This window comes from Zalophus californianus, chromosome 4 (genome assembly GCF_009762305.2).
Source record: "Zalophus californianus isolate mZalCal1 chromosome 4, mZalCal1.pri.v2, whole genome shotgun sequence".
NCBI classification, from domain to species: domain Eukaryota; kingdom Metazoa; phylum Chordata; class Mammalia; order Carnivora; family Otariidae; genus Zalophus; species Zalophus californianus.
Window position 1 is genome coordinate 105,083,291 of NC_045598.1, and position 275,260 is coordinate 105,358,550.

At 46.0% G+C, this 275,260-nt stretch overlaps 18 protein-coding genes, 1 long non-coding RNA gene, 2 other non-coding genes and 1 pseudogene across 56 annotated transcripts in view; 12 read left to right on the forward strand and 10 right to left on the reverse strand.

Annotated features, from left to right (window-relative positions):
- Positions 1–13,931: 13,931 nt before the first annotated feature.
- LOC113917275 lies at positions 13,932–14,035 on the reverse strand. The gene has a single exon (XR_003518186.1). It is a non-coding gene; the product is annotated as a U6 spliceosomal RNA (small nuclear RNA).
- A 6,618-nt stretch (positions 14,036–20,653) lies between these two features.
- Positions 20,654–20,821, forward strand: LOC118356929 (cortexin domain containing 2). Its single transcript, XM_035727363.1, has one exon. It carries the CDS (start codon positions 20,654–20,656, stop codon positions 20,819–20,821), a length of 168 nt encoding a protein of 55 aa, XP_035583256.1.
- A 9,065-nt stretch (positions 20,822–29,886) lies between these two features.
- SETDB1 (SET domain bifurcated histone lysine methyltransferase 1) lies at positions 29,887–62,699 on the forward strand. Of its 4 annotated transcripts, none has more exons than XM_027599872.1 (22): positions 29,887–30,017; positions 31,092–31,362; positions 32,194–32,345; positions 45,031–45,065; positions 45,479–45,578; positions 46,416–46,541; positions 46,709–46,910; positions 47,437–47,510; positions 48,613–48,803; positions 50,200–50,329; positions 50,984–51,158; positions 51,241–51,399; positions 52,267–52,893; positions 53,336–53,452; positions 58,116–58,285; positions 58,822–59,450; positions 60,289–60,317; positions 60,422–60,554; positions 60,790–60,955; positions 61,348–61,559; positions 61,825–61,913; positions 62,059–62,699. In XM_027599872.1, the coding sequence occupies exons 2-22, from the start codon at positions 31,103–31,105 to the stop codon at positions 62,174–62,176; spliced, it is 3,894 nt and encodes a 1,297-aa protein (XP_027455673.1). In that variant the 5' UTR covers positions 29,887–30,017; positions 31,092–31,102; the 3' UTR covers positions 62,177–62,699. The 4 variants fall into 4 exon arrangements, with proteins under 4 accessions (XP_027455673.1, XP_027455661.1, XP_027455687.1 ...); XM_027599860.1 differs by lacking the exon at positions 29,887–30,017 and adding an exon at positions 30,059–30,214; XM_027599886.1 differs by lacking the exon at positions 29,887–30,017 and adding an exon at positions 30,059–30,214 and having other exon boundaries at positions 51,244–51,399.
- A 143-nt stretch (positions 62,700–62,842) lies between these two features.
- CERS2 (ceramide synthase 2) lies at positions 62,843–72,161 on the reverse strand. 2 transcript variants are annotated; one of them, XM_027599893.2, is made up of 11 exons: positions 72,006–72,161; positions 66,966–67,139; positions 66,430–66,547; positions 66,132–66,250; positions 65,421–65,478; positions 65,265–65,315; positions 64,938–65,030; positions 64,619–64,747; positions 64,315–64,421; positions 64,031–64,184; positions 62,843–63,844 (listed from the first exon to the last, which is right to left on the reverse strand). In XM_027599893.2, exons 2-11 carry the CDS (start codon positions 67,136–67,138, stop codon positions 63,704–63,706), a joined length of 1,143 nt encoding a protein of 380 aa, XP_027455694.1. In that variant the 5' UTR covers position 67,139; positions 72,006–72,161; the 3' UTR covers positions 62,843–63,703. The 2 variants fall into 2 exon arrangements, with proteins under 2 accessions (XP_027455694.1, XP_027455700.1); XM_027599899.2 differs by lacking the exon at positions 65,265–65,315.
- Positions 72,162–77,974: 5,813 nt separating this feature from the next.
- On the forward strand, positions 77,975–87,696 carry ANXA9 (annexin A9). 2 transcript variants are annotated; one of them, XM_027605500.1, is made up of 14 exons: positions 77,975–78,081; positions 78,391–78,490; positions 78,999–79,084; positions 79,267–79,363; positions 80,361–80,455; positions 80,659–80,772; positions 80,982–81,072; positions 82,441–82,520; positions 82,672–82,731; positions 83,275–83,359; positions 83,502–83,597; positions 83,682–83,740; positions 86,604–86,729; positions 86,922–87,696. In XM_027605500.1, the coding sequence occupies exons 3-14, from the start codon at positions 79,010–79,012 to the stop codon at positions 86,982–86,984; spliced, it is 1,041 nt and encodes a 346-aa protein (XP_027461301.1). In that variant the 5' UTR covers positions 77,975–78,081; positions 78,391–78,490; positions 78,999–79,009; the 3' UTR covers positions 86,985–87,696. The 2 variants fall into 2 exon arrangements, with proteins under 2 accessions (XP_027461301.1, XP_027461309.1); XM_027605508.1 differs by having other exon boundaries at positions 86,607–86,729.
- Positions 87,697–87,868: 172 nt separating this feature from the next.
- On the reverse strand, positions 87,869–97,005 carry MINDY1 (MINDY lysine 48 deubiquitinase 1). Of its 5 annotated transcripts, none has more exons than XM_027605295.1 (10): positions 96,868–97,005; positions 92,713–93,531; positions 92,252–92,309; positions 91,778–91,842; positions 91,204–91,362; positions 90,773–90,875; positions 90,277–90,419; positions 89,099–89,290; positions 88,642–88,785; positions 87,869–88,426 (listed from the first exon to the last, which is right to left on the reverse strand). In XM_027605295.1, exons 2-10 carry the CDS (start codon positions 93,163–93,165, stop codon positions 88,346–88,348), a joined length of 1,398 nt encoding a protein of 465 aa, XP_027461096.1. In that variant the 5' UTR covers positions 93,166–93,531; positions 96,868–97,005; the 3' UTR covers positions 87,869–88,345. The 5 variants fall into 5 exon arrangements, 4 of the variants coding, with proteins under 4 accessions (XP_027461096.1, XP_027461105.1, XP_027461114.1 ...); XM_027605304.1 differs by having other exon boundaries at positions 92,713–93,280; positions 96,868–96,979; XR_003522038.1 differs by having other exon boundaries at positions 88,287–88,426; positions 89,140–89,290.
- A 356-nt stretch (positions 97,006–97,361) lies between these two features.
- PRUNE1 (prune exopolyphosphatase 1) lies at positions 97,362–117,452 on the forward strand. 6 transcript variants are annotated; one of them, XM_027605370.2, is made up of 9 exons: positions 97,450–97,464; positions 98,063–98,255; positions 105,809–105,901; positions 106,666–106,868; positions 108,239–108,423; positions 109,500–109,658; positions 110,767–110,861; positions 112,983–113,141; positions 115,529–117,452. In XM_027605370.2, the coding sequence occupies exons 3-9, from the start codon at positions 105,863–105,865 to the stop codon at positions 115,955–115,957; spliced, it is 1,269 nt and encodes a 422-aa protein (XP_027461171.1). In that variant the 5' UTR covers positions 97,450–97,464; positions 98,063–98,255; positions 105,809–105,862; the 3' UTR covers positions 115,958–117,452. The 6 variants fall into 6 exon arrangements, with proteins under 6 accessions (XP_027461161.1, XP_027461171.1, XP_027461142.1 ...); XM_027605360.2 differs by lacking the exon at positions 98,063–98,255 and having other exon boundaries at positions 97,362–97,464; XM_027605341.2 differs by lacking the exons at positions 97,450–97,464; positions 98,063–98,255 and adding an exon at positions 98,695–98,889.
- Positions 117,453–117,582: 130 nt separating this feature from the next.
- BNIPL (BCL2 interacting protein like) lies at positions 117,583–125,414 on the forward strand. 3 transcript variants are annotated; one of them, XM_027605462.1, is made up of 10 exons: positions 117,583–118,125; positions 118,894–118,989; positions 119,409–119,473; positions 119,675–119,899; positions 122,148–122,330; positions 122,515–122,617; positions 122,989–123,120; positions 123,936–124,022; positions 124,197–124,295; positions 124,776–125,414. In XM_027605462.1, exons 1-10 carry the CDS (start codon positions 118,082–118,084, stop codon positions 124,810–124,812), a joined length of 1,071 nt encoding a protein of 356 aa, XP_027461263.1. In that variant the 5' UTR covers positions 117,583–118,081; the 3' UTR covers positions 124,813–125,414. The 3 variants fall into 3 exon arrangements, with proteins under 3 accessions (XP_027461263.1, XP_027461273.1, XP_035583017.1); XM_027605472.1 differs by lacking the exon at positions 118,894–118,989; XM_035727124.1 differs by lacking the exon at positions 117,583–118,125 and having other exon boundaries at positions 118,569–118,989.
- Positions 125,415–125,599: 185 nt separating this feature from the next.
- C4H1orf56 (chromosome 4 C1orf56 homolog) lies at positions 125,600–127,728 on the forward strand. Its single transcript, XM_027605488.2, has 2 exons — positions 125,600–126,796; positions 127,596–127,728. The coding sequence occupies exons 1-2, from the start codon at positions 125,750–125,752 to the stop codon at positions 127,614–127,616; spliced, it is 1,068 nt and encodes a 355-aa protein (XP_027461289.2). The 5' UTR covers positions 125,600–125,749; the 3' UTR covers positions 127,617–127,728.
- A 140-nt stretch (positions 127,729–127,868) lies between these two features.
- On the reverse strand, positions 127,869–135,981 carry CDC42SE1 (CDC42 small effector 1). The gene is made up of 5 exons (XM_027605534.1): positions 135,812–135,981; positions 132,410–132,724; positions 131,760–131,870; positions 130,963–131,051; positions 127,869–130,463 (listed from the first exon to the last, which is right to left on the reverse strand). Exons 2-4 carry the CDS (start codon positions 132,461–132,463, stop codon positions 130,977–130,979), a joined length of 240 nt encoding a protein of 79 aa, XP_027461335.1. The 5' UTR covers positions 132,464–132,724; positions 135,812–135,981; the 3' UTR covers positions 127,869–130,463; positions 130,963–130,976.
- A 791-nt stretch (positions 135,982–136,772) lies between these two features.
- MLLT11 (MLLT11 transcription factor 7 cofactor) lies at positions 136,773–142,904 on the forward strand. The gene is made up of 2 exons (XM_027605520.1): positions 136,773–136,910; positions 141,591–142,904. Exon 2 carries the CDS (start codon positions 141,597–141,599, stop codon positions 141,864–141,866), a length of 270 nt encoding a protein of 89 aa, XP_027461321.1. The 5' UTR covers positions 136,773–136,910; positions 141,591–141,596; the 3' UTR covers positions 141,867–142,904.
- Positions 139,350–143,744, reverse strand: LOC113929027. Its single transcript, XR_003522067.1, has 3 exons — positions 143,614–143,744; positions 140,223–140,257; positions 139,350–139,525 (listed from the first exon to the last, which is right to left on the reverse strand). It is a non-coding gene; the product is annotated as an uncharacterized LOC113929027 (long non-coding RNA).
- A 375-nt stretch (positions 143,745–144,119) lies between these two features.
- On the forward strand, positions 144,120–173,299 carry GABPB2 (GA binding protein transcription factor subunit beta 2). 8 transcript variants are annotated; one of them, XR_003522047.1, is made up of 10 exons: positions 144,120–144,258; positions 149,287–149,394; positions 150,398–150,565; positions 151,104–151,298; positions 154,921–155,059; positions 161,282–161,398; positions 163,408–163,593; positions 169,938–170,065; positions 170,214–170,761; positions 173,188–173,299. XR_003522047.1 is itself a non-coding variant. In XM_027605415.1 (10 exons), the coding sequence occupies exons 3-10, from the start codon at positions 149,287–149,289 to the stop codon at positions 170,511–170,513; spliced, it is 1,341 nt and encodes a 446-aa protein (XP_027461216.1). In that variant the 5' UTR covers positions 144,125–144,258; positions 148,201–148,242; the 3' UTR covers positions 170,514–172,952. The 8 variants fall into 8 exon arrangements, 6 of the variants coding, with proteins under 6 accessions (XP_027461199.1, XP_027461224.1, XP_027461232.1 ...); XR_003522048.1 differs by lacking the exon at positions 173,188–173,299 and adding an exon at positions 172,910–172,939; XM_027605415.1 differs by lacking the exon at positions 173,188–173,299 and adding an exon at positions 148,201–148,242 and having other exon boundaries at positions 144,125–144,258; positions 170,214–172,952.
- Positions 173,300–173,959: 660 nt separating this feature from the next.
- On the forward strand, positions 173,960–174,044 carry LOC113917847 (annotated as a pseudogene).
- Positions 174,045–180,658: 6,614 nt separating this feature from the next.
- On the reverse strand, positions 180,659–194,048 carry SEMA6C (semaphorin 6C). 6 transcript variants are annotated; one of them, XM_035727387.1, is made up of 18 exons: positions 193,918–194,048; positions 189,943–190,112; positions 188,553–188,667; positions 188,191–188,254; positions 187,979–188,035; positions 187,556–187,657; positions 187,235–187,325; positions 186,931–187,050; positions 186,673–186,761; positions 186,096–186,313; positions 185,687–185,818; positions 185,256–185,408; positions 184,844–185,017; positions 184,410–184,556; positions 184,015–184,092; positions 183,827–183,882; positions 183,611–183,655; positions 180,661–182,661 (listed from the first exon to the last, which is right to left on the reverse strand). In XM_035727387.1, the coding sequence occupies exons 2-18, from the start codon at positions 190,055–190,057 to the stop codon at positions 181,721–181,723; spliced, it is 2,697 nt and encodes an 898-aa protein (XP_035583280.1). In that variant the 5' UTR covers positions 190,058–190,112; positions 193,918–194,048; the 3' UTR covers positions 180,661–181,720. The 6 variants fall into 6 exon arrangements, with proteins under 6 accessions (XP_035583282.1, XP_027434339.1, XP_035583281.1 ...); XM_027578494.2 differs by having other exon boundaries at positions 180,661–182,742; XM_035727386.1 differs by having other exon boundaries at positions 180,662–182,739.
- A 10,558-nt stretch (positions 194,049–204,606) lies between these two features.
- Positions 204,607–207,103, forward strand: TNFAIP8L2 (TNF alpha induced protein 8 like 2). Its single transcript, XM_027578333.1, has 2 exons — positions 204,607–204,764; positions 206,414–207,103. Exon 2 carries the CDS (start codon positions 206,419–206,421, stop codon positions 206,971–206,973), a length of 555 nt encoding a protein of 184 aa, XP_027434134.1. The 5' UTR covers positions 204,607–204,764; positions 206,414–206,418; the 3' UTR covers positions 206,974–207,103.
- A 1,448-nt stretch (positions 207,104–208,551) lies between these two features.
- Positions 208,552–215,852, reverse strand: LYSMD1 (LysM domain containing 1). The gene is made up of 3 exons (XM_027578320.1): positions 215,005–215,852; positions 209,120–209,484; positions 208,552–208,728 (listed from the first exon to the last, which is right to left on the reverse strand). The coding sequence occupies exons 1-3, from the start codon at positions 215,182–215,184 to the stop codon at positions 208,584–208,586; spliced, it is 690 nt and encodes a 229-aa protein (XP_027434121.1). The 5' UTR covers positions 215,185–215,852; the 3' UTR covers positions 208,552–208,583.
- A 136-nt stretch (positions 215,853–215,988) lies between these two features.
- SCNM1 (sodium channel modifier 1) lies at positions 215,989–218,333 on the forward strand. Of its 2 annotated transcripts, none has more exons than XM_027613399.1 (7): positions 215,989–216,142; positions 216,390–216,460; positions 216,704–216,792; positions 216,893–216,993; positions 217,106–217,194; positions 217,625–217,819; positions 218,168–218,333. In XM_027613399.1, the coding sequence occupies exons 1-7, from the start codon at positions 216,092–216,094 to the stop codon at positions 218,265–218,267; spliced, it is 696 nt and encodes a 231-aa protein (XP_027469200.1). In that variant the 5' UTR covers positions 215,989–216,091; the 3' UTR covers positions 218,268–218,333. The 2 variants fall into 2 exon arrangements, with proteins under 2 accessions (XP_027469200.1, XP_027469208.1); XM_027613407.1 differs by having other exon boundaries at positions 216,893–216,990.
- Positions 218,334–218,424: 91 nt separating this feature from the next.
- Positions 218,425–223,955, reverse strand: TMOD4 (tropomodulin 4). Its single transcript, XM_027613419.1, has 8 exons — positions 222,059–223,955; positions 221,625–221,741; positions 220,985–221,074; positions 220,671–220,801; positions 220,462–220,569; positions 219,923–220,066; positions 219,513–219,657; positions 218,425–219,115 (listed from the first exon to the last, which is right to left on the reverse strand). Exons 1-8 carry the CDS (start codon positions 222,543–222,545, stop codon positions 219,093–219,095), a joined length of 1,245 nt encoding a protein of 414 aa, XP_027469220.1. The 5' UTR covers positions 222,546–223,955; the 3' UTR covers positions 218,425–219,092.
- A 153-nt stretch (positions 223,956–224,108) lies between these two features.
- On the reverse strand, positions 224,109–235,476 carry VPS72 (vacuolar protein sorting 72 homolog). The gene is made up of 6 exons (XM_027613386.2): positions 235,064–235,476; positions 230,990–231,142; positions 230,686–230,800; positions 229,954–230,130; positions 225,013–225,157; positions 224,109–224,703 (listed from the first exon to the last, which is right to left on the reverse strand). Exons 1-6 carry the CDS (start codon positions 235,178–235,180, stop codon positions 224,316–224,318), a joined length of 1,095 nt encoding a protein of 364 aa, XP_027469187.1. The 5' UTR covers positions 235,181–235,476; the 3' UTR covers positions 224,109–224,315.
- Positions 235,477–238,910: 3,434 nt separating this feature from the next.
- PIP5K1A (phosphatidylinositol-4-phosphate 5-kinase type 1 alpha) overlaps positions 238,911–275,260 on the forward strand; it is a 37,824-nt gene continuing 1,474 nt past the window's right edge. The window contains exons 1-17 of one of the 7 annotated variants that reach the window (XM_027581754.1): positions 238,914–239,429; positions 247,336–247,416; positions 248,630–248,668; positions 257,507–257,538; positions 259,228–259,308; positions 260,933–261,063; positions 261,486–261,603; positions 261,771–261,923; positions 263,256–263,555; positions 267,524–267,729; positions 268,516–268,599; positions 269,419–269,467; positions 269,676–269,760; positions 270,837–270,983; positions 271,185–271,314; positions 274,745–274,793; positions 275,079–275,260. The exon at positions 275,079–275,260 is cut by the window's right edge and continues 1,474 nt beyond it. In XM_027581754.1, the coding sequence (XP_027437555.1) occupies positions 247,410–247,416; positions 248,630–248,668; positions 257,507–257,538; positions 259,228–259,308; positions 260,933–261,063; positions 261,486–261,603; positions 261,771–261,923; positions 263,256–263,555; positions 267,524–267,729; positions 268,516–268,599; positions 269,419–269,467; positions 269,676–269,760; positions 270,837–270,983; positions 271,185–271,314; positions 274,745–274,793; positions 275,079–275,081 (1,614 nt within the window). In that variant the 5' untranslated portion in view covers positions 238,914–239,429; positions 247,336–247,409 and the 3' untranslated portion in view covers positions 275,082–275,260. The other 6 variants (XM_027581721.1, XM_027581730.1, XM_027581761.1 and 3 more) reach the window with 6 other exon arrangements.
- Positions 251,977–252,081, reverse strand: LOC113917173. The gene has a single exon (XR_003518151.1). It is a non-coding gene; the product is annotated as a U6 spliceosomal RNA (small nuclear RNA).

Consider the following 275,260-nt stretch of genomic DNA (forward strand, 5'->3'; position numbering starts at 1 on the left):
TGACGTAAGTGAAAAAAATTTTACTGAAAAGCTTGGCTAGGTGGTGGATTCGCCCGGCTGACAACTGTGCAGACGAGTTGTTTAGTAAATCCTCTTTAGGTGCTCTAATGCTTCAACTTTACACAGTGATTTGTAAATCACTTTTTAGAATTTGTTCCTCCTTTCAGGACGTTTGTCCGTGGTGGAAAAAACTCAATTTTTGAGTGCCTGGTATGGAACTGGTTGTGTAAAACCATCTGGGCGCTTAAGGTCTAGTGAGGGAGATGCACACAGCCCAAACAGAAGGCAATGTATGAAGAAGGTTTTTTTTTTTTAGATTTTATTTGTTTATTTGAGAGAATGAGAGAGAGAGAGAGAGAGCACGAGAGGGGGTTGGGTCAGAGGGAGACACAGACTCCCCGCTGAGTGGGGAGCCCGATGCGGGACTCGATCCAGGGACTCCAGGATCATGACTTGAGCCAAAGGCAGTCGCTTAACCAACTGAGCCACCCAGGCCCCCTGAAGAAGGTATTTTGATCAAGAGTGGGATGACTTCCTTTGGTCAATGATAGGGACACAATGATGGGCTTTTAGTAGGGAAGTGATAAGATGAGGACTGAACAGATTTTTTAATAATAGGAAGCACTGAGCATTCGGGCCGGACGCTATCCAAACTGCTTTGTGCGTTTACTCATTTAATCCTCACAACACTGTAATGTAGATTCTACTATTTCCATTTTGCACATAAGGAAACAAGCAAAGAGATTAAGCAAGTGATAACCAACTAGTAAGTAATTGTGTGTGATGCAAACTGAAGAAGTATGACTCTAGGAACATGTTTTAGCACTACAAGATACTACCACCTTACATATATTTCATAAATTGTTTAATATAAATTTAATTCGAATTTTAACAAATTCCATTACGCTACTGAGCATATTCACATTCTTATAGGTTACATATGTACTACAAAGATTACATCCATTTCTCTCATTAGTTAACAGTACATTTTATTGGGGCGCCTTGGTGGCTCAGTTGGTTAAGCAACTGCCTTCGGTTCAGGTCATGATCCCTGGGTCCTGGGATTCAGCCCAAGTTGGGCTCCTTGCTCAGCGGGGAGCCTGCTTCTCCCTCTCCCACTACTTGCTACTCTGCCTGCTTGTGCTCTCTCTCTCTCTCTCTGTCAAATAAATAAGTAAATAATCTTAAAAAATAAAAAAAGCACAGTTTATCTCTGCTGAGGTATTTCAACATAATTTGTATATTATTGTTTACATTGTTAAAATTACTTTTTTCCTTTGTTGCTATTTTGTTGTGTTGTATTTCCAATTCATCAAAAGAGAAAAATCATCCACTCAAAAGAAGTAAGTTGACACATAAGAAGTAGTGATGAAAAAAGTAACAAGTACGGAATTTCAATTCCCAAAATTATGTAGTAAGAGTGCCTGGGTGGCTCAGTGTGGTTCAGGTCATGATCCCAGGGTCCTGGGATCTAGCCCCACATCAGGCTCCCTGCTCTGCGGGAAGCCTGCTTCTCCCTCTCCCACCCGCCCTGCTTGTGTTCCCTCTCTCGCTGTCTCTATCTCTCTGTTAAGTAAATAAATAAAATCTTTAAAAAAATAGAATATCTATTTTTTAAAATTATGTAGTAAAGGTAGCTAGCTATTAAACAAGGCTGCAGTTTAGATATAGACTGCAGGTTTTGTGCCTGTACATGATAAGTTCATCCAAGCAGCGATAAATAAATGAATAAATAAAAATATAAATAGAGGGACGCCTGGGTGGCTCAGTCGTTAAGCATCTGCCTTCGGCTCAGGTCATGATCCCAGGGTCCTGGAATCGAGCCCTGCATCGGGCTCCCTGCTCTGCCAGCAGCCTGCTTCTCCCTCTCCCACTCCCCCGTTTGTGTTCCCTCTCTCGCTGTCTCTCTCTCTGTCAAATAAATAAATAAAATCTTTAAAAAAAATAAATTAAATAAAATGTAAATTGAAAGACAACTATGAATATCTATGGGGCACGGGGGTGGTTCAGTCAGTTAAGAAGTTAAGCGTCTTGCTTTCCCCTCAGGGCATGATCTCAGGGTCCTAGGATCAAGCCCCATGTCAGGCTCCCTGCTCAGTGGAAAGCCTGCTTCTCCTTCTCCCTCTGCCTCTCCCCCTGACTCGGGCTGCTTTCTCTCTCTCTTAAGTAATAAATAAAACCTAAAAAAAGAAAAGAAAAGAAAGTACAACTATGGATATCTAAAAGTTGGATTTTATTGGACCAACAATCTATTTGTCCATTGCCCACTACACTTTGGCTGTTAAGAACTTTTGCCAAACAGTGACTCGAAAAGCCATCAAAGCTTACAAGTCATTTTTGAACCAAATATAATAACCTCATTGACTTGTAAAATGTATTTTTCCAGAATGTATGTAAAATAATGTTTTCCAGTATGAAATGAATGAATTTGTGGATAAAAAAAGGTCAACTTACAACCCTGGTTAAAAAATGGCAGAAGTCATTTTGTTTCGGTGATTAGCTACAAAGTTAATCACAAATGTTTTGCTTGGAGAAAGTATAACAAGCTATTGGCAAAAATCCCTAATCAAATACCACTTAGAATTATGCATGGTATACAACATGAAAAGGCAATATTAGCCCTGTACTTGCTAACAGTGGTTACCACTGATGCAGATAATATGAATCATTTCGCAGCATATATACAGTACGTAAGGAAAAATGCCCAGAAACTTCTTGTCTGGTTTATCATTCAAAACTGAAGTTACACTAATTCTAAAAGATATATGCACCTCTATGTTTACTGCAGCAGTATTTACAATAGCCAAGATATGGAAGCAACTCAAGTGTCCATCAGTAGATGAATGGATAAAGATGTGGTATACAATGGAATATTACTCACCATAAAAAAGAATGAAATCTTGCCATTTGCAACAACATGGGTGGATCTAGGTAAATGAAATGTAGCTAGGATCTAGCTAAATGAAGTAAGTCAGTCAAAGACAAATACCATATGATTTCACTCACGTGTGGAATTTAAGAAACAAAACAAATGAACAAAGGAAAAAAGAGACAAACAAACAAAAAAAAACAGACTCAAAATATACAGAACAAACTGATGGTTGCCAGAAGGGAGGTTGGGGTGGGGGGATGGGGGAATGAGTGAAATAGGTGAAGGGGATGAAGAGTACACTTACTGTGATGATCACTGAGTAATGTATAGAATTGTTGATCATTATATTGTACACCTGAAATAACACTGTATGTTAATTACAATGGAATTTAAAAATAAATAAAAATTTGTTTAAAAATAAAATGCAAATCACATATATATTTTATACATTGCTATAGTATGATATATGTCATAATAAAGATAAGAAAAAAGAAAACTTTTGGACGGATCCACAGAAAGCCATTACCTATACTTAGTTCTGGGGCAACAAATTGGAGTCTAAATGGGACAAACACTCTCCACTAAAATTTTTTGTAATATTCAAAAGGTTAAAAAGCTTATATATAGGTTGGGAGAATGCTAAGAGAAATAAAAATATTGAAACAGTAAAATAAAATTGAAGTTACAGAAGAGGAAATTTTCATTCAGAAAAAAATTTCATTTAAAAAAGAATTATTTGGGGGCACCTGGGTGGCTCAGTCATTAAGTGTCTGCCTTCTGCTCAGGTCATGGTCCCAGGGTCCTGGGATCGAGCCCCGCATTGGGCTCCCTGCTCAGCGGGAAACCTGCTTCTCCCTCTCCCACTCCCCCTGCTTGTGTTCCCTCTCTCGCTGTGTCTCTCTTTGTCAAATAAATAAATAAAATCTTTAAAAAAAAAGAATTATTTTGTGAGTATGAGAAAGTCTGAAAAAGATATCTTGGGATCAGCACTGAAGGAGTAGAAAGGCCATTGTTATAATAAACAAAATGTCAGTCCACTTTCTGTTTTAATTAGAGAACAATTGGTAGCCAAACAGCATTCCTCCTGATTCTGATTAAGCATAGAAGAAATTAGTACAAACTGTAAATATAGTAAAATAGCAGCCAGTAAGCATAATCTTTGAGAAGAAATAGGTAAATATTAGAAGACTGCTTTTTCTGCAGTGAAGTAAGGAGATAAGTAATGAGGAAGATGCTCTCACAAATTTTCTAATAAGGACTGGAGTAAAAGATCCCCTTTGGGGGATGCCTCTGCCTTCTGCTCTGGGTCATGATCCCAGCATCTGGGTCATGATCCCAGCATCCTGCATCTGGGTCATGATCCCAGCAACCCGCATCGGGCTCCTCGCTCAGCGGGGAGGCAGCTTCTCCCTCTGCCTTTGCTTGTGCTCTCTCTCTCTTTCTCTGACAAATAAATAAATAAAATCTTTTTTTAAAAAAAGGTCCCTTTTCTACTATAAGATAATACTAACAAAAACCTTTTTTTCTAAGTAGGTTTATCTGAGCACTGTTTTCATTTATTAACTTGAATTTATTACTTCCAGTTCTAAATGACATGAATTTTTTTTTGTTTCCAAATGGTTATTTTATCAGTTGTTTGAATATTAAATTTATCCTCCTTTGCAATCCAAAATAGTTACCTGAAGTTTGCTCTGTGTGTGTGTTTACTTTTATTGTTTATTTGTTTTCTAAACTCTTTGGCACAATTTTCTGGGGGTGTTCAGACTGTCATGATACAGGTCAGGAGAGAACTTTCCTTTTGTGCTGCCAATTCTGATAAATGCCATGATTTTTAATCTTAAGAACAAAGTATCAGGATTTTGTAAGAAAACCAGACTATTGTGCAAATGGCTTGACTGCCAAGAATTTACTATTTCCCAACCCATGATAATTTTATTTCTTCATCAGAGAAAAAAAATGAATGACACATTATTGAACATATTTTAAACCACATCAAAATGTTACAGTTGAATGGGGGAAAAATGCTTTCAGAGCTGAATGTAATCCGTGCAACTGAATACAATGCCTGCTCCCTCCCACATTGAAACATTCAACTTTTGAGGTTGCTGTATTCCCTTTTACATAAGATCTAACAAACTATTGAAAGCTGCCTTCAATTAAAAACTCTCTATAGAGGCACCTGGGTGGCTCAGTTGGTTGAGCGACTGCCTTCAGCTCAGGTCATGATCCTGGGGTCCCTGGAGTCCCTGGAGTCCCGGAATCAAATCCCACATCGGGCTCCCTGCTCAGCGGGGAGTCTGCTTCTCCCTCTGACCCTCCCCCCCTCATGCTCTCTCTCTCTCTCTCTCATTCTCTCTTTCTCTCTCAAATAAATAAATAAATCTTTTAAAAAAGAACTCTCTATAATACTAGGTCCATGTTAGATCCAACTATTCAGAATGATCTGAATGAGTGGTAGCCGTCACTCATTGCAATATCTGACAAACCCACTGTGAATTCAGATTTTCTAATTTTAGTAGAAATGAAAATTAAGAAGTTGACTAAGAAATGACCTAAAAAAAAAAAAGAAAAAAGAAATGACCTATTGTGAGGGGCTTGGGTGGCTCAGTGGGTTAAGCGTCTGCCTTCAGCTCAGGTCATGATCCCAGGATCCTGGGATTGGGCCAGGGTCACTTTGGGCTCCCTGCTCAGCAGGGAGTCTGCTTCTCCCTCCCCTTTTGCTCCTCCCCCTCCCCCTGCTCATGCTCTCTCTCTCGCTCTCTCACTCTCTCTCTCAAATAAATAAAATCTTAAAAAAAACAGAAGAAATGACCTATTGCACATGTTTTCAGCTTACCAATATTAAAGTTATTATTACTACTATTAATTTTTAAACTATTATAAGTTGTTTCCCTATTGTAATGATGATGGTACGGCAATTTTTTTAATTATTTACAATGGTGGTCTGCAGATGCACCAGTTTTATTGTCTCCAGATAGAGTTGCCAGATTTAACAAATAAAAATACAGGTTGGCAGGAGGCCTAGGTGGCTCAGTCATCAAATAAATAAAATCTTTAAAAATAAAAAAATAAAAAGTCATCTTTTATCTGTAAACCCTATTCCTGGAGGTTAAAATTTTAAGGAACAGTGATCCAGGTTATTTGTGGGGGGGTGGGCGGAGACTAGAAGCAGAAAATCTACTTAGATAAATACCTACTGTAGAGACCCAGGGGAGCAACTACAAGGATCAGACATAGGTCAATGAAACTGAAAAGATAATGATTGCCATAATACTGTTGTGACAAAATAACAGGTTTGCCATGGAATTCTATGCATATGGAGTGAAAAGGAAGTTGTGATGTCAAAGAAGGCTTTTGGATGATATCAATATCAGAGACTGGTGATGTGGGAAACAAAGGCAGAAGAAAAATTTCCTTACTGCCTACAGCCCATTGACAAGTCCTTGAAACAGGTAGAGTGACATATTCCTCTAGGAACTCAGCTGCCTCCATGTTAATGCTTTGCTAAGGGCAGAAGACAATCTTAGCCCAACCTCCAAGACCCTGTAAGTCTACTTTAACATATAAAAATTCCTGTGGAAACTTCCTTTATCTCTATGCCCCAAGACACATGTTGGCAATCATCCCCCAAGTATATGACACATCGATATACATCTGAAGGGTCTCATGACTTGGGTTTTACTAGACAGTAATAAATGACTTTTCCCAACAATAGCTACCCCCCTAAAGGTCCTGGAAACCTTGCTTCCAAAATTCCTTAGAGACTTACGCTATCCCTAACCCCCTTGCAATGTGAAAGATTATAATGTGCCACTCCTCATGACGCTGGTGCAGCTCTTTCTGCCCACAGATCCTGTCCCCTGCTTTAATAAAACCACCTTTTGCACCAAAGATGTCTCAAGAATTCTTTCTTGGCCATTATCTTTGAACCCTAATATCTTGGGCGCCTGGGTGGCTCAGTTGGTTAAGCGACTGCCTTCGGCTCAGGTCATGATCCTGGAGTCCCGGGATCGAGTCCCGCATCGGGCTCCCTGCTCGGCAGGGAGTCTGCTTCTCCCTCTGACCCTCCCCCCTCTCATGCTCTCTCTCTCTCTCATTCTCTCTCTCAAATAAATAAATAAAATCTTTATAAAAAAATGAACCCTAATATTTTTTCCTAACTGGAAGTTCAGGTTTGTTTGGTTGAAATTTGTTTGTTGGATTGGTTGGTGGGACAGCCAGGTAAAAATGCTTACTAAGCAATATGAAATCAGAGGGCATGTGCCCAAAAGAGAGGTTGGGATCTAGACCTAAACTTATGCATCAACCGCAAGAGACTGTGGTTGCAGAAAATGATAGCACCATACTTAAAAGAGATAAGCAAAAGGACACAAAGAATGCTTCATGAAATGCCTGTTTCAGACTTCTGAAGAATGTCAACTATTCAAGATGGAGGCAGAGGTCAATAAGATGGAACTCATGTTCCAGAAAGCTGACTCTGATCCTGATTACATTCAGTACAGACTAGAAAATGAAATCAAGACTAATCATCCTGATTCAGCAGGCAAGAAAAATCTAGTTACACTCTTAAAGGAATTGTTAGCAATAAAGTATCAATATCAAACTTTGCATGCATGCTTTAAACCAATCGCTGTCAAGCAGAAAGAGACTAAGAGCTATGTTTATGCTACTGTTCTTAGTGACCATAATACAAAAACTACAAAAGCAAACAGACCTGGGGCATCATCATGGACTAAAGAAGAGAAAACTGCAGCAGAGCAATTAAAATCTCACATGTCAGACTTATGAAGAAATGGACTTGCAAAAGAGAACTCTCATGGAGAAGAGATCCATTCCAGAAAAATTTAGGAAGGTGTCTTGTTAGCCCTTGGTGACTAGAGGTGGGGGGATGGTGAAGGAGAAAGAGGTTTGGCTGAGTGACTAGATATTTGATGCCTTTCACAAGAGAGGGGAGTACAAGAAGGGCAGATATTAATAAAGTTCAGCCAAAAGGATGGAAAGGGAATAAAGAGATTTTCAAAACATATGCACACATATAGTCTTATAATTTCAGGCAAGGAAGTTTCTTAACACTATTTTGCATCTGTTTTTCTATAATTAAGATAACATAGATGTCCTGGCCTATTGTAAAAGAATATTTATGTACTATCAGTCAGTCAAATGTGAATGGACGTGCTTTGGAAATTAAAGGATAGAAAGAAGAAAAAAAAAGAAAGAGAGAAGTACCTGTTTCAGATGATGGAAGAAGGAAAAGGCAATCTGGAAAGAGCAGGGCAATGGAAGCCAAAGGAGTTTCAAGATAAAAGAGTTTGGGCAGCAGCACTACATCTTCAGAGATGAGGAGAAAATCTAAGGAGAGTAGAGAGTAAGAGAGTAGATGGAGTGGAAACCATGTTCAAGTGAGTGAGAAGTGTATAGAAAGTGAGTAAATATAGACAGATAGTTAGCATACAACCTTTTTTCAAGAAATATGGTATTGAAGAAAAAGTAATCAAATGGTGCCTGGGATGGGGGATAGAATGGGGTGGGAATAGAAAAATATGTCTACAGACTGAACTTGTGAAAAGGGGCAAATTAAAGATGAAGAAAATATATACGCCCAAGAAAACAAGTAAGACTGGTGCTGGGGGAGACAAAGAGACAGGTTAGGGCTGTGTGTGGAAGTATTAGTCTCAGAAAAACCAAGACACCTTTTTACAGAAAATGTGCAGACATTTTGAAGTGGAAGAAAGAAAAATTGAAAACTCATGTGCACTGGCTTTGATTCTCAGAGTAATAATAAGGTCAAACTGCTGAGAACAAGAGGTAGACATGGTGTTGGTTCTAGCTATAGAGCTGTGGGTAACTTGGGAAAGTGTATGACTAAAATTGTATGAATAGACTGTTTAATGCTCTGAGACCCCAAAGTGAAAAGGTATAAATGTTCATGACACTATGGAGCATTGTTATTACTTTCTCTGCCAACACTCAGAAGCTGGAGGAAAGGAAGTAAACAGAGAAATTTATCCAGAATTGGAGTACTGATTGACAAATTAGATCAGTATCTTAGGATGGAAGATTCTAGAGCTGCAAAAAATGAGAGGGAAACAAGAGAAGCTAGAAGGAGGTTATTGGGCTGAGACGAAAGGTTGAATTCTGGAAGCTGTTGTTGACAGAGAGCAGCTTCAAAAGTGAGGGAGCGGGAGTGGTAAAGGGTAGGAAATGATAACATGTATCACAAAAAATTATAAGTAGAAATATATTGTTAGGACGCCTGGGTGGCTCAGTTGGTTAAGTGTCTGCCTTTGGCTCAGGTCACGATCCCAGGGTCCTGGGATTGAGCCCCATATTGGGCTCCCTGCTCAGTGGGGAGTTTGCTTCTCCCTCTATCTCTGTCCCTCCCCTTGCTTGTGCTCTCTCTCTCAAATAAATAAATAAAATCTTTTTAAAAAATAATAAATAAATAAGAGATGAATAGCCCCATGAAAAGAAGGGAAAGGATAGGTATAGGAAATCTGAAAAACATGTACAAATAATAAAAATTCAAATACAATACCATTTAGGAAAATGCAAGTTTTTAAAAACTGAGATGTTATTTTTGCCTATTAGCTGGACAGATATTTCAAAGACTGAAAGTAACCTATATTGGTGGCACTATGAAAAAACAGGCAATTTCATACCTATTTTGCACATGCAATTAACTTTTTAGTGTGTAATTTGGCAGTACCTGTTAAAATTCTAAATGTTTATATCCTACAACTCAGCATTCATATTTTTAATATTTTGAGGAATTTATCTCACAAAAACATTTCCACAGATGCTCAGAGAAATATGTGCAAGGATATCCATTGCGATGTTTGTATACTATTAAGAAATTTGAAACAACCCAAATGCCCACTAATAGTGAAAATAAATCAGGGATATGTATGTAATGGAGTACTTGCATACTCAGCAGCCATTAAAATGAATGAAGTGGATCTAAAGGCAGTTGAATGGGGGGATTGCCTGGGTGGCTCAAGCCGTTAAGCGTCTGCCGCTCAGGTCATGATCCCGGGGTCCTGGGATCGAGCCCCACGTCGGGCTCCCTGCTCAGCGGGAAGCCTGCTTCTCCGTCTCCCACTACCCCTGCCTGTGTTCCCTCCCTTGCTGTGTCCCTCTGTCAAATAAATAAAATCTTTTTAAAAAGTATATTCTGTATATTTATAAAGCACACGCATATGTCCTATAGAATTTTTTTTTTTTTAATCACATAAAACCTTAGAGGAGGGGCACCTGGGTGGCTCAGTAGGTTAAGCGTCTGCCTTCGGCTGGAGTCATGATCTCGGGGTCCTGGGATCGAGCCCTGCTTGGGCTCCCTGCTCAGTGGGGAATCTGCTGCTTCTTCTCACTCTCCCTCTCTGCTCTCCCAATCTCTCTCTCAAATAAATAAATACAATCTTTTAAACAAACAAAAACAAAAAACCTTAGAGGAAATGATAGTAAGTTTTGCATTCAAGGTATATGTGAGCATGTATAATACCTAATACTAAGTGAAATAGTTTTGACTTTTCTGATTCAAATGTTCTAAGTAAATTCTTTTTGAGGAAAAAAGGTTTTAGAGCTTCACTGATCTTGTTGACAAATAGTTCTCAAATTTGAGCATACATCCCAGTCCCCTAGAGGGGCTGGTTAAAGCACAGATGACACCACCAAAGCTTCGGATTCATTAAGGCAGGGATACAGGTCCAAGAATTAGCATTTCTAACAATTTTCCGTATGATGCCCCTAATCCAGAGAACGATTGCATAGACCAAAAAGCTGGCTCCTGACCCATCTTCTACCACTCATGTGATCCACTTACATGGTATTACTTGAGCTATTAACCTTGGCTGCCCCAGCACTGGCAGAGCTGTGGAAATATTCTTCTCCTGACCTGGGCTCCAATTTAATCTAGTAGGATCATTTTCTCACTCACTATGGGAGTGTCTGAAACTTGATCCTGTTTTAGTTGAACTATTCATGAAGCTTCTGAGTTCAGCCTGGGAGTGGGGAAGGAACAGAGCTACCACCACTTTCCTTTTTGTAAGAGTGGGTTGATAAAAAGGGGTGAGGTTGCCAAGAGATGTGCTTGAGCAGGAGGAGACTGCCCTGCCAACAGCCAGCCTTGGGTATCACTCTCTCAAAAGGTAAATAACTGTCCGTATTGTCTTTCTGGTGAAGTTTTTATGGGAATAGTTCCAACAATTCTTCTGAGTTTCATAGCACTTCTCTACAAGCTTGGGAAGTACTTAGGGAAATGACTGAGGGAAGTAAAGAACTTTTTCTTTCCTTAGAGCTTTTCTGGAAAAGTGAAACTTTAAGTAAGAGGCACAGTGTTGTTTTGAGGCAAACCAGGGGAACCTCTGTTGGTCCCATTGCCTAGAGGATGTCTTTGATTTTAGGGATTATAGGAAGAGAGTTTCATTTTTCTATTTCCTCACCATCACCTCTCCCTTTAGAGTAAACTTATGGCCAGGAGAGAAAAGCTGGGTCGTTTTAGGTGGTTTTTGTTGTCCTGTTTTGTTTTTGTTCATTTGTCTTTAAGAAATATAGGGCCACAGATGGGGAAAATGAAGTGATTTGGGAAGGGAACATGGGAAAGGAAGAGGGGATTGATCTTTCTGAGAAGTGTTAAGTGAAAGCGAACTAACTACTGCTGCAGATTTATAAATGCTCTTATTCTGTTTCCTACTTTAGCAGTATCAGATTTTACATAAACCAATAGATTCATGCCCCACCTCCTTTTCCCTATTCTAGTCCTAAGCAGTACTCCTGTTTATCTCAAACAAAACAAGAACCTTTTTTAAAGATTTTATTTATGTATTTGTCAGAAAGAGAGAGAGAGCATAAGCCGGGGGGGGGGGGGGGGGGGGGGCTTGGGGTGGGAGCGCGGCTGGCAGAAGGAGAAGCAAGCTCCCTGCTGAGCAAGGAGCCCAATGCAGGGCTCCATCCCAGAACCCTGGGATCATGACCTGAGCTGAAGGCAGACGCTTAACCAACTGAGCCACCCAGGCATCCCCAAAACAGGAACCTTAAGAATCACTAAAAAAATTACAGGGGAGGTCTTTGCTTTGGAAAACAGATTTTAGAATTACCATGGTATCTGTCACTTCAATCTGTCAAGAAAAGTGATTTTGCCTGAGAGGTCTTAGAAGAAAGGAAACTGAATATCCAAGGCTCCAATAATTTGTGATTTTTTTTCCATTCTAAGAAACTTTTTACGTAATTTTGTATTCAAAATCTTGCATTCTTTTTCTGAAAGAGAGACCTCCAACTTGTATAAACTTTCAGGATCTATAAAACCTAGATCTGATCCCTGCATATGAAAATAAGAGCCAAGAACATAACATGACATACTTGGAACCAAAACATCAGTCTTCTTCTTTTCTTTCCCTTTCTCAGTAAGGATGTATTTTACTTTTTGAGGTGGAGAGAGGAAAGATATCAGCGTAACAGTAGCAAAATTAGCTTTTTGGAATTTGGCAGCTATGAGTGAGAAGTTTAAATAAGTAAACTAGATACCTTTCATTCAAAGTCCAGGAATTCAGATTTAATTAGACAAGGAGAAGGAGAATCACAGATGACTTGTTTTCCAATTTCCAGATACTGAAGGTTTCCATATCTCTGCAGCATTTGAGGCTGTTGGCAATACCCCTCCTTGAAATTCTCTCATCTGTTCAATTTCATGACTCTACGCTCTTCAGGTTTTCCTACTTATAACTATTCCATCTGTGGTTTCTTGAACTCTTTCCTCCGACATAAAAGCAGGCATTCCCTTGTTTCACATTCTCCTTTGGCCATCTCATCTATTTCCATGATTTCAACTACCCTGAACTCAGGTGACTCAGCTCTAAAGATCTTGCTTTTCTTTACCCTAAACTTAAGTCCCACATTTCTGCCTCCTGAGCATATCATACCAGTACCTTCAAATTCAACCTACTCAAACTGGATTCATCATAGTCCCTTAAAGTATCTGCTAATTCCTAAAATAAATAATTCTATGAACGGCAACATTTTTCTTTCAGCCATCCAAAGTCAAACCCCAGGATTTTCTTTATCATTTCCTTCTTCCCCCCACTATATGTCCATTTAATTTATAAATCATGTCAAATCCTCTTTCACATCCATTCCTTCCTTTCTTTCACTATGTCACCCTAGTTTATACTTTTGTTGCCTCTTAGCAAGACTGCTGCAACTCCTTCTAATTGTTTTTCGCCCTGTGGTGTCCAATATCTCTTACATACTGTTGCCAGTTATCTTCCGTAAAGTATGGCTTTGATGACTTACCTTCCTTCAGCAAGCATGAATTGTGTATGCTTAATATGCCGGGCACTGATATAGATATTAATTCATTTATGTAGGCATACTAAACACCTACAATGTGCCAGCCCTGCCTAGGCACTGAAGCTATGCCACTAATGGGACACAGACCTAACGCTTAGAGCTTACATTCCAGTTAGAGTCAGTGGAATGCACAGGAAGATAGGGGCGCTACTCTCATTTATCTGCCCAAAATCCTTCAATGTTCCCCCATTTGAATAAAATTTTTTTTATTAAAAAAAATCTTTTTTTTTAAGATTTTATTTATTTATTTATTTGATAGACAGAGAGCACAAGCAGGGGGGAGTGGCAGGCAAAGGAAGAGGGAGAAGCAGACTCCCCACGGAGCAGGGAGCCCGACATGGGGCTCGATCCCGGGATCTCAGGACCATGACCAGAGCAGAAGGCGGATACCTAACTGACTGAGTCACCCAGGAGCCCCAAATTCTTTTTTTTTAAGATTTTATTTATTTATTTGAGGGAGAGAGAGCGAATGAGAGAGAGAGAGAGAGAGAGCATGAGTGGGGTGAGGGGCAGAGAGAGAAGCAGACTCCCAGCTGAGCAGGGAGCCCAATGCAGGGCTCAATCCTGGGACATGATCCAGAATCATGACCTGAGCTGAAGGCAGACGCTTAACCGACTGAGCCACCCAGATGCCCCTAAAATTCAAATTCTTTATGCTGACTTTCAAAGCTCATTATGATTTTTTTCTTCCAAGTTTTAATTTAAATTCCAGTTAGTTAAAAATATGGAATGATTAATGAATTTGTGTGTCATCTTTGTGCAAGGGCCATGCTAATCTTCTCTGTATCATTCCATTTTTTAGTACAAGGCTCATTATGATCTTATCTCAAACAACAGAAGTATAGTACTAGATGAATAATCTTGGGTTTACGTGGGTCTTCTATTCTATATTTGGCACCACGTTTTAAAGGGGATGTAGACACACTAGATTCTTTTCAGTGGAAAAAGACTAGAGTGATAGAAAGACCATATCCTCTGGGAAATGATTAAATTATTAAATGATTGAAGAAATGAGTCAACAAGTACTTGATAACTATCTTCACATCCTGAAAATCTTGTGTAGGAGAAGATATGTGTTACCCTATATGGTCCTAAGTTAAAAGTGGAGCAGTGAGTGCTAAGGAGACAGATTTGGCTCAATGTGAAGAACTACTTTTATTATTGTGGCATTATTTACAATAGCTGAGAATGGAAGCAACCCAAGCGTTGGATGGATAAAGAAGATGTTGTGTACACACACACACACACACACACACACACACACACACACGTATAATCAAATATTACTCAGCCATGAAGAATAATGAAATCTTGCCATTTGCAACAATATGGATAGACCTAGAGGATATTATGCAGAGTGAATAAGTCAGAGAAAGACAAATACCATATGATTTCACTTATATATGGGATCTAAAAAACAAAACAAACAAAAAGCAGAAACAGACCCATAAATACAAAAATAAACCGGTGGTTGCCAGAAGGAAGGGAGGTGAGGGGATGGGCAAAATGGGTGAAGTGGGGTGGGAGGTCCAGGCTTCCAGTTATGGAATGAATAAGTCATGGGGTTGAAAGGAACAGCACGGGGAATATAGTCAATGATATTAAATTGTGTTGCATGGTGACTACCCTTGTGGTGAGCATAGCATACATATAGAATTGTTGAATCACTACACTGTATACCTAAAACTAATAACATTGTGTGTCAACTATATTTCAATTAAAAAAAAAAGAAAAAATAAGTACTTTTAAAGAATGAGACACCTTGGAAGATAGTCACTTCTGACCCCTGAAGGACCCCGAGGACCTCACCCAAGTAGTTAAAGCAGGGACTTTGCAGGAATGATTAGAAGGCTAATGCCACAACATGACTTTCAAGGGTTCCTTCCAACTATGAGATTCTATGATTTTATACCTTTCACTTTCATGCATTGTGAGCTCTACCATACTGAATTAAGCAGCATTTCCCCAAAAGTTCCATGCTTCTTTGACTCCATCACTCTTCCTTCATTTAAGTGTTCTTTCTTTATTCCAGATTGAGCTCAGCCATCACTTTTAGAAAGATTTCTATGACTAATACTACCCCATCTGAGTTTGTTCATCAGACAAGGGTTATACTGTCCATTCTCTACACCCACGAGAAGCAGAGTGTTCCTTCTGACACTGGTTTCCACATCAACAAACATTTCCTACTGAGTGCAAGCACTATGTTAATCTATGCTGTGAGAAGTTTAAAAAATCAAAACATTTATATTTTTGCCCTCTAGAAGCTGTTGTGGAGCAAGAAATCCTGTCCCCTCGAAGGTCCTTCTAGCTGGATTAAGAATCAAACTGACATGGGACAGATTAACAGGAGAAAATCAAATTTAAATAGGTGTATGTAGGGGACTCCCCATAGACATGGAAATTCCAAAGGCAGGCAAGATGAGATATTTATCTCATTCTGAACTACAGAGAAGGGGGTAGGGGTCTGGGATTTCAGAGGAAAGGAATGCACTTCAGAGGGTAGTAAGAAGAGCAGATGACCCTTATTTGGGGAAAGACCGCCAATTTAGATTTTTCTGTGGGGTTAAGAGAGAGACAAAAGTTTCTCTTGAGCCCACAGGATCTCAAGTGCCTTCAGCTCTGAATGACCCACTTGCCAGAGTGACACGGGGGGGGGGCGCTGTCCTGAATCCCTTCAAACCTCATATTTACAGAAGAATATCAGGTTAGTTGTTGTCTCGTGCATCCTCCACATTCCTGCCAGTCTGATATTTCTAACACAAATATCTAATGGTATAATTTCCATGTTTAAAAGCTTTCCAATGGCTCCCCACTGATTGAAAAGTTGAGTCCAGAGTCTTTAATGTACCATATAAGGACCCTGATGAACTGGCCTAGGCCATGGCTCCTGCCTGTTCTTCAATAGAATACATTCCCAATACTTACTGAGCGCTTACTGTTTCTCAAACATACTATACTGTCCTCCCTTGAAGCCCTTGTGTTTGTACTTGAAATATCTTCTCCAGCTTCTCTTTCTTGCTTTTATCTGCCTGGTAAACTGCACTCATTCTCAGGCCGCAATTCAGTTCATGTATTTGCCCCTTCAGCAAAACCTTCCTTAAAAAAAAACAAACAAAAAACCTTCCTTGAGTCTTCCCTTTGGATTCCTTCCCCACTTTTACCAGCAGATTGTTATGGGATTATTTGTTTTCATTCAGGAAGTACATATTTTTGTTTATTTTTCTCTGCAACTTAATCTAAAATCAAGACAGATTATGTGGTGTAAAATCATACCTAGAAACCTGTAATAAGAGAATAAATGAAAGAAAATTAAATAAAGATGCAAGTCTCTTGAAACGCAATAATTAAAAGAAGTTGAAAAATCAATGAAATATTCCGGCTGTAAGGGGACTAGTGAGATATGTAGATGCCAGGGTAAAATAATATGATCTTTTTGAGAAAGTGTAGTAATGAATAAAGGGAAGATATGTGCTGGCGTATATAATGAGATAGTAAAGAAATATATCCAGGAGCGCCTGGTGGCTCAGTCCTTAAGCGTCTGCCGTCGGCTCAGGTCATGATCCCAGGGTCCTGGGATCAAATCCTGCATTGGGCTCCCTGCTCAGTGGGGAGTCTGCTTCTCCCTCTGCCTGCCGCTCCCCCTGCTTGTGCCCTCTCTCTCTCTAACAAATAAATAAATAAAATCTTTAAAAAAAGAGAAAGAAATATATCCAGAAAGTGGCATCTGAGATGTACACAAATGGATAAAGCCAGAAGTGGGTATTGAAATTGCTTTTCTCATTACAACGCAGTTATCATCAAGTATGTATTAAACACCTAGTATGTCCGATTCCAGTTACAAAAATTCAAGAGAAGAGCTTCAGCCTAACTTCTACCTACCCCAGACCATTGAACTGTGGCAGCCAGCATCGTGGGGCCATGTCAGAATATGGCAGCTTCCACGATAGCCATATGGATGGACAGGAGAGGAAGTGTGGGGCAGATGATTTCAGAGAGATCCACTACTTTCTGTTTTGACATCTAACCACTTTATACCTATGTCATAATTATGTGGCTATGTCTTATCTCCCACATCAGACTATAAGCTTCCTAAAGACAGAAACCAGACCTTATGTATCGTGTTATGCCTATAGGACCTAGTTTTTGTACTGTACTTATTAAATGGTAAATGATGCATCCAAATTAAAGTTGATAGAGTTCAAATAATATTAAAGGAAGAGCTCTTTGTAATCTCCATTTCCCAAATCACACAAGTATGTAGGTAAAATAAAATGACAACAGCAACTATAAAGGAGTATTTATTGTCTCCCTTGGGACTCAGGTTTCAGTGAGCCCCAGGGAGGTGGGTCAAACAACACTGCCTCACAGATACAGTATTAGCAGAATCCTTCCTCAGCTCAGACCCCTGTCAGACCCAGGAACCCAGACTGCCTTTTCACCTAGGGTGAATTTTTCATCAAGAAAAGGGAGATTGTTTCTGTTGCTTGCAAACAAGAATCTTGACGAATAGAAAAGTATTCTTTCTTCCTCTGGAATTGGGGAGGAGAGACTGTGAAGAGGTGATATGAGAGGTCTGGATTTGTTGGAGCCATTCTTGCTACCATAGGGAAGTCAGCCTGTGCAGAAAATCAGCATAGAAGGTGGGACTGCAAAAAGTCATAGACATAGAAAGTCAGAACCCTGATAATACCTTCAATCTCTGGATCCAACGATACCTAAAGTTAGCCTTATTCTGGACTTCAGCCTCCTAAGTTAATAAATTCCACATATTGTTTACTATCACTTAAGTGGACTTTTCTGTTACTTGCAACCAAATGCATCCTACCTGATACCTTTTCATTCTGCCTTTGAGAAGGAATCCTTGGGATGCCTGGGTGGCTCAGTTGGTTAAGCGGCTGCCTTCAGCTCAGGTCAGGATTCCAGGGTCCTGGGACTGAGTCCCACACTGGGCTCCTTGCTCAGTGGGGAGCCTGCTTCTCTGTCTGCCTGCAGCAACCCCTGCTTGTGCTCTCTGTCTCTCTGACAAATAAATAAATAAAATCTTTTTTTAAAAGTTTAAAAAAAAAAGGAATCCTTTGCTAGATTCTGCAGTAGGCTTTTAACTGCTATTCGACTTCTCTTCTTTCTTTCCTACTTGAAGTCCTTATAAATTATTTAAAATCTTAGTGTCTTCATTTCCTTACTGCTCTTTCCTGCTTAATCCACTAAAGTCTGGAGTCCCTCTTTGCCACTTTGCTGACACTATTTTCTTTAGATTGCCAATAGGCTTGTCTTAATTCAAATGCCACATTCTCAAAGTCATTCATTCACTCAGCAAACATTTTTTACATGCCCACTTTAGCAAAGTGTAGTGCTACATCCATTCATTGAACATATATTTATTGAACAGCCAATATATCCCAAACTTTTAGGATAAAAAAACAAACAAATTAGATACGGGCTCTACTCTCATGTCAGATTACTATATTACCAGAGAAGACAGACTGAAGTAATTGTAGTAAAGTATAGTGAATGTTACTGGAATATCTCCCTGGGAAATTAACTTAGTTGAATATAGAAGATGGGAAATAATAAATAAAGGATGTTAATGAAAAGGCTTAGACACAAATGAGGATCATGCAAAACTCATAGAATTGTGAGAAGTCCAGCATTACTGGGTCAAAAAGTACAAGGGAGACAAAGACACAGATGTAGTGAAAAGAAGGGCCATATGCACCCCAATGTTCATAGCAGCAATGTCCGCAATAGCCAAACTGTGGAAAGAGCCGAGATGCCCTTCAACAGATGAATGGATAAAGAAGATGTGGTCCATATATACAATGGAATATTACTCAGCCATCAGAAAGGATGAGTACCCAACTTTTACATCAACATGGATGGGACTGGAGGAGATTATGCTAAGTGAAATAAGTCAAGCAGAGAAAGTCAATTATCATATGGTTTCACTTATTTGTGCAACATAAGGAATAGCATGGAGAACACTAGGAGAAGGAAGGGAAAAATGAAGGGGGGAAATCGGAGGGAGAGATGGACCATGAGAGACTATGGACTCTGAGAAACAAACAGGGTTTTCGAGGGGAGGGGGTGGGGGGATGGGTTATCCTGGTGATGGGTATTAGGGAGGGCACGTATTGCATGGAGCACTGGGTGTTATACGAAAACAATGGGTCGTGGATCAATACATCAAAAACTAATGATGTATTGTATGGTGACTAACATAACATAATAACATTTTAAAAAAAGAAAGTACAAGGGAGAGAGTGAGTGGCAGGCAAAAAACAAGGTTGCCAGGGCATCTGGGTAGCTCAATCCGTTAAGCATCTGCCTTGGGCTCAGGTCATGATCCCAGGGTCCTGGGATTGAGTCCCACATTGGGCTCCTTGCTCAGCAGGGAGCCTGCTTCTCCTCCTGCTTGTACTCTCGCTCTTTCCCCCGCACTCTCTCTCTGGCAAATAAATAAATAAAATCTTTAAAAAAATCAATTGACAATAGGTATATGAGTTTATTTCTAGACTCCTAATTCTATTTCACTGATCTTTATGCCTATCCTTATGCTAGCGCCACACCGTCTTAATAACTGTAAATTTGTAGTGAGTTTTGAAATTGGGAAGTGGGGGTACTCTGATTTTGTTCTTTTCAGTGTTGTTTTGGTGAGCTAAGTTTTAATCAAAATCAATCCTTTCTGAGCTATACCTGATTTTTCTTTTTTTTTAAGATTTTATTTATTTATTTGAGAGAGAGAATGAGAGACAGAGAGCATGAGAGGGAGGAGGGTGAGAAGGAGAATCAGGGAGCCCGAAGTGGGACTCGATCCCAGGACTCCAGGATCATGACCTGAGCCAAAGGCAGTCGCTTAACCAACTGAGCCACCCAGGCGCCCCTACCTGATTTTTCATTAAGAGATGGGAATGATAGCACAGTTAAACGTAGTGATTAGAAAAAATAAAAATAATTTTATGTTTACATAGTCTTTATGTTAAGACTCCAGAACAAATTATTTACAATAAGTACTCAGAATTTAAAAAAATCATAGAGTGGGATTTGGACTTAACACAGAATTGGGATGTTTAAGGCAGTTGTACCTGGATCTTACAGGGCCAGGAAGCCCCAGTTGATTTCTGAGTTAAACATGTTTGCTCATGTTTTGCTTTGGAGCAATTTTCCAGCAATTTTATGCTTTATGTGTGTATATATTTTGAAAGTCACCCATACTAACTTTACCAGTTTCATAAGTGCTTCTTAAATAAATCTTGCTGCTTTATTTTTGTTTTTCTAAACCTTCTTTGGTTTTGACATAATGTTATTAAGAAAACACATACATACACATACAAACCAATAAACTTGCTTTATCCTCTTTTGTCTAGGAATATGACTAACCTGAAGACATACCTGAGGCGGTAGCTATAGCTGAACAAGGGAAAAGAGGCGTGTGTTCCCATGGATGATTCAAGCCTGTCCAGCGGTGTTGACATAGACAAAGGCTTTGCCATTGCCTTTGTTGTTCTTCTGTTTCTGTTCCTAATTGTGATGATTTTTCGGTGTGCCAAGTTGGTGAAGAATCCCTACGAGGCCAGCTCCCCAACCACAGAACCATCTCTGAGCTGAACTATGAGAAAGCCTGATAGACTCCCCCTCAGAGGAGGTTTGAGATCTTCTATACAGATACTTATGACCCACACTTTATATTATTTCACCTCTCTATGTGTCAGCCTTCTCATTCTTGCATTCCACAATAGGCACATGAGGTGAGTTGAGAATAATAAAAAGGATGAAACACGAGCCAGTTTATGTTGTTCCTACTCAGGGAAATGGTTACAAAATGGGACCAAGACAGGTTGAACTCATTGATTAAAATAAGACCATGGGTTTCAATTCTCCAGTATCAAATGTCCTTAAGGTAAGATAGTTGGACATAATTGTATGATGTAACGTAATATAATGATGCTTGGTGAGGCCCACCTAAAGCTAGAACTCTTAGAGGCAATCTTAGGAGATCCCTTTAGTTGTGCAAATATAAGGCCAGCAGGAACAAATTGTCCTATGATGAGAGTCTAAAAGGACTTTAAAAAAATTTTTTTTTAATTTACTCATTTATTTGAGAGAGAGCTGGGTCGGGGGGAGCAGAAGGGGAGAGACAAAGAATCCCAAGCAGACTTCGTGCTGAGTGCAGAGCCCCACTCTGGGCTCAGGCTCCACAAGGGGCTCAACCCCACAACCCTGAGATAATGAACCCAGCCAAAATCAAGAGTCAGAGGCCCAACCGACTGATCCGCCCAGGCACCCCTAGCAGGACCTTTTCAGTGTATGTGGTTTTGTAAAATCTGCTGCCATTCTCAAGTGGGCAGAGCTCTGTGGTAAAGGGGGAGTCATTTGCCTTTAGTGAATCTCTCAATCTTTTTCACTGCACAATTCCTTTATAAAATAACATCTAGTAGATTGAAAAGGGGCCCTCCAAAGGATACATCCACGTCCTCACCCTTGAAATGTATGAATGTGACCTTATTTGGTAAAAGGATCTTTACAGATACAAGAAGAATCTCAAGATAAAGTCATCCTGGATTATCTGGGTGAGCCCTAAGTCCAACGACAAATGTCTTTTATAAAAGACAGTAGAGAAGATAGAGAGACACAGGAAAAGGCCATGTGAAGACAGAGGCAGAGATTGGAGTCATGCAACCACAAACTAAAGGACCCTTGGCTGGAACCACCAGACACTGGAGGAGGCAAGGAAAAATTCCCCTCAGAGCCTTTGGAGGGAGCTCAGCCCTGCCAACACCTTGATTTTAGATTGCTAGCCTCTAGAACTGTAAGAGAATAAATTTCTGTTGTTTTACGCCAAACAGTCTGTAGTAATTCATTACGGCAATCACGGGAAACTCATATATAATACACAGTGATGATGGTAGTGGTTAACATCATCATCCCAGGGATCGTTTAAGAGAAAAGGAAAGGAAATCATAATCTGTTCTCTCCAAAGTCTGAAGTTAGGGAAATTTGGTAGAGCAGACTATAGCCAACTGGCAGGAAAGTCCATAAGAGAATTCACTGGAAGAAAAGAAGGCAGCTAGGCCACTGACCAAGGCCCAACACAGGTTTGGCTGAAGAGGATTGAGTCTGGCACAGTAAGTGATAGGGATAGTGATTGTAAAAGCTCTCAGGCTCAGCCATGCTGGCCAAATGTTCCAGGCAACAGTGACCTAGCATGTGGATGTGAACTGAGAGAGCCATTACCTTGGAATCTAAGTGTGGGGCATCACTTGTGCTTGTGCAGGGACTTGGACCAGCATGCAGTCATATCAGAGGAGACACATTTTCATGGACCATGCTGAACCAGGCTTTAACAGCAATACCAATTGGTATGGAGACACAAACCTATCCATGCATTGTTAGCAGAGACTTGATAATTGTCTCTGTTTCTGACTCCTGGAAACAGGACTGCCCCCTCCTTGGCCTGAGTAAGTCCCCAGGGTTATTTGAAAATGGAGGCAGGGGAACCAAAGCTTTGCAATGGGGTACCAGACTTTGCCTTCACCAGAACCCTGTTCTGGTGCTATATTGGTTAAACTAAGGAAAGAAAGAGAGCAAGAGAGAGGGAGAGAGATGATTTGTACACTGTTGTGATAAAAAGAAATTCAGGACAAGGTGCAGGTCAGGGTCAGAGGAAAGGAGATTAAGATCGATGTCAGTACTGGAAGTCTCCCATGTATTCCCTCCAGGAACTCAGAGAGGGGGAATTCACCTTTCCCCCACCCCCTAAAGTAAAATGCGAGCAAACACGTGATTAATGAGAGCATCAGGATGCAGCCACTAGAGACTCACAGGCTTGACTTTCTACAGTAACCTATCTAAGAAAAAAATGCATCAGTCAGAAGAAGTGGATTATCTGTGGAAAAAAAAAAAGGAGGAGCGACCCAAGGCAAACTCACGCGGCCAATGTGCATGCTATTCAGGGGAGAGGGCAGCTTAGCCATTGGTCGGTAGAGTATTTCCAGTCTCGGTGGTTAGATAGTCCTTGGTGTGTAGATTCAGGGAGTTGTAACCCACATACCTTGGGTCTCTCTATTTTATTTTTTGTTTTTGTTTTTGTTTGGGGGGGGTCCCTCTGGTTTTATTGCTCATATTATCTCTGTTAATCTGATGTCCTTAAACATTCCTTTCACTCACCTTAAACTGACAGCTTACAGATCCAAGCAGTCTGGGAAATTTTATTGGTCAGACACTTTTCCAGTTTTTAAAATCTACGAAGTGTATGTCTGTGTGTGTTGGGATCTGTATGTGTTTCTTGAGTCAGTGTTTTAAAATTATTATTATAAAAATATAAATGCACACAGTAAAAAAATTTCTCAAACATTACTGAAGCGCTGGGGCACCTGGGTGACTCAGTTAGTTAAGCATCTGCCTTAGCTCAGATCATGATCACCAAGTCCCAGCATAGAGCCCCACATCAGCCTCCCTGCTCAGCGGGGAGTCTGCTTCTCCCTCTGACCTTCACCCTGCTCGTGCTCTCTCTCTCTGTCTCAAATGAGTAAATAAAATCTTTAAAAAAAAAACAAAAACAAAAACAAAACAAAAAAACATACTGAAGGGTAAAAATGCAGAAAGTTCCTAGATGCTGTCATGTTTCCCAATCCTTCTATCCAGAGGTAACTGCTATTAAGGTAGCTTGCTTTTACATGTATGAATGTAGAATCTTTCCAGGCATGTTCCTTTTCTTTTAATTTTTAATGTAATAATTTTGAATGAACTATCCATTTTCATGTTTCAAAATTCAAAAGTTATAAAACAGTGTACTGTGAAAACCCTTACTCCTTACAGATTCTTGTCTGCCACCTTCCATTTGCCCTCTTCTCAGACACCCAGTATGAGTCTCTTATGTACCCTTCCAGTGATCTTTTATATATATGTAAGAAAAAAATGTTTTTTTAAAAGATTTTATTTATTTATTTGAGAGAGAGTGAATAAGAGAGAGCACAAGCAAGGGGAAGGGCAGAGAGAGGAAGACAAGCTGACTCCCCGCTGAGCTAGGAGCAGATCCCAGGACCCTGAGATCACAACACTTCACGGACTGAGCCACCCAGGTGCCCCGAGGAAAAAAACGTTTAAAAATGTATTATTTACACAAATAACAGCAGCTATATACCATGTTCTATACCTTTTCTTCTCATTTAATAATGTTTCTTTTTTTTTTTGAGATTTTATTTATTTGAGAGAGAGAGAGCCCAAGTAGGCAGAGCAGAGGCAGAGGGAGAGGGAGAAGCAGGCTCCCCGCTGAGCGGGAAGCCCGACACAGGGCTCCTTGCAGGACTCGTCACAGGGCTCGATCCCAGGACCCTGGGATCATGACCTGAGCTGAAGGCAGACGCTTAATGACAGAGCCACCCAGGCACCCCTTCTCATGGTCAAGTATTAAGTAGCACATGGTTGTGGTTTTTCAATGTATCACAATGGATTACAGGAATGACTGTGCTGAGCACACCAATGTGAGTAGTCCAAGTGGCATATCAGTTATTTATTGCTTTATTCAACTGGCAATAAGCTATCTATCTCAATAATTTGTACATTTTAATAATGTGAGTCATTTATATCAGGGCCTGATCATTTCTTTTTTTTTTAATTTTATTTATTTATTTCAGAGAGAGAGAGAATGAGAAATAGAAAGCACGAGAGGGAAGAGGGTCAGAGGGAGAAGCAGACTCCCCGCCAAGCAGGGAACCCGATGTGGGACTCGATCCCGGGACTCCAGGATCATGACCTGAGCCGAAGGCAGTCACTTAACCAACTGAGCCACCCAGGCGCCCCAGGGCCTGATCATTTCTGATAGTCTTCAGACCTTAATAAAAACAAAGCCAGAGGGGCGCCTGGGTGGTTCAGTCTGTTAAGTGTCTACCTTTGGCTCAGGTCATGATCTCAGGATCCTGGGACGGAGCCTGGCACTGAGCCTGCATTGGGCTTCCTGCTCATTCGGGAGCCGGCTTCTCCCTCTCCCTCTGCCACTCCCCCTGCTTGTGCTCTCTCTCTCTCTCTCTCTCTCTCTCTCAGATAAATAAATAAATAAATAATCTTAAAAAACAAAAACAAAAAAACCCAGAGCTTGTTTCCCTAAATATTGAGGCCCTGCCCTAGAAAGGATTACAGAACTCAAACTTGCCTTTCCTATAGTGCTTCTAAATTTTAGCAAGCAAACACATTACCTGGAAACCTTACTAAGATTCAGATTCTGATTTAGTACATCCCACGTGGGGTCAGAGATTTAGAATCTCTAAGAAGCTCTTTGACTGCATGTTGAGTAGCAAGTGTCTTAGAAGATACTTCCTGAGTCCCAATGCTGATTTCTACCAGACTTCTCAGGACATTGAAGAAATCAGACTGGATATGCTGCCCTAAATAGCTCCTGTTTCTTTTCAACATTGTCCATTGCTCATTTCCATCTCCACTCCCCCCACACATGCACACATACATCAGAAAGCTGAAAGACTCTAACTAACAGAAACATAATCAGGGCAGAACAGATTTCCCTTCATTTATCACACATTACAGAACACCACACATACAGGGCAATATGTCAGGTGCTGGGGGAAACAAAGACGATCTAGACAGGTCCTCAGCTCAAAGCTGATCACAGACCAGCAAAGGAGACAGAGACATACAGAGATAACTCACAAGTGGAAGGAACTAAGATAATGGAAGCACACAGATGGGAGTTAGTTCGGCAGAGTGTGAGTGATAGTCTAAGACAGTCTAGGATAGTCTAGTGAGTGATTTCTTTAATTGATGTATAATTGACATACAATTTTATATTAGTTCCAGACGTACAACATAGTGATTTCACAATTCTATACATTACAAAATGCTCACCATGATGTGTAGTTACCATCTGTCATGATACAAAGTTATTGCAATATTATTAACTATGTTCCCCATACTGTACTTTTCATGCCCACGACTTGTTTATTTTATAATCAGAAGTTCATACCTCTTTTATTTTTTTTAAAGATTTTATTTATTTGAGAGAGAGAGCACATGAGAGGGGGGAGGGTCAGAGGGAGAAGCAGACTCCCCGCCGAGCAAGGAGCCTGATGCGGGACTTGATCCAGGGACTCCAGGATCATGACCTGAGCCGAAGGCAGTCGCTTAACCAACTGAGCCACCCAGGCGCCCCTCTTTTTTTTTTTTTGTTTTTAGTTTACTTATTTAAGTCATCTCTACACCCAATATGGGGGCCCAAACTCACAACCCTGAGATGAAGAGACACGTGCTTGTCCAACTCAGCCAGCCAGGCATGTTGTGAAGATCGTACTTCTAAATCCCCTTCACCTGTTTTGCCCATAGCCCCCCAGTCCCTCCCCACCAGTTTGTTCTCTGTACTTATGAGTCTGATTCTACTCTTCGTTTGATTTTTATATTGCACATAGAAGTGAAATCATATGGTAAGACAGTGTTTCTTAAATTCTGGTCCCCCTACCAGTAGCACAGGCGTTACTGGTAAAATGTTAGACATGCAGATTCTCAGACTCCACCCAAATCTACTCCAATGGTGGGGTGAGGGTGGCAGTCTGTATTTTAACAAGCCCTCCAGCTGATTCTGATACATGATAAAGTTTGACAACCGCTGGTCTATGAAAACTTCACAGAGATATTTGAGTTGGACCTTAGAGAATTCATATTACAGCAGACAGGAAGAGAGGGGGCATTCCAGGAGATAGACCACAATGAACGAAGGTATAAGTGTAAAAGTGAAATGTGTAAACATGTTGGGGAAATAGCACTTAACCAGGGGTGTGAAGGGAAAAATGGGAAACACGGCGAGAGAGCTAAGTCAGGACCAAATTTTGAAGAGCCTCAAATTCTATACTGTGAAGTTTGAACTTTATTTTATAGACATAAAGAAAACATAGTTTTAGGGGCGCCTGGGTAGCTCAGTCATTAAGCGTCTGCCTTCGGCTCAGGTCGTGATCCCAGAGTCCTGGGATCGAGCCCTACATCGGGCTCCCTGCTCCGCGGGAAGCCTGCTTCTCCCTCTCCCACTCCCCCCGCTTGCATCCCCTCTCTCACTGTGTCTGTCAAATAAATCAATAAAATCTTTAAAAAAAAAAAGAAAAGAAAACATAGTTTTAAAGCAGGGGGGTGACATGATCAGAACTGTATTTTAAAGCTCTATATGGGCAGTCCCACAAGGCTACCAATTAAGAGGCAACAGTCCTGGCAAGAAATAAGAGCCAAACAAGAACAGTAAAACTTAAAAAGAAAGGAGGAAAAATATATGATAAACATTTCCAAACTAGGGTAAACAAGCTGTATTGAATAATGGTTTAAGACCACAAGTTCTAGGGCGCCTGGGTGGCTCAGTAGTTAAGCGTCTGCCTTCGGCTCAGGTCATGATCCCAGGGTCCTGGGATTGAGTCCCACATCGGGCTCCCTGCTCGGCAGGAAGCCTGCTTCTCCCTCTCCCACTCCCCCTGCTTGTGTTCCTGCTCTCTCTGTCAAATAAATAAATAAAATCTTAAAAAAAAAAAAGACCACAAGTTCTAGGGCCAAACTGCCTGGCTCTGACACTTAATGTAATTGTGTGTCTCAGTTTTTTCATTCATAAAAAAGAGACAATAACAGTTCCTACCTTATAGGACTATTGTGAAGATTAAATAAATTAACAATTGTAAAGTGCTTAGAACAGTGCCTGATATGAAGTAAACATTCAATAAATATGGTATGTGTGTGCATGTGTGTTTTACAGGGAGGAGTAGTCTAAAATTTCTAGCTCATGTTAGAAAATAATATCATGAGTTAGGAACATGCTGAATTTGAAATATCTAGAGGACACTTTCATTTCTCTGTACCTCAATTCCTAGTGTCTTAACAGTTGGAAATAGGGACTTACAGGACACTGGTGGACAGGTGAAATGAGCAAAGATAAAGTGTGGTCACAAGGAGAGGATTTCAAGGCTGCCTGGACCTGTTTCCAGTCTTACACAGAAGGTTCTGGTTTATACCCTTTTTTTTAAAGATTTTATTTATTTGACAGAGAAAGACATAGCCAGAGAGGGAACACAAGCAGCAGGAGTGGGAGAGGGAGAAGCAGGCTTCCTGCCAAGCAGGGAGCCCAATGTGGGGCTCAATCCCAGGACCCCGGGATCATGACCTGAGCCGAAGGCAGACGCTTAACGACTGAGCCACCCAGGTGCCCCTGGTTTATACCTTTTAAATGAAGTTAGGTGCGGTTAGTGTAAAGATAGCTGAACAAATTAAAGCAATAACAAAATAATGTAGTAGTCAATACTGCCGGTTCATCAAATACAACCGGTTCCCTCCTTCCAGATATGAGACATGATTGTTCTTTTCAGCCCCCTTGTGGTTGGGTAGGTCCTTATGACTCAGTCAGAACAATGAGTTGTTAATGAAAGTGTCCTGAATCACTTTAACTGCCAATATGAGACCGTTAGCGATCTCCTTCTGGCCTGACTTACTCATCAGCCTGGGTTCCTGAGTAGATATCCTAGCAGAGCTCCAATGTCAACTAGAGATGATTATGCAGCATGAGCAAGAAATGCATGGTTTTTGTTTTAAGCTTTTGGAATGTTTTCACAACACAACTTAAGTCTATCCTGATGCAGCTATTACTTTAAGACCTATCAAATGCTTAAAAATTAAATAGTTAACATCCAATCTTAATGAGGGTGTGGGGAAACATACTTTTAGAGACTTGCTAGTGGGAACAAAAATTGTTTCAACCTTTTTGAATAGTAATTTGACAATAGATTCTATCAAAGTGAAAAAAAAGAGTACCTATGTGTATATATACCTTTTACTCAGATTCCATTTTGGGGCATCTCTTCCACAGAAATAAAAGTACTACTTCAAAAGGATGTTAATGTTTATTGTTGTACTATTTGTAGTAGCTAAAAACTGAGAACATCTTTCTAAATATGATTTAGCCACACTCTTAAGTATTATGCAATTGTCAAAAAGACAAATTTTATAGTTTTTATTGTCTTCAAGGGATGTCCACATGTGAAATAAAAGCAAAACAAAACAAAATCCACATTCAGGGCTGCCTGGCTGGCTCAGCTGGCAGGGCACGCAACGCTTGATTTCAGGGTTGAGTTCAAGCCCCACACTGGATATAAAGATTACTTAAAAATAAAATCTTTTAAAAAAATCCACATTCACAGGGCGCCTGCGTGGATCAGTCGGTTAAGCGTCTGCCTTCAGCTCAGGTCATGATCTCGAGGTCCTGGGACCGAGCCCCACATTGGGCTCCCTGCTCAGCGGAGAACCTGCTTCTCTCCCTCCCTCTGCTGCTCCGCCTGCTTGTGCTCTCTCTGTCTCTGATAAATAAATAATGTTTTTTTAAAAAAAATCCACATTCGTGACCTTGTACATACAAACCTAGAAAACTAAGCTATTTTACCTCAAAGGAGCAGGAGTCATACGTGATGCAGGAAGGCGAGGATATCACCACGTTTTTCCTATTACATCTTGATATTCCTCCACTTGTTACAATTTGTACCACTTGTGCAATAAAACCAAAACTGGGTAAGGAAAAAAAATCTAAACCTAAGCGCTTGCCTACGATCAACTTAACATTGCTGCCATTAGTTGGGGTTGGCGGAAAAGGCGGAGCTTCTACAATATACTCCAGGCCACGCCTACTTTACCCGGCCATTTGTCTCCCACGTGTGCCCTGGGCGGCTGTGCTTTGACGCATGCGTACTTGCCAGAGTTTGCCGGGCCTTGGAGGGGCGCTCAGAGGCCTTGGGTTTGACCCCGTCAGGCCACCGTCGTGGCGACCGGAACGGCACCTGAGGTTTGCTTCCGGGCGTCTCTTTCGCTTCCTTTTCCCTCCCTCCCTCACGTTTCTTCCCCTCCCCCTGCTCCCTTTCCCTTACGGTTTCGTTCTCCCCCATCGAGGCCGACCCCTGAGTCTCGAGTCTGGGGTCTGGCTGGTGGAAAAGAACTGTTGTAGCTGGAAGCAGGGAGGTGTGGGAAATACTGTTAATTGAGGTATTTGGAGACCAGGGGCCTGTCTGGAATGTTTTGTTTGTGGGAGGAGGTTGGGCGAGGGTGGGAAGGAAGTCTTCTCCGAGAGGCGAGCGGGGGCGGGGTTGAGCTGGGTTTGCGGGGTGGGTGGGACGCACCCCCAAAAAGGGTAGCGCGGGGGTGGGGCGGTGTGTGGGCAAAGGAGAAATGGAGGCGGTGAGAACTGGCCTTGGGGTCGCACGGCGTTCTGGCATCAGTTTTGCTTTAACCGTTTGATCAGAAAAGTTAACACCAATGTATGGGTTATTTGAATTGTACTTTTTAGGTAGCCACATTTTATTCCCAGATTGCTTTAATTTCTCTTTACTTTTGGGAAATCTCTTTGCTTTTGTATGCTTAAGGGTTAATAGACTTTAAAAAATAAATTTCCACTTGGAAGCAAAGTAATGTAAGGTGAACAAGTAGTTAAAGAGGAAACAACGAGTTAGTGAGTTATAGACCAATCGCTTCCCTCCAGGTGGAGATAAGTGTTCAAACTGGCATAGCATGCAAACAAAGATTTATCTCTTTGGTGAATTAAGGAACTCAGGTCACAGAAATACCTTCCTCAGCAAATTGGTTCTCTTCCATTTCCTAAAACATTATTTTCGGTAGCTCCCTGTTGCATAATATATGTTTTCCATACCCTCAGACTTTTAAATCTTAGGCCCATAGTCTATAGGATAAAATAAGAATGCTACAAAATCTAAACGTCAGATACAGGAAAATGGAGAGAGAGAACATAGAATCAAACTTAACTGTATTTGAATAACAAGTAGTAGTGTAGGAATGAGTTTTATTAGGATACTGAAATTTGGTGGTGATGACTCCAAAGGTAATCTTAGTTTTCTCTTACATGTAGAGGACAACAGCATGTCCTCCCTCCCTGGGTGCATTGGTTTGGATGCAGCAACAGCTGCAGTGGAGTCTGAAGAGATTGCAGAGCTGCAACAAGCAGTGGTTGAGGAGCTGGGGATCTCGATGGAGGAACTTCGGCAGTTCATCGATGAAGAACTAGAAAAGATGGACTGTGTACAGCAGCGTAAGAAGCAACTAGCAGAGTTGGAAACGTGGGTAATACAGAAGGAATCTGAGGTGGCCCATGTTGACCAGCTCTTTGATGATGCATCCAGGTGAGGACTACCTGGAAAATAGGAAATCTCCCCTTTGGCAGACATTTTAGAAGTATAATTGTTCATGACATTGTGCTAAGCACTTTATACTTTACAAGGTACAAATGTATAGAACCTTCCTTAAAAAAAAAAAAAAAAAAAGAACCTTCCTTCATAGGTTAGGATCCAAAATCTGACCTCATAACCACCCATATATAGAATATTCATCTATCAGAAGCTAATGTATGGTCAGCAGTAGGGGAGTTCAGGTCTTGAGTCCCTTCCCCTCCTTTCTTCTCTACTCTCCTTGCAAACAATTGCTTTGTTTTCTTAGTAGGATGATCTAGGGAGTGAGGATTGTAAAGTATTGCTGTCTTATGTAACTGTGGAGCCCTGTATCTACTCCAAAAGCCCCAGAAGATTTGTGTCTGGTACCTTAGTTGTCACTTAGAACACATTTTCAACTAATAAGGTAAATGATGAAATGTGGTTGAGAGGACTGTACTCAGGGCTTATTTTGGATTTTTGAGGCACCGGTCTGGAAACCACTATTTAAACATTTTTCTATGAGAAAAGCATTTTAAATTCTAAATGAACGGTGGGCCTGGGTGTCTCAGTTGGTTAAGTGTCCTACTCTTGACTTCAGCTCAGGTCTTGATCTCAGGTGGTGAGTTCAAGCCCCACATTGGGCATGGAGCCTATTTAAAAAATGAAAATAAAAATGAATTCTAAACGGAGACATTTGGCCTGTTTGAATTGAGATCAGTGTATGCTTAAATATATATAAATTCTGATGGCTTTTACACCTATTTCTGCTGGCTCTGACCTTTTCTACATGTGTTCCAATATTAGGGCAGTGACTAACTGTGAGTCTTTGGTGAAGGACTTTTATTCCAAACTGGGTCTACAATACCGGGACAGTAGCTCTGAGGATGAAGCTTCCCGGCCTACAGAAATAATCGAGATTCCTGATGAAGATGATGATGTCCTCAGTATTGATTCAGGTAAGAGATAAAGGTCCAGGTAGAAAGTCGAGGATTGAAATTGAAAGACAGGAAGTTAAGCAGATAAAAGAAGAAAGGAAAAACCATTGTCACTGACTACATATTCCAAACTGTTGGAATTGTCTGTTACCAAAGAAATAGAACATTATTAGTATCATAGATGTCCCCTATGTACTACTTCCTGATTGAATGACCTTTCTTTCCCCATTCTGTGTAACTTCTATTCTGAACTCCCTTTTCTTAATAGGTGGCATTAGCACCTATGTATATATCTCAAAATGGTAGATTGTTTGATTTTTGTTTATTTTTGAGGGGCTTTTTTTTAGGTATAATTTATATACTATAAAATTCACATACTTTTAAGTGTATAGTTTGACTTTTAGTAAATTTATACAGTAGTGCAGTCTTCACAGTCCAGTTTAAGAATACTTGGCATTACTCCAAAAACATCCCTCATATCTTTTTGCCTACATTCTCCATTTGTTCACCCCCAAGTAAGCACTGATCTGCTGCTTGCTTCCTTTTTGCCTTCTCTATAAATTTTGTGTAAAGACAGCCACAATTTAGGGGCGCCTGGGTGGCTCAGTTGGTTTAGTGACTGCCTTCGGCTCAGGTCATGATCCTGGAGTCCCGGGATCGAGTCCCACATTGGGCTCCCTGCTCAGCAGGGAGTCTGCTTCTCCCTCTGACCCTCTTCCCTCGTGCTCTCTGTCTCTCATTCTCTCTCTCAAATAAATAAATAAAATCTTAAAAAAAAAAGACAATCACAATTTATTGTCTTTTGTATCTGGTTTCTGTCACTTAGCATAATGTTTTTGAGATTTATCTATGTTATTGCATGCATCCATAGTGTGCTCCCCTTTTTTTTGCTGAATAATATTCCATTTTATAGATATACCACAGGTTTTTATCCATTCTTTAATTGATAAATATTTGGGTTGTTTCCAGTTTGGGGGCTATTAGGAATAATGCTGCTATGTACATTTCTGTATAAATCTTTATATGGGCATTATGTTTCATGTCTCTTGGATATTCCACCTAGGAGTAGAATTGCTAGGTCTTAGGGTAGGTGTGTGTTTGAATTTTTAGGAAACTGCCTTACTGTTTTCAAAAGTGGCTATACCATTTTACATTCCCACTAGCAAAGTATGGGGTTCCAGTGTCTTTACATCCTTGTCAGTGCTTGGTATTGTCAGTCTTTTAGCCATTCTAGTGTGTGTGGTATCAAATTGTGATCATAGTTTGCATTTCCCTAAGAAAGTTGAGCATCTTTTCACATACTTACTTGCCACTTATGTATGTTCTTTGGGGAAACATCTATTCAAATCTTTAGTCTTTTTTTTTTTTAATTGGGTTGTCTTTTTATTATTGACTTAGAGAACTTAGGCTTTAGGTACAGTTCATTTATGAGATATATTTTATACTTTCTCTCAGATGTGATCTTTTCATTTTCTTAATGGTGTCTTTTAAGAGAAAACTTCTCAAGGTAAGAGTTGAGGGTGGTTCGGGGCGCCTGGGTGGCTCATTCGTTGGGTGTCTGCTTTCGGCTCAGGTCATGATCTCAGGGTCCTGGGATCGAGCCCCACAACAGGCATCCTGCTCAGCGGGGATCCTGCTTCTCCCTCTCCCACTCCCCCCGCTGGTGTTCCCTCTCTCGCTGTGTCTCTCTCTGTCAAATAAATAAAATCTTTAAAAAAAAAAGAATTGAGGGTGGTTTGCTTATTTTGCTTATGGCTATTCATTTGTTCCACCACCATTTGTCAGACTATCCTTTTGGTACTCCAAAAATCAACTGGCCATGTATATGAGGGTCTATTTCCGGATTCTATTTTGTAACATTGATCTAAATATCTCTCTTTATATCAGCACCATACTATAAACCTGTATTTCATATAACTTCCAAATAAATTTTGGGATCAGCTTGTCAGTTCCTATCAAAAACATTTTTTTAAACCTGTTGGGATTTTTAATAGGAACTATATTGAATCTAAAGCTCAATTTGGGGAATACTACCTTTTAACAAATACTCAGTCTTCTAATGCATTAATATGGTACATCTCTCATAAGTGTTTTATTTTTAATGCTAATGTGAAATTTACTTTATTTGAAGAGTGTTGTTAGGATATGAAAGTTTAGTTGATTTTTATGTATTAATCTTGTAGCCTGTAACCTTATTAAGCTCACTATTCTAGAAGTTTTTTGTGGATCCCTTCGGATTTTCTATATTTTTACCTCATGCTGTCAGCAAATAAAGTCAATTTTACTTTTTCCTTTCTAATCTAGATGTCTTTTATTTCTTTTTCTTGCCTTATTGTACTCTGTAGAGCCTCCAGTACAAAGTTGAATGAACGTTTTGAGAGCAGACATCTTTTCCTTGCTCCTGATCTTAGGGGGAAAGCATTTGGTCTATAGGCATTAATTGTAATGTGAGCTGTAGGGGTTTTGTAGATATCCTTTGTCCGGGTTGAAGGAAATTGCTTCTATTCCTAATTTACTGAGTTTTTATCATGGCTCGATTGGATTTTAGATTTTGTCAGCTACTTTTTCTGTATCATCCTCAGATAATCATACAGGTTTTTTTCCTTTTTCTTACTAATAAGGAGTATTACAATAATGATTTTTTTGGATGTTAAACGAGATTTGTATTCTTGGGATGACCTCCCACCCCACCCCTGCCACTTTGTCTTAGTGTATAATCCTTTTTATATGTTTCTGTATTAGATTTGCTAATATTTTGTTAAGAATTTTTGCACCTATGTTCATGAGAGCTGTTGTAGTTTTATTGTAATGTGTTTTTTTGACTTTGGTATTATGGGCCTTATAAAGTTGAGTTGGTAAATGTTTCCCTCTTCTGAGTTTGTATGAAATAGAATTTCTTCCTTAAATGTTTGATAAATTCAGCAGCGAGGCCATCTTGACCTGGATTTTTCTTTGTGGATAGGTTTTTTTTAAATAAGATTATTAGTTTGGAATAGTTTTATATTTTTGTATAAATTGCAAAGATAATACAGAGAGTTCTTGCATACTTTTCATCAGTTTTTCTAATGTTAGTGTTTTATGTTACCATGGTACACTGGTCAAAACTAAGAAGCAAACCTAGGTGCATTACTTTTACCTAATCTCTAGACTTTTGATATCTGGGCTTTTTCCATTACAGGATACCACATTGAATTTATTGTGAGAAAGTTTTTAATTACTAATTACTTTTCTTTACCTGCTATGCCCATTTGGATTTTCTATTCCTTCTCAAGTCCTTTTTGTTAATTTGTATCTTTCTAAAAATTTTTCCATTTCATCTAAGTTGTCTAAATTATTGCCATAAAGTTCATAGTATTCCCTTATGATTCTTTTGAATTTCTGTATGTTCTGTAGTAATGTCCGTTCTTTCATTCCTGATATTGGCTATATGGATGTCCTTTCTTTTTTTTTTTTTAAGGAACCAGTTTTTGGGTTCATTAATTTATTTTTCTCTAGTGTTTTCCTGTTTTCTATTACACTGATTTCTACTCTGATCTTTATTCCTTCCCTGTACTTGGATTTGATTTGTTCTTCTTTTTCTAGTTTCTTAAAATTAAAACAGATTATTGATTTTATTTTAAGATTTTATTTATTTATTTGATAGAGACACACAGTGAGAGAGGGAACACAAGCAGGGGGAGAAGGGAGAAGGAGCCGATGGTGGGATGATGTGGGGCTCGATCCCAGGACCCCGGGACCATGACCTGAGCCCAAGGCAGACGCTTAACGACTGAGCCACCCGGGCGCCCCTTATTTATTTATTTTCTTAAAGATTTTATTTATTTGACAGAGACACAGCGAGAGAGGGAACACAAGCGGAGGGAGTGGGAGAGGGGGAACCAGGCTTCCCTCTGAGCAGGGAGCCCGATGCAGGGCCAATGTGGGGCTGGATCCCAGGACCCTGTGATCATGACCCGAGCCAAAGGCAGATGCTTACTGACTAAGCCACCCAGGTGCCCCTTGATTTGATCTTTTTTTCTTGCTAATGTAAACATTTAAAGCTGTAAATTTCCGTTTAAGTGTCGCTTTACTGCGTCTCATAAATTTTTGTGTGTTATATTTTCATTTAACTCATAATTTTTAAAATTTCCTTTGTGATTTTTCTTTGACCAGTTGATTATTCCAAATATTTGGGGATTTCCCAGATTTCTTTCTGTTGTGAGTTTTTTATTTTATTTCATTGTGGTCAGAAAATATATATTGTATTACTTTAATCCTTTTAAATTTATTTAAATGTTTTTTTAATGGCCTAGCATATTTTCTGTCCTGGAGAATGATCCATGTGTGCTTGAAAAGAATTTGTATTCTGCTGTTGGATGAAGTATTTTGTAAATGTTGGTTAGGTTAAGTTGGCTGATAGTGCTGTTCAAGTTTGTGTCCTTATTAATTTTCTGTCTAGTTGTTTTAACAATTACTTGGAAAGGAGTTTTGAAATCTTGAACTAAAATTATTGAATTGTTTGTCCTTTCAATTTATTTCAGTTTTCGCTTCTTGTACTCTGAAATCTGTTATGTATACATTTATATTTGATTTTCTATTAAAATATCTCTCTGTGTCTCAAGCAATATCGCTTTTCTTAAAGTCTGTTTTAGCAGATATTAATATAGCATTTCCAGGGGCGCCTGGGTGGCTCAATTGGTTAAGCGACTGCCTTCAGCTCAGGTCATGATCCTGGAGTCCCGGATCGAGTCCCACATCGGGCTTCCTTTTCAGCAGGGAGTCCGCTTCTCCCTCTGACCCTCTTTCCCTCTCGTGCTTTCTCATTCTCTCTCTCTCTCTCAAATAAGTAAATAAAATCCTAAAAAAAAAATACATAGCATTTCCATTTTTATTATGATTACCGTTTGCATGTTGTGTCTTTTTCTGTCCTTTTACTTAAAATCTGTTTCTGTCTTTGAATTTAGTGAATCTTTTACAGACAGTATATAGTTAGATCTTGTGGTTTTTTTAAATCCAGTCTCACAGTTTCTGGCTTTTAATTAGTTTTGAGTCCATTCATGTGAATCCATATGGGTGGATTTACATCAATCATTTTGCTCTTTTCCCCCCATATTTTTTGTATTTATCTGTTTTTTACTGCCTTCTTTGTGTCAAACAAGTATTTCAGTAAATCATTTTAATTCCTCTGATTTTTTTTTTTAGCTTTTTAAAAAGTGCTTGCATATTTATCTGATCATTATCTACTACAAGTTAATACTGACTTAATTCTGGTAAAATAGCAACTTTGCACCAGGATAGCTCCATTTTCACTCTCTTCTTGGGTGATACTGTCGTCAAATATATTGCACCTGCGTATGTTTAAAGCCAACAATTTAGTGTTATTATTGCAAGGACCAATCTTATTTTTAAAGAAGTTATGGGAAGAAAAGAGAAAAATATATATTTACCCAGATGTTTACATTTTCATTGCTCTTCATTCCTTCCTGTGGATCTGAGTTACTAGTGTCATCTTTTTCCAGTCAGAAAGATTTCCTTTAATATTTCTTGTAATTCTGCTAAAAGTGGATTCTCTGCCTTTGTTTACCTGGGATATAGAATTCTTTTTTTTTTTAATTTACTTTTAGAGGGGGAGAGAGAGAGCAAGCGCGAGTGAGTGCACGCACAAGCAGGAGGGGCAGAGGGAGAAGGAGAGAGTATCTCAAGTAGACTCTGTGCTGAGCATGGAGCCTGACACGGGGCTTGATCTCACAACCCTGAGATCATGATCTGAGCCGAAACCAAGAGTCCGACGCTTAACCAACAGTGCCACCCAGGCACCCCTGGGATATAGAATTCTTTTGTTTGTTTTAAGATTTTATTTACTTATTTACCTGACAGAGAACACAAGCAGGGAGAGCGGCAGGCAGAGGGAGAGGGAGAAATAGGCTCCCTACTGAGCAAGGAGCCCAATGTGGGGCTTGATCCCAGGACCCTGGGATTATGACCTGACCTGAAGGCAGACGCCCAACAGACTGAGCCACCCAGGCACCCCATGGGATATAGAATTCTTGATTGGCTGTTTCCTTTTGGCACTTTGAATATGCCATTCCAGTGCCTTCTGGTCTCCATTATTTCTGATTGAAAGTCAGATGAAATTGTTGTTTGTATCCTGGATATGAGTCATTTTTGTCTTACAGCTTTAAAGATTTTCTCTTTTGATTTTAGTAGTTTGACTAGGGTGTGTCTAGGTGTAATTCTGTCTGTTATTTGTCCTACTTGAGATTCATTGAATTTGGACTGTAGATTCAAGTTTTTCATCAAATGTAGAAGTGTTTCAGTAATTTCTTTTTTTAAATACATATTTTTTTCCAGTACATTTTTTTAAGATTTTATTTTTAAGTAATCCCTACACCCATTATGGGGCTCAAACTTGTGACCCCAAGATCAAGTTGCACACTCTACCAACTGAGCCAGCCAGGTGCCCCAGTCATTCTCTATCCCCTTGCCTTCTCAGATCCATGTTACATATGTGGTAGAATGCCTCACATTGTCCCATATGTCTCAGAAGCTGTTCATTTTTCTTCAATCTTCTCTTTGTGCTTTGAATGGGACAATTTTTCTATATAGGAATTTGTATTCTAGTTTACTTATTCTATCATTTTAAATTTGCTTTTTTAGCTTCTCTAGTGAATGTTTCAGTTTTTGTAATTTTAACTCCAGAATTTCCATTTGCTTCCTTTCATAATCAGGTCTTTTGTTTACTAAGTATTAGTATATTTTTCTTTGTTTTAAGTCTTTGAATGTAATTTCTTTTAGCTCTTTGAGCATATTTATAAATCCAGTATCTAGGTCCATGCAGCAAGTCAGTTTGTTCCCTGAGTATAGGTCGCACTTTCCTGTCTCTTTGAACGTCACCATTTTTTGTGTTGGAAGCTGGACATTTTAGATAATGTAGCAACTCTGAATTTTAACTTAAAGCTGCTATTTTCTTTTTCTTTTATTTGGTGGGGGAGGGGCAGAGGGAGAGAGAGAATCTTAAGCAGGCTCCATGCCTAGCACAGAGCCTGATGCGAGGCTCAATTTCATGATCTTGAGATCATGACCTGAGCCAAAATCAAGAGTCAGACGCTTAACCAACTGAGCCACCCAGGCACCCCTCTGGTTTTGGTTTTGGTTTTCGTTTTCGTTTTCGTTTTCATTCTTTTTCTTTTCTTTTCTTTTTTTTAATAATTATACTGCCAACTCTCTCTTCCCTTTATTGTGCAGCTGATGTCTCTGCTTGGTTTTTAAATTTAAACTATATGTTAGATTGGATCCCAACAGTTGCCCCCTTTTTTAAAATAGTTTAGCCGGGGCGCCTGGGTGGCTCAGTTGTTAAGCATCTGCCTTTGGCTCAGGTCATGATCCTGGGGTCCTGGTATTGAGCCCTGCATCTGGCTCCTTGCTCAGCGGGAGGCCTGCTTTTCCCTCTCCCACTCCCCCTGCTTGTGTTCCCTCTCCTGCTGTGTCTCTCCCTGTCAAATAAATAAATAAAATCTTTGAAAAATTAGAACAAAGTAAAATAGTTTAGCCATTCAGTTTTACAGAAGTATAGAGAATACATTCAGAGTTGCATCTAGTTCTCAAGTCTCCATTGGGTTTCTTGGATCTTTCCCGTATGTACATTTTTAGCAGTCACCCACAGAATTCATATTCGCTTTTATATACATTAGCTTGGCTCCTAACAGTTGCCCCCCCTTTTTTGCAGAGTTTGTCCCGTGAGTTGTGGGTTTTTTTTTGTTTTTTGGGGTTTTTGTTTTTGTTTTTCCCTAAGTATTTATTTATTTATTTTAGAGAGAGTGTGGAGGGGAGGGGCAAAGGGAAAGGAGAGAGAGACCTCAGCAGACTCCACAATGAGTGCAGAGCCCAACATGGGGTTCGATCCCATGAACCTGAGATCATGAGCTGAGCCAAAGTCAAGAGTCAGATGCTCAACAGACTGCACCACCCAGGTGCCCCTAGCCAGTGAGTTTTACAGAGGTATAGAGAATGCATTCAGAATTGCTTCTAGTTCTCAATCTCTATTGACTCTCCTGGGTCTTCTCTGCATGTGCATTGTTTAGCAGTCACTCAAGAATGTATAGAGAATTTATTTAAGCCTGTCTGTAGCTGTCTCATTTTCAGGATCTCCTTGTTAAATTTCTGACTGGTTTGCTGCTCACACTAAACAAGAGCTGCAACCTCAGACTAACAGAGCTGTTCCTTGTCATGGCTAGCACCTCAATGGTAAAGCTGTAGTTTCTGCTCATCCAACTAGAGGTGGAGTAGGGATGGGAGCTGCCCCAGGCAAGAGGTCCACAGACTTAACCTTCCTTGCCAGAATTTTAGCAGTTTTTCAAGAACAAATACTTCTCAATTTGTCGTCTTTGGTCACTTTCCAGTGCCCTGAATTGATTTTAACAATTTTTTTCTCGTTTTATACTTGTTTTCTGCATAGGGGAATCATCCTTTTCATATCACTATTATCAGAAGTGCCATAATTTTGCTTATTTTTTTAACTGTATAAATGGAATCTTAGTATATGCATTTTGCAATCATTTCTTTAACATCATGCTGATGTGTGATGCTTAGTTTGGTAACTACTACAGTATACTATTCCATCTTAATGAATAATACTATTCCATTTTCCTGTCAGTTGACATTTCATTTGTTTTCAGTTCAAATAATCTATTTATTTATTTATTTATTTAAAATTTTTAGTTAACAGTGCAATATTTCTGTAAACACTTCATCACAACACCCAGTGCTCATCGCAAGTGCCCTCTTTAATACCCATCACCCGTCTAGCACATCCCTCACCCACTTCCCTCCATCAACCCTCAAATTTGTTCTCTACTGTTGAGTCTCTTGTGTGCAAGAATCTTTCTATTTTGGCAGTCTTAAACTAAATTTTTAGGATATATATACTGTAAGAGGGGAGTTGCTAGTTCTTAGGATATGGAAATTCTAACATTACTGGATAAGTAACAAACAGCTTTCCAAATCAGTTGTACCAATTTATAACCACCAGTGGATGAGTGTGTCCTATGTTCCACATCCTTGACAACACTTGGTATTGTGGTTTTTTAATTTAATTTATTTTTAAAGATTTTATTTGTTTACTAGAGAGAGAGCGTGTGCACAAGCAGGGGGAGCAGCAGGAAGAGGGAGAGGGAGGAGCAGGGTGCCCAACGTTGGGCTCAATCCCAGGACCCCGGGATCACAACCTGAGCTGAAGGCAGGCTATTAACTGACTGAGCCACCCAGGCACCCCTTATAGTTTTTCTTTGATATGTCTGTTCATATCTCTTGCTTGTTTGCTCAATGATCATTTGTCTTTTTCTTGATTCACAGGAAGTCTTTATATGTCACAAATACTAATCCTTTTAGTTATGAGTTGCAAACATCATTCCCAGCTTATGGTTTATCTTTACTTTTTGTTATTCGTTGATAAACAGAAGTTATAATTTTAGCATTTTCTTTTATGGTAATTGGTTTTTATAGCCTTTCTGCCCTGAGGCTTTATTATAAAGATCTCTTATGTTGCCTTTGAAAGTTTCATAGTTTTGCCTTTAATCCAACTGAAGTTTATTTTTTGTGTAGTATTTGAGGTAATATCTGAATTTTTTTTCAATGGTTATTAATGTTCCAGTGCCACTTACTGAAATGAGTCTCTTAATTGATTTACATCGTCTGTTTGTCATAAATTATTTCCATATTTGTGGGTTTATTTCTGGACTTTCTATTCTGTTTCATTTCTCTGTCATTTTTTTCTTACGTCAGTTCTGTATTGTGTATACTGGGCTTTGTATGTTTCTACATCTGTTAACGCCGGGAACCTCACTGTGGTTTTCTTCTTTATGGATGTCTTGGTTTTTTTCACCTGTCGTGCTTTTATATGTATTTGAGAATCAGCTTGTCATGGTCCCCTCTCACCGCCCCAAAAAAACCACTGACAATATTAAAAGATCATTTTAGGGATAGCTAATCATTTCATACTATTTAATTCTTCTATACAAAAACAGTTTATTTAGTCCTTAACATTTTTCAGTAAAGTTGGTGGTTGTACAATGATATCAATGTACTTAATACTACTGAACTGTATGCTTAAAAATGGTAAAGGTGGTATATTTTATGTTACGTGTATTTTACCACAATAAACAAAATTGGGGAAAAACGAATAAGATTTATAGATACTAAGAGGGAATACTTTTCCTGGATATTTGAAGTGTGGGGATAAAAAGCAACATAAAAAGTGCATGTTGAATACGAGTAAAAGATTGGAGAGGGGAAAGAGTACATATGTACATTTACAGAATATCTTTGGCTGCAAAAAAACTGATATTGATTGCTTCTGAGGAGAGTAACTAGAAGCAGGAGTCTGAGGGTGAGCTATGTTTTACTGTGTGTCCTTTTATAATGTTTGAGGTTTTTTTTTTCCACATGAATATTTTTACTTTTAAAATGCACTTTTAGGGCGCCTGGGTGGCCCAGTTGGTTAAGCAACTGCCTTCGGCTCAGGTCATGATCCCAGAGTCCTGGGATCCAGCCCTGCATCGGGCTCCCTGCTCAGCAGGAAGCCGGCTTCTCCCTCTCCCTCTGCCTGCCACTCCCCTTGCTTGTGCTCTCTCTCTCTCTCTGTCAAATAAATAAAACCTTTAAAAACAAATAAATGAATAAATAAATAAAATGCACTTTTATAGTTGTAGAGGTCTAAGTTAACAGGTATTTAGTCGTATACTATATTCACAGCTCTTTGAGGAATGCTTGTGTATGCATAGGGGTGTGTCTGTATTCTCTCCAAGGTTTGGTTCATCTCAAATAAATTACTATGTATCCTAACTTTTGAAACTTAATCTATTGTTAGCAGTCTCATGTTATTAAAGATTCTTTGTGAACCTCCTTTGGAGATGTTACAGTTTGTGTAACCATTTTGTTAAATGGACTTTTTTTTTAGGACATTTGCATTGTTTTCCTTTTTTTTTTTTTTTAAGATTTTATTTATTTAAGAGAGAGCAACAGAGATAGGGAGAGAGAGCATGAGCAGGGAGGAGAGGGAGAAGCAGGCTCCCAGGGAGCCCGACTTGGGGCTCGATCCCAGGACCCTGGGATCATGACCTGAGCCAAAGGCAGACGCTTAATCAACTGAGCCACACAGGTGCCCCCCCATTTTTGTTTTTTATTTTTTTGCTGCCTTTTTCTCCCAGTTTTATTAAGATATAATTGACATATAACATTGTATTAGCTTAAGGTGTGAAAATAGTGATTTGATATATGGATATACTGTTAAGTGATTACCACCATTGCTTTCCATTTTTTTAAAAGATTTATTTATTTGGAGAGGGGAGAGAGAGCGTGAGCAAGAGTGAGGGGAGGGGCAGAAGGAGAGGGAGTAGCAGGGTGCCTGCTGAGCAGTGAGCCGGTTGTGGGGCTTGATCCCAGAGCTCTGGGATCATGACCTGAGCCAAAGGCAGACGCTTAACTGACTGAGCCACCCAGGCGCCCCTCTGTTTTTAAAATAGTTATAAATCACCAAAACTGCATTGTCCAATACAGTAGTAGCCACAATCCAGATGTAGCTATTTAAATTATGCAAAATGTGAAGGGTCTATTTTTTTCCAGAATATATAAAGAACTGTTGCAACTCAAGAATAAAAAGACAACCCAGTTTAAAAATGGGCAACGGGCACCTGGGTGGCTCAGTCGTTGAGCGTCTGCCTCCGGCTCAGGTCGTGATCCCGGGGTCCTGGGATCGAGCCCCACGTCTGGCTCCCTGCTCCGCGGGTAGCCTGCTTCTTCCTCTCCCACTCCCCCTGCTTGTGTTCCCTCTCTCGCTGTGTCTCTCTCTGTGAAGTAAATAAATAAAATCTTTAAAAAAATAAATAAATAAAAATAAAAATGGGCAAGATATTTGAATAGTTATTTTTTCAAATAAGATATGTAAATGACCACTAAGTATATGGAAAGATGCTTGACATCATTAGTCATTAAGGAAATGCAAATCAGAACCACTTTATACTAATTAGGATGGCTGTAATAAAAAAGAGACAGTAACAAGTATTGATGAGCATATCTATCACAGTAGGAAGTTCTGTTGGACGGCACTACTCAAGAATAAACATTTTTACTTCATACATTGACCACTTTTCATTTTTCAAATCATTCAAATAATCCATAAGCAAATTGCTGTTATAAAAACAACAAATTTAAATATACAAGGTGCTTGGGTGGCTCAGTCGGTTAAGTGTCTGCCTTTGGCTCAGGTCATGATCCCAGGGTCCTGGGATCGAGTCCAGTGTTAGGCTTCCTGCTCAGTGGGGAGCCTTATTCTCCCTCTCCTCCTGCCCCTCCCCACAAAACCCTCTGCTCATGCTCTCTTTTTCTCTCTCTGAAATAAATAAAACAATAAAAAAAATTTTTTAATATACAGTGAAAAACCCAAATCCTGTAGACTACCACCTGTCACAGTACTTTATCCTCAGGTAAGCACTGTCACCTATTTGCTGTGTATCTTTCTGGACCATTTACTACTTTTACATATATATTTGTGTATGGTTGTCAGTAGTTATTAGTAATAGTTCCATGATAATGTTTTTAAGTAGTTTAGTTATATATAACACATGCAAATAAAATGGTTCAGTGGAAAAAAAAAAAGTAGCTTAGTTTTTGATTTCTTGGAAACTCTTATGAGTAAATCCCTTACACTCATTAGAGCTTTTCTCATCCATAGGTGATGCTGGGAGCAGAACTCCCAAAGACCAGAAGGTGAGTTGGGACCGGGAAGGTAAAGGTGAGAGTTAAGAATATGAAAATGGGAGAAACTTCTGGCCTGACCACTTCAGCCATCAACATAATTATCCACTCTGTAATCAGCCTTGTGAGTTCCAGTCCTCTAATAGGTGTTCTAAGGATGCAGCAGAGGTTACTTAGAGGTGCATGCACTAAGTGCTACAGCAATGTAGAATTTGGTAGTGATTGGCTAGGTGAGCTTAATAAGGAAAGTTCCCTAAAGCTGATTTCTGAATTAGATTTATAAGAAAGGACCGTTTTGCCTGATAAAGTAACCATACCTTCCCAACCATAATTCATTCTGTTTTGTTTTTTGAAAGACAAGTTCTTATTCTCAAGTCTAACCCATGCTATTTTAAAACTTGTTTCCCTCATCACCTTTCTTACAGCTCCGTGAAGCTATGGCTGCCTTAAGAAAGTCGGCTCAGGATGTCCAGAAGTTCATGGATGCTGTCAACAAGAAGAGCAGCTCCCAGGATCTACATAAAGGTTAGGGTCTGGAGGTGCCTTGGTATAGAGGGTGGGGGCGGGGATGGGAGGTGAATTCCTACAGAGATTTCATGGGTATCTGGCTTTGTTTTAGCTCCTCAGAATCCTCTTCCTCACCTCTGTTGGGTTCTTTAAACACCACAGGTTTTCCTTGTCTGCTTAAGTTTTTTGTCTGCTGATTTTCCAGTGTGTGGTGGCTTTACCCAAATACCTTTTTAGCTCTGTGCTCATGACTACTTCTAGATAGAGTTTAGAAGAGAGCAACTCAGACTTCTTTTTTTAAGATTTATTTATTTGTTTGCCAGAGAGAGAGCATGCACAAGCAGGGGGAGTGGCAGGCAGAGGGAGAAGCAAGTGCCCCTCTGAGCAGGGAGCCCGATGTGGGGCTCAATCCCAGGCCCCCAGGATCATGACCTGAACCAAAGGCAGGCCGCTTAACTGACTGAGCCACCCAGGCATCCTGCAACTCAAACACTTATGAAGAGGTCCAAGGGAAACTGTCCAGTGGAGTTGTTAATAGATCTCCTACAGGAAAATGTTTTATAAATACTACTTAGCACTTAGTGTAATTAATATTGTTAATAAGGAGTTGGAAATACTTGGTTAAAGTGAGATGTTCTTGAATTACATGTGAATTTCAATTATGCAAGTATTTCCTGTTAGCATAAATAGTTGAGTCAGCTATGTTTTTGTCTGCCCAAGAGAGCAGCAAAAGTGACTAAGGATCAATGATTACCCCTTTTCCCCCAGTTACTATATTATACCCTCTTTACTTTCCCATTCACTCCCCCCAATCTATGCCATATCTCTTTACGACAGCTTTGCTTTCTTTTGTAGGAACCTTGAGTCAGATGTCTGGAGAACTGAGCAAAGATGGTGACCTGATAGTCAGCATGCGCATCCTGGGCAAGAAGAGAACTAAGACATGGCACAAAGGCACCCTTATTGCCATCCAGACGGTTGGTATGTTCAAGCTAGAAGAAGAGCTAATGAAAGGCAACCTGCAGGTCTCCGTTGCCGATCATTTCTTTTCTCCACAGCCTTGCCTTTTGTCTCTCATGTAGCAGTCAGGATTTGCACAGAAACTGGTGGTTTTTAAAAATTTTTGTCCATCTTTTCCTTTTACTCAGGACCAGGAAAGAAGTACAAGGTGAAATTCGACAACAAAGGAAAGAGTCTACTGTCGGGGAACCATATTGCCTATGATTATCACCCTCCTGCTGACAAGCTGTTTGTGGGCAGTCGGGTGGTGGCCAAGTACAAGGACGGGAATCAGGTCTGGCTCTATGCTGGCATTGTAGCTGAGACACCGAACGTCAAAAACAAGCTCAGGTACCTGGACAGAGGATTGTAAAGAGAGTGGAGGCCAATAGCAAAGCACCTGCCCTATTCAAACCGTAGTCCAGATCTCATGGTTAGCTTTTGTGTTTAGTCCCCAGTGACCAGAGAAACCCTTGCTCTTTTTTTGTGTGACAGGGATCGTGTGGGTGATTTCTTCCTCTTTTTTTCCTTTTTTTTTTTTTCTCAAAGGGAAAACTTGGAGGAAAACTAGGAGGAAAGTTGTCAAGATTGTTTAATGGTTAGGGGAATAGGAAGGAAGGGGAAACTATGGTTTTAGCAAGATAGGAGTCTGATAGACAAGAATAAATAGCTTTTGGAAAAGTAGAGGTAAGTTCGTTAGATTGAAGGAGAATTCCTAACTCTTAGACGGAAGGATAATAGGAAGGAAGTAGTAGACTGGAACATTTTCCCCGGATTGTGTCCTATTTGTGATCAAGAGTGGAAGCTATGATAATTTCTGTAGGTCATGTTAAATATTGTAACCCCTGATCTTTCTGCCATCACTCTGTCCTTACAGGTTTCTCATTTTCTTTGATGATGGCTATGCTTCCTACGTCACACAGTCTGAACTATATCCCATTTGCCGGCCACGTGAGTGTCCCTTCTTCCTTTCTGAGTTTTATCCCTTCCCTCTTCTACTTTGTATTTCTTCTTAAGATAATCAGTTGAAAAGCCCTGATATTAAAAGAAAAGAAAGGGAGGGAGGGAAGGAGGAAGGAAGGAAGGCCCTGATGTTTGTGGTGCTTCCATCTCGAAGAGCATAAGTTTGAGTAATGTCTTTTGGGAGATCCAGTTCTATTTGCTCATCTCTAGTGCTGGATCTTTGTAGTCAAAGAGTGGGACACTAGGAGATTATGACTGACCTTGGGTGGATTCTCATATTGTTTTGTATTCTCACTGTGTTTTGATTTCATTTCTGAGTGATTTAGGCTTAAGAAGATGTTACTTCTTTCCTAGTCTTATCCTTCATCTAACGTTTATAAAAATCTGTAGTCTGCGTAGTGCTCTCTGCAAAAGCTGAATTAGATGGAGGCTTCAGGGTGTCTTCTATACTTGGGTCTATGGCTTGGGAACAGACTCCTACAAAGCAGTTCTTTTTAATTACAAAAGAGTTAACTAACACTGCTCCTTCTCCACATGACATGGCAGTAAATACATTCAGGGTCCCTTAGAAGTAGCCTGATACAGAATGAGAAGGAAGGACAAAATTTTTTTTTATCAATTTCACGATGCCATCTGATATTTTTTATTTATCTCTAGACTTACATAAAATTAGCAAGAATTTTCACTTGAATTTTCCTAAACAAAACATCTATCTTTATGAAATAAGTGATTCACCTATATTTGCATGTTGCTTAGTTAGTATTTACTTGATCTGTATGTGCATTTACACAATAGGTTCCATATTTTTAGGTAGTCTTGGTTTTGTTTTTGAGGTTATGTTGTCTTCATTTATTTTTTCTCTTCCTCCCAACTTGAAAAATGCCCAACGACTCCTTGCCAACCATTTATTTTTTCCTATCAAGACATGCCCTGGGGCACCTGGCTGGCAAAGTTGGTAGAGCATGCAACTCTTGATCTTGGGGTCATGAGTTCAAGCCCCACGTTGGGCATAGAGATTACTTAAAAAAGAGAGAGAGAAAAAGACCTGCGCCACTTACCCTCTCTCAGCCCTCTTTCTTCCTTGGGACAGTGAAAAAGACTTGGGAGGACATAGAAGACATCTCCTGCCGGGACTTCATAGAAGAGTATATCACGGCTTACCCCAACCGCCCCATGGTGCTGCTCAAGAGTGGCCAGCTTATCAAGACTGAGTGGGAAGGCACGTGGTGGAAGTCCCGGGTCGAGGAGGTGGATGGCAGCCTAGTCAGGATCCTCTTCCTGGTACTGTTCTTCCCCAGAGTTTTGGAGGCAAGGGTCAGGGTGGGATGGGGGAGCGTAAGAGGCAGTAATGAGGATGATTTTGTAGTCCTCCGTAATTTTCCTCTTTCTTATCCTGTCTGTTCTCACTGTTTTGGGTCAAATTTTACTTGGTCTTTTTGTTTCTCTCTGATGGTTATTGAAAATAAGTTGCCTGGGGCACCTGGGTGGCTCAGTTGGTTAAGTGTTTGCGTTCTGCTCAGGTCATGATCTTGGGGTCCTGGGATTGAGGCCCTGCTCAGCAGGGAGTCTACTGCTTCCTCTCCCTCTGCCTCTCCTCCTCCCACCCCCCGCTCGTGCGCATGTATGCTCACTCACTCTCTCAAATCTTTAAAAAAAAAAAAAGGGTAAAAAAATAAATTAAAAAAAATAATAATTTTTAAAAAGTAAAATAAATTCCCTGAATTTAATTATGAGCTAATTGCATGTTGGTTGGTTTTTCTCTCTCTCAGAGTACTTGCATGTAGGCACAGAGAAGGCAGTTCCATTTGTCCAAGGTCAGGGTTTTGGTTAGCATAGTGAGACAAAAAGGAGGCATCAGAGAATTAGAGGTCTTGATGATCTTTTTTTTTTTTTTTAAGATTTTATTTGTTTATTTGAGAGAGTAAGTGAGAGAGAGAGCGAGCAGGAGTGGGAGAGGGGTAGAGGGAGAAGCAGACTCCCCACTGAGCAGAGAGCCCGATGCAGGGCTCGATCCTGGGACTCCAGGATCATGACCTGAGCCAAAAGCAGATGGTTAACCGACAGCCAGCTGGGCACCCCTTGATGACCTTTCAAGGCCCAGTTTAACTCTTGGCTCGTCTGTGCCTGTCCTCTTCTCCCCTCTCCTGCCTTCCTTAGAGTTACAGTCCTTTGAGCTGTCCTCAGCCCTTTGTTCCTAAGGCGTTATGGTCCATGTCACACCACTTATACTAAACATAAACATTTGTCTCTTGGGGTGCCTGCGTGGCTCGGTCGTTAAGCATCTGCCTTCGGCTCAGGTCGTGGTCCCGGGGTCCTGGGATCGAGCCCCGCGTCGGGCTCCCTGCTCGGTGGGAAGCCTGCTTCTCCCTCTCCCACTCCCCCTGCTCGTGTTCCCTCTCTCGCTGTGGCTCTCTCTGTCAGATAAATAAATAAAATCTTAAAAAAAAAAATTGTCCTGTAATTTCTTAAATAAGGAGCATATGGTTTTCTTTTCTCATTTTCCTCATGGCTGTCATGGAGCCTGGAACATAAGTTTATTGAATAGATAGGGAATTTGGGATTCATCAGGGAGACTTCGTTCAAGGAGGCACCTGGAGGCATATTCTCCACAGATGGCAGGATAGATTCTAGCCTTTAATTCATCTCCTTCCAACCTTCCTTCCTCCCAATCCCCTAGGATGACAAAAGATGTGAATGGATCTATCGAGGCTCTACACGGCTAGAGCCCATGTTCAGCATGAAGACATCCTCAGCCTCTGCATTGGAGAAGAAGCAAGGGGGACAGCTGAGGACACGTCCAAATATGGGTATGTCCTGAAGGACACCAAAGGAGAGGAAAGAAATGGACAAAGCAGCAAAGGAGAGTATATACAATAGCTATCCTTTGTTTACCAGATGACACTACTGACTCATTGGAAACAGGATGTGCCCTGAGTTGTTTCCAGTAGTACCGATGGATTTGTGGTGCTGCCTCCACATGCAGTGGCTCTGATTCATTCTAGACGACCCCGTAAAAATCTGAAACAACTGTTAGGGGCCAATGTGGTAGTAGTTACCTCTGTTATCCACATGAGGATTATCTGCTTTGTATGTGATCCATGGTCATTTTTTTAAAGCCCAAACTGCTTTTGTTTTTATATGTTCCTGGCATACTTTTTGGTTGATTTTTTCCTGATAACGTTACTTGATCAAAGAACGTATTAAAATTTTTCACCAAAGAATAACCTAATTACTAACGTAAACTGTGTTTGAGGCAGGAAGATAAAACCTTAACTGAGTCAAAGCCAGCCTGTGCCAGTATTTCACCCGTTGGTGTAAATAATGAGAACCGACAGTCTTAACACTTACTCAAAATGTTTCCATTGCTGCTTGTTTACATTATGTAAATTGAGATCAGATATGGGCATGAATATACTTGACACAGCTGTCATCTTCAGTGGTCAATTTCCTTTTTCCTCTAGGTGCTGTAAGGAGCAAAGGCCCTGTGGTCCAATACACCCAGGATCTGACCAGTACTGGGACCCAGTTCAAGCCAATGGAGCCCCCGCAGCCTACAGCCCCTCCTGTCTCCCCAGCTCCCCCTGCCCCACCTGCCCCCCCTGCTCCCCCTCTGTCCCCACAGGCAGGTGACAATGAGTGAGTGATACTCTTTTTTATTTACTAGTTTCCTTCACATTGCATTTCTGTATTCTTTACTGTATGATGTCTAATCTTTTAGCAGCTTGGAAAGTCAGCTTGCCCAGTCTCGGAAGCAGGTAGCCAAAAAGAGCACATCCTTCCGGCCAGGTTCTGTGGGCTCTGGTCATTCCTCCCCTACATCTCCTGCACTCAGCGAAAATGTCCCTGCTGGGAAACCTGGAAGCAACCAGACATACAGGTGAGAAACTCCCAGGCTCTCTGTGGGGAGGTGGCAGCGTGGACTAAATGGTCACTGTATGGGGGATGTTCCTTGGTTCCAAGGTGCTTAGTTAAGGTTCTGATGGTGAGGGGTTTGGACTTGAAAGCTTTTTGTTTGTTTGTTTGTTTTAAAGATTTGTTTATTTATGGTTTGGACTTGAAAGCTTTCTTTTTTTTAAAGATGTATGTATTTATTTATTTGAGAGAGAGAGAGAGAGAACCCATATAAGTGTGGGGAGGGGCAGAGAGAATCTCAAGCCGACTCCGCACCGAGCGAGGAGCCTGATGCAGGGCTCAACCTCAGGATCCTGAGACATGACCAGAGCTGAAATAGAGTTGGACATTTACCCAACCAAGCCACCCAGGTGCCCCGAAAAGAAAGCTTTAACTTGGCAGGTTTCCAACAAACGGGGTGTAAAAATAATTGAATTAGAAATTAGGTGCCTAGAACTATGGACTCACTAGAAGTTATTTGGTAAAACTTGTCATTGAACACGGTGTCATGATTGGGACAATAGAAAGGGATTACTACTGCTCCTTTCCTTGAATCACAGGAGTGAGTAAAGACGTCTGTAGGACACATAAAAGTAGAAAATTGGACTGTATATAATTCACAGGCAAAAAGTTAGGAAAAGTTATGCTGTTGAGGTAGAGATATTTTCAGTCAGTGAAGAGTGACCAGAGCCTTTCATTGTCCAGGCGAGGGGAAACGTGACTTCTCTGTGTCATCTGTAGCTGCCCGGGCACAGCTGTTAGAAAGATCCATGGGTTAGCCAGCTGCAAGGGTCCTTCTGCAGCAGGGAGGTCCTGTTGTCCTCTTGCCTGATCTTTTGCATGTCTCTTGCAGATCACCTTTAGGCTCCACAGCCTCTGCCCCAGCGGCACCCTCAGCACCTGCAGCGCCCCCCGCCTTCCACGGCATGCTGGAGAGGGCCCCAGCAGAGCCCTCCTACCGCGCCCCCATGGAGAAGCTCTTCTACTTACCTCATGTGTGCAGCTACACCTGTCTGTCCCGAGTCAGACCGATGAGAAGTGCTCAGTACCGGGGCAAGAATCCTCTGCTGGTCCCACTACTCTATGACTTCCGGCGGATGACAGCCCGCCGCCGAGTTAACCGCAAGATGGGCTTTCATGTTATCTATAAGACGCCCTGTGGCCTCTGTCTTCGGACAATGCAGGAGATTGAACGCTATCTTTTTGAGACTGGTTGTGACTTCCTCTTCCTGGAGATGTTCTGTTTGGATCCATATGTTCTTGTGGACCGAAAGTTTCAGCCCTATAAACCTTTTTACTACATTTTGGACATCACTTACGGGAAGGAGGATGTTCCCTTATCCTGTGTCAATGAGATTGACACAACCCCTCCACCCCAGGTGGCCTACAGTAAGGAGCGAATCCCAGGCAAGGGTGTTTTCATTAACACAGGCCCAGAATTTCTGGTCGGTTGTGACTGCAAGGATGGGTGCCGTGACAAGTGAGTTAGTAGGGTAATTGCTGGCCCTGCCTCCAACTTCCTTATCCTTGTCTTGTCTTTGTTTTGCCTCATATCTCCTTTGTTTCCTATTTACGTCCCCCCTCGGCTGGAGTCCCTGCCATACGGCCTCCATGAAAGCTGTGAGAGAGGCTCGGGTCTGACCCAGCCCCCACTGCATGCCCCCGGCTACTCGTGTCCTGGGTTTGTTTCTTTTCTCTGATCCTCCCCCTTTTCCTTCGTGCCCCTCCATCGTGCTTTGGGTTGCCACTCGGTTTCATTCTATCTTACTCCCACTCTGTCATGTTCTTACTGTCTTTTCCCTTCTGATTTACGTGTATGACAGAAAAAAATTTCACTACCTTCTCCCTATCCTTTTGTAGTACTTCCTGCCTCTAAAGAAAGTCTCACAGCTCTAGCCATCATACCCTTCTGTCTTTTTCAGGTCCAAATGTGCCTGTCATCAGCTAACTATCCAGGCCACAGCCTGTACCCCCGGCGGCCAGATCAACCCTAACTCTGGCTACCAGTACAAGAGACTAGAAGAGTGTCTGCCCACAGGGTGAGTAGGGGAAAGCAAAGTACCTCGGAGATGGAGTTCTAAAAATCAGAACCAAAAATAGAGTAACTGAAACCAGGTTTTTTTTATCAATTAAATCTTATTTACTGGGGCGCCTGGGTGGCTCAGTCGGTTAAGCGACTGCCTTCGGCTCAGGTCATAATTCTAGGGTCCTGGGATCGAGCCCCACATTGGGCTCCCTGCTCAGCAGGGAGCCTGCTTCTCCCTCTGACCCTCCCCCATCTCATGCTCTCTCTCTCTCTCTCTCTCTCTCTCTCTCTCAAATAAAATCTTTAAAAAAAAAAATCTTATTTACTCAATTTCCAGCACCTGTTTCTTCCTTGGGCTTTCATTTAAATGAAGACTTCTAATGATTGAATAGGATCTAGCAATTGCAGTTAAAGATGTTCTTAATTTCATAGTTGTATGTATATCCTAACAGACTGCAGTTACGCTAGCAAGGGAGATGTGTTCAGAGAGAAATATGCAGGGACCTGATTATGTAGGACTTTGTAAATGAGAATAAAAATTAGAACTAAATCAGGGTGTGATAGGAAACTGTTAGAAAATTTTAAGCAGGGGTGCCTGGGTGGCTCAGTTGGTTAAGCGACTGCCTTCGGCTCAGGTCGTGATCCCAGAGTCCTGGGATCGAGTCCCGCCTGCATAGGGCTCCCGCTGCTCTGTGGGGAGCCTGTTTCTCCCTCTGCCTACCACTCCCCCTGCTTGTGCTCTCTCTCTTTCTCTGTCAAATAAATAAATAAAATCTTTAAAAAAAAAAAATTTTAAGCAGGCAAATGATGCCATCTGCTTTTTGAAGGTTACCGTGGCTTCTTTGTGGAGACTAGGTCTTAGGGCAACAAAAGTAAAACTGAGAAATCCACTTAGGAGATTAATTACGGGAATATAAGTGAGAGACGGTGGTTGCTGGGGCTTGGACGAGAGTGCACACAGTGAGTAGAGCTGAAAGAGGGTCGAGTTGGGATTCATTTGGAGGTAGAGCTACAGAACTTGATAGATTGACTGGGGTGGGAGGGAAGTGGCAGAATCGAGGACAAGTCCTCCAAACTTTATACTTCAGCAACAAAGTGGGTGTTGGTGCTTTTTACTGAGTTAGAAGAGTAGAGGAGTGGCGGGTCTGGGAGAAATTCAGCTTCTGCTCTGGCCATGTTATGTTTGAGGTGCCTCCTAGGCACTCCAAGGAGAAATATCAAGAAGGCAATAAGATTTCTGGGAGAAGTATAAGGGCTGGACATAAAGAATTAGGAATCCTGAACACAGAGGGGAGAGGTGATAGTTAAAGCCTGGATGAGTTCACCTAGAGAGAATATTGATAAACGATAAGGGGGCCCAGGAGTAAGCCCTGGGCTCTCCAACTAGAGACTGAGCAGAGGAGGTGAAGCCAGCTTATAAGATTGAGAAGGGCAGGGAAAGAGGCAGACAATGAAAGAAGGGGATATAAAACTTGGTAAATGGTTATATATGAACATGGAAACTAACAAACCTGGTGCTCAAGATACATAAGTAGCAGAGAGAACAGAAGAGAGGAGAAAAACATCAGTGAAATAATTCAGAAATTTTCCCGTAATTGAAGGGTCTGTTTCCAAATGGAGAATGCCAGTCATGTCCCAGCATAACAGATGAAAATAGATCCCCACTAAAAAACGTGATAATAAAATGCAATCATTGTGTCCACAGAACACTGAAGACAAAAAAAAAAAAAAAAAAAATCCTAAAAGCTTCTGGAGAAGAGAAATAGACCAAAAAATAGAGTCAGAGTCTATCTTCAGCATTCTCAAAATAACATTGGAAGCTAGATGGAAATTAAGGACTCCATTCAGAATTCTAAGGGGAAATTATTTGTAACCTAGAGTTCTAAGCCCCAGGCTATGAGTTTGTTAAACTAAAGACATTTTTTAGACATGAAATACCTCAAAATTGTCAATTAGTCCTTTTCCCAGAAAGTTAACTGGAGGGGCGCCTGGGTGGCTCGGTCAGTTAAGCATCTGCCTTCGGCTCAGTTCGTGATCCCAGGGTCCTGGGATCAGGCCCCACATCGGGCTCCCTGCTCAGCGGGAGGCCTGCTTCTCCCTCTCCCTGCCGCTCCCCCTGCTTGTGCTTTCTCTCCCTTTAATAAATAAGTAAAATTTTTTTAAAAAAGAGAAGAAAGAAAGAAAGTTAACTGGAATTGTTTGCCAGAATAAGGGGAAAAGTCAAGAGACGGGAAAGCATACTGACCCAGGAAATAGCGGCTCCAACTCAAAAGAGGATTGAGGGGGCACCCACAGATGGTGGGGTGAAGGGGGCTTCCAGGCTGACAGCTGTGCACCGGCCAGGACAGCCAGTGTGAGAGCAGCACGCATCCGGCTGCAAGAGAAGCTCTGGGAGAATGGGCTTGGTAGAAAACCTGGTATGTCTGAGGATCTTCACAAGAAATGGAGGCTACCAGGGAAGTCAGGAGATGAATTTGTGCTGAATGCAAATTGAAAACTAAGCAAAGGAAAAGACAGTTAATAACTTTAGCTGCATCCCTGTATCATTTATGTTTTAATTATAATAAAACTTGAGTCTTGTAACAATGTTTAGATTTGCTAATGCTGGGCAGTAGATGAGTGTTCTTTTTCCGTGTTTGAAATGTTTCATAGAAATATTTTCAAATGACCACAAATACTATGTCACTTCCCTGCCTAAAACTTTAATAGCTTCCCACTGCACTTGGATTTCATTCTAACTCTTAATCTTAGGTCACAAGACACTGTACTATCTGGCCCCTTCCTATCTCTCTCCCTCCAAAACTGTTCTAGGCACATTGATATTCTTCAGTTACTGAATCCAGTTTGCCCAGTATTTGCCAGCCTACCTCAGGGGCCTTTGTACATGCTGTGCCCTCTGCTTGGCATCCGTCCACTGTTCTTTGCATGGTATCTTCTTTAACCTTGAGCTCTCAGCTTTAATCTCACCTCCTCAGAGAGACCTTTCCTGGCCACCCTAAAACTAGGTCATTTTTACTGCCTTCGTGCTCTCATTTAGCACCCTGTTTGTGTTTTTTATAGCATCTGGGGCAACTTTCATTTATGTGTTGACTTGCTTTTGTTCTTTTTCATTAGCATATAAGCTCCATGGGGATGGGAACCTGTCTGTCTTGCTCAGCATGGTGTATCACCGGCAGCTAACTGACCCAGTGCCTGGTACATGTAACCACTCAAACAGATTTTGTTGAATGACTGAATGATACAGTATAGCTTCTCTGGAAGTTTCATAGGGTGGTGAATAGACCTAAGTTCAAATTCTGACTTCATCCATTCTAAGCTGATCTTGTTTTATTAGCTGTAAATGGAAGAATTGAACACAAACACCCCCCATCCCTACTGAGGTTTTAAGGGACCTAATGAAGTTATTTCTTGATATGGTGCTAGTTACATGGTGTGTTCAGTTTGTGAAAATTCATTGAGCCATAGACATGTATGTGTACTTCCCTCTGTGTATGTTATGCTTTCATTATTTTATTTTTGGGTAATCTCTACAGTCAATGCAGGGCTCAAATTCATGACCTCTGCAATTGAGTCACATGCTCTACCCACTGAGCCAGCCGGGCACCCCACTTCCCAAGATTTTAAGGTTAAAAAAACATCCTTATAGGGCTGCTCCGAGGATAGAATAGAGAATGTATATAAAGCCTATTAGCACAATGCCAAACACAAAGTATATGTTTATATGTTCAGTGAATAGAAGCTGCTTTTACCAACTTTGTCTAAAAGGATAGGACTAATGTCATCAACTCTCAAATCGTACTAGTGTCATCTTTCCAATAGTAGATGGAGCAGAAACATTGATGCCTGAAAAGATAACTTTTCTCAGTATAACTATTAGCTAGATCTCTCTAATTTTGATAGTTTTTTAAATAACCTGTGCAGTGCCTTAAACTTGATAGAATATGAGCTCCCTGAGAGGAAAGATTATGACTTTTTCCATTATTGAGTTCCCAGTGTTTTACGTAGAACAGCTTTTGGTAGTTAGTAAATGTTCACAGGATGAAAGTCAGCTATACCCAGACTTTTGTACCAATTCCTCCTCTTTAGTCTCTTTTTTTTTAAGATTTTATTTATTTATTTGACAGAGATACAGTGAGAGAGGGAACCCAAGCAGGGGGAGTGGGAGAGAGAGAAGCAAGCCCCCCACCGAGCAGGGAGCCCGACTCGGGCCTCGATCCAAGACCCTGGGATCATGACCTGAGCCGAAGGCAGGCGCTCAACAACTGAGCCACCCAGGCACCCCTTTAGGCTCTTTCACTATCTATTAAATTGGTTTTTGCTTTTCTCACATACTTTATTTTTACATATCTCTTTCTATAAATTGATGTAGTCTGCTATTTTAACGGCTCTTAATCTGTATTCACATCAGTTTGCTTCCTTTTCTCCAGGTGTTAGGTATTCTGGTATTCATTGTTACTAACTAGTGCTATAAATTACCTGTATAAATCACTTTTCCCTCTTCTGAATTATTTCCTTGGGCTCTATTCCCAAATGAATCAAAGAGCATAGTTCCTAAATTCACTCACTTAGATCACTACCTACTAAATGATGAAACCTTAAGAATTGTAACAGTTCTATGGACTGAACGGATGCTCTGGTGATCATGTTATGATTGAGTTTATTGTCACTCGTCCCAGAGTTTACGAGTGTAACAAGCGCTGCAAGTGTGACCCAAACATGTGCACAAACCGGTTGGTGCAGCATGGACTCCAGGTTCGGCTACAGCTATTCAAGACGCAGAACAAGGGCTGGGGTATCCGCTGCTTGGATGACATTGCCAAAGGCTCCTTTGTCTGTATTTATGCAGGTTGGTGATGAAACAAAAGAGTTGCTGGGGTTAGGACACGGTGGGGAATTGAATCAGAGAGGAGCTGAACAGAAGAATAAAACTTGGGAGTAAGAGGAGGCCAGGATTTTCTTCTGTAAAGAACAGGACAAGTGATGATGTGCCTGTCCGGGTGGACCAGGAAGGGACAAAGAGCTTTATAAGGACAAGAAGGAAAAGGGATGAAAGTGGACGTGAGGATTTTTCAGACAAGGGACATGGGAGCAGAGCCCAGTGTGTTGTTTTCTCCCACGTCTCTCCACCCACAGGCTTTTAGCATAGCTGCGGACACCCTTTTGGTAAACCAAGAGGAAAATGGGATGGCAGAAAGGGCAAGATTTAAAACTAGAGGAAAGCTGCCTGTCTTCTCATAGTTAAGACACTGAGGAGACAAGGGAGAGCCCATAATGGAGGTGTTTTGACTGTGTGCTGGTGGGCTCGGTATTGCTGGAAGGACCCCTATACTTTCTAAAAGATCCTCATAACCACAGAAGGCCTTTAATTCTCTTCACTCCCAGGCAAGATCCTGACAGATGACTTTGCGGACAAGGAGGGCCTGGAGATGGGTGATGAGTACTTTGCCAATCTGGACCATATCGAGAGCGTGGAGAACTTCAAGGAAGGCTATGAGAGTGATGCCCCCTGTTCCTCGGACAGCAGCGGGGTAGACTTGAAAGACCAGGAAGATGGCAACAGCGGTACAGAGGATCCCGAAGAGTCCAATGATGACAGCTCCGATGATAACTTCTGCAAAGATGAGGACTTCAGCACCAGTTCTGTGTGGCGTAGCTATGCTACCCGGCGGCAGACCCGGGGCCAGAAGGAGAACGGACTGTCTGAGACAGCTTCCAAGGACTCCCGCCCCCCAGACCTAGGCCCCCCTCATATTCCTGTCCCTCCAGCGATCCCTGTCGGTGGCTGCAATCCGCCTTCCTCTGAAGAGACACCCAAGAACAAGGTGGCCTCGTGGTTGAGCTACAACAGTGTCAGCGAGGGTGGCTTTGCTGACTCTGACAGCCGGTCCTCCTTCAAGACTAGCGAAGGTGGGGAAGGCCGGCCTGGGGGAGGCAGAGGGGAGGCTGAGAAGGCCTCCACCTCAGGGCTGGGCTTCAAGGATGAGGGAGACATCAAGCAGGCCAAGAAAGAGGTAAGTGGTGGCAGGAAACTCTTGAGAGTGGTAGCTTTTGTGTAACTTTGGTGTAGTGACTTAATGTGACTTACTCTCACTCTTCAACATGTAGATTAGGTACTGGATGGATATTTGTGGCAAACCAGATTAACTCCCCCCTCCACCCAGCACATTTCCGGTGCTTAAAGGACCAAATTATCTTAAAATCAACCTAGGGAAGAACTGTCTGGTTCATCCCAAAGTAAAGGATTTATAAGTAGGTGTTTTTTTTTTTAAGTTAAGTGTTATTTCAAGTTATCTACAGCATTGCTGTCTTTTGTTATACTTAAAAACCAAGAATTGAGGGGCGCCTGGGGTGGCTCAGTCAGTTAGGCATCCAGCTCTTGATTTCGGCTCAGGTCATGATGTCAGGGTCATGAGATGGAGCCCAGCATTGGGCTCAAGTCTACTTGAGATTCTCTCCCTCTGCCCCCTCCCCCTGCTTACACTCTCTCTTTCAGTCTCTCTCTCTCAAATAAATCCTTAAAGAAAAAAACCAATTGATTCTAGATGTATTTTTATTGATGTTGAAACTTAGCACATTATGGGTGGTAAACTGTGTCTCTTGTCCTTGTAAGATTCTGCCCACAGTGTTTGCCTTGAGCATCTTATGCCTGTCATTGGAAAGGCTGGAAACCCCCTCTCAGGTGGTGTCCTCATGAGAACATGAGTGTTCCGTCAAGCTGCAAAGCAGTCTCTAGATAAGCTTCTCACTAGCTGAGGTCTTTGGAGGTCATTTGAGATCAAGTCTAATTGTTGGATTTGTTACTCAGGACCATTGAAAACATTTTAACCTTTCACTTGCTCTCTTTTCCAGGACCCTGATGATCGAAACAAGATGTCAATGTAAGAGCCTCTGTTTCTGACCTGTTTCCAGATTTGCCTTGTTTCAAGCCTGTAAAAGAAACTCATCATCTGACCCCCCTTCTCATTCCTTCCCCTCCCGGTAGAGTTAGTGAAAGCGCTCGAAATTACGGTTACAATCCTTCTCCCATGAAGCTCGAAGGACTTCGCCGCCCACCTAGTAAGACTAGTATGCATCAGAGCCGACGACTCATGGCCTCTGCTCAGTCCAGTGCTGATGTAAGTGACATTCTTCCTCAAGCTGTACCTCACCTCTCATCGGGGCCTTAATGATAATTCCCAGTATATCCCTTGTTGCTTTGGCTGTGGCTTCCTGCCTCCGTTTCCTTCAGCCAGCATCTAATCTTTCTCTTGCTGTAGTCTTAGCTTCTTCCTGCTTAACTGTAGAAAGAGCACGTACTTGAATGGGTCCTCTCCATTTACTCTTCTTTCTTCTCACCCTTCTGTTTCCCAGGACGTCCTAACATTGTCCAGCAGCACAGAAAGCGAGGGGGAAAGTGCGACCAGCCGGAAGCCCACCACTGGTCAGACTTCAGCCACAGCAGTGGATAGCGATGATATCCAGACCATCTCCTCTGGCTCTGAGGCAGATGACTTTGAGGACAAGAAGAACATGTCTGGTAGTCTGGAAGAATGTTGGGGGTAGTAGGCAGGGATGGCAGGAAAGCTGGGATAGGGGCTTTTCTAAGGAAGCTAAAGGAGTGGGAAAACATGCAGATCTTAAGAGTTGACGCATGTCTGGGAGGATTCTCTGATTCCCAGCTCAACTGTTAATGTTGTTTAACACATCCCCTTCCTCTCTCCTTTTCACTTCCCTACTCTCTTCCCTCAGCTCCTTTACCCAGCAGCTCTAATCCTGCTTGAAAAAACTGCCAATTAGGATCTTTGCTTTCAGGGTCACAGCTCATCAGTATTCCTACAGTGCAAGGAGTGGGATGAAAATGGGGGTAGAAGGTCCAGTCGTGAGGTGGGATGGGGCCTAACCCTGTTCTCTGTTCTCCTTCCTGTCCAGGTCCAACAAAACGCCAGGTGGCAGTAAAATCAACCCGAGGCTTTGCTCTTAAATCAACCCATGGGATTGCCATTAAATCAACCAACATGGCATCCGTGGAAAAGGGGGAGAGTGCACCTGTTCGTAAGAACACACGCCAGTTCTATGATGGGGAAGAGTCTTGCTATATCATTGATGCCAAGCTCGAAGGCAACCTGGGCCGCTACCTCAATGTGAGATCCCTCTCCCTTCCCTCTAGATGCTGGATTATCCCACTGTCCTCAAATTTCTAGTTCTTTTTAACACAACTATATAAACCTACCTTTACTTGTTAGAAATTCTTGATCTCTAGGATCTTAAAGAGGTAGCTTTCTTTCAGAACTTCTCTGCTATGATGGGGAGGATCAAATGGCATCATTTTTTTTGTCCAACTCACATTCACCCCACAAAGCTGGGTTGTTTTCTCAGTTCTTATGGGTCCTGTCCTTAAACCCACAGCATAGCTGCAGCCCCAACTTGTTTGTCCAGAATGTCTTCGTGGACACTCACGATCTTCGCTTCCCCTGGGTGGCCTTCTTTGCCAGCAAGTAAGAAGGGGTCAGGGAGGGGGCTGGTTGGGTAAGAGCCGCAGCCCAGCGTTGAGTAGGGGCAGCCCCCCACCTCGTGCTCCAGCTCCGCTCGCACGTGGTGACGTGCTGCCTTCACCGCCCCCTCCCCTGTCTTCCTGCCCAGGAGGATCCGGGCTGGCACAGAGCTCACGTGGGACTACAACTACGAGGTGGGCAGTGTGGAAGGCAAGGAGCTGCTCTGCTGCTGCGGGGCCATCGAATGCAGAGGGCGTCTTCTTTAGTGGACAGCCTTCTTCGGAACTTTCCAAACCCTTCCCGAACCGTCCTTTCCTCAGGAACTGGGTCTTCCTGACTGTTCAACTCTGACCCCCACGTCTCCCGTCTAGCTCTTCCCCCAGCTCCTGGTAGATAGAAGTGGGAGCTCTGGATCAGGAGATCCCTTCCAATGTGGTGCTAGCAGGCAAGGTCCCTCCTCCACCTCCTGAAGCGCCGGGGGTGGGGGGAGGTCGCCACGCCGACCTGGGCCTGATCTCCCTCAGTCCTCCTGTTACTCCTCCCTCCCACCCTCTGTTTGTTCAAGTGTTCATGCTTCTGACAGACTTCATTCCTGGAATGAGGGCTGTGTATTTACTATCCTTGATTTGTATGGTTTCTTGAATGTCTTTTAACAAGATGTTAAAACAAAGATTGTGATTTGATTTATCTTCCTCAGCCCCCATTCTCCCAGTTCTGGGTCTTTTGGTGACAGAGCTATTTCTGCCCCCAGTCCTTCCCAAGGGACAGCTGTCATTAATCTCATACCTTCTCTACCTTTGCTTTTTCTTATTTGCCATGTGAAATTTTAAAAAGGAAACGTTACATAACCATGAGGAAGACTACCTTAGTTTATTTAGTTGATCTCCCTTCTCAGTTCCTACTAGTCTCAGACACTTATTACCATGTTTTACTTAATCTTTAATATATTTTAATTAAAAAAAAAAAAACCATTAACAGTACATTTTGGTCTGAAGTGGTCCCTCTGCTGAAATGCCAGGTGCTAGCTGTAATTCTGGCTTTAAAACCAAAACACCGAATGTTTAATAAATAAAAATAAGAACTAATTGCCATTCTATTCCAAACCAGCTAGCCTAGGGGATGAGGCCAGAGGAAGGAGGCAGTAAGACCTTAGACCTGTGATGACAGAGAGCTGGCAGAGAAATAACACGCAGGCCATCCAAGCAGTCCCAGTATGGGCGCCCAACACACACACTTTTTGGCAGAGGTAGGGTAAGGGTCTTATGTACCCTCCTACACTCAATTCATTTGTGTCTCAGGAGGGAAAAAGTTAAAGCTCAGTTTTGGTTTCTGGCCCAAGTTAGGGAGCCTAGAAAGGTGAGCCTTGGTCCATCTTTGGCAGAATGAGGCCCACAGATGGGACAGTAAGGCACGACCCTGGCTCTGGAGGTCAGGGAGTCTGAGGCAAACAGCTAGGGCCAAATTCTGAAGAATAAGGAATGTGAGTTGTAATTGCCGCCCCCAGAGCTAAGGCAGGGCCTCAAAAGCAATAGAAAGGACAACCTAGAAAACAGAGAGGAAAATAAGTCCATCCCCCCCTCTGACAAAGGATATACCAACCTCCCCGCTACCCGGGGATAGGCTGGTTAGTTTGGTTAAAGGCAACTGGGTGACAAAGAAGCAGGGGGTTGGGACACAGAGGAACTCTCTCCTTGCTTTCTGCTTTCTCCCCAGGGCTTAAAGCGGTCCTCTGGAGAGGACAGCCTAGTTCCTTGGCTTTATGCATTAATCTGAGGGGCAGCAGGGACAACGGTTCAGTCATTCTTACGATGGTTGTTACTGAGGACAGGGTGGCCGTTGGCTAGGGGTCGGCTCTTTGCTCCTCCCCCAGCTACAGCCTCCTCCCCCTCTGAGCTCTCTGTTTCTTCCCGGTCGCTGCGTTCATCTTCTACCAGCTGTGGAAACGGAAAAGAAGGGTTACATGCTGTCCTCAAATGCTTAAGGAATGCCTCTCTCAGCAGGCTTGTCCTGCTGCACCCAGGGCACCACAGTAGTGTCTTAGGACGCTTGCCGACGTGGGGCGGCGGGGGAGTTTGGGCTGTTTCTGGAGTTGAAGGTAGTAGGGCCTACAGATCATTCACCTTTCCAGTTATGAACTTGTGGGCCATGCGCAGAATGAGGTAGGCCCAAAAGATATGCAGCAGCTGTAGCACTCCCATCATGGAATTAAAGAAGTAGTAGCCGAAGAAGGCAGGGTAGAGCTCCAATGGGTAGACCACAGTGCAGTGCAAGATCCTGCAATGGGAAAGGAGAGACGGGATTGTAAACACATGAAGGAGGCAGTCGGGATAAGGACAGATAAATGAGGCGGGGAGGTCAAGACTCCTGCTTACTTGAGGACAGGAGTATAGTCTGGCCTACTCACCAGAAGGGCAGGATGACCAGTCGGGTGATGATGAAGACAATGGCGAAGACGATGAAGATGTTGTTGCAGGTGTTTTTCCATCCCGCATAGTTAAACATCTTGGCTGACTGCACAGATAGCCCCCGTCCATCATCACGGGCTCCTGACTCTCCCATATACATTCATATATACACTGGCTCTGTGCCCCCACCTCCTTGCTCCCAGGAATGTCACCCCCCACCACCACCACCCCCAGAAGAGGGATAGGGACAGAAGAACCTGCACCGGAGTCTCTAGGTTTGAAGAAATGCCCAGGAAGCCTGACCTCTAGCAGGTAGTCGGAAGAGTCATGCAGAGCCATGATCAGCGTCCCTGCTCGGATGTAATTGGCAAACCAGGAGAAGCTGATGAGGATGATGGTAGCCACGTGATGGATGATCTGTTCCTTGAAATCCTGCAGAAAAGATGCAGGCTCCAGGGGACTTCCTGTTCCCCACCCCCACTGTAATCCTACTTCCTCCCCCTTCCACTTAGTTCCCCTTAACCCACAGCTCCATCCAAATACTCAGAAATCAAAGGGGAAGGCTCTCCGTCCGGGGCTTTGTTTTGGCTTCTAGGCTTAATGGCACAGCTCCCTGACCCACCTTTCGCTTGACATCAGAGGCAATGCTGAAGAGCAGGGACCAGTAGAAAGAAAGTTCAATCATGTAGTACCAATACTGGGAAGGGATGGTGCTCTGGGTGCGAGAAAGGAGAGAAAGGGAAAGGTAAGGTACCCCAAACAATAGGACCCAAGGCTCTCACTGTCCAACCCAGCCCTTCTACCCCGGGGTTGTTTAGCACCGTGACTCCAGTGCCTTCTGCCACATGTTCCAGAGACCATCTCTTCATAAGGGTGTACGTGTCCTAGTCCTGCCCTACCTTGAGCCTCTTAATCACCCCAGAGAAGGAGTCAGGACCCCATCTCATACCTGTATGGGATATCCCTCCCAAACCTTCTTCATGTCATAGAACCAGGGTTTCTGCAGAGAGACGGTGAGAGGTTAAGAGAAGAGGGACCCACGTTCTATGGCCTCACACCACCTTGACAGAGAACCTACTCCCACCTCCCAGGAACCCCCGCTCACGTCCACAATGACGGCCATGCCAGCAATGAAAGCGATCAGGTAAAAGGTGAATCTCCAGCTGGAAGAGGAAGCAGAAAGGGTAAGGAGGATGGCTGGGAGAGGGGCACAGCCCTCCAACCACTGCCAAGTGCCCCCAGATATCTTCCCTCTCAAGAATATCATTGATCGATTGGGCGCCTGGGTGGCTCAGTTGGTTAAGCAACTGCCTTCGGCTCAGGTCATGATCCCGGAGTCCTGGGATCGAGTCCCACATCGGGCTCCCTGCTCAGCAGCGAGTCTGCTTCTCCCTCTGACCTTCTCCCCTCTCATGCTGTTTCTCTCTCTCTCTCTCAAATAAATAAATAAAATCTTAAAAAATATATATATATCATTGATTGGCAGGGGCGCCTGGGTGGCTCGGTCATTAAGCGTCTGCCTTCAGCTCAGGTCATGATGCCAGGGTCCTGGGATCGAGCCCCGCATCGGGTTCCCTGCTCAGCGGGAAGCCTGCTTCTCCCTCTCCCACTCCCCCTGCTTGTGTTCCTGCCCTCACTCTCTCTCTCTGTCAAATAAATAAAACCTAAAAAAAAATATATATATATATCATTAATAACCAGTTCACCTCCTCACCTAGGCACAACCTCTCCCTGCATACAGCCATGGCCCACCCCTCCCAGCAAGACATCAGACCTTCCTCTGCCACCCAGCTTCTCTGGCCCCAACCTACCCTACCTGGCTTCTCGGAACTTCTTGAGGAGACTGGGCCGGTCCTGGTTGCGGCGGCGGCGGAACCAGCGCTCCACCTGGCGGCCAGAGAGCCCACTCTGCCGCGACAAGAGCTCTACCTCTGCCTGGGTGTGGTGAAGAAGCCCATTACGTTCAGCGCCCCCGTCCTCCCGCCACCACCTCCCAGCAAGAACCTAGGTCAGCACCACTGCCCTGTCCTCTCCACCCACCAGGGCTGGCCTCACAACCTGCGCCCTCCCCAGGGCGCACTCAGTGATCCCAGAGCAGGGCCTGCAGCACACACCTGTTTGGGCTGCTTGCCACTGGTCAGGTAGAAATGCTCCAAGGTAGGGTTGGGTGGTGCCCGCAGCCGAGTTTTCTCCTTTACATTCAGAAGGGCGGCCAGTGGTGTAGCCACATAACTGAGGAAGGGATAGGAGTGAGAAGGGTCTGTCTCTTTAAAGCACCTGTCTCTTGGTAGCCCCTAGCTGGCTGGGGAAAGGACTGCAAGCTCAGGCAACTTTATCCTGGGCCTCAGTTTCCCGGCAACCCCCTCGGTGGCCTCCTTGGGCTGCCCAAAGCTGACAAAGCTGCCTGTGTTTACTAGTGACCAGGCGGGGTGGAGAGGGAGAACAAATGACCATTGAAGGAAAGGGCCTGGGGGTGCTAAGCCCTCAGGAAGACAATGCTGCGTTCAGTGGGGGCGGCACATAGGAGGCAGGGATCTGGGTGGCCAGAAGAGCAGGGTCCAGGACCAATTAAACAGCAAGAGACAAACTCAAGTGCAAGAAACTGTGGCTGGCAGCCAGGGAAGGCATGGGGGAAGGTTGGTATGCTCACAGCTCAAAGAAGTATCGAACGATGAGGAAGAGCAAGGCCAGGGGTAGTGTGATGTAGAGGTCTGAGGCTTTGGCGTAGACACGTCCATCCCGGTCTTCTAGATCAGCCCAAGTTAAGTTCACAGGCAGCCACAGCCGTTCCCACCAGAAGTAGTCATACAAGGTCTGGAGCATCCTGAGGGGGGGGGGGGGGGAGGCAGAGGGCATCACAGGGGGCAGCCATGGGGGAAGAGAAAGATGAAAGTTTCCATGGTATAACAAAGGAGCAGGGGACAGAGACTCATGCCCTGGAGTCTGGTCCTGGGCACATGGCCTTGGACAAACCAGTTTCCTTGTCTGTAACATGGTGGCTTTCCAGTTCTAACATTCACCATTTACCACAACTGAAGATGATGCTCACGACCCCCAGGAGTCCCAGTTCTCTAGAACTAAGAACCTTGGGGTCTCCCCGTCATTTTGCTTTACCCTGGCATGGAGGACAGGCAGGATCTGGCCCTAGAAGTTATAACCAACAATCTGAGTAAAGTGGGAGGCACCTTCTCCTCCCCCAACCCCCACTCTCCAGCTAGCCCCTCCGTCCCTCAAGCCAACCCACAGCTGGAAGCTTCTGTGCCAAGGCAGCCCAGAAACAGATTGCAGGGCTTAGGCAAACCCTACCTCCTCCTTCCCTACAACCCATCTGCACAGCAGGTCCCTAGGGAAAATTAAGAGGCCAGAGTAAAGCAAAATTATGTCCCTAAAGGATGCTGAGCTCCAGGACAATCAGTAAACATCAAACTATTCCACAGGAGATTAACACCCCATGCCGAGCCATCCAATCCCTGCACATAAGGCAGAAGAACTATCTGAAGCGTCTTTTCAGAAACAAAGTGAAGGCAAGGCTGCAAAGAATTAGGGATTGGGGGCCAGACAATGGAGACAGAAGACCGAGACATCTGGTGGAACTAGGAGCTATTTCTTAAGGCTCATCCACAAAATAGTAACTAGTCTGCAGGGGAACACCCATCACAAAGACTCTCAGCTCAGGGAAAAGCTGTTGCTTCCCCACCCCCCCCACCCCACCTCCCCCTTTCCTTCCACAGAGAGGTAGTGACCAACCACTGGTCACTTGGATACCAGAATGAGGGAGGGTACAGACCTCCTGAGAGGTATCCTCTAGAGCCATTGTCTTTGGCTCCTGAGGGGCGACAGCAGCTGCTGGGAGCTGAGAGTACAGCAGCAAGATGGTCCCACGGAGTCAGTGATGCCAGTACCAACAGAATGCCTGGCAGTCCTGGGACTTGGCAGTGAAGACCAGCGGGACGACAAGGGCAGAAGTTTCTGGGCCCCCAGCCCTCATCCTCTCAGGAGGGCAGGGGCGGGGGGGTGGGGGTGGTGCGGTGCTGGTATTCAGGCTGACTTAGAACTAAAAGCTGACGCAGAAGGAAGGTGGTCTCCTCCCACCCGGCGGGAAGAGAGTGGGGAGACTGTTCTCCACCGTGCACTGCAGACCACGGTGCCCCTGGCTGAAGGCTGATCAGATCTCAGCTGAGCGGGGCTGGCGCTCCGCCTGCTCTTCCCACGGCTCCGCCCACACCCACCACACAAGCACTTGCGAAATCCCTCTCAGAAATCCCTCTCGGCCTGTCACGGGTCAGTATTCCAGCTCGAGGACTTTACCCTCTTGTCCCCACTCCTGGTCACTGCTCACAGATGAAGTCAGAGGTCAGCACCGACAATCAAGGAGCTTCAGCTCCACCTTCGCCCAGGAACACTCATACACACTCATACACACACACACACACTCTCCGGGCCTCAGCTCCCGAGGGCACTGCCCCTTTCCCCTCTACCTTAGCCAGAATAAATATTTAATTAGTTAAAGAGATGGAAGCCTTTGGAACTGAACAAAATTAAACATAATTCTCCACAGTGGAACTTCCCCCACACAACCATGTGCACAACACACTTTTTTCACAGAGAAAATTGAGTAGAGAAGGAAAAGGCAGAAGAGCTAGATGTGCTAACACGCCTCTGGATCCTCCTTCCCACCTTTTTAGCTTAGCTAGACTGGAGGTGGGGGGAAATGACTGACACGTGCCCTGACTTCCATGTCCCTTGGAGCCCACCTTGTCCTCCACTGAGATCTAAAGCCAAAAGTACAGACAGGCCTGGATATCAGGCCCCATCCCCACCCTGGTCAGTGGAAACTGGCAGGAAGTTTCTCTGTCAGGGACATTTTGAGGATTAAAGATTCAGAGGGCTGGCTGGGGTCCCAGAGGGTGTGAGTGGGGCCCCTCTCCCTGACTCCTGGGGCCCAGGATTGTCTTCTGCCAGTCTCTACCTACAAAGGTGAGATGCTGGAGAAGTTAGCAGAACATGGGCCAGAGAGTGGTCAAGGGCAAGCACCAGGATAGTGCAATTATCTCAACCCCAAGACGACACCTATCCGCTTCCCATCCCAAGCAGGGAGAGCCAAAGAACGTGGTGAAATGCAGATTAATGAGGGCTCTCTCACACCTGGGTAGCAGGCTTTCTGTGACCACAGCCCTCCCTTGGTGCCCAGTACTTCCATTAGCAGAGTAAAGCTACCCCATCCCTGCCCCCTCCCTACCCCCAAAGCCTAGCCCAGCAGGGAGAGGCGCCAGATTCAGCAGGGTCAGGGCTTCTGACTCAACATGGGGGGCAGGGTGGGGAGGACAACAGGGGCTCCCAGCAGCCTTGCTTACACATCCGCTCAGAACCAACCGGTCTGCTCCGAGGCAGCCCTGGTGGCTTCTTGGCACCAGCACACCAAGCCAAGCACGGGATCCCATAAACAAAAGACTGGTGCAAGAAGACAGGGATGTGAACTCGGTATAGGGAGAAACCCTGCTTTTCTGGCCAGCTGGCCCTCAGGGTAGATATTTGATTTTCTGATGGGGAAATCACACCTACAGATAGTCTCCCACTCACAGAATTTACTCACTGCACACATGAAGAAACGACAGTGTGTGTGTGCGTGCGTGCGTGCGTGTGTGTGTGTGTGTGTGTGTGTGTGTGTCTGTCTCTCTCACAGAGACACACCTGCCTCAGAGACACAGACGCCACTCTCTGAGGCACAGGCAGGAGAGGGGCCAGCAGAGCAGGGATTTCACGGGCATCGGATTACCAGGAACTTGAAGAGGGCTCTGCCCAGCCCCCAGCCTTTGCCCCATCTCTGAGTGACCCCTCCCAAACCCTCAGAAATGGATGTAAAGGGGGCAGAGGGTCCCCATGGGGGCCTGTAAACCCAGAATGCTAAGAAGGCAGAGGTTTGAGTCCATGAGGCAGGGATCTCACAGACTCAATGTGAAAACAGTCCCGCTGGCTCTCAGAGCTTGAAGAAATAATTGAGCAAAATAGGATCAGCAAATGAGGAGAGACTGACAAACACAGGGTCCCACAGGCTCCCCGCCACCACTGAAGCCTGAGGGACTACAAAAAAAGTGGGAGGATCCGAGTAAGTCTTGTTGAAAACTTTCTTTTAGCAACAGGCATCAGGAACTAGAAGGCTGCAGCGTGGATGAAGCCAACAGGAGGTGTATCATCACTCCAGAAGGCAGGGTAGGTCCCCAAATTTAGCTTGTCTGGGCCACCCCACCAGAGGCCCCAACACACCCAAATGCTGCATGTGACTAGAGCCTCCAGGGGCCGCGGGAGGCCGGCAGGTTAAAGAAGCAGGGGAGGGGGGGCAGCGCTGATGAGCACAGTAAAGGACCCGCAGGGCGCCAGGCTCCTGGCCAGTGACAGGGGAGAGAGGAGGCCGGGCCTCCAGGGGGAAAGCTGGCCAGAGGCCCCAGTGAAGGGACTGGGCTGTGGGGTACCAAGGGAGACAAGGAACTCTCTCTCTTTGGAACAGAGAATCTGTGCAGGTCACTTCATGATTCGGGCCAGGCCCAGAGGGACAAGGCTGCAGACAAGTCCTTATCCCTAGGAGCTCCATCACAAGTGCAGTCAGCCACCCACCTTCAGCCCCGGCCACCTGGACTTTGTTTGGTACGGGACAGCGACCCCCTCCAACACAGATGTGGGAGTGATTGCCTGCTGGAGGCCTTCCCAGATTCGATTCTCTGTGAAGAGGGGCTCACTCCGTTCCTCAGGATCCTCAAAAGCCCCCTGGGTACTGGGTCTAGCAACTCAGGGAATCAAGCCCAGGTTTTGATGCCAGGAGCCTGGCTTGGGGAGAGAGAGAAACCCCCAAGCTGAGGCCAAGTATTAGCGCCACACACCTGCAATTAACCTACTTGCCAGAGAGCCTCCAGGCCGGTAATTAACAAGCCGTGGCCCCGAAAACCAGTTTCACCAGCAGCTTCCCCCTCCCCAGCCCAGCCACACACACCCCATAACGGTATAGGAGCCTTAGCCTTGGGGGGCCTGGTCACACACTCAGAGCCACTCCTTCCTGTTTCCCGTTAAGCACATGGACGCTCTGACCCCGCTCCTGCAACGGGCACTGGGGGCCGGTGCGAAGAAAAAGCAGCAGGACCCTCCCCGCCCTCCCACTCCAGCCACCGGACCGGTGCAGGCCAGGAGCGACGCCGCGGGCCCACTGCCAGGCTGGGGCTCTCGCGCAAATGGTCACCAAGCTCTTCTCCCCAACAAAGGGGGCGCCTGTGGCTCGGGCCCTCCGCGAGCAGCCTCGGGCCCCTCCCTCCCAGCCCCTACCTGTTGCCAGGAGGGCTTGCCTCTCCCGGCTCGGGGCGGCGCGCCCCACCACGCCGAGGCGCCCGGCCAGCCTGCCCTCGGGCGGCGCTGGGGGCCCGGCCGCTCCCGCGAGGCGCTCCGGCCCGCCCTCCCCCAGGCCCGCCGCCATGAGCGCGCCGGGCACAGGCCCCCGAGCCCGCGGCTGCCGTCCCCCGCCCGGCCGCCCAGAGCCCGCGCCCCGGGCCCTCTGTCCTTGTCGCCCCCGCTCCCTCCGCAGCGGGGGCCCTCTCGGCGGAGCCGCGGCGGAGCGGCCCCCACTTCTCCCAACTTTTCCGCGGCCGCTCCCCGCCCCACCCCGGCGCGCAGCGCCTGCGGCTCGCAAGCTGGGGTCCCGACTCACTCGGCGGCAGCGGCGTCGCGGAGCTGGCCCGGCCGGGAGCCGCTGCTCCGTCTCTCCTGGCGTCCGCGCTCCGGCCCCCCCCCCCACACTCCGGACTGGCTCGGCTCGCTCCTCTCCTCCCCCTTCCGCCCGCCCGCTCCCTCCCTCCTTCCTCCTCCGCCAGCCGAGCCCAGCCGAGCCGCGTCCGAGCCCAGCCCGGGAGAGCAAGGCCGCGAGCGGCCCCGGAACCGGGAGACTGGGCGTGGACCTGCGGCCCAGCGACGGCACGGCAGAGGAGGGAGGGCAGCGGGGCCCAGGCCTGTGCGCGCGGCGGCCTCGCCCAGCCCCCGCTCCCTGCCACCGCCCCTTTCCCGGCCCTGGGACCCGCGCCCTCGCGGGCCAGGCCCGCGGCCGCGCCCACTGTAATCTCTGCACGGGGAGAAGCCCCCGAGGAGGGAAGGCTGTGTGCGGGCCCGGCGGGCACTCCGGGCTCTCCGTGGCCCTCGGGGACAGACCCGCGAGATGCCCGGGGATTCCGGGCGAGCAGCGGCCGAGCGCCTGCCCCACCCGCCCGCCCCCAACTGCGGTCGGCGACTTCAGCCCTGCTGCGGCCCTCGGTTCCCCCCGCCCGACCGATTGCCACACTTCCCGGCTCTAGCCCCACTGAGCGGCGGAGGGAGGAGAGCGCCCCGGCTTCGGGCGAGCGAAGCCTGGGGGAGTCCCTTCCGAGTGCGGTGCGCCCAGGCCGAGCGCCTCTCCGGGTCGGCCCAGGCAGCGGACCCTCGTGATTCCGTTGCCTTTCCCTGCGCAGAGCCTGCGGCCCCTGCGAGATCCCCCACTCCATCCTCGCCACAAAACCCGTTTCCACCCGGGTATTGTAAAACCTGTCCACGGTGGCACACATACCCCGCTGTAGTAGATACTCTGAAAGAGCCAACCCCCAACTTTTGTTTTGTAAAATGTATTTGAGTTTGCCATCTACACTGTTTTTCCCTCTTCTAACTCGTATTTCTAAGATGCCTTTCCCTTAGTCTGGTAAAACTGTCGTTTCAGGAACATGCGACATGTTTATCCTAGAAAACCGACCTCGACTCCTAGCATGGACAGAATGTGGCTAGGATGTGTCTGAAGGTTTGTTTAGAAAGAGAGCTAGAGCTTACTCCATGTAGAGGTAACTTCGTTTTTCACCTCGATGAAATGGTGTTTTTGTCCTGTCACGGTTAGAACCTCTGACAGTAGCTTCTTTCATGGTTTATCTAGTCAAGTTCAGGTGTTTTGATAGCTCTCTTAGGAAGGAGAGTGACCTCCCCGCCTATTCCAGTTGAGAGCTTGGCCCTCACCTAAGGCTCTTTCTGGACAGGTAGAGAAGCAGAAGCTGATTTTCAAGTTCTTTGTTCATTTGCTCTCTGCTGCCGGACCCTCAGCCCATTCATTCCTACCAGTGGAGAAATGAGAATTATTGGCCCAATCCCTGGCCCATCTCCCCCCAGACCAGCCCCCAGGGGACTCTTCCACCTCTTTTAGCCTGACCTGCCCGATTTTACAGTTCCCAGCAAGCCCTCCAGCCCTGTTTTACTTTGCCCCAGGCTGAATTCCTCCCTGATTAGCACTGCTTACATCTTTTTACCTCTCTGTAACCCTCTCCCTCTGCCTTCCAATCCAAAGTTCCCTCTACCTTTCTTGAGAATCCTCCCCAGATTCCTCTCTGCTACATACCCACACGCCCTTTTCCAGAAGGGTTCAGTGTCTCTACTTCGGGCTCCAGCTAACCTTTGGGTCCCGCTCTAACTCCTCACGCCTCTGTACTATTTGGTTCCTTTCCTTTGGCTTCTGAGCCCTTTTCTCAAGCAGTTTTCCTAGATGCCAAGTTTCTCCAAGGTCCCTGCAAGACTTTTTAAATGATTCCTTAGAGGACTGAAGACCGTTTAACTTTTTTTAAGATAGCAGTGGGCAGGGGAAGTTTGGGGGCAGAGGTTGTATAGCCAAGGCCTGAGAAATAAAGATAAGAGGGTGTACCCCTCCCCCAAGAGACAAAAGAGAAGGTGGATGGAGAAGGGGAAGTGGCCTCAGGCAGCATTAGAATGATGCTACCAGTTCTGTCAACATACTTAGGACAGAAGCTTGCACCGGCGCCACACACACACTCCCCGCCTCAGCTGGACCAGGAGATTTGGATCACCACCTTTCTGACCCATCCCCCAGTGCCCCGGGCAGACATAGCCACGCCCGCAGTGCCCCAAGCTGCCTGCCTTGCTGTGACTCACTTCCTCTGTATGCGCTGCTGAGGTGGCCTGAGGCAGAGGGCACCACCAGGCCTTCAAGCTGGGATTTAAGTATCTGGGCAGGCTTTGAGGACAGGAAAAGGCATGGACCCCAGCTTAGGAAAGTCAGGCTGGCTCATGCAACACAGAAGCCTATTTGGGTAAAGGAGTAGAGCATGGCTACTATGTGAGCAGAGGGATTCAGGTGCCAGGAGTTCTGGGGAGAAAAAGTTTCATAACAAGAGAAAAATGCCGGGGAGAAATTTCTATGTGTTCCGAAATCATGCAATGCAAGATTTTGCAGAAAAGCAATATGGGGTTGGAGTTGAACCCGAATTCATGAGTCAACAGTTGAGGCTCTATATATTACTGCCTGTCCCCTATATACTCCACTAAGACAGACCCCCAAATCAGCTATGCCCTCATCTAAGTAATGAAGAAAGCACAGGAGAAGTTAGGAGACCTGGATCTGGTTCCAACACCGTGGCCCTTGGGAAGTCACTTTGCCTCCTGAGTCAGTAATAAGAGTAGACCGACTAGTCGGGCACCTGGGTGGCTCAGTCGTTAAGTGTCTGCCTTCCACTCAGGTCATGATCCCGGGGTCTTGGGATCGAGCCCCGCATCGGGCTCCCTGCTCCGTGGGAAGCCTGTTTCTCCCTCTCCCACTCCCCCTGCTTGTGTTCCCTCTCTTGCTGTCTCTCTCTCTGTCAAATAAAGAAATAAAATCTTAAAAAAAAAAAAGAGTAGACCAGTCATCTCCAAGAACCCCACCAACTCTGAAATTCTAAAATTTAGAGCACGGGGGTGAAAGGTGATTAGTAAATTTGAAAACAACCTCAATATGGCCCTGGAGTTGAACAAAACAAAACGCCAGGACAAAAGGAGTGAGTTTCCACCAAGTTTCAGTAGAGCATCTCCCGTACTTCTCCTCACGCTCCTGGACCACAGGACTGCTCTTCTGCTGTGTGGTTGCCCTTCTGCGTACATCCTTCAAACGCAGGATTCAGCCTTGCTGGTCTGCCAGGAATCCCTCGCAGAAGTTCGGACTGGGGAAATAAGAGCCCTCTCCCTCTCCCTTCATTTCCCTCTAAACCTACTTGGAATGTGTGCCCAGAATGGACTCTGAAGGATGCGGAAGGCCAAAGGCATGGGACTTGCGAAGACACTGTATTGGGGTAACCCAGCCTAGGACGTCTCCTGCAAGTGTCTTGAGGTCCCATTGGTGGGGGGAAGTCCCTTGAGTAGGTGTCTCCTTGAGGCTCTTCTGCTGACCATGCCTGCCTGCCAAGTCCACCTAGGAACCTGATGTCCTCCAGAGACTGCACTTCCCAACAAGGGCGCAAAAGGAGCCCCTGGGTTATCTGTGGGTGGAGCCAGCGCTTCGGAGGCCTCAAGTGGCCACTAGGGGGCATTCGGCTCTCGGTGGCTTCTAATGCCCTCCTGTGGCCAGATTGAAGATCGGCAAGATAGAGGTTGCAGAAGAGAGCCAAGACGGGACTCCATAGGGAGACAAGTTAACAATAACAGTTCCTTATAAAATAACATTATATCAATATTTATTGTTACATATTAGTTAACATTTTGACATGTGTACCTACTAGTCTGTGCGAGCACTCTTCTGAAGGGGCGCCTGGGTGGCTCAGTTGGTTAAGCATCTGCTTTTGGCTAGGGTCATGATCTCAGCGTCCTGGACTTGAGCCCCACATCGGGCTCCCTGCTCAGGGGGGAGCCTGCTTCTCCCTCTTCCTCTGCCCGCCGCTCCCCCTGCTTGTGCGCGCTCTCTCTCTGTCAAATAAATAAAATCTTAAAAAAAAATAAGGTGCTCTACATGTATTAATTTATTTCTCACAATAGCTTATCATATAAACACTATTATTATCTCTGTTTCGAAGATGAGGAAACTGAGCACAGAAAGGTTGAGGTAGGGGCGCATGGGCGGCTCAGTTGGTTAAGCATCTGCCTTCGGCTCAGGTCATGATCCCAGGGTCCATGACCTGAGTCCCACATCGGAATCCCTGCTCAGTGGGGAACGTGCTTCTCCCTTTGCCTGCCCCTCCCCCTGCTTGTTCTCTCTCTCTCTGACAAATAAATAAATAAAATCTTAAAAAAAGGAGAAGAAAGAAAGTTTGAGGTAATTGCTAAAGTCACATAAGAGACTGGAATTCTGAGTCCAAGAAGTCTGGCTCCAGAACTTTTGCTTTTAATCACCATGCTGGAACTGAGTCCCATCGTCCCAGTTGCCAGGTAAATTACAGGATGCTCAGTTCAATCACAATTTCAGATAAACAATAAATGATTGTTATCCTAAGTATATCCCATGAAATAGTTGGGTCAGACTTAATACCAACAAATTATTTGTCATTTACCTGAAATTCTAATTTAACTGGGTGTCCTGCATTTTTTTTTATTAAATCTGGCAGCCTTATTTTACAAGGCATTTTTCTCTGCCAAATGCCATCACATATATAACCTAATTCAGTCCTCCCAGGAAGACTACTCTCAGGTGCCCAGGATGCCCCCTCCACACACTTCAGTCCCTCCCAATAGTCCCATTTTTTCTCAGGTAAAGAAACAGACACAGAGACCTGAAATGACTTGCTGAGGTTACAGAACAGAACGAGTGGCAGAGTTGGGGCTTGAACCCATGTTCTCACGGCAAAAATTGGTGGATGTTTCCCAGTTTAACAGGAGACAAAGTGAGAAGCAGTGATCGCCACCAAGGAAATCCCCCTTCGTGCATACTTGGGCCTGGTCTGCTCTGTGGAAGAGGGGCAGGTCCCTCCTCAGGGATGTAAGAGAACCGGCGAGGGCCTTCCTTGGCGGGGAGAGGGGCAGAGGAGTGGAAACAGCTCTCTAGCTTCCGTGTCCAGCCCCCACAGGACCTCTGGAGGGAAGCTGGAAGGACACAGCTCCTAGGTCCCAGGGAGCTGGCTGTGAGGCTCAAGCGGCTACCTGCTCAGGGACCCTGGGCTTCCCAGGGCCGCTCACCTGCTGCTCTGTGCACTGGCAGCCCCAAGCCCAGCTGCAGCGGTTGCATCAGTACCGCTAAAACCGTCCTGGCAGCCAAAAGGCACCAGAAGGAATCTAAGACACAGGAACCCAGGGAGCCTCTCCCATCTCCCTGTTGCCTTTTGGGAGCATCATGCTTCTGTCCACAGGGAACACCCTTTGCATTTTTCTCTCTTGACTCTGCTGATCAGCGCCCACCCTCAAATACCTGCTCTTTCTTGCCCTACCCTTCCCACCCCGGCTGACAGGCTCTGATAAGGTAGTAGTAGTCAGGGAGTTTGGGGGTTAGGACCCCCTCTGGGGCGCGGACTGGGGTGCCCTGCTGGTATGTGCCCCAACAGGTTTTTCTCTATCAGCCTCTAAATCAGCCTGGAGCCTGTCTGACCTGTCCCCCCAGGGAGCTGGGGCCAGAGGCGGAGCCAGGTCAGAAGCTGGACTTAAAGCCTGGGCTTCTGTGGTCGCCCCCCCCCCCCCCCCCCCCCCCGCCAGCCCCACAGGGAAAGCAACACACCGAGCCTCTTGTGTCCAGCTGAGCTGCTGAGAGGCTGAGCAGAATTCTCTCCGCGGGCTGAGGCCCGGCTCCTGGGAGGAAAGATGCTTGCTAGGGAGGGGTTTGCCTGTGGGACCAGGTACTGCTGGGTCCTCTCCCACATTTGGGAGGGGCCGGAGCCCAGGCAACTGCTGGGCTGGGCTGCTAGAGAGGTCATCTGACTGGCTGCCCGGCCTGGGAGGCACACGCCGCCTCTTCTCTGGCCGACCACACAGAAGCTGGTGCCCACACAGGCAGTTGCCAGGCTGTGACTGCCGCTGGCCCCCAGCACCTCTGGGTAAGCACTGGACCTGGGCCCTCAGGGGGGAAGGGAGGAGGGAGAGCTTGTGGATCCCTTGGGAGAGGGAGAAAGGAGTTTTCTTTTTCTTTCTTTTAAGACTTTATTTATTTATTTGACAGAGAGAGACACAGTGAGAGAGGGAACACAAGCCGGGGGAGTGGGAGAGGGAGAAGCAGGCCTCCCGCCGAGCAGGGGCTCGATCCCAGGACCCTGGGACCATAACCTGAGCCGAAGGCAGATGCTCAACGACTGAGGCACCCCTGGAGTTTTCTTTTTCTAATGTGAGTGCTTGCTCCCTTGTCTAAGCACCCATGTACCTGAAGGAACACATACATCAGCCCCGAGGTCACACCTGCTGAGCTGAAGATCACTGCCAGAGACTCCAAGGGGGAAAGGCGGGCAGCAGGTAGGCAGCCTGGTGGGCAGGGGGCAGGGGCTTACTCCTGGGCTGGTGCTGAAGGTGGGGAGGTGTTTTAGAGGTTGTTATCTCCCACCCCACATACTTAATCCTGCCACATCGCCTCACCTCCCCTGCACCGCCCCAGGAACACCTAGCCAGGCCATCAGAAGGAAGGGACTTGGATCTCAGAAGGGGGTCATCCACCTGGGACCAAAGTTTGGGAGCCTTGGGACCCACCCTGGAGTCAGGGAGGGTTTGTCTGGTGCTCATTCTAGCAGCATTCCTGATCAATCCTTGCTTCCTGAAGGAGGGGTGAGAGGTGGGGAAGATGGGGACTTCCCCTTACCCCTCCATTTGGGCTCACAAACCTGACAAGCAGGTTGATGTTCTTTTTTTTCTGCAACATGGGGAAGGAACGGCATGGGAGGTGGGCCTCGGGGTCTAGGAGTCATAAAGAGGCCCAAAGGGCCAGGAAATTCTCCTCAGTTGTCTCCTGTTTCCCTCCCTGGGACAGCCAGTCATACCATGTCTGTGACCAGCTGGAAGACAAGGTCATCCCTGACCCAGGAGATCCTCAGCCACCTGGGCCTTGCCAGCAAGGTAGGGGCTGTGATCGTTGGAATCGTTGTTACTATATCAACTCCAGGGCAGCGAGGGAATGGAGGATGGGAAAAGGGAGAGCAGGCCCTGAGACCATGCCAAGGGCCATGCTGAGGCACTGGGGCAGGCGTGTGTGGACCTGTGATGCTCCCCCCAACCCCCCACCCCTCATGCTCTTACAGACTGCAGCTTGGGGAACCCTGGGCACCCTCAGGACCTTCTTGAGCTTCAGCGTGGACAAGGATGTGCAAAGGCTGCTGAGGGCCATTGCAGGCCAAGGTGAGCCCTTTTCCTTCTGCACCTGGGGAATCCACCTTTTAGAAACCAGTCTGCACGAACCATGAGAGATGATGGACTCTGAAAAAGAAACTGAGGGTTCTAGAGGGGAGGGGGGGAGGGGGATGGGTTAGCCTGGTGATGGGTATTGAGGAGGGCACGTTCTGCATGGAGCACTGGGTGTTATGAACAAACAATGAATCATGGAACACTGCACCAAAAACTAATGATGTAATATATGGTGATTAACATAACAATAAAAATTAAAAAAGAAAAAAAAGAAAAAAAAAAAAAAAGAAACCAGTCTGCAGACCAAGAAGGAGCCAGGAAGGAGGAAGTGACGTTGTTCAATAAATGTTTGTGGAATGCCTTAATTCTTGTATGTCAAGTACCATGGTAGGTATGTCATTCCCATTCTCGGGACACCCTTGTGAGGTAAGTCTTATTTCCATTTTACAGATGGGGAAACAGGCTTGGTGAGACAAAGAGGCTGGCCCAAGGTCACACAGCTCATAATGGCAGGGCTGGAACTCTAATCTAAGTCTACAATCACCAAACCATTTCTCCTCCACCACACCAGGCCACCTTCACCTAATTTTGGGTCAGGTTCACATGCCATTTTGGCATCTTGTTTGCATCTTCTTTTTTTAATTCTTTTTTTTTTTTTTTTTTTGAGAGAGAGAGAAAGTGCTCAGGAGCAGTGGGGGGAGGAGCAGAGAGAGCGGGAGAGACTCTTCAGCAGACCCCTGCTGAGCACAGAACCCACCACCCTGAGATCATGGCCTGAGCTGAAATCAAGAGTTGGATGCTTAACTGACTGAGCCACCCAGGCGGCCCTGCATCTTCTCCTGAGGCCGAATGGAAGTGGGGGTGTTGCAGCCCAAAGGGGGGCTACAACACCCTTTGGAGGCTTCAAGCCCAAGGAAGAAGGGGATCCCCGCCCTGTAAAGATTCTGTTGGGTTCCGCCCAGCTGATGGCCCAGCCCTCATCTTGGTTCAGGTGTGGACCGTGGCTCCATCGTGGACGTACTGACCAACAGGAGCAGAGAGCAAAGGCAGCTCATCTCTCGAGCCTTCCAGGAGCGCACCCAACAGGTGAGGCCACTGACTTCCCAGGAGCAGCGGACTGGGGTGAGCAGCCCCCTGGAAGACTTGGAGTACAACAATAGCAGCTGAGGGGGGATGGCTGGTGCTTCTGGCCTTAGGAAAAAACCAGCCAGTTGTTCCCAAAGCTCCCCACACATCCGGGGCCCTCCCCATGGTGCCCACTCCTCTGCCATGGGGACCGTTTATTGTAGGACCTGCTGAAGTCCCTGCAGGCAGCACTCTCTGGCAACCTCGAGAGGATTGTGATGGCTTTGCTGCAGCCTGCAGCCCAGTTCGATGCCCAGGAATTGAGGACAGCCTTGAAGGTACCAGCAGAGGAGGCTCGCTGGGTGTCTAGGAAGTGAGGGGAGGAGAGGTTTGACTGACTTGCCTTTGCCCACTCCAGAGAAGTCGACTTGGCAGGGGCCCCCTTTAAACAGCCCATATTGACCTTTAAAGGACAATGGTCGGCCTCTGTTCTGTGCCATCCTAATGACAGGGCCCAGTGTCAGAGTGGCCTCCCAATTTCTTGTAGAACTCAGGTTCTGCTGAGGATGTGGCCATGGAAATTCTTGCCACCCGAAGCCCAGCCCAGCTGCAGGAGTGCCTGATGGTCTACAAACATAGTAAGAGCACGTACGGAGGGGGGGAGGTGATGGCAGGACAGCGCCCACTCTCTGGCTCTCCCTACAGGCAAGCCCTTTGGGAACCTGTCTGCCCCAGCTCTGTTCCCTTGGGGTCTCCCCCTCCACCCACCCTTGCCAGTTCTGTCTCCCCCAGGGAGAGAGTCCAATGTGATCATTAAAGAAAGAGAAGCGATGATCTTAGTCTGGGGCTCCAGGGCAGATTCCGAAGTAATGACAACGTCGGGCACCGTGACGATCCCAAGGGTACCCATGTCATCTTCCCAGCCCCTTCCTGATTCTGCCCTCACACCACATCCCAGGCTGAATGGAACCTTGTTGCAGCCGGTGGGGGGGGGAATGGTGGGGGACCTGCTCTCTAAGTCATGGGTACTACCCCTCAGGCCCCTGCTTGACTGCCACATGCCTCACCCACTAATTGCTAACTGGCCTTCTCTCATCCTCATCTGAGCACCTCCCCCCCCTTTTGCTTTCCCTAATTTTCCTTTGATGTCCGTTCTTGGCTTTTCTTAATCCCTCTCCTACCTCTCACTTATTTTTCTTTTTTTTCTTAAGATTTTATTTATTTGAGAGTGAAAGAGCGCAAGCAGGGGGAGAGGGAGATGGAGAAGCAGGCCCCCCACTGAGCAGGGAGCCTGACGCGGGGCTCGATCCCAGGACCCTGGGACCGTGACACGAGCTGAAGGCAGACTGAGCCACCCAGGCGCCCCCTACCTCTCACTTCTTGCTTCTGTTTTACTTTTCTTTCTTTCTTTTTTTTTTTTTTAAGATTTTATTTATTTATTCATGAGAGACAGAGGGAGAGAGAGAGGGAGAGAGAGAGGGAGAAGCAGAGGGAAAAGCAGGCTCCCAAGGAGCAGGGAGCCCGATGCGGGACTTGATCCCAGGACCCTGGGATCATGACCTGAGATGAAGGCAGACGCTTAACCATCTGAGCCACCCAGGCGCCCTTCTTTTCTTTCTTTTTCTCTTACTTCTTCACATCCTTCCACATCACTTCTCCTTGCCTCCAAGGAGGGGGCCAGGCCCTAGCCATCTGGCCTCATGATGTAGGTTTCCCTATCCCCCTTGACTGCCTGGCCAGCGTTCAAATAACAGATGCCTCCTTCCCCTAGCAGGTTGGTTCCCTGTGGTGCATGACCCTACAGTGCAGGTTACACGCAGCTTAGGGATGTTTTCAGGGTGGCCATAATGTTGCTTCTGCTTTACATCCTGGGAACCAGCAGCCATCAGGCTACCCCCAGCAGGAGATGACAGTATAGGCAGGGCACAGTGGGTTGGGCATTTGACAGGGAATATCTACACTGGGAAAAATCAGGAGGCTTCAGAGAGCTCCTGACCCCACCCCAGATTTCCAGGTGGAGGCTGAGGAGGACATCAAATGTGAGACCAGCGGCATCTTGCAGGAACTGCTCCTGGCCCTGGCCATGGTGAGGAGGACTGGCCTGCAGGAGAGGGGGAGCATTGTTTTGGTATAATTAACAAGAGAAGACTTTGGGGAGAGGGGTTTGGTTGGTTTGGGTTGGTTGTCCTGGAGGTAAAAAGCTACCCCTCAAAGAGTCCTGAGAGAGTTTCTTCTAGGGGGCCCGTGAGAGCTACTCTGGAATCATTGACTATAACCTGGTGGAACAGGATGTCCAGGTGAGCAGGGGTGAGGAGCTTGCCCAGCCACGCACGTAAGACACCCTCCTCCACCCACTCCTAGAGCCAATGACAAGTGTCCCCACTTGTCCTGCAAATCTCTCCTTGCCTTGGGGGAGTCCTCAGTGACAGGTGAGGACATGAAGTTTCAGGTAGTGACCATCTGAAGCCTTTTCACTCGTTTAACCTCTGGTTCCTGAACTCACAGGAAGTGAGCTCATCAACCGACACATTCTCCTCTCACGGGCATTTGGGTGGGGTAACCCTCCTCAGACCTTCCCTTGGAGATTAATTCCTTGAGTGCCAGGATTTCCCCAAATTGGGGAATCGAGCTGTGAGGGCAGAGTCCCTCTCTTAGCCCTATTCCCTTTTTGTTTGTTTGTTTTAACCATAAATAAAGGCAACCGCTTCACAGGTTCAATTAAGCTTTTCCACTCCGAATCCCATTTCCATCATCATGATGACAGATTCTGTCTGTCATCACATCACAACCATGGCTCCCCTACCCCGAACCAATCATCCCCGTTTACTCCTCCCTCCCAGGCATTAAAACAAGCTGAAGGGCCCAGCACAGAGGGCACGTGGGTCCTAATCTTCACCCAGCGAAATCCTGAACACCTCGTCCGAGGTACACGCAAGACTTCTTGTCTTCCCCGCTTACTCTAATGATGAGTTTTGGCTGAGGAAGTTGGGGAGGGCTCATCCTTCTCTGTGATAATTAACCCCTGCTCCCATTTATCTTTCTAACTACCTCCCACACACCCCCACAGTGTTCGATCTGTACCAGCGGTATACTGGGCACGAGCTGGAGAAGACTGTCCACCACCTTTTCCACGGAGATGCCCAGGCAGCTCTGCTCAGCCTAGGTAGGGCCTGCTCAGCACATGCGGGGTAGGGCTCTCGCCTAGCGTGGGAGCTGGCTCTCTCCATCTCTCCCTCTCTGCCTGCAGCCTCGGTGATCAGGAGCACACCGCTCTACTTTGCTGATAAACTTCATCAAGCCCTCCAGGTGAGAGGGACGCTTCTTTTCCCTCCCTTTGGAACAAAAACTGGGGGGAGACATCTTCTGGGCAAGAGAGAGGAAGTTTCACACTGTTGCTAATGTAACAACCTCATATTTACTTTATAAACATATAGTAGCTCTCTTTTCCTAGGTTTGCAAACTGTCTTGTGACTAATAGAGGCACTAGCTCCGGTTAAAGCTAAATGAGTTGACTCAAAAGGGCACTGAAGCCAAAATTTTGGCCTAATTGATGTCTAGGTGGCCAAATATAGATATGAATTTGCTCTGTAAGACAGCATCATGTCCAATTTCAGTTGTCACCAGAATAATGATGGTGATGACAAGAACCAACATTTCTTGGGTGCTCTCAATGTGTCCCAGGGCCTATGCTGGGCTTGTTACACACATTTCAGTTAATCTCCATGGCCACCCTCCATCTGCTTTATAGATGAAAAAACTGAGGTACAGAGAGGTTAAGTTCTTTGCCCAAGGTCATATACAGCTAATAAATCATACAGGCTTCCTATAAAACACATAATGGACAATATAACATTGTATGTTATTTATGTTGGAATTTAAAAATAATTAAAAACCACACACACATAGTGGTCTTATAAAACATTTAACTGCCATGCATCAACTCAAATAGGTGTTGGTCTATACTATAAACTACACCATTAGAGTTCTAGCCCCGAGGACCACCTTTCTCCACGCTGATCGGACCTTGTTCCCTATTGTCCACACTTCAATTGGTGATGTTGGTTTGAGTAATTTCATAAACAGAATCCAGTCTACTCATTGAGCTAGGTCTCCTATTAGTGCAAGTGTCCCCCAAAACCTATAAATAAAAAACTCACCCCAATTTTTGAGAAGATGAAAGGAGTTGTCATTTTGGTAGACGGCATAGCTTCTTGTATACTGAATGAGAAATCATCATGCCTTGTTGACAGCTATTCAAAAGACAGCACATATATGCACTTATTTTATCATCAATGGAGATTTCCATTTTGACAGTAGATTAATATTTTACTTACCCAGTAAAAATCTGCACTATTACACTGAGCCAACACTAAGACTGATTCGAAGAGTTCTGGTTATCTGTCTAAATTCCGGTCATAGACAAACTTGTATCCCAGCAGTAAATGATTATAATGTATTTGGATTGTGGGACCCATGCTCTTAGATGTAAATGCCAGGTTTATCCTTAAAAGTAGGAGTCACAAAATAATATAGGCCTATTTTTCTGAGAAGTTTTTTAAAAAAGGAAAAAATCATATGCTTCTTAATTCTCTTATGAGAAATATGTGAAAACATAGATTGTGACAAATATTTATTCAGAAAAATGACCTTCAGTGAAGGCTAATTCAGGAAAATTGGGACCAATCTGAACCACACAATGAATGTTCATTAAAAGGTCCTGGGGAAGTATGAGATGCCAAGTACATTCTCAAGTAACAAGGCAAGAATTATGTTTAATGTAGGTTTGCTAGACAGGGTGCTTGTGCATCAATGTTCCAGAATATTCAATTAATGAGTACCTTGCCCCGATTCTACAACTTTGGAGTAATAAGAGTCGGAAGAAGGGGAAGAATGGATACTGGGGAGCAATCAACAATCTTTATCACAATACAAAATTGATGATACATAAAATTTAAGATAAAGCAGCTATCAGCACTGACCATGAGGTAATGAGTCCAAATGAAATATGGCATCCTGTTGTTAAGTCCTCATTTTCTTTTTTTCTCCCTCACGGGAACTTATGATCTGTGTAGACACCGTTAAGTGTGGGTATCAGGCAGCTCTGGGAAGGGTCTCGTGAGTCAAGTTAATAGGAAACGCCGGGAAAGAAGCTATTAGGAATTTGGGACCACGCCGGTATACAGCCCATGACATAAATAGGATTTTTGCAACCAACATTTTTATTTAGAAATCTCTCGTGATAACTAACACATTTATTATAATCAGTTAAAATTCATGATTTGATATAACCAATTATAATTCACGTATTGTACCTCTATTATTTTTTTCTTTTTTTTTAAAAAGATTTTATTTATTTGAGAGAGAGAGAATGAGAGATAGAGAGCACGAGAGGGAAGAGGGTCAGAGGGAGAAGCAGACTCCCTGCCGAGCAGGGAGCCCGATGCGGGACTCGATCTCGAGACTCCGGGATCATGACCTGAGCCGAAGGCAGTCGCTTAACCAACTGAGCCACCCAGGCGCCCCTGTACCTCTATTATTTCTAAACCAAATCCTCCATTACCCTCCTTAACCAAAAGGCAGGAGGCTTGGTACAGGCTTAGGAGGAAGACAGTGATGCTGGACCCAGGGATCCAACCAGGAGAAACTGATGTATACAGATGGGGATGTGAGGTGGTCCTGGTAGGTCAGGCTCAGAACCAAAAGCCACCTGACCCTGCTCCCTCTCAGAGCCCCATCAACTCAATTTGGGGATAGGCTGGGTACATCTTTCTTGGACATTCACTAACTTGGAAGTTGAGAACTTCTTGGCTTTCATGCTGGAAGTCTTTGTAGGTAGCAAGTCTTTCCTATCCTTTTTGGAGGAACTGCCTTTGGAGCTGCCCACCACTGAGATCTTGAGGAATGAGGCTCTAAGCTAGTGGCATGGCCTAGAAAGACATGTGGCAAGAACAAGAATTATCCAGCTGCTCCCACAAAGACTGATCTTTCCTGCTGTATCACCTTCCATGAGGGTGGACAGGGATACATTTTCCTCTCAGATAACGTACACTTCTCTTTTCCCTGGACTCACACCTCGCTTCCCCTTTCTACAGTAATTTACCATGCTGTCCAGTCTCTACTCTGTGAGAATCTTACTACCACCCTCTCCCCCTTCTGTTTCTCCCTAAAGCAGGACATCAAGCCCAATTACCAAGTCCTGATGCGCATCCTTATCTCTCGAAGTGAGACTGACCTTCTAAGCATCCGAGCTGAGTTCAAAAAGAAATTTGGCAAGTCCCTCTACTCTTCTCTCCAGGTGAGACTTGGCTAGTTTTTAACCTGGAGCCCCAGAGCTTCACCCCTTACCTCCACTCTGCCCTCCCTGGAGAACTCATGAGTCTTTGGTCAATTTTGTACACAACTCTTGACATCAGACAGTTCTGGACCAGCCAGAATGCCTGGGCCATGGTGGTAGTGGGGTCTAACACTTGACTCTCTTTGTCTGCAGGAGGCAGTGAAAGGGGACTGCCGGTCAGCTCTACTAGCCCTGTGCAGGGCCGAAGACATTTGAGGCCTTCCTGCCCTCCTGCCCTCCCTACCACACCATGATATCCAAGGATCTAAGATCCCCATGTTTGGCTGATCCTGCAGGAAATCAGCTGGACCTCCAAATAGGATAACCCCTCACTGAGCACCCATGCTCCAGCTTCTTGTTGAGGCTAGAATTTGAAGTCTCTTTTGAATCCCTTGATTTCCTCACCTCAAAGTGATGCCTCACCTGGGTCCCCCATCTCTGTCTTGGGTATAGACAGCTCTTTGATGGTTTCTGCCCTACTCATCCTTCCCATACCCTGGCCAAAACATCTCACTGATTCTTGAATTCTTTTGGCAAACTTCACTGTTGTTTGTGTTCCCTGATTGAAGTTTGGGTGGAGCAGGACATGGGCTGGAGGAGACCTTGAAGTTGGAGGTGCCTTTGATATGCACTTGGATATTCAACAGGGATCCTGTTTGAGGCTCTAGGGCTGCAACAAACACCCCCCTCGAAGCTCCCCGCCCCCTCCCCTAATTATTCTCTCTTCCCCAGGAAATTTCAGGCAAAGTAACTGAGGAACAGGAGCCGGAATGAGGTCAGAAATAGAGGCAGCAAAGGACCATCTGATCAAGCTGCCCTCCCCTGCCTGGGAAGTCTTAGGTTAGCAGGGAGCAAAACCCCCAAATCACATCTGTCCAAAGCAGGGACTTGAAAACCCACTTCCCAAACTGGATTACCATTCCCATCCAAGACCTATAGAAACTAATAAAGACAGAAAAGAAAATAAGCAGGCTTTGGTCCCCCCTGCTGGCCCTATTAGAAATGACAAGCAAAGCCACCCTCTGGGCCTCTATAACCTCCCCCACCTCTTTGCGTTCCCTAATTGCGGCAAATACTGAACCCCAAGTGCTGCAGAGCAAGGCAAACAACAGATCTCAGGAAAGGAGTTTTATTTCCAAACCCCTAGGAAAGCCATTACAAATAATGGAGATAGAAACCCAAACCAAACCCTGAAACGACTGGAGACAGGTCAGCAGGATGGCCAGGATGGGCCCAGCCAGTTGGGGGTGGAAGTAGGGGAGAGGCATTCTAGACAGGGACCTCACCCTGGAGCTTGAGTCCGTATATGAGTGTGACTGTTCTGAGGCAGGGGCGCTGGGAACCAGAAATCCTCACCCCACCAACCCCAATGTTGCCCTGGACGACTGGGAGGCAGAGAAGGTGGCAGCACACGAGGGCAGGATGTTACCGAATCTGACCTTGGCATTTACTGCCTGCTCTGATCCCCCACGGTCCATAAATAAGTTACCCTGCATATCTCAGGGGTTGAGCTGGGGGAGTAAGCAGAATAGCCATCACCTCCGAAAGAGGGAGCGCAGCCCCAGCACTGGGCAAAGCTACAGGAGGACACAGTCTGACTCTTGTTTCGGCCTCTGCCGACGCTCCCCGACTGGGCGTCCAGACGTAGCTCCTCTCCCCTGTATGGGATTTAACAGTGGGTCACTCGTCAGCCCGGAAGAGCACAAGGACAGAGGTTCTAGAAGGACGTGGGGGCAGGAGCAGGAGGGGCGGCGGGGAGGGGAGAGAAGATGGGACCGAGGGGAAAGGAGCACCTTGAAGAGACGAGGGCAGGAATCACGAGGAGGAGCAGGGCGGAGCTCAGGGCCTGTGGGCAGGGCGGTGAGCTGCTCACCTGGGGCGAGGCCCGCACTAGAGCGGTGGGGGCTGCTTGGTGCTGCCGGTACTCCTCCTGCTGAAGCTGCCGGGCCAGCTCCAAGTCGCTAAGACCCGACGTGTCCTGCGGCTGGTGCTGCAGGGACAAGGCGATCAGGTAGTCCTAGAGAGGGGCCGAGAGATCAGGAGCAGTGAGGTCGCCGGGGCCTGGGGCACATTCAGGCTGCCTCTAGGTTTCCAAACCCGTTTTTTCTTCTCCTTCAAATTCACCAGCTCCTCCTCCAGAGCAAAACACACAGCCAAGTACACTTCGTGGTGACCGAGAACACACTCCAGGCTTGGAGGTGGCCCGGAGGTGGCAGTAAGGGGGCGTCGTGGGTCATGATGTCTACGTGAGGAAATGCATGTCACTCGCCTACGGCCAAGAGCTCGTTAGCACATGGGCTCTCCGCACCCTTCCCAAAGAGCCCACACACCTGGTCTACCTGCCGCCGCTTTTCGGGGGAGCCCCTCGCACCTCCTGCTCCAGGCCCCTTGCCGAGGGAATGACTCAGGTGGAAGTCCGAGTCGCAGAAGCAGCTGTCTCCATCGACGTTGTGCAGGCTCTCCCACACCACCTGCTCCTCCTGCAGAAAGCCCTGGTCGGTGACCAGTAGGTACAAGTGACCCTGCAGAGAAGAGGACGAAGTTCTCGGCGGGATGGCGGACCCAGAGGCGCTTCGGCCGAGATGCAGAGACCGTCTGAACGGCCTGGTGTGCTAGCGAGGGCGAGTCAGCGTGAGCACTCGCAGCCCGCAGATGTGTGGCCATGGGGACAAGGCCGGGCTTCTGCGCTACGGTCGGCTGGGTGTGAGTAGGGCAGTCACTGTGGTCAAGCGTGAGTCCTCGGGGCTGGGGTCCCACACAAGACGCTGTTCCCTACCCTACTTCCCGTGGGCCTCGGGGCTGGCCTGATGGCTCTGAGGATAAATCCTTGGAGAGCCAAAGACCTTTCCTTCTTCCATTTATTTATTTATTTATTTATTTATTTTAAAGATTTTATTTATCCATTTGAGAGAGAGAGAATGAGAGATAGAGAGCACGAGAGGGAAGAGGGTCAGAGGGAGAAGCAGACTCCTTGCCGAGCAGGGAGCCCGATGCGGGACTCGATCCCGGGACTCCAGGATCATGACCTGAGCCGAAGGTCGCCCAACCAACTGAGCCACCCAGGCGCCCATCCTTCTTCCATTTAATTCCATTCCCTTCCTGGGAGAGGACTTTACTCTCCCATCTCACTGAGGGCAGGCTGATTCCGTACGGCTTGCTCTGGCCAGAGAGAAGGTGGCAGAAATGACACGTGTCATCTCTAGGCAGAAGCATTAAAAGTGGGTGCATGGTGTCCCTCTCTTTTCCCTCCCACATTCCAGATGAAGGCCGTGTTGTCAGCCTGGGTCCCAGAGCCAAGACAATGTGCGACAGAATGGCAGCCAATCCACAGTGGCCATCCAGCAGGAGAAATAAACGTTGGCTGTGGTAAAGCACAGGGATTCTCGAAGTCATCTGGTACCTGAACTTAATCTACCCTATCCTGTCGGACACACTGACCCGGAAGAAAAAACCGCGAGGAAGTGACAGCACCCCACCCGCCCCACCCCCATCTCCAAAGCCTCATCACCTTGTGCTTAGTCATGGTGCTAAAGTGGTTGTTTCGGAAAAAGACGCTAAGTTCACCCTCCTTGGCAGCTGCTGTTAGCTCACACAGCCCGTGGTAAGTCAGCTGGGCTGCAGTGCTCTCCAGGAACTGCTCTGCGATCAGGCCTGTCGGAAGGCAGAAAATGGCGCACAAGGGGCTTGGCTTCAATCCAAAGTCCACAGTGGGAAGAAGGATCACCCAGAGAGTCCCTGTCAGAAGCCCTAAGGATGGTCCCACCTTCTGAGATCCCTTGAAGCCTGGCTGTATTCATTCATCCAACAAATAGTTACTGAGTAGCCGCCTTGCGCCAGGCACCGCCCTAGGTCCTGAACGCAACAGCCAATTCCCCCAACTCTCTCTCATGGGGTTTCCATTCTAGGGGGATGTGGTGGGGGGAGACAGACGGTAAACAATACACTGAGGTAGCCATCATTCCCTCCACATAAGACCCCCAGAAGAGAAAGCAGGGCTCTACCACCTTCTGTCACAAGGTTGGTGTCACTAGAGTGCTTGCAGGTGATGATCTTCTCCACCAGCTGGTTGTAACTCAGTTTCCCAACTGCGCTCACGGCCTCGGGACTCTGCATGGGCAGTGGGGTGGGGTGGTGCCAAAACAATGAACAACTTTTTAGGAAGGAAATGAAGCATGCTCACAGGACTGCAACCCTATAACCAAAGGTTCCTGAAACTGCATTTCTGAAGAACTGACCTATTTGCATTTGGTTTTGCCCATATCTGCCCCTCAAAAAGGTTAAAATTCAAGGAATTCTGCACTGGGTCCAGCCTCTAATGCCTAGTCCCTTCCCGGGCCAATCGAATTCCTAAGTCCCTAACACCCACCCCACAACACCTTGCTTGTCTGTCAGTCTGAGCTGGATGAGAGTCTCATTTGGGCCATCCCACCCTCACCTGCGGATCAACCAGCCAGCCATGGTACAGAGGTATGCCTAGGAGGTCAAAGATACTGCACTCAGGAGTATACTCAAAATCAGAGACCCCTGTGAATCGCACGTTGACATCCAGACCCGTGGCCAGTTTAGGCACCACTGTCATTGCATCGTCCACATTCTGGGTTTGGAAGAGAAAATGATGCCTATATCACATCAACGCGTTATACATCTTCAACTTACACAATCTTATATGTCAGCTATATCCCAATAAAGCTGGGGCGGGGAAGAAGAAAACGATGGTTACTCTAGCCTCCCCTCCCCTGACTCCTAGCTCCAGAAATAAAAAAAATTAATCCTGTTGCTTTTCTTCCCTGGTTCTCTTACAGGCCATTCCATTCCTCCCTTGCCCCAACCCTTCTTTATCTTATATAAAAGAACATATTTTCTAGGACAGAGCTATACCCTCCTCCTCCTGCAGAAAGAAATCACAGTTCACGGGGCCTTCCTGAGAAGCAGAAGAAAGGCTTCTCTTCATAGCCTGGGTCTCCCCTTACAAACCTGCCATCTCCCATGCCCCCAGACCTTTGCCTTACCTGCTGAAAATTAAGCTGAAGTCCCTCTGACTTCTCCTGGGGCTTGATGGACAGGAGGCAGTCTCCTGCAAGACAGGATCCCTCATCAGTTTTCCCCAGTTGTCCCAAAAGCTGCTTCCTCTTCTCCTGGAGAATGGTCACAGACCACAGACTTTCAGAGCTGGAAAGAGCCTTAGAATCTAATCCAGACCTTTCACTTCTCAGAGGAAGAAAGAGACCCACAAAGGTGAAGGGCCCACCCAAGGTCACACTGAAAGCTCGGGGCAGAAGTAGGGTTATAATCCTGGACTCCTGATACCTTGATTTTTGCTTTTCATTCCCCAGTCTTGCAGAGAAGCCCTGTAGACCTTCACCCTCCTTGCCACATCAGAGCCCCAAATGGGAAGTCCCGCAATATTCTGGATTTCTGGCTGAGTGGAAAGTGTAAGCTCTTGAACCTTCTGTGTAATTCCTCTCCAAGGCCCAGTCACTCACCAAGGTGGGCCATGAGCTCATCTGATGTGATCACTTCCTTCTGAGGGGGCAGCTGCACCTGGAGGCAGAAGGGGTGACCAAAGGGTTAGGCATGTGTGCGTTTTCCTCCACAGAGCACCGAAGGAGAAATACACAGAAGGACGGGGGCGGGGGGCGCGGCGCAGGGGAGAAGGGGAGAACATGGTGGGAAAGGCTTGCCACCGCAGCGAGGGAAGGAATGTGACGTGTTGCAGGACACTCCCATTTGCTAGACAGTAGAAGATACAAGAGTAGGACAGAGAGTTGTTCTGTTTTGTCTCGTTTTTATGAATATCTTATCTCATTTGTTCAAGCAGGAGACATAGAGACGATAATCTGGGAACTTTTGCCTGGTCCGAGAGCACCAGGATGATCAAGGAGGTGGGTCAGGGAGGAGGACTCTCCCCAGCAATTTCTGAGCCCCCGTTCAAACTCTCTCTTACCTTCCACTGAAGAAAGAGGATGTTCATGATGGCAAGGAGAGGGCAAGGGCCGTTAGAGCTCTGGGTGACGATGGGTGTCCGTTCTCCCTTCCAGGGGATCCACTTTACACAGTAGAAATCTAGCTCAGGCTGTCGGGCCCTGGGGGGCAGGGGGAGATCTTGGGGCCTGGAGCAGGCCCCCACTGTCTCTACCTCGGGCTGTGTCCCGTGGGCTGGCCCCAGTTGGCTGGAACTCGCATCAGGCGGAGGGGACTCAAGGTTATCCTGGCCTTGGGCCAGCCGCGAAGCTTGTTCTACCGGCGTCTGTTCTCCAGCTGTCCCATCAGCATCTCCAGCATCCTTTAACTGGGGGTGCTCCTCCGGTTGTGGCAGGACCTCATGGTTTTCAGGGCTGACTGCTTCTGCAATCCTGGCCTCACCAGAGGCTGGATGCTCAGCTTGATGGTGTTCCATGGTCAGAAGAGGTCAACTGAGGGGCCCCAAAGGACTTTCCTGCCCTCAGGGAGTTGCCTAATCTAGGCTTGGTATGTAAAAAAAAGACCAATCCAATAAGAAGGAAGTCATTGGGCTGGAAAGCAAATGGACCCAGAAAAGTCTTGTTAAAGGACTACAGTATGGAAGGCTAGATAGTGTCTACACAGTCACTGCCGGCTAGAGGGAGTGCATGTCTTTCTCAGCTGGGTAAACAGAAGGGCCCCAGCCTGAGCTCTTTCCACCTCTCACTTGCTGTGACCACATGGGACCAATGAGGGTACAGGGCTTTCAGGCTGGGAGGAAGGATTCTGGTAGGATTGAAGTCAGGGGATGGAGTTAGCGTCCCTAAAACAACAAGGACAAGGAACGGAGAAAAGATGGAGAGAAAGGGAAAGTAAAAGGAGAAAGACAGAAAGGAAAAAGAGAAAGAAGCGTTAAAACCGTACCATGAACCCTTGAACAACAGGGGTTTGAACTGCGCAGGTCCACTATACGCAGATTTTTTTCAGTAAATACATGAACAGTACTGTAAATGTATTTTCCTTGTGATTTTCTTTTTTGTTGTTGTTGAAGTATAGTTGACACACAATTTACATTACTTTTAGGTGTATTCCTTGTGGTTTTCTTAATAACATTTTCTTTTCTCTAGCTTATATACTATAAGAATACAGTATATAATACATATAACATACAAAATATGTGTCAATTGACTGTCTCTGTTTTTGGTAAGGCTCCAGTCAACAGTAGGCGATTAGTTCAGTTTTGGGGGAGTCAAAAGTTATACATGGATTTTCAACTGTATGAATGGTCAGTGTCCTTAATGCCTGTGTTGTTGAAGCGTCTGCTGTGCAAATGGTTATTAATACAGTGATCTTTAGCTCACCCTGTAACAGGCGTCAGGTTGGTAACCCCCACCATAGCCAGGATCGTGGTCATTCCTCTGCCCTACACCAAACCACCCCCCACCCCCGCAAGCTGTTCACGGATCATCCAGAGCACAAACAGGAATCCTTTTAATTTTTTTTTTAAGACTTTATTTATTTGACAAAGAGAGAGAGAGCGAGAGAGGGAACACAAGCAGGGGGAGTGGGAGAGGGAGAAGCAGGCTTCCTGCCGAGCAGGGAGCCCGATGCGGGGCTCCATCCCAGGACCCTGAGATCATGACCTGAGCCGAAGGCAGTCGCTTAACCAACTGAGCCACCCAGGCGCCCCCAAACAGGTATCCTTAGGGTTCCCTTTTCTCTGCTCCACCCCAAGCGTGAAAAGATTAACAGCCACAGAGTGCTTGGGGTGAAGACTGGAGATACAGGTATATCATGCCCCAAAAGACGAAACAGTGGGGAGAAAGAAGTCTTTCTCCTCAAAGGACTCTACTGAACTTTACACGATCCCAAACCACAGCAAAAAGGTTTTGGGAGGGGCTTCCTGTACGCCTGAGAGGGGAAAATGTAGGCCGTGGGGACTTGATCAGAGACTGGTTCTGGTAAGTAACTTCAGCACAAAAACCACTTCCCTGACAAATTCTGTCAGTAAATTCTTGACAGCTGGAGTTGAGGTACCAACTTCTCTTCAGTTCCTCTCTGCTCCCCAAATCACCTAAACCCAGAGATACTCTCTTGCCCACTCTTTATATGGAATGTGACAATGCTGATTATTGATTTACATAAATCCTCGCTCAGGGGGCGTCTGGCTGGCTCAGTTGGTTGGGCCGCCTACTCTTGATGGTGGACTCTTGATGTCGGCTCAGGTCATGACCTCAGGGTTGTGGATCGAGCCCCGTGTGTGTCTATGTCTGTCGGGCTCCATGCTCAGTGGGGAGTCTGCTTGGGGGTTCTCTCTCTCACTCTCCCTCCGCCCCTGCCCTCCACTAGAGTTCTCGCTCTCTCTCTCAAATAAATAAAATCTTGAAAAAGAAAAGAAAAGAAATACTCCCTCGTGATGAGCATCAGATGATGTATGGAAGTGTTGAATCGCTATACTGTACACCCGAAACTAATATAACCCTATATGTTAACTAAGTGGAATTAAAATAAAAACTTAAGAAAAAAGAAAAGGAAATACTCCCTCTGCATTCATCCACCTACCTCTGCATATGTTCTTCTGTCTGTTCCCACCTAGGTCATCTTAGATGTAAACCCTGGACCTGTTTAACCTGCTCTCTCTCTATCGGCACTAAGCATCAAGTCCAGCACAGACATTTCATTAAGGCTGTGGATAGCAAACAATAAAAAGCCATAAACCCTGTCCCCTGGAAAACATCTCCCTTCAACCTCTTAGCTCTCCTCTCCCCCTTACTCAGGGTAAGAAAAGGGAAGAAATGAGACTTGTCAGAAATCTTGTCTTTTCTCCAGCTCCCTCCTAACCTGACACCATGCTTCCTTCTTGTAAAGCGGCAGGAATTCAGGGCTAGGTTAAGGCCTGGGAGATGAAGTTGAAAGACAGAAAAGTTACCAAAAGAAGCCTGGTCACCCCAATTGATCCTCCTTCTGCTTCAAATATAACTTATGCTAGCTGCATCTCATTTACATGTTGTTAATTTAGAATCAGACTAGCAAAAATTGCCTGAGCACCTTACTTTTTTTTTTTTTGGTCTCTCGTCTCCTTTTCCCCTCCCCTCCCAAATGACAGTTAGGCTGAGCCTTGGAAGCAGAAACCAGAGCCTTAGAAAGTTAAAAGAGCCTGGAGAAAAGCATCATTCATTTCTTATCTTTTGTGTCCAATGCTAGAAATGATCAATAATTCAGTGGGGGTTGGGTGGCTAGCTGGCCAGGGGGATGAGCCAAAAGGACCCGGAGGGTTTCTGGAAACCGGAGGGAGCTGGGTCTCGGAGAAACTGGGCTGAGTCTTAAGAGATGGAATGAAGATAGCCACTCTACAAGGTGCACTCCTGGAGGGGTGGGCACCAGCATGTCTGAGCAGGAAAGGATGAGGGGGCAGGCACTCAAACAAATCAGGATTTCATTCTTTTCCTCTTCTTTTCTCAAGTCCCACGCATTCCCTCCTGCTGGAATTATCCTCTGGTGGTGGGTGAGGGAGGTAAAATAGCCCTGGCCCCTCCCTCATGGTGGCAGTAAATAGCCAGAAGTTGGAAGAAGCATATAAAATGGGCGGGAGCTTCAGTAACACACGCACACCCCCAGGAACTTTCCCACTGCCATCTCCTTCTCAGTCTGACCCAAGTCTTCATGCAACTACTGGTTTAAAATTTTGCCCCCAAAGGGGCGCCTGGGTGGCTCAGTCGGTTGAGTGTCTGCCTTCCGCTCAGGTCATGATCCCGGGATCCTGGAATCGAGCCCCGCATCGGGCTCCCTGCTCCTCGGGAAGCCTGCTTCTCCCTCTCCCACTCCCCCTGTTTGTGTTCCCTCTCTCTGTCAAATAAATAAATATAATCTTTAAAAAAAAAAAAAGAAAATTTTGCCCCCAAATAAGTCAACCACCTCTACCATGCCCTATTTGCTTGCAAGTGAAAGGGTGAAGTTTTCCTTACACGAAGGAAATGCAGAGACCAAGCTCATCCCGTTTACATATCCCTCCTGCCTTAGCTCCATTCAAAATCCAGACTTGTAGAGACCAAAAGTGGAGGGACATTTCATGTCACCTCCCCGGAGCTGCAGAGGAAAATGAGAACTGGGCGGGGGGCAGGGGTGGGGGTAAAGGAAACGGTTAAAACAAAGTTTTTACCTTAAAGAAGTGGGTGCTGTTCCAGGATAGAGGAGGAGGGTCCAGCGGTGGCAGTTCGATGAGGAAGGTGGCTATAACGAGGGGCGCTGCCACAGTCCCAGCTGCCTTCCAGCTGTCAAGGCCAGAGCTGATCCAGGTCTACACAGGTTTATGGGCGCCTGTCCCGGCTTGGTGGTGGCCACTTCCGGACTCACGCCCACGACTGGGGTCACCAGAGGAGGGTGGGGGGCATGCAGAAGTGCAGCCCAGGTGCTCCCAGGCCGCTCAGAGCTTCTTCAGGATTCCTGAGTTGCCGAGTCTAGGGCGTGCGCTCCAGGCCCTGACTACAAGCTGGTTTTCAAAGGAAGTTTGTGGTTTCTCTTTTTTCTTTCTCTCTCTTTTTTCCCATCGGGACAAAGAAAAATTAGTCAAGGACAAGCTCCCTGGAGGAGGAGGGGCTTGCCCAGCACTGGAGAATTTCCATCAGGGCTTTCTGACCTGGTCAGCAGCTTGGTGATCAGCAGTGAGAGAGAGAGAGAAACAAGGAGAGAAAAACAACAGACCCTTTCTCTTCCCTCCGCCTGCTGCTGGAAGGGACGGAGCGCTTGTGCCTCTCTGGTGAGAATAGGGAAGAGCAAGTGCCCTTGCTGATCGTGGGGAGGAGCAAGGCTGGACAGCAGCGGCTGGTTGGATTTGGGCTTTCTCAGTGGGTTTGGCAGGCCTTTCCTCTGGATCCACAGAAGCTGGGCCAAAGAGCATGATATTTGCATATTTACTCATTTAAAGTTAAAAAAATCCTGCTACTTTCCAAGCCCTTACTGTATCTTTTTGTGTGTGTGTGTGGGTCTAGAAATGGAACTGGTTGGGCAGAAGGTGTGGAAGATTCCCTAGGCTCTGGGAAGAGAGGCGGCAGGGAGAGAACTAGCTGAGCAAGCAGGAGATCCAATACCCCTGTGCTCCGGTCCTTGTTCCCAGCACAGGCCTCAGCTTCTCATGGGTCACCTCCTTTCATTTCTTGGGGGGGCCAGGAAGGAGGGGGAGCAGGAAAAGCTGGCAGTAAGAAATAAAAGGATGGATCAATAAAGGAGGGGGCGCTTGTTGATGAGAGTACACTTATTTGCAGTACTCTGCATTACCGTGGGGCTGGAAGGTGGCAGTTAAGGGAGGTTGGAACCCAGCTCTACATTCTGAAGGGCCCTCCTAACTTGACTTACAGGGCTGCGGCAGGATGAAACTTCAAGCAATTCTGAAGGCTGAAAGGGCAGTTTGAACAATTAGGGAGGCAGGGAGCAAAACACCCAGGTTACAACAGTCCTGAAAAAGGAAGAGTCATTTGCCGAGGCTGTAGATAAACAGGCTACTACTGAGTTGTAAAGGAAGTAGCAGCAGGAATTGTCAAGAGACCGTAGGTATTAAGGAGTCAAAGATTATTTTAATGTTTTTATAACATGGACAGCAGAAAATTGGCGGCAGGTCCCTTTGGTAAAGGGGAGATTCCGAGAAAGGAAGACTGTTTTTGCTTTTGTAATTTAAGATGTCAATCCCAGATGCTCGGTGTAATATATGGAAAGATGCTATACTTAGCCTGGCTCGAAAGGCAAAGTTTAGATGCCACAAACATAGGTTACTGTGACACATATACATTTCTCTGTTAAATGAGTAATCTCGGAAAATTCTCTTTCCCTCCATTCTTGGGGCCATTTCGGAGCTCCTAGACTACGTTTCCCAGGACGCCCTGCGCCACGCCCCGCTTCGCGCCTCTGGGAAGGGGGTCCCGTGAGTCTCTGGGCGCGGAGCTCCGCCTCCGCCGCTGGGGGCGGGGCGACGGCGGACTCCCGGAGCGCCGGATTACGCACTTCCTCCGGGGGTTGGGGCCGAATCGCTGTGTGGCGGGTTCGAGTCCCGCCTCCTGACTTTCGCCCCTGGCCCCTGAGTCCCGGGCGGGGCGCATTCTCCTGGTACCCTCTCCACGGATAGGAGCGGTGGCACACCTGGGACTTCACCATGGAGGACTACCTGCAGGGTTGTCGAGCCGCTCTGCAGGTAACGAATCCCGGTCTGTGATCGTAAGGAATGAAGCATGAGGTCCAGAAAGAACGAAGATGTGAGATCTGGGGAGCCCCGAAGGTGTGGGGAGGGAACATGGAATTGTGGGGAGGGGGCTTGGGATCAGATCAAGCTTGGGGTCGGGGGGAATGAGGAACGAGAACCTAGCTCTGGGGAATGCTGCTCAGTCTCCCGGGTTTTGGCTTCTGCCTTTGGGGTCTCCCCAAGAGCTGCGAGGAGGAATCGTGGATCTGGGACCTGCATCTGAGCCTCTGCTCGCTGTCTCCTGTGTCAGTTCCGTCAAAAGGTGGAGGGGCTGTGCCGCCGCCTGTGGTGCCGCGCGAGGTGTATTTATCCTTTTCTCCCCGCCCCTGTTTCAGTTCACAGCTCACCCGGCCTCCTTGGCCCATTGGCCTCCAGGTGAGCCCCGGAGGTATGGGAGAACCTGTGCCCACGGCCGTATTGCCTTAGAAGAGCTGTTTCTGTCTGGCGGGTCGAGCTCATTCTAGATTAGAGAATCATGTTTTACTTTAAATCTGTTTTTAAGCTAAACATGCTCAATACTGCAGGCATATGTGTTCTTGACCCAAAACTTGCATTCCTTTGCCTCCAGTTTTCTTCTGTGGCCTTAACGCACATAAATTACGTAAGAATCCCCCGCCTGGAAGGGATAAGCCCAAAGTGTGTTTGGAATCAAAACTATAAGCTTGACTTATTTTTGGTACTTATTGTGGCTTATTTTTGGTACTCTGAGCTAGTTGGAATTTCCCAGCCATGCGGACTGGTCAGGCAGCATTTGGCTGCTATTCCCAGTTAGCAGAGAGGCTCTAGGAGGTCACCAGGCCCCCCCCCCACTTCAAGTTACACTGCCCATGTGGAGACGTAGACAGATGGTTGACTATGCTTCCTTTCTAAGTGTCTTAAACTGTGCAAATTCCCCTGGCGGATAAATTCTGGTCTTTAACAAATCCTAAAAGTCACCTTTTTACTTCTGTGGACTCGGCTGCTGAAGCATAGAGGTGAAGGACAATTTTAATATTAGCAATTGCACCAAATTTTTCCTTCTGAAATACAAATTTGGGGAAAGTTGATTTAATGCATAGGGCAATTTGGAACCATTTCGTTTGGTTACCTCTGATTTCCACCCCTGGGAGCTCAGTGGAGGACCAATGTAGAATCTTCGTGGCACTGTTCTGAGTGCTAAGCAGTGGAATTTTTCCCCCATAATAACCCAAATGACGAGTCTCCTTTCCACCATTTGGTAAAGAGCCCTTGGACCCGAAACCTCACCAAATAGCCTTTCATTGCATGCATCTATCTTTCAGCATCTATGCTTTAGAGTCCCCCCAGGTTAACAGCATATCTCCTACAACAGTATGAAGCTGAAAAATACTGGGTTTTTCCAGTATTGCTGGAATCCTGACCTTTTTTTTTGCCTGCATTCATCTCCTAAGGAGCAAGAAGACCTAGATCTTTCTTTTTCTGAACTTGTGAAGGTGAGGTTGTGTCTTAGAGTTCTTCTTATCACACAGCCTAGCCAGGGCTGGGAGAAATGAGAAACCGGACTCAAGGAATGTTAGTGGAGGAACATTGGTGGCTGGACATACAGGTGGTGGTCAACAACAACTTAGATAGCTTTTAATTATAGAAGTGGTAAATGCACACAGTGAAAAAACCTAAATACAAAGAAGATATGAAACGAAAAAGAACAAGATCTTTTCTTCTTCTCCTCATCCCGTTCCCCAGAGGCCGCACTGTTGTTTCTTGTGCAAAGAAAGACATGATTTAGATAGAGATTCTGTTAAGTTTGAGTGTTTCCGTTAAGCTATGTTAACTTTTCGGGAAATGTGGATGCTTGACTTTTACACAGGATAGAGACAGCTTATAACCAGCCAACTCTCCTGTTGATACCAGATTTTTTTCTCTGGCATCTGATAACAGAGACATTTTCTGCAGCCTCTGCCACAACGATAGTAGGATGTTCCATTTAAAAGAAATCCTGTCTAACTAAATGTCCTATTCATGGTGACTCATCTTTCACTACTAGTGGGGAAGAACCTTTGCTTCAGGGTGGAGCCACATTCAAGTGTAGGTACTCATCCAGCAGCCTTCAGATAATCTGCGTTGTCTGTACTGTACTACTCATTGCGGAAGGCAGGAATCGGGAGTGGCTGACTACACCATAGTCCTTTCGTCAGTATCGTTACCGTTTTCTGTGCTGGGAGGGCTTCTCTATCTCTGGCTCCCTGTCTCCTTTTTTTCCTCCCTCATTAGCTATTTTGTAGAGGAGGCACCAGACCATATTCAGCTTCAGAAGGCTGGTGGTTGCTTTTGCCAGCCCTAGAGCCAATCCTCACTCCCCGCATTGGGGTCACAAAGAGCATCAGGATCTAGTCATTGTGACTAGTGGGTTTGGGTGGTTTTTTTTTTTTTATTGGTTTCTTTGTTAGGAAGAAAAGTTTATATTTACTTGGGGCTCTCAAATTGTATTTCTTCCATTGACGGCTCAGGTTTCCTCATGCTCCAAGTATAGCAGCATCTGCCCTCACCTCTTCCTCTGATGGTCAGAAAAGTGAGATTATTTGGCTTGTGCTCTCGGCTGGTGGAGGATGCGGTGGGGTGGGGGTTAAGAGTTACACGTGTTTTTCCTAAATGAAGAGAAGGGTGCCTTTTAAGTAGGGCAGCCCAGGACAGTTTTAGTTTATTTGCACATAACCATTTATTGCATCCCTTTTCATTCTCAAAGTGTCCCTGTTTGAACAACAGAGTGTTTAGTCGCCAAAGTCATAAACTATGTTCAAGATTAAGATACATGCCCACGAAAAGATAGCGAGTTCCTTAAGGTAGGAGTTCCATATGAGTGCTGGCAGCTGGAGGTCTGGAGGAGGAGGGTTGCTGTGGTCTGGGTGGAAAGGGAAGGCGACACAGAGACAGGGGCTTTAGGTGGCGTGAATGGACCAGGAGGGACGGGTAGAGAAAGAAGATGGAAGGCAGCTCATCTTTCCAACCACAGAGTAGGCACTTACAGGCTATCTCATTTAATCCTAACAACTTCATGAAACTGGTTACAGTATTATCATTTTTAAAACCAAAAATAAAGCTTAGAGAGGCCCAAGTCCCAAAACAAGTAAGAAGCAGAGCCGGGGGTGGGGGGTGCGCCTGGGTGGCTCCGACCGTTGGGCGTCTGCTCAGGTCATGATTCCCGGGGTCCTGGGATCAAGTCCCACATCGGGCTCCCTGCTCAGCGGGGAGCCTGCTTCTCCTTCTACCTGCCGCTCCCCTGCTTGTGTGCGCTCTCTCTCTCTATCAAATAAATAAAATCTTTAAAAAAAGAAAAAAAAGAAGAAGGAAAAGAAGCAGCAACAGAGCAGGGATTTAACGTAGTCTATGGTCTCTTCAAATGGCAGTTCTGCTGCTTTCTGACAAAGAAGAACAGAGTGCGAAGGACAGAGCTGGGAATATGCACAGCACGTTTTGTGGGTGGTGCATAGACTGGACAGGCTGGGGTGGTGGTGGGCCCTGACAGGGAAAGGAAGGCCACCACAGCCCCTGCTCAGTCCTTTCCAAGGTATGGCAAAGGTCCCAGAGGATTGCTTTTGTATTCATTCCTTGTGGCTGCTCTCTTGGCTTGCCTGAGCAAGGGATTAGTTATTCACCTTCCTGTGGATTTCATTTCTCCTCAGAGTCACAGACTTAGTTGTATGTGGTCCCTACTTTCTGCTTTTCTGCTTAGCCTTCTCCGTGCTGGGGATCTGACCGGTCCTGATTCAGCTGAAGCAGAAGCAGCACTAATGTGAGTTTTGGGAAGTTTTCTTCGGGGGCTAGGCACTAGGTCTGTCCTGCCTGCTCTGCCTTTTCTCCGTTCTGCATCCCTTTTTTCTCCAGAGTCAGAACCATATGGCCACGCGTGTTTATGACACAGTTCCCTTTCTAGGGAACATGGTGCCTGCCTTACTGCTTCAGTGAGCTCATTATCTCTGCAGCCACTTATGTCAAGTGCTTTGTTGTCACTTCGGTCCACAGCCATCTGGGCAGTTCTTGGTATCCAGGAAACAGGAGGACTTTCTCTGGTACCCGGAGGAGGAATTGCAAGTTAGAGGAGTTACTGTAGGACTGAATTCTTGTATAATGTAGGAAAAGAGTTTAATATTGGAAAGAATCTCCACTCTCCCCTACTGTTCAGTATGAGCGGGTCTGGGCTGCCACCCTTGTGAGGTAGGCTTAGAGAAACGGTGCAAGGAAGAACCTAAGGGCAAACTTTCCCCAGAAGTCCTCTCTGCAAAACCTCGACAGGTAACTTCTGCCTTTTGTACTTCTCTGGGGGGTTGGGAGTAGGAGATGCGGGAAAAGGTGGTTTAAAAATAGAAACCTGGGGCGCGTGACAGGCTCAGTTGGAAGAGCATCTGACTCTTGATCTCTGGGGTGTGAGTTGGAGCCCCATGTTGGGTGTAGAGATTACTTAAATAAAACTTAAAAAAAATCTATTTAGGGCAATTTATACCACTAGAAGTCTTATAAAATTGTACCTTTCTGGCTGTAGCTTCCTGGGGAAGGGAGGGGAGTGGGTAACAGCCAAAGAGGCAAGATGATTCTAGGTTCACCTAGATTCCCTTTCCTCCTAGAGTTACATTACTTGATAACTGTTGATTGCTGTGTTTTGCTCCCCTGAACCCCTTTCCTACTTTTTGAAACTCTTGCATCTAGCAAATCTTTCCTGATTGAAGATGTCAGATTGTTTGGATTTTCACCTGTCTGTAACCCAGTAGTTCTCAGCTGGTGGTGATTTTTGCCCACCCCCCACCCCCGCCCCAGGAATATTTGGCAAATCTGGAGACATTTTTGATGTCATGCCTGAGGGTGCTACTGGCATCTAGTGGGTAGAATCCGGGGGATGCTGCCAAACATACTCCCTCGCACAGGACAGCCCCCACCCACAACAAAGAATGATCCAGTCCAAAATGCCAATAGCACTGAAATTAGGAAACTGCTATAAGTTATGTCTCATTTTATCTCTTATGCCTTCCTCTGTCAGAAGCAGGCTGAAATAGAAGTTCAAAAATAAACTGGTAAGAGAGAATTCTTGTGCCCTAAGCTGAGCCATGGACTTTATGGGAATGCTCATTCCTGGAATGAAATAATAATTCCTTTTTTTTTTTAAGATTTTTGTTTATTTATTTGTCAGAGAGAGAGAGAGCACGAGCAGGGGGAGCAACAGGCAGAGGGAGAAACAGGTTCCCCGCCGAGCAAGGATCCTGATGCAGGGCTCGATCCCAGGACCCCAGCCAGGATCATGACCTGAGCCGAAGGCAGATATTTAACCAACTGAGCCACCTGGGTGTCCCTACTTCAACCTTTCTGTGCTCAGTTTCCTCATCTTCAAAACAGAGATAACCAACTGAGCCACCTAGCTGTCCCTGAAATAATAATTCTTAAAGTACCCACCTCTTTGGGGTTGTTTTGAAGATTAAATGGTTAGTTCATGCATGTAAAAATATTAGAGCAATGCATGGCACACTCAATAAAATAAATGTTTCCAAACAAAGCAAAACCCTGCTTTGTCTCTGCTATTGCACTGTAGTTTTAATGTATTTTATTTAAGATTCTGATAGCTAGGGAAATGCAAGAGAACAAGGTTAGTAATAGCAGATATTCCTCCCTCCTTGGTTCTTATTAATAGCTGGACTTTTCAAGCTTTAAAAATAAAAGTTCCAGGGCTCCTGGCTGGCTCAGTCGGTGGAGCATGCAATTCATGATCTCAGGCTCATGAGTTCGAGCCCCACATTTGGTGGAAAGATTATTTAAAAATAATAGTAAATAATAAATTATAAAAATAAATTATAAAAATAAAAGTTGCAGCAGCAGCTGTTCTTGTTTTTTTTTTCTTTTTTTTTAAAGATTTTATTTATTTGACAGAGAAAGACACAGTGAGAGAGGGAACACAAGCAGGGGGAGTAGGAGAGGGAGAAGCAGGCTTCCCGCAGAGCCGGGAGCCCGATGCGGGGCTCGATCCAGGACGCTGGGATCATGACCTGAGCCGAAGGCAGACGCTTAATGCCTGAGCCACCCAGGCACCCAACTGTTCTTGTTTTAATCTGAACCTGCTGGGGAAAGTGTCTGTGTCCTGGGTAGTGAGAGTGTTGCTTATATCTGCTTATCATTGAGGTTTCTCAGGGTTGGGGGAGTTTTCATGGGCTGGATAACTCTACTAGATTTTATTTGTACCTTTATTTTCAAGAGCTCTTCACCTCTTATGATTTAGAAGTATAAGGATGCTTTTCCCTATTTTGAAAATGGCAGGGGTCAGAGAACAGAAAAACAAACTGGGGTTGATATGGCTTGAATACATCAGCTACCTCAACTGCTCTACCTTTGATTTCTCAAGTGCCCAAGGAAGCAAAAGAAGTTAGAGATTTATTTACTGCTATTCTTTTTTAAGTTGATAATCAAGGAGATGGTGTAGTAGAAGAAAGGGCACTTTTCTACTTACTGGATATGTGTGGAATGCTTAAATTTAGCTAAACACGGGTGGCCTCTCAGCCATTTCTTCGTCCATGAAATGAGGACCTGTAAGATTATCTGACCTACCAGGGCACCTGGGTGGCTCAGTCGTTCAGCGTCTGCCTTCGGCTCAGGTCATGATCCTAGGGTCCTGGGATCGAGCCCCGCATCGGGCTCCCTGCTCCGCGGGAAGCCTGCTTCTCCCTCTCCCGCTCCCTCTGCTTGTGTTCCCTTTCTCGCTGTCTCTCTCTCTCTCTGTCAAATAAATAAATAAAATCTAAAAAAAAAAAAAAAAAGATTATCTGACCTACCTCCTCTGTGAAGATCAGTGAGAAGAGGTGTGTGAAGCCCTGCTCACATATAAGGTAAATGGAAATAGAGATGCTTCTGCTAGTGTCCCATTCTCCTTCCTCACCAGGAGTCCCGGCCGCTACACATTGTGCTGGGAAATGAAGCCTGTGACTTGGACTCCATGGTGTCAGCTCTTGCCCTGGCTTTTTACCTGGCAAAGGTGAGTACTTAGCAACAGAGTCCCTTAGAATGAAAAGATCTGGATGCAAGTCCCAGCTCTGCTACTTAACACTATTTAGTCTTGGGTCAGTTAAATTCCTTGACTTTGCTGAGTCTCAGGTCACCATCTGTAGAATCTGAAATGATACTATTTTGCAATGTTGCTGGGAGGATCAAATGAGTAGATGTATTTTGAAGAAATTGTAAATCATAAAGCAATATTCGAACGGTTGATTATTGAGTTCTTCTGGGTACCAGTGATCTCATGCCCAGGTCAGTTTTTGAGGACTGATAATCCCTTCTCTGAAGCATCTAGAACTAGGTCTTTTCCATGAGTTATCTTGTTGACCTTCATGTTATGCTAAGAAGGAAAGAGGGCAAGAGTTGTCCTTTTTTTTTTTATTTTATTTTTTTGTTTTTTAAAGATTTTATTTATTTATTTATTTATTTGACAGAGACACAATGAGAGAGGGAACACAAGCAGGGGGAGTGGGAGAGGGAGAAGCAGGCTTCCCACTGAGCAGGGAGCCCAATGCGGGGCTCGATCCCAGGACCTGGGATCATGACCTGAGCCAAAGGCAGACCTTAACGACTGAGCCACCCAGGTGCCCTGGTCCTTCTATTTGTTTATCAACTGGGTAATCGTGGCTTTGAGAAAGTCAGCGACTTACCCAAGATCACATCTCCTTTAGTCCCAATAATTTTGTTATTTTTCCTGTTTATTCCAAAACATTGCCATGTGTTCTTTTCACTTTCCTTATCCAGACGACAGAGGCTGAGGAAGTCTTTGTGCCAGTCTTAAATATAAATCGTTCTGAGCTACCTCTACGAGGTGACAATGTCTTCTTCCTTCAGAAGATTAACATTCCAGAGTCCCTCTTGATTTTCCGGGATGAGATTGACCTCCATGCCTTGCACCAGGCTGGCCAACTCACCCTTATCCTTGTTGACCATCATGTCTTACCCAAGTAAGTAGAAGGAAGTTAAGCCGATATTTATCATGTGCCATGTTGAGTTCTGATGATTAAGAAATAAAGAGAGGAAGAAAGAATTTCTGCTCTTGGGATCTCACAGGCTAATTGTAATTGCTGGCTCAAGTCAGATATAGAAAATCAACAGAAAATATTGTCAGTTCTCCAGTTATGCAAGTAACAAAAAGAAAGGGAAACATGGAGAGGTGAAACTAAAGGAGAACTCAGAAATCATTTAAAGCTGCCTTTGGTATCACTATTTTGTGGCAGATTTGTTGTAATAGAAGTTTTTGAGTAATGGTTACAACTCTATTTTTAATTTTTAAAAAGCAAAATTATTTCCTACATAAGGCAGTATCTCATTAGTTGCATTGTGATGGGCGTTGGAGGTGTGTGATAACCAACACTCTAGAGGTCAAGAGGTGCATGAAGGACGGGGTAGTTAAATATACTCAAGGGGAGTAGAGGGTGTGAGGAAAGGTTTCCTAAGAGAGTTGACCCTTGATCCCACTCTTGAGTGTTTGCTTCTGGAGTGGGGAGGCAAGGTAGTTAGGAAAAGCATCCAGGCAGAGAAAGGAATTAATATAAGCAAAGGCAGACAGGCATGAAGTAGCATGGTAAGTTGGCAGAACTGGAATTTGTTTTGCATGGCTGGAGCATAAAATGAGACAGGGAAGTAGGACAGAGGGAGAGGTGAGACGAGGGAGGTCAGTGGGGGCCAGATCGCAGGCCCTGCCAAGGAGACGAGACTTGGTGTTAGGGTAATGGGGAACTATGGGGAGTTACGTTTATTCCAGATCCTAACAAAATCAAATCTGCATTTTTCAAATGATCATTCAGCAGCTTTGTGGAGGACAGCACCGGGGGCCCAAGATCGGGAGTTGGTCTTTGGTTAGGAGACTGTTGGAATAATCCAGGTGAGGGGTACTGAGGGCCAAGAATAAGGCAGTAGCAGAGCCATGGTGGTGGTGGTTGGGGGGTGGGTAGAAAAGATAGAAGCCATAGAATCTGATGAACTGTGTGGAATTTGGGTATTAAGTGGATTGAGATGACAGGAGAGATTTAGATGTTGGATGCCAAGGGTGTCAATCCAAAAGGCAACTTTGAAGGACATCAAATACTTGTAGATACTTGTAGCTGATACTTCACCAAATTCACTTATACACTATTTAAAGATGACTTCAGTTACAACACGTAAGAAAAGAATTGAGAACAGCGAGGCAGAGGTAGAAGTGACCAAAGTTCTGAATGTTTGCCGAAGATGTGCATTTTCCTTCACGGGTGAGGTGGAGATTTGGTTAGAACCAGCCGGAGTGCCCCTACGCATCTTTCCTTCTCTTCTCCCTGCACCCCGCTTCCCCACACAGAGGTGACGCAGCCCTGGAGGAGGCGGTAGCCGAGGTGCTAGACCATCGGCCCATCGAGCAGAGGCACTGCCCTCCCTGCCACGTGTCGGTGGAGCTGGTGGGGTCCTGCGCTACCCTGGTGACCGAGAGAATCCTGCAGGGGGCACCAGAGATCTTGGACAGGCAAACTGCAGCCCTTCTGCACGGTGAGGGTGGCTTTTGGGTCAGGAGAGGGGAAAAGTCTATTTCTTTTTAAGTCTAGGTCCTCATTCTTTTTTTTTATTTTTTTTTAAGATTTTATTTATTTATTTGTCAGAGAGAGCACAAGCAGGGGGAGTGGGGGAGGGAGAAGCAATGTGGGACTCGATCCCAGGACCCCGGGATCATGACCTGAGCTGAAGGCAGACGCTTAACGACTGAGCCACCCAGTTTTCCCGAGAGTGGAAAAGTCTAGACTTCCAGCTTGATCATCCCCCTCCAAGCGATCCTGTCCATTTCAAAGGCTGAGTCCTTTCAGGGGACAATTAGACATTAAAAGGCTGTGGTTGAGGGGCGCCTGGGTGGCTCAGTCGGTTAAGCGTCTGCCTTCAGCTCGGGTCATGATCCCAGGGTCCTGGGATCAAGTCCCGCATCCCGGGCTCCCTGTGCAGTGAGAGCCTGCTTCTCCCTCTGTCTGCCGCTCTGCCTACTTGTGCTGTCTCTGTCAAATAAATAAATAAAATCTTAAAAAAAAAAAAAAAGGCTGTGGTGAAAGCAGAAAGGAAGCACGGGACAATAGACCTAGAGGCTGCCTACTGCAGCATTGTATGATGGAAAGAGAACCAGCCACAGAAGCAGGGAACGGATTCTAATACCATTCCTGTCCAGGAGGTTGTTATGTGACCTTGAGCAAGTTTCTTAACCTTTCTTGTTCTCATTTTCTCCATTTGTAAAAAAAAAAAAGAGAGAGAGAGAATTGGATTAGACTATCTCTTATGACTTCTAAGTTTCTTTAATGGAATTTGGCCTACAGAAGGGAGGTCATCTCTCTCTGACTTGGTTTCAAGATCTCCGATGATTGGGGTGCTCAGGCACCCTTTCTGCCTTTTCCCCATTTTCCTGCCTACATTTTAATTTGGATTTGGGAAGTCTTACTCAAGACATAGTCCCAGTTTCTTGTTTTGTTTTCAGTGATTGCCACACGGTCTTCTCTGTATTAGGTCCATCTAGTTTGAGGGTTATGTGTGTTCTAGTGGTTGTGAATGGAAGGCCATAGGATTTGAGTTTTGTCTCGTCTCCACAGGAACAATCATCCTGGATTGTGTCAACATGGACCTGAAAGTTGGAAAGGCCACTGCAAAAGACAGCAAATATGTGGAGAAACTGGAGGCCCTCTTTCCTGATCTACCCAGAAGGAATGACATCTTTGACTCTCTACAAAAGGCAAAGTTTGATATATCAGGTATGAAACAGTAAACTGACTTCTCTCCCTTCCATGCGAGAAAGCAGATGGGCGAGACTTGTTCATTGTATTCTTTTTTTTTTTTTTAAGATTTTATTTATTTATTTGACAGAGAGAGACACAGCCAGAGAGGGAACACAAGCAGGGGGAGTGGGGGAGGGAGAAGCAGGCTTCCCGCCGAGCAGGGAGCCGGATGTGGGCCTTAATCCCAGGACCCCGGGATCATGACCTGAGCCGAAGGCAGACACTTGACTGAGCCACCCAGGCACCCCATCTTTTTTTTTTTTTTTTTTTTTTTTTTAGAGAGAGAGAAGAGAGTGCGTGGACTTGGGGGCGGGGGCACAGAGGGAGAGCAAAAAATCCTAAGCAGGCTCCACACTCAGCATGGAGCCCAATGTGGGCTCGATCTCATGACCCTGAGATCAAGACCTAAGCTAGAATCAAGAGTCTGCTGCTTCACCAACTGAGCCACCTGGGTGCCCTGATTGTTCATTGTATTCTTGAACACCACTGAAACAGTTTCAGAGCATGCATGATGATTTAAACTTTATAGCAGAGGGAACCAAGGTAGTATGTGAGTCTGATCGTGAATTTATGAATCATTTACTGGATTGTTCTATCCTGGCTATTGGGTAGGAAGAGGAGGAATATACAAGTGTCAGGTTTCTGGTCTAATCAGAGAATATAGGTATATAAGTAAAGTCTGCTGAAGGAATACTGTTATCTGAGTGAGATCTAGATGATTGTTTAGGGAAGCAGAAGAAACATTGAGGGTGAATATGAGGACAAAGGAGGAGAACAAAAAAAACTTCCATAATTTTTTACCCAGATACCACCTGTTGACATAAAAAAAAGGAAAGAAAAGTACCACATGTACTTGTAGAAAGTTAAAACTATGCAGAAAGGGGAAACAGCAACTATTGGGACTCAGTTATTTAAAATAGTGTTTTCTTATGTAATCACATTCTTGGTTATCTCCCCTGTTCATTGCCCCTCAGAGAGAGGCTGTGTTTTTCGTCATCCTTGACCCGTCCTGGTGTCCTCACCTTCCTGGTCTGGGGACCCTGGGCTCTCCTGTTTGACCCCTGGTCTCAAATCCATTGTCTAGGACTGACCACTGAGCAGATGCTGAGAAAGGACCAGAAGACCATCTCCAGACAAGGCACCAAGGTGGCCATTAGTGCAATATATATGGATTTGGAGGTAAGAGCAAAGTGTAGGTGTGGGTGGGAGAGAAAGCCCTCAGTTATGTGCGTAACCTTGCTCCTCACTCCTGGCTCCCCTCCGTAATATGTCTTGTACCTGGGTACCTTCGGTCATGTCTGCTGGCACTCCCACAGTCCATGACCTCTCACCGCACCACTGTGATAGGCTGCATACTGGTTTCCCTACTTCTGCTTTTGCACCCTACAAAGCACTCTCCCCACAACGGCCAGAGTGATCTGAGATGTAGGTCCGAAAAAAACAAACACAGAACAAAAAAGATGAAGTCAATCACATCAGCCTTCTCCCTCTGCTGCCTTTTCATTGCATTCCTTTTTTTTTTTAAGATTTTTATTTATGTGTTTGTTTGTTTATTTGACAGAGATAGAGCACACAATCAGGGGGAGTGGCAGGCAGAGAGAGAGAGAGAAGCGGGCTCTCCGCTGAGCAGGGAGCCCAACACAGGGCTCCATCCCAGGACCCTGGGATCATGACCTGAGTGAAGGCAGATGCTTAACTGACTGAGCCACCCAGGTGTCCCTCTTTGCATTCCTAATAGAATTTAAAGGCCCTGCTGTGGTTTACAGGGCCCTCCTTGATCTGGCCCTCACCTCTCTCTCTCTGACCTCATCTCCTTCCAAGCCCCACTCCTGCACTCACAGTGCTATAGGCCCACTAATTTTCTTTCTGTTCATTGGAACCATTAAGCTCGTTCACACCTCAGGGCCTTTGCACTGGCTTTTGCCTTTGCAGAGCTGGCTCTTATCACTCAGGTCTTAATTCAGATGTCTCCTCTTTTAAGAGGTTTTTCCTGATCACTGTAACTGACATAATATTCTCTGTGCTCAAAAATCTTAACAATTTTTGAATTTTGTTCATAGCATTTAATGAACTGAAGTAATCAACTTCATGGTTTCCTTGTTTATTGTCTATATTCCTCTGGTACTTTATCAGCTCCACCAGAGGTAGGACCCTGTTTCTTTTGTTTCTGCTTTATCTGTAGCACCTTTGGCAATATCTGGCAATAGTGGGTACTCGGTAAATTTTGTTGACTGGGTGACTGAATAGAAGTTTGATAATGGTATTTTACTACCTGGTTCCATGTCATATTGATTTACATCATTTGACAACCTGCTCTGAACACATTCCCTCATAGTCTGTACAGCTTTCTACTAAATACTAAGTAATTTCAAGAAAACAAAAGAGCCCGGTCTTTCCCCTTGCTGCCTCGTTTGAGAAACAAACATAAGAACAGAGAAGCCTTGCCAAATAGCATACATTGACACAGTACAAATCGACACATTAGAAATGCCAAGGATAGAGCAAAGCCCTGATCTGAAATAGCTGGCGGTATCATCCAGTAGAAAAAATACTACCTGAGACTGTGGAGAAGATTCGAGTTTGGCAAAGAACAAAGAGCCAAGGGTGCAGGCATCCCGTGTCTGTTGTTATTGGTATGCCCCATTGTTCTGTTTTAGAATAAAAATAGCTCCAAGGCAAAGGCCTTGCTTGTTTGATGGCAAGAACAGGAGAGCCTTGTACGTGCCAAGCATGTTCCTTACATGATCATGCTTTAAGTTTTAAAACAATCACTTTTGGGGCACCTGGGTGGCTCAGTCATAGAGCGTCTGCCTTCGGCTCAGGTCATGATCCCAGGGTCCTGGGATGATTGGGCTCCTTGCTCCGCAGGAAGCCTGCTCCTCCCTCTCCTACTCCCCCTGCTTGTGTTCCCTCTCTCACTGCGTGTCTCTGTCTCTCTGTCAAATACATAAATAAAATCTTTAAAAAAAAAATCACTTTTGACAAAGGTTCTAGACTCATTTTACAAATGAAGAAACTCAAGTCCGAGGAGCTTACTATACAACTCCGTGATCATATAGCTAATAGGTCATAGAGCTGATTTTCAAACCAATTCTCTCTGAACCTAAAACCTGTATTCTCCCCGTTCTACCTGCTGCTTCCCAGCACATAGATTACACAGAGTCAATATGAGATACTGTTCTTATGGAGTATAAGCCCCAGGTTAACATGGAAAGAAACCCTTCGTGAGCATGTTTTGTTGCTGGTGACAAAGAGGGTCCGGCTGAAGCCCTTATCACTGCCCTGTTTCTTCTCTTTCAGGCCTTTCTGCAGAGGTCTGGCCTCATTGCAGATCTCCATGCTTTCTGCCAGGCTCACAACTGTGATGTCCTGGTCACCATGACTATCTTTTTCAACACTCACAATGAGCCAGTGCGGCAGCTGGCTATTTTCTGTCCCCATGCAGCACTCCGAATGACGGTGAGTCTGTCCCTTCTGCAGCCTGAAGTCCCTACGGAGCTCTGCTTGTACGCACCACCCTGTGCTGTGCAGACCTGTCCTTGGGGAGCGCCAGGTGGCTCAGTCTCTCGAGTATATTGTCTGACTCTTGATTTCCGCTCAGGTCATGATCTCATGGGTTGTGGGATGGAGCCCCACATCGGGCTCAGCGGAGGGTCTGCTCGAGATTCTCCCCCTCTGCCCAGCCCCTTTTTGTGGGCACACACTTGAGCGCATGTGTGCACGCGCCCTCTCTTTCTCAAATAAATAAATCTTTAAAAAAAAAAAAAAAAAGACCTGTCCTTGGTTCTTGTATTTTTTTTTTTAAGATTTTATTTATTCATTTGAGGGAGAGACAGAGAGACCACAAGCAGAGGGAGAGGCAGAAGAAGAGAGAGAAGCAGACTCCCTGCTGGGACTCAATCCCAGGACCTGGAGATCAGGACCCGAGCCAAAGGCAGACACTCAACCATCTGGGCCACCCAGGCACCCCTTGGTTCTTGTATTTCCCGAATCTTCCCTCCTCGCTTTTCCCCATTCTCCATTTGTGAATATCCTTAATCATACTGTTGAGAAAGAAAGATTCCAAAGACAGTTAGAGACACAGTTCCTGTTTAGAAGGAACTTGAAATCAGATTAAAAAGCAGTGTTATAAATCTGGCGTTAAAACTCGATTCTTGGTCTAATCATTAATTCCTCATCCCCAAAAACCAGTTCCTTCCTTTTTACCCTATTGCCTTGAAAATGGGAAACACCGGAGATGCCTTTTCTACTACTTAACCATGCAGGGATGAATTACTCTATCTACTGCTAACTCTGTAGAGAAGAAATCCAAGAGCAGGTTTGTTTTCTTTCCTGATCTGTTTGGCCACTTTTCCCGCTTTTTCCCCTTTCTTTTCCTCTGTTGGTTACTGATTAGCCCAGGGAAGAATTTAAAAGTGGGCTTAAGACAGTCCAGGAATGTTTGGGATTTCTTAGGCAGTGTGAGGACTACCGAAGACTGTTCTGCATACAGTCAGATAATCTTTTGCTTCCAAAGAAGGTTATGTCACCCTTTCCTTTTCTGGAAGCAAATGTAATTTCATTTAGTGGAAGGTAGTTTGGCACTGTGGAAGGAACTACACTTTTATTTATTTGACACAGAGAGTGCACAACCAGGGGGAGTGGCAGGCAGATGGAGAGGGAGACGCAGACTCCCTGCTGAAAGGGAGCCCAATTCTGGGCTCGATCCCAGGGTCCTGGGATCATGACCTGAGCTGAAGGCAGATGCTTAACCAGCTGAGTCACCCACGTGCCCCAAGAACTACAGTTTTAAAAGGCAGAATGACATGTTTTCTCTCCCAGATTTGCCACTTACTGCTCCTTGAGCTCAGGCAAGTCAATTGACTTCTGAGTCTGTACATGGCATAATATCACTCATTGATTAGTCTGATGTGATCATTAAACACAAGATCGTATGTAAAGCACATTGCTGGGCACAGAGTAAGCAGGCAGCAAACGGTGGCTCTTACTAATCATGTCATGAAGGCAAGGGTGCTTTGGCCAAAGGAAGTGCCTCTCCCACCTTCTGAAATGTCCCTGCCTTCTCCCCACCACACCCCTTCTGTGCTGTCCTCTGAAGCTGTGCAGACACCTGAAGGCTCCCCACTGCACCCCTCTTCTCGCAGTGTGCCCTCCCTTGTCCTCTCCCTCCTATGGTAGAAATTATATAAAAGAGTGATTTAGAACACTGGCTTTGGTGGTGGACCTGGGTTCAAGTATCAGCTTTGCTTCGTTCAAACTGTTACCTCAGGCAATTACTTAATCCGTCTGAGTCTCTGTCTCCCTACCTGTAAATGAGGGTAATACCAGTACCCATCTTATAAGGTAGTGGTGACGATTCAATGAGATGATATTTGTAAATGGTCAGACTCGGCACTGTGCCTGGCACACCTTCCACCCCCACTTTGATCTGCTCATTCTTTATGCCTCTGTCTTGCCCCTGACCTCAATCTAGATGCTTGTCCCATTGTAGCTAAGGATGGAGATCAAGTTTTTAAGCACTTGAAACAGCACTAGGTCAGGAGCTGGGGGTCCTGGGTTGTGGTTCAGCCTCTCCCATCATCTATGGGATTTTGCTCAAGATACTTAAGCTCTTCAGGCTTGGGTTTACTTATCAATAAAACGAAATATATGATCTCAAATGTTTCTTCTGTTTCCAAATACTCTGTGTATTACCTAATGTGCCTTTTTCTGAAGCAATAATATTGAACTCTGGATGATTTAATTTAAAAAAAAAGTTTCTCTGTAAGAGAAGTCTCTATCTTAGAAACCTCAGCTGTTTGCTTCCCCACCTCATGTACCATCTCCCCATCTCGTCTCCTCTTTAGATCTGTGGAGTGCTGGAACACTCCCACTCTCCATCCCTGAAGCTAACCCCTGCCCCAAGCGCCCACCCTCACCTCCAAGCCTATCTTCAGGGCAACACCCAGGTCTCTCGGAAGAAACTTCTGCCTCTGCTCCAGGAGGCCCTGTCAGCGTATTTTGACTCCATCAAGATCCCTTCAGGGCAGCCTGAGACAGAGGGTGTGTGCAGGGAGCTGGCAGACAAGGAATTGGACAGGGCAGGTAACTCCCTGGTTCCTGGACTGAGTCAAGATGAGGAGGAGCCCCCACTGCCCCCCACGCCCATGAACAGCTTGGTGGACGAGTGCCCTCTGGATCAGGGGCTGCCTAAACTCTCAGCCGAGGTCATCTTTGAGAAGTGCAGTCAGATCTCGCAGTCACAGTCGACCGCGGCCTCCCTGTCTAAGAAGTGACTGCTGGGAGAGGACAGGATGGTGAGAGAGGTTGCTTGAACCACTTCAAATGCATGTTTTGCGGTGTGTCGGTGGTTCCGTCTTCATGGCTCCGGGGTCTGGTGTACTGTGTTCATGAACCGGGGAGAAGAAAGAAGTGAAAGAAAAGAGCTGCTCTGGGGTTGGCTTCCTGCCTTTTCCGCAGATCTCTACCCATCAGACAGATCGTATTATCTAATTTAAATCTTCAAATCTGCGCTGACTCTCCTGTATGTCCCTGGCCAGGGGTACAGTGTGATACCTGCACAGTTCCAGCAAAGCTGCACAAGAAGGTATACCCTCAGTAAGGCCCTGTAACAGAACCAGTATCTCTCGTGGAACCAAACAGCCTTGTCTCTGTGTATTCATTTATCCCCTTCTTCATTCAGCTATCTATTGAATACCTACTTCCAGCTTGATAGAAAATAGAGTGTGCTTTGCAAACTCCTCTTCCGTTTTCAGCCTTCAGCAGAATCCAGCTCCACGATTCCTCTTTCTGTCCCCAGTTAGGTGACGGTAGCCGAGGCTGAGGTAGCTACATTTGTATTCTGAGCTCATTATGACTCTTTTAAGATCGGTGGGGAGCAGCTAAGAGACCATTATCTTCCGTCCTGGTCAGCCGGCCTGGCTCTCAGTTTCTTTGGATCCCTCGGTCCCAGAGCCACAGGGACCCCAGAAAGACACAGAAGACCCCTGGTGCTTGAGAGTTTGGGTGATACCCAGGAAAGCCTTAAGACCACATAGGTACTCTTCCCAAAAGACAGAAGAACTGCAGTGAGAGCCCGGCTCTGGACCCTGCCTTAGCGGCCCGGCAATTTCTCTTCCATCCTATTCTCTTCCTGCTCACGTTGAAAGTATGGAATTCTAATACCGTCTGCCGTGAACTGTGGGTCTCTTGGTAAGACACTTCATTTCTCTAGGCCTCATTCGCCCCGTCTGTAAAACTAAGGATCTGGACTGGATGTTCTCTGGTATTGTGATCTGCCTCTTGGTGCCATTGCTTCTCTCCCTGCTTCTCTGTATTGGTTTGTTTGTTTCTCTTCTCCCTGGGAATGCTCAGGGTGGCTGAACTGTCTGTATTTATATGTGATTGTACCAAGGGACTCAGCCTCACGTAGCGTGTACAGTGGTATGATTCATACCATAGTGACCCAGCAGAGAACTCCCCTATCGACTTGTTCTGCATGTGTAGAGTCTCCCTCTTCCCTTCAGACCAACCTGTTCCCCTTTTTCCTGCCCCACAGCCCAGCTTCATGTAAGTTGCCCACGGTTCCACTGAATGGTGGGGTGCGTGAAACAGTTTTGGCATGATGTCTTCAGTATGAGGGGGATGGTATGACTTCACTTTGAGGGGATGATGTCTGTAGCCATTGGAAGGTAAAAATAGTGTGATTATTGAACCAAAGGAATTTATGTTTTGTAACTTGGGTACTTTATTTTGCATTTTGTTAAAGTATTAAATAACTTTTTTTTCCTGTTTGGGGCCTTATTGTCTCTTTTTACCTCTGATAATGGTTTTAGCCTCCTCAAGATTCATCTCCCTTCTTCCTGCTGTATGGAATGTCTCCATTAACTTTTTTTGGGGAATGAAGAGCAACAGTCTTCCATCTCTCCTTATCCTCGGCTGATCATCTGTTTCTTCTTCCAGAACCTCCTAATAACGGCGTTCCCAATCTTGCTTATGCTCAAAAAGCATAGTCTTAAAACCAAAATGTTTTTTACCATTTTTTTTTCCTTTCTTTTTCTTTTTTTTTTTTTAAAGAGCAGCTTCCAGAAGTTATAAGGAGTCTGGAAGGGAAAACAAATTGCCTTCCTCGACTCCCCCAAGACTAGCCACTTTAGAAAATGTCCTCTCGTCCCTAAAACCCGCCCCCACATAGGCAGGGTTTTTCTTTTGGGCAAACCTGCTGCTTGGGAAGGGAAAGGAAGGGAGGTGGCAAAACCTGTTTGAAGGTAAGGTTACCTCCCTTCCACACCTCCCTCCCCTTTGGAGACAAGAGCAACAACAGTGAGACAGAGAAAAAGAACACAGAAGTGCTGGGGAGCTGGGACAGCCAGCTCCCAGACAGCTGCAAGTGTTTAAGGGAGACAGGAAGACCTGTGAAGATGGGAACCACGCAAGAAGTGGGAGAAAAGACGTTAGATCTTGGGTAAGTAAGATCTGGCTCACTTGATTGGAAACAAGCAACGAATAGTCTTGAGGGACTTTCCCACCATTCAGCTCTGACCAGGGCAAATCTTGGCTTCCTGGAAGAGACGTGACTGCAAGAGAATGAATTTGCAGGGAAGGGGTAGGGTGGCTCTAGGTAGGAAATGGGGAACTGGGGGTTTCGGGATAATTCCCTATCATTTTGTTTTTAAAGGAAGCTTCTCTATTTTGTGTCTGATAAAACTGTGCCTGTGGTCTGTTTTCCAACACCCACTCCCCAGAATGGCCCTCTGGAAAGCTGACCTAGAAAGAAATTTAGGTTCAGGTACTCCTTTCCCAGCAGTCTGTCTCCCTCCTTACCTTCTTCCCCCACCCTTCCACCTCTGCCATGGTTTTCCCTGACCGCTCCCCAGTGTGGTGGAGGAAAGGCAGGCCTGACGAGGTGCCATCTTCCCTCCCTAACTGCCTGGTGACAGCTGGGCGGGTCTGTCAGGTTCCAGCCAGGTGTAATGTGGAATATCCCTACCCACTGTGTAGGCGGAGCAACACCACAGAGGTAGGTATGATGAGCTGGACATTCCATCTTCCCTCTGCTCCTAAGCCCCACAGGAGGGTTCATCCGTCTCCAGGAAATGGTGGGTGTGGTAGAAGTATCTGTCCAGGAGACAAGCTCTGACGTCTTTTCCAGTGTCTCCTACATACAGCCCAGTTCCCTTAAGACACTGCCTAGTTGGTCTCATGATCACCCCCTCCCCCCGGGGACTCTTAGGGCCAGGGAGAATGCTGAAGCAGTGGGGCCAGCCTCATCCCTGAGACTTGGGGGACTGGAGCTGAAGGAGGAGTGGCAGGACGAAGAATTCCCCAGGTGAGGACTGTGAGGGATGCTCATGAATGGCGGGCCAGAAGGACGATTTAGGACTTGAAGGAAGGAGGGGTTCAAAGAAGGCAGAGGAGATAAGATAAAATCATGGCGGGGTGGTTGCTGGGTGGCTCAGTCAGTTAAGCGTCTGACTCTGGTTTTAGTTGATTCCACGATCTCAGAGTCATGGAATCAAGCTCTGCCTTGGGCTCCGCACTCAGCAGGGAGTCTGCTTCCCTCTCCCTCTCCCTCTGTGCCCCCTCCCCCCCAAGTCCCTCAGCCCTGGCTCGTGTACACTCTCTCTCTCAAATAAATAAATCTTAAAAAAAAAAGAATCGTGCCTTGGTGAGAGGATTGATAAACTGATACCTGGCTTGATTCGTTTAACCTGCATTTCTGCCCCCCTTGTAATCTTTCCCCTCTAGGTTTCTTCCTGAAGAAGCGGACCCTTCTGAAGATCCTGACGATCCTGAGAGAGACTCACAGACAGGTAGGCCTCAAGTTCTTGATTCTAGGCCAGTTCTTGATGCCGCCCTCATCCGTTTGTGGTTCCCCTGCTCTTTCCTCAAATATCCCCTGTGTAAGTTCTTTAGAATTCACCCCATATATCACTACCATATGCAGGAATTCCAGCCTCCCCTGCCAACACACATATACTTTTCTATTCTTTTCTCCTCTCTCCCGACCCCAGGTACTCCCAGCACTTTAGCCTTGTGTGGCCCTCGTCCCATGCGTAAGCGTCTTTCTGCGCCAGAGCTGCGACTGAATCTGACTAAGGGGACTGGAGGCGACGGAACTTCTCCCACGTGCTCTGAACCTTCCTCTCCTGATGGCAGTTCTGACCTGGACGTAGATGAAGTGGAAACCCCGTCAGACTCGGAGCCCCTGGACAGTGGACATGAATTTGAATGGGAAGGTGGGAAAGAGACCTGAGGCCTGAGCCAGTACAAGTGGAAGCTAGAGTTGAAGCTCAGGGTGGATTTAATGGGACGAAAGTTAGAAACAATAAGGTGGGGACCGAGTGGTAAGGTCAGCAAAATTAATTTCCTCAGAACGGAAAGGTAGAGTCTGTAGATCCAATGTGAGAGCAGTCAGTAGAGAGGTGGGGAGGGTCCTTTGTTTAGGAAGCTTTTATTGAGTGACTGTTACATGCTATTACTGGGCGAGAACCAAGTTCTAAGGGTATGTAAGATCCATCCTACCCTCAGGGAGTTCTCTGTTTAATAAGAAATTAACACATATACAAATAAGTGTAGTTGAAGATTATGGTCTACATATGTATAGGAGACGGTCAGCAGGGATATGGACAAGGTCAGTTCTGCCTGAGAGGCATTAGCAAAGACTTCACAGAAGAGGCGATTCTGAGCTGGTCTTTATCAGGTAGCTGAGGCATTCTAGGTAGAAGAAACAACTTGGTAGGAAGAGGGCATGTCGGGGAATTCAAAGTATTAAGCATGACTATTTTGATACTAAGGAAGACTTTGTTTCTTCTCTACTCATGACACTTCCAACACCAAATGTATGGATTTTACCCACACCAACCACTTCTCCACTTTTCCAGACATCAACAGGGCATCCTAGAGTTCACCTGTGATGCTTGACAGGAGTTAGGACAGACCCCACAGGTTAAGGGCTCACCCACAAGATTGCCCTCGACTTCAGACACCAATCACATGTCCAAGTTGTCACCTAAACTTCTGAATCAGAGTGCTGTGTTAGGTTGGCCGGAGTCAAGTCATGGAGGTCCTTGCTTCCACACTGAGGAGTTTAGATTTTATCCTGTAGGCAATGAGAAATCACTGAATGGTTTTAATCAAGGGAGTAACATGATTAGATTTAATGGATCTAAAGAGGTTGGAAACAACCTAAAGGTCCGTCAGTAGAGTATTGATTCTTTTTTTTTTTTAAAGATTTTATTTATTTATTCATGAGAGACAGAGGGAGAGAGAGAGGGAGAGAGAGAGAGAGAGAGAGAGAGAGAAGCAGAGGGAGAAGCAGGCTCCCAAGGAGCAGGGAGCCCGATGCGGGACTCGATCCCAGGACCCTGGGATCATGACCTGAGCCGAAGGCAGACGCTTAACCATCTGAGCCACCCAGGCGCCCAGTAGAGTATTGATTATAATATGGTGCATCCATGCAATGGAATACTAAATACCAGGCAAGCTTTTTTTTTTTTTTTTTTAAGCTTTTTATTTTTTAAGTAATCTCTACACCCAGCATTGGGCTCAAACTCACAACCCCACTATCAAGGGTCAGTGCCGCACACTCCACCAACAGAGCCAGCCAGGCGCCCCTAGACAACCATTTTTTAAGATGAGGCAGCTGTTTCCATTGCTATGGAAGGATCATGCAGAATTAGTGGGTATAGTATATTGCCATTTGAGTAGGAAAGCTAGGGTAGAAAACAAAGCTTGCTGTAGCTGTGGGGTATAGGGTGGAATGGAGTAAACAGACTAGAGACAGGGAAACCAGTTAGGTGGCTAGCACCAGGTGAGAAATGCTAAGAACCTGAATCAGGACAGTAGTAGTGGAAAGAATGATAAGAGAATATAATGGAGACATATGGAAGAAGATTTGGGGTCCAGTTGGCTTGAGGGCTGACAGAGAAGAAAATCTTTGATACCAGTTTTCTTTCTCAGCCAGCTAGATGGATCGAGTCGTTCATCCAGAAAGGAAATATGGGAGAGAGGAGGAAGAGAATGAGTTCAAATTACACTTGGGTCTGGTGGCTTGGAGATGACAGAAAGACACAAACTAAAGATGTCCACTCTAAGCATTTAGGGACACGGGTTAGAGGGGCAAATTTGGAATCATCACCTTACTGGTGGTTATTGAAGACATGGGAACAGATGAGCTCACCCAGGGAAAGGCGTGGAAAGAAAGAATCTAGGAAAAAAAAAATAATACTGGCAAGAGCCATGGACCTACCATAGTGCAGGGTTACCTCAAGGCCAGGGTCTAGTGAAAAAGTGAGGATCATGAGTCATAGGAAAGAGAAACGAGCAAGGCACTGGATTAATTGGACAAACTAGGGCTAGAGTCCTAGAAAAAAAAAACTGAGGAATGAGCGGTTAGAGCAATCAACTCTAGGAACCTGGGGAAGGTAGAAGATACTGAAGGCGTGTACCGTGCCTTATCAAGCCTTCCCCATCCCTCTCTTTCAGATGACCTGCCCCGGGCAGAGGGTCTGGGGGCCAGTGAGGCGGCAGAAAGGCTGGGCCGGGGTTGTGTGTGGGATGTGGTTGGAGAAGATGGCCGTCACTGGAGGGTGTTCCGGACAGGACAGCAGGAGCAGCGAGTGGACATGACTGTCATTGAGCTCTACAAGAAAGCCCTCTCTCATGGAGGTAATGGCTCGCATACGTGGAGGGGGAAGAACTGTGACTTCTTGAATCAAATGCCGAAGTTGGAACTCAGTTTCTGGCTTCAAAATCCTTTCTGTAACTTCCAGAGACCCTCAGAGTCCCTCAGCCTCAACAGATGTACTGTCATACATAGTTGTTGACTGAATTTTCCCTTTGTCCTCTCCAGGTTACCATGGTGATGGCCTCAATGCTGTTATTGTCTTCGCTTCCTGTTACCTACCCAGCAGCAGCATCCCCAACTATACCTATGTCATGGAGCACTTGTTCAGGTGCGGCGGAAGCCCTGAAGGGCTCCAGGGGGATGTTAGGGAGGGAAAAGTAAAAAAGAACCCCCTGGGGCGCCTGGGTGCCTCCGTTGGTTGAGCGTCTGCCTGTGGCTCAGGTCGTGATCCCGGGGTCCTGGGATCTAGCCCCACGTCGTCAGGCTCCCTGCTCGGTGGAGATCCTCCTTCTCCCTCTCCCTCTGCTGTGCCCCTGCTTGTGCTCCCCCACCCCCGTCAAATAAAATCTTAAAAAAAAGAAAAAAAAAAAAAGAACCCCCTGCACGATCAGCAGCTGACTGCAGAGTCTACAATAATGTCCCTCTCGCTCCCCACAACCCCAAGCATGTACCTCCCTTGACAGTTGTGTCTCCCCCCAGGTATATGGTGGGAACTCTGGAGCTGCTGGTCGCTGAAAATTACCTGCTGGTTCACTTGAGTGGAGGCACGAGTAGGGCCCAGGTCCCACCTCTGGGCTGGATGCGCCAGTGTTACCACACTCTGGACCGGCGGTGAGCCACGAGGACAGCACGGCTGCAACTCCTGCTGCGCTTTCTCTTTCCCTGTTTCCATTCTTTCCTCTTCCATTTTAGTCCCTTCCTCTTTTCCTTGTCCCTCTACCACCCTTACCAGGCCTCTCCTGTCTTCTGAACTCTCAGAGTCAGGGAAATCTGGTTTCAAATCTTGCCTCTGTCATTTGCCTGCTCTATCATTTACCTTGGGCAAGTCACTTAACCTCCCTGGGACTCAGTTTCCTTCTCTGCAAGATGGCAATGATGATACCTTTGCCAGTGGCCATGGTGAAAATCTAGTAAATCGGTGTGGCGTGTTGCCGGGCACACAGAGGTACCCCTTCCTTTTCTCCCCGTCTCGCCATTTAGTTTACTGCCCAGGCCGCCATTGTCTGCTTCTCTCCACCTTCATCCCTGACCCATATGGCTTTGTTCCCCATGATGTTCCTTTTCCCTTTTTCTTTCCCCCGCCTTCCCTTTGCTCACTTTTCTAGCTCATTCTTTTTTGTTTTTGTCCCGATTGTGGGGGGCATGGGAAAAGGGGAGTAGCCAAGATTTATGTGAGGGTAGGGCACAGGAGGGAGATGGAGCAGAGGGATTCTGGCAAGGGAGTTGCCTAAAAATGAGGAGCACGAAGGGCTAAACACGATGGGTGGAGCTCAGATTATAGGCCAAGGAGTGGGAACTAGACCCAACTGCCAGAGAAATCTAGAAACTGCAGATGTGAAGGAAGTTAAAGCACAGAACATAGCTCCACCTGATCGTCTGGCATGAAGGTGGAAGAAGAATAGAATGATCTCCTTCCTATTCTGCAGGCTCCGGAAAAACCTGCGCGCCCTGGTGGTTGTCCACGCCACCTGGTATGTGAAGGCATTCCTGGCACTGCTTCGGCCCTTCATCAGGTACCAGCTCTGAGGACAAGGACCTCCCTTCCCCCATGTTCAAAATAAGATTAAGAAGATTTTGCCCCACCCTGGCTCTTTCTAGCCTTAACCGTGCTCTGCTTGCCACATTTCCCTTTGTAAGGGTCTCCAAGAACCCTCCTCCCAGTAACTTGGTTTATCCTCTCTTTTCAGTTCCAAGTTCACACGAAAGATCCGTTTTCTGAACAGCCTGGGAGAGCTGGCCCAACTCATCTCCTTGGATCAGGTTCACATCCCTGAAGCTGTCAGACAGTGAGTCCCCCGAGCTTAAGGAGAAAAGTTTGGGGTGGGATGTATAAAGCCAGTTCTTGCTTTCTTAATGCCTTGGGGGAGATGCAGAGGAACTAAAAGATAGAGAGAGGCCCTGCTTCCAGATGCTTCGGTATATCTGGGAAAACTGTACCCACCCAGAGAAGAAATTAAGGCCTGCATCCAACAAGAACAAATGAAAAAAAAAAACTATACATGTAAGTGCTGAGGCATCAGAGAATAAAGGAATATTTCACAGCACAGAACTTAGAGGAGATTGAGATCAGCCATAGAAGTTAAGAAGTCAAGAAGGGCAGTGAAGAGAAAATACCCAGTGGGGAGGTACTAGGGAACAAAGGAGCCTGATGACCACCAGCTCAAGCACCCAATCTTCAGACTCTTCCAATTCTTTGGCTTCTCTCCCAGACCAATGAGTAAAACCAAGTCCTGCTCCTGAACCATTTTTTTGTTTTTCTCTCCTAGGCTGGACCGGGATCTCCATGGCTCAGGAGGGACCTAGAGGAAGATGGGAACCAAGGGCCTTAGAACCAAGCAAAGATTAATCTGCCTATGCCCTAACCCTGAAACATCTGGCCTGTTCCCTAAACCATCTCATCCTCAACCCCAGTACCACTGGACCTTCACATTTCACTGGGGTGAAATTCCTCTCATGACCCTGCTTTCAAAGCAGGGCTCCAAGGTCCGGAACCTGATCTGCCTGGTGATCATCATTTCAGCTAGAGGGGTGCATGTAGTGGCATCCTGTACGGGAAAGGGGAAGGCTGTGGGTTTTGGTTCTGCTTCAGCTGCAGAACCTTGGGCAAATAACTGCATCATTCTGAGTGTCCTTTTCCTCCCCTGTAAATGAAGGTGCTAAGACCCTTTCCACCTGGGGCATTCTAGCAGTCTGTGAAGCTCGGTGAGAGGTGGAGGGGAGAGCAGGGCTTAACTGACCACACAGCCTGCTGGGAACCAGGAGTCGGCTCCCTAAATCTTGAAGAACCGCGGTTTCCTTCTTTGTCACAGCTGCTGCCTGGGAGTCTGGGAAGGAGTGCTTTCAAAACTTGTACTTTTGTCCTCTTGAATCAATTCAGATCTGTAGCGGTTAATAAACTGCGATGCGAGATTTAAGCCCTGCTCCGAGGAAGTGCCCTACTTGCCCGGGCCCCTTACATCACAATGCGTCCGTCGGTTATGGTACGGAGTTCTGGCCGCACTGGTTCCTAAGCTAAAATAGCTCAGCACCCCCGCCCCCGCACTCCCCCGCTCCACCCCCCGGCTGCTCTGCAAGGTCCTGGGGGAGGGGCGTGGCGCGCGCGTAGGAGTCCCCCTCCCCCCGCCCTCCGCGGGCCGCGGTTCAAACGACCCGCCGGGTTGAGAGCGGAAGGGAGGGAGAGAAGGTAGGAGTCCCGGCCTCCCTCGCTGGCCTCCCTCTCAGCCGCACATCGGCCGGCCCCATGGTCCCCGCCGCCGGCGCGCTGCTCTGGGCCCTGCTGCTGAGTCTGGGGCCCCGGGCGGCGGGGGCCCAAGGCCTGACTTCCACCGAGACGCAGCGGGCCAGTTTCCGCTTCGGGGTCCCCATGTCCCGCCGGACCACCCTCCGGACCGGTGGTCCCAGGAAGATGAAGGTAACAATGGAGGTTGAGGATGACGTCGGGGCCGGTGCCGACCACCTGGCCGGCCCGGCTGCTGCGGAGCTCTTGGCCTCCACAGTGGCCACAGGCGTCAGGAAGTCGATTGTGTCGTCGCCCGAGGATGATGAGTCTTTGGAAGAGGGGGTTGTGATTAACGCCAGAAAGAATAACATCACTGCAGCGTCTCTCAGCAGGAATTACAATACAGCGGGGGTGCCCAGCTCAAGGTTTAAAGCAAATACCCAGGAGCCTGAGATCAGTATGTCTTCAGACCTGCCGACCAAAATCTGGCAGCCTACTGGGGACATAATGCACCCTGACAATACCTTGAGCCGGTGGTCAACAGCAGGGTCCACCCCAAACCGGGGGGAACAGCCCTCGTACAGGACCCTACCACCTCCGGAGGATCTGCGGCTGGTGCTGATGCCCTGGAGCCCGTGGCACTGCCACTGCAGCTCAGGCACCATGAGTCGGACCCGGGCGGGGAAGCTGCAGGGCCTTTCTGGGCGCCTTCATGTTGGGGCGCTGAACCAGCTCCGCACAGAGCACCGGCCTTGTACCTACAAGAAATGTCCCTGCAACCGGCTTCGGGAGGAGTGCCCTCTCGACTCCAGTCTCTGCTCTGACACCAGCTGTACCACTCAGACCGCCACCACCAGTACCGCCGCCACCACCACCACCACCACCACTACCACCACCACCACCACCACCACTCCCATACCCCCCCTCAGCTCTAGAATCAGACCCACCCCCTTCTTCTTTGGCACCAGCCCCAGCCCCAGTCCAGCCCTTGCTTTTTGGAGACGGGTCAGGATCGGGCTGGAGGATATTTGGAACAGTCTGTCTGCAGTGTTCACAGAGATGCAACCAGTAAGTGTTTGCATGAGGTGTCACTTGCCTCATTTGGTCACTGATGCATAATATACTGGTTACTCACATCTTTAGCCACTGAGTCCACCTATTTCTTGAGCCACTGCTGGTTGGTTAATGGGCAACATGTATCATTGGTCATGGGAGGATTATTGCCCAAATTGTGAAGGTTAGAGATGTATCAATAATGCTTGATGAAGATAATAGATATGGAAGATATTAATAGTTCTCAGTTTATTAATGCAATTTAAGAGTAACAACAGCCAATATTTGAGGTGTGCACTTGACCTGGATCAATCCTCACAACAATGCTGTGAGGTATAATTATCCCCACTTCACAGGTGAAGGAACGGGGGTTTACAAGCTAGTAAATGACAGTCACAACAGGATTGGTTGACCCTAGTGCTGATGCCCCTAACCACCACTATCCCAAAGAACCCCAGGGATTATTTCCAGCAATTTAAGAATTCTTCAGGAAGGATAGTCCTCTGCTTTACCAAATGAACTACCAAAGGCTCTGATTGAGAATAATAAAATATTCTCAATTGACAGGATTTTGGGAACTTTGGGGAGAAGGGAAGGACAATAAAATAGCATATGTGGTCTGTCATTTTGCCAGTTTTTGTCTTTCTCCTTGGGTATCCAATACCGTTAATTCAGTATAAAAAAGCAGCATAAACGGGGCAGTGGTGTTGAGGGAATGAGGGCTTCTGGGGAGGGAGATGAAGCAAGGAAGGGAAAAGAATATAGATGTAGTTATAACATTTCCCCTTTTTCTCTATTTTGTTTCCTTACCCAGATAGAGAGAAACCGCAGGTAATGGCCACTTCATCTGCAACAGAAGGTGTCAGCATCTCAAACTTTCCATCCCTTTCGATCCCAGTACCCACTGGATATTTTTAGTACAGAAAAACAAAACTAGAAGAAAAAAATTGTTTGGTCTTGTGTCTTTTTACACAGGTATCTGAGGGTGGAGGCCAGAAATCTCTCGAACCTTAAAACTGAACTGTGTAACCAGCAGCATCGGGCCTGATCCCTTCCCTTGCCCCCAGCATATTTTATACTCCCCCCCACCCCAGGATAAAATGTTGATGTTGCTCCTCTTCTTCATTTGCAAAATTGTTTTTAAACAAGTGATTTCTTTAAAGATTTGAAAAATCTCAGAAGAATGCCAAGAGGAGGGAACCGGAAGAACAGGGAGTTGAGCCCTTGAAAGATGATGGTGGTCTTCTTGCCTTCACAATACTTGGCCTTCTCTCCTTGCAAAGGGTGATGTTGGCACAAAATCCCATGTCGGCCACTTTTTAGCAGTTACCTTCATCAGCCATATTTATCCTTTGACCCAAAACATGCCTGTAGTGATTACTCTGTGACTATTTTGCTTAAACATTTTTTATTTGAAAAATGTATTTAAAAGTCCAACACATTTTAATATAAATTATGACTCTCAAACCCATTCCCATCACTTTTAAGTATTGTTCAAGTGATGGGAGCATACACGTTAGAAAAGGTGGCTAAAGGCAAGAGAATACCAAAGACGACTGTGTCCAAAAAGAGGCATTAGGACAAGGCGGAAGATAGGGGTGACCAGAGTCCACGCGTCCCCCATCCTGCGAACCCCGCAGATTGACTATAACCCTCAGGCTAGTAAGCTACTTTAGGACAAGATGAGCTACTTTCAGAACAACTAGCTAGACTAGAACAGAGTAAATTGGGAATGTATGACCAATCTTAGACCCTGAAAAGTGGCAGGAAATACACTGAAATTGGAACAAAATTAGAGCCTGTCACTATAGGTGGGCAAACCGGATGGATGGTGGACTCAGCAGAGTGGATCCTAGTTCCCGCCTTCCTGACCCCCTCACCGTCAAACAAGATGCTGCTTGTTGCTGAGCTAATGAGAGACCCCCATCCTGTCTCAGAGCAGGAGGAGCTCACTGGTCATGTTCTGCCTTCCTAACCTCCCTGCAAGGAAGGGGCCAGAAGAAAAAACACCTGAGAAGAAAAACTGCCTAAAGACCCTGCTCCTGCATTATTTTCCCACCTAACGCAGACTCTTCAGCCAGGTGGGGAGTGGGACCTGGTCTTCAGACAAAACTCCCTGAGTCTTATTTGTGTCTGGTTCTAGGACTGGGGCACAGAAGTAGAGCTTAAAGTCTGCAGAGGATAAACCTGGGTGTCTGTGGCCCTACTGCTTTTACTCTCTCCCTTCCCCAATCTCGCCATACTCTGTTCCTGCCTCCACACTGCAGGAACCCCTCCTCCAAACAAGAATGGAGAAGCACAGTATGCATCCATCAGAGACATGAACCCATGCAAGCACAAGCAACACACTGAATAAAGGACTGTTTCAGACATTATGTGCAGCCCTACAGAGCCTACTTTGCAAGAGGGCCTGGTTCATCTATGGCTCAGGCTTAGGATGAATAATGGGAAGGGCGTAGGGTGGGGAAAATACTTTAAAGAAAAATACCTTGAGTCTAGAGCAGTGACTCTCATCTGGGGGTGATTCTGCCTCCTAGGAGACACCTGGCAATATCTGGGGGCATTTCTGGTTGTCCTAACTAGGGTGGGCCAGATACACCACTGAACATCCTAAAATGCACAGAACAGTCCCCTATTACAAAGAATTATCCAACCCAAATGTCAGAAGTGCCTACGTTGAGAATCCTTGCTCTAGAGGTGTCCCTGCTCCCACGCGGTGAGAATCTTAAGATCCCTAAACTCACAGATGATTTTCAACCTACCCTCTCAATCTCAATGGTTAGGAAGTCCACTCTGAGACACACCTCCTAGTTTTGCAGCATTCTGAATTTCTCTCCAGATCCCTCTTCCTCCTCACCTGGGCCAGCAGGCAGATTGGCAGAGGGCAGGCCAGGTCCCCAAGACTTAAATGGGATACCATCAGGTTAAGACCCACTTCTTACCTTAGCTCTCATTCAGTGGGAAACAATAAGGTTCCTACTGGGGATGGGACTAAAGGTAGAGGTAGTAGAAGGAGGGGGGTAATTAAGAGAACTCATCTTAAGTTAAATTTTTAATTAAAAAAGAAAAAGATGTTGGAGAACTCACAGTGCTGCAGAAACAGGGTTAGAGGCCTACTAGACAAAGAGCTGGTAGTGGCAGAGAGATATCGAGGGACCGTGAGCTTAAGGTCTGAGATCTAAAGAGAAAGAGGAGACTAGGCAGTGGTCACCCTCCCACCCCCTGCTTGACCTCTGTTTCAGTTCAATCCAGGAGGAAAAAGGAGAAGGGCAGGGAGGTAAGGAGCTTCTCAGCAAAGCCGGCTTCAGCTTTGGTAATCTCACCCACCTACCCCATTTAAGGAGTTCCAGGTTAAGAATTTAAAAACAGATGGCACCTAGACCGTCATTCAGGAGAAGGGAAGGCCTTCCAGGTTCCCAGAAAACTCCTATCTCAGATCCGAGTGTCCAGGGCTTCAGCTGAGCTCCTCTGGCCAACCAGTAGTCACTTGGTCAGTCCTGCTGCCTTGAGCCCATCTCCAGGAGGGGCTAGAGCCAGAGGAAAGAGAGGGAGTCCAGCCCCCAAGCCTTCTGAGGCACTAATAGGCAGAGAGGGAAAAGAGGGGCCCTGGGGTCACTGGTTCAAGGAGGGGGCAGCATCTCTTCTGGGCTGGACACGGAACAGAGGCTTCAGACAGCAGAACCTGATTAAAAAAGAAATTGAAGAAGGAAGATAAGCCTCAAGGAAGACTGAGGCGTCAGGGAGAAGGCACCACTTAGCGCAGACTCTTAACTGTTTCTAGGGTGCTCTTTTCTTGATTTCTGTCTGCACCTCCCTCTCTCTCTGCCTTTCTGCATCCGAAATTCTTTTTTTTTTTTTTTTTTTTTATTCATTTGAGACAGAGAGATAGAGAGAGAGCAGGAGCAGTGGGGAGAGGCAGAGGGAGAGGGAGAAGCAGACTCCCTGCTGAGCAGGGAGCCTGATGTGGGGCTCGATCCCAGGACCTGAGCCGAAGGCAGAGGCTCAACCATCTGAGCCCCCCAGGTGCCCCTACATCTGAAATTCTTGACTCCTCCAACTCCTCCAATTCCTTCTTCCTCCTCTCACCTCCCATTCTTGCAGAGGATAGGGGTTCTGAGGCAGGGCATCAGGATGTGTTGACGGGGGCTGGAGGTACTGAATGGGTTTCTCTAATCACTCACCATTTCTGTTGGAGCTACAATCCCCTAGAATTGCTCCATGGCCTGTCTCGGTTTCCCTTGGATCTCATCTGCTCCTGAACTGCACCTGTCTGTGAAAAAGCACATGTGAGACCCTCGTCCTAAGTCTGGATATTGCACAGTAAGTGATCGCCCCTGTGCCCTCCATGGAAGAGGCTGACCGCATCTCCCTGGCAATAAAGTCAGTCTGAAAAGGTGAAAACCAAGAGCCATTCTTCCAAGGGAAGTCTCAATGTCTCCCTTCATACTGACTCTCCTGAGGGTGAGATAAAATGGCTCTCTGACTAATAAGACCACTCACAAAGGACTCTCATACTTATCTGAGTTTCACAATTGGTGAAAAGCCTCCTTCACTATCTCCAGGCCCATTTCCCTTATTTTGAGAGCAGAAAAGAGTATTTGACATTATTTAGGACAGGGGTGCTCAGCCTTTTTCCTGCCTCAACACACCCAGCCACGACATGACTTACTATGGCACTGGAATAGCAGTTAATTAACAGGGTTTTGGCTGTTGGAGAAAGCCCTCCAAATAAGTCTTGAGTCATATATATCCCCCATCCTGATGAAGAACAATATGCTAATTGTAAAAATGAGGGAGCCTAGGCCAGAGACCTGAAATGCCAGGTCTCAGGTTTATGCAGCTGGTGACCAGGACTAGGATCTTAGTTCCAGGATTACTTCCCCACCAACTATTTACCATGTCCCCAGCTTACACTTCAAAAAAGAGGAAAGGTTCTAGGCCACAATCCCATATCAATCTCTCCCCATTCTCTTGTTACCATGGCAAGTCCATCTCCGGCCCCCATCTCCCCAGAGCCAATGTGAGTCAGGTGGACAAAATTCATTGGTTCCCCAATCATGGTCCGGTCAATCCGTCTCCTCTTCTTCTTCTGCTTAGAGAAGACAGGGGAGTTAGGTCTGAAAGTGGAAGAAGGGAATAGAGTCTTGAAAACCACTAGGGGAAGAGCTAACGGCCCAATGGGCAAAGGTATGTGGCATTGCAACAGGGAAATCACTAGGGTCTGAAAGGCAAGTCTGGAACAACATAAACACAGAAAGGACACAGGGAGGGTGGTGAGGGCAGGGGCCTGCAGAGTGAATACTAGACAAAGAAAGGACATATCCAAGTCACCTCTGGCTGATGAGGAAACAATGGGGAAAAGTAACAGGCATTAAGCTCCACCTACAACCCCTGCCCAGCTCAGAATGGACAGAAACAGGAAGTGCTAGCTAGGACGATTCACTTCCTCTGTCACCCAGTCCCCCTGGATTCCACGCACACACCTGCGTGGCCAGAGAGACTACCCTGACGGAGAGGGAAGCAAGCCGCTTGCTTTCTAGGCACCAGATCGTGGGTGGTGTGTCTGCCTCACAGGCCCCGGGAACTGATTGTGTGAGTGCCAGGGTGGGGTTGGGGCTGGGGACTCACCGGCTGGGGCTTCTCTACCACGCAGCAACCCAGTTTGTGCCAAAATTCACTCATGTTCCCTGATGGTTCCAGTTTCACTCCTCTGCCTGAGGCCCCAGAGGGCTCTTGCTCTGGTGCCTTGACTGCCCACTCCTCAGTCCCCTCCGGTGTAACAGCCACCTGGGTCTGCTCAGCTGCACGGGTCTGGGGACAGCAGAGTCCAAGGTACCCCTGGCTGGGCAGGGAGGGTCAGCGTCTCGGACCCTGAGGGGCTAGCAGGGCCAGTGCAGGGTGAGCAGGCGGGCACGAGGTTATGTCTTCCTCAGACGCAGAACTCTGGTTGAGCAGAAAGTAAAGAAAGAAGAAAGTTAGTGCGAAATCCCACCTCTACCACCGCCCGCTCCTTGAGAAGCCTCCTGATGAGCCCAGATCTTCTCGTTCCCCTTAAAGTCCCGAATCCTGCACCGAATCCTAACCCCTCCAAACATAAGGACCTCAGTTTGACTCCCAGAGAAGGGAAAAGATCCAGAAGGGCACCAAGGGGTAGAGGAGCAGTAGCTGCTGGAACCAAGGGGACAGAAGCATTTAGGGTGAGGATGGGAGGGGCCGAAGGATGGTGGCAAAAATGAGCACAGTCTGGGGGCGCTACAAGCCCCACCTCCCTTCTCCCTGGGTTTAGGGCAGAAAGGGAGGGGCAGTTAAGTGACTTTGAAGAGGAAATGGTGGTTTTTCTTTCTCACAAACAGGGCCTCCGCCCTTGTGCCTCCCTTTTTCCTTACCTTACCCCGAACATCTAGATTTTCTTTAAGACAGAGACCTTGACTTGCCCAGGTTGCAGGTGACTAACTGCAGCAGGCTGGACTTCAAGTAAGACTTTTCCTACAGTGAGGAATTTCTTCCCTCTCTATTCCCTGCCCTTGCTCCTCCTCATTTCCCTCAGCTGAGATCTAACCTCTCTCAGAAGCCTTGAGATCCTTCCTGAAGGCTGTCTCCAGTCTGTTTATCTGTGTCCCGCGTGTGCACTCCCGTGTGTGCACTCCCATGGCATGGCCGCATCTGTGCGTGCGCATCTGGTACAGATCATCTGCACAGGTTGTACGTACGTGTACCAGGTGCCATCTGTTCCCCGAGGAATCTTTCTCCGGCCTCCCCACCCTCTTCACATGTCCCATCGTGCCACTCTGCTCTGCCTCACACCCCGTAGGGCCCAGGCCTCCCCACCTGCCTCCTCCCATCATGCTGGGACCTGTTCTCTCCTCCCTCCTCACCACTTCCATTCAGCCAACCAGACATGAGGAACTCTGCAACAGCGTTAGTGTCCAAGGAAGAACTTCCTCCCCTTTTCCTCTCTCCCAGCCAGGGTAGGGCCCATCCGGGTTTCCTCTGTGCTCACTGCACGTCCCCAGTCCTATGATACAGGCAACCTCAAAGCCTCCAAACAGGGCCGTTTCATGGATATTACACTCTAGCATGAACTGGAATCTCTCTCCCTTCCAGGCCTGGAGCCCCGATGCTCTGGCACTCTAAACTGATCTAAGAACTGAGCGGATTTTTTTTTTTTTAATAGCTCTGGGATGAGGTCACAGGCACACTGAGATACAGCTTGAAGGGGAGAGAAGGACCCAGGAGCCTGGGCTTTCGCTTGCTTCCCCTCCCACCACCGGAGGGGAGCAGTAATGGGACGGGGCGGAAGTCAGAACACAGCTGTCCAGAGAGGGGAGCTGTGGTCAGTGGGGAAGTCAGTCAGTCACAGGGTTTGTCGCAATGGTGGTGGTGGCGACTGGTAAGGGTTGCAGGCGGGGGAATGAAGAAAACAATGAAGAATCAGAGGAAACCCCCAACACCACCAGACAGACTGTACAGAGCATGGACTCTCCCCCAACACCCCTTCTGAACAAAGCTGAGTGGACAGAAGTGGAGGGTGGGAGGGGAGAGGAGAGAAGAGGGGAGAAGAGAGGGAGGGAAAGGGGCAGTGGAGGGAACAAGGACGTTTCTGTTCCCTTTCCAGGGACCTGGCCAGAGCTGGGTGGAGGGAAAGCGTATGTGGGACTTGGCACGAAAGGGCCAATGATGATAAGTGCCCAGGAAATTCCATTCCCTAGGTCTCTGAAACTTGGCAGTGGGGTCAGAGTGTGGAGAAGACTGGGCAGAGTGAATGTGGCAGTTGGGGTGGGGGCGGGCGGCAGGGCCAGAAAAGGAAGTAAGGGCAACCGGCTGCCACTCTCCTTCTTTAAAATATCTAGAGAAGAGTGGGTTGAGGAAAAATGAAGTCCTGGGCTGCTTAGCCCAGGAGGAAGAGGCACCCAAATTCACTGTCCACTATTTTAGTGTGCCCTGCCCCCACGCCCCCACCCCCCAGCGGAGGGGAAGGGGCTGGGAAAACGGCAGGAGGAATCAGCATTCGACTGCGTAAGGCCATATTCTGACAGACAAGTAGCACCGAGAACTGGGCCAGAGTCCCAAATAGGAAGGGTGAAACGTGGAGCTAGGAGACACCAAGGTCACACTGGGGCTTAGGAGCTTCCAAACTATTGGGGAGTGAGCAGGAGGAGGGATGGCAGAAAGGTTCCAGAGAGGAAGGATGTACAGAGGTAGTTCCCGGGTCCCGTCCTAGCCCGAAACCGGTTTTCCCGGTCCCGCTGCCTTCAGCCCCAAGGCCTCCAACCCGCTGCCCGACAAGCCTTCACAAGCAGCAGCTGGAGAAAGAGAAAGAGAACTGAGAGAATGGAGTGGGCAATTCTGGCTCCAAGCCCGGGGCTGCAGCTGGTTCCTTGTGGAGACCTCCAGACATGGAGGGCTGCTGAGGGGCAGCAGAGAAGTAGGGGAGCACGCACTTTCCAGTCAAGTGACAGGCACCTGACCCAGCACCAACTGTGTCCTTCCCCCAGGAAAGGTCTTGTGGGGGCTTACGAGGAAACACGGCTAGGACCTAAGCTCCCTCCCCAGTAGATTCAGAGTCCCAGAGACTCCATTTCTGCCCGCTCCCCAACTCTACCCAGATATCCTCTAATCCTCCCAACGCCGAAGTAGGACTGGGATCTCGCTGGGAATCTTTCGGATTCACTGTCTTCCGTGGCTGCTTCGGGCTCAGACTTAGCCCTTCCAGGGCCCCGCTGTGCTACACTCAGTCCCGCACACGCCACCACCGCGGTTAGTGAGTCTCCAGGAGAGTTTCTCCCCCTCTCGCCTCCCCCCGCCCCGGCCCCCCAGGCCCTTCCTGCCCTCTACTCTACAGCGGCTTCGGCCTGCGCGCCACACGAGCGGCGGAGTGGATGGAGACATTTACTCAGGGAGCGCACCCGTTCTCCCACCGACCCAGCATCTCGGCAGCCCTGGCCTCCCTCCTCCCCCCAGCATCCGGTGCGTCTCCGCCCGGCAGGGCAGGCGGGGCGCGCGGGCCGGGGACCCACGCGGCGGTCTCACCTGGCGTGCTCCGGCATCGAGGCGTACGGCTGCAGCGGGTGCGGGTGCGGGTGCGGGGGAGGGGGCTCCCGCTCCGGGCCCGCCAGTGTGGGCTTCCCGGGCTGGTTCCGCGGCGCGGCGCGGCGGGGGAGCCGAGGGCTGGCCGGCAGAGGTGGGGCCGGCTCAGGGCGGAAACGGCGGCGACGCGATTACGAAACCCGTCCGGCCCGGAGCTGGGCGCACTGCTCCCCCCTGGACTGATGAGGCACTGCACCACGCGGGGCCGTGGGAGGGGGCCCGGCAGCCCCCGACCGCCGCCGCCCGTGCTGCGCGAGCCGGGATCGTGGAGCCCACGAGGGGCTCTCCTGAGCCGGGCCCCCGAGCTGCGCTGCCCGCAGTCGCACGTCCCCTTTGCGCGCCAGGCATTGCGGGGCAAAACTAAGCGGAGCCCCCAAATCCCCCGGACCCAGCCAAGTTTAGAGATTCTCAGTCACCCACCCCCCCGCCCCATACGCATACACACACCCCCAGTCCTCTTGTGCTCTACCCAAAGTGGAATGGGGCTAGGTGTATTTACTCATTGCGAGGGTGCGGAGGCGAGTCGCAAGAGTAGGGATTGCGGGGAGGGGTGGAGGATTTTTCTGATTCTCAAAAATAAAATACTTCGTGACTTGAAATCCATAAATTGGGGAATAAAGGGACACTCCTCTATTGTTATCTAGAGCTAAGCTTTTTAATCCATAAGCCTAAAATTAGGGGACAATTAACTGCTCATTCATTGCACCCCAGTCAGCATGGGGGTGCTGTAAGAGCTCGGGAATAATTGTGCCGACCAATAAGCCTACGGAGATGCTTTAATCCTGTCTCCCTCCCTAAAGTGTTCTGGAACCTATCATTTGAATTAGCCGAGTCAGGCAAGGAGGGGGCGGGGAGTCCTTCCGCCCTTCTTAGGAGGGGCTGCATTGCAGGGGGAGACTGAGCAGATAGACTCAGCCACAGAGGGAGAGGGAGTGAGAAGACAAAGCCGTCAAAGCCCCAACAGCTTTTTCTCCAGCCCAGAGCAGACGCCGGAGCCCACTCCTTCCATCTTTGGAACACACCAGTAATTCACTAATAACAGGTAAACTGAATTGAGGGAAGGGCGGCAAGGGGCTGCAAAGATAGAAGGGCAGCTGCTTCTGGTTAGGTTGAAGACCCTAAATTAAGGATAAGGTTTGGGGGACGGCTCAAGAGGAGAGAAGGGGGCGCTATGAACAATGAGTAGTTTTTTGGTCCCCTTGTCGTATCTCTTTGCTAAGATCTCCATCCTTGCCTTCTAATCCACAGACATTAATTTCTAACAATTTACATGGAGCTATCATTTCTCAGCATTTATCTCATTTCAAGTATCTCTTTTCCTATAATTTGTGTTATGTATTTTATTATCTTCAGTCATTATCTGTATCTTCTTTTTCAAGCTATAATTTGTTTTACCTGTTTTTTGATGACTCTCTAGTCTTCCTGTATTGCTCCAGCCTGTACTTCCCTATATTTACTTCTTTTTTTCTGTAGTGTTCCACTGATGTGTCTACCTTCGCCCCAAACCGATTTGTCTCCATAGGAGGGAATTTGGGGGAAGGGATGAGATAATATTGAAAGTAATCCTGACCTCTCTTTTTAACAGTCTCCCACTCCCTATCTCCAGCCTTTGCTCCAAAGAAAGAGGCAGCTTGAAGTAGGAAGGTGGGAGGCCTCTATGTTGGAGAATTGCCTGATCCCATATTGAAATCAGTACAGCCCACAAAAGCTACATATGGTGGCAGATTCTGGAAAAGGAACGCTTATTTGCAGCTCAGTGGGAATAGATGGGAGGAAGACATGGCTAACAGGAAAATCCAAGACCAGAATGAGGCAAACATACTGCGATGCCAGAGAGCTTCCATCCCCTCCAACCACCATCCCTTGTCCTCCTCCCCACCCCCACCCCCACCCCCACCCCCACCCCCAAGGCGGCAGCATGACACAGCAAGGCCCTGTTGGGCAGGCCTTGGATTCCCACAGAGGGTCTAGACAAAGGGTATTTGGGTGTGTCTGTGTGGCTCAGAGGGAGTGTGTCCTTTTATACCATGTATTTGCTAATCATGTATCTCTAAGAATAGATGGTGATATTTAGAAATTACCTTTGCCTAAAATATCTGGATAATTTAAAATGAAGGACCGTTAGAAGTATTTATTGAGCACATATTGTGGTCCAAGCCCTTTAAGGAATGTAAAGAAAGATGAGGTTGGGTGGAGAACATTTGGGGAGGGGAAGAGAAAGCTTGCTGGAAAAGGGACCTCTTGGCAAAATTTGGAGATTTGGGAATTAAATCCGTACTATATTAAATACCAAAATTACATTACTAATGAATGTAATGTAATGTAGGTGGTATTTTAGTTTCAATTTTCTGTGTAGTCAGTGTTCTTGACTTGATTTTAAATGCCATACATGCTTGTGTGAGTGTCTTTCTAGAATGCATTTGGTACTTTATGTACATGTCTCTGAGTCAATGGCATAGCCAGAAATTTTAGGCCTTGTGAGTTAATATTTCACAAAATTTCCTTTAGCATTTTTAATTGCAAGACACACTCTGCCAGACACTCAGGGATTGTTGGACAATTTTTATATATACTCTGGTTTTAAGAAAAGGACCCAGTTTGTCAAAGAGCTTTTTCCCTCAGACTCTAGCTTGCTCTCTACTACCTTTTGCATTTTCATCATTCAAATCAGAATCACAGGAACAATCAACCCCTAATCCATCGAATATCTGTTCTTCAGGAGCAAGTTTTGAGAATATTGGTATAGGATTATATAAAACTGTGGACAACTATTTATGTGCAGCACATCAAAAAAGGACCAGATTGAGAATGAGACCTGGATCCAACTGGCTAGAAGGCTTCAGAAGTCACTAGATAATTTCCAACATGTTTTCTTTTTTCTTTCCTTCTTTCTTTCCTTCTTTCTTTCTTTCTTTCTTTCTTTCTTTTTCTTTCTTTCTTTCTTTCTTTCTTTCTTTCTTTCTTTCTTTCTTTCTTTCTTTCTTTCTTTCTTTCTTCTTTCTTTCTTTCTTTTTTTCTTTCTTCCTTCCTTTTTCTTTCTTTCTTTATTCCTTCCTTCCTTCCTTTTTCTTTTCTTTCTTTTTTCTTTTTCTTTCTTTTTCTTCCTTTCTTCCTTCCTTCCTTTCCTTCTTTCTAAATATACACTATGTTATAGCACAGAATATATTTATTCATTTTTAAAGTAATCTCTACATCCAACATGGAGCTCAAACTCACAATCCCAAGATCAAGAGTTGCACAGTTCACCAGCTGAGCCAGCCAGGCGCCCAAACGTGTTTCCTAGTTTTAAAATCCTATGGGTTTTTAACCCCCTATGATTCTGTTTTTTAAAAGTACATATTATGTGCCCAGCATTATACTAAACTTGCTCTGGAGGGGACTGATAAGGGAGGGGATATAAAAGAAGCCAGCAAGGTAGGCAAATAACTGGTAATCTTGGAGGGGAGGGAGGTGTGGGGGGGAGGAAGGAAAGAAACGAAATCAGAAAAAAACAGGACAAAACAATCCCTGTGGTTAGTCAGTAGTCAGTAACACTGATGATTCCTGAGGTTTGCATCTTGGGATCTCTGCAGTCCCGGACTGAAGCCGGAGTTGGTAGGCTGGGAGGTACAACCGTTTTTTTTGTACCCCTCTTTCTGTACACGTCTCTGCAGATTACTGTGGAGATGATCAGAGCTGAATTATCATAGGATGATGACCTCACCTTTCTAACATGCTCCCCCACCCTGTTCCAGTCCCCACATAACCCTCCTCCTAAGCAGCTTCTCTGCTGAGTAATGCTCAGTTCCCAGGGTTTATTTTGGAGTCTGAACCTCAGAAGAGAAAGAGCAACTGACAATTGGCTTTTAACGTTAAAAACATCCTAAGCTGCCCACTTTTTCTAAGCCCCTACACTCACACATAACTGTGCTCTAGATTAAGACTTTGTTTTTTGGCCTTAGTTGAGATGGTTCACATTATCTGGGGTTATAGAATTTCTGTAGTGTAGTGGTTATCATGTTCGCCTAACACATTTTATGGAGGCAGTTAGGAACCTATTTAAGGCCACTATTTAGGAGCCTCAAGGCCTGGTAGGAGCCAATGGAGTGTGCTGGGAGGAAGGCCTTTTAAAATGAGGGTTTTATTTTTGGAGGCAATGGAATGTTCTTTCTCCTTCTTTGGGAACATTTCAACTAATGCTTTTGCCCCTTCCCTTGGCTAGTAACCAGCAGGGTGCAGGAGATATAATACTCATATATCGGGGTGTGGGTGGGATGAGCAGAAAAGGTGATAGGAGCACTCCTTAAAGCATGGAAAAGTATCTAATCCTGACAAGGGACTTTCTCCTTCCAATCTAAGCTCTTACTCTCCTTACCTGGAATTTCCAATCCATTTGCTCTCAGGTATAATCTAGCATTGGGATCAAAGAAAAAAGGTCTTGTTAGAGCACAGGAAAATTCTCTTAGCACCTGGGTTTTGTTTTGAAGGAGAGGTAGGCTAGAGAGAAATACAGGCTGTTAAGGCTTATTTATGGGCAATAGTGAGAGAAAATTAATCAACAGCTTCGAATGTCTTTTGTGTGCAAAACCCAGCACCTATGAAGGTATAAAGTAGACTGGTTTTTACCTTTAGAGAAACTCTGTTTCTTGCAGGAGAGAGACTGTCCCTATACAAGACACATAACTGATCTGTAGCCCCAAACTGATAATAGGTAAAACTCTACAGGGTGTTGGCAGAGATGCTGGAAGATACAGGGTAGAGGGAGCTGAGTAATTTTAAGGAAGTCCTCTTGGAAAGGTGAGTTTATAGTAGGGTTTAGAAGGCAGGGAGGAAAACAGAAAGCAGAAATGTCATGGAAGCCCTTTATAGAGGTACCTATTAAGCCAAAGTCAAGAAGTTGAGGATTTTCTAACATAAGAAGGATTCAGGGGAAAGATTCCTCTAAGGACTTGAATTCTTCTAGGGACTCCTCCAGTAGTCTTGAAACTTAGTTATTTTAAGATGGAGAGTAGAGAGGAGGTCTCAGATTGGTGAAAACACGTGGGATGTGGGGAGAGCAGCATACCTGGAAAGGGCACGGAAGCTCCACACCCTTTCCCTATGCCCCTGGCCTTGTGCATCTCTTCCATCTGCTGTTCCTGAGTTACAGTCTTTTATAATAAACTGGTGATCTAGTAAAAAAAAAAAAAAAAAAAAGATGGAGAGTAGACGAAAAAGCAGAAAGTAGAGAAAGGTAAGCAAGAGAGGAATGAGCATAACTAGCAGAGAATGTGCTACTGCTAGGAAGGTTGGGGCCAAATTCTAGAAAGCCTTGAAAACCAGACCCAAGATTGACGTGAAGGAGTAGGCAGTGAATTAAGTCATTTCAAGATGGGGAGAAGTTAGGAAATAGTAGAAAACCATCATAGAGGCTCCAAAGCTTGTTCTAGGGAACTTGGATCATGTACAGAGGCCAATGGGGATGTAGAGTTTTTTTTTTTTTTTAAAGATTTTATTTATTTATTTGACAGAGAGAGACAGTGAGAGCAGGAACACAAGCAGGGGGAGTGGGAGAGGGAGAAGCAGGCTTCCCACCGAGCAGGGAACCCGATGCGGGACTCGATCCCAGGACTCTGGGATCATGACCTGAGCCGAAGGCAGATGCTTAACGACTGAGCCACCCAGGCGCCCTTTTTTTTTTTTTTTTTTTTTTTTTATGAAGAGGTTGCTGTAGCATGAAGACTGACAAGTGGTTTCTTTCTAGGAAGTTATGAGGGACCCCGTGAGTAGCCAGTACAGCTCCTTTCTTTTCTGGAGGATGCCCATTCCAGAACTGGATCTGTCGGAGCTGGAAGGCCTGGGTCTGTCAGATACATCCATCTACAAGATCAAAGACAGCAGCGCTGGCAAAATGACCGGGCAAGCAACTGGAGAACAGGAGAAAAACTCCGAAGGCGATGCCCTCCTTGAATACAGCACCTTCAACTTCTGGAGAGCTCCCATTGCTAGTATCCACTCCTTTGAATTGGACTTGCTTTAAGCCCAAGACTTCTCTCTCCCACCACCTTGTCCTTACCATCTTCCCTCTCAAGCCCCTTCCTTTCCACCCTTTTCTCCTATTAATCTTGCTCTCTCCCCTCTATTGTGTTGAGGTGGTGCTGATGAATCTGCCAGAGTTGTGTTGTATTTATTTATTTATTTATCTATCTACTTATTTATCTATCTCTCTATCTTATCAGTTTCTCTTAAAAGCCCTTAAGCCTTGAAGAAAAGGGTTCAAGCAGTGGAGTATTGGATCACAGGGATTCCTTCTTTCCCCTCCCCAGATACTAATTCCAGATAACAGGCCTGGTGGGGGCACCAGAGAGTAGTACAGTGGTACAAAATGGAGGACCGATTTTTTACTTCATTTTAATCAGCCTTAGAGATTGATCAAACCTAATTTCCTGCTCTGAATCAGTAAACACAAATCTTCCTTCCAGAGTTGATGAAAACCTTAGAAGTTTTAATTTGAGATTATCTGCTACAAGACAGTAGGATTTCTAAAAGGCTAAGGTGATAAGTCTCTTGCTATTTGATCCTGCTCCTTGTAATACACTTTTTCTCAGAGAAATTGGGGGTAGTTAAAAGTATAAAACAAGAGGAAATAATACATCATGGAAAATTAAAATAAGGGAAAGCATTGAATCATTTCAGAAATAACTACATTCTCAAAAGGGTGTTCCTCCTTCAAGCCTACTCACTTTATAACCCTGCTCCTAACTAAAAACTCTTGAGGAAAATGACTCCAATTTCAATTCTTAAGATGCGATCTTACTGAATACTATGATAATTTGTAAGGTTTTGACTCTGTTTCTAAAAGGCATAGAGTTTGGCCTTTAGTGTTTTAGTCTTGCCCTTCATCTGCAATGTATAATACTCATCAGTGGGCCTCAGGCACAGTTCTTCAGCTACCTTGAGACCATGAAATAATCACATTATAACCCTACACCTTGTCCCCCCATTCCTTCCAAAATTATTGCTGCTGATTTGTGCTGCCACTTACTCATTTCTTTAATAAAGACATTCAATCCCATGACTGGATTCTAGTTTTCTCTCTCTTCTAAGAGAAGTGTATAGATCTCCGAAATTAGCCTTGCTTTCCCCTTACACTAGGAAGAAAGCTGCAACCAACCACTTTTCTACTTGCCCATTGACTACCAACATACCGAGGTAATAATTCTAGATGCCTCAGAAGGCACCTGTGTTACCAAATATGCTCTTCATTATCTTAGTCTAGGTGCCTAAGAAAAGAAACTAATTCACCCAAATATGTTTATCTGCTTATTTACAGCTCGTCTCATTAAAAAACAAAACCCAACTCTTTCAACTTACAAATAGAGGATGTAAACAGGAATGAAACAAGATTTTGAGTCTCAAAAAGGGAAGCCGTAAATATCAAAATGGATCGAACATGGGCAGTATGCCGTAAATACTTTAAAGATGACAATAGCAAGTTCAGAAAAGGTAGACGCGAAAAACTTAGGCTTTGAAAGGCCCACCATAAACGACAAAAGCCAAAATCTTAAGAGTGGAGCCATGACGTGTCCTTTCCAATGTTCACTTATTTTTGAAGGGCTTCTTTCCCGATTTCTCGCTGCCCTTAGTTAGTGGCCATGGGTGAATGAACATGGCAATCAATTGGTATGTAAAATGTGTAAGTGGATTTGCAAACTCAGGCTATATCCCCTTTCAAGCTCTAAAAAGAAATGAATCCATTATCTGGTCCACGGTTCCGGGGTCCTTACATTCATGCTGTAAATTGGAAATAGCACCAGAGTTTAATTCGAGCTCCAAAGCCGGGGACGTCCCAACAGTTTCACCCGAGGTACAGACAGGGAAACAAGGTTTTCCCGTCAACCTTAAAGCCGGCCCCCAGACATGCTATCAAAACGGCGTAAGACCCACGCCGACTCCCAGTTTCTCCTCGACACGTCCCCTAAGCTCTTGGCGCCGAAAGAAAGCATCGGGTCCGTCCCCTACCGGAACTATGCGACACGTAAGACGCGTAATCAACAACCCTCCGCCTCGTAAAATAGTCCCGAATGGTTTATCTCGAATACACACTTTTCCACCACGAAAAGCCTTCGATGGAAAGAAAATGAGCTTCGGAGGTGCATCGCTCTTTGTTTGAATGTAAATGTGGGTTTTCTGATCATTTTCTCCTTATAGATCCCTCCGCCAAAAAGTGTACTAGCTGAGTCTTCACTTCCGGGTCCGCCATTTTGTTGCCTCCATTTCTCCACGAGGGGGGGTTAAAGGCCCCCAAAATATGCATATATGAAAAAGCCAAAAAGTAACCGTCAGTGACAGGGAGTCTTAACTAGAGATAGAAACGGAACCAAACTGGCGGGCTCAGTGAAAGCGCGGCCGGCAGCGTCCCGGACGAGGAGGTGAGGGGGAAGAAGATGTGTGGACTCTGGGGGGCGTCGGGGCTGGAAGGGAGATTGCCGTGAGAAGCTGTACCGCATCCCAGCCCAGCCCCGGACTTCTGGGTGCAGACGGAGCGGCGCCCCTCCACCGGCCGGGGCAGCTCGGGGAGGGGGATGAAGAGGAAGGGGATGCTGCCGGGAGGAAGGGGAGGGGACTGGGAGGTGAAGAAGGGGGTGGGTGTAAGACCTGGGGCTGGGGAGCTGGACCCAGGGAAGCGAGGGCCACGGAGGTGACCGCCAGGGGGCAGCCCGGAGCCCGGCCGGGGGTTGCCCCCCTGGGCTGAGGCTTTGGCGCCTTGTCCCATTGTCCCCATTGACTCTTCTTCCAGAAAGACAACGTTGCTGTGTGGAACTGGAGGATTTGTGATGGAGGAGGAAACGGGGACTCTCAATTCTCTGACCTCAGTAATAGCCTAAAGATTTTGAGTGAGCTCAGTAATCGGAGCAAGAGCAGTAAGGGCTCCGCCCCCAGTTGTTGCACAGTTGTTTGTACAGCTGGCCGCCCGGTGGGGACGTGTGCAATAGAAAAAGAAAAAAAAAAGGTTGTCAGACATGGACTCTTCAATTCCATTTCTCCTTCTCGTTAGCTTTCACCTGTTCTCACAGATTTCCTTGAGCCAGCAGAGATTATCCCGTTCTTCTCTCTCTTCCCGGAAGTACTTCTTTCTCTCTTAAACATCTGTAGAAAAGGACATTCTGTGGTTTACCTCCAACAAGTTAACATTTTTGGCCATCTGGGACCATATTTTCATCTTGCCATTTGACCCAACCAGTCCCATAGAGATGTTCTTTTTTTTTTTATAAGATTTTATTTATTTATTCATGAGAGAGAGAGAGAGAGAGGGGCAGAGGGAGAAGCAGGCTCCCAAGGAGCAGGGAGCCCGATGCGGGACTCGATCCAAGGACCCTGGGATCATGACCTGAGCCGAAGGCAGACACTTAACAATCTGAGCCACCCAGGCGCCTCCATAGAGATGTCCTTAAGCATCTATGATCATACACTCTTTGAAACAGTGAAACAGGGGCGCCTGGGTGGCTCAGTTGGTTGGGCGACTGCCTTCGGCTCAGGTCATGATCCCGGGATCCTGGGATCGAGCCCCACATCAGGCTCCCTGCTCGGCTGGAGGCCTGCTTCTCCCTTTCCCACTCCCCCTGCTTGTGTTCCCTCCCACGCTGTCTCTCTCTCTCTCTCTCTCTCTCTGTTAATTAAATAAAATCTTTAAAAAAGAAAAAAAAAGAAACAGTGAAACAGAACTGCCCCACCCAAATTCTTATATCAACAAATGTAATTACTCTGTGATAATAGAGTACTTTGTTGTCAAGAGCTCAAGCACTTCATCAATTATTAAAACACTTATTCAGAGTTCTTGTATGTTTGTTTGGGGAGTGGGTGCTTTGTTATTTTATCCATCTCCAAAATCCTAAGAGACTAGTTAGATCAGATTTTGTTTTTTCACTTCATATAGAGAGAAAGTAGAGGTACATCCAGTAAGGGAGAATGTTTTCCCCGTGTTTTTAATAATCAGGGAGTTTGAAAGTGCCTAGACTGTCATCTTGACTCTTGGCTACATCTCATCCGGTGGGTATTGTCAGCGTTTAGGTAGGGTATGGGAGAATGGCACATAATCCCCCCAAATGCTGTTATTTTAAAAATACGTTTTACTTCTACTTTGGAGAGATCCTTCGGGTTAACTCAGAAGAGTGGAGGATGGGGAGAAAAGAACCTTGAACACATTTCTAGGAGACCTTTTTATATCAGGTGATAAATATAACACCCTACCTATATTCTAATCCTAAAGTTTAACTGTATCTTTGTATAGTAAGAAATAAGACTTTCCGGGGCGCCTGGGTGGCTCAGTCGTTGGGCGTCTGCCTTCGGCTCAGGTCATGATCCTAGGGTCCTGGAATCGAGCCCCGCATCGGGCTCCCTGCTCCGCGGGAAGCCTGCTTCTCCCTCTCCCACTCCCCCTGCTTGTGTTCTCTCTCTCTCTCTCTCACTGTGTCTCTCTGTCAAATAAATGAATAGGATCTTTAAAAAAAAAAAAAAAGAAATAAGACTTTTCATGGCCTTTTTAAAGAATGGGATGACAAATCTGGGTCAGTTGCCATTTAATGGTACTGATACATGGGCTCACAAATCTGATTAAAGAAAAGTGGGGGCGCCTGGGTGGCTCAGTGGGTTGAGCGTCAGACCCTTGATTTTCGTCTCAGGTCACGATCTTGGGGTCGTGGGATCAAACCCAGTGTCAGGCTCTGCACTCAGCACAGAGTCTACTCATCCCTCTTCCTCTGCCCCACCCCACACTGGCTCTCTCTCTCTCTCTCAAATAAATAAATAAAATCTTTAAAAAAAGAAAAAGAAAAGCAGGGTTCCTGGGTGGCTCAGTTGGTTAAGCATCCAGCTCTTGATTTTGGCTGAAGTCATGATCTCAGGGTTGTGAGATTGAGCCAGCCTCAGTCTCTGCACTGAACACAAAGCCTGATTAAGATTCTCTCCCTCTCTCTCTACCCCGTCCCTCCCCTGCTCATGCACTTGTGCTCTCTCTAAAATAAATAAATTTTTAAAAACAAAAGAAAAGTGATACAATTAATGTATGTTTGAAGGCAAGACTATGGTGAAAAAAATTGACCTCAGAAATACTTGGCAAGAGTTCAGGTGCTGAAGACAACAGTTGCAGTAGGATAAAATTAACTTATTTAAAGGATCTGTTTTCTAGATGTATCAGCTTCCCCAGAATGTGAAGCAAACCAGATTTCTCCTTATGCAGCAGATACCTCAACCTTCAACTGAATGTTTTTTTATGGTAGAGAGTAGCTGAAATTTCACTATTAGGATACTTCTGCTTTTTGCCAGCATTTCTGAACATCCTGTGTAGGGAATTCTTTCCCTTTGTGATCAGTTATTATGTAAGTGTTTAAGACTTGGTGATACACCTTTTATATATAGTGTAATTTGAGAAAATGCGAGGGAGTCATTTATGACTAATGAACCACCTAAAAATTTGCTCTTGTTTTTAACTGCTAGCAATAAGAAAATTAAATTGAAAATTAAATTTGATATTCTAAAAGGAAGATAATTATGGAGAAATGCAAAGTGTCAGTGTTCTGTAATAAGGCTTTGCTATCATTTTTTTTCTCTAGCATTTTCTTGAGTTGTGAAAACTGACATTATAGAGGTTCATACTATTAAAGTTCATCCTCTCCTCTTGAACATATTTATTCAAAGGTCTGGACTGGAGCCTGGAGTATAGTCATTTTGAACAAACTCCCTGGTGGTCTACTGAACATCCATGTTTGAGGACAATGCTCTGTGATATAGATTGGAAAATTAAATCACATAGTGGCTGAATGATTTACCTAAGTCAATGATTCTCAGATTTTCTGGTTCCAGGACTCATTTATATTCTTAAAAATTATTGAGGACTCCAGTGTGTTATATCTATTGGGATTTACTGTTTCAGAAATTAATTTTTAAATGCTCATTAATTAAAATACAACTGTAAATCCTGTACATGTGAACATAAAATAACACATTTTTAATTTAATTAATTTAAAAAATATTTTTAAAAAGATTTTATTTATTTATTTGACAGAGGGAGAGAGAGAAGCACAAGCAGGTGGAGCGGCAGGCAGAGGGAGAAGCAGGCTTCCCGCTGAGCAGAGAGCCTGACACGGGGCTCGATCACAGGACCCTGGGATCATGACCTGAGCCAAAGGCAGATATTTAACCGACTAAGCCACCAAGGCATCCCTCAATAACACATTTTTATGAAAAATATATCTTCCAAGTTAAATAATGAGAGGAATGGCATTGTTTTTTTATTTTTGCAAATCTCTTTAACTTCTGGCTTAATAGAAAACAGCTGCATTCTCATATTTACTATTGCATTTAATCTGTTGCAGTATGTACTTTTGGAGAAAGGGGTGCCTTAATAGCTTTTTCAGGTAATTGTGGGTATTCTTTTTCTTTTTTTTTAATTTTATTTATTTATTTGACAGCAAGAGAGGGAACACAAGCAGGGGGAGTGGGAGAGGGAGAACAGGCTTCCCGTAGAGCAGGGAGCCCGATGTGGGACTCGATCCCAGGACCCTGGGATCATGACCTGAGCGGAAGGCAGACACTTAAGGACTGAGCCACCCGGGCGCCCCGTGGGTGTTCTTTGATGCTACTACACAAACACTGGACCAAGTGGCAATTTCTTAAAAGTTAGTTGCAGTGAGGAATCTGAAACCGTATCAATGAAATTATTATACTCTGTTACCTTAAAATGCATTGATCTGTCTTTCACTTTGATTGCTTTTACCTATACATGATTTTATAACATGCATTGGTCATTTGAAAAATACTGGTTAAGCAAATTATACAGGCCACCCAAATGTTGATGCATTTTATTATACAATGTTAAAAAATCACATTCATTAGTATTAACACTAATTTCATCAGAAAAGTCTGTAGTAAGCTATCAACCCATAGTGGTGGATTTAAGTTTCCCAAAATTCTAATTTTGCTCGAAAGCTCAAATTATAATTAATAATTGTCAGTAAACACTGTCAGTTGTTTTCTTTGAAGTGACAGGCTCGCTTTGTTCATTTTTGAAAAAGTGTCTGCCATATACCTGAGTCTGAATAGCCTTGGTGTTTGTTCATCATTCTTTCGTGTGGCATAACATTTCTACCCATAGTTATTTCAAAGGGATGAAATGCTGTTTTACTGATTCCTTAAGTTAGAGAGGTGGTAATGTGTTGCACAGATTTCCAAAGTATTTTTCTGAAAATTGAACATTAAGGTACTATTGTTTAGGGCCTGAAATTTTCCCAAATATCTGATTGTGTTAGATGAGGTAGAAAGGAAGTGCCCTACTGGATAGTCAGCTTGAGAAGTATCTTACATATATTTAAGTACAAGAGGTCTTCTAAAAACATTTTATAGGCAGCTTTCCTTGTGTTTGAGTTATAACTTCCTGAAAATATTTGTTCCTATGCCTAAAGATGTCTTTGGTGGACTTGGGGAAGAGGTTGCTAGAAGCAGCAAGAAAAGGCCAAGATGATGAAGTGAGAACATTGATGGCAAATGGCGCCCCCTTCACCACAGACTGGGTAAGCTCTTTCAGTTATTCCCAACGTGGGCTTTTACCAATTTCTGCCTTTTTTTTTTTTCCAAAGATTTTATTTTTAAGTAATCTCTCTACCCAATGTGGGGGCTCAAACTCACAACCCCTGAGATCAAGAGTCACATGCTCTACTGACTGAGCCAACCAGGCGCCCCAGCATTGCCTAATTTTAACAATTCAATGAGCCAATGTTCTCTATCCTGTGGTGATTAATTCATAACTTTAGAGGCCAGCAGGTACTTAGCACTTCACAAAAAGGAAGAAAAGGAAACCTATGAGATTAGCATTTCTATTAATAGACCTGAAAAGAGCAATGTGAGTTAAATTGTCAGGCAAAGAGGCTGAACATATATGAAATGCAAAGAATAAACAGCATAGGCTTAAAGTAAAGGACCTAACACAAAGAAAGGAATAGTTCTTTGGCCAAAGTGGCCAAAGATAGATCACTCTTTCAGGATTTACTTTGAGATGATCCAGGCTGCTTATTGCTATTACACGCCATTGCTAAAACTTTATTGCCTTTTCATCTCATCAGTCTTTTTGCTTTGCATTACTGTGGCAACAGACTTCTATTCCAGCCAGTTAAATTTGCACACCAAATCTCAGTATCTTTCTAATTTCTGCCCTTTTCCTAAGAATTATTTTGAACCCACTATCCCTTTCCAATGCAGAATGTTCTTGTTCATCTGTTTTTTGTTTTGTTTTGTTTTTTACCTTCTTCTAAGCTTTGCTTAACATCATGTCCTTTAGAGAATCTTTCCGGATAAATCCATCTGACTTAAATCCATTATACTTAGCACTTATTTAATTGGTGGTATATTTACTTGCCTGTTAGAATATTAATTTCTTAATTCTTTACTCCTGTTGCACAACCAGATTCTCACTCAGACAAGAACCGTAGACTGTACCTCTTGTTCATTTGTGTCTCTCCACTTATGATTTAGGACTCTGCACACAGTTGATATTCAATGAGTATTATTTTCCCACAGCTTGGAACATCACCCCTCCACCTTGCAGCCCAGTATGGTCATTATTCCACAGCAGAAGTGCTCCTTCGAGCAGGCGTTAGCAGGGATGCCCGGACCAAAGTGGACAGGACCCCTTTGCACATGGCTGCAGCTGATGGACATGCGCACATCGTGGAACTGCTTGTTAGGGTAATAGTGGCAGATCTGTACTGTGAAAAAGACACCCACCTCCCTGTTTTCTTACTTAAACGAGTAGTAGGAAACTAGGCTGGGAAAGATTAAGTTTAGGACAGTTCATAGCATAGATTTGTGTCTCTTTCAAGAGACATCATGGTGATGAGGATTTTGTTTTCTAATCTTTTACAGGCTAAGCAGACTTTATTGATTTTTCTTCATTCCCTTTCTGCAGGTGTTTTCTGTACTTATGCCTATTTTTGTAGGCATTCAGCTCTCTGTTAATAAATGCAACAAAAATCTGTTCTTTTCCCCATCCTTTCCCATCTGTTATAATTTCCCAGTTGTCCTTAGAAGACCCACTCATTGAAGACAATATGACTGTCATCATTCAGGAAAATTTGAAGAATGTTTTTCCCTTTGATATTTCTTTGTGATCTAAATTTGAATATGTGTAATCTCCATGGAAATTCTCTTTATTTGGCTGATGGGATCGTGCACCTGTGCTACCATTACCAGTATCTCTTTGAAAAAAATTACTGTTCTGTGACAGAATGGTGCAGATGTGAATGCCAAGGATATGCTGAAGATGACAGCTTTACATTGGGCTACAGAACACCACCATCGAGATGTTGTAGAGCTACTTATCAAATACGGAGCTGATGTCCATGCTTTCAGCAAGTTTGATAAATCTGCCTTTGACATAGCCCTGGAGAAAAAGAATGCTGAAATTCTGGTCATCCTTCAGGTCTGGTTCTTTTTACACCCCCAGAATATATTTTAATTGAAGTTAAGAATTGAATTTTCTCTCTTTATCAAGGTATTACTTCTAATATGTCTCAATCTTATGATTCGGTGTCATTGGTATCTTTAAAAATATATATATAGCTTTGTAGGGGCACCGAGTGGCTCAGATGTTTGGGTGTCTGCTTTCGGCTCAGGTCATGATCCCAGGGTCCTGGGATCAAGCCCCTCGTTGGGCTTCCTGCTCGGCGGGGAGCCTGCTTTCTCCCTGTCCTGCTGCTGCTCCGCCTGCTTCTGCTGTCTCTCTCTCTGTCAAATAAATAAATAAAATCTTAAAAAAAAAATAGCATTCTATAAAGCCCTGAAATATTCATGGTGATTGGAGAACAGTGTTGTGGCCAGTACAAAAACAAGATTTGTTTGGCTTTAGAATGTTTTTTTCCTCCGTGAAAATTTCCCTCTTTCTTTTTTTTTTTTATTTCTGTTTTTAAGATTTTATTTACTTATTTATTTGAGAGAGAGAGCACAGTGTGGAGGGCTGGAGGGGGAAAGAGAGGGACAGCAAGCAGGGCTTGATCTCACGATCCCACGACCCCAAGATCATGACCTGAGCTGAAGTCTTAAGTCTGACACTCAATTGACTGAGCCACCCAGGTGCCCTGAAAATTTCCCTTTCTAATTGAGCTTGACTTGGGACAATGTTAAAAGCCTCACTGGGGTGCCTAACTGGCTCCGTTGGTAGAGCATGTAGCTTTTTGATCTTGGGGTCGTGGGTTCAAGCCCCACATTGGGCTTAGAGATTGCTTAAATTAGTCAACTTTTTTTTTTAAAAGTCCCTTTATGTTTTCTGAATGTACATCAACTGATATGAGGCAGTACATAGCTCTGACGCATATTGAGTCATAAGGAAGCCATCTCAGAGTTAAAAAGTAGCTGTGACAATTTCACCCATTAATTTCTTTTTTTTTTAAAGATTTTATTTATTTATTTGAGAGAGAGGGAATGAGAGATAGCACAAGAGGGAAGAGGGTCAGAGGGAGAAGCAGACTCCCTGCCGAGCAGGGAGCCCGATGTGGGACTCGATCCCGGGACTCCAGGATCATGACCTGAGCTGAAGGCAGTCGCTTAACCGACTGAGCCACCCAGGCGCCCTCACCCATTAATTTCTTAAGCCAGCACTTGTACATCAGAGAATAACAGGATGAGGGATACAAAGATTAATAGGACATGGCCCTGCCCTTAGAGTGTTTACGGTATGATGAAGGTAAAGACAAGAAATGGGGGGCCTGGGTGGCTCAGTCGGTTAAGCGACTGCCTTCGGCTCAGGTCATGATCCTGGAGTCCCGGGATCGAGTCCCACATCGGGCTCCCTGCTCAGCAGGGAGTCTGCTTCTCCCTCTGACCCTTCCCCCTCTCATGTGTTCTCTCTCTCTCATTCTCGCTCTCTCAAATAAATAAATAAAATCTTTAAAAAATAAATTAAAAAAAGAAATGAAACATTACAATACTACGTTGATAAATTTGATACTTATCAAGTGTTACAGGATCGCAGAATAAATGATGCTTAAGGAGAAGATTAAAGTGTATGTAGAGGAGTGCCAGTGAGGAGCATGCAACTCTTGATCATGAGCTCGAGCCCCACATTGGGTGTAGAGATTATTTTATTTTATTTATTTATTTTTTAAAGTTTTTATTTATTTGACAGAGAGAGTGAGCACAAGCAGGGGGAAGGGCAGGCAGAGGGAGAGGGAGAAGCAGGCTCCCTGCTCAGCAGGGCAATGTGGGGCTTGATCCCAGGACCCTGGGATCATGACCTGAGCCTAAGGCAGATGCCCAACCTACTGAACCACCCAGGCGCCCCTAGAGATTACTTAAGAAAAAAAAAAGTATATGTAGAATCTGAACTGAGTTTTGAAGGAGAAGTAAGCAGAGAAGTAAGAAAATGATACTCTAGGCTAGAAAAAGAGCAAATCAGTGACATAGAGGTGTGAAAGGATATGGAATATTCAGGAAAGAGTAAGTTCTGTGACTAGAGATTGATCAAGGGAAGTGGAGTTTGGGTGTAGCAGGAGCTAAGCCTTAATGATTAGGCTGGGTTTTGAATGTAGGGGTGTTACATGGCAACGCAAAGGAGTTTGGACTGTTTGGTGGGCAACGGGGATCCAATAAAACCTCTAAATACAAGATTGAGATGATTCTTTTTTTTAAGTAGACTTCATGCCCAACATGGGGCTTGAACTCATGACCTTGAGATTGAGTCCAATGCTCTACCGACTGAGCCAGCCAGGTGTGCCCCCCCACACACTTTGTTTTAAGATGATTGATTGGACTGTGGTATGCAGACTGGAGAGAAAAGACACTTATGCTAAATCACCATATGGTGACTGACTAGGTCAGGCAAGAGCCAGTGAAGGCTTGAATTAAGGAAATAATAGTGGAGGATAGAAGGGGGCTGATTCAAGAAGAATTTAACAGTAACCAGAAAATGAATAATCTGTTTCAATTGAAGCTCTTAGTCAAACAGATAATTATATGTAAAAAATAGGTAGCCGTTTCTGCTGCATTTTCAGGGGTTTGTTTATTCCTTTTTTCTGACTGATGGTTCTATATAGTCTGGTTGTCTTCTTTAGCCTTCAACTCCTTATTTAGAGCTCTTTTGTAATTGGACTTCTTAAGTAGATATCATGTTTGTAGAAAACTGCTTCTGAGGGGCACCTGGGTGGCTCAGTCATTAAGCGTCTGCCTTCGGCTCAGGTCATGATCCCAGGGTCCTGGGATTGAGCCCCGCACTGGGCTCCGTGCTTCTTGGGAAGCCTGCTTCTCCCTCTCCCACTCCCCCTGCTTGTGTTCCCTCTCTTGCTGTGTCTCTCTCTGTCGTAAAAAATAAATAAATAATCTGGCACTCATTTATTTGTTATATATTCTCGTAGGAATTTCTTCAGTGGCAAAATGGAACAAGTAGTTGGACAAAACTCTGGAGAATATTGTTCTCTGTAGATTTGCTGCAGGGATCTCCTGCTAGCACATTGACCTGTATATAATTGATCATAGAAAGTTCATGCTGGAAATTACTTCTTAGGCCGCCCCCTCATTTTCCAAATAAGAAAAAACAAGTTCCAGACAGGTTAAGTGGATTGTCTAGACGTTTTCGCAAATAATACACTTTTTTTTGCAAATGATAATACTTTTTCTTTAAATTAGAAATAAACTTGGGAGAGGCGCCTGGTGGCTCAGTCGTTAAGCTTCTGCCTTCTGCTCAGGTCATGATCCCAGGGTCCTGGGATCAAGCCCTGCATCAGGCTCCCTGCTCAGCGGGAAGCCTGCTTCTCCCTCTCCCACTCCCCCTGCTTGTGTTCCCTCTCTCGCTGTGTCTCTCTCTGTCGAATAAATAAATAAAATCTTAAAAAAAAAAAAGAAAGAAACTTGGGAAAGCAACCTAACATCTTTGTTGCCCTGGTCTGGAAAACAAACAAACAAAACAAAAAAGAAAAGCAGTAGTCTTAATGAGAACTCTGAGCCACAACTTGTTCTGCTCCACAGAGCATTGGGGTGGGGGTGGCCGTTCAATAACTGTATAACTAGGGCTAACAAGTTCTGACTTTGAAATATCCTGCCTTGTTTTGTAGGAAGCAATGCAGAATCAGGTGAATGCTAATCCTGAGAGAGCCAGCCCTGTGACTGTGGCTGCCCCATTCATCTTCACATCTGGAGAAGTAGTCAACCTCGCTAGCCTTGTTTCTTCAGCCAACACCAAAACCACCTCAGGTAGTAATCTGATAACGTGGCATTTATTTTAGACTTAAAATGAACAGGACCCCAGTTTTTCCTGTGAGATGCATTCATACCCTGTCTGATACCCACTCATTTATTAAAATATTCTCCAAATAGAAGATTTATAATAGATTTTAAAGCCAATGCATTTATTCTTCCTGGGGGAAGGGGAGATCATACACAGGGATTACACCTGAGTGCTTACTGTATTAAAAGTAAAATATTTTACAGATTAATCTGTATGTGACCGCAAAATGAAAACATAAGGGTGCTTCAATATGGTACCACTAAGGAAAATAGTTAAATATTCATAGTCTAAAACAGTGACAAATAAACCAGAATAAATGTAAATGGGTGTTGGAGTGCTGATATAAAAGAGGTACATGTGATTATTTGAATAAAGTGTAAGAGCTTTGATTTGTTCTTGGGAACGTAAGTAACAACAAAATAGAGAAAAGCACATTTTGAGATCTGTATGTTTTTAACAAAAACATCTATCGCAAAAGGAGCAAACTGAGCTATTTTCAACATTTCTTTACAAGTATTTGTTTTACAATGAGGGAATTTGTGTCCTCGTTTAAATAAATTTTCCAACTGACTCAATTTCTTTTTCTAACTTTCACTTAAAAATAAGACACTGTGGGGCGCCTGGGTGGCTCAGTCGTTAAGCGTCTGCCTTCGGCTCAGGTCATGATCCCAGGGTCCTGGGATTGAGCCCCGCGTCGGGCTCCCTGCTCCGCGGGAAGCCGGCTTCTCCTCCCACTCGCCCTGCTTGTGTTCCCTCTCTCGCTGTGTCTCTCTCTGTCAAGTAAATAAATAAAATCTTAAAAAAAAAAAAGACACCGTATTCCTAGTTAAGTTTGTATAATATCAAAGAAAGATCTTGAGTGAAGTGTTATTATTGAGGGGCAGTGTGGCAAAATAGAACAGATAACAATGTACATAAAATTTTACATTCAGTACTGCATTCAAATACTGGTTTATTAATTGACCACATGCTTGACCTTGGGAAACCTCTTACTTCTCTAAGACTTCTTTACTTTTTTACAAAATTGGGATATAATAATACCTACTTTGGACTTCAGTAATAGCTAGTGTTAAATGAAAATATAAGTCCTCAATGAAAGTTTATTCTGTTATGCCCTCAAGGGGGCAGTAATGACCTTCATTTTATAGGCCATCAACTATCATTTAAAAATCACTGTGATTTGCTTTCAGCTTGATAATTCAAAAAGTTTAGGTTAAATATACATATACTCGTAATCAGAACATTCACAGACTTTTGGATTTGTTGTGGTTCAGGCCACAGTGATTAGAACAAGTACCTTTATAATCCAAAAGTCTTTAGAAGCCAGTAAAGTTATATGTTCACAAACATGTAAAAGGAGCTAGAGTTGGTAATCTAACTATTCAAATTCTTCAGACCCTGATCTGAGATGATAAGCAAAGTTGAAGATATTTAGGATATAGCTTCTTAGCCTTGGTTCCCATGGGCATATATCATGTTTGTCCTGTTGCTTTTGGCAAACCTATTGTTTCTCTCTTCGGGATGTTGCCAACTCCAAATTAAGATTGCTAAACCACCACATAATAGGGCTGATCTCTCCAGTGTCATCTTACCCATGAAACTGTTCTACCTACCTCTCCCTTCAGGGGAGATAACCAATGCAGATAAAAGAAAGGAGAAAAGTTTTAAGACAAATTCAGGTTGTATTATTCAGCTGGGTTAAAGGATTTTCTTTTCCTGAACAGTGGGTGGGTGGCTGTTTTTTTCCCATTAACCAGTTTTTTTATTTTTTTATTTTTTATGTTTTTGAGAGAGAATGTGTGCAGGTGCGTGTGCAAGCTCGGGAGAGGAGGGGCAGAGGGAGAGGGAGAGAGAAAATCCCAAGCAGGCTCCATGCCAAGTGCAGAGCCGGACGTGGGGCTTGATCTCACCACCCTGACTGAGATCATGACCTGAGCCGAAATCAAGAGTCGGATGCTTAACTGACTAAGCCACCCCCCTTTTCTCCCCATCATCCAGTAATTAAAGAAAAAAAATTTTTTAAGATTTTACTTATTTATTTGACAGAGAGAGCCAGAGACCACAAGGAGGGGGAATGGCAGAGGGAGAGGGAGAAGCAGGCTCCCCGCCGAGCAGGGAGCCCAACGCGGGGCTGCATCCCAGGCCCCTGGGATCATGACCTGAGCCAAAGGCAGACGCCAAACCAGCTGAGCCACCGAGACACCCCCATCCAGTAATATTTTTAAGAATTAACTGAAAGTATCCTAGGATTATCATTTTGATGGATATTTTTTATAACAAAATTCATATTATAAAGTTTGCTTTCAATTTTCCATTTGTGACTAAAGATATCACTGATCATCAGTGCTACCATCAAACTGCAGTGGTTCAGAAAGGCAGACTAAATTAAACATTACTCAGGGCAAAAAAGAGTTATGGAGATGAATTTCCTATTTCTGTAGGATCATAAGATGCGTTCCAAAGTCAAATATAAATAGCTTTGTATTGGTTCATAAAGAGTACAGGCTTTGTGGAATCTAATGAATTGAGTTCTAATCTGGAGTCTGACATTTACTGCCTGTGTGACCTGGGCAAGTTACTTAGTTTTTCACCAACTCACTGAGATTGCCTAGCCTACCATAGCACACTCCCCTAAATCCTGGTATGAAGAGTTTCTCTAAGCCACATTCTGAATAGGTAGCAAGAGTCATCCCTGATAATGCCATTTTAAAACAACAGCATCCATGTGCATTTTACTTTATTTGGTGTTGGGTCTTATATTGAGGAGAAGGAAGCAATTAATATTGTTTAACAATGAAGTACCTAATTTTCCTAAAATTCACTGGGCTAAGTCTAAAGAGGTAATTTGTATCATCTCTTTTCAGTTTCAGCTGTGTATGTCAGAATATTAGACCCAGTTTTTCACAAATGTTCTTTTTTCATTTTGCTGTTAAGGGGAAGCTGGGTGAGTCATTATGTCTAAATCAAAGGGAGAACACCCTTAGCTTGGTATCATTATGTGCTAAAAAGTATACAATGTTTTCTTTCTTTTTTTTTTTTTTAGAATTTATTTATTTATTAGAGGGAGAGAGAGAATGAGAGATAGAGAGCACGAGAGGGAAGAGGGTCAGAGGGAGAAGCAGACTCCCCACTGAGCAGGGAGCCCGATGCGGGACTCAATCCCGGGACTCCAGGATCATGACCTGAGCCGAAGGCAGTTGCTTAACCAACCGAGCCACCCAGGCGCCCTACAATGTTTTCTTAAGAAGCAGTTTTACCCAGCTATTCTACTTTAACTGAATGACCTACCTGATGTTTGGCCTACTTGAACTTTAATTATAACAGCCCTGTTGTTTATATTTGTGTGTGTGTGTTTTAACTGTGGTAAAATAATAACCTTGTTTTTTGATTGCTAGTGAGTTATTGTCATATATATTCCAACCTCCTTGAGGGATATATATAAAAATATATATAAAAATTGCTTGTTCCTTTTTTGTTTCATTTGTGAGTTCTTATGTCAGTGTTTGGTATGATAAGCTAAGTGATGGGAAAAGCATGAATTTAGTAGAAACATTAGGGAATAGGCTATAGCTGGATCTTGCTTTGCATGAAGTCATTGGATAGACATAGATTCCTTTCTGGAGGTCAGGCACTGTGTTCCACTCAGACTGATTGGTTCCCTGAGTATTTTATGAGAAAATTAGAATAAAACAGAGTTATCATCACTATCTCCACTGTAATCCCCCAATGCCACTATCATCCAGAAGCTAGATTAAGATCATTTGTAGTTGGGGCGCCTGGCTGGCTCAGACTGTAGAGCATACAACTTTTATCTCAGGGTTGTGAGTTCATGCCCCACATTGGGTGTAGAGATTATTATTTTTTTTTTAATTTTTTTTTCGATTTTATTTATTTGAGAGAGAGAGACAGAGATAGTGAGAGAGAGAGCACAAAGGAGAGGGAGAAGCAGGCTCCCCACAGAGCAGGGAGCCCGATGCGGGACTCGATCCCAGGACCCTGGAATCATGACCTGAGCCGAAGGCAGACGCTTAACCGACTGAGCCACCCAGGCGCCCGGGTGTAGAGATTATTAAAAAAATAATAATAAACTTAAAAGAAGATAGTTTGTAGCTATTAGGAGTACTATACAAGTGATCTACTTTTTGAAATTTAAATTTATAAACCAGTTAAATTACTTACATTAATCATATCAGAAAAGGATTCTTTGCTCTTTGGATGGATTTATTATAAGGAGTGTTAAAAAGGAATTTCCTTAAGTATTTTTAAGTATTTTACAGATAATTGGCTTTTTGACAGACAAAAGGCTGGAAAGAATCTTTAAGCATAGTTAGTGGGAAAACAAAAATTGAGAGTACATTGGGGCACCTAGCTGGCTTAGTCAGTAAAGCATGCAACTCTTGATCTTGGGGTTGTAAGTTTGAGCCTCACATAGGGTGTAGAGATTAAAATATAATCTTAAAAATATATCTTAAATATAAAAACCTTAAAAATAAAATCTTAAAAAAAATTAAGGGGCACCTGGGCGGCTCAGTTGGTTAAGCATCCGGCTCCTGGTTTTGGCTCCGGTCATGATCTCATGGATTGTGGGATCAAGCCCCACATCAGGCTCGTGCTCAGTGTGGAATCTGCTTGAGATTCTCTCTCCTTCTCCCTCCATCCCTCACATGCGCACATGTTCTCTCTCTCTCAAATAAATAAGTAAATCTTTAAAAAAATTAAGAGGGGCACCTGGCTGACTCAGTCAGTGAAGCATGCAACTCTCGATATTCGGGTTGTGAGTTCAAGCCCCACATTAGGTGTAGAGCTTACTTAAAAAAATAGAACCTTAAAAAAAAATTAAGAATACATTTAAAAAGAAGATAAGTGTATCACTCAGAGTCCAGTCAGGAGACAAAGCTACATGGTGATTTGTATAATTTTATTATAATATATGTATAATTTCTAAGATACCTAAACATACATGTACAATTTATAAAAAATTATTTGTAATAGTAGATTAACTAAGAGGTAAAGAGAGCCCTAAAGAATACAGGAATAACCAGTATAGGGAGCAGCCATTACTTCTGTATGACAAAACTTAATTTCACGCTGTCAAGAAATATTGATAGGGTCCAGCTTCAGTATGACAAGGCAAGGCAGAGAAGGGTAGATTTGGAGCTGAGAGGCAATAAATTCACAACTGGCACAGAAGTATCTTCAAAATTATAATGAAAGACATATAGGGAAATGCAATTCATTTTATAAAAGTTAAATTTATGCAAAACTGTCAAGTAATGCTTTTGGTTCATAAAGTTAGGCATGCCTGTTGCCAGATCTAATGTACTTTCCTCCTGGAACTTAGCTGTAAGAATAACACACAGATACAAGAAGAAAAGGTTATAAAAAAGCACATCATGACAAAACTAAAGTAGGTAATTATTTTTAGCATGAATCAGTTGTACTACTCTTTGATGTTCAATAAACTAAATGTCCGGCTTTTAACTGTCCTTGCATTAGAGGTCATTCTGAGTCTTCCCACCTGTCTAGCTGATGGGTAGATGCAGTATGGTAGAGTAAAGCCTGCGGGGTCTCTTCCCTCAGCACCACCTAGTTTAGGGTAAAGCATGCTTTGTGTGCTTACTGCCTGCTGCCAGGGAGAACTCTGTACAGCCAGCCTAGGGAGTAGGCGGCACTCTTGGTCTGTTGGCTCCTAATGCTCAGCACTGTCAGTGCTGAAAAAGTGAGCAAAAGGGAATATAGTGGCTCTATACTAAGTATATTACCTTAATCCACTTTATTTTTTTATTTTTTTTAAAGATTTCATTTATTTATTTATTCGACAGAGAGATACACAGCGAGAGAGGGAACACAAGCAGGGGGAGTGGGAGAGGGAGAAGCAGGCTTCCCGCAGAGCAGGGAGCCCGATGCAGGGCTCAATCCCAGGACTCCGGGACCATGACCTGAGCTGAAGGCAGACGCTTAACCATCTGAGCCACCCAGGTGCCCCTACCTTAATCCACTTTAAAGGAAAACCTTTCTAAACCAAGAGTGTTAACACCATGATCATTGGTTTATACCAGTTTGTATTGGAGAGGAAGGGGAAGGACATTAGAATGAAAAGCTGAGTTTTTGATTTAATAAAAGCCATTTTTAGTTAATCTCCATTTATTCTGTCTGTCAGACCTCATTTACCTTTTTTACCAAAATAGGTGACCCCCATGCCTCCTCAGCACCACACTTGTCAAATTCCACCACCTCAGTGCTGGCCACCCTTGCAGCTCTTGCTGAGGCATCAGCCCCCTTGTCCAACTCCCACAGAGCCGCAGGTAGGTAAGGGATATCTGCTGGGTGAATCGCCATTTCTTCTTTTGTTTTTACATTTCCAGCAGATTTAATTTGCATGAAATATTAAAAAATTATGGTTAATTAGAGACATCTAGGAAAGAGGAATGTAGAGTCATTGAGCATCAGAAAGAAAAATCACTAAGCAATAGAATCAGATGGCTGAATAATATTAGAGAATGGCTTAGTTATTTCTTCGTATTTTTGTGGTTTCAAGTTTGTTTGCCCTGACTCCAGTTGCTTCAGATTGAAATGTTTAGTCTTCTACTAGCAGATTATTTGGGAAATACTCTATGTTGTGTTTTGACTGATGCTATCATAGACTGATTCAAAATAGCAGCTTAGATACGTTGTATTTAAAGCATCAAAATACGTAGGACTGCTATGTCTCTCATTGTCATATTCTGTATACTTCAGGGTGGCTTGCTTTTATTTTCACTGGAGATGATATTTTGGCATTTCCAATGGAGTTGGGCAGATATATGCTATATAGTGGCCTTCTGATATACAGAACAAAAAAGGTTCAAGTCACTTAGCCAGAGCTGGTAGCCTGTGGGGAGAAGGCTCAGGGCTTCATATAAGTAGGGGCAGACAGTCATAGGTAGGGCTAAATTGTCATCTAGGAATCTTTCTGGAGCCTTCTGACAGTCTGCTCCATTATAAATGAAAGCAGATTGTTCTGATTTCTTTCTGTCATTGACATTTGGGTGGTGAGAACATTCCTCCGATTCTGTTTTTCCGACTGGCAGTAATCATAAAGATCTCTACTCAAACATGTATGAGTGAGCAGCATGACAGAGGGAAAAGCAATGTATTAAACTTGTGCTTGTTATTTTGATTTGCTTTTTGATTTTGGATAAATTACTTAACTTCTCCAGGTTTCAGTCTCTTCACCTCTGGCTGAGGTTGGATGGTTGGATCAGATTATCTTTTGAGGTCTTTTCAGCTATAACATTTAACTCTTCTTTGTTTTTAAGAGATGTGAATGTTCTATTTCCATTAAACCACCTGAATGTGTCTTATGTGGATAGTCCATATCCCGCTTAGTACAGAGTTCTACCTGTGAATCTTTAGATAGAGAAATTCTGTAGTGGAATAATAGGAACTTTTTTCCTAATAATTATTGGGGATATTGACTAACCAAACTGAAAATCTTTTTTTTTTAAGTTTTATTTATTTAAGTAATCTCTACACCCAATGTGGGGCTTGAATCACGACCCCAAGATCAAGAGTCACATGCTCTTCTGAGCCAGCCAGGTGCCTCCCCCTTTTTTGATTACCAAACTAAAAATTTTGATTCAACATAATATATATAAAGCTCTTAGAAAGGTATCGGGTTACACTGTAAATAGTCAGTGTTAGTTGCTGTTAATTTTATTGTTTGTCAGATGGGAGAAGCCACCTGCCATTTGTGTCTGCCATTGTGCCATTTGACTTCATCAGTGCTTTGTCTACTTGACATTTTATTTTGTTAACTCACTATTAAATACCTCCATTTTCTTATAGAAATAGATCTACTCTGCAATTATTTTTCTAAGCTCCATAGATTTATTTAGTCTTTTAAGATGCTTCTTGAAAAAAGAATTCCAAGATCAAATATGCTGGGGAAGCTCAGTGTATCTTATGCCCTGTTGGAGAATCACAGTGCTCATTAGCCTGTTGGGGTTTCTCATACTTTTTACCAAACAAACAAACAATTTAAGCATATATAAACTGGCATTTTGAAAGTGTATTTGTGCATAGAACCCATCCTTAGTGAAGGGAGTTAACATCTCAGTGAAGACATTTTAGAAAATACTGTTCTATTGCATTCACTATTTTCTTTTCTCTTCCGACTTAGCATTGTTCACTAGAGTTTGCTTTAGAAACTTAAATCTAACTTCTTTTTTCAAGTTTTCCTGTCCCTGATATAATCAGTTTCAAGGAGGCTGAAATTGTTATACTCCTATTTTTTAAAACGCTGAAATTTCAAATTCATTTTTGTCATCTCTAGCTAATTCAGAGGAAATTATAGAGGGAAATTCTGTTGACTCATCAATCCAGCAAGTGGTGGGGAGCGGAGGCCAGAGGGTCATCACCATAGTGACTGATGGAGTCCCTCTGGGTAATATCCAAACTGCAATCCCTACTGGAAGCATTGGCCAGCCATTTATCGTAACTATGCAAGATGGACAGCAAGGTGAGTTATCCCATTCAGAGAAGTGTTTATGAAAAGATATGTTAGAGTGTGCCTGGGTGGCTCAGTTGGTTAAGTGACTGCCTTCAGCTCAGGTGATGATCCTGGAGTCCGAGGATCGAGTCCTGCATCGGGCTCCCTGCTCAGTGGGGAGTCTGCTTCTCCCTCTGACCCTCTCCCCTCTCATGCTCTCTCTCATTCTCTCTCTTTCAAATAAATAAAATCTTGAAAAAAAAAAGAAAGAAAGAAAAGAAAAGATATGTTAGACACTCCATATTCCTCTAAAAATGAGGCATTGAAGTAACTAGTGGGACTAAAAGAATGACAGATGCCAAAATGGGTCCAAGAAAAAAAGAAACGGATACTAGGCTGGCAAGGCCTAATTTCCCTAATATATTTAAATTTGTGAGTAAAAGCCAAAAGTCTGGTAGAAAAAAGAGGAAATTGTAAGAACCGGTAGTTTACAGAAAATACTGGTGGATCTTAAATATATGGAAATATGTTCAACCTACTTCATACATAGCAAGGGAAATGCAAGTCATTTCTGCACTGAGATACCATTATAACACTGTGTTGTTAAAGGTGTGGGGAAATAGGCACTCATAAATCACTGACTGGCTCAGTCAGTAGAGCTTGTGATTCTTGATCTCTGAGTTGTAAGTTGCAGCCCCACGTTGGGCGTAGAAAATATTTAAAAATAAAATCTAAAAAAAAAAATCACTGCTGAGAGTGTAAATTCATGTATCCTCTAAAGAACTGATTGCAATATCTATCAGTATTTTTTTTAAGATTTTATTTATGAGAGAGAGAGAGAGAGTGCATGCTCTCAAGCAGGGAGGAGGAGCAGAGGAAGAAGCAGACTCCCCACTGAGTAGGGAGCCCGACATGGGGCTCATTCCCAGGACCCTGAGATCATGACCTGAGCCAAAGGCAGACACTTAACCAACTGAGTCACCCAGGCACTCCCAATATCTATCAGTATTAAAGATACACATACCTTTTGGCTAAAAAGTTCTTTTCTAAGAATTTATATTCACACACACAGAAATGAAATATATACTAAGTTATTTGTTACAGCATTATTTGTAATCATCCAAGATTAAAAAGAACCTAAGTAGATGTTAGCTATACTTGTGGTGAACATAACATAATGCATAGAGAAGTTGAGTCACTGTGTTGTACACCTGAAACTAATGTAACATTGTGGATCAACTATACTCCAATAAGTGAAAAATAAAAAGAACCTAAGTATATGTCAGTAGGGAACTTGGATAAAGAAATGGTACACCCATACATTGGAATACTACACAGCTATTGAAAACAATGACGAAATGCCTTATATACTAGCATGGTCTCATCCCCAAACCATATTGTTAAGTGACAAGAGTAAGATGCAGAACAGTGTGTAGAATATGCCACATTTGTATTTTTTTTTAAGATTTTATTTATTTATTTGACAGAGAGAGAGACACACAGGGAGAGAGGGAACACAAGCAGAGGGAGCAGGAGAGGGAGAAGCAGGCTTCCCGTGGAGCAGGGAGCCCGATGCGGGGCTCGATCCCAGGATCCTGGGATCATGACCTGAGCCGAAGGTAGATGCTTAACAACTGACCCACCCAGGTGCCCCTACATTTGTATTTTTTAAAAAAAGGGGAAATATATGTATATTTGCTAATATAGTCATAGACTTAAAACCATCTCTGAAGGAACATTCAAGAATAACGTTGATAACATTGGTTGCCTCCTTGCTTGTGCTGTCAAATAAATAAATAAAATCTTTTTTAAAAAGGGGGGGTGGTGCCTGGGTGGCTCAGTCAGCTAGTTAAAGTGTCTGCCTTCGGCTCAGGTCATGATCCCAGGGTCCTGGGATCAAGTCCCACATCAGGCTCCCTGCTCAGCGGGAGGCCTGCTTCTCCCTCTCCCGCTCCCTCTGCTTGTGCTGTCTCTCTCTTCCCCTCTTTCTCTGTCTCCATAAAATAAATAGATAAAATCTTTAAAAAAAAACAAACAAACAACATTGGTTGCCTCTTGAGAAGGCACCTGAGTAGCTGGGGATGGATGGGAGACTTTTCACTACATATGCTTTTATAACTTTTATATTTTTTAAATTTTAAACCTTATATTTTTAAAGATTTTATCTATTTATTTGAGAGAGAGAGATAGAGGGAAGAGGCAGAGGGAAAGGGAGAAGCAGACCCCCCTCTGAGCAGGGAGCCTGACTCCGGGCTTTATTCTGGGACCATAAGATCATGATCTGAGCCGAAGGCAGATGCTCCACTGACTGAGCCACTCAGGTGCCCCATAACTTCTAATTTTTGAACCACATGAATGTATTACTTATTCAAGAAATATATCAGTAATTTTTTTTTAAGAGAAACTAATCATTACCACCTCATTCCCTAAAAATACTGGAGTTTGGGGGCCCCTGGGTGGCTCATTTGGTTAAGTGACTCTTGATTTTGGCTCAGGTCATGATCTTAGGTTGGTGAGATTGAGCCCCTCCTTGAGCTCCATGCTGGGCATGGAGCCTGCTTAAGTGTCTCTCTCCTGCTCCCTCTGCCCCCCTCCTATTTTGCTTGCACTCTCTTTCTCTCTGTCTAAAAAGAAAAAAAAATTGGAGTTTGAAAGAGGAGGGTTGGTTTATTGCAATTGAGTCACCAAAATTTTGACTTGGCCTAAATAATGATGGGGATTTTATAATTTTCAAACTATTTAAATTGGTGGATCTTTGTAGCATAGAAAGAAAAAGTACGCATTAAACCTGTATAATTGGGGCACCTCGGTGGCTCAGTTGGTTAAGCGTCTGCCTTCGGTTCAGGTCATGATCCCAGGGTCCTGGGATTGAGCCCCATATTGAGCTCCCTACTCAGTGGGGAGCCTGCTTCTTCCCTCTCCCTCTCCCTGCTCATGCTCTTGTGCTCTCGCTCTCTGTGAAATAAATAAATAAAATCTTTAAAAAAAAAACCCTATATAATCCAAGTTTTGGTATCATAAAATCTTACTAGTTTTATTTGGAAATATACTATTGATGTTTTTGTGAATATGGTTTAAAGTTTTGGGGCTTCATTGGGTAGGTGAGAAACTCTTAATAATGGAGTTAAATGAGAATGGAGTTGTTTTGAGAGGAAAAATATTTGAGGTTTTACACTACTTTTTAGAAGTGTATTTAACCAGGCACAAAGAAGGAAAGCTGAGATTTTGTGAATTATCTGCAGGAAGTTTTAAAATCCCGACTAAACTGCCTTTTCCATTTAGCAGGTATCTAAGCTGTTTCTTATTGCCATCAATTGATGAATACCCAAGGAATACAAGCTAATTTTTAAATCAACCAAACCAAATAACTATGTAAATTTTCTGTTTTAAACAAAAATCATAATGTACCCTAAAACCTAAATAGAATTTTAAACTTTTTTATTTTGTGATCATTATAGCTATGTGTATAGTTTGTTTTTTTAAGTAGGCTCCATGTCCAGTGTGGAGCCCAGTGCGGGACTTGAACTCACGACCTGAGATCAAGAGCTGAGCTGAGATCAAGAGTCAGACACTTAACTGACTGAGCCACCCAGGTGCCCCAGCGTGCACAGCTGTGAGAAATAATACAGAGAGATCCAGTGTACCTATCACCCAGTCTCCCCCATAGGTAACATTTTGCAGTAATACAATATCACAGACAGGAAATCGACATTGATGCAATTCACCAACCTTATTGAGATTTTTCCAGTTTTATATGCATTCATTTATGTGTTTGTGTGTGCACTTAGTTCTATGCAGTGTAATACAATGTAGATTTGTGTGAGCACCACCTCAGTCAAGACAAAGAACAGTTCCAGGGCACCTGGGTGGCTCAATTGGTTAAGTATCCAACTCTTGGATTCAGCTCAAGTTATGATCTTAGGATGGTGAAATCAAGCCCCATGTGGGCTCCACAGAGTGTGGAGTTGGCTTGAGATTCTCTCCCTCTCTGGTGCACTTGCCTCCCCGCCTACCCCCTGCTCTCACGTGCTCATGCTCTCTCTCACTCACTCTCTAAAAAAAGAGAGAGAACAGTTCTGTCACAAGGATCCCTCATGCTACTTTTATATACACAGCTACCTCCCTTCCCACCCCATTCCTGACCGCTGGCAACCACTAACTCATTTGTTTTCTACCTCTATACTTTTGTCATTTCAAGAATATTATATAGGGCGCCTGGGTGGCTCAGTCGCTTAAGCGTCTGCCTTCAGCTCGGGTCATGATCCCAGGGTCCTGGGATTGAGCCCCACGTCGGGCTCCCGGCTCAGCTGAGAGCCTGCTTCTCCCTCTCCCTGCTGCTCTGCCTGCTTGTGCTCTCTCTCTCTCTCTGTGTCAAATAAATAAATAAAATCTTAAAAAAAAAAAAAGAATATTATATAAATGGAATCATGTAATATGGAACCTTTTGAGATTGGTTTTTCTTCTCTCGCATAATTCCCTTAAAATCTATCTGAGTTTTTGTTTTTATCAATAAGTTCATTCCTTTTTATTGCTGAATAGTATCCATGGTATGGATTACCACAGTTTGTTTAACCATTCATTGAAGGACATTTAAGTTGTTTCTCATTTTTGGCTATCTATGAATAAAGCTGTTATGACCAATAGTGTACATGTTTTATGGGAACATAAATTTTCAGTTCTCTGGGATAAATGCCCCAAGGTGCAATTGCTGGGTTGCATGCTAAGTACATGTTTAGTTTTGTAAACATGTCTAATTTTGTAAATAGTTTGGCAGAGCACCTGCCAAACTATTTCCTAGAGTTACTGTACCATTTTACATTCCCACTAGCAATTTATGAATAATCCAGTTTTGCCACATCCATGTCCGCATCTGGTGTTATCACTATTTTTTTTTTAATTTTAGCCATTCTGATAGATGTGCAGTGCATTGATGTATTTGTTGACCCTTTTCTCATTTGTCTACAAAAGAGAAATAATTAAATTGGATATAGTGAATGGCAAACTGCTTTCATGTGAAGTTTCTCAAAAATCTTATGTAAAGTGCTCACTCCGCAGCACATATACTAAAAAAATAATCTTATGTAAAGACATTAGGCCTTCATTAGACAAGTTACCCTCAAGGAATTGTAAGCTAATTGGCCATAGCTTTTAACCTAGAGTTAGATTTCTTTATTTTAGAGAAAGAGAAAGCGAGCGTGTGTGCAAGCAGGGGTGGGGGTGCGCAGAGGGAGAGAGAGAAACGTAAGCAACCTCCACACTTAGTGTGGAGCCCAGTGCAGGGCTGGATCTCACCAACCCTGGGATCATGCCTGAGCTGAAATCAAGAGTTGGACGCTTAACCAACTGAGCTACCCAGGTGCCCCTAGAGTTAGTTAGACATCTTTTTTTTTAAAAGATTTTATTTATTTGAGAGAGCGAGAGAGCACAAGCCGGGGGAGTGGCAGAGAGAGAGGGAGAAGCAGACTCCCCACTGAGCAGGGAGCCCAATATGGGGCTCAATCCTAGGACCCTGGGATCATGACCTGAGCTGAAGGCAGACACTTAACCAACTAAACCACCCAGGTGCCCCCTGAGTTAGACATTTGTATACAAGAGCCTCAGACCTGGGTGTTAACTGCATGGCTTCCAAATCTGATACTCTAATCTTTTCTGTTTCTCTCTCTAGGGCCATGCTTTACCTGTTGATTCTAAAATCCAAAGAGAGGGGTGCCTGGGTGGCTTAGTCGATAAGTATCTGCCTACGGCTCAGGTCATGATCCCAGGGTCCTGGGATCGAGCCCCGCATTGGGCTCCCTACTCAGCGGGAGGCCTGCTTCTCCCTCTCCCACTCCCCCTGCTTGTGTTCCCTCTCTCACTGTGCCTCTCTGTCAAATAAATAAAATCTTAAAAATAAAAATAAATAAATAAAATCCAAAGAGATTATGAATAATAAGATTTCAGCTAATGTATTTCAATTTATTTTGTAATTTAAAGCAAGCAGGGGTGCCTGGCTGGCTCAGTCGGTAGAGCTTGCGATTCTTTTTTTTTTTTTTAATAAAGATTTTATTTATTTATTTGAGAGAGAGAATGAGAGAGAGCATGAGAGGGGGGAGGATCAGAGGGAGAAGCAGACTCCCCACTGAGCAGGGAGCCCGATGCGGGACTCGATCCCGGGACTCCAGGATATGACCTGAGCTGAAGGCAGTCGCTTAACCAACTGAGCCACCCAGGTGCCCCAAGAGCTTGCAGTTCTTGATGGGGGAGTTGTAAGTTCGAGCTCCACATTGGGTGTAGAGGTTACATAAAAATAAAATCTGAAAAAAGAATAACGCAGACAAAACCTCTTTGTTTTACTATGTATTCATCACCTCCAATTGGTGTCCTTTGGCTTGTAGTTCTAACTGTACCTGCTGGTCAGGTTGCAGAGGAAACTGTAATTGAAGAAGAGGAAGAAGCAGAGAAGTTGCCTCTGACTAAAAAACCACGAATAGAAGAGATGACAAACAGTGTGGAGGAGAGCAAGGTAATGTTTTTAGCAGCAGTAGAGAGAAGAGAAGGAATCAAAAGCCAAAACTTTTAAGGCCTGAACCCTTCTTTATGTTTTTGTCTGCTCTCTGGATAATCTGGAATCAGGAATTCTTACCTGGTGGTGACATGGTTTACCTTTACAGGAGGGCACTGAAAGAGAGCTGCTCCAGCAGCAGCTCCAGGAGGCCAATCGAAGAGCTCAGGAATACCGACACCAGCTCCTAAAGAAAGAACAGGAGGCAGAAGAGTACCGCCTCAAGCTAGAGGCCATGGCCCGACAACAGCCCAATGGAGTTGACTTCACCATGGTTGAAGAGGTGGCGGAGATAGATGCTGTAGTAGTTACAGAGGGGGAGATGGAAGAGAGAGACACGGAAGTGACTGGGGCAGGAGGGACCGTGGAGCCTCATCCTGGAGTTTCCTTGGAAACTGTTTCATCTTAATGTGCAAGGGCCACAACTTGTACTCTGTCCATCTTTTTCCTCTTTTTAAAAGAAAATACAGAGGACAGACATTGTATAAAAATTAAGACTGTCCTTAAGAAGAAAACTATAGCAGGGTACAGTGCTTGGGCTCAGGAAGGCTTGCTCTGCAGCTGGAAAATGCAAAGCCAAATTTAGGGAAGACTTTTGCGGGACCAAAGGAACAAGGGCCAGATTTCTCAGCTCACAGCATTGCTTTAAGCTTAGAGGTAAAAGAATGCTGGATATTGTGGGTTGTTTCTTAAACAACTGGCTTTGTATCAGAAGATTTTAAGATAACATTCCTAGTAGAGACACACAGAGCCTTTAATGAGTGTACCATCAAGTGACCTTAAAATTTGCCTTAGATTTATGACGTGTACCTGGTAGAGAAGAAAACTAACCGGGAGGTGGACTAGAAGCAAGCTTTTGGGAAGAGAAAGAAATATATTCCACTTCCAAAGGAGCAGGCATTCCCTTCTATCCTGAATTAATTTCACTGAAAAGAAATTGGTAGTTGCCTAACTCTGCATCCATTATGTGTCCATAATTCAGATGCCAGTTTAAGAAACTGAAGTGGAATATTTAAAAACTGGAAAGGAAAGAAAACTTGTTTATGTGGGAGAAGTGTATGTAAATCCAAAATCCTCCAGGCTGTGCTTTCACAATGCTGGAAAGTGGCCAGAAAGAGGCTTGTGAGGTTATGAAACAATCTGGTCTTGAGATACAAACTTTGCTCTGGCTGGATTTTATAAAATTGAAATCAGGAGGATAGTCTGTTGCTACAACTTGCTTCCAAACATTTATTTCTATAATATCAAGCTTTAATAACAACTTTTTAATTTTATAAAATTTTGTTGAGTTTTCGAAGTGTGCCTTTCTGTGGAGCTTACATGGTATCCTCTTCATTGCAAAAAAAGTCAGGGGAGGGGTGAGTGCTGCGGGTGTTGGTGGAGTTTTGTTTCCGTTTGACTTGGGATGAGCAAATGGTTGTTTCCTTAAGGTTGGGTTTTGTGCAGAGCTTTTGTGCCTTTTAGGTGCTCAGTGTGTGTTGGCAAAGGGAGTGAAAAACTAGAAGTGCCATAAAGTAAGGAACCAAAAATTCTGGCTCAGTGACTTCATCTGCCCGACTTCCTTCTCTAGCACGATGCCTGCTCCCTTTGCCTAGACACTTCTGGAAAGTGTTTTGTTGCTGGGTTTTCTTTGTGCACCAGTTTGGAGTTTTTTCAAAATAAAGGGGATATGGATGGAGAGAGAGAGGTTGTGGAGAGGTTACATTACAGAAGTTACTGTCTTTGAAATTGGGCCCCCATCTTTCTAGACCTGCTTGCTTGCTTTATTGTAAATTAGAAGAAGAAACCAGAGGATGTGCCAAGTAAACATTTGAATGACTGTTTAGAATACGGTTTTCTTAATTAGCGATCATGGGGAAAACATACATTTTTAATTTGGAATAAAACTTGACAATTAACATGGTTCTATTTACCTTGATTAGTGAAGTAATTTGCTGTTTTCCAGAGGTGCAGAATCACGTGGGACTCAAAATAGACCTAAAACAACTCGCCAAACCAAATTTGACAAACAGAATTGGTTATTAGAGGCTTATAAGCAAAAATACCAGTTTGAAATTAATCTTGGCTACTGGCCACCTTAACTAGGTTTTCTCCATAAACTTGAGAGATTACTCTTGGTTTTGGGGGATGACGAGAAGCCTAGGTAAGGGCTAGTGTGAAATTGTGCCATCTGCTGTCAAATTGTCCTTTTTCAGTTTGCAATGTTTTTCTTTTCTCTGAGTCCCTTTGTGAACCAGGTGCTAACAATAAGCTGCTATTGTGTGCCATTTCAGAGCCTTAGTTTAACTATAGAGATAGAGGGACCAAGTGTCATTTTAGATATGTTTGGTTTATGTTCTTTGTGTATCTATTGACTTTAATTCCTTCCCCCCCACCCCTTGCCTGTTAAGGGGGTGGAGGTTAACTCTGCAGAGGATATCCAGGCCCAGCCCCCTCTCCCTCTGGGGTAGCTTCTGACTAGGGGCAGGAGTTGCCATCCAGCACTCCCTGCTGAGCATACGGCACTCCCTACTGTTTTGGGGAACTGTTCAGAAATTCTTATTCTCTTTCTGTAGGAGGCTGTCATTCTCACCTAGAAAAATCTCTAATACAGTCCAATCATTTTTGATGATGGGGTCTCTGAGATAGGGAGTTGGGTCAGGGAAAGAGAAAAGAGAAATGTCTGGAAAGGGAAGAGTAGCAAAAAGGTATTTGTTGTTATTTACTTGAAATACCTTTTAGCATCCCAGAGAAGAGAAATAGGATTTGATCCCCAGTTGTTTTTTTATTTTTTTTTAATTTTTTAATTTTTTTATTTTTTGACAGAGAGAGACAGCGAGAGAGGGAACACAAGCAGGGGGAGTGGGAGAGGGAGAAGCAGGCTTCCCGCGGAGCAGGGAGCTCGATGTGGGGCTCGATTCCAGGACCCTGGGATCATGACCCGAGCTGAAGGCAGACGCCTAACAACTGAGCCACCCAGGCGCCCCTGATCCCCTGTTCTATTGCCATGGAGAAGATGGCAGGTCAGGATCCCTTGAACTAGTCAGAAGTTAAGTATTAAATGCATTAATGGCAATACCATTTTATGATTTTGCATCTTTCAGGATCAGCAATGGAAGTTGGGAAAATGTCGCTAGATCTTCTGGGTTGATGGATCCCAACTGGTTTATTGGTGAGATTGGATTACAGAGAATCAAATAACAGGTGGTTCAGAATTGGTACTTAAGCAGGAGAAACCTGGAACCTAGGATGATTGCCTACTTTAAAATAAAGCTGCTTTAACAACATCAGTATTAATTTATGAATTTTAGGTTCTACATTTGCATTTTGGTCTTAAGCCTTCCCCGAAAAAAAGAGAAAGAAAGAAGTCCTAATATTTCTGTTCTTGTTCTTAGCTTCAGGGAAATTACTTATAAATATAAAATGTACAGTTCCCTTCCTATCACTACCTCTATGGGATCTTTTAATTGTAGTGGCAGAGTTGAGGTTTCTTAGTGGAGATATGCGAGAACTTGACTTTAGGTTTTCTGTTTTGAACTCAGTGCCTTAAAAGATGTTCTTTTTCTCTGTCAGATCCATGTGTAGTTATTTTTGGCTTTGGCTTTCCCCCTTCTTCAGCCTTACCATTGCATTATTAAAATTTTTGTGTCTGCTCAGTAATGTTAGAAATCTATGGCATGCAAAAGTACTTTCTTTCTTTATATTGATGTAAGAGAAATGAATTTACCAGAAGGCTCTATAGTCAAAGTTAGGTATTGCGTGACCAGGGCACTTCTAATACCCATTTGCTGGTTGCATATTGGTGTGTACATTTATAAATACATAAGGATTTTCCCACTTTTTGTTTATTTAAGGTTCAGCTCTAAAGTACCTGGTATCGCTTCTCAGCCTTTTGGCTAAGATCAAGTGTAGTAAAGTACCTGGCATAACCTGGAAATATTTTCATTTCATTAAACACTTTAAAGAGGGCTTCTGTGGCTTCACTAAAGGGGCTGAGGAAGAAAAAGCTTTACTTTGGCCCTTCTCTGAGAGGTGTGCTCTAACTGGTGTAAACCCCAAGGAGAACCAGTATGTGGCTTTACAGAGATTTGTTTAGCATATGGTGTGATGACACCATGGGAGCTAAACGGTTCAGAGCAGTGTCAGGGGTAAAGCCGGAGCAGCCTTTCTCAGAGCAAGCCTCCTTTGCACTCCTATGGCAGCGGTTTTCTCTTACACCTCAGAACAGGAAAGAAACCTTAGATAAAGGGGTCAGGGCACAAGGAGCAGGCATTCTGTATATCTGCTTTCCCAGGTTAGAAATCTCATCTTTTTGAGGAAGCTTGTGTGGCTCTCTGCTAACAAACATCATTATGGACCTCCAGAGCTAGATTTCAGGCATATAGTGAACTCCTCCCAAAAGTTGGATATTGAGTAGAAATCGGTTTTTATCCAAATTTACTGGAGAATGGCCTCCTTGTGCAGACATCTCTGTATGGCCAGAAAAGGAGCTTTAGAATGGAATATATGTCAGCACCACCTATATGCTGTTCCGGGCTCTCTATCTCCATTTTATGTGATGAATATTTTCGGAGTGGGTACTCTGTTTCCTATGCCAATATATTTAATAAGAGAGCAGGAGTAAAAAGGATGAATTTGACTTAAGTGTCTTTGAGCCTCTGTTGCTGCCTTTTTTTTTCTTGGAGCCTCTCTAGGATTAGTGGGTGGGGTGACATTCCTAGACTCTACAGTAGCAATTTGGCTGGTTAATGGCAGGAAATTGTGATTCCCTATCTCTCTCGCCCCCCACTTTCCCCTCTAAACTACTTCTGCTTCTGTGACCCCATTGTTCTTATCTCATTGAGTCTTTCCCAGGGACTAGAACTTCATTAGTAGGTCATTTCTAATCTATGGGCCTTGTCTTTCCTCTTTCCACTCCCCTCCTTCCCTATTACATGCATTTTCTGTTTATTCTGAAGTGGTTTGTTTCTGAGAATTAATCTAGGTCATACCCTATATCCTGTGCTTCCTAGTTGGTTTCAGGCATCATGCTTGACCAACAATAATGACTGCAGCTCCCTTCTCTGGCTTTGTCCTGTGGCCTGTCCTCCTGACAAGGGCCATTTATGTTGGAGGAGGAGAGAAAGAGGGTAGGTGGGGTGCCTAGATTCTTCTCAAAATGTCCTCAGTTTTTCAGGTTTTCTGACAGCTTTATGTACAGTGTGTTTTAGGAAAACTTAAATATACTTCTCTTTTTTTATTTAGGATTTTAATAGGGTTTGATTTTGATGAGGAAGGGTGTGTGGGGGGGTGATCATTTGTGTGTATATACACTTATACAGATCTATATTATATATATAATTTTTGTACTATCATTTAAAATAAAGATGTTTCTTAATAAAATGTCAAAGTCTTACCATTTCAGAGTGTCATTGAAAGTTTTTTCCATCTCCTGGGCAAAAATTGTACCTAGTCCCTGATCACAGATAAATCTCATAGGAGGTTTTCTCTGTCTCGCTGAGCTGATGAGGGTGGAGCGGGGGAAGGTGTGTTGTGTGAGGGTCTTCTTCCCCACTGTGGTCTCTTCTAACCTTTTCACGCCCTCTGCGTTTTTCTGGCCCGAGCCCCTCCTGGTCACCTGAAGTAGGCGGAGCGAGTGGCCGGAAGGGCTGAAGTGAGAATGGAGAGAGCTTTAGACCGGTTTGTTAGATCTACATCTGCCTCCCTTCTGCCAGACCCCACTCCCTTCCCAAAAGCAGACAACCAGGAGAAGAGCCCAGCAGCTGAAGGAAATGACTCTGTGCCTTGCGTGGGAGTAAAACCGATGCTAAGATAGGTTTGGCAGGGAGGGGGTGGGCCATCGGGTCAGGGAGGCTCGGAAGTAGATTTGCTCTGCTGGCCCCTCAGCTATTCTTAGTTAATAAGGTGCTTGCTGCTAGCGCCGTCCAATTCAGCATATATTTATTAAGTAAATGCGGGTAGCAGTGTGGTTGTAGCACAAACCCCACTGATATCCAGGGCTGAAGAACCTCATCTGGCTGACTAGATGGGGTCCTCATCGAGGGTATAGTGTTCTCAAAAGCTGCTCCATTGGCAATAAGGATGCCTTTCTTCAGTAAAGGAGGGGAATACCAAAGTCAAAGACATATAAGCATCTGTGTTCAACAACTAGACTCTCCAAGTCAGTATTTAGGAAATTGAACATTTACCATGTACTAGGCTACATATAGATAATTGCTTTTTGGTAAATACATATAGTCAAAAAATCCATTATACATATTAATAAGGTACATCTGGCAGAGTACCTCATAAGTGCGTATACAGTCTCTGCTCTGCTGAGAGGAAAAGAGCAGGCAAAGAAAACAGAAATAAGAGCAGGGGCTTGAGGAGGCTTGAGAAACAAAACTAAAAGTCTTACTGAATTAAAATCCTAGTAAGAGAAATCATCAGGAATGTGGGAAAGTTGGAAGGGAATTGGGGAGATAGGAACCCAGAGTTCTCTGAAGGGTAATATTCTTAAAGGATGGGAAAGAAACATGAATGAGGGCAACTTTCCTAAGATTTCCTCTGTGAAAATGAGCCCTTTACTTCAAGGAGATAAGTAGGTAGAAAATACAAGAGAAGGTTGAAGTGGGAGCAACTTAGTGATAACCACACACCTATGTAGGGTTTGTGCAAGGTATCTGATAGGTAATAGAGTAAGTTTGTTAAGACTATAGGGGATACCTTAAAAAAAAAATGGAACTGGGTAACTGGGAAATTAATAGTAATGCCCAGTAGACAATTTAAATGTATGTGTTATAAAAATGTTTTTCGGGGGCACCTGGGTGGCTCAATTGGGTAAGTGTCTGCCTTCGGCTCAGGTCATGATCCCAGGGTCCTGGGATTGAGCCCCATGTTGGGCTCTCTGCTCAGCAGTGAGTCTGCTTCTCCGTCTCCCTCTGTGATCTCGCTCACTTTCACTCTCTCTCAAATAAAATGTTTTTTAAAAAAATGTTTTCTTAAGAAAAAGACTGTAGGGGCGCCTGCGTGGCTCAGTCAATAAAGCGTCTGCCTTCAGCTCAGGTCATGATCCCAGGGTCCTGGGATCAAGCCCTGCATTGGGCTCCCTGCTCAGCAGGAAGCCTGCTTCTCCCTCTCCCACTCCCCCTGTTTGTGTTCCCTCTCTCGCTGTGTCTTTCTCTGTCAAACAAATAAATAAAATCTTTTAAAAAAAGAAAAGAAAAAGACGGTAAAGGACCCCTGAGCAAGGTGTGAGGCTGCACTCTGCTTCCATAACCAGTCCTAAAGTTTAAGGAAGTTCTTACTGTAAAGGAAAGTGATATTTGAGGAGCCAATATTATAAATAATAACAGTAGCTTCTATGCCTAAAGGTTTTTTTTTTAATATTTTTTGAGAGAGCACAAGCAGGGGGGAGGGGTAGAGGGAGAAGCAGACTCCCTGCTGAGCGGAGAGCCCGACGTGGGGCTCGATCCCAGGACCCTGAGATCATGACCTGAGCCGAAGGCAGATGTTCAACCAACTGAGCCACCCAGGCGTCCATTGTTGTTGTTTTTTTTTAAGTAAGCTCTTCACCTAATGTGGGATTTGAACTCATGACCCAAGATCAAGAGTCACATGCTCTACTGACTGAGCCAGCCAGGTGCCCTTCTATGCATTAAAGTTTTGTTATATGTCTGGCATTGAGCTCAGCATTTTACATACACACAACGATACCTATCTTGCAAGGTATGTATTATCTTCAGACTATAGATTAAACACACACACACACACACACACACACACAACAGGTTGTGACTGCCCAGAGTCCCTCAGCTTAAAAAAAAAAAAAATTTGTTCTTTCTAAAACTACAGTTTCTACACAGTTTTTGGTGTTCTTTCTGCTGTAGTTTGTCTTTTAATCAGAATATGATCTTACTTGACTTTGGGCAGGTAGTTAAGAAACTGGGGCAACATAACTTCAAGCAGCTTTTTTGCAAACTCCTCAGTTTTGCTCCAAAACTAATTCAGCAGGCACCTCCACAAAGTTACTGGCCAGCAATATTGAGGAAGAAGAGTCAAAGATAACCTCTCGCAGAGAATGGATGAAGTCTTCAGCTCTAGGTATGCTGGATAGTTTCTGTCTTCCCTTCCAGATATTCTCCTCCCTCTAAATCTTTTTCTCTATCCTGGGAGCTAACCTGCATGAATTTCGTCAATGGGCTCCCTGCACTTTGGCTTCCACTTTGCTTCAGCCAATAGGGGGCTCTGGCAGGAGACTGGAGGGAGATCCGAAAAAACTGAAATCAGTATATGGATTTCCCAGGTTCCATTCCCTGGAGTCCCCAGGGCCTAGCTGTATCCTTCGATTAAAGGTTACTGCTCCTCTCAATGCAGCCTTGCCTTCCAGTTCCAAATAACCCATTATCTCCCTTTGTCTTTTCAGGCCTAAGGCTCTTACTCGCCTCCAGTTACTGACCTATTCTTTGCCCACACTTTTTTTAAAGTCAGCCCTTCATTATTTTGAGCATGTTGTCTATTTCCTATTGGGACCCTAATACATGTGGTAAAGGTAGGCAATCTTTTGGATTCATAGGCTTCATATTTTATCCATGTACTTCAACATTACTCTCATATATGTAACCTTAAATTCTTAGAAGTCAACATATCTGAAGGTCAACTACTGGATTAAGTAGCAGAAAGTGACTCATACCTGTATGGTTCCCAAGTGTGGGGTGATGGCATCAAGGAGATGTAAATCTGAGAGACAATAATAGCTCAGGCTCCTGTGACTTAGCTCCTAAAGAACCCAAGACGCTGAACAGCTTTTCAAGCTTTGTGACTGTGGAACCTTCTGTGTTTCAGATCCCCAAAGTCTTACACAAGGTGATGGACTCTGCCTACTGGGGCGGTGGTTTCTCCATAACCTCCCAGGATGCCTCTGAGAAATCAGCTTAGAAATCCCTCAGGGTGAGGACTTTATCCTTTTGTTGGCACATGCTGGTTTTTCTAAAGACAAAGTTTGAACTAATATCCTAATTCTAAAAAAGTATCAACAGTATCCTTAAGTATTTAAGTATCTTTAAATTAAGGGGTCATTGTTGTCAGGGACAGTAATTTCTTTGAATTCATTCCCTTAGTTTATTATTCACTACTCTCTATCAGGATAAAGTATTTCATGAGTATCATTTAATTGCATACTTCGTAGTAGTCTACTTTATTTTGGGCAAATAACCTTTTCCCACAAAGCACTTAATTTAAACCTTTATATTTATATGGTGCTTTATAACCTCCTATTGGCATATATCTCCTTCACATGCTTTACAAAAGAAATTGAGGCACAGAGAGGTTAGTCACGCACAAAACTATTAAGTGCCAGAGTCCAAGGACTGTTGCTCTCACTGCAACGTAGCTGCTTTCACTAGACCTGAGAAGGTTCTGAGAGTCCAGCTTAGGCTCCCTTGGCTAGAGAAGTCGCCATACTTTGTAAATGAACACCCTTCTTGATTAAAATGAAACCAGGACTTTAACCTGTAAATTGCTGTTGTCTGCACAGAGTCACAACATTAACTTCTTTTGAGTCTGTATTTAAACCTAAAGATCATTTACCCCTTTGTCGTGACCACCTTCACAGCAAGAACGGAAGTATTTGTGAGACTTGTCCCTCAGAAGGCTGAGAAAGGCTGCAGCCCTAACATTTTTCTTTGTCCTGGCTTTAACATCTTGGTTTGAAGAGGATAATGAAGTCAGGTGATTAGAAAGTTGCTCCATTCCTTCCTTGCTCTCATTCACTATCTAGAAAACTAGCAATGGTTTTAAAGCATCTTGGTTTAAGTAAGACATCTGAAGAGGGGGAAACTAAGACCTAAAGGACCTCTCCAACCTGGGGAAACAAGCTCCAAGCAGAGGGTAGACTGGGGAACAAATTTGGCAGAACAAGGTGTGAGGAAAGTTCAGAGAGCGACTTTAAAAAAAACCTTGAGGGTAAAATCTATAAATGAAGATTTTAAGGATACAAAAGGAAACATTGCTTGGTAGATCGCAAAGTTAGGACACCTAAGCATGGTTTTGGAGGAATCGACATCTCACAAGGTAACCATGCTTTCTCCTTTAAAAGCATTTTTACATATAATTACTTGAGCCTCTCAAACAACTCTTTTTCAGATGAGGAAATTGAGACTTAGGGCAAAGTTCTGACATGGCAGGATTACAAGTAATAAGGGCGGAGCTAGACACAATCACGGTTCTTCACCAAATTGTTCTCAGCGGTTTCCTGCTCAAGGCAGGCCGGGGGCGAACCGGGAAAAGGACTGCCAAGGCTTCCTTAGCTGCAGGGCTTGGGCCGGCCTCCAGGCGGCACCAGTGGGACGGCGGCCTAGGGCTCCAACTGAGCGGATACTCCGGCCACGCGCCGGTAAAGACCCGGACTTGTAAATCCCAAAAGCAGCCACCGCCCGCGCGAGGTTTTAAGTGTCCTTAAACTCGAGGTAGTGGGCGGGGCAGACGGTCCTGTCCGCCCCTCCCAGTGGTCCCCGGGATAACAGACAGGTATCTTCAGCCAGCTCCGGCCAGAGGAACGACGGAACAGGCACCCGCTAGCTGATCCTCGGAGCGCGGGGCTGGAGCGCCGCCCGAGACTCCGAGACAAGAGGTTACGCATGCGTGCGAGGAAACACGCGCTCCTACACCCCCTCCCGCTCTGAGAAAGGGAACTAACTGCTCCTCAGGGAACTGCCAAGGGTAGCCCCTACCACCAACAGGGCTGAATCCTTTGCTGTTCTTTGCAGCCTACCCATCGTGCGACCCACACTCTCCAAATTCTTTAGGACAAGATTTCTTGTTGTGAAACTTAAATCACTTGCGCTGCAGCTTCATTTTATTTCTCAAAAAATAACCTCCCCCCACCCCCACGGAACAGGCTATGAAAACATCCTCGATCCAGAAACGAGCTCTGGTGCCCTCCCCACCCCACCTTAGTTCTGCCGTGGGTCTCCTGGGTCCTGGTTCATCTCCACACACCCATTTCTTCGCTTGCCTCCTTCAGGAAACCTTTCCTGATTAACCCCGGTGGGACCGCAGCCATCCCAATTACTCGGGAGAGAGTGGAAGGCCAAGACCAAGGCAGAGATTCGGAGGCAGAGGCGCCTAGCGAGCGGACCGGTTCCCGCCCCGCCCCCTCCGCTAGGAAAGTCAGGCACGGCTCGGGGACACAGCTGTATTGGGAAGCGGAGGCTCCTACACAGTAGGAGGAGGCACGTCCCGGGAGGCCCGGGGACTCTGTACACAACGCGCGCGCGGCCCCAGCCCCGTCGGTCTGTCCGTCCGCCCTGCGGCCCGCCCGCGGCCCAGTCTATGGAGGAAGCCCGGAGGGGCGAGTTAAGGCAGCTTGGCTGAGGGAGGGGGGAGTGGGAGTGCGCCAGTTCCCCCCCCCGAAAAGCTGGCTCACTGAGGGGGCGAGCTTCTCACCTCCCACTCCTCTCTCGAGGACAGGGGGAAAAGACAGTCAATAAATAAACCCGAGGCGGACTGGGGCCCCGGGAGACTCTCAGAGTCCAGGAAGGCTGGAGGTGTGGAACACGGAGAGAGGGAGGGGATCTATCCTTGGAGACGCGTCCATGCTCTTGGCTTTTGAGGGCACGGGCCTCATGGGCGCCATTGAAGGACGTGGCGCAGCTCCCTTTAAAAGTTAAAATGGCTGCCGTTGGGGAGAGCCGGCTGGGAGGAAGGTGAGACGAGAGGAGGCTTCGGGGGCAGCTGGGGCTTCTCGACGTCCACCCTCTTCAGAGCGCGGCCCCGATACCCCTCCGGCCGGCCCAGGTACAGGAGATGTCTCCCGGGACCCCCGCAGTACCTGGAAGGGCCCCCCGAGGGGACCCGAGTGAGCAGAGCGGGGGGTGCACGGTGCGTGGGGAAGGGCATCCTCCGGCTGCTCCCGACCCCTAGCCGGGGAGCAGGGGCGGAGAGCGCGGGCCGGGTGGAGGGCGCCGCGCACTTCCCCTCGGGGGGCACGTCCAGCCTCAGCGGCGGACCACACTCCCGGGGGAGGAGGCTGGAGACCGGCTCTGGCGGGAGCGCCCGCGAGGTAAACGCCGCCATGGCCGGGGGCTCGGCCCCCTTCCTGGGCGGCTGCGGGCCGTGCAGGTAGCGCAGCAGTTCCTCCAGGGTGGTGACTTCCACGGCCTGCCCCGGACAGCCCGGCGGCGGCGGCCTCACCAGCACGCGCGGCGCGGGGCCGCCCGCTGCATTTCCGCCCCGCGCGCGGCCCGGGCCCTCCTTGGCGTTGTTCCCGTTCTGGTTCCACTCCCAGGGGCCCCCAGCGTGGCGTAGGTGCTTGACCGGCAGCTCGGGCGTGGACTCCGGCGTGGGCAGGCAGGCCAGCTCCGGCGGGGCTACGCCCTCGGGGGGAGGCAGGAAGGTGGTGTAGAGCTGGGGCGGCTGCGCCCCGTCTCCATCCTTGCACGGCGGCAGCTCTGGGCCCGCACCGTGCAGCCGGGCCAAGCTGCGAAGGGAGAGAGGGCGCGGGAGCCCCGGCGTCTCGACGTCCTTGCTCCGACGTCTGTGGGCTCGGCGACAAGCGCAGGAGACCAGGAGGCCAGAGACTGAGGCGCCCAGGGCGAAGGCTGCAGCAGCACAGGCCAGGAGGAGCGGGATGGGGACGGAGAGGGAGGCTGAGGCTGGGGGTAGGTCCTGGCGCACGCCTGCTGACCGAGAGGGAGGAGGGAGGCTCAGCCAAGGTAGGTGGGCATGGGAGGGCAAGTTCGAGTTTCTCCTCTCTGCTGCTCAGCTTCACCCCAGCACAGGCTGACCGTCCTCAGAATGACCTCCCCTGCCCTCAACACACACAGTCAGCCCAGCACAGCACACTAGACCTCACACACAGCCCCCATCCCAGCTCTGGCCCCTGTAGCCATGCCAAGAGCGAGTGCCAAACTCTGCCAGTGCAGAAGGCGGCGGGTCCGAGATGCCCAGCTCTGGGGAGGGGAGGCTCCAAACAGGCATTAGTGAGCACCAAACACGTCAGTGAGGGGCTTAGAATTCTTCAAGACTCAGCAGTCCCACACTTCACTCCTATCCCTCCCAGCCAGTCCCCTTACCCTGAGTGTGAGCTCCAAGAGTGGAAGACTGGGGCCGGGGGTGGGCATCACTGGGGGGGCTGGGGGTCTCAGGGGAAGGGCCAGGACCCAGAAGCACTGGTGACAGAGACCAGGTCAGAGCCAGTGAGGCTCCTGTCTTCCACCTCTGACACCGGTTGGGTGGGCCCTCCCCACCCCCACCCCCACCCCCACCCCCACTTTGGAACCCAAAGGTCCAGAACTCCAGCCTCTGCTTTCCTCTGGGGGGTGGGGGAAGGCTCACCATGCAGGACATTATTTCATGTATTTTTTTTTTCAAAAACTATTTATTAAGCACCCTACTGTGTGCCAAGCACTAGCTATATGCGGGGTATCTGGAGAATGCTAACCCTCTTCTGAGACTCGGTGTGTGCAGTGTCTGCTGTTGCCGTGGGGCACAGACTTGGGTGAGCGTGGGCCGAGCAAGGGAAGGTGGCGTTGGGTTAGGCAGACTCACCATAAGCAGAATCCCCTGTGCCAGACTGACTCCCCGTAGCTCCATCTATGAAGAAGGGAGACAGAGGGTGACGATGGAGGCAGGGGGGAGCTTCATGAAGAACCAAAGGGGGCGACTGTGCCACAGAAGTACAGACACCTCCACCTGGGATGGTAGCTGATGGCCGTCAGAGGTGCGTGCAGCTGCGGCCACGGCTGCCCCTGCCCCTCCGCTTACCTTGGCAGTCACTGTGCTCCATGGATTCCTGGTTCCCAGCTGGATCCACATCAGTCCTAGGACAGGGGCGGAGGTGGCTTAGTGCAGTCATACATCTTGCCCCCAGCCCCCACCCTGGCCCTCAGCTTCCTCTCCTGGCGGTGCGGACAGAGCTTTCTCCTCAGGAGATCTGGGGGCCCCTCACTTACCCACCAGGTCTCCTGATATCCACACAGCCTCTGGAGCTATGCCATCCACAGTATGGGTCCTGAGAAGCCAGACAGCTCCTGCGGAAAACAGAGTCATGTGAGGCTCTCTCATCACATCCCATGGCCCTGCCCTTCCAACTCTCACCCTAGCCCACAGGAGGCCCCTAGCCCAATAGTCTCATCCTGTGCTATCCCAGTTCCTCTTCTAGGCCCTGGTCACTGCCCACCTGCAGAGTGCTCAGGGCAGCCCTCCCTTCCAGCCAGCCCCTGCATTTCCTGGCTGCCGCTCCCGCCCCCCCCCCCCCCCCCCCCCCCCCCCCCCCCCCCCCCGCCAACGCCTGTGTTCTTGCGCTCCTCCTGCTGGCCCAGGCAGGTCTGCCCTCGGCCCCTCTCACCTCCGACAGGCCCCGTGCCGGGCACACCGGCTGAGAGGGAGGTAGATGATGCAGCCAGAAAAAGCCACAAAGAGCCTGTGACCTTCAGTGTCCAGCTCCAGCCCTATGACCCGCCGTGCTGTCTGGGCGGCCCGCTTCCCACGGCACCTAGGGTGAGGCCAGAAGGACTCAGGGATGGGGCAGGGGAGGCTCCTTTCTCCCTGGGTCAGCTAAAGAACAGAAGGTGGGGAGGCACACAGGCACTGACTACCACTCATAGGGCTGCCCTAGCATACTAGTCTAGTTTCTTGCCAAACCCCTCTATCCTACAGCTTTGGCCATCAGAAGCCAGTGGAGTTCCCACCCCATCCTCACATCGCCACCTACCACCTCACTTCCCATTCCTGCTCTGTAGGTGGTTGGGGGGCTTGGTGACTCCCAGACCAAGGCCTCACCTGGAGGGGCTGTAGGCATTGATTTCTTCCAACAGGATGGGTTCACGTCTGCCAGATGGCCCCCCTGGGGGCAGCACCTTCAGCACGGTCCCATCGTTGGAGCCCAGGAACAGGACTGTGGTGTTACTGTAGGGACCAGCCCTACCATCCACAGCTAACTGGGTCAGTAGCGCCCTGGAGGAATACGCCTCAGTCAGGGCCACCTGACTGGTGGAAGCTGGAGTGTCTCAAGGACAGCCCATGTATCCTGGCTCCCACTCTCCTGGGTCCTTCCCCCAGCCCAGACTTTCCTTCTTACCTCTCTCCCTCCACGTTCATGGGTCCTTCCTCCCAATATGATTTACCTTGTGAGGTCAGAGAAGGAGAGTGGCTGGGGCGTGGGGCTTGGGCAGTAGTCTTTTTAGCAGCATACCTGCTAGTGAGGGTAAGCAGAGGTTGATGGGTGGCAGGTGGCACAGCGGGGTCCAGCAGTGGGTGAGCCTTGATGAAGGTCAGGACGTCATCGGGGAGGTCTCGAGAAGAGGGGAACAAGGCAGCCACACCTACTCCTGCACAGGATCCTGGCCTGGTAGGTGCGTGGGAAGGGACAGCGTTAGGACAGGGAGCCAGGGCTCAGTTAGGCTCCGTGCCCCCCACTAACTGCTCTCAAACACAATTGGTAACCCTTGCCGTCTCCCTTCACACAGACGTTCACACTACCACTTCCCCCTTCTCTACAGCTCACCAGTCCCATGCCACCCCACTGAGCCCCCTCCCCGTAATCCCATAGACCCTCTCTTAATCCCATATGGGAACACACCGCTTGCTTCGGCCCCCCCCAAAAACCACTCCCATCCCGGGTACCTGGGGGATGGAACCCTGTCCTCAGACACAGGTGTCCAGGCCCCATCCAGACTCCTCTGCTCCTTGAACTTGCCCTCAAACCCACGCTCGATATCATCCAGGTAGAAGGCACAGACCGCAGAGCCAGGGATGCTGAAGGAGCCAGAGAAAGATGTGGGCTAGGTGTTGGAAGGGATAGCACAGCTCCTCCCAGGTGAGACATGGCAGCTACCCTTAAGGACCATATTAGGGGGTGGAGCCTGAGAGGGCGAGGCAGCTCCTGGGGGCCATGCTGGGAGAAAAAAGAAGAGCAGAACAGCAAACTGGCTTTGAAGGGAGTTTCCCCTCACTATAGGGGCTTTGAGAGGGGAGCTTGGACGCTGGTGGGATAAGGGACAGATTGGACCACACTGGTTAGTCTAGTACTAACCTATTGGTCTGGGTGGTGAAGACCCCAAAGAGAGCAGAGCGGCCATACAAGTCCACAGGCCCAGTTAAGGCCTGTAAAACGTCAAAATAGAAGGTAGAGTCCCCAGGGACAGAGCAGTTGAGCCTCAGCTTCAGGAAGGATGTCCAGTGGCGGTCCAAGGCCCGAGGCGAGCCACCCATGTCACGCTTACACACACGGGCCACTCGGGAGAACTGTACCTGGGGGAGGAGAAGGGGGGGCGGGGGGGGTGCGGAGAACAGTGAGGCCTTCAGGACAAGTGGAGGATGAGGGAGGGGAGGTTGGGGGGGGTCTGGAGCGCTGGAGCTCTAAACGGACCAATGCCAGGGCCACAGCAAAGGAAGGGTAATAGTGTGGTAGATCATACTGGGTCAAGGATGAGGGACACAGCAGGATGGATGTGGGGGCAGAGGGTTGGGGGCTACTCCCAAGTTGGGGTTCAGAGTCCGGGGGATTGTGTGGTGGACATTAGGGCCAGGAGCTCTTCCCTGACTCTGACTGGCTCCTCAGGATCAGGCAGAACCTTCTAGCTATCCACCCCTGGTGCCCACCTCCTTACCCTTCCCAGCCGGGCATCCTCCACAGAGACCTCTCGGAAGAAGAAGTAGACATGGTCTCCATGCTCCAAGGCGTGGACAAAGTGTGGCTCTGAAAGGGGAGAGACAGTAAATGGTATGCTCAGAAACTCCCGGCCCCACCCAGCCTCTTGCCTTTGCATACATGCACAGTACCACCGCCATCTGCCCGCTCCCTGCTACAGTCCTCCCCCTGCACCTCCTCCACAAGAGCAGCGTCCCTCCCCCAGGCCCGCCCTGACCTCTGAGCCACTTGGAGTCGTACTTGGCGGAGCGGAGTGGGGGCTGAGGCCCAAGGCTTCTGTAGACCACAGCATCACTGGCCTGGAAATCCGCGGCTGTGGCTGAGTAAAGGCTGCCCTCTGGAGGGGTGGGTAGGGTGGGGTCAGGGGAGGGCCCAAGGATCTGGCTCTTCCCAGGCCTCCTAGCCCCTGCCTCCCTCAGCCTGGCCCCACCCCCTACCTCAACCCTCCGCTCAGGAGCATGGGCAAAGACCAAAGGCTAAGGTGCGAGCCCCCTTCTGCCACAGGCCTGCTCCTCACACACCTGCAAAGACAGCCACATTGGACTGGGCGGCATCAAAGGGGCATCGGGCCTGCCCACTCAGCTCTTCACCCTCTTGCTGCAGCGACGTTACCTGGAGGCAGAGGGAGCAGGGTCTTGGAGTCCTTGGAGTCTTGGAGTCTGGCTCCATAGCCCACTCCCTCATGTCTCCTTGCCTCCTTCCTCCACCCCTTCTGGACCCTTGTGCTCGGCATTCCCGTTCCTCCACCCCAGCCGGCCCGTCCCCACCAAACTGGTTGCCCATCTTGGGTTCTCTTCCCACTCCCATCCTGACCCCGCCGCCACCCGCCTCTGCCTACGTACCCCGTAGCTGCGGCACACGGGGCTGAATGAGTTCGTTCCACAGGCGAGGAGTGTCTGGGAGTCCCAGGGAACGAGAACACGAATGTAGTTGTGGCACTCGTCCTAGAGAATCCAAAATTCTAGGTCAGCGACAGGAGTCCCTACGAGTGGGACAGGGGGCATGGGGAGTAAGGCTCCCTCCCTGGAGCCAGTCAGAGAAATGTGGGGTGAAGTCCCAAGTAAGCTGTTCACTGCCCTGCAACCTTGGGCAAATTCTTTGGCCTGTTGGGAGTCTCACTTTTCCGTGAAGGCAAGTGAAAATTATTCATCCCCTTTCCTGGCCTGAGATGGAAGTGGGTGGGAAAGTGGGCACAGTGGAGGACCGCTTGGACAGAGCCTGGAGGCGGGAAATTCTCCCCTCGAAATTCTCATCCCACTCCTCACCGTCAGCTTCCCCCGCACAGCACAGTTCTCCATGTCTTGACTCCGCCATGTTAGATACTGAAGGGAGAAGTAGAGGAGGGAACATCATAGGCAACCTGGACGCCCCCTCACATTATGGCTCCTTTTGGATTCCTCTTCCCACCCACTTGACCCCCACCAGACCTTTCCCAGCCTCATCTCCGTGCCTGCACCTCCTCCCACACGCCCCTCACCTTGTTGGGCACCAGCCCCTCCCCTTCTTCCTGGGCTTGAAGATCAAAGGAGAAAACGTGATCCCTGAAGGGACAGGTAAGGAGGGATCAGAGCCAAGCAAGCCAAGGCACCCCACCTGAGCTCCTTAGCGCCCACCCTGCTCAGGCTCAGCAGCTCAGAGACAAGCAGTACAGACCTCCTGCCCTCTACCCTCCCCCTTACTCCATGTCTTGGCATTTGTGCTCTGGGTCCAAGCATGTCCATGTCCCATGGCTTGTACACCTGCATGTGTCCCCTGCAAGATGCTGCAGTGGCCATGCAGGTCCCATGTCTGCCCAGGAGCATGCATGTCAGCCCCACAACTGTGCCACGGTCAGTTTACCGGGCAGCCACTAGCAAGGTCCGGTTCAAGGTCAGGAATCTCTGAAAGTCCAGCCCAAGTTCTGCAACCACAGCATCATCCTCCAGGCCCCGGAACCAGGATAATGGGGAAGTACCTAGAAGACACAGAGAGGTGGGTGCTGAGGGCCAGCCAAACACCACACACTCCCTCAATACCCTTTCCAACCAGATGAAGCCCCGCCACGGACGTCGTGGATGAGCAAGATGAGTTGTGAGGTATTAGTTAAGCTGTTAATACAACTACTAGTAAAATAATGTTTGCTAACTCAGAGCACTTAACTTCTGCCAACCACTGTGTTCGCACTTGAGAAGCATTGCCTCGTTTAATACAGCCCTATGAGGGAAGTACTACTAGTGTCCCCATTTTACAGATGGGGAGCCTGTGGCTTCAAGCCATTAAAGAATTTGCATAGCTCATTTAGCTTGGAAGTGGCTGGCACCGGGATTCAGATCCAGGTCTGTCTGACTCCAGAGCTGAACTCAGTCCCCTTCTCGGAAGCGCGGTGGGGCAAGTGCTCCCCTTTAGTTCCCATGTCCTACGCTGTCCTGTGCTCCCAGCCCTCGAGGTTCTTCAGAGGCCACCTCAGCCCTCCCCACTTCCCCGCCTCCTCTGACCAACTCCAGCGTCCACTGGCCTGACCGTGGCAGCCACAATCGCCAGCACTCCGAGGGAGCTCAGGGTTCAGGGGACAGATGTTCTAACATTCGGACGGTGCTTGGGCCGGCGTCTGGCACACGTAGTGCGGGTTCTTATCCCCCAACACTTACTCTCAGTGACCCAAGTGTGATTCTTTCATCCTTTAGAATACTCTAAATCCTACCTTAATAACAGGAACCCGCAAACATGTTTTTTTCTTCTCAGAAAAAAAGTGGGTTTATGGTTTCCCTCACAGTGGGGCCTTGGCTTAATTGTGGTGCAAATGGTGGAGAGGGAGGTAAGAGGTGTGGGGCACCACCGAACTGGCCTGATCCTTCGTTGTGTAGCTAATAATAACAGCAAACACACAGAAAACAGTGACCGTGGGCCAGACAGTGTTCTCAGCACTTTCCCGTGGGTGACCTCACTTAATCCCTATATAACTCTCATGAGGTAGAATACTATTTGTTATCCTCATTTTGCAGATGAGGAGACTGAGGCAAAGAAAGGTCAAACGACTCAACCGAGGTCCTGCAGCTCCCGAGCAGCTTGGCAGGGATTCATCCCGGCTAAGGTGTGGTCTGGCCGGGTCTGGTGTTCCAACCAGGGCACGACAAGGCTGCCTCAGAGTGAAGGAAGCGGGCCCAGCAGGGAGGCCCACCGGCACCTCGCCTTCCGCCTTCCTATGCTGGGGTCTTGAATGCTGAGCCTACACAAGGCGGGGGGCACTCACCTTGCAGGTCATAGGTCAGCAGAGGGAGGGGGTCCTGGGGAAAGGCAGCCCGTGTGTGGGGGAGTGACAGCAACAGCAGGAGCAGCAAGGGCGTGAAGTGGGAGGCACGGGGCATCCTGTGCGGGGGCAGCTCAGGCCCCAGGGGGTGCCCCCTCACCCATATGCCGGCCCTGAAAGGAGACAGAGAAAAGTGGGGGACGGGACCCAATCCTGCACCCTCAGCGCCGGCAGTCTGCTCCCCTGATCTATCCCCAGAAGACCCTGTGGGCTGGGGGAAACAACGCTTTCCTCTGGCACTGCCTCAGTGCCCCCAGCTGTCTCTGTCGCTCAGGCCTTTCTCTCCCTCCAGCTGGCCCAAACTGGCTGACCCCAGGTAAGGACAGGGCACACCCGCTCCCCTGCAAGCCTTCTCACTCGGCCTCTTCTCTTCTCTCCTGACTGGGCCTGGGACATTCGGTAGCTGACACTGCCTGGCCCCCTCTTGCTAACCCTTCTCAGTTATAATTAGACACTGAAGCCTTAAAATTATAAATAGTGACCCCTTGGCACCGGGAGGAGGAAGAGGGCACCATGTCTGCCTCCCCCTCCCGCACAGGACCCCCGCGGCACCCTGGGAGCCGTGCAGGCGCTGTGCCCGGGCAGAGGCAGCTGCGAGGAAGCATCACCCTCTCTAGGGGTGAGGAAGCCCAGAGTCGGGGGGAGGAAGCCTAGGGGTCATTGTCCTGGTCTAAGTTCATGCTTCAAGGGACCTTGCCATTGCTAGGGAGAAGCTGGGTAGGGAGGGGAGTTGGGGGGGGGGGGCTGCCTTAGCCAAAATGAATCTGCATCAAAGCCAGATCAGAGGCTAAATTTAGCTCTGGCTGCAGCTGTCTGCCGGACCACTGTGCCCCCACCCAGCCTCTCTAGCCCCCTGTTCCCTCCCTGGCTCCGAAGAACCTATGCATGTACTTAATGAGGAAGAGCAGAACCACCCCTATGAGGAGACAGGGATGGAACTGGCTATACTGGTGAGGAGAAATGGCTGAACACGTATATCCTTCTTTCCCTTCCTTCCCTCTATGGGCTGCCTCAAAATGGAAATATAAATAATTCAACGACAGGCAGGCAACGGTAGCCCAAAGTCCAGGAAAAGATGGATATGGTGGAAGGGACATGAGACAGCCTTCCTTCCCACCAATCAGCACCACCACCCACCCCAGCTGACCCTGGGTGGAACCCCAGTGGGAGGTGGACAACCAGCTTCCTGCCCTCCTAGCCCTCAAATTGAGGTGAGGGGCTGAAGAGCTCCCGAAATCAGGACAGGAAGGGTGAGAATCCTTCTTTTCTGTGAACAGACAACTATTCTTCACCAATCCTTACGTGCTCTTCCCACCACGTCCCCTAAAGAAGTGACCCTGGGCTTCCAGGCCCAGCCCATTCCATCTCCCCAGTTCCACTCTTGGAGCCAGGACCCAAGTGTACCCCACCCCCAATCCAGCGTCACTGGTGGGGAGGGCTGACGTCAGATGGGGTCCCGAGAGGGCTGGAGGAGGGGAAGGGGTAGGAACAACCTAATGATGACCCCCTCCCCAGGGGCAGAGCAGTCAGCTAACTAACGACCCCCTGGTGCTGAAAGGCCAAGCCTCCCTAACCCCCCCCCCCCCCCCCCCCCGTTTCCGGATGCTGTTGCTCCCAAGGGAAGAGAAAGGGACACAGCGGGTCTCCTATCCTCCCCCTCCAAGTTGCCCTGGGCAACTGGTATCTTCACCCAGGAAACAACTTTTGGTCCCTGGCAAGTGGGGAGAACAGCTAGACCCTCTTCCTGCTCTAGGCCATGCCAGCTTCCATCTCCTGCCCTCAGGAGCTGCTGCCCTTTCCTTACCTGGGGTGTGTGACTCCTGTGGGGGTTTGAGGGGATTGAGACCTCGGACCTGATGGAAGAAGGGACAGGGAGGGAAGAGGGCTTCGTTACACCTCCTTACCACATCCCTTAAAAGTAAATGGAAAATTCAGAAGTCTACTGAGGCTAAGGAAGGGGACATGCTGCCCTGAAGAGGGGTGTGGTGTGTGTGTGGGCAGAGGGGAGGGGGGGGTTGACATTGAGCTTGATTACAAAGGTACTGGCTGCTTCGTGCCTAAAGATGTGAGGGCAGGGGCTGGGGCTGGCCCCTAGCCAGAAACTCCTGAACTGCAGGACCAGTCTTGGGGAAAAAGGTTGACTGGGAGAGTTTGTGGGGCATGATGACCACTTCCCACATTAAAACCCTCAGAATCCAGCAGGCTTCTTAGCAAAAGCACCCTAGCTGGGGACAATAGAGGCTAATTTGCATCTCATTTACATGCTCTTCATTTCTAGGCAAAATGCTCTGATAGCAAGCACCCCCAGCCCCTTCCTTCTTCCCTGAGAGAGCAGGTCCTGCCTCCCTCTGACCCAATGTCCTCTGCACCGTGGCCACCCCCCAACTAGACTGGGATTAGTCCAGCCTCTGAAAACACTTGGTTGGCCTTTGCATTGGCCCCCTAGACTTAAGTATGATATATCTTTAAGAGAGCTTCCCGTATCTGTTTTTGGAGGAGCAGCATCTAAGCAGTCCCCATCCCACCCCCAGGGCCTGGGGGAAAGGCTTACTCTGCTGGGACCAATCCCAGCTGCATAATTCCCCCTATCTGAAGCAATATGGGGGAGGCCTGGTCGTCTCTATCTCCCCCTCCGAGGTCCTCCCTTTGCTGGGAGAGGAAATAGCCCTTCTCCTCCTGGCCCTTGCAGCCACCTCTGGGGAGTGGCCAGGTCATAGCCAGAGTCATAACCAGAGTCTAGGGGGGGCTGGGGAAGGGATGGAGAAGGGGAGACTGGGCTGGGGACAATAGCAGGAAGCTCTCAGGCTGGTTGGCTGCCCCAGTCCACCTTCCTCTGGGGGAGGCAGGGGTGAGGTAGAGGGGTGAGGGGCGCGCCGAGAATCCTCGAGGAACGGGCTGAAGGCGCATTCCCTTCTCCAAGGCATTTCCCCAACCCTCAGCCCCTGGCTCCTAACCTACCCTCTCCTCCCACCCAGCCCCCAACGAGGATAATCCAGGTATCTAGACCCTGGCATAAGGTGGGCCCAGGGCCAGGGGCTCGACGTGTCTCCCCTTCACTGGATCTGGGGCTCCGAGAGGGGCGGGTAGCAGAGTCTGGGCCGGGACCGGGTCCCAGAGCCACGTTAGCGGGAGGGAGGGGCTGGAGGGGCCTGCAGGCGCAGACAGAGTGGGGATGGGAGCGGGGGGTTGGGGAGCGGAGGCGGGTCTCCGAGGCCAGAGACGCAGGGCCAGAGGCTGGGAACCGACGAGGGCAGGCCTGGGGCCGGTGCTGAGGCGGGGTCCGCGGGCTCAAGGTGCAGGTCGCCGGCCAGGCTCTCGCCCTTCGGAGACCCCGGTCTAACAAAGCCCCGGGGCGAGTAGGGTGAAGGAAGGAGAAGGGCACGGGGCTGTTGTTTCTCTGGGGCCCCGCTTCCCCGACTCTCTGCCCAAGCCAACCCCCTGAGAGGTGCTCAGACTCCCGTTTGCACAAGTACAGAGGTGCAGCCGTCACACCAAAGTCCGGAACGACGCGTCCCCCTTCCCATCCCTGCAGGGACATCGAGAGGGTCCAGTTCTCCGCGGGTCTCACAGCCTTAGTTTCCCTGCTGGGGAGTCAGGGGACCAGGTTTTCCAACCTCTGTACGGTGCGGCGCCTCAAATAATCGCCTTTCGTGCTCCCCAACCCAGAGGACGCGACTCGGAGAAACCCGGTGAGAAGAGGCGCCCGGACGCTGCGCCCAACAGTGCATTGACGGGGTTCGGCCACGGTCCCCTCCTCCCTCCGTGCACCCCAACTCCGCTGACCCTCTCCGTTAGGCAGGCACACAGCGCGCTTGGCACCCTCCCCGGGTCCCTCTCGCACTTCGGAAGGTTGTCCCCAGCCTGCAGCGCTCCCGCTCCTCCTAGCCTCCCTGCAACCCCATCCCCGCTCCGGGGTACTTGCTCCGAGATCCGGGTCAGCGGGACCGAGATCGCAGCGGGCGGGCAGCGGCCCCGCACCGCGCCGAGTTCGCAGTCCGTGATTGGGGCTGTTGCGAGACGTGACGAGCGTCCGAATGGATGGAGCTTGGATCTGACCTCCGAGGTGCAGTCGGGCCGGGCGAGCCCTGGGTCCCAGTCGCAGCCCCCACTCCCGCCGCGGCTCCGCGCAGGAAAACAATGCGACCGCCCGGGGCTCTGGGCCGGGCCCCAGCCGCCCCGCCCGCCTCCCGGCTGGCCCCGCCTCCGGCCCGCCTCTGGGTCGCCCGCAAACCAATCCGGCTCTCAGAAGCTGGCTGGACACCGCCTTCTCGGCACCTCTTCACCAATAGTCCTTCTTGGGGGCGGAGCGTCGGGAGCACCGCCCACCGAGAGGGCCCGGCCGGGAGGCTGAGCCCGAGACCAAAGCCAGGCGCGAGATGGAGAGACCCTCGGACAGTCGCCGAGACTCGGACATAGGGGATCACACGCTTTAAAATGGAGAGGCCCTGGGGAGAAATCTCACACGAGAGGAAGGAAGAGAAGCTGGAAGGAGAGACAGACGGGAAACCCAGGGACCTCGGTTGGGCTGGGCTGTCAGAGCCGCGCGACGCTCCCTTCCTCCGTTCTCCCCAGGGGCTTTGGCTATCCTGCTTCCGCTTCCAGAGTCTCCCCCCTCAACCTCTACTCTGCCCCAACCCTCTGTCCCTCCTCTCTACTGTTTTTACCTCAACCTCCTTATTTCTCCCCACTTGCCTCCTCCCCATGTTCATCATGACCCCAATAAGGGAGGCCTAGCATGCACTTGAGGGCTTGAGGCCTGGGAAAGGATAGGAAGATGTCACCAGGAGGTTTTTCTTGTCCCCATCATCTCCTCCCCTCCCACCTCTACTGTCAGAGCAGGATGGGCATGGGCCACTAGGCCAGGAACTAGGGAGCCAGGAAGCCAGGGTGGCTGGCAGTCAGGCTGTTGGTTGATGGAAGAGGACAGGTGAGTGGGGCTCAAGCCAGAGGAGAGACGAGGAGATTGGGACAAACTGCCTCAGAGAATCACACAGAAAGAGAAGCAACATGGAGACTCCAAAGAGGGAAAGTGACCAGCTGTCCCAACTCCACATAGCCTTACTGGCCCCAAGACACAGGATTAGTGTTGTTCCATCTTTCTTTCTGTCTTTTTTTTTTTTTAAGATTTTATTTATTTATTTGACAGAGAGAGACACAGCGAGAGAGGGAACACAAGCAGGGGGAATCGGGGAGGGAGAAGCAGGCTTCCCGCGGGGCAGGGAGCCCGATGCAGGGCTGGATCCCAGGACCCTGGGATCATGACCTGAGCCGAAGGCAGACACTTAACGACTGAGCCACCCAGGCACCCCATTCCATCTTTCTTCAGAGGGCCCTGGACATTCCTTCAGACAGCAAAACTGCTCCTTCTCCATCTCCACCCTCCATAAAGACCCTTTGATTCTGGGAAGGTCAGCGGGAAGGAAGAATGAGACTACTTCAGACAGCACTGCTTGGCTCCCACCTTGGTATTGCCTGCTGAGATTTTTTTCCCTGCGTGGGGGCTAGGACAAAAGACGTTCTCAAAATTCCCAGGATAGTGGGTGGCCTGGGAGACACTGGCATTCTTGGATAGTTTTATCCGAGTGGGCACCTCCTTTTCCCCTACTCCCCACATACTAGTCCCTGGACTGGAGGAAAGGAGAGGCAGGGGTTTTGCTACTTATGGCCAGCGTTTACTGAACTGAGATCAGGATGGGTTAGCATCACTGACTGGGCTAAGCCTCACAAAGAGTAAGCAAGAATATAAACACACACACCACACACACACACACACACACACACACACACACACACACACACACACACACACACACACACACACACACACACACACACAGAGATGGAAGGCCAGGTGAACCAATGAGACTAATCAGAAACAACAGAACAATACTTACACAAGGCTAATTACAGGGGGTCTTGGGTCCAAAGCAGTTCGGTGTTTTAAAGGCTGTAAAGAGGTTTGGGGAGAAAGGCACCTCAAAATATAAAGGCACTCAGAGGTTGAAAGAAATCTCCCAGCTGTTAGCAAAGGACTTAGGTAATCAAATATGTGCTCATTAAATAGATTAGTGAATGGAGATTGAGGTATAATTTATTTAAAAAATTTTTTTTAAGATTTTATTTATTTATTTGACAGAGAAAGAGACAGCAAGAGAGGGAACACAAGCAGGGGGAGTGGGAGAGGGAGAAGCAGGCTCCCCGCTGAGGCAGGGAGCCCGATGTGGGGCTCGATCCCAGGACTCTGGGATCATGACCTGAGCCAAAGGCAGCTGCTTTAACAACTGAGCCACCCCCGGCGCCCCAATTTATTTAAATTTTAGGGCCCCCCTAAAATCTCAGTTCTATCCAATAAGTATCATAAGCATTTACTTCAGGTACAATCCACTGTGGGATGTGGTCCCAGTCTTTAAAAAAATGACCATCTACCATCCCACCAAGGCAGCCCCAGGAAGGAGAGCCCCGAGACCACTAGCCCATGACAGCCACAACTCCAGCCAGCCAGCAAGTCACCAGGCACACAGTCTACACAAGTGATGACCATACATAAGACAATCCCTTTAAGTTTAAGAGAAGTAGCTATTCCACTAACTCATAGAAACAAACACAGAAAGGGGCGCCTGGTGGCTTAGTCGGTTAAGTGTTTGACTTTAGTTCAGGTCATGATCTTGGGGTCCTGGGATGGAGCCCACATCATCGGGCTCCCTGCTCAGTGGGGTGCCTGCTTCTCCCTCTCCCCCTCCCCCTGCTTGTCCTTACTCTCTCTCTCAAATAAATAAAATCTGTAAAAATAAAATAAACGAAATCTTGAAAGAAAGAAAAAAGGGAAAGAAAAAATAAAATGGCCATTGGGGTGCTTGGCTGGCTCACTAGGTAGAACACGTGACTCTTGATCTTGCAGTTGTGGGTTCGAGGCCCATGTTGGGTTGAGATTACTTAAAAGTAAAATCTTTTAGGGCGCCTGGGTGGCTCGGTCGGTTAAGTGTCTGCCTTCGGCTCAGGTCGTGATCCCAGGGTCCTGGGATCGAGCCCCGCATCGGGCTCCCTGCTCCGTGGGTAGCCTGCTTCTCCCTCTCCCACTCCCCCTGCTTGTGTTCCCTCTCTCGCTGTGTCTCTCTCTGTCGAATAAATAAAATCTTAAAAAAATAATAAAATAAATAAAATGCAATACCAAGTCTTGAAAGAAAGAAAGAAAGAAAAGAAAGAACGAAAGCAAGCAAGCTACATTGAGTATAATTCCTAAATGAAAGAAAAGACAATGTTTTTCATGATGACTGTAGGGAAAGATGTTGGATACATTTTATCATGGCGAATGGGAGAATTTTGGTGGGAGCTGGCTTGGTGTTAGAGAAAGGAGAAAATGTTCCAAAGAGTAACATAGCTTAAACAAAAGTTTGTACTTGGTAAGCATTGAGCCTGAAGCATGGATAGCAAAAGGCTGGGTATGACTAACATAAGAAAGACACTAGTTACAAGCAGAGGAAAGGGAAAAGGGAGACAAATTATGGAAGGCCTGGAATGCTAAAGTGAGTAGGTTAAAATAATCTGACAGGAATAGGATGTTATTTTAAGTTATCAAATAATGTTGTTATTTGTCAAAATGCTTTATTTTAGCAAGAAGACAAGGAAACCTACTAGCAAGAAAATAAGGGGTTCAAAGATGAGGGGACCGAGGCAGTCAGGTAAGGATGGTGGCACTGGGTATGGAAAGAAATGGATGAACTCCTCCAAAGGACAAATCCTCAGGACAAATCCTCAGCGTCTTGTGGAGAAAATCCCACAATCCCACAGATTGGAGACTTTAATAAATTCAGGATCTCCAAGCATGGAAAATCACCCTCTCCCAATCCTTAAAAGTAGCTATTTCAGACTTCCACCTCATTCCTCAAGTTTCTCTCCTCACTACTTCCTCGCGTATCTCAGCAGAACCCACATGCATCTTCAGAGAAAACAGTAGTAATGTGAGAATTCCACCAGCTTCTTGGGCCCTCTCCGGATGCACTTCGCTGCATCCTCACATCTCTGTCATCCCAGTGGATGAGGCACCCATATTGCCCGTCCAAGGTTCACCTTCCCACCTTACCGTAAGCTCCATGCACACAGGGCCTAGCTAGGCTGTCTTGCTTGTCTCTGTATACTTTGCACTTAGCACAGTGCCTGGCACATAGCAGGAGTTAACAGTTAACACACTGGTTGCCTAAATCTGTCCCATCTCTTACTTAGGGGTCTTATTCCACATGTCTTCAAATCCTTTCTCCTTCATTTTTAAAAAAGATTTTTTATTTGTTTATTTGAGAGAGAGAGATTGTGCGCAGGGGTAGGAGCAGAGGGAGAGGGACAAGCAGCCCCCATCCTGAGCCCAACTCAGGGCTCAGTCTCAGGACCCTGAGATCATGACCTGAGCTGAAACAAAAGTCAGATGCTTAACTGACTGAGCCACCCAGGCACCCCTTTCTCCTTCATTTTTAACCTTTCCTTTTTTCTTTTTTTTTTTTTTAAAGATTTATTTATTTATTTGAGAGAGTGAGAATGAGAGAGAGAGCACATGAGAGGGGGGAGGGTCAGAGGGAGAAGCAGACTCCCTGCCGAGCAGGGAGCCCGATGCGGGACTCGATCCCGGGACTCCAGGATCATGACCTGAGCCGAAGGCAGTCGCTTAACCAACTGAGCCACCCAGGCGCCCCAACCTTTCCTTTTTCTACTGACATTTTCCCCTCAGTATCTACACATGCTCAAGGATTTCATGTGATTAAAAAAAAAATTCTCGGGGCGCCTGCGTGGCTCAGTCGTTAAGCGTCTGCCTTTGGCTCAGGTCATGATCCCAGGGTCCTGGGATGGAGCCCCCATCGGGCTCCCTGCTCGGTGGAGAGCCTGCTTCTCCCTCTCCCACTCCCCCTGCTTGTGTTCCCTCTCTCGCTGTGTCTCTCTCTGTCAAATAAATAAATAAAATCTTTAATAAATAAATAAATAATTCTCGGGCGCCTGGGTGCCTCAGTTGGTTGAGCGACTGCCTTCGGCTCAGGTCATGATCCTGGAGTCCCGGGATCGAGTCCCGCATCGGGCTCCCTGCTTGGCAGGGAGTCTGCTTCTCCCTCTGGCCCTCTTCCCTCTCGTGCTCTCTCTCTCTCATTCTCTCTCTCTCAAATAAATAAATAAAATCTTTTAAAAAAAATTCTCAACTTTCCCTTGATCCTTGTCTGTATTTAGCTATCACTCAGTTTCTTCCCTTCACAGCTGAACTGTAGAGCCACCTATACTCACTGTATCCATTTCCGTATTCTCATTCACTTCTCAGTCATCTTATTTTTTACCCCCATTAATCCACTGAGATTGTTCCCATCAAAGCCCTTAAGGACCTCCGTGTCACATTCAGTGGACAGCTCTTCAGTCTTTATCCTTTTGCCCTCTTTATGGTGTTTGGCCCTTTTAACCCCTCCTTCCTTGAAATGCTCTCCTCTTTTGGCTCCTGGGTACTTTCTCTTGCCAGAAACTAGGGGCTTAATAAATATATATTTTTAATTAAAAAAATTTTTTTAAAGATTTATGTACTCACTTTAGAGAGTGAGAGCACAAGCGGGAGGGGTTGGGGGGACAGAGAATCTCAAGCAGACCGCGCTGAGCAGAGGCCGAGGTGGGGCTCAATCTCACGACCCTGGGATCATGACCTAAGTGGAAACCAAGAGTCAGACGCTTAACCAACTGCACCACCCAGGTGCCCCAACATATATTATTTAAATGAATGAATGACTTCACTTCTATTACTATGACCTCTCTTTCTCAGCCTTCTCTGACCTCTCCTTAAATGTTGCTGTTCCCTAGGGTCGTGTCCTTAGCCACCTCTTCTTGCTCTACACATTCTCATTGGTCAAGATAATCCACACCAAACGTTACAATAATGACTTATGTGGGGCACCTGGGTGGCTCAGTCAGTTAAGTGTCAGACTCTTGGTTTCAGCTCAGGTCATGATGTCAGGGTCGTGAGATCGAACCACACGATGGGCTCTGCACTCAGCATGGAGTCTGCTGAAGATTCTCTCCCTCCCTCTCCCTTTGCCCTTCGCCCTGCTCACACTCTTTCTCTAAAATAAATAAAATCTTTAAAAAATAATGACTTATGTGCTGTTCCTTATAAAATCTAGCTATTCAACCTGGGTCTTTCTCCTAAGCTCTAAACTCACTTTTACAACTGCTTATTGGATATTTCCATTTGGATTTTCCATAGGTTTTTACCATTCAGTGTAAAGACAGGAAGCTTGTCTTTTATCTTTGTATTTCCAGCACTTAGACATAATGCCTGGCATTTGGTGAGTGGAGGAAGAAAAAAATGCATCAAAGATGTGAACTACTTCCAGCTATGTCAGGTTAAAGTCTTGCTTGACTGCTTCAAATGACACTGAACTCTCTCTTCCTAAAATGATTCAAGAGTACTGATCTTAACCATGGTGCAAACTCAGCTAAACAGAAGCATAGGAATGTTCCCTTCGGAATTTTGTCCCAGATAACTGAAGTTTACCCAATTGAGTGCAAAACATTTTCATTTTAACTGTTTCAAATAGGGATTATTCCAAAAAGTATTGTTAACTTCCTGTGGATTATATAGTGGGAAGAGCGTGACTGGGTCACTAAGACCTAGACTGAGCTGGGGAGCATGACTTTGGATAAATCACTTCTCTCCAAGCTGAGTCTGCCATCTGTGAGTGGTCACTTTCCCTGCTTGCCTACCTCACACGATCAAGTAAAGTAATGCAGGAGAAATGTTTGGTAAATCCAAAAATGTTTCACACATTTAAGATGCCATCACTTAACCAGTTGTTTCCTTACTCAGAGGAAGGGCTGCAAACTTAATTGTACAGGAAAACAGTGAGGACAGCAAAGTCTAGAATATACATGCTTAATACTGTGCACTCCTCTTCTATATATGGCCACAAATGCTAGTTTTCATTTGTCTCCTTTTTTGTTTTCCTAGTCCCCTCTTTTGATCTGTGTGAATTTTCTTTTTTTTTTTTAAGATTTATTTATTTGAGAGAGAGAGAGAGAGAGAGAATGAGGAGGGGGAGGGGCAGAGAGAGAAGCAGACTCCCCAAGCAGGGAGCCAGACATGGGGCTTTGATCCTAGGACCCTGGGATCATGACCTGTGCCAAAGGCAGACGCTTAACCAACTGAGCCACCCAGGCGCCCCAATCTATGTGAATTTTCATTGTTATCAGTGCTCTTGCTTCTAAAAGCTCCTCTTTCCTCTTTTAATTTGCTGCTGATTATATGCTGTGGGTTCGGAGGTTATTCAAAATGGGTATATATTGGGGCGCCTGGGTGGCTCAGTCGTTAGGCGTCTGCCTTCGGCTCAGGTCATGATCCCAGGGTCCTGGGATCGAGCCCCGCATCGGGCTCCTTGCTCTGCAGGGAAGCCTGCTTCTCCCTCTCCCACTCCCCCTGCTTGTGTTCCCTCTCTCACGCTGTCTCTCTCTGTTAAATAAATAAATAAATAAAATCTTAAAAAAAATGGGTATATATTAGGAGAAAATAAAAGAAACACTTGCCCGTGAGTGAATTAAATGCACAATATTACATGTGACTGTTATGTTGCTACTATTTCCCCCTTATCTCCTAGTTCTTGGGTGGGTTTTGAATTTATTCTTTCAGCCAATATTGATTTAGCACAATGTGTGCCAGGCATGCTGCGGGCTCTAAGGCATCATCCCCGCCCTCATGGAGTTTACAGGCTAGTGGGGATGCAGTTGATAAAAGCACAAATTACAGTGAAGGGGGCCATTCTAAGAGGGAGGTATACAGTTCTAAAGGACTATATCTCAGAGGGGTCTAATGTGGTTTAGGGACTCATGATGGCTCCACAGATTTGACTATCCAGCTGAGCCTGAAGGCTGGGTAGGAAGAGAAGAGGTGTGTGTATGGGAAGAGTTCCAGGCAGAGAAACAAGAAGTGGGAAAGTCTAGAACACAGGACAAGGTGGAAGGAGAGGGACAGCAACCACACAGGGTGAGTACTGGAGGAACTGAGAGAATTGCAACACAGCTGTGATACAAGGGGCAGAGAGAGCTGAGGACAAGGAACAGACCCGAGGAGAAGCCAGAGAGGTCAATGCATAAGGAATTGGTAGTAGAATTCAGCAAGTATCACTGTATTTGCATCTCCCTGTATTCACACTTCCCTTATTTTTCAATTAGATTGCGCATTTCTTTTAAAAAGGACTCTTTTGGGACGCCTGGGTGGCTCAGTTGGTTAAACGGCTGCCTTCGGCTCAGGTCATGATCCCAGGGTCCTGGGATCGAGTCCCGCGTCGGGCTCCCTGCTCGGCGGGGAGCCTGCTTCTCCTTCTGCCTGCCACTCCTCCTGCTTGTGCTCTTTCTCTCTCTCTCTGACAAATAAATAAATAAAACCAAAAAAAAAAAGGACTCTCCTGTCCCTACTGTTTTGGTAGTGCCACCTATGACTGTCCCCAGAATGTAGGATCAGTGAATTGATCAGAGGATATAGGAGTAGAATGCGGCCACATTCGTAATGAGGTCGAACTCACTGCCTCACAATCTTGTGAGGTAATTAGCAGGAAAGGCACAGACTTGGGAATCATGCAAGGCCCTCTGTTGGCCATTTAACTAGCTCTTGAATTTGTGGACATGTTATTTAATCTCTCAAAGCCTCAGCCTCTTCCAATCAGCAGACAGGATATGGCGACATTTAATTCATAAGGGTACCTGAGAGTTAAATGAGGTATTTACATAACATGGGGCAGAGTGCACTCAACAAATATGACCTCTGATCTCTCCTCACTTCTCTCTCCGGAACTCCAGTCTGCTCTTTGCCATCTGCCCCCACACCTTGCTTCTTAGCCATTCCCTCTCCTTGGCGCTTTGGAAGCATTCCTCTCCACCTGCTCCTTCAGCTCAGCCTACAAATGTCCTCAAACCCCAAGCTAAAAATAGTTCCTCTCTCAGTCCAGCTCCCCACCCCCTTAAGCTACCTGGAAAGTAGCTTTGCTCTTCATCCCCTTACCATCATACTCCTCAAAGGAGGCGTCAGCATCTCCCAGTCTAGGCTGTATCAGGGGCCCTCAGCTCTAGACTCTGCGGTGAGAGATGGGAGTAAGGAAGGGGCCAAGACTCAACCACTGTCTCCCAAGAGGCAGGATCCACAGTTGTTGCGGCATCAGCACAATGAGGATGGCTCCTACCTCCGAAACTCACTTTACTCTTCAGCTTTTGCCACCTAGCCAATGTTCCAATCCTTCCCCTTCTGCTGGAGCTTCTTATAAAACCACCAAAGCCTGAGGTCTCTTATCAGGCCTCATCCTGTGCTTAAGCAAGCTAAACCCTGATCCAGCAGGCCCTCCCACAGCTAAAAACCTAATGAAGCCTCTAACCCATTCCCACTGAGCTACTGATGTCTCTCCCCTGATCCAAAATGCCAAATGTCTCCCTACTGCCCACAGGAGAAGTGTGAACACTTGAGCAAGTCTGTTAAAGCCTACCGTGATCTGCTTTTTCCTTCTTCACTTCTTTCTCAAACCACCTGGGCTGCAGACATACAGAATAAATCAGCACTTTCCAAGTATGCCCCATATTACCCTTATTTGTTGTATGGCTTATGCTAATTCCCATCGTCTGGGAAGCACTTCTCCCCCATTTCTGCTTAGTAAATAGTTGAATCCATCCTTCTCATTCTGCCTCTTCGGCCTTCCTATCAGAAATAATCTAAACTTCTTTTTACTCTCATTATTCTTCCAATTTCTATTAAGTTAATGACGTCATTTGACTTGCATTGTAGTTACATATGCTTAAGTTTATCTCCCTGACAAGGCTGTCTGATTTTTTTTTTTTTTTTTTAAGATTTTATCTATTTATCTGAGAGAGAGAGAAGTCGAGCACAAGCGGGGGAGGGGCAGAGGGAGCCGGAGAAGCAGACTCCCTGCTGAGCAGGAGCCCACCCCAGGACCCTGGGATCATGACCTGAGCAGAAGGCAGACTCTTAACCGACTGAGCCCCCCAGGCGCCCCAAGGAGCATTCCTGATGGAATCCTAAATACTTGGGCCTCCTTCAGAAGCTGTGCCTTCTCTTCATTTCTGCATCCCTGTAGCGACGACAAAGCACAGCAAGCGGGCGGGCTTCCGCCAGTGGTTCAATGCTGTGCTGACACCTGCTGGTCACATCTGGTTTGGCCGCCCTGTCCCCAGCACCTTCCTCTCTAGGATTAAGGGTGGGGACAGTCCATGCCACCCCTTACCCAGCCAAGTACCGGAAGCCTATGTTCGTGGTACCGCTGCCCTGAGCACCACCCTTCCCTGGAGACTCCAGGAACACACTCACATCTGCTGGTCTCTGGCCCAACTCGGCCACGTCCAGCCTAATCTTCAGAACTTCCCCCACTGACCCCCACCCTAGCAATTTGTACTTTACATCCTTCCCAGTACCACAGAAATATAAGAAGAAGATCTCAGGAACTGGGCATCAAGGAAATTAAAGAGGCACACAATTTGAGAACAGAGGATGTGCAATCCTTCCTCCTAACCTCGCAAAACCAAGGCTATTTCCTACAGAGTGCTATTCCTTTTAACCTTTGTTGCATTTCTAGGAGGCTTTCGGGCCACAGACTTGTCTCGAGGACAGTGTGATGAACCGGAGGTTGAGCACAGAGTAGGTAGGCGGGGCTTGAGGGGTGGGGCCAAGCCAAAGGGCCTCTCACTTAGGAGCTTCTCCATTCTGTCAGCTCTCCCAGAACGTCCAAGGCAAGACTGGCACCCAGCGCACGCAGCAGGTGAGGGGCCGTCAATGACAGAAGGGTAGAGGCTTTAGGGGTGATGGTGGCAGAAGAGTCCCGGCTCTGTCAGCCTGAGCCTTCCATGTTGTGAGACTCTCACTTGACAGAATTCTTGGGTCCCCAGCAGAGGCCCAGCTCAGTCTTCCCTGGGGCAAGGCAGCCTCAGAAAGACATGGTTTGGGACGGTACAGAGGCAGGGCAGAGGCATGGGGGTGATACGGGTGTGTGACAGAGTACTGAGAGATGTGAGGACATCATAGGAGACATGGAGGTAGACACAATGGCCAGAGGGAGAGCTTGGCCAGAGGATCGCAGGGCAGGACCCAGACAAGAGAAAAAGGGAGGCTGAAACAGGAGGGAGAGGACAGTGGACCAGAGAGATGTGAGATAACCACGGGTGCAACGAAGAGCTGGGTAACAGGAAGGCCAAGGAGGAAGGAAGGCTCGCATGGAGCAATCTCCTCTTCCGGCTGTGGAGCCCGGTCCAGAAAACCCCAGGCAAGGCCAGGAGCAAAAAGTGAGGTTTCAGCTTCCCACTGGACTGATGCAGCGGGGCAGGACCCTCCCCTCAACAGTACCCATCTCCCCTGTGCCTTCAGACTCCCATTTTGGTTTGGGGGAGAGGGCGAGGCTGCTCCTCACTGCGGTAACAGCCACATCCTGCAGAGCAGGGGAGGGGGAAGTAAGAAGCAAAACAACCAGAGCCACGGGCAAGGACCATGGGGAGAGAACCCTGGATATGCGGCGCTGACGTGCCACCAGGAGGGTCCTCGGTTCAGTCCCAGCCGAAGACCGTGGGCCTCTAGTACTACCCGGCCCCCCGGAGGTGTTTTTTTCTCATGCTTCCTTAGTCTGTATCAACCTCATTGAAAGCGTTCCAGGGAAGGTTTCTTTGGGTTCTGTAGTTCGAAGCCCATTTTAATCATTTGCTAGTGACTTTGGCCAAGTTGCTTGATTTCTCTTAGCTTCAGTGTTCTCATGGCAAGATGGGGACGCCTACCTTACAAAGGGTTGGGAAGACTGGGACAATTCCCATAAAGCACTTGGCACATATGTTCTCAATAAACGTGAGTTATTATTATCAGGACTCCTGGGACCCCTACCTCACCCACTTCCTTAAAGGCGGTATGGCACATGAGCTGCCACGGACTTTTGGGAGTCAGGAAGATGGTTGCGTTTGACCTCGGGTAAATTTAAAGCAAGCCTCAGTTTGCTCGGCTGTAAAGCAAGGCGAGTAACAGCCATACCTCATAGATGTATGGTACCCAGTCAGTGTCCCCAGTGGTCGCTGTGACAACGAGCCGCCAGGTGAGGCTTATCTTTTCCCCTGTAGCCCAGCAACAGCCGACTTCCCCTTAAGGCTTCACTTGTGGGGGCTAGCAGACTGTGTGCCCTCACGCCCCCACCAAAGCTAGCATGCCCCTCTGGGAAGTGTAGAGATGGAGATTTCCTACAGTTCCACAGGAAAAGAAATGGGAACAAGGCAGAGAAGACTGAGGGGGCCCAGGAGGCAAAGATGACAAAGAAAGATGACAATGAGATAGAAACCAGAGAAAGGGGGAAAAGCCATTTCTCTCTTTCTAAGGAAGCCTGTGGCGTTTCTTCTAGTGTCTGACCGCAGACCCCCCCCCCTCCCCCTTCCCCAGGAACTATGGAGTCCTTCAGCTCAAAGAGTCTGGCACTGCAGGCGGAGAAGAAGCTACTGAGTAAGATGGCAGGTCGCTCAGTGGCGCATCTGTTCATGGACGAGACGAGCAGTGAGGTGCTGGACGAGCTCTACCGCTTTTCCAAAGAGTACACGCACAGCCGGCCCCAGGCGCAGCGCGTTCTCAAGGACCTCATCAAGGTGGCCGTCAAGGTGGCCGTGCTGCACCGCAGCGGCTGCTTCGGCCCCGGCGAGCTGGCCCTGGCTGCCCGCTTCCGCCAAAAGCTGCGGCAGGGCGCCATGACCGCGCTCAGCTTCGGCGAGGTGGACTTCACCTTCGAGGCGGCCGTGCTGGCCGGCCTGCTGACTGAGTGCCGGGACACGCTGCTGGAGCTGGTGGCGCGCCACCTCACGCCCAAGTCACATGGCCGCATCCGCCACGTGTTCGATCACTTCTCCGACGCCGGCCTGCTCACGGCCCTCTACGGACCCGACTTCACTCAGCACCGGGGCAAGATCTGTGATGGGCTCCGGAAGCTGCTGGACGAGGGCAAGCTCTGACGGCCCGGGACCCAGCACGTCCTACCTTAGCCGCAAGGCGGACTGAGAAAACCACACCGAATGGGCTCTCTAACCCTGCTCATCTGCACTAATGCTCTCCAGTCCTCAGGCTTCAGTCTTTCCCCAGAGTGCTTTTGCCTCTGAGACCACCCCAACCCCCCAACTGCTGGTGGAGAAGAAGCAAAGCTGAGGGTTGAGGCCTCTCTCCCACTCCAGCCCCAGGACAGGAAACAAAGCTGCCTGAAAAAGACGAAGTGAAACTTGGATCTCTATTTCCCCCATAAGGGACATTTGAAACAGGGAAGCCCCCTCCATTGTGAACCAGGGGAAGAGGCATAGCCCAACTAACCCTTCAGGGGACACTAAAGACAGAAGGGCCCTCCTAGACCTCCAGCTCCAGGCAGAGCGTGGACAGATACCAGAGGCTCTGTTCCAGAGCGCAGGAAGAAGGGGCTAGGGCAGGGGAGATTCTCACAGGGGAAATAAAACTACTTAACATGCACAGGGCTCAATGTTTAATCTCTCCAGCTTCTTATACCTTACGACCATCACAGAGGCAAGAGATACAGAAACACCACTTATCTCACCTCTCACCATTTCCATACGGGAGACTGAGGCATAGTTCCAAGTATCACTGGGGTTCCCTTGCCTACTTCTGCTTAAGAAACTAAACAGAACAAAACAAAACAAAAACCAACTGTACCGCAGATCAGTGCTACAAATTGCAAATAAATATGCAGTGAGGAGCAAGGCCTAGATCAACAGGCTCTGGTGGGGAGGGAGTGTAACAAAGAAACTCCCACAACAAAAAGTCTCCCCCAACTGTCCTCTTCTTCAAACTCCAAGGTAATTCTTCTTTCATCCCTTGCCTCACATAGGCTGAACAGAGGAGCAGGTTAGATGGGTGAACTGGTGGCATGGAGAGTTCCGGTCCCTACTTTGCTGTTTTTTGTCAGAACGAGAGTTATGAAAAAGTTATGAACTGGTTAGTCAGAACTGAGCCCAAACACTTTACTTTGAGATTGGGGGAAAGGCCCAGCACCGTCTGCCATTCTCTGCAGAAGGGCTAGGTCACGGATTGCCCCCTCCTCAGTAACATGCTTGCCTAAGAAGGTGGCGAAGGTGGGGTACCGGCAGTCACTGGCTCTCTGGTCCTGGACTCCCCTCGCCCCAGAACTATAGAAATCCCATTTTTCAGTTACAAGAGGGAAACAATAAGATACAGCAAACAAATACTACCTCAATATAGCACCAAATAAATTAGGTATTATAGTCGGAAATGGGGAGGAGGCTGGGGGCTGGGGGAGTCCTTATCTCCCTGCTCTAAGGCCAAGGAATGGTAAAAGGGATGGGAAAGGCAGCCGGGATGTAAAAAGAGCCTTTTGAATCTAAAAGACAGCTCTAGATTCAGCCCAAGAACTGAGGAGGATTCTATTCCCCATCCCCAGTAAAGCTTTCCCAGGCCAAGGAACTCTAGATCGACAGGAGGCTGGGAAGATGGCAGGAGGGAGGGAGGTGGGCTGGGAAGCCATGTTCTTGAGCCTCACCTCGGGCTCCTCTCCCCCTCAAGTTGCTCCTTCAACATCTTCTCTCAATCAGTTCTGGGGACATCAGAGTTTGAAGATTTCATCCTCCTGGTCCCGAAGCGTCCGGGTCCGAGCGGTCTGGGTCAGCGGCACTGGACCTAGGACTGCTCGCTGCTGCATCCGTGGGGGGCTCAGGTGAAGGCCTGAACCCTCCCCAGGTACACTGCGGCTGAGGAAAGGGGGCAAAGTGACAGGTCAGGGGAAGAACCTGAGAAAGGGCCCAGTGAAGAGGTACATGGGAAGCTGTCCTCCCCTCCTAATATACATGAGCTGCTTGCTCTGAGATGGAGTCTCATTACCCTCTGGATAAACTCTAACCCTAATGCTCCTTCATGGATCATCAGAGCTACACCACCACTCACCTACTTTACCCCAGTGAGAACAAAGAACCATTTCCTGCTGCTCTACCCATCCCAGCAGCCACTGGCTCTGTTGTTTCAGGGCCACCTGAGCGAAAGGCTTTCCCCTGCTTCGGCTGACTACTTGTGTGTCCGGTCAGGTAAGGCTGCAAGGAGGCAGAAGTCTATGGAGGGGCTGAAAAGGAACCGTTCAAGACTCACCCACTTTCCCCCTTTTTCAGCTTCTGGGCGGCAGCCTTCTTTGACAGGCTGATCTGTGAATCAAGCTTCTTCAGGAAATCAGAGGCAGAGAGGTCATGGATGGGAGTTGGGGGTTCCCGGCCAGGTGTGGGAAGGACTTCCCCGTTAGCACGGCCTGAACCTGTCTCTTGTTTCTTCCCGCCAGCTGAGGGTGGCCGAGCTTCATCCTTACTTGACTGTGCCTCTTCCTCTCCATCCTTCTCTTCCTCAGAATCCAAACCATTGAACAGCTCTCGGGGCTCTGTCAGGATGGGGATGTAGAGGGTTTTCTTCAGGAAGATGGAGTCATTAGTATAAAGGCGGTTTGCACGCTTAATCTGTTCCATCTTTAAAAAAAAGTCACCGCAATTAATGACAGTAATAATATCAATCTTCTATCTGTTCACCATCTCATGCCTTTTAAAGTGATCGTACAGATTCTCATCTGACCCTGTAACAACCAAGCTAAAATACAAAGGGCTGATATTAATATCATTCCTATTTTATTGATCAGCGGTTTCCATACTTTTTGGTGTTAGGGTCCCTTGACATTATTAAAAACTATTGAGGAAAAAAAGCTTTCATTTATGGAGATTATAGCTATCAACATTTAAGGTATTATAAACTAAAACTGAACAAACTGAAAAACGTGTATTTCTTTTAAAATAACCCATTATAGGGGCACCTGGGTGGCTCAGTCGCTTAAGCATATGACTCTTGATTTTGGCTCAGGTCATGATCTCAGGGTTGTGGGATTGAGCTCCGGGTCAGGTCCTGGCTCAGCAGGGGGTCTGCTGGAGACTCTCTCTCTCCCTCTCCCTTGGCCCCCCATACTCACTCTTGCTCTCTCTAAAATAAATAAATCTTTTAAAAAAATAACCATTACATGTTAACATAAATATTTTAATGGAAAATAACTATTTTCCAAAACAACAACAAATGGAGCAAAAAGAGAGGCACTGTTTTACATTTTTGCAAGTCACTTTAATGTCTGACTTAACAAAAGACCACAGAAGATTCTCCTATCTGCCTCTACATTCAATGGGCTGTATATTAAATATCTTATAGCTTCTGGAAAATAGAGTACACTCATGAGAATGAGAATGAAAAAGACAGAGCCTTATTATCATTACTATGAAAATAGTTTTGACCTTGTGATCCCTGAAGAGTCTCAGGGACTCCAAGGGATCCCTAGACCTCACTTTAAGAACTTCTGTTAAAGATGAAGGAACGGAGGCTCAGAGAGGTTAAGTTACTTGCCTAATACTATCCAGTAAGTTAATGACAAAGCTAGAACTGGAATTCTGGGCCTTTTTACTCCTTCTGCAGATATTCTTCACACTAATATTAATAATTTCACTGACCAAATATTTATTTAGTACCTATTTATTCATCACCGGACATAGTGATTGGCATTACCTTCCACTTGCCACCCAAGGTAGAAATATCAATGCCATCCATAATCACTCTTTTCTTTCACCACCCATACCGAACCGGTCAACAAAAGTGCTGCGAAAATCTCTCTCCTGTCTAGTCTGACCTTTATGTTGATGACCATTACCTTAGAACAGATTCTTAGTATTTCTCATCCGGGCATTACAACCGTTTTTTTAACTGGTCTTCCTCTCTCCACTTCTATGTATCTCCACCCTAACATCTATCTTTCTAAAAAAAAAAAAATTAATCTGATCAACCTACTACCCTGCTTTATCAACCTCCTATGGCTCCCCATTGGCTCAGAGATAAAATTCAAATTAGCATTCAAGGGTTCTCAATCTACCCCCGTAAGATGTCTAGCCTCATCTCTCTTCTTCTGCCACCTATACATTTTGCCATCCTGAACTTTTCATTTTTTTCTGAACATTTTATGATCTTTCACACCTTTGTGTATTTATCTACCTAAATTACTTCTCCACCGTCCCCTTCTCTGATGGGAAAACTTCTTATCAACTATCACTCCCTTCGTGTTACCTTCTCCAGGGCTCCCAAGGTATGCTGTAAATATTGCCACATAATACCTACCCTATCATATTGTTATTCACCTCTTTGCATATTTGTCTTGCCCAAACTCTGTGAGTCCTTTGAGGGCAGGGATGCTGTTTCTGTATCCTAAGGCACGCCTCAGCATCACACAAACCTGGCACACAGCAGAAGTTCATTAATGCTTTATGAGTAAATAAACTAGATAACAAAATATAAAAACCGCAAATGTAGTATGTTAGTAAAAATCTTTGCTATAATGTTTAAAATAAAACTGGATTAATTTGAACAATAAAAAAAGTTAAAATTGGCTTGCAGTTTTGTACCCTTATTTTGCAAAGCGCTTTGATGCTATAAATTTTATTTTGCCTAGGTAATATCTTAAGTCCCAAGCTCCAAGATGTTATGAATTCTGTGAATTTTCTGGTGCTTTTATTATTTCCTAGAAGTACCATATAAGGCAACATCATTCCCCCTTTAAAAAGGATGCAACCAAAGCCAAACCCCAGAGGAGTCCTAGGCTGCTGAGCCAGTCTGCTGAGCTAGAAAGGCCATTAGAATCTAGTTAGTTTAACAGAGCAGTTCAAAGTGAGGATTTTAGAATGAGACAACCTGGTCTGAATCCTAGCTCTACTAAGCAGACTTGTAGTCTGTAGCAAGCTATGACCCTAAGCCTCGCTTTCCTTATCTTTAAATATCTGGGGACTAGTTACAACCACTTCATAAAATCTTATGGAGATAATATGAGATAATATATAGAACTTGGCATATACTAAGTGTTCTTTAATGACAGGTAGATGACAACTCAGGTAATTATCATTATTTAATACCTCTTCCTCATTTTACAAATGGTAAGGAAACAGGTCCCAGACAGATGAAGTGACTTATGCAGCCGCTTAGCTGGTAAGCAGCAGAATGAGGCCAGAACCTGGAACCCTTCACTAGACTACAGAGCTTTTTTGTACTCAGAAGGGTACAGGGCTGTAAGAAAATCTCCATAAATAATAGCTGATTTACCAGTGGCACGGTTCCCTTCTTTGCAGAGCTTCTGAGCCTCTGCTGGGATGGAGGGGCCACTCAGTACTTTCATATCCACTTCCTTTGTTTAGGCCATGGCCTCTACTTGAAATGTTCACTTTCTTATCCTCCCAGTCTCCACCTGTGGAAATCTTAGCCATGTTTTCATTCGTTCAAAAAAACATCTATTAGCTTCTTTTTTTAAAGATTTTATTTATTTATTTGAGAGAGAGAGAATGAGAGAGAGAGAGCACGTGAGAGGGGGGAGGGTCAGAAGGAGAGCAGACTCCTAGCCGAGCAGGGAGCCCGATGCGGGACTCGATCCAGGGACTCCAGGATCATGACCTGAGCCGAAGGCAGTCACTTAACCAACTGAGCCACCCAGGTGCCCCAAAAAACATCTATTAGCTTCTATGTGCTGGGGACTATGCCAGACTCCAGAGATATAAAATTGAAAGAAGATAGTTCTGTCCCTTAAGGAAAGTACAGGTTATTGGAAAGACAAACATTTAAAAGATACAAACAACTGGGGGCACCTGGGTGGCTCAGTTGTTAAGCATCTGCCTTCGGCTCAGGTCATGATCCCGGGGTCCTGGGATCGAGCCCCGCATCGGGCTCCCTGCTTGGCGGGAAGCCTGTTCTCCCTCTCCCACTCCCCCTGTTTGTGTTCCCTCTCTCACTCTGTCTCTCTCTGTCAAAAAAATAAATAAAATATTTTTTTTTAAGATTTTTTATTTATTTGACAGAGAGAGACAACAGTGAGAGAGGGAACACAAGCAGGGGGAGTCGGAGAGGGAAAAGCAGGCCTCCAGCGGAGCAGGGAGCCCGATGTGGGGTTTGATCCCAGGACCCCGGGACCATGACCTGAGCTGAAGGCAGATGCTTAACGACTGAGCCACCCAGGTGCCCCTAAATAAAATCTTAAAATTAAAAAAAAAAAAGGCATAAAGGATTATAGGTTTGTAGAGGAGCTACGGGAAGGAACTTCTAAATCTTTCAAGGCCCCTTAAAATTCCCTTAAAATCTACACTTGTGTCCTTCCTTGTCCCTTTCCAGCTAAAAATTAATCTTTTTCTGATCTCCAACCCTTTTTTGTTTGTTTGTTTTTAAGATTCTATTTATTTATTTGAGAGAGAGAGCACAAGCAGGGGAAGCAGCAGGCAGAGGGAGAGGGAGAAGCAGGCTCCCCGCTGAGCAGGGAGCCCAATGCGGGGCTCCATCCCAGGACCCTGGGATCATGACCCGAGCTGAAGGCAGACACTTAACTGAATGAGCCACCCAGGCGCCCCTCCAACCCTCTGTTAATACCTCTACAAACTCACCACATTCAGTCACCTGCAATCATTATCTGTGTCCCCATTCATTTCTCACTAGACTGCAAATTACATGAGGGCAATATCTACACATTTTATTTATGTTCCTATCTCTCGGGATGGTTAGAACAGTGCTTAAACATACCAAGCATAGAAATGTTGGCTAGGGGTGCCTGGGTGGCTCAGCTGCGGTTGAGTGTCTCACTCTTGATCTCTGCTCAGGTCATGATCTCAGGGTCGTGAGATCGAGCCTGGCATCTGGCTCCATGCTTAGCAGGGAGTCTGCTTGACATTCTTTCCCCCTCCCTCTGCCCCTCCCCACCCCATGCTTTCTCTCTCTAAAATAATAAATAAATACATCTTTAAAAAATATTGGCTAAAGAATGTTAATAAAAAAATAAAAAGAGGGGCGCCTGGGTGGCTCAGTTGGTTAAGTGACTGCCTTCAGCTCAGGTTATGATTCCAGGGTCCTGGGATCAAGCCCCGCATTGGGCTCCCTGCTCAGTGGGAAGCCTGCTTCTCCCTCTCCCACTCCCCCCTGCTTGTGTTCCCTCTCTCGCTGTCTCTCTGTCAAATAAATAAAATCTTTAAAAAAATAAATAAATAAAAAGAAATGTTGGCTAAATTTGACAGGATATGGAAAAAAACTCATCAGGTTCAATGCAATGTGTTTTTACACCTATTAAATATACCACACCCATAGCCTGAAATGCCTGGTGTAGAGAGTACCTGTTTTGCACCAAGGAGGCCACCCTACTGGAAAGAATGCACAGCGCTGAGGGGTAAAAAAAGAACCAGAAGAGATAGAGTTTAAAAACTTAGAACCAGGGGTGCCTGGGTGGCTCAGTCAGTTAAGCAATGGACTCTTGATTTCTGCTCAGGTCCTGGTCTCAGGGTCCTGGCGTGGAGCCATGAGAGGGGCTCCATGCCTGCCTGTGAGTCTGCTTGGGATTCTTTCTCCCTCTCCCTCTGACCCTCAGACCCCCACCCTCCACAAATAAATACATATATCTTAAAAAAAAAAAAAAACTTAGAACTAGAGTGGTTAGAGTACTGGTCTCATAAAAACTTAGAATTAGAAACCAGCTCTCCATTGTTTGCTGTAAATGCTTAATCACTTGCAATTAAAAAGTTTCTATGTGGTTAATAGTACGAGCTTTGGAGTCAGACCTGTTTGAATTCCCACTCTAACACTCATTAGTTAGTTGACCTTGGTCAAATTGGTTAGCCAATCTAAGTCTCAGTTTCTTCTTCTGTAAACAGGGGACAATAATTGTATGTTTGAAAGGGATGTGAGAACCAAATGGGCCAATGTATGTAAAGCCTCTAGGATAGAGACTGACATAATAAATAGAAGCAGCTCCTCTCCACTGGGATAGTGGCACAGGATTTGTCCTAAACAGACAGGGCAACACTGAGATGGGAAAACAAAAAGATAAAGGTGGATCAGACCACAGTTAGGAAAATTTCAGGGTAAGTTGCCTAGAAGAGTCATTACATTCTAATGAGGAATAAATTTCTAAATGGTTGTCTGCATCCCGATCGTGGAAGACTCACCGTCACCCCGTATTTGAGTGCTAGTCCAGCCAGGGTGTCTCCGGGGGCCAACTGATGCTCCAGGCGTCTTTCCCTCACCGGGGAGCAGGCGGACTGCACCAGGCTTCCGTAAGAACGAGCCCGGCTCCCTTGAAGCAGTCCTGACCCCCCGAGGGGGGCCTGTCTAGAGGGAGAAGCCATCTCCTCACCCTGTCGACAGCCGGGGTTGCAGCTAAGGGAGACCTGGCTAAGTGCCCGACAGTGATGGGACTGGGGTCTAGGAACGGATATCCAGGGGATTCCTTTCCCCTTCTGTCTCCCCTCCTAACTCTCCGCCTCCCCCGGCACTTCGCGCCCCCTCTGCTCTCGTTTGTCCTCCTTCCAAGCCCCCTTCCCACAAATCTGTGCCGAGTATTCAGTCCCTACCTGAGTCTATCCTTAGCACCCTGCTGACTTTCGACCCTCTCACAAGTCGCTACGTTGACCTCTGACCTTTGAACTGTAGCTACCCTCCTCCACACTCCGCTCAGTTTGCCACCCCCCGCCCAGGTCGGGCAGCCCCCGCCTCCTGGGTTCCCCCAACTCCCTGGCTCCGCCCCGTCCCGGGGTTGGTCCGCTAGTGTCAGGAATAAATCCGGCCCACCCCTGGTGGGCTGTCGGCGGCAGAGGAGACGCGTGATGAGCGCGAGAGTTTGTAGTCCACTTTCCACTCAGAGATCCTCTAAGGCCCGCTCCGCATCAAATCTGTCACAGCATCAAAATCGGTCTCCACCTTTAGGTTCTTGTCTCCCCATACGCCTCGAATCAGCCAAGATGCAAGGGCCGGGAGCCAGCTGGGAGGCAAGCTCTTTGAAAAAAAGACTTCATTTCCCAAAGGCCCCGCGCGTGCGGGGTCGCCGGGTCGCACCGGAAGGGCGGTCCCCTCGGCAGGCTGTGGGCGGGCTTTCCGATAGCGCTGTGCATACAGGGAAGCGCTTCCGGGGAAATAATGAGGCCAACCGGAAGGAAACCCGAAGGAACTAGGAGACGACCCATTCTTGCTACGGTGGCCTGGAAGGAGTGGCGGAGGCAGCTCTGGAGAATTGCTCGCTTCTGGGACTCAGTCGTAATGTCTTTCAAGAGGGAAGGGGATGATTGGAGTCAACTAAACGTGCTTAAAGTAAGCGCGAGAGGAGAGCGTTGGGAGCAGTTTCACTGCCCTGTGAAGGAACTGTTTTGTTGCTCTGGCAACAGCTGCGGTTGGCGAGGGGGACGCGGGAGGGAGCGGCTAGAGCTGGGTAGTGACCCCTTTTTCGCTCTGTGATTTCTGTTCTCATGGTCTTTATTCCCTTTCAATCCTCGTCCCTGTCGTTTCCCTTCCGTCCCTCCCGCCTATCCGGCCGATCCCGTCCCGTTACCCCCTGTAGAAACGAAGAGTCGGGGACCTGCTGTCCAGTTACATCCCAGAGGATGAGGCGCTGATGCTACGGGATGGACGGTGAGGGCGGGGGGTGATCAAGCCTGAGGGTTCTGCGGTTAGAAGCTTAATAAAATTTTGTTATCAAGGGGGGAGAGCGGAAGTATCTAGGATTCTTTGGTGGGGAGTGAGGGACAGAGATGTGGGTGGTGGAGATTGGGAGACCTCAGAGTTTGGCTTTGGAAAGGATTGCTAGGTCAAGGTGGGACCAACAGCCTAGACCCCACTCACCCGGAACCAAATATCTTCTCTCCTCATCTCCAGCTTTGCTTGTGCCATCTGTCCCCACCGACCTGTACTGGATACGCTGGCCATGCTGACTGCCCACCGTGCAGGCAAGAAACATCTGTCCAGTAAGTTTGAGGGAAGATGGGGGGTTAGAGAATAAACTCTCCAAATGTCTGCAGATACTCTTGCTGTTCTGTTTTTAATTCTCTTTCCCTCAATCCTCAGGCCTGCAGCTTTTCTATGGCAAGAAGCAGCCAGGAAAGGGAATGGACCAGAGTCCAAGACAGCAGAATGAATTGAGGCCGTCAGAGACCAAGGCTGAGGTAGTGGTGGGGTGGGTTGTGTTTCAGGTGGGCCTGCTGCGCATGGTAGGCTTGAAGGGCTTTGACTTCTTTCTAGCTCTGAAGACTCTGACTCTGTTTCCCATCTCCATACCAGGCTCCTCTGTTAACCCAGACTCGACTTACCACCCAAAGTGCTCTGCACAGAGCTCCTTACTATAACAGTTGCTGCCGCCGGAAGTACAGGTCTGTGGGGTTGGAAAGCCAGAGGTAGGGAGGGACAGGGGAGATAAATGGCTCTAAAATGATGGTATTCCAAATTGTATTCTCAGGAATACGAGTATTCCAGAGATGTTAACTGCTATTTCAGAAAAAAGAGGATTTTGCCTTTTTTTTTTTTAGTTTCAGAAATTGCACTTTGTAATCCTTGAAGACTAGTAATATTAGTATATTTGAAGGCCTCAACAAAGTTTTAAGACTAAAAAAACCTAAAAATTTTTAATCTAGACTTTTAAAAACTCATTTGATTCCAAAATTCTTTTTTATGCAGGGCATTTATTGGTATCTCGAGGAACACAGTTTATTTAGGAAGCACTGCTGTAAGGGGCTAGGAGTCATAGTAGAAGTGGCCCTTTTCCTTTATCACTTTTATAGACAATGATTCTTCTCTACCCAGACCAGAAACCCCTCGTCCCTCTGTCTCCCATTCCCCTTTGCCACCCCCAGAGGTTGAGCCCGAGAATGGGAAGATCACTAGGGAACCCATGCCTGGGGTTGGCCCACAGGCCAAAGAGCCAGCAACTGTCTCATCCCCTGCACCCATGAGCCCCACAAGAAGACGAGCCCTGGATCATTACCTTACCCTTCGAAGGTGAGTGTGCAGAATCACTTTCCTCAAGTTTTCTCTTTTCTCTCTGACTCTCCTTATTTCAATCCTTCTCAATTGTTTTTTTTTTTTTTAAGATTTTATTTATTTATTAGCGAGCGAGAGAGAAACAGCATGAGAGGGGAGAGGGTCAGAGGGAGAAGCAGGCTCCCTGCTGAGCCGGGAGCCCGATGTGGGGCTCGATCCCAGGACCCCCGGGATGATGACCTGAGCCGAAGGCAGTCGCTTAACCAACTGAGCCACCCAGGCACCCCCTCAATTGTTTTTTTCTTACCCCCACTAACTTCTTAAACCTCTTTTCCTGACCTATTCTATTTTCTCTGATATTTCTAGCTCTGGCTGGATCCCAGATGGACAAGGTCGCTGGGTAAAAGATGAGAATGTTGAGTTTGACTCTGATGAAGAAGAACCCCCTGATCTCCCCTTAGACTGACACCCTCTTTCCGCACTCAGTTCACAAATAAATTTCAGCGGGCTCTGGGAGCCTAACTTTCCTTGAGTTGGCTTCCATGTCCCATTTCAGGATCTCATTGGTGGATTTTTTTTTAAGGAGGCTGAACACCCGAAGTGGAGACTGAGGTGGGGCTTGAACTCACGACCCTGAGACAAAGACTTGAGCTGAGATTGAGTCAGATGCTTAACTGACTGAGCCACCCAGGCACCCCCCATTTCAGGATTTCACATCTGCATTCTTAGCCTGGCTAACTCTTCCCTACAATGTACACGGCTCCCCATACTTCTAACCCTTCCCCCACCTTCTACCAAAGTCATGCCAAGCGTCAGCTGCACGCAGCCCAATGCCCTATTAATAAGTCTGTCAGAAGGAGGTCTTTGTCCTTCATGTTGTCTGCCTTCTTCCCCACCTCCACTCAAAGTCCTTTCCTCTTTCAGATCACATGAGGGTTGTGGGTAGGCACCAGGGGGCCTGGCCACTTCTGGAAAGAGGGCTGGGGTAGGTCCCTATGAGAGCAGAAGGGACTAACAGCATTGGCAGGGCCATGGGGAACACCAAGGGAGGGAGCTCCCCCACCTCCGCCTAGTAACTTGAGCCTCCCTGCCTGCTGATCCCCAGAGTATAAATAATCCCCTGATGAATTGGCAGTAACCCTTGGGGGTTAGCGCCAAGATTCCCACCCCAAAGCCCAAGGAAGGAGGCAGGCAGAGTGGACAGAAGGGCCTTTATTTACAGGAAGGGTGAGAGATGAGGATTTAGGTATTCAGGGCTCCCAGCTCTAGTTGGTAAAGGGAAAAGGTAGTGTTATCTCTTTTTTTGCTGGCGACCTGTAACAGGAAAGAGTAAACACAAATCTTTGTTGTATCTCCTATTTCCTGCAAAGGTGCCCCTCTTCCCCTTTCCAGTTCCTTGGCCAGACTCATAAAGAGCTAATGTCTTAGGCCAGCAAGCATGCCCACCCCTCATTAACAAAGCAAAATAAGAAATGGCATGGCAAGTAAAAATACCATGCCCACAAACAGGTCTGTCTAGATTCTTTTCCACCTTCCTACAGGTATAAATTTGGGGCAGGGGACTTTTCTATCTACTTTCTGGTCACTTACGTCCTTCTCATGTGACTCTTGTTTTGGCAGCACCCCAGACTCTTAGTCACTAAATCAGCTTTCAGGAGGATCCACTCCCTCCTTGCCCTTTCCCCCACACAACATGTCTGCATTTACTCACGTAGTTCATTGTTCCGGGTCATGGCCTGGGCGGCCCGAGCTCGTGGCCCCTGCTGCGTAAAGTGGTAGCCAAAGCGGACAATGGAGGGACACTGTTCGAGCACGGTGGCCATCTCCATCTCCACTGCGTCGCCAGGCCACTGGCGCTGGGGGAGGGAGAGATGAGACCTGTCAGCTACCCTCTCTGCGTTGTTCATGGTCCCACACCACCCACACCACCAACCCTTTGGGGGGTCAAAGAAGCTTGTTTCGTGACAGTGGGTGAGGAGAGATGCTGACTTGGCTCCCTTCATAAAGACAATGAAGAGAATTCAGATAAGATCAGATGAGATCCTGACCCAGTGGCTGCCCGAGGGAAGAGACTCAGTGAATATTAGCTGAATGCAAAGACCAGGGGAAGGAAATGCTGACCTGGTTGTCTACACGGAGCTCAGTGAGTGTGGCATTTTCCCGAACTGCCTTCAGCACAGCCATGAGCCCTGTGCTGCTGATGAAGTTGGATTCAATGTTCAGGCTCTGGAGGCTACGATTCTCACGCAACATGTCTGCCACCGCCTGGGTAGTAGGGACTTGGGTTAGGATTAGGGGATAGTTTCACAAATGACTGAGGAGAGAGAGAACAGGAGCAAGAGGGAACACAGCTCTTTGAGAAGAGTCTTTGAGGAGCTGTCGGTGGGGCTAGAGGGAGACGGAAGCGCAGGTAGTAGGGGAAGCACAGAGGGTGAGTGTGCAGCGGAGTTGGTGGGCGGAAGAGAGGGCTGTGGCTCTCTGAGAAGATGATCTGAGGACCTCCGAGTGTTGAGCCATAGGAGTGAGGGTAGAGTCTCCCCTCAGGCTATGCTAAGAGAACACAATGGGAATAGCACCCCCAGCACAGCCCCTTATGACAGCCCTGGCAGGGGTGCGTGTCAAGGTATGGGGAGAAGGCTAGAGATTTCAAGTTGCCTTACATTGGCAATGGGGTCACCACTCCTTGTGGCCACCAGACTGAAGCTCCGGACATAGGTATTTGTCTTCATTGCCTCACATAACTCCGTTAGCTTGGGTATTGGGATGTCCTGTCAGAGGGGAAGAGATGGCGGGCTAAGGGACTCACATTATCTGGGACTCACATAGTTAAATGGGAATTTATTATTCGAAGAATGGGGAGGTCAGATACCTGTATGTTATTGAGGTTCACCTCCTCCAGCTCCTTATCATTGTTTCGAACACTCTTTAGGATCTCCTCAATGTTTGTGGGATTTGGGGGCTCATCTGGCACTGGCTTATACTTGTCCGGTTGCACCACACCTGGTGGGTGAGGGCCAGAAAGAAACCCCAACATGTCCTCCACGATCTCCTCCCCATTGGTTCTCTTATTATTCATGTACCACATTCTCTCCATGATCCCCTTGTTTCGCCCTTTGCTACCTTTCCTCAGACCTTGGTACCACCTGCCAAAGCCCTGGGCATCATGCCCCCAGACACACTCACTGCTAATGCCTTCCGTGTTGCAGATCTCTCCACTGCAGATGGCGTCATAGTATTGCTTGTTGCTCATCAGCGTGTACATGCCCAGGATTGCTGGAGAGAGCAAGTAGAGGGGGGACAGGTTTCTTCCCAGTCCTCCTCCCTCCTCATATTCTGAATCGGTTGTAGTTTTAAAGCCTGACCTTCTCCACTCTTCCAGTGAGGTTCCCACTCTCCCTAGGTCCCAGAGTGCCCTTAACTGAACGGCTTAAGGTGGTGGCTTTTAAAACTTTGAGGCAGGACTAAGGGAAGGTCCCTAAGGAACCCCCAGAGGGTGAGGGAGGGAAAAACAACAACAGTGTCCCACATTCAGGGAAAAAAAAGCGTGAGGGAGTCTGTCAGACTTCCTCCTGTTTTCAGCCAGGATAGTTCCACTTTTATCTGCTTTAAAATTCCTATAAAATTGCCTTTGAGATGTGAACTTACTAAATTAAAAAATGAATGAGTGAATATATAAACAAACAAGCAAAAAATAAAAACTATGGCCTGAGGCTTTCTCTAACATCCATGTCCTGTTCAGGGCCTTCCTCACTAGTCCCAGGCCCTGGGTAGGAACCCCTGGCCCTGGTGTCCCCACCCTCCTCAGTGTCCCACAGCTGCCCACCTGCAATGTCACACATTTCAGCATCTGTGGCATTGGCCAGTGCCTCTTCCAGTTCAGGCTCCAGAGTGATCTGCTCCTGTACAGGAATTTCTCTCTTGGGCTGAATATAGGGTTTCCCTGATGGGGAGATGAAGGATGGTTGAGGTAGAGGTCTTTCCTCCTAAGATCCTGGTCTCCAGCTTCCTTCCTTTCTCCAGGAGGTGGAGGTCTGGGTCATTAGGGGCCACTGTAAAGCCTGAGTCCTCTACCAGCTCAGGATTCCTGGGTCCCCTGATCTCTTCTAAAAGTTGAAGAGTGAAAGATGGCATGTAGGTTTCAGGGTGGCCGAGTCCCTGGGCAGCTAGGAGCTGGAAGGGGAGAGGGAAGCTGGAGGGGGTACACTTGAGAGACAACCATTTGGGTTTTGGTAGGCATGGTTGTTAGGGTCTCCGTACCTTTCTTCTCGCCTGTGAAGGGCACCAGGTCATCACGCTCTTTGACCTCTAGTGCCTGCTGCTCTAGGTACTGCAAAAGGGCATCCCGGTCCAGCGGCCCCGTTGGACTCTTCTTCGTCTGGTCACGTTGTCTTAGTCCAGCTGGCAGGAGCATGTTCTGAGGGATGAGTTTTGGGGAGCAAGTCGGACCTCTTCTCTGATCTGGGGCACCCCCAGGGCTCCCTAAGACATCTACAGACACCCTTTCCCTGGCCCCCTGGCGACTCCAAGCCCTGTGGGCAGCCCCGATCTTAGCCACCCAGGGCCCCTCACCCTTCCCAAATGCCTGGAGACTGCCCCTGGTTCCCTGTGCTGGGGCCCCTACCTCAGGGTCCATCTCCTGTAGCTCGCAGTCCAGCTGCTCTAGCTCCTCGGGGCTCAGGGTCCTTAGGATCTCATCTTCATCTATGTCTCTGTATTTCTCCAGTTCCTTCTGATACGATGACATGATGGCCCCCACCCCCTCCCCACTGTGTGGCACTCACGGAGCCTGGGGGACATGGGGAAAGTGATTGGATAATGGAAAGATGTCCACAGATGCAGCAAGACATAGACCAGCCAGGAGGTAGAACAATGAACTAGATGCCTTGGAGGTTAGAAATCTAGTTGGGCATGGGAAGATGGGAGGAGGTTAGGTTGTTTAGTTAGAACGAGAGCTTCCTTCTTCCTGCTTCCCCAGCTTCAACCAACCACTCTGGATGGGGATCCCAGGCATCCAAGCTGGATTTGTCTGCCCATTGTATGACAAGAGAAATCCTGGCAGCACCCTCCCCTACAACCTTGCCCGTTGGTGCCTCTTGCCCAAGCACAGCTGCCAGGGCCCCTGCCAACACAGCTGGCCCCATGCCCGGTTCCTATTGAAAGGAAGGGGGGGCAGAGAACTTCAGGGAAATTCCTCCTCTTTTCCCCATCATTCAGCCTTTTTCCTAAACTGGTTTAAGAAAGCAAGGGGGTTGGGGGAAAAGAGTTCTCTTACCCTACCCTCGTTTCTTCTTTTATTGTGGGGGAATCAAGATTTCACTTTTTATGTTTGCTAAAACTCTAAATCCCAAGGGAAAGCAAGGGCTCAGAAGAGCTGGGGGACTTCCAGGTTGGGGGAAGGGTGGGACGGTCTCAGAAGGGACTGAGTCCCCACAATTTGTCCCTGGCTTTGGATGGGAAGGTGACACCGGACCAATGGGTGGGAAATGCCTTCTAAATGCGATAAAGTTTCTCTAAAAACAGTGGGAAGATTAAACTTGCACAGTCTTTTACATTATGGAAAATACACACAAGCTACACATACACACCATGCCAAATATGAAAGATCCAGAAAGTGTGTGAGATACTTGCATTGACAATGTAAACTACGGTTAAGTGATAGGACGGACGGTGGCAGAAACATACGCCAAGGGACAGAGACACACTCCGTATCATTCCCAATAGGAGTCACCCCTCTCCTCCCATCTCCCACCAGGCTCTGACCCATAAGCCCCCTGCCTTCCCCACCTACCAGTCCTGGTGGCCACCACCCTTCTCACCACCCCTTCTGTCGGTTGGTCTGTCAGTGCTACTGGAGCACTGTCCCAGCAGCAGGAGGAGCCCAGTGCCGGGGAAGAGGGTGGGGGAACAGTGAGCTCAGCATTTTATTATTTTAGCTCTGGCCAGGTGGGGGGTAGTGGGAGATCACATATACACAGCCCCCATACCCTGCCCAGCCCTGAGAGCCTCTAGTGGCCACGAACAGCCATGACACTTCCTTTCCTTCCTGCATAGAGAAATCTGAGTCCTAGAAACTGTTCTAGGACAATCACCTAGTTCCTACTTACTTGGTGCCTTGCAGTGAATATAAGGTGATATAAAGGTAAGTATAAAAATTTTGTTTGGATGTCTAATTTAAAGGTGTTTATAATCCAGCTGGAGGAATGAATACTTAGAATCTAAAAAGGGAAGTTCACAATAAACGCTATTAAACAAAATAAAGACCCATATATACTCAGACATTCACACACTTCTTGCTCCCAACTCTAGATCAGACACCAGACAAAGGGGATCTTTCTCTTTTATTAGATTAAAAAACACAAAACCAGTAGGCACTGTGGGGCGGGGGGAAGAAATACATAAAAGGGCTGGGCAAAGCTCAGAGCTGACAAAGGGGTGAAGCAGGGAGAGAAGGGGAAACATGATGAAGAGCCCCAAGTCAGGGCAGGAAAGAGGTTTCCAAGGACTAAACATCTCCTTATTTGATGACAATTTTCTGGCGCAAGGCTCGGGGCCCAGAACCAGGGAGGGGCTCAGGAGGTGGTGGGCCAGGGCCCAGCGCCGAGGCAGTGGGCGGCAGTCCGTGGGCAGTGATGTACTTCTTGTAGGCTTCACGGATGATCTTGAAGGCTCGAGCAGTGGCATAGGGGATGTCTGTGACAGGGTCCCGGTACAGGGCTGGCCGATGGGTCACGGGGCAGACCTCCCGAACGGGGACCTTTGGGGGCCGCCCTTGGGGAAACCATTCCTCAAATGTCGCATCATCGCTAAAAGTGATGAAGGTACGGGAGCAGCGAGCTGGAGGGACGACGGGTCCAGTGCCGGCACGGGGAGTCAGTGCAGAAGCTGTGGGAGTAGGATCCAGTCTAAGGGGGGAGAGAGAGAGAAACACAAAAACCTCTGAAGAGGGAAAACAACCGATAAAGAATGAGATCAGACAGGCAAGGAAAGAGAGGAAGGAGACAGAGCGATGGGAACTTTCTGAGAGAATCTAAGTGACAGATGGCGAAAAGCAAGCTGGACTGGATGGAAAAACAAGAGAGGGGAGAGGCTCAAAGAAAAGCTGAGGGAAGAGGACTCTGAAGGACATCTGCGTGTTAAGAGAGAGATGTGTGAGGACAGCTGAGGAGGGCAGGGAGAAGGCTCCCTCCCCTTCTTCCCTAGGACATACTCACCCTTCCACATCCACATTCTCCTCTTTTGGGCCTGGCTCCCCAACAAGCGGCACTGTCACCGAATGATAGGTGATTATGGGCCCGGGGCACTTCCGCTTCTTGTGCACCTGCTTCTTTTTGTCAGCCTCGAGCCTCTCATATGTCTCTTCAGGGTCAAAGGAAGGAACAAGAGGATGGTGAGTTCCCCCTGTGCCCACACCCACCACTGTCCCACAGTCTTTTGAGGACCTTCCTGGCTGTCTAGTCCCTGCCTAAGCCATTCATGCAAATCCTCTGAGGCCCCCTAGCACCTCTACTTCTGACGTTTTCTGTTTGCCGCCAACATCCTCTCTGCCCATCTCTCCTGACCACTTGGTTCCTCATGCACTCAGAACAGTGGGACTTCAGGGCTAGAAGGGACCCTGCGATAAGGAGCCTGTTTCCCTCCGTATTCCTCTACAGCCGCCCTGTCTACTTGATCCCAGCAAGAGCAGCATGCTGCGTCTTCAGGCATCTTTAGTCACTACAGAGTTCCTTCCTATTTTAAGCTGAAATACGACGACTGATGACACTGTTTTACCTTTTTGGGCTATAAAGGATGCAGTTCTAATCTGTCTTCCACATGACAGTCCTTTACACAGTTGAAATTAGCGTCCGTGTCTCCCCAGGCTGATCACAATGCCCACTTCATCGAGCCATTCCTCGTACAACATGGTTTTGAGACACACTCAGAGGGTGCTAGCTGGGCAGCCTACTTAAGTGTTTTGTGTGATCTGTTTTGTACCGTATTTTTAAGTTTTTTTTAAGATGTATTTATTTGAGGGAGCGGAGAGAGCGCGAGAGCGCGTGGGGGGATGGGGAGAGGGAGAGAATCCTCAAGCAGACTACCTGCTGAGCTCAGATCCTGATGTGGAGCTCTGTCATGACCTGAGCTGAAATCAAGAGCTGGATGCTTAACTGACTGAGCCACCTGGGTGCCCCAAGGAAATTACATTTAAATACAGAGATTTCTGGTTCCTCTTAAAATGACAAGAAAATCTGGCAACCCTGCATCTGCACTGTCATGTGGCAACAATGACCTGAGCAGAATAACTGCTTCTCCTTCTGAGCGCTCCGCTAATTCACCACAGTCCCCTGGCTGGACCTGTGACACTGTGCTATGGCAGGCAGTTCATGGTTGGTACACATGTCTCCTCCTCAAGGACAATGACTGTGACTCACATTACCTATATATTATCAGGGCCAGGCAGTGTTCCACACATTACAGGCACTCCACAAGTATCTGTTAATGCTCAATAGGTCAAAATATTCCTGTCCCTTTCCTGTGAATGAACTCCAAATTTGTTTCTTAAATGTGGTACAATCCTCTAGATAAAGTCAGACCAGAAAAGTGTGCTCTGGCAACCCCACCAATGATTTAGCCTCTTTTGTACTTGGAATTCTGGTTGGTAATATTACTTCCTTTCCCTTCAGCCAAGCTTCCAACACTTCTCCTTTCAAACACTTCCCTGTACCTTCTGGAAATCCTGCTCCATAATCAGCCATCTCATCTATGTCCCCAAGTTCCCCACTCAGCAGGCCTTCCACAACTTGTCTTCCTGGGAGCCTGGGATCCCGTCAGGCCACCACTCTCCTGGTAGCCCTCTGGTGGAGGCTGCTCACCCCGCCACATCCCAAGCAGGGTGCACCTGTGTCCTGCTGAGCCCACACTGCAGCTTTAGATCACGGCTCCTCTACCCATCTGCATTTCCCTTTTGAGACGTATGCCACCAGGCTAGACCACTTCTCCTTCCTGGCATGCTCACTCCGTCACTCACTGAATTTCTGCTCTTCCTCTCCACCTCCTCTCCACCTCTCCTATCATCCTACATCACCCTGGTGACCTCAACATGTACACGGGTAACCCCTTCAACATCCCATCCCCACAGTTTCTTTACCAATCTCATCTCTTAACAATTTTCCTGTCCGTGACACTTGAGCTATCCCATTCCGCTACAGCTACAGCCTATACTTTGTTATTGCCTGGAACTGCCCCAGCTCTGAAATACTACAGTCACACATCCCAGGCTCTGGCCACAACATTCTAACCTTTGGGTCTGTTTGCTCCCTACTCTAGATGCCTCTGTTCTTCCTTGAGACCTCCTGTACATGGACCTCTCCACATTCTCTCTCCCTAGCAGCCCCTTCCAGTCTTCATTTTCCTTTGTAAATCAAGGTTATTTCAGTCACTCTCATCGACTCCCTGGCCCAGACCTGGATTGCTGAGTGCTCCTGGAGAAATATTATGCAACGGGGTAGACTGGAACTACCATGAACACATGTTCCCAAAATTCAACAGACCCTCCCCCCCAAATCAGCAGAATATTCCATCTCAACTATTTCAAACACTCTTCACTCTCCTCAAGCTTTCAAGCCTATGCCCAACATCTGACAGGTGATAGTGCCTAAAAGACATCAGATGAGAACCACTCCAATGTCCTGCTGTGAGTTTACTAACCTTCAACTCTAAGTCATCCTCCAACCCTCCCTCCTTAACTTAAGCCAATTCCTCCATTTGTGCTCTAGCTACCCCTTCCCTCCGCCTCCCACTTCTCCAAAAACCCACACTATTAACTATCCTTTCTTCTCTATCATTAAACTCAGGGTGCTTCTCACTCACCAAAGACAGAGTTCCTCCAATCTTTGAATAAAACAAACAAGGAAAACTCTACATTGACCCCAGACCCTATAGCTTTTATTCCTTCTTCCACCCCTCACAGCCACATTTTTTAAGCCTGCTTCAAAATGGCATGGCCCCAAAAAGTGCTCCTTAAGGTCATCTCCGACCTCTTTGTCACCAAAACAAATGGACACTCCTCAGTTCTGCTCCTGAGTGGCATCTCTGCAGCATTCAGAAGAGACTCTCTCTCAAACATTCTCTTTGCGTGGCATTCTTAAGGCAATTCTCCTTGGAGTTCTCCAAGTCTCTGGCCGCTGCTAAGCTCCCCTTACATGAGCCCATCACATTCCAGCGCCTGCAGGATTCTCTCCGGCCTCTGTCTTCTCTTCCCCACGCGTTCTCCCTGGCTCATCTGACCGCGCCAACGTCCTCAATGCATCTCTACTCTACAGACGTTCAGATTTCTGTTTCCAGCCCAGAGCTTTCGTCTGCGCCTGGATGTGTATACCGAACTGAACTCTCAGCACCGCATGGACTGTTCCCAGACTCCTAAAATTCAGCGTGTTCAAAAATGAACTTATTTTTCCCCATGCTGAGCCTGCTTCTGCAGGGTCTTCTATCTCACTTACTGATGTAAGAAGCCTGGGAGTTACCTTCTTACAGTGGCCCAAACCAACCAATGTGGCCAAAGGATGTGGACTATAATTACAGTGACATCAAGGTCACCTCACTGTCTGTGATGGTTCTCAGTCATTTCTGTTTTGAGGGACAGCTACTGTTTGAAAGTACTGAATTACCATCATACAGATAAAGATTAAATATCTGATTTTAAAGTCAATATAATGAAACAATCACGAAAATACATCCTAAAGATGTTGGAACTGAAGTAAATCTTTTCTCAATCATTGTGTTCTTTTGGAGTTATCTAAATTTGAGAAACATAAAAGTGGAATGGGTTGGGTTCCAGATATCGGCATAAACAATCTTCCACCCCACATTTGGGCTGTAAACATTCAACTATACATTCTTGCTCATGTAAGAGAAAGATTCAGAGAAAGAAAGACTGTGGGGGGTACAGAGAAAGAAAACAAATTAAATACTATAGTTGATTCTGTGTTATTTCACTCAGTGAAAGTATGCCCCACATTGAGCATTTGATGGGATGTGTATAATCTGCTGTTCCCTCATGTACCTCTCATGATTTAAGACTCTTAACACCCTATAAAGAAATGTGTGGGGGCGCCTGGGTGGCTCAGTTGGTTAAGCGACTGCCTTCGGCTCAGGTCATGATCCTGGAGTCCCGGGATCGAGTCCCACATCGGGCTCCCTGCTCAGCAGGGAGTCTGCTTCTCCCTCTGACCCTCTTCCCTCTTGTGCTCTCTGTCTCTCATTCTCTCCCTCTCAAATAAATAAAATCTTTAAAAAAAAAAAAAAAAAAAAGAAATGTGTGTTCTGGGCGCCTGGGTGGCTCAGTTGGTTAAGCGACTGCCTTGGCTCAGGTCATGATCCTGGACTCCCAGGATCGAGTCCCGCATCAGACTCCCTGCTCAGCGGGGAGTCTGCTTCTCCCTCTGACCTTCCCCCCTCCCATGTACTCTCTCTCTCTTTCTCTCTCTCAAATAAATAAATAAAAAATCTTTAAAAAAAATGTGTGTTCTGGGGTGCCTGGGTGGCTCAGTCAGTTAAGCGTCCAACCCCCTGATTTCGGCTCAGGTCTTGATCTCAGGGTTGTGAGATTCTCTCTCTCCCTTTTCCTTTGCCACCCACCCTGACCCCCTGGCATTCTCTCTCTCTCAAAAAAAAAAAAAAAAAAAAAGATGTTTTGTACAATCTATTATTGTACACAATTGTGTACTCAGCATATAAACTGAAGAGATTTTAAAGAATCTTGACTTTAAAATAGTTCATCTCATGAACTAATTCTGGTGAATTTCTAATTTTCATGATTATCATTAAAGTAGGCATTATCACCCCACTATGTAAACCAGAACAGCAAAATACAAGTAGGTTAAGTAGTTTGCTGGCAGTCTTATAGAAAGTAAATAGCAGAACTAGAATTTGAATTCAATTCTATGCAATTCTTATTTTACACCAATACACTTTCTCTTCAATATAACTTGTACTTCAGAGCCCTCCTAACTGCCTTGTTCCTTGCTCCTCATCCCTCACTCTCTGCATTTCCTTCCTTTGATTCCCTTGTTTTGTTTTGAATCTCCGTCTCCCCAGCTGCTCAGGTTCTCCAGTCTCCACTTTTCTCGTGTTCCTCAGCCCTCTGCCCTCTGTTCTCAAAACCACAGACTGACCCAGTGAACGTAAGTTGAGCTCCTCTGTGATCTTGGCCTCTCTGAGCAGCTCTTCCTGGGTCAGTGGCCGCTCACAGTGGGGCCCCTTTCGCCGCCGTGACTGGCCTTGCCTCTCTTGTACCCGAAGGAATGTCTGTCGTGTATGCTCAGCTGTAGACTGACGCATGGACTTCCGACCTGGGAAAGAAGTCAGAGAGGAAGAAATCTTTGAATTCATGTCCACCTCCTTTATTTATTTTTTTAATTTTAAAACTTATTTGGAAATCATTTCAAACTTACAAAAAAGTTGCAAGAAGAGTCCACAGAATACCTATGTATCCTTTACCCAGATCACCTATTAACCTTTTGCCCCATTTGCATTGCATGTGTTTTCCCAAATGATCTAAGGGTTAAGTTGCGCACATCCTAGCTTTTGACCCTAAATACTTCAGTGTATATTGCCTAAGAATAAGGGTTTCCTGGGCGCCTGGGTGGCTCGGTCCGTTAAGCGTCTGCCTTTGGCTCAGGTCATGATCCCAGGGTCCTGGGATTGGGGAGCCTGCTTCTCCCTCTGCCTCTGCCCCTCCACCCCCGCTCATGCATGCGCTAATAAATAAGATCTTTAAAAAAAATATCTAAGGGTTTTCCTTATATAACCATAGTACAGTTATCAACTTTAGTAAACTTAACACTGATACAATGCTTTATCATTACGTTCTAATTGTGTTAATTGACCCAAACATCTCCACTCACTGTCTGAGCCATCATCCTGTAGTTCTAGCGGCAGCAGTGCCTTCTCTTCTCGGGCCTTCTGAGAGCTACCAGCTGGAGTGCTGACCTTTCGAGGCCTCAAGCTCTTGAGAGGCTCCTGGGGACAGATTGGAATCAGATACCGGGGGGAACAAAAGTGATAAGGAGAAAGATGAGGATCTTAAGAAAACTAGCACTGTAGGAAATTGGACTGGTTGGGGGCATAGAGTCCTGGGACCTCATGAAGGGCACAACAGAAATTACAGGAAATTATGGAAGTCCAAGAAAACCAGGATACCCCCAGCACCTTATATGCTTTGGTGACTACTCGGCGCTTCCTTCTTGGCTCTTCTGCTTCTCCATCACTGGATGGTTCATCCCCTTCATCAATGTCAAAGTCAGAGTCCACTTCGTCCTCTGTGTCTGACTGGTCCCCTTGATACTCATCATCTCCTGATTCCTGAGGACATAGGGAGATGAGGTTCTGTCACGGGAGTCATCAGTGCCCCTCCAGGAACAGAATCCTTTTGCTTTCTTGACGTAAGAGTTGCTCCACTCTCCTTCCCAACCCAGCCCTTCAATTTCTTCAGGCAAGAAACCTTCCAAGCTAATGGCCTTTGGCACCAGCACCACCCCTTCCAAGCATTAATCAACTGCCCTTTACCTGTAGTACATTGTGTTAAATGCTGGGGTACAAAAGGATATGGTTTGATCTCTACCTTCAAGGGTCTCACAGTCTGGCAGAGGACAGGACATAATTGTAAGAGGAACTTTGAATACAAGGCAACTATAAAGTATCAAATGGTACTAAAATGTTACAGGAGTGGCCCCTGGATGGCTCAGGCTGTTAAGTGGTCAACTCTTGATTTCAGCTAGGGTCATGATCTCAGGGTTGTGAGACTGAGCCATGTGTCGGGCTCCACGCTCAGCAGGGAGTCTGTTTGAGGATTCTCTCCCTCTCCCTCTGCCCCTCCCCTGCTCTCTCTCTCTCTCAAGTAAATAAATATATAAATCTTTAAAAAAAATGTTACAGGAGCTCAGAGGAAGGCACACTTCCCATAGACTGGTGGTCTGGGAAGGTCTAAACTTTAGGCTTTATTCCTTTAGAGCAGGAGTTGTCAAACTTTTACTGTGAAGGGCCAGAACAGAACAGGTAGTAGGCCAGATTTGGCCAGCAGGTCAGGGTTTGCTGAGCCCTGCTTTACACTCTAAAGACCAAAGAGGACTTGAGTCATGGTTTAAAATACTGGTAGTGTTTAGACAGCCAAGAGGGCAGAGGTATCATGGGTAGATGGAATTGCAAGAACGAAGGTACAGAAGCAGGAATGTGTATACCTTGTTTATGTAGATTTAGACCTAAGTAAAGCAGGAGGTTTGTCTTAGGTAAGAAATCTTCCTAGCTGGGGCGCCTGGGTGGCTCAGTCGTTAAGCATCTGCCTTCGGCTCAGGTCATGATCCCAGGGTCCTGGGATCAAGCCCCACCTCAGGGTCCCTGCTTAGCGGGAAGCCTGCTTCTCCCTCTCCCACTCCCCCTGCTTGTGTTCTCTCTCTCGCTGTCTCTCAGTCAAATAAATAAAATTAAAAAAAAAAAAGAAATCTTCCTAGCTGACTGCCTTTGACTCTGGCACAGCCTTCTTCCAACACTAACTAACTGCCCTATAAGGCTAGAAGACATGAAAAGATTACATTCAGTCAACAGAGAAACTTAAGGTTTCTTTATTAACATCAGGTTAATAAACTGATGACTTTAATTTATAGGCCAGTGATTCTCAATTCTCTCCCTCTCCTTGTCCCACTATTGATAATCATTGTTGAGGTAAACATACTGAGAAATAGGTCTCATTCCTCAGGTGTGTTGGAACAGAAAAATAATTGGGTACTAGTACTCTGTATGATGGAGAGCCAATAAAGATTTGGGGAGACAGAAAAACTGTATACAAGCAGTGTTTCAGAAAGCTCTGGAGGTGGTTAGCTGAGTGGAGTAGAGAACATGGAGTACAGCCTAGAATTGAGGGGCTACAGGTTAGGGCTAGAATGGAGCCACACGAAAAATAAAGGGAAAAACACAGTTGGGGGCAGGGGAGTCAACTGGGCAGGGTGGCACCTCAAACATGTGGCTCTCTTCAATCAGTGATGTAGACCAACAGGCTAATCTTGGTACTCATGCTGTCAAAGCAAGCAAATAGCACAGACAGTTGACACTCCAAGCTAGCCAGAGTTCAATCTTGCACTGATGACCATCATTTCCTCCCAACTGATGTTTGTAAAAGACAGCCTGGGAACACATTAATCCCCTAGCTCTAACCTGGTATTAAGTAATCTCACCAGAGATGAGCAGTTCAACTACACATTAGCTTAGTGTCCAGTCAAAATGCTTTCACTAAGTTAGGGATTTACTACCATTCCTTTGGCTTTTATCAGGAGTCAATAATAGGCATGACTAGATAAGAGAATGTTTCTACATCATCTACTGAACCCCCGTTACTTTATGTATCTTATGTAAGGATGCAATTCTTCCTGGGATTTAATGCCGAATGAATTTTTCTCTTAGAGAATGTATATGCCTCTTTCTTACTGAAGAAAGAAACTCGGGGGGGGGTGGCGCCTGGGTGGCTCAATCGGTTAAGCATCTCCCTTTGGCTCAGATCATGATCCCAAGGTCCTGGGATCGAGCCCCACATCGGGCTTCCTGCTCAGCAGGGAACCTGCTTCTCCCTCTCCCTCTGCTGCTCCCCCTGCTTGTGCTCTCTCGTTCTGTCAAATAAATAAATAAAATCTTAAAAAAAAAAAAAAAGAAATTCAGGGTTCTGCTGCCAGGAAGTCCACAGCTAAATTTAATATCAATTGCTATTACCAATTTAGCAGAGGCTCCTGGTACAATTACTTCTGATCTGTCTCTATTTTTACTGTTCCTACTTTTTGTTTGTATGGTAAGCCTCCTTTAATCCTTTTTGGAAACATGAAGGGTACATATTAAATAACGACTCGTAAAATGACAGGAATAGGAAAATGGCCTTTGGGGGAGGGATGAGAACATTCTATTTTAAACTATAGTTGGTCAGGGCTGTGTAAGTAATGACTCCCAGTCATCAAGTCCTGTGGATTCAATTTCCTTAATTTGTCTTGAAACCTATTGCCCATGTTTCTCTACTCCCACTACCTCCTTCAAACCATTCTCCTCATGACAGAGTGAGCTTTCTAAAGTACAAATTTGATCATGGTACTTTGATGAATCTTCTCAGTCCTCTGGATGAAGAGCAAAACTCTTTAACATGGTTCACAAGGCCCAACATGATCTGGCCTATGCCTACTCCCTCCAGCCTTACCAACCTTTATTCTCCTACAAGGTTTGGAGAATGAGAGTAAGCATGCATGTACCAGACCAAGACTCAGTACCTTTACACATTCTGCCCCAGCCTCTCAGTGGGTTAACCTTTCTCCTCACCCTGCTCCCAGCCCTAGTACTATTCATCCAGCCAAGGCCTACTTTTCATACTGTAGTAAGTTTAAACATCATGTCCCCCAGGGATGTCAATCCTGACCAATGACTCCGGCTCCCACATGTTACCAAAGCACCCTATGCTTACCGGTTATTTTACTCCTTATCACACAATATTTCAACTATTAATCCAGCTGGTTCCCCCACTGGGGTCTGGAATACGAAGAACAAAGTGGTGTTTTTAACACTCTCTGCTTCCCTAGAACTTAAAACAGTGGTTGGTTTGCCCTAGCTTCTCAACGGATATTTTAAAAATGGACAGATTCAATCAGTACCAGTGCCAATCCAATCCAGAGAATGGACGTATACCGTTGAAGAAGACAAGCCATTTCTAACCTTACAGAGCTTACAACCTAATAGGAAACAGGTAGGCAAACCAAATCTAATTACAATTTGAAATATATTCTATGAAGGAAATAAATGGGCCACTTTTTAGAGCAGTTAAGGAAGGGTTAACTAAGGAGACATTTACATTAAGATTTGAAAGCTGAAAAAAGAGTAGGCTAAACCCCTCTATTTTTTTTAAGATTCCTTTCTGTACTTCAGGTGGATAACCAGGCAGTGGGCCAACGAGTGACTACGAGCTCGCGTACGTTGTTAGACGTCAGAAGTGCGGTGAAACATGCAACTAGAAAAGTACACAGTCGGTTTCTTCCATATTCTGGGATGCCTCCGGAGAGCCCCCCCCATCCCTGACCCCTCCAACCCCATCCAGGACTCTCCTCTCTAGGGCTCCAATTTATGCCCCGTCGACTCTCGCACCCGGTCTCTAGTATCAGCTCCCAGGGCTCCTCTCCATTCCCCGCCCCCGTCTTTGTCCGAGGTTTCTCCGTTCAGGACTTTTAGCTTCCTCCCCTCCCTCTTCCTGGGCCCGGCTCTTGCCTCTGTGAAACCCCCATAAGTCGTCTGGTAGAACTCATCTTCCTCCTCTGCCTCCAGAAGCCCAGAAAGCCGGTTCCCCGCGGTCTTCCGGGGGGCCCGGCCCCCAGCCAAACTCATACCGCCTACCGAGACTGCGCCGCTACCAGCGACCCCTCACCCAGTGCGGCTATCGGAGCTCGGCGCTCGACACCACTACCTGCGGGTGGCAGGCGGCGGCGGAAGCCCGTCCTCCACAGGCAGAAGTAGCAGAGCGTCGAGAGGCTTCCAGTCGCGTCTGCCAAGCCTTCTTCACTCTGCAGCCCCGCCCACTGGGGACGCGGAGACCACCCCCAAGCTCCCCGCCCTAGCTCGCGCGGACCTGGGCTGTGGAATGATTCGACTTGGTGTCACCTGGAGCCTCACTATCCTAAGTCCAGAATTTGGGAATCAACAAATTTTCACTTGTTAGAGGTCAGACCCCCCCCCCCCCCGCTCCAATCCGTTTTCCAGTCTGCTTCTAGGAGTGAACCTTTCTAAAAACGCAGACTTTGTCACTCTTCTGCTCAAAGATCTTTAATGGCTCCCTAGCATCTACAGGTTCAAGTCCAAAATCCTTGAGCCAGAATGGTAGTGTGGTTAAGAGCATAGCTTTAGAGCCAACCAGACTTGAGTTTGAGTTTAAGGTCTTCTAGCTGTGTGATTTTGGACAAGTGGCGGAATCTCGGTTTTCTCATCTGTAAAAGTGCGACTGGGGGCGCCGGGCTCGTTCAGTGGGTAGAGCGTGCGACTCTTGATATCAGGGTTGTGAGTTCAAGCCCCACTTGGGCAAGGAGCTTACTTAAGAAAAATAATAAGATGGAACTAATAATATCTGCCTTTTAAAGTTGTTGAAAAAGGGGTGGGGGGATGGGGTGGCTGGGTGATGGACATTGGGGTGGGTATGTGTTGTGGTGAGCGCTGTGTATTGTGTAAGACTGATGAATCACAGACCTTACCTCTGAAACAAATGATACATTATATGTCAATAATAAAAAGAATAAAGTGGTTGAAAAGGTTAAGAGATATATTCCTTGTAAGTTGCTTCGCACAGGATTTAGTAAGCACATAGATGGTTTAGTAGGTGATAACTACTATTAACACGGCATTCAAGATCCTTAATAATTTGACCTCTCCCTGCCTTTCTAGCCTCACCTCCTGCCTCATCCTGTCCTAGCATCACCTCCCAATTCTCTGTCGTGCCTGCATGCTTTTCCTTCTCCTTAAGATTATTTCCCTATCTTGTATACCTGGCAAAATTCTGGTTCTATGGGATGGTGAAGTCTTCTCACTCACCCACCTCGCTTCCTGGCACAGTTTCCATAACCATGGAGGTCATGCCTCCTCAATTCTCCAGAGTAGTTCCAATATCAAACAGTCTGGTATTGTCAAGACCCTGTATCAACTTCTCCTCCCATCTTTTATTCTGAAAATATGGTTGTCAAACCATAGTACCTGTATGTGCTCTATGATGGCAGCTATTACATTTTATTCTAATGATTTATATGTCTACCACATTAGCCTGGTACCTTTTTGAGCGCAGGGACTTTATCTTCATCTGTGTATACCAGGAATTCTCACAGTGCCTAGGGCATAGTGGGAGCTAAATAATGTCAATTCAATGAATGAATGAATGAATGACTAATTGAATGAATAAGACACTCATCCTCTTATTTTGCATCTAGGTTGATCTTGCCTGCCCCTAGCCCCTCCATTCCGACTTTAGGAACTGTTCTAAGACATGAAGGTCACTTTAATAAAGCTGTGTGTGCGTGCGTGTGTGTGTGTGTGTGTGTGTGTGTGTGTGCGCGCGCGCACGCGCACACACACATTATTTCTGCTAAGTTTGTATATGGGCCCTATTTTGAGATCGCCAGATTTTCCAAAGTATATGTTGAACTCTCTTTTCAATTTCCTTGGGGGCACCAAGCCAGCATGTCCTGCTTTGCCTCTGCTTCCACACCCTGCCACGTCACCCCAGTTCTGCTATGCCAGGAATGTTACTGGGGAAGAGTGGTTCTATGACTCAGAGGACACCCCAGGGATTGAGTGGGAGTGGAGGCAGAGACAAGGTATGGGAGAAAAGATGGGAAACGCCCCTAGCCCCACTTTTTGAACTTTGCCTTCATCCATTCATATATTCAGGAGACATGTATTATGCACCTACTTTGTGCCAGGCACGATTCTAGATGCTTGAGATCTAAAAATGGATAAGATGTAATCTTTGCCCTGAAATGTTCAGTCTTAGGAGGGAGACAAACTAGTAAACAGACTGACAATCCAAGGTAGTCGGAGTAATAGTAGCCATTTTCTGGTACATAAAGAGAAGCAAAGATCCCTAAGAAGCTACAAAATAGGGATTTCTTTTCAGGAGGGCTGAAATCAAATACACTGATCAAATCCCAGGGAGAAGATCCCTGTCTGACCTACTGCCTTGGTGAGTCAGGGCTTTATTGGTCTCTTTCCAACTTAAAATCGGAAACAGCTTTATATCTACACCAGCTGATTTCTAAAATAACTCAGGAAATGGTAGCAGCTCCATGCTTTTTATGAAAACAAGGATAATTTATTCAACAAATATTTATTTATTGAAGACCTATGAGCGAAATCCTGTGCTAGACAGTGTGCTCCCACTAGTCTAGTTCCTGTACTGTTTAGTTGGGTGGAGCGGTATAGGCAATTGTAAAATACTTTAGCGTCACACAATTCCATTGCTATGGAATGAAATGGCAACCCAATCATGTGAAGTTTGTCTACCTTCAGCACCCAAAGGAGTATGACTAATCCAGCAGGTGGCAGCAGGGAAACAATTATTTTAATCTTGATGAGATTGGCGTAGAAGGCAGAGGTAAATAGGCAGGGGGAGTTTGGGCTTTCGGGTCCTAGGTTCCCTTTCTAGAACCTGGAAGACACCCGGATAGAGGATAACCAGGGCATGTTGGGGGCTACAAAAGCAAGATGCCCCCCTCCATTTCTCTTCATTTATTAATTCCACAAATAATCGAGTCTCTACCATGTGCAGAGTCACAGATAGGAGAAGCTGGAAATACAAGAGTGAAACAGTCTTTGCTTACAGTCCGATCAGGGAGAGACAGGTCTTAAGATCCCCACCTGGGTTCACAATCTCCAGGGTACTTTGTTAAAACTGAGCAGCGTTAGTCCGCACACTAGACTAGAATCGTGTCCCCATGCCCTTTGGTGCACACATTAACAGAGTTGAGTAGTTAAGGGCTTGCTTGGATCGCGGGAAGACTGTAAGAAGGTCTGATTACTTTCCGTGGCCCTTTCTGACAGGTCTTCATTCATTCATTTATCAGATATTTACAGCATTCCATAATGGTGGCGAGCATTGCGTTTGAAGCAAAGTGTAGATCTGTTTTTAACGTCATTCAGAGGAAGGCAAGACGGCCGCGCACGTTACAGTAAACAAAGCAGTAAAGCCGGAAGAATACTTAGTCGCATGTGATGTTTTGTGATATTCGAGTGCTTAATATCTCTGACGTGACAACAGCGCTTTTGTCGGGAGTTCTTCCCTGGGCTCTAAAATTGAGGGGCGGCGGGGCGGCGGAGCGGACTCTTCACTTCCCTCGAGCTCCGGCAACTCAACGCGGTCCTTTCGCAGAGCCGAATATAAATTGACCCACCGAGCCACCGTAGGGACGGTCTACAGTCGGAGAGGGCTTGTCTTCCACGGGTGGATTCGTTAGGGCGTGGGGAGCCCGCATCATATGACCAATAGCAGCCCCCCCGATTGGCTCTCAAGGACTCCCTCCCTTCCCGATCGAGGGGGCTGAAACGTTGGAAAGGTTCAACGCATGCGCAGTTCCCGGATTTCCCTAGCCACCCGGAGTGGAGCGGTGGGGCTGGGCAATAAACAGGCAGTGCCTAGGGAGGAGGGGTGGGGGCATTCGTTCCGTTGGGACTTTTCACGCCCCCTTATTTCTTTAGGTGTGGTTAGGTTCATACGCGGGGTCCTGGCAGAGGCTTGAGCCTACTGTCTTGTGAAAGGGGAAAGAAGCCCCCGAGGAGAGCGGTCGAAGTTGCGGAGAGGGTGCGAGACGGGAGTTCTCCCCTATGCCAGCCAAATGGTGCGGCCCTGAGCTGTTTCACTACCCGGCCCGACGTGTCTGAGAGAGGCCCCGGAGGGGGCAGGGAGGCGGCCCGCAGAACGCGGGTTCTGGGAAGAGACGTGGAGAAAATTCGATTCGGAGAAGAGGAAGAGCTCGATTGAAAGAGAGCGAGGCCGCTGAGGGGGAGGGGGCTGCCAAGATGGCGTCGGCCTCCTCTGGGCCGTCGGCGGCCGGGGTTTCATCCTTGGATCCCGCGATCCCTTTCGGCGCCTCGTCCTCAGGTAATCAGGGCGGGGCGTGGACAGGGGTCTGATGACTGTTGTGCGATGGGAACGGGAGCGAGACCTGGGAGGGCACCTGTAACTGGGGATGTCCGAGGAGTTGCCGGTAAGGAGGACAGAGGCCGGGCTTTCAAATAGGGCTTTCTGGGCGGACAGGAGGAGTCTGAGGAAAGGTTGGATTTGGTTGAGGAAAGGGAGGCTGTCAGAAACACTAGCTGTCTTCGAGGAGACCTAATTGGGGACTTGAAGTAGTGGGGTTAGGAAGGGATGGAGATTGAAGGTGGGGGTAAGAGGGAAACAAGGGAAACCGAAAGGAGCGGAGAAAACCAAAATAAATGGAGGCTTCATAAGTAGAGAGAGGAATTAGTGTGAGAGGCAGGTGGAATCCAAGTTATGGGGTTAATTGGATAAAAATGTGGAAGAGAAGCCATGGAGTTGAAACATGTTTAAGAGTTATGTGACGCTTTCTTTCGATTGCTGCGGAGTTAGGGAACTGTGGATTTTGTTGGGGGTGGGAGTTGAGACATCTTTTTCCTTAGAGACTCCCGTTCATGCGTCATTCCTTCTCACTTAGTGCCCCCCCCCCGCCACGCGCACGCACTCGTACACACATATATGTTCTATCAAACACCCTACTTCGATGATTCTCATTTCTAGACTGCCCAATTTTGAGAAGGAATGGAACGTTTTGAAGGAAGGTGGAAAAAAGACCCTAAAAACAGGCTGAGAGAGATTATGTTGGGAATTAGGCCTGGGAAGGATGGTGTAGTTGGGGGAGGTGGTTCTGCGTGCTGTGGGGCAATATTGCATAATAGGAAATGGACTGGAAGAATGCTTAGGCTGTATCAGGAAATTGGCACTTGGAGAATGGAGCCAGGGAACATAGCTCAAAGTAGTTAGAAACTATTGGAGATTGAGGGAGGGCCAGGAGACCACCAGAAAAGCAACAGATTGTGTGTAGGACGGCAAATGTGTATAAGCGTGGGGAGAGGGGTGGAGATTGAGGCAGAAACTGTTCTAGAGCTTCCATCAGAAATGTCTGGTCTTCCACAGCGACTATTACCTCTAAATTGTGAACAGGAGAGGCTGCCAGATGTTGGATGCAGTACTCGAGATGTTGACGTTTCCTTATGCCTGGGATTTCATCCTTGCCTTTTGAATTGGCTAAATAGAAGGTTCCACCTTTCATATTCCAGCTGGGATGAGTACGGCTACATGGTCACAGATACTTTCTTCATAAGCTGCAGTTTTATTTATGTGCATCTATTTTTAGTTTCTTGAGAGGTGATTTTTGCCTTTCCTGTAAAGCATTAGAGGACCAGAGCAACTCATGTTGCATTTTAAGTGTGAAGGATGAAGTAAAATGACAGGTTTTTTTTATAGAGTAGTTCCTTAATTTAAAAACTTTTCTTTCCTTCCCCAATGCAGAAAGAACAATGGTTGTGTGTAGTCCTTAAACTTAACTGTCAAGTTAGGTATTTTATTAGAAACCACGTTAACCTTAAAAACGATGAGTTTATATCCTAAAATTTGATTCAGCCTCTATCTCATGGAAGTACTGGCCATGTGGACAGATTTAGGAGTAAAGGAAGTATTTCTTTGTCACTTTTTTTTTAAAGATTTTATTTATTTATTTGATAGCGAGAGAGGGAACACAAATGGGAAGTGGGAGAGGGAGAAGCAGGGAGCCCGATGCAGGGCTCGATCCCAGGACCCTGAGATCATGACCTGAGCTGAAGGCAGCCGCTTCACGACTGAGCCACCCAGGCGCCCCATCTTTGTCACTTATTGATACATCTTTCTCCTCTTCCATCTCTGCTCCTGCTTCAGATAGTCCTCCTATCTTTTGCAGATGTCACTGTATGATATTTTTATGTTTTTATGTTTTCTGCCAGCCTAGGGCTGGCAATTAGTAATTCAGATTGCATAAATGTTTTTGTCCTATTGTGTTTTCACCAGAAAATAAAATATTAGGTTTCAGTGGACCTTACAGCTCCTTGACTCTACTGTGTTCATATGAGAAGTCAAGGTATAAAAATGTTTAAAAATAGTTTTAGATTCCTATTTTTACTTTTGTTTCTTACACCTTCCCTCTTTGCTTCTTTGACAGATATTGAAGCAATTGGATAAACAAATTAAGAAAAATTCTGTTTGTAAATATTCCTGAAAACCTGATGGGATTTTTGTGTCTAGATACACAGTGTTGACTTTATTTGTGTATCTGCACTTTCACTTAGGTTTGGGCTTAGTAAATTTAATTTAGTAAAATATTTCATTTTAAGGATATGATTGAAGAGGATAGAATATTTGATTCTGATGCCAAAAAACTATTAAAAATGGGGTTTATTTTTATTTTAATTTTTTAAAAATGGGTTTTATTTGTGATTGAAGGTGAGTGTTGCTGTATCTGGGTGATAGTACCAGGGGGATTAGGACATTGACAGGAATGAGTGATGGTTTATGATTTCCTAAATTGTTAAAGGCAACAAGGCTGGCCTTGTAGAAATTCAAGGTAGGGTGGGTGGGTGGGTGGGTGTGTGGGGATGTGTGTGTGTGTGTGTGTGTGTGTGTGTGGAACCATTCTAAAACCAGCTATTGTTCTTATATGGTTAGCTGAACTCAAATTTTGGTGAAACTCTGAAATCCGAAAGGCAAGATTCTTTGGCAATGTTGAAAATAGATTCAAGATAAGAATGTTAGGATTCAGGGACAAATATACTAATGTTTCAGATAAGCCACTCATAACCTTCGGAGGCTCAGAATCTTTTGGCATTCAAGTTAGGAAGGACAGATTATTTAGAACAGTTGTTCCTGTCTGGATTATTTTACCATCAAGGCAGAGCTGGTCTTTTATACTGCTGATAAGTGAAATACAGATGGTAGATCAAACCATACATTCTAAGAGACGTTTGACATCTTTTCCCATTGGAGTAATTACCATGTTTGGATTTGAGGGAGGCAGTTATAAATGAGTATCAGCTTAGAGAAGTCATCATCATGTGTTTGTTCTTATACTTTGTTAATAAAAATTGATGCAGTTTGCCATCTAGTCTCAGCTGTTTGGTGTGTAAAGGAAATTTATTCCTTCTTTTGCTTTCTCCCCCATCCTTATTTTTTGGACAGTGGCACCACTTAAAAATAAAATTAGCCCTGAAGAGGTGCTGTTGACAGTATGACCATCTGTCACACCATTGTGCAGAGTCTGTTTCCCTATCTGTAATTTGACTAGTTTATCAGGAGCTTGAAATTCAGGGCCGCCTGGCTGGCTCAGTTGGTAGAGCATGTGACTCAATCTTAGGGTTGTAAGTTCAAGTCCCACATTGCTGTGTAGAGATTACTTAAAAATAAAATCTTAAAAAAAAAAAAAGAAAAGCTTAAAATCAGGTACTAAGTCCCTTTTTTTTACTACCAGGAAGAGGGTAAAGAGTTTCTGTTTTGGAGACTTGATTTGAAGTTTGAAGGAGTTAGAAAATAAAGTTAGAATGCTAAAGTGTATACTGCTCCTCTGAAATAAGAGCTGTTTGATAAAATCAATATGTGACTCCCCCAAGGAAAAAGCACTTGAAACATTAGAAGATCATGAAACTGTAGTTCCTTTTTGCTTCAGACCAGAACATTTCTGAAATTGTCACCCTTCACCTATATGATTTTATCATAAGCACAAATGATTTGGAAGTAACTTTACAGCTCCTTTCCGACTGTATTTTACTTAACTACTGAGGGAAACCGCAGAGGACACAGGACTGAGCATTTTTGCTTGGGGCCTTTATCAAAGGGCCAGCCTCATCAGTCCCTGATTCTGGTGGTTTTGTTCTTTCTAGAAGAGCTTCACCAGTAAATCATGCTCTAATCTGGTAACACCAAATGGTAGGGATTTTGTAGTTTTTTTGGTCTGTGTTCTTTGCATCCAGTGTAAAACATTTGTAGGCTGATCTTCTCCCTTCAATTCTTCCATATTAGTGAGAAGTAATACAACTTAAGTCACTTTACTAGAGTGATAAACTGAAATTTGGAAATGTAAAGATAGAACAAAATATCATGTAGTCAGAATATCACCAGGTACCATTTTGGTTGACATTTTATAAGTAGGTAGAAATGTTTCTGTTTGCTTTTTACATGGGATTTTGACATTTCTTTTTTTCTTTTGTTCCCTTGGTAGATTTTGCCAGAAAACTGACATCAGAATGTCATTGTTTTTGATTAACCTTTTTTTAAATTTTTGAAAAAGATTTTATTTATTTGAGAGAGAGTGAGAGAGTGCGGTGTGTACACAAGCAGGGGTGGGGGTGTAGAGGGAAGAGAGACTCTCAAGCAGATTCTTCGCTGAACGCGCTGAAAACAGAGCCCGAGGCCAGGCTGGATTCCAGGACCCCAAGATCATGACCTTAGGCAAAACCAAGAGCCGGATGCTCGACTGACTGAGCCACCCAGGCACCCCTGATTAACCATTTATTTCTGCCATGGCTGCCCAAGCCTGGTCAAGTATGATTATATAGATTTATTAGGTATCCAGTATCTGATAGTAATTGGTAATAATGGACTGATAAGTTAGCTTTGGATATCAAAATAATATGTTTTGCTTGTTAGTTTCTGTATGCTGTTCTGGGTTGATATAAAAGTTTTCATAACTTTGCTCAAACAGGTGCCAGCTACTAGTTATTACATATTTTATTAGCCTGTTTTTCTCCAATAATATAATGGAAACTATAGCCTGTGAAGTGATCAACAGAGATCACCAGGCCAAAGACAGAACTGGGGATAAAGAAGGAAGGTGTTTATTTTATCCTTTAAGCCGGATATTTTCTTTCCTAGAATTTTTGGATGTTCTGACTTGACATAAAGAAAGCAAGAGCAAAGTTGTTAGTTTCTTCTTTTTCCTGGGTGTATTTCTTGATCACAAATAAATGTATATTTCAGGAAGTATGCTATTTTCTGATAGCCTGGTAGAGGGAATCTCTATTTCTCAGTGTTCCAAACCCCAGCCCACCATTCAGTCTCAAAGAGAGAGTGTTTGGGCTGATGGTATTTCCTAGAGGAAACCCCTTCCTAGCCCATTTCCCCTACTGCACTTCACTTCTCCACCCTTTCCTATCAAAAGAGCATTGTTTAGTTTCTAAGTATGTGTTGATTGGTTTTGTTCATATCTCCTATGAGCTTCCATCGTTCTTTTTACTGTTTACTATTTGAAGTGAACTTTTTTCCCTCAACTTCTCCATTTTTTTAAACTGTGTCTCCCAGTCATTTTTGTTTATCCTCCTGTGAAATTCCAGTCTGTTTGTAATGGTTGTAGACAATATATATATTTTTTAAGCTTTTATTTTTAAGTAATCTGTATACCCAACATGGGTCGTGAACTTACAAGATCAAGAGTCACATGCTGTACTGACAGCCAACCAGGCCAGGCGCCCCTGTAGACAATATGTATCAGTTGTCAAACGTCTGATTCGAGAAAAGGCTCTTTTCTGTTGAGTCTGAGGAAGACTTTGGCAAAAAGTAAGTAAGGCAGGTTCCTTGCAGGGAGTTCAATATATCTTATTATTTGCCTTATATACTTAACTGAGTAATATGGAACTAACCCAGAATAAGCACTATACCAAAGGATCAGTGATGTTAACGGGAAGTGGGCAAAGGAAGGTAAGCAAAGGAAGTTGTACGGAGAGGATGGGAAGGGGGTTTTTTAGGAAACATAATTAGCTAGAGCAGAGTAGCTTTCCTGTGCACAGTAGAGGTAAACAAGCCCGGTAAACTTTAAATTTTCATTGACAAGAACCTGTATAAAAGGGATGACGGAAAAGTAACATATCTCTGATGTTCCTTGTAATTGCCTTGAAGTGCATTGTTGGGGCAGTTAATGTTCATTATGATGTAATTAAAATTAGACTTTCTCTGCTGAAACATGTTCATTCCAATCCAGCAAGAGTCATTGCTTTTTCAGGATAGATAGAGCCAGGTTTGGAAATAAGAGGTGGCAGTTTGCCAAGAAATCTCAAATATTTCTTGGCCATGGGTGGCTTATCCAGGAGACTCAGGTCTTTTATTTATTATTATTTTTTAAGATTTTATTTATTGTCAGAGTGAGAGAGAGCACAAGCAGGGGGAGCAGCAGAGAGAGAGGGAGAAGCAGGCTCCCCACTGAGCAGGAAGCCCAATGAGGGGCTCGATCCCAGGCCCCTGGGATCATGACCTGAGCCGAAGGCAGAGGCTTAACGGACTGAGCCACTCAGGTGCCCTGAGACTCAGGTCTTTTAAAGAAGACTTTTTTTTTTTCCTTCCATATTTTCGATCAAAGTTTTAGTGCCAAGAGATACATATTTGAGACCTGAGAACCATGAAATATGCCTTGTAGAAGCAAAAGTTTATCACAAAAGGGAAATGTAGAGATATTTTAATTAACCTCGGGAGCTTATTACTAGTGGCAGAGGTGTTACATTGAGGTCGTATATTATCAAGATGAGTCTTAGTTTAAAAAAAAGAAAAGGATGAGTCTTAATAAACTTGTGGCTCATTCCTTGCTGCTTAGTTGGCTGTTATCTGAGGTGACCCCAGGACTGGTAGATCAGATTGCTTTGGAGCTTTTGTTTCTAGAAGCATCTTTGTCCTGACTTTTTCCTAGAAGATCCTTAGGAAAACTTGACAATTGCTAGGAAACAAAATTTAGTTTTTCTCTGGGATGTGGCTTGGTTCTCTTAATTGGCTTGGTTTAGTCCTTATGGAGGATGTAATGATGGTACTTATTTGTTTGTTTCTAAACACTAAGTTTTTGAGTACTCAGCACTACTTCTCAGGAGGTAGGCTGATATTTCAGACATTTCTGAGTATTTTCATTTGAAGAACATATTGTGCCTCCTACCTGCAGGGGTATGGTTAAAATGGCTTTCAGTATTTCAAGGTAACAAGGACAAAAGAGATTGCTTCAGATAGTGCCGCAGATAACTGGGCTGACTGTGTTTGTGTTTTGTTTTGTGTGGGTTTTTGCTTTTGCTTTTTTTTTTTTTTCCTTTTAAAACCTCTGGCTGTCAGTGTGATCAACCAAGAGAACCCCTAAGAGTTAGCATTTTGTTTCCCAAAAGTCTGCTTATATCGCTTTGTGCTCTGTGTAGGTATTATTGACACATTTATGCGGTAGTATTGAGCTGGGTCTCTGGGATTGCTTCTCTCCGACCTGCCCAGGCAAAACTCCAGTTGTCTGAGGAATGCACATCCGGCCAGCCTCTAGCATCCCCAAATTATATGTGTACTTCAAACATTGAAGTCAGTCACACACTGCCTGTTAGTTTCTCATCTGGTGGATGATGTCATTTCATCTCCGACGGAAATGCTTCTGCTCTGAAAGTGCAGGGAGAGGCTCTGGTACTAAGGCCAATTCTGTTTTGTTCCACATACTGGGGGGAAAAACAACTCTTATTTCGGAGGTTTTTACAGTTTGGAAATATCTTTATTTCAATTTTCTCCTCTTTTAAAGCCAACTCATTGCCCTCTGAAGTTTGCCTTTTTTACACTTCTCGGAATTACATTGATGATTTTTCCCTTCCTCTTCATTTCCTCCCTCCCCTCAGTGGTGAATCTTAATCTCCTGTCGTTCAATAGTAGCAAGCAAATGTATGGAGAGTCACAGTGGTGTTTTGCCAAGAAACCAGCCCCTCCAGTACCTTTTTCATTAGAAACACAATTTAGGGTGGGGCCAAGGACCAAAATGGAGTCCTTCCTTAAGACTAGGATGGAGTTACTCAGAAAAATATTCTGTGACGTGGTGTGATGATTCATTGTTGTATTTTAGCAAGAATCAATTGGGTCGTTTCCATTTTGGCACTTGACTGGTTCAGCTGCTTTGAAATTATTTTAGTAACATTAAAGGTTTCCCAGCTTATTTTCATAATTTAGCAGATAGATCTTTTATATCTTTCAGGGCTTTGGTATCCAGGAGATACGCTGAAATTAGGTATCCCTGTTTTATAGGAGAATATTGATGTTCTGGAGGACATGAAAGGTAAACCTCTTCAGAGAGAATCTCTTATATGTGCTGATGAAAGTTTGTTTCAGGTTGTACAAGCATCTCAAAGTAATATGTGGTAGAGAAAGAGTGAGTGTAGAGGAGTCATGCGTATTTGTAGCTTGGGATTGTCAGCAGTATTCTGGACATTTTCTTTTTACATTTTTTTCTTCTAGTATCTCTCTGCAGCAGCATAATATGATTGTAATGAGCTTGAGTTAATGGGTGGGAGTGATGTTGGTCTGTATATGTAGGACTGTCGAGTAGTGGTTTACTGCGAAAAATGGAGTATATAGCAAAGAGCACAACAATAAAGTCATCCCTGTGTATCTCTTTTCCTTAATTGCTAAATTATTGATGTAATTTTTTTTATATAAAATTTACATAGATAGGGAAAAATAGATATCTGTAAAGTTAGAAAATCAACCTAATTCCACTATTCAAGATAGTTATACTTAAACATTTTGACATATAATCTTTTGGACCTTTTCAATGTGTATAAATAATATGAGTGAACTTATAGGTAAGTGTTTTACAAAATATGGTACTATAATTTTTTTACCCTTTTCCGCATCCTATCCATTAAATATACATAAAAATAATGGTTTATGTATTCTATTTTATGGCTAGATTTATGTCACCAATCTCTTTTTGTTCATTTAGATTCTTTCCAGTTACAGTATCTATCCAATAATAGTTTTTTATATAATGCTGCAGTAAATATCTTTGTATATACATTTTTGCCCACTTGATTATTTCTTTAGAATAAATTCCCACTTCTGGGTCAAATTGTACATGTATGTTTTTAAGACTTCTTGCTAGATATTGCCAAATTACCCTCAAGAATGGAAGACCCTCAAATAAGATGTACACGCATTATTTTTTGAAAGGGTAGATGCCTGTATGCAAAGGAATTTTGTACCTGAAAATTTTTTGCCAATATGAAATCACTCCAGGGTGAAATGATTTGGCTTACAAATTTTGTGACCAGTCTTGGAATTTTTCTGCCAGAACTTTTCCTCTTGTTTTTTGGACGTTTACCTAGAACTACAAAAAAATCATTTTACATTTCACAGTATGGTGCTGGGGATCAGGTTAGGTCCTGTTCGTAATTTTAAATTTCAGAGTTTTTTTTTTTAATATGCTTATTCTGCTGTAAGCAAGTAGAACCCCAAAAGTAAGTGATAACTTTCTGTTTTTCCTCATTTAGGTTTCAACTTTCTGTGCTGTGGGGTCAACCGTAAGAGAGGTAGATCTGATGTGTATCTGTGCTGAAGAAGCATGAGCTCCTTGCAGTAACTAGAAGCCAACTCCTCTTCCCCATAACAATTGCAGACTTTTTGTAGTGGTAGTACATGGCCTTCTTCTGAGAAGGCTGTGGATGTCTTGCAAGCATTATTTGACATTAGCTCCCATTTCTCTCTGCCCTCCCCAAGAAAGATGCTATTGTAACACAGAAGTTTCTTTTCTCACAGTTCCACAGTATAATATGAATCAATTGACTACCTTTTGTCTCTCTCAAAGTCTTCCTATAACTTCATTTCCTTTTGTTTCAGTAAATGAGTCTCAACTCTTCTTTTCCCTTTCTGCTGCATCTCTCATTTCCCCTGACCCTTCCCATCCTATAGATAGGTTTCATAATTCATAATGATAATAATAAGTGATAGTATTTGTAAGCATTTATTATATGTTAAGTGCTGTACATGACTTACTTAATTCTCTTAACAACCCTATGAGGAACATGTTATTTCTCCATTATATAGATGAGGTAACCAAGGCCTAGAGAGTTTCAACTAACTTGTCCAAGGTTGCCTAGTTAGTAAGTGGTGATTTAGTATTCAAATGTAGGTGTTCTGATTTCAGAGCCCACATTTCTGCCCACTATGCTGTTATTGCTCCCCTGACTAATCTGGTAGACTGTGTGTGAACTAACTTGATTTTAAACCAGATTAACTGTTTGTTATTGAATGGGTACTGACTGAACCAGGACTCCTTGGTGAAGGAGAGAATAGTACAGAAGACAATTTCCCCTTCTGACCTTGGCTCTCCTAGAAAGACAACAGAATTCTGAGCTCTTCTGTGCATAATATGTGGAGTTACTGATTCTTTCAGTCTTTTAGCAAATATTTTAGAAGTTAATGTGCCAGAAAAAAAAAAAAAAGGTTAATTGCCAAGGATTGGTAACAGATTCTGCAGTCAATTCTAAGATCCCTAAAACGAAAAAGAGTTTGTATGTCAGATGCCCTCTTTTTGTCCACTGCAAATTCAGTAATCATAAGAGCTTTGTGCTTTTAATCAGAGCAAGTCATGGTCCCACATACACCGAAAAGAAAACTTTAACCTGAGATGAATGGAGCTCTTTTTTTCCTCTGTCAAACTTTCTCTGTTAAAGTTGTTGATATTTTATTACAAAGACAAAAAGGTACTTTCTACTAGTGAGGACCTTAACATCTATAAAACTGTGAAACTGCTTTTTCAAGAATCAGACTTGAAAGAAATTTCTGCTGCTCTAGAATACAGGCATTATTTGGTTCAGAACAAGGATAAACTCACTAAAAGAAGTGAAAGGTATTTTCCTACTATTTTTGCCAGTAACATTGATGACTATTGCCAGAGGAACAGAGTTGTCATTATTGTTAACTTAAGACTGATGCCGGGGGGGTGGGGGGGGGGCGGTATCTGGCTGGTGCAGTTGGTTAAGTATTCGGCTCAGGTCGTGAGGTCGAGCCTTGCGTCGGGCTCCATGCTCAGTGCCAAGTCTGCGTGGATTTTCTCTCCTTCTCCCTCTGTCCCTCCCCCCCCCCCATGCTCGCTTGCATGCTCTCTCTTTCTCTCTTGAATAAATAAATCTTAAAAAAAAAATTGAGAGGAATTGAAGGAGGGACTCTGCTCTTAATCCTCTTTCAGTGAAAATGAAAAATAGATTTCCTTGTCCCAAGGGAAGGGGGTACCTCAGGGAAAGAAAATATGTGTTCACACTGTCTATTAGCAATTCTGAGATTTATTTAGTTTTTAGAGCATTCTAGCTCCCCTGGTGCTTTCTTGGCCCACCTAGACTTTAGGTGGCCAGGAAATTGAAAACAAGATTGTTTAGAAGAAAGAGTTGAATTAGGGATTAGGAATGTGAATTCCCATTCTGGCTCTGTCATCATCTTTGCTCTGTGATTTTTTTGCACATCGCTTATGCTTGTGCGTTTATTTATAAAAAAGAGGATTAGACGAAAAATCTCAAGGCCCTTTCCAATGATTTTTTTCATAATATAAATGGTTATTGATTTGTTAGCTTGACAATGGGCAAGTAGCTTAATTTGTGACTGAAGGAGCTGAGTTTTCAACTTGCTTTGTTTAAAAACCAACTTTCATGGGGCACCTGGGGTGGCTCAGTGGGCTAAGCATCGGACTCTTGATTTCAGCTCAGGTCATGATCTCAGGGTCCTGGAATCAAGCCCCGTGCTCAGCACAGAGTCTGCTTGTCCCTCTCCCTCTGCTCCTCCCCCTCCCATTCTGTCTCTCTCTCTTAAATTAATAAATAAGATCTTTTTAAAAAAAATCAGCTTTCATCAGCAGCTATAGATTTCAGCCAGACTGAGCTTGCCTGGCCAGAGTTTTTAAAAATTCCCAAAGTGACATGGGTGCCTGGGTGGCTCAGCCAGTTAAGCATCTGACTTCAGCTCAGGTCATGATCTCAGGGTACTGGGATCCAGGCCCGCCCCGGGCTTCCCACTCAGCAAGGAGTCTACTTGTCCCTCTGCCGGTTCCCCTGCTCATGCTCTTTGTTTCTCTCTGTCTCTCAAATAAATAAATAAAATCTTTAGAAGCAAAATTACCAAAGTGAGTACACCCTTGCTTCTCTAGGATTTGGTTTGTTGTTGTTTTTGCTTCTCTAGGGCTTTTACATTTTCTTTCTGCAGAGGAACTGGGGTTCAGAGTTGCCATGGTTGGCTCTATATCATCTCTTGACCCACTCAAAAATAAGTTATTTGAACCATTATTTTTTTCTGATGCAGACTGTGATGGCTTCATATCTTGCTTTTAGTACTGTAGTATTAGCTAGTTGTTTAGAATGTTTCTTGGTCCAGGACCTGTTAATGAGCAAGAGTCCCAACTTAGTGCAATATAAAAACAATGTCACTGTTAGAGCTTCATCTTGATGCTTCCTTTTACCAGAGAAAACCTCTCAGAAAGAAGCCAACTCAGATGAAGAAGCTTGATTATCCAGACTTGTTTTCTTTTCCGTATAAAGAACCTCCGTGTGCCCATCGTCTAGACTCAGCAGCAATATTTTACAAAGCTTGTTGCATCTATTCATCTTCATTTCCCCACTTCCACTCCCTGGAATGTTTTAAAGCAAACCCAGTCTTCATCTGATTTCAGCATAAATGCTTCAGAATGTTATTTCTACAAATAAGGACTGTATTTTGGGGCAAAGGGAGGTAGGGACTTGTGACATAACCGCAGTAGCATCATCACATCTACGGAATAGTGGTTATTTAATTTCTCCTCTTGAGGCTCTTGTCTCAGAAACTTTTAAACTACTTTTTTTTTAATTTCTTTTTTTAAAATATGGAACTCTTCATGAATTTGCGTGTCATCCTTGCGCAGTGGCCATGCTAATCTTCTCTGTATAGTTCCAGTATCAGTATATGTGCTGCCAAAGCGAACATTACTTTACTATTTTTCTAATCAGCATCCAAACGAGTTTCATACATTATATTTGGTGGATATATCTCTTAAGTACTTCGTTTAATTGGTTCCCATACCCTGTAGTATTGTTTTAAGGATCAAATTAGCTACATTTGTAAGCTTTTAAAGTGCTATACAAATAAAAATTTTGTCAGTGGAGAGAAATACCCTTTCTACAAAGGTATCCGTTCAATTTAGTCTTGCAGCCAGTATTAAGGAGAACTGGGAGAATGTGGAGATGCCCAAGTGATGGCAAAAAATGCAGAAAAAAATTGTGAGCTCCTCCAGGTCAGGAACATAAAACTGTCTGTCCATAGTGCTTATGTAATGTTCCTGACATGTAACAGATTATCAGTAGTTTTTGAATAATTGAATGAGGAGGGGGAGCAGAAATAATTCAGCATTGAACTGGTATTGAGAGGTGTTAAAATTGAGCCAATGAGGAGAAGCCAAGCTGTCAGCCTCCATACCCACCCAGCCCCACCTTGGGTAGTGTGCTCTCTCCTCTTTTATAGCACATGCTATATGGTGTGGACTGATCATGTAGGAATTTTAATAATCCTTCAGAGTTTTGGCTTAGGTGGGAGAGGCAGGTCCCTGATTTCTCAGGAGAAAGGTTTTTCGCTAAGTAAAGTAAATTTTAACATTACAACTCTGCCCTATACTCTGTTTCCCCATCCAAAAAGAGAATGATATATATGGATTGTGGATTTGGATTATAAGATAATAATATATGCTTATCAGAGAATACTTTTCGCAAAAATGCTAGAAAGCCAACTTTCTGCTGAACAATATTCTGGTCTTTTTTTTTTTTTAAGATTATTTATTTGAGGCAGGAGGGAAGGAGCGAGGGAGGGAGGGGCAGGCAGAAAGGGAGAAGCCGACTCCCCGCTGAGCAGAGAGCCCAAGCCACCCGGGCTCCATCCCAGGATCCTGGGGTCATGACCTGAGCCGAAGGCAGCCGAAGGCAGCCAAAGGCAGACACTTAACCAGCTGAGCCACCCAGGCAGTCCCAACAATATTCTGGTCTTATTCATAGGGATGAATCCCATTTCCCTTGAATATTGACTGGCTGACATTACCAAGCCCATTGTGGCCATGCTGAGTTGGCCTTCTTGTCTTGTCTCTCTCTCTCCCGCACTCCCTTCTCCTTCCCCTGCCCTCTGCTCCTCTTCCTCCTCCTTCTGTACTAATAGGAGAGAAAGCTTGATTATGAGGTGAACAGGTACAATGCTGTTGACTCTTCAGTCTCATGGACTTCTCCAGTAGAGAGTTTCTCATTGGGCACCTGGGTGACTCAGTCGTTAAGCGTCTGCCTTCGGCTCGGGTCGTGATCCCAGAGTCCTGGGATCAAGCCCCAAATCGAGCTCCCTGCTTAGTGGGAAAGCCTGCTTCTCCCTCTCCCACTTCTCCTGCTTGTGTTCCTGCTTTCGCTGTCTTGTCTCTCTCTGTCAAATAAATCAATAAAATCTTTCAAAAAAAAAAGTTTCTCATTGGCAGAGACTTGAACCAAGTGGTCCAGCCTTAGCAGATCATGTCACTCTGTTCTTCATTGGATTTCTGGACCACCTGGGTTTTAACAGCAACATTGGTAAAACTCTAGGTATTTTTCTCTTCCCTTCCATTCTTCTGTGGTAGGTTGGAGCTCTGATTTGTGCCCCAGGAGCAAAACTTCAGGCAAGGAAGAGAGTAATAAGTCTTAGGTCTTTGTTCTTCTCCTCCTCCTGTGTTACTTGGTCTAATTATCATTATATTTTTTTAAAGATTTTATTTAGAGAGAGAGCATGTGCATGTGTGCACGTAAGCAGGGGGAGGGTCATAGGGAGAGAGAATCCCAAGCAGACTCTGTGCTGAGCGGGGAGCCCCATGCAGGGCTCTGTCTCACAACCCTGAGATCATGGCTGACATCAAGAGTTGGAGGTATATGGGACACCAGGGTGGCTCAGTCGGTTAAGCGTCTGCCTTTGGCTCAGGTCATGACCCAGGGTCCTGGGATCGAGCCCCACATCGGGCTCCCTGCTCAGTGGGGAGCTTGCTTCTCCCTCTGCCTGTTCTGCCTGCTGCTCCCCTGCTTGTGCGTGCTCTGACAAATAAATAAAATCTTAAAAAAAAAAAAAGAGTTGAGGCTTAATCCACTGAACCACCCAGGTGCCCTTCTTCATCATCATCATTATTTAGATCCCATTATCATTCTAACTGCTTCAGCTATAAGTGTCCTTGGGATTAATCCCAGTTTTGCAGTTGCTGATAGCTAAGCAATTGGCACCAAAATTCCACTGAGTGAAGTCCTCTCACCCTGGTTCTGGGTACTTTGCAAGAGTGTAGCAGCCCTAGAGCTACATGTTTGTGGGATAAAACTAGGAAAGGTAGCAAAATAGAGCTTTTCAGGGAGGTATCTGTGCCTTGAAATCACTTACCTGCCTCTTTTTTCTCCATTGTTTAACTTTGTCTAGTGACTGCTTATGTATAGAGGAGGTTATTTTCTAGGTAGGACTGTCAGACTAGGACTGGATGTTGGCCCTTCTTGGTTCTGCCAGATCCCTTCCAAACCTTTTCCTCTGTGGTAAAAAAGGAAGGGATAGGCCAAACACTGACCAAGGAGTCCAGAATCAGTGTTTGTCTTCTCAACTGAAAGCATACTGATTTTCTCAGTGAGAATCAGTGATTCTGTAGTTGCATGTGTGCACTTGCAGGAGGGTGTGGTATTGGTGGGGCCGCTCAGGGGTTTGGGAGGAGCCAAGTAATTTGAGATGCTAATTAAAATTCCTTGAGGGTCTAGGTAATTGAACATTAAGCCTTGCTGTGAGCCCAACTTTACTCTTGCTTTAGAAATCACATAGAAAGAATATATTTGTATAGCACGTTATGGTCCATTTGATTTAGCTTATCACATCTAATCTTTACATAAGACTTTTTTTTTAAAGATTTTGTTTATTTGAGAAAGAGTGAGAGAGAGCACAAGTGTAGGGGAGGAGCAGAGGAAGAGGGAGAAGCAGACTCCCTGCTGAGCAGGGAGCTTGATGAGGGCTCAATCCCAGGATGCTGGGATCACGACCAGAGCCATAAGGCAGACGCTTAACAGACTGAGCTACCCAGGCACCCGCAAAACTTTTTTAATGATGTAGGCTCTCCACAATGTGGAGCTTGAACCGACAATCCTAAGATCAAGACTTGAGCTGAGATCAAGAATCAGATGCTTAACTGACCCAGCCACCCAGGGGCCCCTACATAAGCCTTTTTTTTTTTTTTAAGATTTTACTTATTTGAGAGAGAGAGCACCAGCATGGGGGGATGGGTGGGGGGAGAAGGAGAAGCACACTTCCTGATGAGCAGGGAGCCTGATGCCGAACTCCATTCCAGGACCCTGGGATCATGACCTGAGCCAAAGGTAGGCACTTAACAACTGAGCCACTCAGGTGCCCCTGTAAGGCTTCTAATATAGGTTCATTTTTTAGTTAAGCATAGAGAACAATTTGCCTGATCTAACAGATTTGAACCCAGGTCTTCTGATTTTTTAAATAGCTCAGCATGTTGACTCCTGGCTAAAAGGTTGTTAAGACATAAAAGGTTAGACCTTGGGGCGCCTGGGTGGCTCAGTCGGTTAAGCGTCTGCCTTCAGCTCAAGTCATCATTCCAGGGTCCTGGGATAAAGCCTCATATTGGGCTCTCCGCTCATTGGGGAGCCTGCTTTTCCTCTGCCTGCTGCTCTGCCTAGTTGTGCTTGCTCGCTCTATCAAATAAATAAATAAATCTTAAAAAAAAATAAAAGCTGAGACCTTTTTTCCTTTGTTGATGGACACCTTAAATTTTATAGTAAGTCAGTAGCCGTTTTAGTCATAAATCTGGGTTATCCTGGCTATTGTTCCTTGGAATCTTTAGCTTGGGATTCCAGTACTAATTTACCTCGTTTTTTACCCAGCTGAAGTTGATCTAATTGAAGATGAAGCATCTATAAAGGGTGTAGATTATTGGGCTTTTCTGGTTTTCCAATTTTCTGGGTCATTTTATGCAGCAGATCTTCCTAACAGCTAGATGACATTTCCATTGCCTCCTATTTTGGGAAGAGGAATGAAAACCATCTGTTCCCCATTTTTTGCTACCCTGACTCACTGTAGGGAAGGAAATTTTGCTGCTCTGCTTACTGGTAACAGAAATATTTGGTCTGTGGCCTCTCAACGACTAAGGGCTATTATCACAACCTTTCCTCTGAGCCCAGCTATATTCTGAAATTCTCAGGGCCCTTGATTATTTGTCTTAAACAATCATAATTAGAGCTTCACCTTATTGCCCTTAATCCCATGTGTTGCTGTTGCTGCCTCATCATTAATCCAGCGTATACATACACTGAAACTGGGATCTTCCTGCTAGGGTATTATTGGAGATCCATCCCATTAGGCTCCTCTTTTTAATTTTCTTTAATATGGCTAATCTTTATTCTCTTTGAATTCGTTAGAATTAGATTGAAGGTATGTATCATAGTCTTTGAAGATAAAAGTCAACATTTTCCAATATGAAGGGTGGGGGGACAGGGACAGTCTGTCTTCCTGAGTGGTCATGTGTCTCCAGTGTGATCATTGATGAAGGTTATGGGGATGGCAAACCCTTGAGAATTGATTTAACCTTTCAGAGTAGATTTTCTACAGATATATTCCTTTAGTCACTTTATAAACATATTTATCTTTCCTAAATTTAAATGGATAAAAGCCATAATACTTACGAGATTGAATCACACACTTATCTTACACATCTGCACTGATTGAATATTTGGTAAGTAAAACTCACTTTAGTAAGTAAGTAAATGCCAACAAATTCCTGTTGAGTTTACAGCAGAAATCAAGATGAGGAGGTAGGGATGCAGAATCTTCATTATTTTGACATTGTATTTTCTCATCCTTAGGTGCTTTATCTCCATAGATCAACTCTTTACCTTTTTTCTGAAATAATTCATAGAGGAGTAAAGCACCATAGAAAAGCTCTGAAAGTTCTTACCTTTTTAGCTGTACAGGAAAAATTATTAAGTCCTAGACTCTCCAATGAGTCCTGGGTATTTCTTATGCCCTTTCTCTTTCAGCCATGGTATCAAATGAGACCCTCTTGACTCTGATGGTTAAATGTATCAAGAACAGATATATTTCCTGGAAAAAAATATGAAGAATGGAATAAGAAAAGGGACTAGAACAGGAATGGAATATGCATAAGGGTTCTGTGAATATGGAGGGAGAAGAGGAAGGGATATTTAAAATCCCTATCCAAAAGGATTTAGTATCACAGAGCAAGAGGCAGGAGCTCATTGTCAGGTTTAGTTGGACTCAAACCCCAGTTGTTTCAGTGTGCTTGATAGAAATTGTGGGCACTAGTGTGTGTGTGTACACTTCTGATTGTATTTTGTTTATTCTTTTAACAGCATCAGGAATCAAGAGATCCATGGCGTCTGAGGTGAGTTTGATACTGATACCATATTTCTGAAACTTTAATTCTGGGATAGAAGGATACCTGTTTATGACATCTTTATTTTCCCCCCACTTGGATCTTGGAAGCTAGGCGGGATTCTTATATCTCTTTGGTAAGCTAGAGATTATACATCTGCTTTTTTTTTGTTTTTAATATTTATTTGTCAGAGAGAGAGAGAGCACAAGCAGGGGGAGCGGCAGGCAGAGGGAGAAGCAGGCTCCCTGCTGAGCAAGGAGCCCAATGCAGGATTTGGATCCCAGGACCCTGGGATCATGACCTGAGCCAAAGGCAGACGCTTAACCGACTGAGCCACCCAGGTGTCCCTATACAACTACTTTTGTTATAGTTTATTATAGATATTAATTAATAGCTTTGATTATTATAATAAGTCAATAGTAATTGATTGAACATTTTTTTAATGTATCAAATGTAGTGTACCAAAGAGTAATAATTTAAGTATCCTTTATTCTTATTTAATCTCGTAAACACTCCTGTGAGCTAAGTACCATTGCTATCCATGTTTTACAGATAAGTAGAGTGAGGATTAGAGGCTCTGTAACTTGCCCAAGGTCACACAATTAATAAGGCTGGGATTAAAACCCACACAATCTGGCACTAAAGCCCCTTCTTTGGTTTTGCTGTTACTGCCTCCTGGTTGCATAGCTTCGGTGAATTTGAAGAACTTCTTTTAACCAAACAGATGTTAGTTTCCTAAGTTTTTCTTTTCTGTGCAGAATATCTTCCATTTGCTTACCTTTATTCTTATTCAGTATTTCCCAAACTTCTTCTTATTTCTTGCCTCTCTCCTGGGTTTTGTGACAGAATTTCAGAATGCAGGCCCTCTTCGGCCTGGGATTTTAGGTTTTTCTCTTAGAACCTCTTCCAAGATCTTTGAGATGATATATTGAGGGTTTTCTGACATTAAGGGCCTTAGCAAGAAGAGTAGAACTTGAATATCAGGCCCTAGGATCATGCACTCTATTTACACTGGCCTTTTTGCCTCTGGCTTATTAACTTAATGAGTACTGACATCATGAAGAATACCTTTGCGTCTTTTGTGCTTCATCTTGATGTGGGGAATAGCCTTCTAAGCTCCACTCTACCGGTATTACTCCTTCCTTATTTCAGGGGCAATCCTGTGGGTGGAAAACAAAGCCATATCATGTTCCCAGGAATCTCTTCAAGACACCCGAGGGCTTCTATCTCAGAGGAGTCATCTTATTGCCTCAGCTTTTTAATTCCCAGGCTTGCAGTACTTGTATTTGTGAGTGGCTAGATCATTTTTACTGGTGAATGCACTTGGAGCAGGTAGTGTTCATGTCAGGTTGAAGGTTAGAGGGGTAGAAGTTTCTGAAGAAAGCTGGTGAAAAAAGTAGGCTGTTTCATAGTTCTCTTGTTTCTACTTTTCCTTAATGTAACTCATTTTTTTATGTCCTTTTTTTTTTTAGGATCAAAAGTGAAATATGTGTCCCTTGGAATTTTCTGTGTTCTTTTAGCCAATTAATTCATTGGGAAACAACACTAAAGCTGTGTGGGTGTTGTGAAGATTTTATAAAATGTTCTTAACCTAGAACGGGTGGGTTGAGTGTTCAGTTTGTTTTAAGGTACCATCACGGTAGCTGTATGGTGTTTTACATGGGGATCATGTGCTAATTTTGACTCTTCTTTTTCCAGGTGCCTTATGCCTCTGGCATGCCCATCAAGAAAATAGGCCACCGAGGTGTTGATTCCTCAGGAGAGACGACGTATAAAAAGGTGTGTCTGGGTGGAACCCTTTCATTTTACTCCGGGAGGGGATAGTTCTGTCCCCTTGGTTGGTATTATTCTCCACATTGTGTCTCATTTCTTGATATCCTAAGCCTTTGCACAAAAACTATCATAAAACTTGAACTTTAGAGTTTACTTTCAGTTCTGGACCACTTTGGGAGGTGCTCAGGCTTCCCAAGGGGCAGTGTTCAACCTTTCCATTGAGCGTCTATACCTTGTTTGATACAGGGTGTGAAGATTTCTTGGATTCCTGTTTCTGGCCCACATAAATTCTTCTTATGTGTGTTCTTTGCCTTTTTTGCGCTGTCGGGGACCTGACCCTCTCTGGGAATGGGCTCGAGGCTCTTGTCAATTCAATAGATATTTATTGAGCCCTATTTATGTACTGAACATTGAGACAAAAAGATGAGTTTCTAAGCTAATTGGAGAGGCATACACTTCAAAATTTAGTTTTATATATATATAATTGGGGGGGTAATCTCTAGCAGGGCACCTGGCTGGCTCAGTCAGGAGAGCATGTGACTCTTGATCTCGAGGTGGTGAGTTTGAGCCCCACATTGGGCATGGAGCCTACTTAAAATAAATAAAATAATTTCTGCCCCTAATATGGGGCTCACACTCATGACCCTGAGATCAAGAGTCACATGCTTTACTGACTGAGCCAGCCAGGCACCCCTCTAGTTATCATTTTAGTGCCTAATGAGGACTGAGTAGAAATATAAGTAATTTAATACTTGGTGAGAGTTGGGGATGAGGGAAATCATTAGAACAGAACTGACCAGTAGAACTTTCTACAGTGATTGAGATGTGCTATAATCTGTGTTCTCCAGTAGTAGCTACTAGTCATACTTGAATGTGGCTGGTAAGACTGAAAAGGAAGATTTTCAATTTTTATTTTAATGAACTTAAATAGCCATCTGTGGCCAGTGGTTAGTGTATTGCACAGCACAGATCTAGATGAAAGGCTATTTTCCCATATGATTGTAAGAGTGAGGCTTTTCAATTTGTGTTTTAACCATAGTGTAATAATTTTAAATCTAAACACTTCTCTCAGAAATAATTTGAGTCTTTCAGGCTTTCTTCTTCAATTAGGAACTTTTTTTGCCACCCTGTCGTCCTTGGGAGGATCAGGCTTTCCCTTAAAGGACTGAAGCTTCTGTAGCCAGGTAGTCCATCAGAATATCAGTAAATTTTAGTTACATTCTCTATTTCTTGAATAAAATGTTTGGAGAGACCCAGATACTCTGCACGCAGGAATCTTTGGAATGAGACTTAAGATTGTTCTCTCAGTACAACATATCTTGTAAATGTTGATATGGAGAGTGGCTTCCAAGTGTAGATATGGAGAGGCAGGAACACCTTGCCTAGCTGAGGCTGACTCAGACAGTCCTGCCTTTGCTACTGTGTATCTTCATCCCCTTCCAGCCTTCACCAGGCTTGACTGCCATGTAAGGCAAGAGGATGGAGGAGTTGGATCGCCCTGGCTTGGTCTGAAGTACTAGAAGGGCGTTTGCTTTTGAGTGCTGCTTCTGGCTTTTCCCTCCTGAGTTTTTATTGTTCTGATCAGATTTAATACTAGAAACTTTCCTCTCGTTTCTCTTCTATTTCTCAGACAACCTCATCTGCCTTGAAAGGTGCCATCCAGTTAGGAATTACTCACACTGTGGGAAGCCTGAGTACCAAACCAGAGCGTGATGTGCTCATGCAAGACTTCTATGTGGTGGAAAGTATCTTCTTCCCCAGGTACAGAGGTTAATGTTCAGGGGAATGTCCTGGGAAGTGTGGCTTTTTCATATCAACCTCAGGCCAGTTTTAGGGGTTCAGGTCTAATTTAGGCATGTGCCCAATGTCCAATCCTTAACTTGATCTTGGGGTGATGTGGGAATAGAGAATTCGGAGAGCAGATGCTGTCCTTTGAATGCTTCCACGAGCCTCTGGCCTGTGGAGTGAGCCCTAAAAAGCAATTCAGTGCACTGGGTAGCCATTTTTTTAATCCCCATGTAGTGGCTTTGTCCCACGAAGTAACTGACTCATCTAATCCCTCTGGTTCTCTCAGAAGGGATATACTGACCTGCCTTTGGGTTACTCTTGAGTGTCTGCCCAGCGTGGACTCCCTGGGTGACAGGTACTGATAAATTACAGCTTTTTCTATTTTAACCCCACAGTGAAGGGAGCAACTTGACCCCTGCTCATCACTACAATGACTTTCGATTCAAGACCTATGCACCTGTTGCCTTCCGTTACTTTCGGGAGTTATTTGGTATCCGGCCTGATGATTACTTGGTAAGCTTCTGGTTCCCCCAGTATCAGAGGGATCCTCCCAAAAGAAGACTCTCTCCACAGTCTTGCTCTAGTTTTCCTTTAGAACAGAATTGCATCTGTACTTAATTTCTGGTTGGACAGGCCCTGGTATTTCTGAAACTTCTTGTTCTCTTCTTTCTGGGCCCCAGTATTCCCTCTGCAGTGAGCCACTGATTGAACTCTGCAACTCTGGGGCTAGCGGTTCCCTCTTCTACGTGTCCAGCGACGATGAATTCATCATTAAAACGGTCCAGCACAAAGAGGCAGAGTTTCTGCAGAAGCTGCTTCCAGGATACTACATGGTGAGGGAAGAGGAGCACTGGTCACCTCTGCTGCCCACTCCCACTCCTGGACAAGGCTGGGGGGCTCTCATGGGGCGCCTGGGTGGCTCAGTCAGTTAAGCGTCTGCCTTCGGCTCAGATCATGGTCTCGGAGGTCCTGGGATCGAGTCCTGCGTCAGGCTCCCTGCTCAGCGCGGAGCCTGCTTCTCCCTCTCCCCGTCCCCAGCTTGTACTCTCTCTCGCTATCCATCTCAAATGAATAAAATCTTTAAAAAAGAAAAAAGAGGCTGGAGGGCTCTCTTCTGCAGGGCAACACAGTGTCAGCACTTAGGTCTTAAAGATGTAGTTCATTTTGGGGCTTTTTGCCCCATCTCTCTTGCCTCTCTGGGGCTAAAAGGGGTTTTGGTTATCTGTCCTTTTTTTTTAAGATTTTATTTATTTAAGAGAGCGAGAGCGAGCATAAGCGGGGTGGGGGGAGTAGGGGCAGAGGGAGAGGGAGAAGCGCACTCCCTGCTGAGCAGGGAACCCCACGCGGGACTTGATCCCAGGACCCTGGGATCATAACCTGAGCTGAAGACAGACGCTTAGCTGACTGAGCCACTCAGGCGCCGCATCTGTCCTTTTTTTTTTTTTTTAAGATTTTATTTATTTATTTGACAGAGACATAGCGAGAGAGGGAACATAAGCAGGGGGAGTGGGAGAAGGAGAAGCAGGCTTCCCGCTGAGCAGGGAGCCCGATGTGGGGCTCGATCCCAGGACCCTGGGTCATGACCTGAGCTGAAGGCAGACACTTAACAACTGAGCCACCCAGGCACCCCCCTATCTGTCCTATTTTAAGTGTTATTTGACTTAGACTATCCTACCCAAAGTTGAAATTTAGTGATAATTTTGTTTTCTGTTCTTAGTCATCCTATACTAGGAAATGAGGTTGGTTACTTCTCTTGATAGTACTGTACTCCATCTTACTCTGACTGACAGCTCTTGGAGCTTCTGGAGAAGTTAGTTTTGCTTTGCATCACACCCACAAGAATATACTGTACTAAGGGCTTAGAGTTAAGACTTTTTCAACACGATCTTTTCTTAAATCTCTCTAAAAGAATATACTCATCATATATTGAGTATCCTGACTGATTACTGTATTGGAGGGTCTGTGGCTCAGCTTGGTGTGATCCGATTCCTGAAGATAGATGTATTGGGCAATTGTAAACAAATATGATGTGGGCTTATGGGCAGATAGATTGTACCTGAATCCCATATAGCAGACAAAGAAGGTGGGTGGCAACTTTTACCCTTGAGTTTCACTGAAAATCAGCTGACTTGCTCTCCTGCTTCTTTTTACTTTTGTCCCCTCAGAACCTCAACCAGAATCCTCGAACTTTGCTGCCTAAATTCTATGGGCTGTACTGTGTGCAGGCAGGTGGCAAGAACATTCGAATTGTGGTGATGAACAATCTCTTACCACGGTCGGTCAAGATGCACATCAAATATGACCTCAAGGGTTCTACCTACAAACGGCGGGCTTCCCAAAAAGAGCGAGAGAAGCCTCTCCCCACCTTTAAAGACCTGGACTTCTTACAAGACATTCCAGATGGTCTTTTTTTGGATGCTGACATGTACAATGCTCTATGTAAGACCCTACAGCGTGACTGTTTGGTGAGTTTATCATATTTCCTTCCCTCTCAGATACCAAAAATCTCAGCCACTAAAATAGCTTTTTGTTCTTAGGGTTCAAATCTGTATGGGATGGGACTCAGTTCCTTAGCTCCGTATGTCCCAGACTTTATTTAAAATAACTTTTACATTAGGTTATTGCTGAGTCTTTATATTTTTACATTCTGTTTATCCTCCCCCACCTGGCTTCATTTTCTTTACCTCTCCTAGGCCTCATAATCCTACAGTTTCCTTATTTTCGTACCAGCACCATCATTCCTCAGATCTTGGTCCTGCCTGCCAGATTCAAATTTATATCTTGGAAGCTGAGTGCTGCTGAAGGAAATCACACACCTATGTCTATTCTACCAACATCTCTACATGTTGACACTATCCAGCCTCAGTATTGTTCACCATTCCACTTCCTGTTCCTCTCAGCACAGGTGTCACACGATTGTCACTCTCTCCAAACCATTTTCTAACTCTTAATATCCCAGCCTTGTTTCTCAACAGATTACCTCACTCTTCTATTCCATACCACCCCCTTGTCCTGCTCCCAGCCCCAGTTTATAAACATGTCTATACTTACCCATCTTTAATCTTCTTTCTGCCCAATTTGGTGGCTTATTCCAGGTCAGTCACTTCTCAGGACTGTTTCTTTAGGGTTCTGTTTCACATCTTGCTTCCTTTCCCTCCCCTGGCTTCAGCCTCTAACAACTGTTTTCTTTCTGCATGCAAGCCAACTTTTATCTCTTCCATCTTAAGGTTAGGAGGATTTTTTATTTTATTTTTTTTTTAAGATTTTATTTATTTGACAGAGCACTAGCAGGGGGAGCGGCAGGCAGAGGGAGAGGGAGAGGCAGGCTCCCCGCGGAGCAAGGAGCCCAGTGCGGGCCTCGATCCCAGGACCCTGGGATCATGACCTGACCCAAAGGCGAACACTTAACCAACTGAGCCACCATGGTGCCCCTGGAGTTTTTTTTTGTTTGTTTGTTTGTTTTTTACTTCCATTGTCTCCATGTAATAATGCTTCCATTTTTCCTTTTCATTTATGTTCTATTCCTGCCTCAACTCACTGTCATGGCTTTTGCTCTCACCCCTTCAGTTGAACTACCCTCCCTAGTGCCCACCTGGGATGCCAAGTAGAGAATATTTCTCAGTCCTTACTTGCATTTTTCTGCTGCTTGAAAGTTTATTTCCATTTTCTTAACGTACCTTCTTTTGGATTTTGTGACACCTTTTCCTACTGATTTTTTTGCATCTCTGATTGTTTTTTTCTCAACTGCTATTGTAGGATCATCTTCCTCTACTCCATAACGTTGTCCATCCTTGTCCTTTGCTTACTCTGCATCTACTTGTAGGGTAATGCTTATTTTAGTTTGGCTCCTTTGGTTGAAAGGACTGGACACAGTAGAATAAAGAGTTGTTTTAAGAAACTATACATAAGGGGCGCCTGGGTGGCTCAGTTGTTAAGCGTCTGCCTTCGGCTCAGGTCATGATCCCAGAGTCCTGGGATCAAGCCCCTCATTGGACTCCCTGCTCAGCGGGAAGCCTGCTTCTCCCTCTCCCACTCCCCCTGCTTGTGTTCCCTCTCTTGCTGTGTCTCTCTCTGTCAAATAAATAAAATCTTTAAAAAAAAAAAAAAAAGAAAGAAAGAAAGTATACATAAGAATCACTCCTGTGCTTTCTTCATCCCTTTCTCCACCAACCTAGCAAAACACCTTTGGTTGAGCTGCATCACCAAAGTGGGCTACTGGAACTGGTGAGAGTATACCCTTTTGCACTCTGTTCTGGGATGGAAAGAGGGTTGAGAACTATAGGATATAATCCAGGCTTCTTGGTGCGCCTGGGTGGTTCAGTTGGTTAAGCATCTGCCTTTGGCTTAGGCCATGATCCCAGAGTCCTGGGATCAAGCCCCACAATGAGCTCTCTGCTCAGTGGGGAATGCATGCATGTGCGTGCGCGCACTCTCTCTGTCTCTCTGTGTCAAATAAAATCTTCAAAAAAAAAAAAAAGAATCCAGGGTCCTTAATATGATATATCAGGCCTGTCATTATTTTTGCTTCTATCAGCTTCTGTAATCTGCCACACCTGTCCTTTGCATTTTCTGTTTTAGCAGTATGAAATTATACCTCCCTGCACATAATGTGCTGTTTGTTTCATGCTTCCAGGCGTTGGAGTATTCCTTCCTTTATTTGTTTGGACTTACTTTCTAATTTATTCTTCATAAACTTATTTACGTATCACTTCCTGACCTCCTCCATACTATCAATCATGTAAGCACTTCTGTTGTTGCATGTATTAGGCTGTATTGGATTTATTTTTACATTTATTTTCTTTCCTAAATGATAATATTGTTGAGAACAGAAACTCTGGAGTATCTTTGTATCCCCATAAACAGGCACAACGCCTACAGGTGGTAGGGCTTCAGTAAATACTGAACCGAATCAAAGCTGGTTATATAAAGTCCTGCAACAGATACACTCCATCATGAAATGTACTTTTACCACACCTTCCTTGTGGATTCTTTACAGCACAAATACGTATTCCACGTTCATTGAGAACGTAATGCTCTTTTCACAAATAGAAGGAAAGAACAAACAGAGGGTGTTGTGGGCTAGTCAGTGGCCTAATATATATTTACTCAAATAGAAGAAAGCTGAGTGGATAGAAATAATGAGTGACTGGAGGAGATTAATACATTTTTCTCCAGGGAGTAGGAGGAGCAAAGGATAAGCCTATAGTTAACCCTGGAGGTCAAGAATAATTGAATCTTGGGGCACCTGGGTAGTTCAGTTGGGGGAATGTGCAACTCTTGATCTTGTGGTTGTGAGTTCAAGCCCCACGTTGGATATACAGATAATTTGAAATTTAAAAAAAAAAATTTTTTTTTTAAGATTTTATGTATTGGGGTGCCTGGGTGGCTCAGATGGTTCAGTGTCTGCCTTCGGCTCAGGTCATGATCCCGGGGTCCTGGGATCGAGTCCCGCATCGGGCTCCCTGCTCCTTGGGAGCCTGCTTCTCCCTCTGCTTCTCTCTCTCTCTCATGAATAAATAAAATCTTTAAAAAAAAAGATTTTATGTATTTATTTTAAGAGAGATACAGAGATAGTGAGAGAGCTCAAGTAGGAAGGAGAGGGAGAAGCAGGCTCCCTGTTGAGCAAGGAGCTGGACGTGGGGCTCGATCCCAGGACCCTGGGATCATGACCTGAGCCAAAGGCAGACGTTTAAGTGACTGAGCCACCCAGGCGCCCCTAGAGATTACTTGAAAATAAAACCTTTAGGGGCCCCTGGGTGGTGCAGTCAGTTGAGCATCCGACTCTTGGTTTTCTCAGGTTGTGATCTCAAGGTCGTGAGAATGAGCCCTGCATCAGCTCCACCTTGAGCGTGGAGTCTGCTGAAGTTTTTCTCTCCCTCTGCGCTTCCCCCTCCCTATGTGCCCCCCTCTCTCTGTCTCCCTCTCAAATCTTTAAAAAAATAAAGTCATAAAAAAAATGAGGGCGCCTGGGTGGCTCAGTCGGTTAAGCGTCTGCCTTCAGTTCAGGCCATGATCCCAGAGTCCCAGGATTGAGCCCTGCATTAGGCTCCGTGCTCAGCGGGGATTCTCCTTCTCCCTCTGATCCTCCCCCCTCCCATGCTCTCTCTCTCAAATAAATAAAATCTTTTAAAAAAATTAAAAATAAAAATAGGGGGCACCTGGGTGGCTCAGTCATTAGGCTTCCGCCTTTGGCTCAGGTCATGATCCCAGGGTCCTGGGATTGAGCCCCGCATCGGGCTCCCTGCTCAGCGGGAAGCCTGCTTCTCCCTCTCCCACTCCCCCTGCTTGTGCTCCCTCACTGTGTCTCTCTCTGTCAAATAAATAAATAAAATCTTAAAGAAAGAAAGAATAATTAGGAAAGCTGTGAGATCCTGAAAAAAATCCTCATACCTCCCAAGGCTCAGAACATGGTTTGTTTTTTTCCTTTCATTAGGTGCTGCAGAGCTTCAAGATAATGGACTATAGCCTCTTGATGTCGATCCATAACATAGATCATGCTCAAAGAGAGCCCTTAGGCAGTGAAGCACAATCCTCAGCTGACACTCGCAGACCAGCCCCCCAAAAGGCTCTTTATTCCACGGCTATGGAATCTATCCAGGGCGAGGCTCGGCGAGGTGGCACCATGGAGACTGATGACCAGTGAGTGGGCTCAGGGGCACCAGGAAGGAGAGCGTAGACACGGCATTTTTTTTTTTTTCTTGAGGAAAGGATGCAGCTCCTGGCATCAGAGTAGCCCCAATTCAGCAGTTAAGTTGACAGTATTAACACTTATGAAACTATAGAACAAGCCTGCTTAAGAATGTAAAAGGAAAGGAAGAGGGCTTAAATTGGGGATCTCTAGTACATCTGGGAAGGAGAACTATTTAAAATTAAAACACCTTTCAAAAAGAATATACTCAGAGTCCGAGACACATGTCTGCATATTCTATTAGAACTTCACCAAAAGTAATTTACTATAGGCAGCTTTATGGAAGGAGTCTTTCTTACCATCACGGATCTATCAAGGAAGTGTATTTACTGAAGCATCATAAATGTCTTGTAAGTGGTTTCATTTTTAAGGTAGCCTTTACTGTGATTCTCAAGAAGAGTGTCCTAGTGGGTGTGAATTAGAATATGAAAGTACTGAGCAAGTTCAGAGTTATCTGAGCGTTTCCAGTGTAGCTGAGTAGGGGTGACTTTAGATTCTTTGGTGGAATTGGGGTCGGAGAGGCAGGCGAGTGAGACTTGGAGAGAAAGAGGTTATAATACATACTCCAGAGCGGCTCTTGGAGTTGGAGGAAGGTTTTCACTCTTCCCCAGTTTATGGAAGATGGGACAGTTATGGTTAGGTCTCAGTTCCCTGTCCTGATCTGGCTCGAGGTTAGGAGAAACCCTTGTGCTAGGCCAGAGATTTTCTTACTGTTTTCTTCTTGTCTTCCGGAACAGTATGGGTGGCATCCCTGCCCGCAATAGTAAAGGGGAAAGGCTGCTGCTTTATATTGGGATCATTGACATTCTCCAGTCTTACAGGTGAGGAGCATATGGATCCCAAAAGAGGGGGCAGAGTGGTTGCGGATAACCATTCACATTTCTCCTTTAGATGGGTTTGTCACTCTTCCTGAAACAGGAACAGAGTTGCATTCTAGCTACTTACCTCATCAGGTTTCAGATGGTGGTTTATTTCCTTGATTTTGCCTGTCTCCTTGACTTCATTACCCTGCCACCTTCCCAACCATAACGTATACCTCTGTGGAGAGCTGAGTCAGTCCTCAGAAGCACCAGGGTAGAATACACCATCTGTCTGGCTCTTTGTGAAAAACCTGGGAGATGAGTCATACTCCACATTGGGATACAGCTGGAAACATGTTCCTCTTTTCCTTGGAGGAAAAACAAGAGGATCACTGTGTCCTATGCTATTAACCTATGGAACTGAGGCAGTGAAGTGATAGGGAGGATCTGGAAATGCTACATCCCAGTTTTACCCCTAAAAACAGGTTTCAGCTACTAATGACTGGACAATCCTTGGTTGACTGTTTCAGAGTATTATCATCCAGTTTTAACTCCCCTCTTCAGGCATGTGCATATATCCCTTCATTTCTCCTTTTGCAATAAATGTTCTTGTCCCTGACTTGCCAGGGACATACTAAGTTCCCTTTTTCCATGGGGGAGGTAATTAACTTCCCTAGAAACAGCTTTGATCTCCGTCCTGAACGAGCACTACTGTGTCTGTTCTTTGGAAAGCCAGTGTAATAGAGGGAGTGCTTTCCCAGCTTCTTTAACTTCATAAAAGAGAAAACTGTCATTCATTTAAAAATTCTGTGACTATGTGACACACATTTTTCTTGGCAGGTTTGTTAAGAAGTTGGAGCACTCTTGGAAAGCCCTGGTACACGATGGGGTGAGTAGCAGTTTGCTAGAGGCTCTCCTCCCGCCTCCTTCAGTTCTGATTTGCCCCCTCAGTTTCTTCTTTCTTTCTTATTTCATTTGTGGGTTCTACCCTTCTGCTAGGGTCTCAGCCTAGAGGAAAATGGCCCTTGGACTAAATAGCGATCCTCTTGCTGGGCCTCCCCCTCTTTAACTCTGCAGCCATGTCTTCTGCTCTGCAGGACACCGTATCGGTGCATCGCCCAGGCTTCTATGCTGAACGGTTCCAGCGCTTCATGTGCAGCACGGTGTTCAAGAAGATACCCCGTAAGTGGCTTCTACCAGATGACCCCCCAATGACTCCCTTACTCCAGGAGATGGGTGGGCAAGACACCTCTGTCAGGGAACTGCCAAAGCCTCTTCTGCTCTACCCACATCCCGTGAGAGCTGCTGCCCGTCTTTATGTCAGTCACTCTGTCTGTCCCAGTGGTTTCCGAGTTGCTGCTTTTCCCCTGGCTCTCCCTTCGTGTGTCATTGAGGTGAGGGGCATTTCTGGGAAATTGGTGGGATTGGGGGAGGGGGGAGGAAAGTGTCATTGTGGGAGTAGGATCCTATGGCATAGGCTGAGATAGAGGCAGACCTACAGACAGAGATAGGTGACGATGTTACCAGTGTTTTGTTTTCTCTTCATATCCCCAGTGCCAAGGACTCTCAGACTAGGATCAAAGGGTTGGAGAAGCATATACTGATTTCTGCTTAGCAGTCGTTCTTACTCTCTTCCCTCAACTTTCTTGGCTGGAAGGTGCCAGTATTCTTCTTTCCCAGCCTTTCAGTGGTGCTGCCATTGGCAAATTTCCAGCTCCTCCTTCCCGCCGCCTCATCATAGGCCTCCGTCACCCCATCGGTGCGGCAGAGGGGACTTAGGCATGCCAGACAGTCTTAAGAAACGTGAGGAAATCCCCTCAAAGTCTTTTCAGCGTGACATATAAGCAAGTGTAAAGTATCACGGTGCTGTGTGCATAAGTGCTACAAGGATGCAGAATGAAAGGGTCCTCTTCGTCTGCTTGAACTGGAGGATGCTATTAAAGAACAAGGGAGTGACGGAATGGAGGACATCTCATCCGGTGGAAGCAAAGCCATGGAGGTTGTGTGTAGCGGGGGCAAGATATGTATGTGTCTGCTTTCCTCTTGGTTCTCTGCTTTCCAAAGTGAGGTGAACCGAGATGCACACCCTCTCCTCTGAAGGAGTAGTTCGTAGAGCCTGTCTTTGTTGACATTAGTCCTTCTTCCCGCTTTGCAGAGCACCTTTGGGTTTGTGTTGGGGATGCTAGCAATTTGTATCTATGTCTTGGTGATGGTTTCTCAGGTGGGTGCTAAGTAGGCTTTCTCTTTCCCTTTTGAAGTGAAGCCCTCTCCTTCCAAAAAGTTTCGGTCTGGCTCATCTTTCTCTCGGCGAGCAGGCCCCAGCGGCAACTCCTGCATTACTTACCAGACATCGGTCTCTGGGGAGCACAAGGCACAAGTGACAACCAAGGCGGAAGTGGAGCCAGGTCAGCGCCAGGGCTGGGGTTCCCATGTGATTGGGCACTCCCTCCCTTCCTTCTGAGCCCTGTCTTATCTGCCTAGGACCTCTACTCCCTGTTCCTATTCAGGAAAAGCCAAGTTGCTACATTTTTTCCCCCCTGTATTTCCCCCACCCCATTTTGTCTTCTTTTTTATTTATTGATTTTTTTCCCTTTTCTTTTTTCCAGGCGTCCACTTCGGTCGTCCTGATGTTTTACCTCAGACTCCACCTTTGGAGAAAGTCAGTGAGGTCTCGACTATTCCTGACCCCTATTTCTCACCTGTAGTTGGAGAGACTTTGCAAATGCAAACTACAAGGTTGGTTCCTTGGCCCCTTTCTTCATAAAATCTTTTCATCTCTCTCTCTTCAGGTCCTTGGGAACCTCCATAATTTTTTTTTTCAAGAGATCATTGTTTGTCTTTTGCTCTTCACTAGATTTTTCCAGGTTTACTTTCCCTTAGCTCATCTTTAGTGATTTGGAGAAGTGTGTCAATATCTCTGCATCTTTAGGGGGTGTGCAGACTATTTTGATAGTCAAAATACGCCCCAACTAACCCTTTATCTCTTGGTGAGTTAGGTGAGAATTCTCAGCTTACTTTGTAAGCCTGGAAAGATTGCTGGGCAGTGAAGAAAATGAATAATCTTGTAAAAGGACCCATTCTAAAGATTGTGATTTAATTTTGTTACATGGTGTGTTGATTATCTATTCCATCATAATAAATTAACCCAAAACTTAGTGGATTAAAATAACAAACACATATCATAGTTTCTGTGGGTCAGGAATGTGCGTACAGCTTAGCTGGGTCCTCTGGCTCAAGGTCTTTCATGAGGTGTTGGCCCGGGCCTCCCATCTCTTCTGAAGATTCAGCTGAGAGGCTCCACTTCTAAGCTCATGTATATGCTTATTGGCAGGATTCAGTTCCTTGTGGGTTGCTGGACAGAGGGCCTTAGTTCCTTGCTGGCAGTTGGCTGGGGGCCTCCCTTGGTTCTTTGCCACATGAGCCTCTCCTTAGGACAATTCAAAACATCGCAACTGGCTTCCCTCAGAGTGAGCAATTGAGAGTGCATGCACCTATGCAGAATTCATAATCTTTTTGGGACCTAATCTCAGAATTGACATACTATCACCAGTACTGCATTCTAGTCACTGAATCTAGCCCACACTCACAAAGAAGGGATTCCACAAAGGTGTGAATACCAGGATGCAGAACTCACTGGGAGCCACCTCAAAAGTGACCTATCACAGTCCATCTTCTGGCTCCCAGTGATTCCTATCCCTCCCTGTGCAAAATGCATTCATTTGCGCCCACGGTCTTCAAAAGTCTCATCCCGTTAGAGCAGCAGCTTAAATTCCAGAATTTTGTCATCTCAAGTAGGTCTTGGTTTGGAGGAGCTCCCCAGGTATTGTTCCATGAGTATGGTTGCTCTCAGTCTTTGGACTTGTGAAACTAAAGAGATAGCTGTTTTCTCGCTGCACACCCAGCAGACAATGGTGAGGCAGTAAGTAGCTAACCACTGAACACTCCTGTGCAGAAAGAGTGAGGGAGGCACAGAGCTAGTCCAAAATCCAGCAACTGTTGGAGTTGCTTTGATCAGAGGATAAGTTGGGGGTAATTCTCCATGACTCTCGACTCCACCCTTTGAACTCGTGGTTTTGCTTTCTGAGTCTTCCTTTTTCATGAAAGCTAGCATGTGTTTGCAGCTGAGTAATTTACTCAGCCTGCTTCCTGCCAGTACAATTTTGGGGTCCAGCGGTTTCTTCATTTTGCACTGTGTCTGTCCCTTTCAGTCAGTCCAAGCTGTGAATGTTTATGCTGTTATAATGCCCTCAAAGATTTTGTGGGCCTCCCGTGAGTCTCACTGGAATTCAGTCCCCTCGACAAAAGCCACACCACAGATACCTTCTTCCTAAGCCCTGTGCTTCTTAGAGATGTTAAGTTGAGAGGATCTGGGTGATGTTTTTGAATGGTCTTTTGTACGATTGAACAGTACTCTAAGGAACCAACTTTGATTTTTCTGAAGTCTTAAATATTTTACAGTCATAACTTGGTTTTGTCTCTAGACCACATTTTCCTGGCAGTGCCCAGGTTTTATGCTTGCTCACAAACTGTTTCTTAATTTTATAGCATTGTTTGCTATCTGCTGGAGGGGCTCAGAATTTTCAAAACCATCAATCCTGGCAAGTCGTCCTTTTATTTAATAGTCCTTCCCTTAATTTTTTTCTTCTCATTTTACTATAAGCATTAAGAAGGAACCAGGTGGCACCTTTAGCACTTTGTTTAGAATTCTCCTTAGGTAGATCACCCAATTCATTAGACACATATTCTGCTTTTCACGTAACTGCATATGACATTGTTGCAAAACTTTGTTCCAGTGCATTACAGGGATCCCTTTCCTTCAGTTTCCCATAAGATTTTTCTCACTTGCCTTTGAGCCCACACTGGCAACTCCCTCATTCAAGTCTAAATTCTACAGTATATTCATGGCACTTTTAAACTTTCACTAAAATGCTGCTTAAAGCCCACTTCCCTCTTCCAAAGCCACTTCCACTTTTTAGTTTTTTAAAAATTTCAGTAGCACTTCACTTCCAGGTACAAAAATTTATATTATTGTATAACAAATTACCCCCAGCGTGGCAGCTAAAAACTATAAACATTTATTATCTCAGATTTTATGCAGCTTAAATATCTAGGAGTGAGTTAGCTGGGTGCCACTGGCTCAGGGTCTCTCAGGAGGTTACAGTGAAGCTGTTAGGGAAGTAGTCTCATCTGGAGGCTCGCCCCGAGGGAGGATCAACTTCTAAGCTCACTTATGTGGTTGTTGGCAAGATTCGGTTCCTTGCAGGCCGTTGGCCAGTGGTCCTGCCTCAGTTCCTTGTCACATGCTTTCCCCATGTGGCAGCTAGCTTCCCTCAGAGCAAACAGTTAGTGAGAGAGCTCGAGCCCAAGAAGAAGCTAGGTAGGGTCTTTTTTTTTTTTTTTTTTTTTTAAATTTTATTTGACATAGAGACAGAGAGAGGGAAAACAAGCAGGGGGAGTAGGAGAGGGAGAAGCAGGCTTCCTGCTGAGCAGGGTGCCCGATGTGGGGCTTGATCCCAGGACCCTGGGACCTGAGCTGAAGGCAGAGAGGCTTAACCGTCTGAGCCACCCAGGCGCCCCTAGGTAGGGTCTTTTTGTAACCTAATCTCAGAATTGATGTTCCATCACCTGGCCTACATTCTGTCCTCTGGAAGAGAGTCACTAAATCCAGACCTCATTCAAGAGGAGAGAATTACACAGTGGTGCAAATATCAGGCAGCCGTGATCACTGAGTGCCTACCACACCTGGGAATTGAGGACAGAAGGGGAGGGATTAGGAAATATTTTTGTAGTACTCAAGAAGCTAGTTAATTAAATTAACTATTAATTAAAACAACATGCTTCTAAGTCTGGTAGTTTCTTAGCCTCTTCTGACAGACACAGCAAGAGAGGGAACACAAGCAGGGGGAGTGGGAAAGGGAGAAGCAGGCTTCCCGCGGAGCAGGGATCCCAATGCGGGGCCCAGGATCCTGGGATCATGACCTGAGCTGAAGGCAGACGCTTAACGACTGAGCCACCCAGGCGCCTCACCCTCTTCTTTCTGAATCCTAAGTTGATCTTGAAGTGAAATATGGAGAAGCAGTACGAGATCTGACGTGAGAGGATCGTCCTTTCTCTTCCTTATCTTCTAATTCTTCTCTCTGCCTCCATTTTTTTTTTCTCCTGTTAGTTCAACCCTCTTGGAAAAGCCTGAAGTTGCAGAGTCAGAGTTCACCCATGTGAGTGTCTGGGATGTGGGGGAGGTGAATGCTTTATTTGAAGGGTATAAAGAGGATCACTGATGGAGTGGAACAGGGAGTTAATTTGCAAGGTTACAGGAACTGGGTGCCCTTTCAATCTTGCCTTTTTAAATTTTGTGGGGACCTTGTATTTGGAAGCAGAGGATGAAGTAGAAGAAAACTTAACTCTGCCAGTCAGGCTGAAATGAACTTGAATTCCATTCCTGCCTCCTCATTTCATACTCCAGATCCTTAACTTTACACTCTTTCTCTTTCCCTTTCCAGTGAGCAAAAAAACTCAGAAGACTTGGAACAAGATTCTACCAGCTTAGTGATCCCAAGAAGCCAGCCCTTGCCCCAGCAATGCTGAGTTTTCTTCTTCGTGGTCATCACAAAAGGAGTATAATGGAGGCGAGGGGAGCTCTCGGTTTCCTTTCTGAAGAAGAACCTCTTCTCCTTCCCCTTCC

What these genes read in the sequence shown, in the direction of transcription:
- BNIPL (XM_035727124.1), top strand. Translation starts at nt 118,757, where the DNA reads ATGGTGGGTGTGGTAGAAGTATCTGTCCAGGAGACAAGCTCTGACGTC. An exon ending in CAGGACGAAGAATTCCCCAG is followed by an intron (nt 118,990 to 119,408) that starts GTGAGGACTGTG and finishes TTTCCCCTCTAG; the next exon opens with GTTTCTTCCTGAAGAAGCGG. An exon ending in ACATGAATTTGAATGGGAAG is followed by an intron (nt 119,900 to 122,147) that starts GTGGGAAAGAGA and finishes CCTCTCTTTCAG; the next exon opens with ATGACCTGCCCCGGGCAGAG.
- MINDY1 (XM_027605295.1), bottom strand. Translation starts at nt 93,165, where the DNA reads ATGGAACACCATCAAGCTGAGCATCCAGCCTCTGGTGAGGCCAGGATT. An exon ending in TCCTCTTTCTTCAGTGGAAG is followed by an intron (nt 92,310 to 92,712) that starts GTAAGAGAGAGT and finishes TTCTGCCTCCAG; the next exon opens with GTGCAGCTGCCCCCTCAGAA. An exon ending in TAGTGCGGGCCTCGCCCCAG is followed by an intron (nt 88,427 to 88,641) that starts GTGAGCAGCTCA and finishes AATCCCATACAG; the next exon opens with GGGAGAGGAGCTACGTCTGG.
- SCNM1 (XM_027613399.1), top strand. Translation starts at nt 216,092, where the DNA reads ATGTCTTTCAAGAGGGAAGGGGATGATTGGAGTCAACTAAACGTGCTT. An exon ending in AGGCAAGAAACATCTGTCCA is followed by an intron (nt 216,793 to 216,892) that starts GTAAGTTTGAGG and finishes CTCAATCCTCAG; the next exon opens with GCCTGCAGCTTTTCTATGGC. An exon ending in CATTACCTTACCCTTCGAAG is followed by an intron (nt 217,820 to 218,167) that starts GTGAGTGTGCAG and finishes TGATATTTCTAG; the next exon opens with CTCTGGCTGGATCCCAGATG.
- CDC42SE1 (XM_027605534.1), bottom strand. Translation starts at nt 132,463, where the DNA reads ATGAGTGAATTTTGGCACAAACTGGGTTGCTGCGTGGTAGAGAAGCCC. An exon ending in TGGTAGAGAAGCCCCAGCCG is followed by an intron (nt 131,871 to 132,409) that starts GTGAGTCCCCAG and finishes TTCTCTAAGCAG; the next exon opens with AAGAAGAAGAGGAGACGGAT. An exon ending in CCGGAGATGGACTTGCCATG is followed by an intron (nt 131,052 to 131,759) that starts GTAACAAGAGAA and finishes GCTTTTTCACAG; the next exon opens with ACAGGTGCAGTTCAGGAGCA.
- CERS2 (XM_027599893.2), bottom strand. Translation starts at nt 67,138, where the DNA reads ATGCTCCAGACCTTGTATGACTACTTCTGGTGGGAACGGCTGTGGCTG. An exon ending in GGGAGGGATATCCCATACAG is followed by an intron (nt 65,031 to 65,264) that starts GTATGAGATGGG and finishes TCTCGCACCCAG; the next exon opens with AGCACCATCCCTTCCCAGTA. An exon ending in ACAAGTTCATAACTGGAAAG is followed by an intron (nt 63,845 to 64,030) that starts GTGAATGATCTG and finishes CCGTTTCCACAG; the next exon opens with CTGGTAGAAGATGAACGCAG.
- TNFAIP8L2 (XM_027578333.1), top strand. Translation starts at nt 206,419, where the DNA reads ATGGAGTCCTTCAGCTCAAAGAGTCTGGCACTGCAGGCGGAGAAGAAG.
- ANXA9 (XM_027605500.1), top strand. Translation starts at nt 79,010, where the DNA reads ATGTCTGTGACCAGCTGGAAGACAAGGTCATCCCTGACCCAGGAGATC. An exon ending in TGCTCCTGGCCCTGGCCATG is followed by an intron (nt 82,521 to 82,671) that starts GTGAGGAGGACT and finishes AGTTTCTTCTAG; the next exon opens with GGGGCCCGTGAGAGCTACTC. An exon ending in CCCTCTACTCTTCTCTCCAG is followed by an intron (nt 86,730 to 86,921) that starts GTGAGACTTGGC and finishes CTTTGTCTGCAG; the next exon opens with GAGGCAGTGAAAGGGGACTG.
- LOC118356929 (XM_035727363.1), top strand. Translation starts at nt 20,654, where the DNA reads ATGGATGATTCAAGCCTGTCCAGCGGTGTTGACATAGACAAAGGCTTT.
- MLLT11 (XM_027605520.1), top strand. Translation starts at nt 141,597, where the DNA reads ATGAGGGACCCCGTGAGTAGCCAGTACAGCTCCTTTCTTTTCTGGAGG.
- LYSMD1 (XM_027578320.1), bottom strand. Translation starts at nt 215,184, where the DNA reads ATGGCTTCTCCCTCTAGACAGGCCCCCCTCGGGGGGTCAGGACTGCTT. An exon ending in CACTCAAATACGGGGTGACG is followed by an intron (nt 209,485 to 215,004) that starts GTGAGTCTTCCA and finishes TTTTTTTTAAAG; the next exon opens with ATGGAACAGATTAAGCGTGC. An exon ending in CTGAAAAAGGGGGAAAGTGG is followed by an intron (nt 208,729 to 209,119) that starts GTGAGTCTTGAA and finishes CCCTTTCCTCAG; the next exon opens with CCGCAGTGTACCTGGGGAGG.
- GABPB2 (XM_027605398.1), top strand. Translation starts at nt 149,287, where the DNA reads ATGTCTTTGGTGGACTTGGGGAAGAGGTTGCTAGAAGCAGCAAGAAAA. An exon ending in CAACTCCCACAGAGCCGCAG is followed by an intron (nt 161,399 to 163,407) that starts GTAGGTAAGGGA and finishes TGTCATCTCTAG; the next exon opens with CTAATTCAGAGGAAATTATA. An exon ending in TATGCAAGATGGACAGCAAG is followed by an intron (nt 163,594 to 169,937) that starts GTGAGTTATCCC and finishes TTTGGCTTGTAG; the next exon opens with TTCTAACTGTACCTGCTGGT.
- C4H1orf56 (XM_027605488.2), top strand. Translation starts at nt 125,750, where the DNA reads ATGGTCCCCGCCGCCGGCGCGCTGCTCTGGGCCCTGCTGCTGAGTCTG. An exon ending in TGTTCACAGAGATGCAACCA is followed by an intron (nt 126,797 to 127,595) that starts GTAAGTGTTTGC and finishes TTCCTTACCCAG; the next exon opens with ATAGAGAGAAACCGCAGGTA.
- TMOD4 (XM_027613419.1), bottom strand. Translation starts at nt 222,545, where the DNA reads ATGTCATCGTATCAGAAGGAACTGGAGAAATACAGAGACATAGATGAA. An exon ending in CAACACGGAAGGCATTAGCA is followed by an intron (nt 220,802 to 220,984) that starts GTGAGTGTGTCT and finishes CTCACCCACCAG; the next exon opens with GTGTGGTGCAACCGGACAAG. An exon ending in TGAACCTCAATAACATACAG is followed by an intron (nt 220,570 to 220,670) that starts GTATCTGACCTC and finishes CCCCTCTGACAG; the next exon opens with GACATCCCAATACCCAAGCT.
- SETDB1 (XM_027599872.1), top strand. Translation starts at nt 31,103, where the DNA reads ATGTCCTCCCTCCCTGGGTGCATTGGTTTGGATGCAGCAACAGCTGCA. An exon ending in ATATCCCATTTGCCGGCCAC is followed by an intron (nt 47,511 to 48,612) that starts GTGAGTGTCCCT and finishes TCCTTGGGACAG; the next exon opens with TGAAAAAGACTTGGGAGGAC. An exon ending in AAGGATGGGTGCCGTGACAA is followed by an intron (nt 52,894 to 53,335) that starts GTGAGTTAGTAG and finishes TGTCTTTTTCAG; the next exon opens with GTCCAAATGTGCCTGTCATC.
- VPS72 (XM_027613386.2), bottom strand. Translation starts at nt 235,180, where the DNA reads ATGAGTTTGGCTGGGGGCCGGGCCCCCCGGAAGACCGCGGGGAACCGG. An exon ending in CTTATGGGGGTTTCACAGAG is followed by an intron (nt 231,143 to 235,063) that starts GCAAGAGCCGGG and finishes CTATGTCCTCAG; the next exon opens with GAATCAGGAGATGATGAGTA. An exon ending in ACAGGATGATGGCTCAGACA is followed by an intron (nt 230,131 to 230,685) that starts GTGAGTGGAGAT and finishes CTTCTTTCCCAG; the next exon opens with GTCGGAAGTCCATGCGTCAG.
- PRUNE1 (XM_027605341.2), top strand. Translation starts at nt 98,851, where the DNA reads ATGGAGGACTACCTGCAGGGTTGTCGAGCCGCTCTGCAG. An exon ending in AACTGCAGCCCTTCTGCACG is followed by an intron (nt 108,424 to 109,499) that starts GTGAGGGTGGCT and finishes TCGTCTCCACAG; the next exon opens with GAACAATCATCCTGGATTGT. An exon ending in GGCAAAGTTTGATATATCAG is followed by an intron (nt 109,659 to 110,766) that starts GTATGAAACAGT and finishes TCCATTGTCTAG; the next exon opens with GACTGACCACTGAGCAGATG.
- SEMA6C (XM_027578494.2), bottom strand. Translation starts at nt 190,057, where the DNA reads ATGCCCCGTGCCTCCCACTTCACGCCCTTGCTGCTCCTGCTGTTGCTG. An exon ending in ACCTTGCTAGTGGCTGCCCG is followed by an intron (nt 188,255 to 188,552) that starts GTAAACTGACCG and finishes CTGTCCCTTCAG; the next exon opens with GGATCACGTTTTCTCCTTTG. An exon ending in CTGCTTACCCTCACTAGCAG is followed by an intron (nt 185,018 to 185,255) that starts GTATGCTGCTAA and finishes GTATTCCTCCAG; the next exon opens with GGCGCTACTGACCCAGTTAG.